This window comes from Hyperolius riggenbachi, chromosome 11 (genome assembly GCF_040937935.1).
Source record: "Hyperolius riggenbachi isolate aHypRig1 chromosome 11, aHypRig1.pri, whole genome shotgun sequence".
NCBI classification, from domain to species: domain Eukaryota; kingdom Metazoa; phylum Chordata; class Amphibia; order Anura; family Hyperoliidae; genus Hyperolius; species Hyperolius riggenbachi.
Window position 1 is genome coordinate 143,285,080 of NC_090656.1, and position 225,345 is coordinate 143,510,424.

General features: G+C 42.6%; 1 protein-coding gene across 1 annotated transcript; it reads right to left on the minus strand.

Moving 5' to 3' along the window:
* Positions 1-12,552: 12,552 nt before the first annotated feature.
* PLCB3 (phospholipase C beta 3) lies at positions 12,553-213,865 on the minus strand. Its single transcript, XM_068261207.1, has 25 exons — positions 213,705-213,865; positions 212,855-213,001; positions 208,441-208,598; positions 208,176-208,258; positions 207,939-208,023; positions 200,044-200,224; positions 180,570-180,674; positions 180,384-180,448; positions 180,192-180,288; positions 170,001-170,085; positions 165,119-165,243; positions 163,852-164,006; positions 163,589-163,750; positions 163,356-163,455; positions 156,534-156,638; positions 154,108-154,196; positions 143,887-143,998; positions 140,619-140,654; positions 90,452-90,656; positions 85,288-85,420; positions 57,715-57,791; positions 46,296-46,385; positions 40,716-40,773; positions 31,225-31,311; positions 12,553-16,319 (listed from the first exon to the last, which is right to left on the minus strand). Exons 1-25 carry the CDS (start codon positions 213,829-213,831, stop codon positions 16,095-16,097), a joined length of 2,892 nt encoding a protein of 963 aa, XP_068117308.1. The 5' UTR covers positions 213,832-213,865; the 3' UTR covers positions 12,553-16,094.
* Between the last annotated feature and the right edge of the window lie 11,480 nt (positions 213,866-225,345).

Genomic DNA, 225,345 nt, shown 5'->3' on the forward strand with positions numbered 1-225,345 from the left:
TATTTTAACGTTCTTGATTGTGGAATTTAATAAAAGATTATTCATATTTTTGATATATGCATCTGCATTGGTTCTTTATAGCAATTGGGCTCTATGAGTGAGGGGTACTTTTCTTTTCACCTACAAATCTGTCCACAAAACCTGTCCAACCTCCATTTCCAATCTTACTCAGAGGTACACACCTAGCCGCTCACTCTGCTCCTCCAATGAACGTTGCCTTCATCACCCAGTCCCATTCACGCCTCCAGGACTTCTCAAGAGCTGCTCCAACACTATGGAATTTCCTACCTCCACCCATTAGGGCAGCCCCCTCCAAGGATGCCCTTAAAACTCACCTTTTCACTCTGGCTTACCAGCCCTCACTGGAGCCCGAAACCCGCAGCTGAACTCTGTTCCCCTACCCTTTGTGTCCCTACCTCTCCCTCTAGATTGTAAGCCTTCGAGCAGGGTCCTCCTCCTTGTGTGTCCTACCTGATCATGCACCTCCATTACTGTGCACCCATGCTATGCATTTGAGTAAACTCAACTTACCTAATCCCCATGCTTCCATCCAGTTAATGACTAAGCATTACCGGGTACTTACCTGCAGGGCCGGCCCGCCCATGAGGCAGGGTGAAACTTTTGCCTAAGGCGGCACTTCTGGGGGGGCGGTACCCGTCCGTCCGTGGGTGTGGGGGGCCGCCCGAGCTGGAGGGGATAGCGGGCAGGAAGGGGGTATTGGGCCTAGCGGCGGGGAGGGGGGTCGAACCCCCCCCCCTCCCTCGCCTGGGTCCCCCGTCCTCCGCTCCCCTCCAGCTTTAAAAAGTGACATCACTGACTGCAGCTATAAGAGGCAACGGGCGGGCATCAATCACCTCTTCCTCGTTCCAGCATGCGCTCCACTGACGTCACTTCCTGCGGCGTAGTGATGTCACTATTTAAAGCTGGAGGGGAGCGGAGGACGGGGGACCCAGGCGAGGGAGGGGAGGGGGGGTCCGACCCCCCTTCCCGCCGCTAGGCCCAATACCCCCTTCCTGCCCGCTATCCCCTCCAGCTCGGGCGGCCCCCAACCCACGGCTTGGGGGGGGGGGGGTTGGGGCGGCGATTTCTTTCAAGCTTGCCTCAGGCGGCAAAAAGTCTAGGGCCGGGCCTGCTTACCTGTGCTGCGTGATCTGATTTTTCTTGTATTCCTGTATTGTCTTATTGCTGTATGTTACCCCTAAATATTGTCTGTAACTTTAACTAATGTCCAGCGCTGCGTAATATGTTGGCGCTTTATAAATGCAATAAATAATCAGATGAATCTACTTACTGTCGACTACCCTGCAACCCCCTTCCCGAAATACAGAAAAAAATACAGTTCTTTCAGCATCTATTAATAAGAATATCATTGGTGAAAAATTAGCCCGATTTCTAGTGTGTGAATATCCTAGAACCCCTGTACTATACATGTGTCCCAAAATACACAAATGTTTATCTCAACCTCCAGGAAGACCGATAGTGTTGAGTATTGATTCCATATTGTCACCTTTAGCCAAGTTTTTGGACTACCATCGTAGACCATATGTAGTATCACAGAAATCATACTTGTGGGACACGGGCATGTTCCTTGACACTATCTCTACAATATAGGTTATACCATCTGGAAGTTTGTTGGTTACGTTGGATGTGGAGAGCCTCTACACCTCCATTCCTTATGATGGGGGTGTGGAGGCTGTTCTCTACAAGTTGACTTTTTTTGATACAACTACTTAAGTTGGTTCTGATGTTGAATTATTTTGTATTTGATAATCAGTTTTTCTTGCAGATCCGGGGAATGGTGATGGGGTCGAATGTGGCCCTGTCCTACGCAAACATCTATATGAATATCTATGAAGAGACATTTATTTATAGTAATAAGATTTTTCAAAAATTTGCCATAAATTGGCTACATTATATAGATGTCTTTTGCGTGTGGATGGGCCCATGTTCGACCCTTTAAGAACTCATTTATTACGTTAGTTCTCAGTGTGGAGCTATTCGATTGATGGTACATTACGATGATAGACAAATTAATTTTTTAGACACCATGATTTCCCTTAAAGGACTTACGATGCGAGAATGGTAAAAAAAAGTTAAATACCTGGCTGCAAGTTTTATCCATAGAGGACGCCATCCGCGCCCTGTTTCTTTCCACTGTGGTCTCCATATTTTCACTCTGTGGTTGGGACCCGACCAGATCCCTCGGGTCGCCTGCATGTGCCCCATTAAATATGTTGCGCCTGCGCAGTTCTCATAGAACGCACGAGAGAAGTGATAAATGCAGTCAGTTGAATCCCCCCACCCCCCCAGTTCTCTAACAGTGTGACCGAGGCATTAGTGTTTGGTATTCCCAGGCACGGGAGAAGTAGATGCATATGTTTTAGGATGCATTTTGTGGCCTGTAATTAGCATGTGAGCATTGTGTTTTTAAATTAGCATATTTGCTGGGAACAGGAACATTTTTTTAAATTTAACCCATTCTTCTGATCAAAATCTAAAAAGACCAGATTGTCAAATCCCTAACTTTACCATTTGTAGACTATATTGGTAGTGGGGGTGTCTAGTTTTCTATATGGGGTCATTTTGGGGGGTATTTAGGGGTCTTGGTTATTTTGCACCGCTATAAATGAAGTATAATGCTAAAAATTCTGCTTTGGATTTTAAGTTCTTAAAAATGCAAAATGCATTCAGTTGATTCTGGGCCCCCCAGATCTTTAACAGTGTGACCGAGGCATTAGTATTTGGTATCTCCATGCATGGGAGAAGTTGAGGAGTAAGTTTTAGGATGTATTTTGTGGTCACCAAACATGTGCACATTATGTGCTTTCAAAGTAGCATGTTTGGAAAAATTGGGTAAAATTTAAAAATGCATTTTTTTTTCTTCAATCAAAATTTAGAAAAGACCAGAGGATCAAATCCCTAATTATATCCCTTGTCGAATACGTTGGGGGTCTAGTTTTCTAGATGGGGTCATTTTGGGGGATATTCAAAGGCCTTGTACCGTTTAGCCCTGCTATAAATGAAGTATGGTGCTAAAAAAACTTGCTTTACATTTTTAGACTTCCGAAACCCAAATACAATTTTTCCTGTGACATCCAACAATACCAAATTAGAAATAAATACACAAATTTGCTGTCCTTTTAAAATATTTTTTGTAGCGTCAAAGTGAAAAGGTGTTTTTTTTTTTTCAAAAAGTTGTGTTTTTATGGATTTATTATTTTGTTGTAATGTGTGGCATTCAATGTTTAACATTAGAATTAAGCCCTATCCATTCTGGAAAGAAACAAAACCAAGACTGTCTATTTTGGAAAAAGTAGAGAAGAAATAGAAGCTGTGGAAGTATAACTCTCTCAAAGGCAAAAAAAATGCTCTGGTACTGAGAGCTGCTTTCATTGAAGGTAGCAAAGTGGTCAAAGGTTCTGGTCAAGGATCTTCTGACTGTTCCAGTTGCTGTTTGCGGTATCTATTCCAAAAGATTACTGGCTGACACTACTGCATTTTAAGTTGGAATCCATAAACAAATATCAGCAGGTATTAGCTCACTTTATCTTTGTAGCGGCAAAGCAAAGTATATCTCAGGTTTGGAGAACCCAATTTGTCTCGCTTGAGGAGGTTAAAGGCAGAGTGTCTGCATTTATGGTCCAAGAGCAAATGGCAGCTACTTTGGAAGACAAAATTGCCAAATTTAGTAAAATTTGGGACCCTTGGCATCTGCACATAGGGATTCCTTTACAGATATTACGTGCTATTAAATCTCAGGCTAACCCTGGCGATGTTTGTCCTTTACCGGCACTGTTTTCTCTTTATCGTCTTCACCTTTTTGTTTCCTGACTTTGTCTGTTGATTCTCACCTCTAGGCCCAGGGTACCTTCATTCTGCAGCCCTTCTCCCTTATTTTCCTCTCTCTTTTCTTCCTTCTTTCTTGGGCCATCTGGCCTATGACAACCACTGATGGTTATGGCTGTGTTCATATTATGAGGCCTTATAGTGTTATGCACTGTTATTCTGGATGAGACGCCTAGAGTGAGAATAATAAGGCCCCCCCCTTTTCTCTTTGTATTTGTTTGATTGTGTTGCAATACACGTGCCATACCTTTGTTGTATACTGGTCTGCCACCATTCCCGCTTGTAAATGTCTTTTACTCAAAAAACCAAAAACCTTAATAAACATTTTGAAGCAGAAACTTCTTTTCATACTGTTCCAGCCAGCTGTTCTGTATGGATACTGATTGCACTTATTCACAGCGATTCAGCCTAATGAATAGAAAATTGTATCTGTAATATTATTGTGAACAGCAACAATTCCCGACCAGAGTGCCTGCACATATTAATGTATTGCAGCAGCACCACTTTGGTGACACACGATTGACAAGAAATCACAAAACAAGGCTATGATTCACATAATACAAGTTCTTTAGCTTTAAGCGTATTCAAAACTAGCTGACCTAAGCCCGTTTAAAAACGGGCTCTAGGTCTGTCACCGCCGCATTTCACTGCGCATGTGCCCGCTGCACACATCCGCCGCATGAGCACGCACACGTCCATCTCTCCTGGCCCCCATTCTCCCCTGCAAGTGTCACTCCCCCTCAGTGTCTCTGCGTCCCTGCAAATGCGCACTACGGAAAAAAACACACACACAGGGACATGGGACGCAGAGACACAGGGGTTTTATTAGGTAGGATGACACTGAGATTACTCATAAAATTGAGTGTCAAGGTTAGAATATACTGTTCTAGGGGGCTTCAACTGTTTTTTTGCCCATTACCAAAGCTCTAAAACTGCTCCAGATGCCTACCATTCCCGCATCATTTTGGCAAGGTCATTCTTTAGGAAAATGGCTGCCAGAACCCAGACAGCAGACATTCTTTTTATTATTTTAGTGATTTATAATGCACCAACATATTCTGTAAGCAACTATGCCTGCTATCAGGAATCTTTGCAGCCATTTTCTTGTAGTTGGTTACCTAATAGATGGCAGCACTATTAACCCACATCAGCCAGTTAACTATAGGAAGTCAGAACCAACTAGGCCAGCTTCCACATCAGCAGGAAGCAACTTCCACCAGCCAAACTAGTACATATAGAGAGTGCCAGTAAAGCCTGTACAAAAAGCCAGTACCAGATAAGCAGCTAAAAGCAGTCAGCACCAACAGCAGTTAGAATCCTCAGGGACACAACCAGTAATGCAGAATACACAATAAGCAAATGCTCACTTCCCAGGCAGCATCTGCCATTTTATATGGTGAACAGACAGCCCCGTCCGCCAATCAAGTGTAATGTTATATACCAGTCTGTAGTACCAAATCTAGCAGGAATTGCATAAGTTCAGCAAAATTCATGTGAAAGGGTTTGGTCGGACATAATTGTAGATTATGTCACCAGCAGGGGGCAATGCCAGCCCATTGGCAGCAATTATGCCAGTTTCAGCATTGCCTAGCTAGTATTAGGAGTACTAGCTAACCAACAAGGCCGGTACTGGTACTAGCAAAAGCCAGCACTGGTATCAGTCACCAACCAACAATGACCGTTCCTGCTAGCCATCAAGATCAGTACCTGCAATCTGTACCAGCAAGTAGTCAACATCACACAGCCATCAATGCAAGGACAGTATTAGCAGCCACCACAAACAGTTGATGCCAGGTCAGTCATGACAGACCGGACTAGTTAACTAATCTTGTGAACAAGTCAGCCATGGCCAGACAGCTTTTTCTAACATTGTAGTCTTACTACTTAACCACATACAAGGAGAAGGGGGGGGGGGGGGGGGGGGAGGGGTGAACGACACACCGAGAGCCCAATATAGTGTAGTAAGTACTGGTACAGGATGATGAATGTAGAGTAAATAAGTAACACTCACAAACCAGGGTGACCAATCCGAGGCAGACAAAGGCGCTTGGTGTAATCCAGACCTATTACTGTTATATACTCCGTGTTCTATTGCCTGATGAAGCAGGATTACACCTGTGAAACACGTTGCAATATTGCTTTCAGGGTATGTCAATAAATGTATGTTTTTCTTGAAATTGACAGTTTGTGTGTGCTTCAAGGAGGTAAATCCACCACTGCCTCCTTAACAATTTTAATCTTTTAGCAATCTTTTAGCAAATTTTATACTTTTGGCGCCTCGGTTTGCTGTATACTACTTAACTCCATGAGCAGAGTGGCTAACACCTTTGCATTGTAGAGCTGGGGTTCCTGGGTTTGAATATTCGTTCTAACTCCATCTGTATATAGTTTGTAAAGTCTCCCTTTGTATAGGATTTCTCTGGGAACCCTAGTTTTCTTCCACATAGTAAAAACATACAGGGTGGGCCATTTATATGCATACACCTTAATAAAATGGGAATGGTTGCTAATATTAACCTGTTTGTGGCACATTAGTATATGTGAGGGGAAAAACTTTTCAAGATGGAAGGTGACCATGTCGGCCATTTTAAATCGAACTTTTGTTTTTTCAATAGGAAGAGGGTCATGTGACATCAAACTTATTGGGAATTTCACAAGAAAAAAAATGGTGTGCTCGGTTTTAACATAACTTTATTGTTTCATACGTTATTTACAAGTTTCTCTTTGTTTACAGCCATTGACATGTCGCTGAGGTTAACGCGAGGAGTGGATAAAAATTGTGTTGATGTCTGGTGAACACAGTAACTGGGTCATTGCAGCAGATTTCAATGCAAGACACCCTACGAGACCACCTATCTCCCATACTACAGTTAGCAAACTGCTTGCTAAGTTTAGTGAAACTGGTTAAGTGTTGGATTTGCCAAAATGTGGATGCATGAAATCTGTCACTAATGAACATCAGTGGTTGTCCTAGCTTCATTCAGCAAGAGCCCACAGCATAGTACTCGCCGCATGTCACTGGAGAGTGGCATTAGTCGAACATTCCTTGTGCGGATATTAGCTACTCACAAATGGCACCCTTACAAACTCCAGCTACTGTAGCATCTCAACGAGGATGACCCAGATCAATGCACTGAATTTGCAGAATGGGCAAAACAAGAATTGGAACAGGACCCTCAGACGCAGAAGATTTTTTTTTTTGTAACACTGTTTTTTTATTAAACGTATATTGTATCATACAAATGTTTGAAAATGTCAATATATGTCCATATTAGCAAAAAGATACATATGTTTAGAATACAATAAAATTGAAGGTATGATAAATGAGTTGTCTAATGAGTTTGTATTATTTAACTTTTTCAATTGTCAAAGCCAATATATGAGATTTGGGTAGGACCAAAGCAAAATACAGAGAGGGTAAAAAATAATAAAATATAATATAATATAGCATAGAGAAATCTGTTCATTTGGTCTGTCCACCAATGTGGAAAAGAAAGCATAACGCTTGCAGTATGAGTTGTGCCCCACAAAGGAGGAGAAGCAAAGAGAAGCATGAGTTAGTATAAAATACTTTCATTAGTAATTAGGTCAGTCACAGTAGTCTATATAACCCCAAGCAAATTTTTTCCCCATATAGCGTCCCATAGGTCATTTTAGTAATGGTTAAGGAGTACCAACACATATCAGGGAGGGGTATAATTAAGAAAGTATGTTTCCCATGGATCCCATATTTGTTTAAATCTATCTTCTGTATCCCTTAATAGAGCAGTGAGATATTCCATAGCCCTAGTCCAGCTAATTTTTTTAATAACTGCAGAGATTGTAGGAGAGAGGGATTTACGCCAGTGGGATGCTATAGATAATCTGGTAGCAGTCAGTATATGTGTAACCAGTCTCATCGTACATTTCTTTAATCCTGGTATTGGTTTGCCTAGGAGCATGTAAAGAGGGTCTAAGGGAATATTAGAATTTGTTACCCTTGCTATTAAGGATTTAATTTCAGCCCATAGTGGTTGAACTATTGGACAATACCAGAAAATGTGCTTGAGAGAGCCTAGCTGATTACAACCCCTCCAACACTGAATGGAAACATCAGGGTATATTTTTGATAGCACTTCAGGTGTTCTATACCCTAGGTTCTCAACGTGTGGTACGCGTACCCCAGGGGGTACTTCTGATGGTTCCAGGGGGAACTCGGGCTTTATATACTTAGCCAATAATAACACATTTAACCACTTAAACCCCCGCGGTACGAATTTCTCCGTCCCTTTTTTCCCCCCTAAAAAACCAGGGACGGAGAAATCCGTACCTTCCGCGCTACCACCGCTGTCCGCGCTCCCGCCGCTCGTGCGCGCCGCCGCCTGCTCGCACGGAGATCAATGAACGGGAAAATCCATTCCCGTTCGTTGATCTAAGCCCCCGCAATGATCGTGCTGCTTCTATTAGAAACAGCGCGATCATTGTGATCTTCTCAGCCTCTTACTGCTTCCTGTAAGCGTCCGGAAGGACGCTTACAGGTCGCATGTAAACAAACACACTGTGGCCATCTTGTGGCCAAATAGTAAACTACACCCTAAAAGCATTTTACATAAACCAACATTACATTTACACAATAAATTAACTCATTACCTCCCACACTCCCCAATTTTTTTTTATTTTTTTTTTGTAATTAAAACAAAAAAAAAAATACAATAAAAAAAAAAAAACATAAATAGTTACTTTAGGGACTGAACTTTTTAAATATTTATGTCAAGAGGGTATAACACTGTTACTTTATAAACTATGGGCTTGTAATTAGGGATGGATGCAAAACTGAAAAAAATGCACCTTTATTTCCAAATAAAATATTGTCGCCAAACATTGTGATAGGGACATAATTTAAATGGTTTTATAACCGGGACAAATGGTTAAATACATTTCATGGGTTTTAATTACAGTAGCATGCTTTATTTAAAAACTATAATGGCCGAAAACTGAAAAGTAATAATTTTTTCCCACATTTTTTCCTATTTTCCCATTAAAACACATTTACAATAAAATAATTCTTGGCATAATGTCCCACCTAAAGAAAGCCTAATTGGTGGCGAAAAAAACAAGATATAGTTCATTTCATTGGGATAAGTAATAATAACGTTATAGACGAATTAATGGAAGGAGCGCTGAAAGGTGAAAATTGCTCTGGTGTTCAAGGGGTAAAACCCCTCAGTGGTGAAAGTTTTATAAAATTACAAATCTTATATAAACAACTCCAAATTAGTATTTTAGCTAATTAAAAGCAATATTAAATGCTTGGAAATTGTTTAGAACCAATTATAATGTACTCTGATTAAATATATATTTGTCAAGGGGTACTTTTGATGATGTTTACTACGCTAGGGGGTACTTGGCCAGTACAGGGTGTTAAAAGGGGTACATACCAATAAAATGTTGAGAAACACTGTTCTATACCACTGAAAAATCAATGTATAAATATTTTCTTTTACTTGTGTGCATATTGATGTTTTTTTTAGCATTCTCCCATATTGAGACCCAGTCTTTCAAATCTAAGGATTGTCCAAGAGCTTGTTCCCATTTGGTCATATATGAATGTTTAGGTTTGATAGTACCAGAATTGTCCAGGAGTAGCATAAAAATTGCCGAGATACGCCCTTTTTGGTGTCCTTTATTATCGCATAATCTTTCAAACGGAGTACATGCGGGAAGAAGATCCACTCCCTTGGTATACGCAGAAGATTTTGTTCAGTGATGAGGCAAACTTTTATGTGAATGGTGAAGTTAAACAAAAACACCGCTATTGGTCTGATACTAACCCACATTGGATAGATCTCTCCAAGACTGTTGGAACAAAAAATTTGATGTCATGGTGTGATATATGGGGTACAAAGATAGTGGGGCCATTCTTCACCAATGGAAACCTCAAGGCCACTGGATATGCGAAATTGCTACATGATGATGCGTTTCCCTCTTTATGCACTGAAGCTGACACGTTCCCAGAGTTTTTCCAGCAAGATGATGCACCACCACATTATGGGTGTCAGGTCCGAGCATTCATAGATGAACAGTTTCCAGGAAAGTGGATTGCTCGTCGTGGGCCAGTTGAATGGCCTCTAAGGTCTCTCGATCTGACCCCCTTAGACTTTTATCTTTGGGGTCATCTGAAGGTGATTGTCTATGCTGTGAAGATACAAGATGTGCAGCACCTGAAACTAAAGATACTGGAAGCCTGTGCTAGCATTTCTCCTGCAGTGTTGCTATCAGTGTCTGAAGAGTGGGAGAAGAGGGTTGCATTGACAATCCAACACCATGGGCAGCACATGGTACACATTTTATAAGTGGTCAGAAACTTGTAAATAACTCATGAAATAATAAAGTTACATTAAAATCAAGCACATTTTTGTTTTTCTTGTGAAATTTTCAATAAGTTTGATGTGTCACATGACTCTCTTCCTATTGAAAAAACAAAAGTTGAATTCAAAATGTCCGACTTCACAATGGCCACCACCCATCTTGAAAAGTTTTCCCCCTCACATATACTAATGTGCCACAAACAGGAAGTTAATATCACCAACCATTCCCATTTTATTAAGGTGTATCCATATAAATGGCCCACCCTATACTGATAAACTGTAAATAGATGGCCTTCGACTATGGATATCAGATAATGGCTATGGTAGGCATTATATTATGAACTAGGAGTTAAAGACTTTGTAATTACACAACAAAAATATTGTGCTGGGGTTAGGTTTTTTTTAATGTTTAACCACTTCGCCATATCTGGACGCATATATCCGTCCAGATAGGCAGTGGTGCTGCAGCCGTGTGGTGCGCGCGATCGGGCGCGCGCCCGCGCGCGCTCCCGCTGCCTCCCGCTGCCCCCCCGATCAGTGAATGGGAATATAACTCCCATTCACCGATCTAAATCCCCGGCAGAAATACCGACGCTTTCTCATCAGAGAGCGTGGTATTTCTGCCCCCAGGAAACTTCTTCTCTTCTTTTTAGTTCCTAGATGCGACATCGTTCGCATCTAGGAATTTTTTGAATGTGGCCAAATAGTAAACTGCACCCACATACCTGTACTGAATAAAAAAATACATTACATTACATCTAAAATTGGCTATTTACCTCCCAAACTAAAATTACCCAAATACAGTTTTGTATTAAAAAAAAAAATAAAAAAAATTACAATAAAAAAAAAAAAAACTACATAAATAGTTACCTAAGGGTCTGAACTTTTTAAATATACATGTCAAGAGAGTATCTTATTAAATTTTTTAAAATTATAAGCTTGTAAATAGTGATGGACGCAAATTGAAAAAATGCACCTTTATTTCTAAATGAAATATCGGCGCCATAAATTGTGATAGGGATGTAATTTAAATGGTGTAATAAGCGGGACAAATGGGCACATAAAATGCATGGGTTTTAATTACTGTAGCATGTATTAATTTTAAACTATAATGGCCAAAAACTGAGAAATAATGATTTTTTTCCATTTCTATCTTAATCTTCCTGTTAAAATGTATTTACAGTAAAGTGGCTCTTAGCAAAATGTACTACCTAAAGAAAGCCTAATTAGTGGCGGAAAAAACGAGATATAGATCAATTAATTTGATAAGTAGCGATAAAGTTATTAGCGAATGAATGGGAGGTGAACATTGCTCGGATGCATAAGATTTTCGAAGCTGTAGGCTGAAGTGGTTAAAGTATGCTGATGAGTCACTGGGGTGTGTCACAAGGTGACAAAGGGTTGATTCACTAAGTTAAATAGCGCGAGTAACTTCATGTTACTCGCACTATTTAATCAGCATGCCTAAATTGTCATTGTTTGCATGCTGCGTGCGCTAGTGGCAGCGTAGTGTGCGTAATCAGGCTCAGTCAGGGGAGCGGGCACTCAGCGCACGCTAGCTGTGGGTAGGGCAGCATAGTGAGCGCTATTAACTTACGTCTGACTGAGCCTGATTACGCACACTACGCTGCCACTAGTGCGGGTAACAGGAGGTTACTTGCGCTATTTAACTTAGTGGATCAAATGCATAGTGCTGTATCATAGCTTAAAAATGGTTAGGAACCATTTGTAAACCGCATATCACAATGCCATCACACTATCACACATTAAAAATGCAAATAACAAAATTCAGATAACGTTACATTAAAGTGGTCTGGAACTCCAACATAACATTCAATAATAATGTGTTTTCCTACTTCTTATTACTCATACAGTTATCATATTTGCTTTTGTGCATAAGTAATATTGTCTGTTTACAAATTACAAGTTTCCAAAGTGCAGTTTATCATACCCTGAAAGCTGGCATTGCGTTTTATTCAAACTGCTTTTTATGATATATTAACATCTTCTAATGAGCTTTTCTGAACTGTGTGTGTGTGTGTGTCTGAAGTACAGGGAGTTCATTTTTACTTGTTAGACTGTGTTTACACACATTGTAACAACACTGGAAGCTAAGCAAAATATACCGTTATCTCAAGTTTGGATGCGGATTTGAAGCTGAATAGCAGGACAAAGTGCTTGTGTTTAACCATTTCAGTGATGTTCTGCTAAAAAAAATTCTGGGATAGTAACTTTCAAGCGGTGAGGAATCTTTTAGAGCAAAGTAGAAATGCTGGCTTTCAGACCACTTTAAGAGCAAAATGAATACAAAACAAATTGCTGCTTTAAAGTAAAATGAATGTGAATACAAATCATGAAGTCTGGTTTTGCACCATTTTATTGTAGAAATAAAATGTGTGTAAAAAATATGTAAAATGAGATAAAATTGTGACAGCATAAAAACATACACATGCACTCATTTCGCTTTCATGCACAACTTAAAATACATACGCGCAGTGATACATACATATTGCGGTAGACTTACTAAAGGAGCTGTGCAGTAAAATGAAATCAGGTGTTCACTATCGATGTTAAATATCTAATCATGTGCAGAGAATTTCCCATTATTTCAAATTCCTGTGCATCTTGTTGCCCTTCCGAAGTCAACATAAAGGGGAATGTTAATCAAGTGATGCTTCACAAGAATCTGGTGCTTATCCAGTGCTAATTAAAACTGCTTTTGGTAAAAAAAAAAAATAATAATAAAAAAAGAAAAAAAAGGTAGCAATGTTATGGCAAGATAAATAAAGATAATAGTTTTCCTTTACTCATCTGGTACCTCCTGCAGAGTCTGCTAAAATAAATTAATATGACTACACTTCCTGCATTCAAATAACATTTAGTTACTGTGCTTTATGCCTTTCTGTGTCACCCAGTAGTGGACAGAACTGCAAATTGATGTTAGCCAAATAATATTGTCAGGATGAATCCCTGCCCACATTATCCACCGAGGATCACCACTTAGCCAATCCTTGACTGGTTGCAGATATGACTCCAAAGCCTTATTACATTTTTACCTTTTTCCTGGCTTTTCTGACCGGAGAGATTTTTACTCCTTACCAATAATATTTCTTTACAGCTCCACCACAAAAAGTATGTAAAATAAGTTGTCCCAAATTAACTCAAGTCCGATATTTACACTCTTACACAGTTTTCAGTAAATATTCACCTGCTAGGTGCTAACAAATTATTTTGTAGTGAATATGAAACATCTCCTGGGAGAAAACTCTGGAGAAAGGTTAAAGGGTACCTATAGAGAGTACAAGAAGTATCAGAGTGAAAAAAAAAAAAGTTAGATACTTACATCAGTAGGCGTCCAGAGTAGAGTGCAGAGGCATCCCTGATCTTATGCCTCTCCTGCACTGGGACTCTCTAAACAATCTTTGACATTAATGTAGAAGATTGCTTGCGTCTGCACACCCCTCAATGTGCACATGTGGCCGCAATGTGCAGGCGCAAAGTATCGCATGTTCCTGCACAGTAGTAAGGAGGTCTTTTTTTTCAGTGCAAGAGAAGTCCAGTGCTACTGTGCAGGCGCAAACCCACTGGCACCAGGATAGTGCAGCCATGCGTGTTTACAGTGAGGATAGTGGCCGTGAAGATAACAAGGGTCCCTGTCATCAGTGGAGACTCTAGGAGGATCGGGGAAGCCTCTGGGGGATCCAGAGGCTTACCCCTACTGAGGTATGTATCTTTTTTTTTTGTTTGCAGACTACAGGTAAACTTTAAGTGAATTAGGACACTAAAAAGCAATAAAATAGCAGCTTGCAGTCACTGCTTGGGATTATAGGAAGTGTAGTCCTCCATCCAGCCAGACATTGATGAAGAAGGCAGGCTCAATCCCTTCCAAACAGTCCTATCTCTAGGAAAGCTCAGATGGCCTTAAATAATGATATCATCAGGGTAATAAAATTTATTTTAAGATATCTGCAAGGTTTATTTTTTAGAAGTGTTAGAGTGAACCTAATCAGAAAAGTATCAGAGGTTAGTATATGGAAGATTTTTTTTTTTTTTTTTTAGGAAACAGGGATGCCTCTTTTTAAAACTAACTTTAAGTAAGAAAATTCACTCCGGGTTTTAGACAGTACTTCCCTAAGGCTCAGGATAGCATAGAGCAGTGATGGCTAACCTTGGCACTCCACCTGTGGTGGAACTACGAATCCCATGAGGCATTGCAATACTATGCCAGCTTTAAGCATAACTCAGGGAGGCAGTGGCATGATGGGATTTGTAGTTTTGTCACAGCTGGAGTGGTAAGGTTAGCCATCACTGGCATAGAGTCAGCTAATTCCTCATCTATTGTTGTTCCAGTGCTGTACTCTGGTGTAGTCATTCGACCTAAGGACACGAGTAGATCAGAGGATGAGCGCACGTGCAGACCAACTCGCGCATGCCACGGTGGTAGTGGGGATGTGAGTAGTTCTGAAGAGCCAGTGGGTCAGATAACTACACCAGAGGACAGCGGTGGAACCATGGGCCAGACATAGGAATTGGAAGGCTCTATGCTATCCAGAGCCTTCCCTCTACTAAGGTAAATATCAAACCTGAAGTGAATTCGCTTCCTTCAGGTTTGCGTTATGATGCTAAATATGTCAGTGCCCTTGTGACCAACCTATGCATTTGCAATTTACTGTATAGCGAACATCTGTGTCAGATATAAAACAGCAATTTACATGTAAACCAATGCAAAAATAAATTATTTTGGTGCTGTGTGCCTCAGAGGCAGTAAAGTTATTACATAGGATGCTTTGTTGGCTGTTGCATGGGGATTCATTGTAGCGATAAGCACTATGGGCTCGATTCACAAAGCGGTGATAACCCAGTTATCACGCCTAAAAGACTTTAGGCGTGATAACCATTGCACCACGCTGGTGAAAAGCCCCTCATCACGCCTAAACTCAGTTTAGGCGTGATAAGTTTAGGCGTGATAAGTTTAGATAAGTTTAGATCGCGCGCAAAGTCCCACGTGCAAAGCAGCGCCATTAAACTCTATGCGACGTTTCGCGCGCACCAGACTTTGCAAGCGCAAAACTTTTGATCAGCTGTGCACTGTGGTGCTAACCCAGTTGGTGCTATAGTTATCACGCCTAAACTTATCACGCCTAAACTGAGTTTAGGCGCGATAATGGGCTTTTCACCAGTGTGCTAACAGTTAGCACGGCTTTGTGAATCAAGCCCTATGTGACTGATTTATTAATTTACAATCCAACAGACGGCAGCTCAATTAGTTATTAAAATAGCTTCATTGCAAAAGCAAAGATAGGCTATACAGATAACAAGGCATGATGTTTCAGGCCCAAAATGTCATGCCTTGTATATATATATAGCCTATTTACAGCTTTTGAAGCAAAGCTATTGTAATTACGTCTGGCTGAGCTTAAATCTGTTGGATTATATACGCTATAGGGGTTGGCGAATTCCTCAGTTGGCAAGCTCCTGGATTGTGCCATAAATTGGCAGTACTCCGTAGCATTTGACCAGTTGATCCACAGATTTAATCATCCACAGTGGACATCAGTGCTTTTCCCAACAGTGCAAATACCAACCATAGTGTTGCAGAAGCAGTGCCATTCTGGGCATGCACACATCTACAGGTTATAAGATCAATGACTATTATAATATGGAGGCCATGCCCAGGAGCTTTTCAAACCTTTTGACATAGATGATGTATTAATGAGATGCATATTTTCCTGCACGGTGAGGTCCTTTGAAACTTGCTTGGTCTTGAAATTATATGCGGTGCCTTTGTACATTTTGTAGATAAAATATAAGTAGATAAGAATTCTATCTTCTTGCTTTTTAAAAAATATCCATCAGTATATATTATATATTTTAAAACAATGAAGTTCTGGTTTTTGAGGGTCAAAGTCGAGTAGCCTCATCACTTGAGTCTTCTGGGGTCTGTAAATTGTCGCCATCCCCAAATCGCCAGCCCCGTGTGATAGAAGATGGGGTGCTCTGTGTAGAAGATGCAGGACCCGAACTTCCCCCACCTAAACTGCTTCCCTCCTCTTGTAGATATCGCTGAACTTCCTGAGGCAACTGGCGGAACTCAGCTTGGCACTCCTCTTCTAACTGGGACAGCAACTAGGACAGAAATTAGGTTACAGAGCAGGTGAATAAAAAAATGAAGGTGGATGGCAAGAACAAGTGACTTTAAAGGACAACTGAAGTGAGAGGGATATGGAGGCTGCCATGTTTATTTCCTTTTATAAAAATACCAGTTGCCTGGCTGTCCTGCTGATCACCTGCCTCTTAATACTTTCAGCCCGAGACCCTGTAAAAGCATGATCAGGTGTTTGATATTACTATCAGATCTGACAAGATTAGCTAAATAGATCAGGAAGGCTGCCAGTTAGTGTGCATTGTTTAAAAGGAAATAAATATGGCAGCTACCATATCCCTCTCAGTTGTCCTTTAAAATTAACAACTGTATTCAATTTTAACAACAAGGTGTACTGAGCAAATAAAAAGAAGGATAACATTGACATATGTTTCAACATGAGATACAACATCATTAATATGGATTGTAAAAGGAGCATCAATAGGTGAATTCTTAGTTAACAAATTTCCTCCAGGATACATATCAGTGTAGAGTAACAATTAGAGAACATTCAAATAAAGTATAATCTCCTTATAATAAGCTCGGTTATTGTAAACTACCTCTCCAGGTCCCGGCCAATGTCCATTACAAGTCTATGGGAGCAACTCCTGGTATAGGAAACTTAGATATAAAACATTTGGGTAGAGTAAAATCACTTTTTGGCCCCCATGTGACGATGACTTCGGATATAGTGAAAAGTGGGCGGTGCATGCATCATGCATCAGTGTGAAACCAATGATCTCGGCTGGTCACTTCACACTGGCAGGTGAGCCGATGCCTGAATCTGGTGTAATAACTAGCGCTGCTGTGACACGAATCCCAGGTTGGACAAATTGCAACATGTGTCCTGTAACTGGGTAAAGGGGCCCATACACTCAGCCGATTAGCAGCTGATCGATCGAAATCGATCAATCGATCGCAAATCGATTCCCCGATCGATTTGACATGCTGGAAAATCTATGTCGATCTGATGAGATTGCTCTTCAATTTGCATTGGACCTAATGGAAATCTGACGGCAAAAAAAATGCCATCAGATCGATTTTCAATAGATTTCATACTGAAATCTATTGGAAATCTGTTCCTAAACACATCAGATTGATCAGAAAATCTATCTGCTGCTAATCTAACAAGTGTATGGCCACCTTAAGACAAAACTTTCTGTTCACACTTGGGTCAATCATGCAGCCTCTCTCCAAGATGAAGCCAATCATCATGCAGTCCAACTCATGCTAATCTCACCGACGGAGGTATCGGAGCATGCTGCAATTTGACCAGCACGAGATTCATGTCGCCTGGCTATGCAGCCATAAGGTATTTTGCCAATTGGTTACCAATGATCTACTTAAATTGAACCATAAACCTGTTCGCAGGCAAAATGTAACGAAGATAGAAAAAAGAGCACTAAAACTTCTTAAGAGCAATGATGCTATTGTCATTACAGAAACTGATAAGGGGGGAGGGGTTGTAGTACAAGATTGTGATACCTACATACAAGAGGCAATGAGATCATTAGAGGACCCCTATATTATAGAAGACTTCAGTATGATCCGACTGGTGAATTTTTGAAGAAGTATAGGGATTTGATTGGTCAAGCATTTCCTGATGGTGTGTTGAGAACTGAGGAATATAATTATTTAAATATTGAGGCCCCCAAAACGCTCTTTTTTATCACCTTCCAAAGGTGCATAGATGTACTGTGAATCCACCTGGTAGGCCTATAATTGTGGGAATAGAATCTATTACGAGTGCTCTTTCCCACTATATTGACCTCCATCCTCAGAAGTTTGTCTGTCAGCTACCAGCGTATCTTAAGGATTCTACCCATACTCTACAGGTATTGAATGATATCCAATGGTCCACTGATTTGTATAGATGGGCAACTCTAGATGTGAGTGCCCTCTATACAAATATACTGCATGATATGGGTTTGCAATCCATTAGTTATTATTTGGGGGGTGATCCCCTGATGCCTGAGGCACAAAAACAATTTATTTTGGATTTGATCGAATTCATATTACAAACGAATTATTTTACGTTTTTGGACATTTTTTACCTACAGTTGTGGGGGACGGCAATGGGGACGAGGTTCGCTCCGGCCTTCTCCAACTTTTACATGGGTTGGTTTGAGGAACAGTTGGTGTGGTCAGAGGCCAATCCCTATCGGGCGAACCTCGTCCTCCATCGCCGTTTTATTGACGATATCTTATGTGTGTGGAGGGGGTCTTTAGAGGAGCTCCATGGGTATGTGGAGTACCTCAATGGAAATAAGTTGGGTTTGTCATTTACTATGGAGACGGATAGTTTTAAGACATTTTTTGGATCTAAATATAGAGGTAGATCCATGTAGTGCCACCATCAAAACCACCAATTATTTTAAGCCCACGGATAGGAATGGGTATCTGGATTATTATAGTGCCCACTACAAACCGTGGCTGCGGAATGTGCCATTCGGTCAAGTCAAGAGATTGCGCTGCAATTGCACTAACCTTGAGGATTATCATCAACAATCAGAAATATTGAAGTTTAGATTTTTGGAAAAACACTATCCTGCCCCTTTAGTTGTATCAGCCCGAGGCAGAGCTGCCGGATTGTCCCAACAAGAATGTCTATAGCCCAAAAATACTATTCACACTAGTGTTGAGACAGCTAAGGCTAATTTCAATCGGGTACCTATTGTTTTAAACTATTCCGGACAGGCAGAAGAATGTAGGAACATCTTTGACAAATATTGGCCCGTTCTACTTAGTGACCCGATACTCAGGTAATCTCTCCCCTCAAGACCTCAGGTGGTCTTTAGGAGGGGAAAGACTATCAGGGGACACATAGCGCCAAGCAGATTGCCTACAGTGGATTCCGGTACTGCACATACAGGTCAGGTGGGTAGGGGTGACAGATTGGGGTGCTTTGCGTGTAGGTCCAAAAGGTGCCTTTCATGCAAAGCATTACATGATGGGGCATGTACATTCCAAACAAATTCTTCAGGGATATACTCTATTAAGAGTTATTTAACATGTCAGAGTACATATTTGGTCTATTTGCTTATCTGTCCGTGTGGGCTCTCATATGTGGGGCGTACTACCCAAAAGTTCCAGGCAAGACTTAACAAACATAGGTCAAATATAAATAAGGGTGAACTCAAACATGGGGTCTCAAAACATTTTCACCTTGTACATAATAGGAATTCCGAACTGTTGAGGGCCACTATCATTGAACAGGTTTCACATGCTAAGAAGTATGAAAGGTATCATATCCTGTGTAAACGGGAGTCCTTTTGGATTTTAAAATTGGGAACACTTGAGCCAGGAGGACTTAAAGTGAACCTCCGGACTAAAAATCGACTCAGCAGCACTGAAAAGGCTTGGTGTTTCTTTAACAGTTTCACAGCATCAGAACTTTGTTTCTCTTATACAAGCCTCATTTTTAGCTGCATAGAAGAAAACTGCCTGGGCTTTTTTCCCCTGATGCCGTGCAAAGCATGATGGGATTTCTGATGATGTTGTTCTCATTCTGCTGTTTTGGTGCAATTTTTTTCTTTTTACATTTTGAATTTGACATTTGAAGCCTAGCGTGTGCAGCTGGGAGGGGTGATCAGCACAAAGGACAGTTGGAAATGTCTCCTGCTCCTTGTCACCTCCTTTCAACCAAAAAGATGGCTGCCCCCCATGACAAAGATGGCAGCCCCCATGAATCACAAACATTTGCCTGTTCTTTTAAAACAGGGTGGGTAGGAGATTATATTACCTATCTATTCTAATTAACATAACTAATGTAACTTGATGACAGTATGTTTGTTTAGGCTGAAGTTCCCCTTTAATAAGTGTCTGGAGGAGATGAGTCATCTCCAGTCTATTGTCCACTGATATGTAGGTAGCCCTTTTATAGTGAACCCCTAAGATGGTTGCTAATGTATCTGCAACATATAACTTGGTTTGCATTTCCTTTGTCCCTAGGATTGTATAAAAAAAAAAAAAAAAAAAGGTTTCCACCTTTTTTAATTTTTACCCTTTTCTTTCCCATTTTTTTCCTTGTTTTTTCCTCCCCTTATAATTTACTTCCTTTCCTGTTATTATTTTATCTTCCCCCCCCCCCCTCTTTTTTCTGTTTATTTTTCTTTGCTAAGGGGTGGTTAGTGATGGATATGTAAGGCCAACCGGCTTTGTATGTGTGTAGATGTGTAGATCCCTGAACTTTATGGGTATGGCATCTGTGGGTTTAGATAAAAGTGGGTAGATCTATGTAATCTGCAGGGGAGGCATATGTACATTTGAACTCTTGCTCCCAATAATTTATTGCCTCAATATAAGGTGGTCTGTTACGTTTACAAAATTGTTACCATATATATTATATATATATATCTATATCTATATATATATATACACACACACTTTTTTATATATATCTTTTATATTGTCTTGGTCTCTTATACCCTGGGATGGTTTCACTGTGTGTGGTTGTATGCCTGAGCACACCACAGAGTGCGCGGGCGTGTACACACAACAGGGGTACTGTGGATGGTTTTTCTCCCCTACATTGGGTAGTTTAGCTATGCTGCTTGTATTAAGAGCAATATGGTCTTTGGACTCCACCCATGCAAAGCGGATTGGTTAATTTTAAGCTGCTTGTATGAGGTGGGAGGGGTATTTATACTACTAGTGTTGGAAATATGGATTTGTACATTAACTTGAAAAAGCAGAGACTGTTTCTCCATGAAACGCGTTGTTTTTTAAATAAACTTATAATTTATAGCTACCGCTAGCTTTTATTTACCCCTACGGGGATTTACCACTTGATAGCCTGTGAAGGACGCCTAGCCTGTAGTGTCCCGGCGTCTCCAGGTAACCGCTATAGGAGTTCCTTGAGAGAGTGACGTCACTTCCGCCCCGCGATCGTGGAGAGCTCAGTCCCCGGCTCGGCTAAGTGGGACAAGGCGCACCGAGGCTGTGTACGCTGTACCAGCCACATTGAACCCAGGTGAGACCTGTCCTTAGGGGACTTTAAAGAGACACTGAAGCGAAAAAAAAATGATGATATTATGATTTGTATGTGTAGTACAGCTAAGAAATAAAACATTAAGATCGGATACATCATTCTAATTGTTTCCAGTACAGGAAGAGTTGAGAAACTCCAGTTGTTATCTCTATGCAAAAAAGCTATTAAGCTCTCCGACTAACTTGGTCGTGGAGAGGGCTGTTATCTGACTTTTATTATCTCAACTGTAATTGAACTGTTTACTTTTCCTCTGCTAGAGGAGAGTTCATTACTTCACAGACTGCTCTGAAAGACTCATTTTGAATGCTGAGTGTTGTGTAATCTGCACATATTATAGAATGATGCAATGTTAGAAAAAACACTATATACCTGAAAATAAAAGTATGAGAATATTTTCTTTGCTGCTAATCTTCTAGTAATTATTCATAGTACACAACCAATTAATTATATCATATATTTTTTTTCGCTTCAGTGTCTCTTTAACTGATGGAATACGGAAGGCTCAGAGCGCCCCTCCTTTGTTTCTTATAAGGTATTCTAGACCTTGTAGTAAACCCACATAATGTGCATCCTTGCTAAAGAGTAAGTGCTATTGTATGCCACAAGTATTGTATGCTACAAGTAACACAAACGGGAGTAAGTCAAGTCAATAATTGGGAGTCATTTTTTTCTTTTCTAATGCCATTTTTGAAAATGCAAATCGAAAAACAACTATTACAAACTTTTTTTTGTTCCCCTAATGACACAAATGCACCCTCAGTGATCAGCACCTCAGAGTCAGTCAGACCACACACAGAGACATGCAGGTGACAGCCAGCCAGAACATTTGACTGAAACCGCTGCCAGATATTTTGGGCTGGCAAAGGGGGATAGTGCCGTAGTTACTCTTTAGCAAGGATGCACATTTGGTGGACTACAAGGTCAAAAATAACCTGGGCTGAATAGCCAGGCAACACGAATCCTAGGCTGGACAAATCGCAGCATGCTTCTTTTAACTGGGTAAGACAAAACTTCCTGTTTACACTTGGGTCAATCATGCAACCTCTGGCCAAAATGCAGCCAATCATTGTGCAGTTCAACCCGTGCCAAGTCCTGTCACGGAGGTATCGGAGATTTGTCCTGCCTGGGATTCGTGTTCTATGGCTATGCAGCCCTAAGGTATTCTGAACCTTGTAGTCCAGCCACCAAACGTACATGCTTGCTAAAGAGTAACAGCAGCACCTGTTCACTGCACCATTCCCCCATTCAGGCATCAGCTCACCTGCCAGCATGGAGAAAGCAGAGGAGATCATCGGTTTCACACTGACACATGAGCTGCCCACTTTTCACTATAACTAGAGTCAGCGTGACGTAGGAACCAAGAAACTAGTTTACTATACCCACATTTTTATTATATCCAAGCTTACTCTACCAAGTGTTGCTTTCATAGAATTATAATGGAGATTGGCTGGGAACTGGAGAGGTAGTTTACTATATCCGAATGTTTATTATACCCAAGTTTATTATCATAAGATTATACTGTATATCATCTGAGAAAGATTTCCCTCTTGGCATAATTGTCTAATAAGTGTGATCAAGATCAATTATTCCAAAACAGACCATTTTAATAGTTGAGGGGCCTAGGATCCCCAGAGTCACGCCAAATTTTCTAGCAATCCCCAACCAGAAAGCTTGACGATGAGGGCACCTCCTACACATGTGGATTAAGGTTTCAGGGGTTGTGTAACATCTAATACAATCTGGAGAACTTGTGGGCTATAGTTTATGTAACCAAACTAAATTGAAATACACTGCACAAAAAAATAAAGGGAACAGTTAAACAACACAATGTAACTCCAAGTTAATCACACCTCTGTGAAATCAAACTGTCCACTTAGGTAGCAACACTAGTGGACAATCAATTTCACATGCCGTTGTGCAAACGGAATAGACAACAGGTGGAAATTATAGACAATTAGCAAGGCATCCCCAAAAAAGGAGTCGTGACCACAGAACACTTCTCCCTATGCTTTCTGGCTGATGTTTTGGTCACTTTTGAATGCTGGTGGTGCTTTCACTTTAGTGGTAGTATGAGACGGCATCTACAACCCACAAAAGTGGCTCAGTTAGTGCAGCTCATCTAGGATAGCACATCAATGCAAGCTGTGGCAAGAAGGTTTGCTATGTCTGTCAGCATAGTGTCCAGAGCATGGAGGTGCTACCAGGATACATAATATAAATAATGATAATACAAACATTTGTATAGCACTTTTCTCCTGTCCGACTCAAAGCGCTCAAGAGCTGCAGCCACTAAGGGCGTGCTCAAGGTTCTACTCTGCAGTGTTATGGCCCATACTCACGGGCAACTTTTTGGCCTGTCGCCAGCACTTGTGAGCGTGTGCGCGACAGGCCGGCGACAGCTCGTCGCCAGGTCCCTCCGCATACACACGGCGGAGGGACCTGGCAACTGATGCGGCGGAAGCTGTCGCGCCTCCCCCCGCCGGAAGCCCAATGTATAACTTGTCTTGTTGCTGTCGCTAGTCCGCGTACTCACGCGGACTAGCGACAGTTGCGGTGGAGTTGCGGCGGCGACTGTCGCCAGGCGATTGAGCGGTTCAATCGCCCGGCGACATCAGCTACAAGCGACAGTTCGGGGTGCGCGCCCGTGCAACGCCGCATACTCGATGGGCGACCTGTCGCTGCAACACGCACGCGCTGTGTGTTGCGGCGACATTTGTAGCCCGTGAGTATGGGCCATTAGGAAGTCTTGTCCAAGGACTTCTTACTGAATAAGTACTGACCATAGCCTGGATTCAAATCCTGGTCTCCTATGTCAAAGACAGAGCCCTTAACCAGTACTCTTTCCAGCCACTTATCCAGGAGAAAGGCCTTTACATCAGTAGACATGAAGGAGGTCATTGGAGGGCAACAACCCAGCAGCAGGACTGCTACCTCTGCCTTTGTGCAAGGAGGAACAGGATAAGCACTGCCAGAGCCCTGCAAAGTGACCTACAGCAGGCCACAAATGTGCATGTGTCTGCGTAAACAGTCAGAAACAGACTCCATAAGGGTGGTATGAGAGCCTGACGTCTACAGGTGGGGGTTGTGCTTACAGCCCAACACCGTGCAGGACATTTGGCATTAGCCACAGAACACCAAGATTGGCAAAATCTCCACTGGCGCTCTGTGCTCTTTACAGGTGAAAGCAGGTTCACACTAAGCACGTGACAGACATCACAGAGTCTGGAGATGCCGTGGAGAATGTTGTGCTGCCTGCAACATCCTCCCGCATGACTGGCTTGGCAGTGGGTCAGTAATGGTGTGGGTGACATTTCTTTGGGGGCCACGCATCCCTCCATGTGCACGACAGAGATAGCTTGACTGCCATTAGGTAGTGGGTTCTTCCTAATGTAAGACAATGCTAGACCTCATGTGGCTGGAAGGGATAAATGAAGTCGAAAAATAATGCCTATAAGGTCTTAAAACAGGAGGGGACCGAGGCTGCATTAAGCAATTATAAGGAGTGCAATAAAAGTTGTAAAAAATAAATTAGGCTGGCAAAGATTGAAGCTGAAAATCAAATCGCTAGGGATATCAAATCTAACCCAAAGAAGTTTTACAAGTACATCAACTCTAAAAAAAGAAAGATTGACTGTATTGGACTCCTAAAGGATGAGAGTGGGAACTCAATGGTGGATGACCACGGTAAGGCACTAAATGCTTTCTAGTTACTAAGTTACTAAATGCTTTCTTTGCTTCTGTCTTCACAAGGGAAACATTACTGTTGCAAATTACAGATGCAGAAGAGTCTCAATCTTCCAATTGCAATATTAAATACTTAAAGAGGAGCTGTTAGGTATAAGGTCTCAAAGAAATAAAAACACATATCAGTAGCCAAATATTGGCTGTACTTACATTACATATGCACCACTGTCCACGTTTGGAATTTCACTAAATTTTTATATAGTATTTGCAGAGATTGATGATCCTGACAGTTCATGGCAGGTTCCATCTTTGACGGTCTTGTCTGAAGCCAATTGTGATGTAATATCCTCCCTTACCCTCCTTCCTGATTGATGATTCTTTAGCCCTCCCAAGTCCCAGCCCTCAGACACTCCCACCGGGGGCATATTGTCTGTCACTCAGCGGGGGAAGGGGGGAGGGGTGCGGGCGATCGTCCATAATTAAAGAAACAGGTTTTTTTTAAAAATAAAAACAGGAACAATAATATTTATTAAAAAAAAAAAATAAACATGGGGGGAGCGATCAGACCTCACCAACCCCCTGTGTTGGTGGGGAGAAAAGGGGGGGGGGGGAAATCACTTCTATGCTGTGTTGTGCGGCCCTGCAGCTTGGCCTTAAAGCTGCAGTGGCCAATTTTACCAAAAATTGCCTGGTCACTAGGGGGGTTTAGCCCTGCAGTCCTCAAGAGGTTAAAGAGAACCTTAACTGAAAATAAAAAGTCAAAATAACCATACACAGGTCATACTTACCTCCCATGTAGTCTGCTCATCAATCTCTTCCTCCTCTCCTGTGTCCCATTTGTCCACTGTGATCGATGGAATTCTCTGTCCTCCATTTTGAAAATGGCCATTACCCCATAACAGCTTCCTGGTCAGCACACTGTTAAAGAGACACTGAAGCGAGAATAAATCTCGCTTCAGCTCTTATATTCAGCAGGGGCATGTGTGGCGATGCGCCGCTGATAGACGGCGCTGAGAGGCAGGGCTGCAGCGTTAGCCCGGCCTCAACAGCAGCAAAATCTACGACCAAGCTGGTCGTAGATTTTGCAGGGGGGGGGATTTGGGGGGTAAGGGACCCCCGTTTAGCCGCGGGATAGCGGCGTTTTAGCAGGGGCACACATGCCCCTGCTGAATATAAGCACTGAAGCAAGATTTATTCTCGCTTCAGTGTCTCTTTAAACTGTAACTGTACTGTACACTTGAGCCATAGGGAAACATGGACATTACTTTGCACTTTCAGTTGCAACTGACAGCAGCTGATATATAACTGACAGCAACTGGTATATTTCAGTTCTGACAAAATCTTGTCAGAACTGAAGGATCACTGTAAGAAGAAAATGGTGAGCTTCTGTGAGGAACTGATGGCGAGCTAAGTATGTAATATTTATTTGCAGCTACATCATGTGTTTATTTTAAATAATTTTACTCAGTTCACGTTCCCTTCAAGTTCAGTTATAGATGAACCCCTTTATCTTATCTTTTGTGACTCTCTTGCAACTGGCAGAGTCCCAGTGGATTGGCGTACAGCCCACATTTTCCCATTATTTAAGAAGGGCAAAAAAATCAGATCCAGGAAATTATAGACCTGTAAGCTTAACGTCAGTTGTATGCAAACTATTTGAGGGGTTACTAAGAGATACTATACATGACTTCATAGTAGAAAATAATCTTATTTCTCAGCATCAGCATGGGTTTACTAAAGTCAGGTCCTGTTTGACTTACATGCTCAGCTTTTATGAGGTAGTGAATGCTAATATGGATATTGGGAATGCTGTAGATGTGATATACTTGGACTTTTCAAAGGCCTTCGACACTGTTCCCCACAAAAGTCTGGTGCAAAAGTTGAGAATGCAAGGACTAGAGAAGAGTCTGTGTGCATGGCTAGGGAACTGGCTAATGGACAGAAAACAAAGAGTTGTGGTGAATGGATCATACTCAAAATGGGTGACTGTTAGCAGTGGGGTCCCACAGGGGTCTGTACTGGGTCCAGTGCTCTTCAATTTATTTATTAATGACCTAGTACAGGGGTCGGCAACTCGCGGCTCCGGAGCCGCATGCAGCTCTTTTTGATCTTCGCCGCGGCTCCTAGGCGGCTCCGGTGCCAGTGGCTGCGGCGCTCGTGACGTGTGCTGTTGTTGCTGGCCGGCAGCCTATCAGAGAGGCCGCCGGACCAGTGCAGTGCAGGGCTTCGGGCGGCCATTTTCCCGTAGCCCTGCAGGCAGGACGTGACGTAGGAAGAGGATCGTGGGAGTTGCGCGCCACAAGGTCGGGACCGGAAGTCGGGACAGGAGGAGATCGTGACAGGAGGTCTTCTGACTAGGTGAGTAAATGTTTTTTTTTTCAGATCTGCTGAAGGATTGTGCATATGGGGGTCAGATCTGCTGAAGGATTGTGCATATGAGGGTCAGATCTGCTGAAGGATTGTGCATATGGGGGTCATATCTGCTAACGATTTGTGCATATGAGTGTCATATCTGTTAACGATTTGTGCATATGGGGGTCATATCTGCTGAAGGATTGTGCATATGGGGGTCATATCTGCTAACGATTTGTGCATATGGGGGTCATATCTGCTTAAGGATTGTGCATATGAGGGTCATATCTGCTGAAGGATTGTGCATATGGGGGTCAGATCTGCTGAAGGATTGTGCATATGGGGGTCATATCTGCTAACGATTTGTGCATATGGGGGTCATATCTGCTAACGATTTGTGCATATAGTTTTGCGGCTCCCAGTTTTTTTCTCTTTTCGGAAACGGGTCCAAGTGGCTCTTTATGTCTTAAAGGTTGCAGACCACTGACCTAGTAGATGCAGTAGAAAGCAATGATGCTATTTCTGCAGATGATACAAAATTGTCCAGAATCATCAACTCTCAGGATGATAGTGACATATTGCAATAGGATCTGGATAGGATGGCTATATGGGCACATAAATGGCAGATTAAATTCAATGTTGAAAAATGTAAAGTCATGCATTTTGGACGTACTAATGGTCTAGCACCATACAAAATAAATGGGATACCGTTGGGGACGTCAAACTTGGAGAAGGACTTAGGAGTACTCATCGACAACAAGTTAAATAATCGTATTCAATGCCAAGCCGCTGCAGCTAAAGGTAACAATATTTTGGGATGCATTAAAAGGGAAATAAAAACTCAAGATGCTAGCATAACATTGCCCCTGTTTAACTCTCTAGTAAGGACACATCTGGAATATGGAATTAAGTTCTGGGCACCACATTACAGGAAAGATTTTGCAGTTTTAGAGCAAGTTCAGAGACGAGCAACAAAATTGATAAGTGGGATGGAAGGTCTCACTTACCATGAAAGGTTAGATAAACTGGGTTTATTTAGTCTAGAGAAAAGACGCCCTTAGGGGATCTAATATGTATAAATACATCAGAGGGCAATATAAAAGCTTGGCGGGTGAGCTTTTTGTCCCTAGGCCTTCTCAAAGGACATAATCTGCACATGGAGGAAAAACACTTTAGCCATTTATTTAGGAAAGGGTTCTTAACAGTAAGAGTGATTAAGATGTGGAATGCATTGCCACAGGAAGTAGTTATGGCCAATTCTATACCTGCATTTAAAGGGGGCTTAGATGCTTTCCTTGCGTTGAAAGACATCCATGGCTACAATTACTAGGTAATGCCCAGTGATGTTGATCCAGGGATTTTATCTGATTGCCACCTGGAGTCAGGAAGGAATTTTTTGCCTTTTGGGGCTAATTGGACCATGCCTTGTAAGGGTTTTTTGCCTTCTTCTGGATCAACAGGGATATGTGAGGGAGCAGGCTGGTGTTTGACTTGTTGTCTGGTTGAACTTGATCGATAAATGTCCTTTTTCAACCCAAATAACTATGTAATTGTATGCCTAAATTGAAGAAAGTGAAACATCCTATTTTCAAGGTGATACCCTTCCTTTCAATTTATCAAAAGTAAGTTAAACATTATTTGGAGCTATGTGCTTAAAGAGTACCTGAGATCGGGAATAAAAAAATACATACATTCCTGGGGCTTCTTCCAGCCCCTCCAGGCTGATTGCTCTCACGCCGACCTCCTCTGCAGCCGGAATTGTCCACAACTGGCCCTGGAAAATCTTCCAGTCGGCACAGTCCATCCACACGTGCTAACCCCCTCACAGGGAGCGTTCTGCGCCTGTACAGTAGTACTGTGCAGGAGCAAAATGCTCCCAGGGACAGTCGTGCGGTAGGGTGTGGGGGAGGGGAAGAGAACAAGGCCGGGCGCAGAAAGCCCCAGACCAAAGGATTTTCTAGGGCCATTTGTGGATGATCCCCTGAGGCGGAGGAGGACAGCATGGGAGCCATCAGCCTGGAGTGGGCTGGAGGAATCTCCCGGTATGTATACTTTTTATTATTCACCAGCTCAGGTCTACTTTAAAGAGTAACTGTTAGGCTACCAAAGCTAATTTAAACCTCTATTCTCCTGTGTTAAACAGTTTAGAAGGAAGCCAAAAAGGCAATACTGAAGTTAAAAATCTCTCTTACTTTGTCTTTGGATGAAAAACAATCATCCTTTTCCCCAAGGTCCTAAGGAGGCCGGCAGGCCGCATAACAGATACTGCAGAGCATGCTGGAGCTGCTGCTTCTCCCTGGTCCTCCCCTTCATTTCCCTATCCTGCCCAAAGGCAGCTTTCACAGTGGGAAGTTACAGGCTCATGCTACAGCAGCTTGTAACGCATCCCATCTCACAGCACTGAAAAATCATTGTGCTGTTCACAGTGCACATGTTGCATTAGAGTATACTGCTAGTCGCTATTGTTCCTAGCCACATGGCTAATTAATATTCACTGCACAGTAGTGTTGTCCGGATCATGAACGATTCGGATCTTTGAATCATCAATCAGGAAGCAGGGTAAGGGAGGATATTACATCACAATTGGCTTCATACAAGACAGTGACAAACATGGAACCTGCCATAAGCTGTCAGGAGCATCAATCTCTGCAAATACTATATAAAAATTCTGTGAAATCCAAACGTGGACAGTGAAATGCATATGTAATGTAAGTACAGCCAATATTTAGCTACTGATATGTGTTTTTTTTCTCTGAGACCTTATACCTAACAGCTCCTCTTTAAGGAACTTAATAACCATCTGGGCTCAAAAGATCAGGTCCTGCTTAACCTCCCTCCACCCTCCTCCCTTATGTAGGGTGGAGTAGAAAAAGAGGTTAATAGCACTCTCTCCAGCTACTGCTAGTCCCCACTGATCAGCCTCTCATATCTACCCTTAGTTCTTGTTTGTGGTATCACATGCAAGTACTAAAGGATGGGATATGTGGATCAGGGAGAACCAGCTGTGGTTTGGACATGACAATAGGAGCACATTGAGCCCTAAAGAGTACAGGATCGACCAAGCACAGTCACCATAGTGAGTGGATTCTTGCTTTCTCTCCCTCCTTTAACAGATCTAACACTTCACCATGCTTGTACTGATATAACTAACACATCTGACATCCATATAATGCTACCTATCCAATATTCACTTCTGACAGTAATGTCAGGTAAGCGAGCGGGATCAAAATTTCTAAGGCAGTTCATACAACAACAGTCTGACTAGAGCAATCCACCTTGCCAGATCACTGGAGAAGAAGCCAACACCATTGGTGGATATCTGTACAAACTGTAGAGTTTTGGCTGGGATGATAACAACAAAACATTTAGATAGCAATTTTCTGCCATAGGACCCAAGGCAAATAAGCTCGTCTCAGCGCGCAGTACATAGTGATCAAAGCAGGCAGTATTCATTGTGTCATTACCGCCTGCTCTAATCTTTATGAATTGACATTTACTGACATGTCTTGAGGTAATTACTGTATATGTTGGTAATTTGCCTCACTGCTCGGTTATTTCAGCTTTTCATGCGGTAACTGCTTTTATGAATTGTTATTTTGCTAAGTGCTTGGTAGAGTCAGCTGTTTTTTGCATTACAGCATGCGGTAATGCGTTATGAATGATAGCCATAGTGCTCAGTGCGCTTTAATACCTACTGTAAGTGACCTCTACATTGAAAAATATTTACAGTGCATTATACTCTGGGAAAATTTACATACCATATGTATAGTATGTGAACATATGTATCTTAATTTTTTTACGTTTTTCTTTTGAGATGTTATGTGACAAGAAAAAGGAGGTGTGAATAGGAGGTCAATACTGACTTTGGGCTCTTCGTCCTTTATTCTTTGTATTGTGTCCTGGTGAGCTGTCAGCAACTTCTCCAGACGCCTCTTTTGTGCTTCTTCTAACTGTTGGAAAAAGTAGCGAAGGTATATTGAATGGTTCTTTTGTAGAATGGTAAAATATTTCAAATATACTATCCATAGATTTGAAGTGTAACAATACTTACAGGAAACCTGAGATGGGGGATTACAAAAATGTATACATACCTGGGGCTTCCTCAAGCCCCCTTCAGACTGTTCACTTCCCCACTGTCCTCCTGGGCCACCTGAATTCTCTGCTAGCTGCCCCAGTAATTACTTCAATTGGGGCGTAGTGCACATGCCCGGCCGTGCACCCTTCACACTTTCATCGCCGGTAGTATTCTATGCCTGCACAGTACAGGCGCAGAACACCACCAGCATCGGGAGCGTGATGGACTGCACATGCTCTGACTGGCCCTGTTGAGAAATTACCAGTCCAGCTAGCGGAGGATCTAGGAGGCCTGGGAGGACAGCAAGGGAGTGAACATCCTGAAGGGGGCTGGAGGAAGCCCCAGGTATGTGTACATTCATTAGTACCCTATCTCAAGTACATTTTAAAGTCCATCTAAACCCAAATGCATGGCTAGGACTGGCTTTCTGCATCTATTTTCTGCAGTGGGGTGTGCAGCCTCTGTCTACATGTACACTTCATTCACAAAATGAGAATGGGAAAATTGAAAAGGAGAGCCACCCCTTTGAAGACTTAAGTAGTGCTACTTGCCTAGCAAGCAGCCAGCAGCTTTAACTCTCTATAGCAAACAATCATCTTAAATAAGACTGCCATCTCGTCTCGTGCACTTACAAGATTCACTTTAATAATAGCCTTGGCTGCATGTTTGTCGCATGACACAATTAAAAACTACACACAGTTAAAAACATTAGTATCTGGCCAGGATATGCGCGCTTTATCTATCGAGGGACCTGATCCAGTCCACTGCAAGGTGTGATAGCCCAGCCTCAGCCTACTGCCAAAAACACCAAACACAACTCGGATGAATATGGTTCTCAACCACCACCTGAACACCACACACACTGATCGATTGCCGGGATATCTCCTTATAGATCAGGGCAAACATCAACTGTTATTCAACACGTGTCATATACGCAACTCAATGCCCCTGTAATCTATTATATATAGGGAAGACAAAAAATCGTTTGAGCAAACGGATTGGAGACCATATCGAGAATATCCGGAATGGGGACCTTGATAGTCCGTTAGGGAAGCACTTCATGGATTACCATGAAGGGAAACTGGATGGTCTGGTGTTTAAAGGATACCCGAACTGAAATTTGACATGATGAGATAGACATGTGTATGTACAGTGCCTAGCACACAAATAACTATGCTGTGTTCCTTTTTTTCTTTCTCTGCCTGAAAGAGTTAAATATCAGGTATGGAAGTGGCTGACTCAGTCCTGACTCAGACAGGAAGTGACTACAGTGTGACCCTCACTGATAAGAAATTCCTCTTTTATATCCCTTTCTTGCTCTCAGAAGACATTTTCTGCTAGGAAAGTGTTTTATAGTTGGAATTTCTTATCAGTGAGGGTCACACTGTAGTCACTTCCTGTCTGAGTCAGGACTGAGTCAGCCACTTGCATACCTGATATTTAACTATTCCAGGCAGAGAAAGAAAAAAAGGAACACCGTATAGTTATTTGTGTGCTAGGCACTGTACATACACATGTCTATCTCATTATGTCACAGTTCAGTTGGGGTATCCTTTAAAGGCATTATAAAACAGCACATCCCATTTCGGGGTGGAGATATAGAAAAGGAACTCTATAAAATCGAATAGACCTGGATCTATCGTCTAGGGACACTGTCCCCGAGAGGCCTTAACTCTGACCTGAACTTGGTGTACTTTCTATGATTTGATCGATTGATCTTGCAAAAATCATGTCTGCTAATGTGTTCATCATCGTGAGACATAGTTTTCACTGAATCTCCATCTGCACACACGGACTTTGATGAATGTTTACATTGGTGCTGATGTTGATGTCAATGTTTGATCCAAAGAAACTAAGATTATGATGTTTCCTCAGTGACAATCTGGCTCCCCACTTACAAAAGTATGGAAGATACTAACCAGCTAGTGTAGCTGGAGGCAGTGTGGGCGTGGAGCCTCGACGTTACGATACAAAGGAGGAAGAGTAGAAGCAGTTGTCACTCCATACCTTGAGAAAGCCCCGTGGGCGGGGTGAAACACGTTGGTAGGCGTGGCTACCGCGGGAGTGCTCGCGCTGGATCCCCACGTGTAACACCGAGCCGTCTCCTTCTATACAGATGGGAACTGTTGCACCAGCGGCTATGAGGCCTTAAACAGTAACCGTCAGCGTGGCGGCATCGGACGACTGCTACATACGTACCCAGTGCACTGCGGTAAACGGAAGGCCCTGTGAGCCGGAGCTCACCAACTCATGCGCGCAAGTATACACGGTTGTTTAACCTCAAGATTCAAGTCTGTGACGCTTCTTTGTGCTACCCAGTGGCCCCCAGTCTGCATAAGTTAGTCAGTGGAATCACATGCCTGCAGCAGACTCTAATTACCCACAAGGAAGTAAACGGCTAACATCTGCTGCAGCAATGAGTTATACGATCTATAAGGCGATATCCCGGCAATCGATCACAGTGTGTCTGGTGTTCAGGTGGTGGTTGAGAACCATATTCATCAGAGTTGTGCTTGGTATTTTCGGCAGTAGACTGAGCGATCACACCTTGCGGTGAACTGGATCAGGTCCCTCTATAGATAAAGCGCGCATATCCTTGCCAGGTACTAATGTTTTTAACTGTGTGTAGTTTTTAATTGTGTCATGCGACAAACATGCAGCCAAAGCTATTATTAAAGTGAATCTTGTAAGTGCACGAGACGGCAGTCTTATTTAAGATGATTGTCTACATGTACAGTGTTAGGATCATAGCGCCTGTTTCAGGTTGTGGCAGTCCTAGCTCCCTTTCGCCAATGCTAGACAGCACATGTGCCCCTTAGTGTTACCCTGTAACGAGCCAAGGCCACTAAATGTGAAGGGTCAATATATATGGTCACATAAATAAAGGGATACTATACATGGGGACATTTTAATGTTTTGCTGCTGCTTATAACCACACAGAACGTTTTGTCAAAGCCTGGATTCACCCGTGGTGAACTTTCATCCCAAAATGTCCAGCATTCCTTCTGCCCTGAGATCAGCTGATATACAATAATTTCAAACAGAGAACTGACCACCCCTCAGTATGCTAACAAATACAATGAACAAAATGAACAAGATGAGGCTTTCAGAGTCTGTGATAAATGATTCAGAAGTTATAAAACATAGCTTTTAGTTACAATCTTAAAAACGGTAAACAGTTATGACAAACGTAGTGAAAGTACATGTGTCATGTGATACTGTCAAGGATGGCCTGACACGCGTTGGCACGGCTTTAAGAACAGCCACTACTTTAGAGGCAAAGCATTGAAATTTCAAGAATTGTAACAACCGGTATTTAAAGACATTGGGCTTGATTCACAAAGCGGTGCTAACCTACTTAGCACGTCTAAAGTCTTTAGACGTGCTAACCAGGGTGCTAAGTAGGTTAGCACCAGATTTTTCAATCAGATCGCGCACAAAGTTTTGTGTGCAAAGTTTTGCGCGCGCAAAGTCCTATGCGTGTGCTGAGTCCCATAGGCTTTAATGGGCACTTCGTGCGTAGCGCCCTGCGCTCTGTGCAGTGTGCGCGTAAAGTTGTACGCGCATAAAGTTTTATGCGCGAAAAGCTCGTTTAGACGTGCTAAGGGGGTTTTCACAGGCGTGCTAACAGTTAGCACCGCTTTGTGAATCAAGCCCATAGTGTGTAGAGTCTAGTATACATCGGTATACTTCAGCTCACTCCAGCTATGCCAGTGCTATCTACAGGATTACCTCGTGCCCATATATATCCCATTGACTGCCAGACGCCTGACCTATGCAGACCATTCATTCTGTAAATATCATCCCAGTGACTACTGCTGGTTCTTGATAGAAGAATCCCCTTAGACTGATTGTAATAAGTGAGCTGGCTGATTAGCAAAACATCAAAATCATTTAACAAAAACATGCAAGCTAAAAAACCTGTGCAAAAAGTATGCCTAATGTGTGCCAAAAAGTGCACTTGTACCCCAAAAAAACATTTAACCAGTCAATTTATAAAGTAATCAATAAAAAGAAATAAGAGGGCCGCAATAGAATCACAGTAGTATAGGAAGAAAGGGGTTTGTAGTGCATAAGTGAATGGTGCTCACCAGAGGACCTTAATTAGTAGCATTTGCAGGGAGGCTATAAATTATTGATTTATTGCTAATCAGCCAGCTCACGGATTACAATCAATCTAAAGCCTGGGTTCCCAATAGGTCGATCGTGATCTACCGATACCTTTCTTGATTGGCCGAGAGCAGTGCAGGCAGCAGAGAGTGATAGGACGTTTGCTATCCACATTGCTGCCGGACTGAACTCCCCCCTCTTTTGGCTGCCGGTCTGGAGGAGCAGCAGACACCACTGCTGGAGCTGGAGGGAGGTAAGTGATTACTTTGCACCTACACTTAGCTACCTATGCTGGGCACCTACACTTAGCTACCTATGCTGGGCACCTACATTTAGCTACCTATGCTGGGCACCTACATTTAGCTACCTATGCTGGGCACCTACATTTATAGTTGTGTTCAAAATTATTCAACCCCCAGTGAAATTTAGTGTTTTGGACAGTTTGACATTGATTTTGATCATTTCAGTCATCTTGTTTACAATTAAATCAAAGAGGCACTTGTAAGTCAGACTAATATAACATAACATTTATAATGAAATAACCACAAATGTCTTTTCTGTGCTCACATCATTATCAGATTTATTCAACCCCCAAGTGACATTCATTCTTCGTACAACGTCCTTTTCCAGTTATAACAGCTTTTAACCTTGAAACATAGCTTGACAACAGTGTCTTGCAGCGATCTACGGGTCTCTTAGCCCATTCTTCATGGGCAAAAGCCTCCAGTTCAGTCACATTCTTAGGCTTGCGCGCTGCAACTGCTTTCTTTAAGTCCCACCAGAGGTTCTCAATCGGATTTAAGTCTGGTGACTGCGATGGCCACTCCAAAATGTTCCAGCCTTTAATCTGCAACCATGCTAGTGGACTTGGAGGGCAGCACGGTGGCGTAGTGGTTAGCTCTCTCGCCTTGCAGCGCTGGGTCCCTGGTTCGAATCCCAGCCAGGGCACTATCTGCAAAGAGTTTGTATGTTCTCTCCGTGTCTGCGTGGGTTTCCTCCGGGCACTCCGGTTTCCTCCCACATTCCAAAAACATACAGATAAGTTAATTGGCTCCCCCTAAAAAAAAAATTGGCCCTAGACTACAGTACTTACACTACATAATATATAGACATATGGCAATGGTAGGGATTAGATTGTGCGCTCCTTTGAGGGACAGTTAGTGACAATATATATATATATATATACACTGTACAGCGCTACGTAATATGTCGGCGCTATATAAATACTAAATAATAATAATAATAATAAAATGCTTGGGATCATTGTCCTGTTGAAAGGTCCAACGTCTCCCAAGCCTCAGGTTTGTGATGGACTGCATCACATTTTTATCCAATATCTCCTGGTACTGAAGAGAATTCATGGTAACTTGCACACGCTGAAGCTTCCCTGTACCTGCAGAAGCAAAACAGCCCCAAAGCATGATTGGCCCCCCACCATGCTTCACAGTAGGAAAGGTGTTCTTTTCTTCATAGGCCTTGTTCTTCCTCCTCAAAACATAGCGTTGAGCCATGGGCCCAAACAGTTCTAATTTTGTTTCATCAGTCCACAGAACACTACCACAAAAGAACACCTCCAAGTCCACTAGAGCATGGTTGCAGATTAAAGGCTGGAACATTTTAGAGTGGCCATCGCAGTCACCAGACTTAAACCCGATTGAGAACCTCTGGTGGGACTTAAAGAAAGCAGCTGCACGCAAGCCTAAGAATGTGACTGAACTGGAGGCTTTTGCCCATGAAGAATGGGCTAAGATACCCGTAGATCGCTGCAAGACACTTGTGTCAAGCTATGCTTCACGTTTAAAAGCGGTTATAACTGGAAAAGGATGTTGTACTAAGAATGAATGTCACTTGGGGGTTGAAAAAAACTGATGATGATGTGAGCACAGAAAAGACATTTGTGGTTATTTCATTATAACTGTTATGTTATATTATCAAAATCAATGTCAAACTGGCCAAAACACTCAATTTCACTGGGGGTTGAATAATTTTGAACACAAACTGTAGCTACCTATGCTGGGCACCTGCACTTAGCTACCTATGCTGAGCACCTGCATTTAGCTACCTATGCTGGGCACCTGCATTTACCTACCTATGCTGCGCATCTACACCTAAATACCTATGCTGGGCACCTACACTTAGCTACCTGTACTGGTAGATTTCTTGGTCGCGACAAATTTCAAAGTGGCTCGCAAGCCAAAAAAGTGTGGGCACCCCTGATCTAAGGGGATTCCTTTACCTGTTTTTATATTTTAAGGGGATTCCTTTACCTGTTTTTATATTTTTATTCATTTTGTGGATTTGTCCTTAATACAATGTTTTTTAATTCATATTCTAATGGATTTCTTTGACATTTATTATCCACATTTAGGCAACTTTGTTCTGAAAAAATATATTGCTACTTAGCTTGACCAGACGGAAGGGGCACCTGGAGCATTTGAAATGCGGATGTATACTAGACGCTACACACTATGTTTTCAACTATCTGTTTTCACGATTCTTGAAATTTCAATGTTTCGCCTCTGAAGAAGCTGCTGTTCTTAAAGGGAAGGTCGGAGCAAAAGAAAACCCCAAAACAAAACAAGAATTACCTGGGCCCTCCTCCAGCCCCTGGCAGCCTATCTGTCCCTCGACGCAGCTCCGCTTCCAGCCGATGTCTTGGGGTCCTCTCCGTTACAGATGCCAACCTCGCCAGGTCGGCATCTTCTGCGCCTGTGCAGAACGCTTTCGGGTACGGAAGCGCGACCAACGTTGCCATGCTTGCGCAGAAGATATCCGCAATGAAGGGGACCCCGGGACACTGGCTGGGAGCGGGGCTGCGGCGAGGGACAGATAGGCTGCCAGGGGCTGGAGGAAGCCCCAGGTAAGTAGATCTTGGTTTTAGTTTTTAGCTCGGATGTGTCCTTTAAAGGGATACTGTAGGGGGGTCGGGGGAAAATGAGCTGAACTTACCCGGGGCTTCTAATGGTCCCCCGCAGACATCCTGTGCCCGCGCAGCCGCTCACCGATGCTCCGGCCCCGCCTCCGGTTTACTTCTGGAATTTCTGACTTTAAAGTCAGAAAACCACTCCGCCTGCGTTGCCGTGTCCTCGATCCTGCTGATGTCATCAAGAGCGCACAGCGCAGTCCCAGTATGGTCTGTGTCTGCGCAGTACACCCCTGGTGACATCAGCGGGAGCGAGGACACGGCAACGCAGGTGCAGTGGTTTTCTGACTTTAAAGTCAGAAATTCCAGAAGTGAACTGGAGGCGGGGCCGGAGCATTAGGGAGTGGCTGCGCCAACACAGGATGTCTGCGGGGGACCATTAGAAGCCCCGGGTAGGTTCAGCTCATTTTCCCCCGACCCCCCTACAGTATCCCTTTAACCACTTCAGCCCGAGAGCAATTTTCACATATAGGCGCTGCTCCCATTCATTTGCCAATAACTTTAATACTCCTTATCACAACTAAATGATCTATATATTATTTTTTTCAGGACAAATTCGGCTTTTAGTGTGTGTTCATTTTGTTTAGTAATCACCTTATTTTCTATGCATTTTAAAGGGGAAATAAGGGGAAAAGATGAAAAAAAACAATCTATTTCTCCATTTACATCCATTATAGCTTTAAATTAAACAGTGCTGACTATAAGTTAAACCCACTAATTTTATTTGCTCATCCATCCTGGTTATTGCAACATTTAGATTATGTTCCTAGCACAATGTATGGAGAGAATATTGTATTTGGAAATAAAGGTGTCTTTTTTCTGTTTTGTGTTTTTGCTTTCTCATTGTACACTGTCAATGATTACAAGGCCTTATTTTGAAAAATAATATTAATATACCCTTATGGCATACATATTTAAAAAGCCAGGTTCCTAAGGTAACAATATATGTTGTTTCTTTCATATTCTGTCACTTTGTTTTCATTTTACAAGTCTTTTATTTTGGTACAGAATATGCAAAAATGTAATTTCTTTTGATTCAGTTTGTGACTAAAAAAAATACAGGAGACATGCGCCTCAACCCTAAAACTCTTTAAACTCTATTCTACTACTTATCACGGTTAAAATGATACCACATATGTCTCTTGTAGTGTTGCTAAAACTTTCCCAAGTTTGATCTTAATTCTGAAAATGACTTTTTATATTTGATTGAGTTTGTCCCTACCTATTTTTCATGTGACGTGGTTCACAGGTTTTAGACACAGCAAAATGGACTCCACAACTCGTCACGGTTAAAATGATACCACATGTGCCTCATTTAGTAGCAAACTGGTTGTGCACTCTCCACAACAACACTGGACAAATATATTTGTCCAGTTGGGCTTAAGTGGTTAAACGTCTTAATGACCGCCTCACGCCAATTGACGTAAACGCGGCGGCTCCCTTAGGGCTGCGTAATGCCAATTGGCGTTAAATCCTGGGGGAGTGGTTTTGCAGAGGAATGCGCACGCCGATGCGTGTGCATTCCCGCTTCAATGACGGAGCTCCGCTTCGTCATCAGTCTCCCAGCTGCGACTGTTAGATGGCGAAACCGCGGTCTATTTACATTGTACAGCACTGCGGGGGGAGAAATCCCTCGTGTGCTGAGTTGTACAGCCCTGCAGCGTGCCCGTAAAGCTGCAGTGGCCTGAATTGCAAAAATAGCCTGGTCACTAGGGGGGTGTAAGCCTACGGTCTTCAAGTGGTTAAAGCCATGAAACATGTATTGGACCATTCTTGACACTGTGACATATGGAATTTTACTACATCAGACATATCTGTTTACCATTTAAGATTGTAATTAAAAGCTACATTTTATAACTTCTGAATCATTTATCACAGGCCCTTAAACCCTCATCTTGTTCCTAATGTGCACTGTATTCATGGCCATTGGTGTGTGAAATGATCATACCCTGATAAACACGAATTTGCTCATGTGGCCACTACTATCCCTATTAGCCAGCTGACTTCAGGTTAGAGGTAATACAGGACACTGCCCCCCCCCCCCCCTCCCCAGTATAAGTAGACAGAAGCAACCCTAGTCAGTATAGGTAACCACAGGAGCCCCCCGTATTAGGTAACAAAATGTACCTTCACCTGCATAGGTAGATAGAAGAGCCCCTAGTATAAGGTAGCCAAATGTAAGCTCTGGCCCATATAGTAAATTTGTAAAACACTCAACACATTTTACTATTCCTAAGCTTACTCACACTGCGTAGAAAGTTCACAGATTCATTGATGTGACGTCTGTTGATCTCTGTGAGTTCCCTAGAAAATATGACAATATCAGGGTATAGATATTTATTTAAATATTTATATAAACTAGCAAATTGCCTGTTTTTTCATGATGCAGGTCAGAGAATAGCACAACATGTGGGTAAGTGTACAGCATATGTGTACAGTGCATAGGTAAGTGTACAGCACAATGGGCTGCACTACATGTGTAATGCTAGGTACACAACATAACATTTTCTGTTAGATTTATCTGCCAGATTGATTATTCCCAACATGTCCGATCTGAATTTCGATCGATATTCAATAGTTTTTTTCGATCTTTTTCTATCGATTTTCATTAAGTTCTATGAAAATCGATTAGAAAAATGATCAAAAAAACTAGTAAATCAACGATCGGAAAGTAAAAAAAATCTATCTGGCAGGTAAATCTAACAGAAAATGTTATAGTGTGTACCTAGCATAAGGTATAGCACATTAGTGTATGTACAGCAGGTGGAAAAGCGAGAAGCCTGTTTGAGTACAGGGAGTGGGTAATTGTACAGCGTTTAGGTCTACAGCCAGCAGACAAGTGTACAGTACATGTGTGTACATTGTAAATGTGCCAGGAAAGTGTGTATGGGGCATACAAGACAGCCTGTGAAACGAATGCCTCCATTACATTGTTTTCAGCTCCTGTGTATGTGTGCTGGGGAGGGAAAAAGCTTAATCTGTGCCTTTAGATGCAGCCATATACAGTATAAGACAGGTGCTGCTTGGTTTAGTGCACTTGCTCTTTCTTTATCAATGTAAAGGGTTATCTTGTGTGTACAGTACAGGCATTTAAAAGTGGTGGGTAAGTTTACAGTGCAATTGTATACAGCAGGTAGAAAGTATAGAGAGTGGGCAGGGCCAGTTCAAGTAACAATTGGGCCCTAGGGCAAAATTAGCCTGGGGGCCCTCCAACAGACATCCCCCGAACCAAAAAGCGTCAGAGGCCCTTTGTTGCAGCCAAATTTCCCTCTTGGGCCCCTGAGTAGGCTGCTGACCCTCCCCGAATCACCTCCCAACTTAACAGGCTCTGCAGAGTCCCTGGGGACCAACAGTTAAGATGGGGGAGGGCCAACTTGGGGGCCACTACAGGCTCTGGGGCAATTGCCCATTTTTTCCTATGGTAGCTCCGGCCCTGAGAGTGGGAGTACAGCAGGTGGGAATGAGTGAAGTGTCCATTATTACAGCTATAGCGGCGCACAGAGAGTAACTTGGGCGCCGTCAGAAGATGGACCTTAAGTTACTTTTAAAACATTGTAATTCGGCCGCCAGCAATAGCTGGAAGCCAAATTACATCATTCCCCACCATCCACGTGAAACTGGAGGGGGAATAGTAATTAACACCACCGCAGGAGCAGGGTAAGCCGTATTTCGGTTGTATTCTGCTCCAAAGTCTCCCGGCGACGATTTCTCTTTTACGCCTTCCAAATTGCATGCATTTCTAAAGAACATTCAGCAGTTTTTCGTTTTACACTTCCAAATCCCTATAGCCGTGCCAGCAGAACCTAGAAGAGAGCAGACGACTGCTAACGGGGGACAATTAGTATTAACCCATAGCACATATAAACGTATCTAACCTAGGTGGGAGCTAGCACTCATAAAATTGTTCAACAAAACACCACACATTACCAGTATATTCTGTTCAAAAACCTACTGTATATAATTTATTATAAGTTTAAAGAGTAACTCCAGTGAAAATAGTGTAGTAAAAAAAGTGCTTCATTTTTTACCATAATTATGGATAAATGATTTAGTCAGTGTTTGCTCATTGTAAAATCTTTCCTCTCCCAGATTCACATTCTGACATGTATTACATGGTGACATTTTTACTGTGGGCAGGTTATGTAGCTGCTCCTAGCTGTTTTGGCTGTTAGAGACAGCTGTAAACAGCTAATTCCTGTCTGTGAACATTGTTACATTGTGGCAGTTTGCCCAGAGTACCGCGGTACTCAGAGCTTCTTGTGGGAGGGGTTTCAGCATAAAATCAGTCATACAGCGCCCCCTGATGGTCTGTTTGTGAAAATCATTATATTTCTCATGTAAAAGGGGGTATCAGCTACTGATTGGGATAAAGTTCAATTCTAGGTTGGAGTTTCTCTTTAAACTCAGTATAAAAAGGTCATATACGAATAATTGTAGTTGCAAAATTTGTTACATATGAATATATGTTCACCAAGGGACAAGTGGGTCCCAAAAAAGGCCAATCAGCTTACAAATGTCTCAGAACATTCTGTTTTCGAGACCACATATAAGGTAATAGTACCTTATTAAACATTAATTTTATTGCATAAAATATGACATCATGCATATCCATTGTACATGAGGCGAAACAGGAGCACACTAAACGAAGTGAACTCATAATGGAGTAGTGTAAACCGCGTCCCTGCGTCGCCCCACATCCAAAAGACTAGTCACTGCTGTTGGTGACAGCACCCGCCCTTCCCCACAATCACAGCAACCATGCCCTTTCATACAGTCTCAGCAAAAAAGGGGTTGTCGCCCGCAAAAAAGTTATACTGGGTGGCACACAATTAGTCTGAAAAAATGCAAAAAGGGGCCCAAAAAATTGCAAAGTAATCTCTCTCTTTGGATGCCTCTTAAAGTCCTCTTGCCTGGCCAAAAAAGTAATGTATATAGTCCAGAACACACCAAATGATTATTAATAGAAAAAGATTTCTCCAGATATAGCCATTCATGTATGTAAATTAAGTCACTACAAAGAGGAAATTTATTTTCAAGCACCAGTATTTTTGGAGAATGGGAAGGCTCTATAAGACCCAGAGCCTTCCTTCTACTTAGGTAAATATTTGTTTTTTTATTTTTAAAATAACTTCAGATTCCCTTAAAGAGTAAGAAGTTGATTCATCAAATGTTACACACGTTACCGTCAGCGTAGCGTGCGTTCTTAAGGTGCGTGCCCTCCTTGTCAATTACGTGCGCTCGTGCAACACTGCTACCACAATACTTGACTAGTGCGGCCACTACTATGTCAATTAATGTAGCAGCGGCCATGCTAGTCAATTATCGCGGTTGTGGTGCTGCACTAGCGCGCGTAATTGACAAGGAATGCACGCACCTTAAGAACACACGCTACTCTGCTGGTAGCGCGTGTAGCGTGGGCCCGTAACATTTGCCTCACGGTACGCGGTTTAACTCGCACTGCACAGTGCAATATAGGTTTATAGGTTGATGAATCAACATCAAGGTGTCTTGCTTTTTTCCTGTTTTTGGGTGCTTCCACCCACCAATCAGAATATGCTCTTCCTGGTGGTTATCTTCTGACTGAAGTTTACTTTAGAACCGAGACAAAGCAGAGAAGCAGGATCAGGCACACAGAGCTCAAAGCTGAGTTACTGACACCCTATTTACATGCTTTGACGCTATATTTCTGCTTTCTGCCATTCTGAAGACAATTCAGTTACAGGATTACAGCTAGTAAGGACTGTCTCTGAATGCTGGATGTGCTGGGTATGTTGCAGTACTCCATACTAATGCCCGCAAATAAAACTTATCAGTAAATGTCATATTTTCTTCCTACAAGTTACCGTATTAATTACTAGAAATATATGTGCATGGCCATTTCTAGCCTATTTAAAAAAAAACACACGCACACACACTAAAGAATATGAACCATGTGGTTTATAAGGTGGATGCTTAATAGAATGAACCCCGAGATACAAACAAACTGCTGATCCTGTTGTATTTCATTGCACACCTCCTTCCTGTGTAAATGCAAAGTACAGTATATCGCAGCAGAAACCATGCTCTCACCTCTCCATTGGAGTCCAGTGCTGTGCTTCCGCCTGTCCGCTTGGCCTAGTGCCCAGCATTTTCTACCATATGTACCATGATTGCATGCGACATGAGCAGGTGCCAGCACTAGATGAAGCAGGAGACAGACAGGATGGTCACACAGGCACAGCACTGGACTCCGGCAGGGAGGTGAGAGCACAGCTTCCGCTGCACTATACTCTGGATTTATACACTGTGCTGGAGGATTGCAGGAGGGGGATGAGGACATAGTGGCACAAGGGGACATAAGAAGGCATAGGGACAGAGAGAGGCACAAAGGGGGATATAGAAGGAGCCAAGGCACAGTGGGACAGAGGGATGCACAGAATGGCAGAAATAGTACAAGAGGACAGCAGGAGGCAGAAGTGGACAGAAGGAGGCACAGGGAGACAGGAGGAGGCCTAAGGTCCAGAAGGAGTTACAAAGGGTGACAGAAGAAGGCACAGGGGTACAGAAGAAGGCAAACAGGGGGACAGAAAGAGACACAATGAAGGACAGAAAGAGACACGTTGGAAGACAGAAGGAAGCACACAGGGGACAGAGGGAGGCACAGGGGGACAGAAGGAGGCACGAGGGTCAGAAGAAGTCACAAAGGAGGACAGAAGGAGGCACAAAGGGGGACAGAAGGAGAAACAGGGAGCAGAGGTAACACAAGGGAAAAAAAGAAGGCACAAGGGGACAGAGGTGGCAAAGGGGCACTGAAGGAAGCACATGGAGACAGAAGGAGGTATAAGGGGGCACAGGGAGGCAGAGGTAGCACAGGGGGCTGAAGGAGGCACAGCGGGACAGAAGGACAAACAGGGGGGCAGAGGTGGTACAGGGGGACTGATGAAGGCACAATGTAAAGCAGGAGGCACAAAGGGGGAAAGAAGGATGCACAAGGCGACATAAGGATGCACAGGGTAGAGGAAGAGAAGGCACAGAGGGACACAGTGGCAGCTGCCTGCAACTTGTGCTACACGGGCACAGCAGAAGTAGGTAATAGAATACATGTGGGGTGTGGGGCTTAGTCCGGGGTAGGGCTTCATTCAGTGGTTGGGGCTTAATCCAGGGGCATGACACCCCCAAGACCAATGGCACTCCAGGCAATGGCCTGTAATGCCTATGCCTAAAAGCGTTCCTGTACAGTATATGTGGCACTTAGAATTTCAGATAACTTTGTTATTTGTACTTTAACTGTGTTGAATTCCTGGTATAAGGGGTTTCCCTCCTATAATAAAGGAGTGTATAATCTGTGTGGTTTAAAATTTTGTTTATTGTGAAGTACAATTGAATGTGTGTGTCTTTGTATAAATGTAACGTGTGTATTTGGCTTCTGTGGTTCCTGTAGGTTCTCTCCATGTGCTCACAGTGTTCGGTGATTATGTGTGTGGTGTGCGGACTGTTTTGTCTCTCTGAAACCAGCCTGTGGACCATCTTAGTGCTGATGTTTAATGGGTTATCTTTAGTTACAGTGCTGGCAGTGTGTGGTGAGGTGTGTTTGCATTAATGCACAGTGCATATTGTGTGGCTTGTGCAGGGAGAAGGAAGTAGGGAGGGTAAGGTGAAGTATGTGACGGGTGTTCATTTTGTGTGTAGTTTCTTCTAACAACCACCAAGGGGTTGCTGACCAGGGATATAGTGCTTACTACAGCTTTAATAAAGGTACCTTAAATTAGATGCTATGCAGTGAAAATATGAAGCAGGGAAAGTACTAAGTGAAAATATGTGGATTTATTTCATTATCACTTACTAACCCATCTTTTTTGTGGCGGTCTCTAGATTTTGCCTCAGTGATGCTGTTGTGTCTTTTTCGGTCCAGTATCTTTTGTAAATCTTTCTTCTCCCTGAAAAGAAATGGACATAAATAATTTTGGTCAAGCAAGGCAACGTTTATGTTATGGTTGCATTTGACCTGCATCCAAGGTGGACTTTTACACATTGCATAATTGGGTTCCTTTCCTATTGTTTATAGGGCATTCCTCAAGCTAAATACTTTTTTGTTTTTGTTTTAATACTGTAATTCCCTATAAACTAAACAAGCCACGCCCACAGGTTTTCAGAGAGCCAAGGCACTTTCAGACAGTAGCAAAGGCTCATGGGAGCTCAGTCTGGGCAGGAGGAGGGGGAGGTATTACTAGCTAGAGATTTCAGAGACAGAGGCGAGGGGGGGGGGGGGGATTCGTTTTTTTTTTATCAAGATGCAGATAAGCCTGCCTCTGTGTAATGTTTACAAACAACATGGCTGCTGTCATTGTATCACAGGAAGAAAGAATCATATTCTATTAAAGCTGTTTGCAGCTAGATTTGTTGTGTAAACTATCTAAACTTTAGGTAAGATATATACAGTAGACAAGTTACTTGTTATAGTTAGTTTTTCATCTCGGATCCGCTTTAACCTTTTCCGGACCGACGCAGTTGAAATCTATGTCCTTCATGCGGCAGTACTGATTTGAGAGGATGTAGACTTCAACGTGCTACCGCCGCTCTGTCCCCGCTGCAGATGACTCGTCCTGCCATCTACATGACAGCAGAGCTGTGTGAGCCGGTCAGGGGCCGATTTCATTGGCTCCTGACCCAGTCATCAATGTAAACTAATCCCATTGACAGCATCAGGAGCCAATGAAAGCGGCTCATGACCTGCTCGCACAGCTCTGCCGTCATAGCGATGGCAGAGAGAGGGACCTGAAACGGGGACAGAGCTGAATGACCGGCGGGAGCAGTGGATCTTTGCGGCGATTCGTCGGTAAGCGGCGTTACCATACTAGCAGTCTCTGGTCCTTAAGGGGGCAGAGACTGCTGGTACGGAGGTAGTTAACTACAACTGTAGATGGAATTTTAGAGCAAACAAACCATGAACTGTTGTATACATTGGGATAGCACAGGGTAGGAACACTGAGGCTTGCTTTATACCTCTGGAAAGCAGTGCAAAGTTGCTTGCACGCCCACCGCATGCCCGTTGTCACCTCTTGCTCTGTGACGGCACTTGTATTCCTGGCTTCCCCTGTCGTATTTGCGTCATTGTGCACATGCGTGCCACATCGCCATTAATAAAGTTCTGCATTGTGCATTGACTTTAATGCATTCTGCCACTGCTGCATACATGCAGAAGCCGCACGGTAACGCACTGTTGACTTTGCGGACAGAATCAAATACCTCTGGTGGAACACGACATTATTTGTGTACTGGGCCCCATATGCTTTCTTTGCTGTTGCGTTACCCTTAGTGAAGAAACAGTAAAAAGGGCCCTAGTGTAAAAGGGACCAGTAAGTAAATGCCAAGCCTTCTAACAGATTTTTAATAAAGGAGGGATAAACACTACCCTTATGAGAACACAAATTCCGATATAAAAAGGCCAATATGGATAAATGATAACTTTTTAAGTATGTTTAAGAATAAACGGAATACATTTAGGCCCATATGCAATTCACTTTTGCACTTGAGTTTTCTACTAGGTGATTTTTACAGTTACTAAATAAAATGCCTTTTAAACCACCAGCATGCAAGAAAATGCTGAAAATAATTTTGATAGTAGTTTACAACTACATTTTGGTACTTTTTCACTTGCAAAATGCTGAAAAGTTATTTTAAATACAAGATGAAAATGTATCTTCTAGGAGAAAACTCAGGTGAAAAAGTGAATTGCATATGGTCCTTAGAGTCCTAAAGCATGAGAACAACGTAGCAATAAAGGGAGCCTTATGTGAATATTCCAGTTAGTTTGGTGAAAGTAAAGTAAGCATTAGGTACCTTTCTCTCCTGAAGCCTCGCATATCCCACTTAATAAGTGGGATATGGAGGCTGCCATATTCATTTCCTTTTAGAAACAATACATACTGCCTGGCAGTCCTGCTGACCCTGTGCCTCTAAGGCCCGGTTCACATTAACATTTTTTTTGTGGATCGGAACCGGAATGTATACTGTACAAACGGAACGGATGTGAAGGATCCAATGTTAACCTATGGATCCATTCACATGCGTCCGTTGGTACGGATACTTTCCGGTCCATGGATCTAAAAAATGCTGCAAGCCCTAATTTTGCTGGGCAGAACGGATCCAGACAAAAAAATACTGCAGCATTGGGGCAATGGGAAACGGACCGTTCAACGGGGATGGGGCATGTGCCGATGCAAATCTAGCGACGGGAGGGTGCAGCAGCCAGGCGGGTGGGTGAGGGAGGGTTTATACATACCTAATTTTCAGTAATAGCTGGCGGTAGAGGCTTCCGTCTTCTTCTGCGTCATATGACTTTTACATGCGGAAAGAGGAAGCCTCTATCGCCGGCTACTACTGAAAATGAGGTATGTATGTGCTGAGTGAAAACGGATCCGATCAATCATTGATCAGATTCGTTTTCACTATGTGAACCAGGCCACGGACTGAGCCATCCGGATCCGGTGAAGCGGAGACTGGATCCGCTCACCGGAACCTTTTGGCTCAGAACGCTAATGTGAACCGGGCCTTACACTTTCAGCTATAGACCATGTACAAGCATGCAGCAGATCAGTTGTTTCTGACAGTATTCTCAGATCTGACAAGATTAGCTGCAAGGCTTGTTTCTGGTGTTATTCAGACACTACTGCAGCCAAATAGACCAGTAGGACAACCAGGCAACTGGTATTGTTTAAAAGGAAATAAATACAGCAGCCTCCTTATCCCTCTTTTTACAGTTGTCCTCAAAGCGGAAAAAATCCTTCCCGACTCCAGGTGGCAGTCAGATAAAATCCCTGGATCAACTTTGCTGGGAATTAACTAGTAATTATAGCTGTGGATGTCCTTCAATGCAAGAAAAGCATCAAAGCTTCTTATAAATGCACCTATGCACTGTAAAGAGCCCCTTCCTACATAGATGGCAAAACCATTTTTTCTTCCATTCGAAGATCATGTCCACTTGTCCTTTGTATAAGCCTAGGGACAAAAAGCTCATCTGAAAAGCTTCGTATTGCCTTATGTATTTATGCATGTTAATCAGGTCACCCCTTAAAGAAAACCTGAACTGAAAATTAAAAGTCAAAATAAGCATACACAAGTCATACTTACCTTCCATGTAGTCTACTCCTCAGTGTCTTTCTCCTGTCCCGCGTCCCATAACAGCTTTCTGGTCAGCACACAGTTAAACTGTAACATATGCCCCCTTGAGCCATAGGGAAACATGGACATTACCTAGTACATCAGTTTTCCTCTCAGCTATAACTGACAGCAACTGATATTTTACTGACAGCAACTGATATATTTCAGATCTGACAAAATATTGTCAGAACTGGAAGGGATTATTGTCAGAAGAAAATGGTGAGCTTCTGAGAGGAACTGATGGCAAGGTAACTATGTAATGTTCATTTGAAGTTAACTCGTGTTTATTTTAAATATTTTTACTCAGTACAGGTTCTCTTTAAGGTGGCCATACATCAGGCGACTTGGCGGTCGATCGACCATACGATTCGATTATTATAATGGAATTGGATGAAAACTGGTGCCACAAAGTGCATGTCTGACCAACATAGCAACCGATTTCAGGACGAAAATTGGTCGCATTGTCGATCGCGCATGCTGCAAGATGTCGGGGTCGAAGTCAGATTGTCAGGTGTGCGGTGGTACGGTAGCAGATTTCGGAATGAGCGACGAAACCCCCGCCGCCGTAATGTATAAATGTGCCCCCCCAGTGTGTGCATATATAAATTGCCTGCAAGGGTGTCCATCCATCTCTCCGGGTTCTTACAGCCGCAGACACGCTGGCGGTGCATAGCGTGTGACATCAGACGCTATGTGCAGCCAGCGTGTGTGCGGCTGTAAGAACCCGGAGAGATGGACAGACACTCTTGGAGGCTGCCACAGAACAGGTAATGTATACATGCACACACTGGGGGGCACATTTATACACTGGGGGGACACTGGGGGGCAGCGGCGGGGCGGACGCGGTGGGCTCAGATGACTCCCTGAAGATTTCATGCTAAAATCGGACGGGAATCTACCTGCAGTATATGGGCAGCTTCGACAAAGAGACACATTTATCTTTAATCAGGTTTGATTAGAAATAAATTTTTCTCTTTGTCGAATCTGCCCATAATCTTCAGGTATATGGCTACCATTAGCAGTCATTTTTCTAACCTAAATAAATCCAGTTTGTCCAACCTTTCTTGTATGTACACAAAAACAAAGTGGGCACTTTCATAATAAGTGCCCACTTCCCGTCCATCCCAACTCACTCCCCCTCCGCTCTCTCTCCAAAACGCCGCTCCCAGCGTGACTCCAGCTAGCATGTCACGCTAGCTTTATTAGTGGAGCGCACACGCTGGGCAGGGAGGAGGCGGGGAAGTGTCCGATCTTCTGCCGTCATGATGCGACGGCAGAAGGGAAGATGATTGGACATACTGCGCATGCGCAGTGCAGTATGTCCGGGTCAGGGGTCAGATGAGTCGGCCGGTACCGGGAGCTGTAGCAGACGAGCGGGACCCGACGGCTGGGAGCGAGGGGAGCTGTGAGTATGTCATTTTTTTTTCCCTACACATGCTGCATTTATTTTACCACAGCCTGTGGGCTGTGGTATCCTTTAATGTCTTGAAAAAAAAAAAAAAAGCTTTACTCACCTGGGGCTTTCTCCAGCCCCTAGCAGCCGACTGTCCCACGCTGTCACCTCCGCTCCCCGCCGATGTCCCGGTCTCAGTTCTCGGTCCAGAAGCCAACCCCGAGGTTGTCCGCACTGAGCATGTGTGAACCGCCGCTGTCGATCAAGCCCACGTTGTACGGGGCTTACTGCGCATTTCAATATTGTGTGGATTACACATTCACTTCTTGGCATTGTGGGACTGGACAACCTGGTTCCTGCACTATCGGTTGGACTGAGGTTCTGAGCAGAATACCACTGGTCTCCACTGATTTATAGAGAGGAATTAGTATATTAGCATCTTGTGATGTTATTTACCATTTTATGTACTGTATTCTAAAATTATATTTGCTTTAGCTGCTGCTGCTTAGCATTGAATATGGGTGTTTAACTTGTTATCAACCAGTATTCCCAAGTCCTTTTTCAAGTCTGATGTTCCCAGCTGTAAGCCATTTATCTTATATGTTGCTCTACCATTGGTATGTCCAAGGTGCATGACCTTACATTTATCTACATTAAATTTAATCTGCCATCTGTCTGCCCATATAGCCATGCTGTTGATATCCTGTTGTAAAATTCACTATCCTGCTTAGTGTTTATAATTCTGCATAATTTTGTATAATCTGCAAAGTTGGCAACATTACTCTGTACTCCATCCGGCAGGTCATTAATAAATGACATATTTTTGGAGCATATAACAGAGGAGCCATAGCTGTATAGCAGTAGACGGCCGCAGTGTACAGCTATATACACTGCTGCTGGAGGTGAAGAGGAGCCTGTCTATCAGCAAGATATGCAGCATGCAGCTAATCCCATCAGATTTTTGTCAGAAGCATGTAATCTTACATGTTCGTAAAGGTTCTGTGGCTAACAGTAGAGGGGATCAGCAGAATAGCCAGACAATGTGAATTGTGTAAAGTTAAATAAATATGTCAGCCTTCATATTCCCTTTCACTTCAGCTCACTTCAGGTTAGCTATAAAAAAAAAAATAAAAAAATAAAAAAAAAAACTATAAGAAAGGTAACAAACCATACAAAAAGAATATCAAAACTGGAGGCTGAAAAACAAGTTGCTAATGATATAAAGTCAAATCAGGGGCGTTTCTATCCCTTTTGTCACTCCAGGCAGGAAGTCCTGTCCCCCCCCCCCCAAAAAAAGGAAAAACCCACACCCACACACTAGAGAATATAAACCATGTGCCATATAGGGTGGATGCATAATACAGGGAGTCCCAGGGATACAAACAACCCGCCGAGCCTGTCGCATTTCATTGTGCACACCCTTCCTGCACTATCCCAGCTTAGTGTGTAAAGACTGAGTAAAGTGCAGCAGAAGCCGTGCTCTCACCTCTTGGCCGGAGTCCAGTGCTGTGCTTCTGCCTGTCCCCTCCCCTCTCACCCTAGTGCCTATCATCTTCTACCGCACGTAGCATGGTTACACGCTACATGAGAAGAGTGGGGTACTAGCACTAGATGGAGCCAGCAGAAAACAGACAGGATGGTCACAAAGGCACAGCACTGGTCTCCAGAGGGGAGTTTAGAGCACAGCTTTTGCTGCACTATACTCTGCCTTTACACATTGGATTCGGGGAGCGCAGGAGGCGGATGGGAACAGATAGTGGGACAAGGGGAGTGAGGGAGGCACAAAGGATGACAGAAGGAGGCACAGTGGGACAGAGGGAGGCACAGAGGGACACATACAAAGGGAAGCTAGATCAACCACAAGGCAGGTGCCTAGGGCCTGGAGAGAGTCTAGGGGCCCAGTATATAATAGCCAAAAAAAAGCTAGGTGGCCATCAAGGGTGGGTCCAAAGTTGTTGCTTGCCTAGGCCACCATTTCACCTTAATCCATCTCTGGACACACAGGGGGCAAAGGTGGCATGGGAGGACTGAAGGTGGCACAAGCAGACAGAAGGAGGCACAAACACCCGAAATGAAAACATACACATAGCATCACATTAGCAAAAGCTTTTTTTTTTTAAAAATCACAAGCACTTAAAAAAGCTCTTGTAGTGTAAACCAGCCCTAAGCATTCCTAACTATGCTTGATTTTTGCTGGATATTGGAAGATCTCTTAATGTGTCCTACTCCAGCCATAACCCTCGCCCTGTGTCACACTGTGCTCTATTCACAAAGCTTTTTCACTTGTTTTGACCTTTCGTATGTTACATTTTTAAGCTTCCAAAGAGCAAAAATATTATATAAATGAAGGTAAGAAAAGTAATATTGAAATGAAGTTAATCAGAAACAACTTACTTTGATAAAAATAACCTTTAAGCACATTTACAAGCAAAATAATCACTTAAGGTCCGTACACACGCCGGACTGGAGGCAACGACGGGTCCGTCGTCACCTCCCGCTGGGTGGGTGTTCCAACGACAGTCCGGCGTGTGGCGGACTGATACGGCTGTTTCTGAGAGATCCGCCTTTAAAGAGATCCAGAGACGAAGCACCCTCATGTATTTTATTACATTTATCAGTGGGAACATGACAGTAAACACCTACCCAGCTTTTAGTTTTATTCTTCTCAGTCTAATCTATCTGTAATCAACTGTGATAAGAATCCACTATTCAGTGGAGGTTTGACCTGGAATCATTATAGCTGAGTCACTCTTCTGTGGAGTCTTTTCAAGCCCAAGCCTTCCCCCTCCTGGCTCACATTTCATACTCAGAGCTGTTTACATGGGAGAGGCTGCTGCTGCCGAGAATGAAGCTCTGAAACAGACAGTGTATCTGTGTGCAGCCAGTCATTATCTACTGTATGCAGTTTCATTTCTATGAGAGACACTTCCTACAGGCAGCCACACAGCATACCAGAATAATAAAGTTGAAAGCAGACAGATGAAAGCCTGCTGCAGCCCTGCTTGTCTATAGTCTATAGACAGCACATCCAGAACAGTTTATAACCTGGAAGCAGAAGAGATATGAGCCGGCGGCCATATTGGATATTTCCTGGAGCAATAATGGATAAAAAACACTCAAAAAGGCACTCCAGAGTGACGAAATTATCAGGTAGAGCATTTATTCTTTACAAGCTATCAACTGATATGTTTATTTTGTGTGAATCATTCATCTCTGGTTCCCTTTAAATAAGTGAAAAATAAGTAATTTATGAGACGATTTGTGAAAATAATTATTTTAGTATTTATATAGCGCCGACATCTTCCATAGCGCTGTACAGAGAATATATATATAGTCTTGTCACTAACTGTCCCTCAGAGAAGCTCACAATCTATTCCCTACCATATTCATTTGTCTATGTATGTATCGTGTAGTGCATTTATGTAGTCAGGGGCCAATTTAGGGGGAAGCCAATTAACTTATCTGTATGCGTTGCAAGGGGAGAGAGAGTGGACAAGGCTGGCACTGCAATTCAGGAGTTTATTGTAGAGTTTATTGTAGAGGCTCACTGAGAGGCAAACCCTTTGTCTCTCAGTGAGCAAGAGCCAGCGGGGCGAAACGAACGTTTGAGAAGGCATCTGACCTGGCGCCCACCTAGCCACTATCTGCATTGCCCACCACCGCTGACTAAGCTTTTACATTTTCAACAATAAACTCCTGAATTGCAGTGCCAGCCTTGTCCAGTCTCTCTCCCCTTGCAACGCATACTACTGCATCTATCGCTTGAGCATGCATTCTTAAAGGAGCAGTGTCCTACCGTCCAGCCAGTTACATGGGCATGTCCGGTCCCCTGTCTGAGTGATCCAAGAGTGCTGGAGTCCACTCATCTACACTTCTTAACTAACTTATCTGTATGTTTATGGGATGTGGGAGGAAACCGGAGTGCCCAAAGAAAACCCACGTAGTCACGGGGAGAACATACAAACTCCTTGCAGATGTTGACCTGGCTGGGATTCAGACCAGGGACCCAGCGCTGCAAGGCGAGAGCACTAACCACTACGCCTCCGTGCTGCCCCAATATGTATCTCCCACCCCCTTATTTCAACTGGCCCCCTCTGTCACAATTTTCTGCAGACTCTCTCCTCCCCCTCCTACTTACATACATACTTCATTATGTCCTTCTCCCCTCACACACATATTACTATGACCTCCTCCATCAGACACACAAATTTCAGCATGTTTGGAGTCATTAGGACAAGCAATGTAATGACTGGTAAAGGATCTCTGCGGCTGCCACGCCACTCTTCTCTTGCCCAGAAAACAGCATCCAACTCACAGCTTATATAAACGCTCATAGGCTCTGTGACAGGCCTCATATGACACATTCTTGCTGGGGCTTTCTGACATCTCTATCAGCTACAGTGGCACTGCGAGGCCAACACAAAAACATTGCAGGGGGTGGCGCTATATTACAGGCGAGGCTAAAGGAAAGAACCACCAGGAATCAGAAGCTAGAGGAGTGGAGGAGCAGAGCAAAACCACCCAGTAGGGGGGAGGGGCAGAGGATGAAGAGCAGCCCAAGAACAGGTGAGCTGCTTCTGGACACTCAGCTGCACTGCTTACTCAGTAGTCGCACCATTGTAATGGTGACACCCGATGTGACGAGCAACCCCACACACCCTACTTGTGATACCACTGTTGAGACCCACACCATAGAGACGACATTGATATTTTAGAACAGGTACAAAGACAAGCAACTAAATTAATCAAGGCTATGGCACGACTCACTTACCAAGAAAGATTAGACACCTGCACCCACACGCAATTTACTTTTTCTCCTGAGTTTTCTCCTAGGTGATATCTTCACACATTGTCAGAAAATGCATTTTAAACCACCAGCAAGCAAGAAAATACTCAAAAGAATTTTGATAGTACTTTTCCACAAACTTTTAGGTACTTTTTAAATTGTGCTTAAAAGTTATTGTAAAGAGAATATGAAAATTATCTCCTAGGAGATAACTCAGCAGGAAAAGTTTATTGCATATGGGTCCTGGGCTTATTTAGCTTGGAAAAGAGACAACTTACAGGTGACCTAAATAACAAGCATAAATACATACAAGGGTAATATAAAATCTTTTCAAATGAGCATCATATCCCTAGATCTGTACAAAGACACCATGATCTACGCATAAAGGAAAGTAGATTTTATCGACCTGCTTAGAAAGGGGTTCTTCACAGTATGAGTGGTTAGGATGTGGACTATCTTACCACAGAAAGAGGTTCTAGCAAAATCTATTGGACACCTTCCTAGCTTTGAATGGCATCCACAGTTATGACTGTTGGATGTGGGAGGAAGATACCTTGGTTTTCCTCTGAATAGAGGTGCAGCGAGGTTGAACTTCATTGCTCGTATCCATTTTTGAACCTACAATGTTCTATTATTGCACTGCTACTGACTTCCCTCTCCCATTCTCATCATCTGCAGAGGAGAGTGTAGCTATAGCAGGGTGATGTAACAGGGACACTGCATTATGGCATTATCACAAGTTTTCTGAGATGCACTGCAGGGTGGGAGTAGGATGAAGTCAGTTTGTTCCTATGGAAAACAGGGCAGGTCAACTCAACTCCAACGTTGGTTCATGGAGGATGCAGGCACTCCATTCTGAAAGTGGAGTCAGTTGACCCCAAAGTTAAAGACCTTTAAAGTTGAATGTCTATAGGGTTATACACGTAAACACATTGTAGTCATCAGTCAAGCAGAATATCAAAATATATAGAGGGTAGGTGTGCAAATACAGACCAACATAGGGCTCTGTTTTATGCTCTCATAACTATACTAGAATCAGATTTATTCGCCAAGTGCGTCGGAAGTCGTACTCGGAATTATTTGTGGTTCACATGGCATGGCAAGTACAAAGACAGGCAACAGATACACTGGCAGACAAAAACGACATACATTAACAGTTGTGCAAAAGTCCACAGACATTTACCAGCAACTCAACAATACGAGCACGCTCAACAATACGAGTCCTTTGGATCAAAAGTCTTAAAAACAGCAGAAGCTGGCTGCTTGGCCGTATTGTCCCGTGTGGTGTGAGCATCAGTGAGCCAATGAGAGGTTTCTACATTTTACATTGGATTTCAGGCATATATTTAAAATTCTTTGGGAATATTTACAAGTTTACAAAAGTGATATTTGACATCAGCAGTGGTTAGAGATGGTCAAAAAGTTGTTAAGAATTTAAGGTTTTCACGCAAATTTAATGCAACTTGGCAGTGAACCTATCAAATGCACTTCTTGCAGATTTTCATTGGTCGCGCCAACCAAAACCTAGAAACACACTTGCATGGAAAGTATGGCTGGGACCGAAACTTCACCCCTGGACTTGCCACCTCCAAGGCACAGACATGCAAGACTAGGAGACAGAGCCTAGAAAAACAAGAATTCATGGAGAAAAGTCTTTTCTGTGGCCAAGGCCCTTTGCTAGAAACAACACAGAAGAATTTTGATAGCTTGATAGATTTGACTAACACTGCAAAATGAGTTTGTAATTTTATATTGCTGCATAATCACTTGTTACATACATTAAAACTTGTCATTGATAATTCTGGACCAGTCAACATTTATCATTTTAACGGTTTCCCCATGGTCTCACAGTTTGCATTGGCTTTTTCATCCCATCACCAGTCAAACAGTTATTTGTATTTCTAAGATATCTAACCACATCACTCACTTTTCACTTGTTTCTTTTAATTTTTTCAGCTGTGTAGCATGGCATGACTGAGCCACATCCAGGAGCTTCTGAACAGCCTACAGGGAGATTATGTAAATTGTTTATTAGCAGACAAACTGTTTATGGAATACACAAAAGCATGAATTCAAAAAGCAGTACCAAAATACCTGAAACAAATTACAATACATGTTTATAGAAAGGCCAGTTTTAATAGATCATGAAATACAATTATATTACTAAAATAACAAATGCATGGTTACATTTAGGAGGTATTTCAAAACACTAACTCACAAAGCTTAAAGTATATACATTTTATTTCAAGAAAAAGAAATAAAGCAAAAAAAAAAACAAAAAAGCAGGAAAATGAAAACATCTGCAAAGTTTCACATCTTGAATGACAAAATTGTATTCAAATTTCCAACTTGTGTAAGCAGTTTAAGCGGACCTGAACTCAGAACGTCCTCTCTGCTCTAAAAGATATGCAACACTATAATAACCTTCAGGCTGCTTTCACAGTAAGACGTTACAGGCGCACATTAGTGCAGCCTGCAACGCAGCCCACCGCACAGCAATGAAAAATCAATGGGCTGTTCACAGTGCCCACGTTGCGTTACATTTTAACGCAGCAAGTTAAAACAAAGTGCTGCATGCTGTGCGTAATATGCGGCTAAGCCGCGTTAGACTGTTTGCACATGCTCAGTAATGTTGGAGGAGGAGGTCTCCCCTCCACCTCCTCGGCCAGCCACATGGCTAATTAATATTCACTGCACGGTGTGAGGTGCAGTGTTTACTTCCTGGAGTGCCGCTCTGTGCGGTGATTGGCTGGCGGGACCACGTGATGCGGATCACGTGGTCTCCGCAGTCTATAGCACAAAAAAGGCGCACCAAGAGCTGCATAACGCAGCTCTAGGTAGCGTCCTCCACCAACACCACCAGACGTTGCGTTAGGGGCACGTTATGCGACCTATAACGTTCCCTAAAACGCAACATCCTGGTGGGAAAGAAGCCTTAATGAAAATCATTTTTTTGTTACAGCTGATACAAATCCTGAAATAAATCTGCACTGTTTCTACTGCCTGTGGAAGCAGACATATTATTAACATCTTGTGCTTTCAAATGAGCTTATCTGCCTTATCTTCCAAGGCAGTCAGGTGAAACGGGAGAGATCAAATTACACATTGTGATAAGAGACAAATGAGGGTGAATTAGATGAGCTAAACTCTCTAAATACATACAGGGTGCATTTCTCTATGTTCCTTCTGTCCTATCAAAAAGCAGTTGCGGTGGCCATATTGGATCAATTCTCTAATGGCTGCTGACTGTTAGTGAGAGCAGGGTCAGACTTGCTGCAGATAGGTAGGGAAAGTATTAGGCTAGGCTTCCACTTGTGTGTTTTGCGTCAGATTTTTCTCTCAGAAAATCTGCATTGATTTGGCAATTAATGGTAGTGAATGGAAATGCTTCCATTCAAAGCGAATATTTGCACACATTCGTACATGTCAAAAAATCTGAGATCCTGCATCATTTTTTTGGATGCATGATCCACGTACAATGCTTTGTATAGGCAACACAAATTTTCAAGTTATTTGCGCAAAAATTCGCATTAGATCCATGGTTACAGGAAGTTGTCAGCAGTCATGACTAAGCTGCTACTAGGCAAATTATGATATATTTAACGAATGCAAATTTTCTTGTACAAAAATTCGCATAAAAACGGGTAAAAATTTACATGCAAACTTTCACCAAGCAAAACGTAGCCTTAGCTAGGCCCGTGTTCTTGTTTCTTACTTGCTGTGAAAGCACTCCAAACAGCCCTTTTGAGAGCTAGCACATCGGTCTACTATGCTTTTTGTGTGCGCACAGCCCACTGACACCCAGAGTTGTGTGCACACTACTGCTGTACTGTTGCCTTATTAAAGTGGACCCAAATTAAAAATTCAAGATTTCAGAAACAAAATCTATTTTCTAAATTATAACAATAAATAGCAGCCTTTTTTCAGCTGCATGATGACAAGTATAAAATATTTTACATTTATTGGAGAAACCCCTCCCTTCCTTTCAAATTGCCGGGACAGACTCCGGCAAAATGCTGGAGTAGATGGTGTCCGGCAATGGAGGAATTGCTAATGGCTGCCGCCAGTATAACCCTAGCTATGAAAAGAAAAGGCTGAAAAGCATGCACTGAAATGCTCATAGGCTTGAAGGAGTGTTTATTTATCTTTGTATGTGTCAGAGTGGTGCAACTAAATATTTTGAATTAAAAAAATGTTTGGTTTGGGTCCGCTTTAAGTTGCATGCACAGAACCACTCCAATGCATTATTATTGCACTGTATTCTGATAGTGCTTTTGTATCTCTCTGTGTGAGACACTCCACAGCCCAATGACACCCAGAGCTGTGCATAATGTGATTTCTTCTCATTAGGGTTTAAAACCCGACTTTGCGTCAACTCCGTAATTTTTGGTGAGACTTTTGGCATGGATCCCCCACTGCCATGCCCCTATCCAGGTATTAGACCCTTTGAAACAACTTTTTCATCACTTTTGTGGCCAGAAACAGTCTTTGTAGGTTTTAAAATTCGCCTGCCCATTGAAGTCTATGGCGGTTCACGAACATTTTGCGGAAGTTTGCGTTGGCGAACAGAAAATTCTATGTTCGCGACATCTTTAATTAGAATATAATACATGTTTAAAGGGGAGAAGAAGAAAGAAAAAATAGAACTACTGCGCCTGCCCAGTCCACCCGGCCCACGTGGCGGTAATTGATAGCGCCGATCGCGCAGGCAAAGTACAGAGCGACCTCCAGGTCGTTCTGACGTCATCGCCGGGGACCGGGTCGCAGCTCCGGCAAACGGCTGCGGGCAGAGCTGTGGCGAGGGAGGTCCTGGGAGCTTGGGGCTGGAGGAAGCCCCCGGTAAGTAGCGTTTATTTTATTCAATTTGGCCTGACAACTCCTTTAACTCCTTTTTTGCCAATGTGTAGGCTGTCAGTTATCATGATGTGCACGATATCCTCTTTTGATCTGTGGGAGACAAGTTATCTGCATATTATCTATGGGACGGGACATAATATATGCATTTAATTTGTGGAGGACCACCTGCAACTAGTACAGAATGTTGCTGCCAGATAACTAACAAACCAGCCTCGCCACTGTCACATTACACCGTTTCATCACTCACTGCACTGGCTACCTGTAAAATGGAGAATACTCCATTTAAACCCCTACACAATTTGGGCCCTGGATGCATGAAGGCCTTGCTGAAACTGCTCCACACCCCTCATAACCTCAGATCAGCAGGTTCCATAAACTTGGTCATTCTCAGAGTGCACCTCAAAACCTTTGGAGCAAGAGCTTTCTGTCATGCTGCCCCTATGCTTTAGAACTCCCTACCATACCCAGTAAAGACAGCCCCTTCCCTGGTGATATTCAAATCCAGACTGAAAAGCCACCTGTTTATTCTGGCATTTGCAGACTTATAGAAATCTTCTTTTGTACCACTATTTACCAATCATCGAATTACTGGTCTGAGCCATGCTTATGCGCTTTGAGAACTACGAGAGAAAATCGCTTTACAAATGTTATTTTTTGTTGTTGTTGCAGTTATCTGCATTTGATCTGTGAAGGGCGTGTTATCTGCATTTCATGTGTGTGTGTGAGCATGTACAGTGTGTATGTATGGGGGGGCGCCATAGATTGTCTCCCAATGGGCAGCCGGGGGGCGCCACAGGTTTTCTTGCCTGGAGTGACAAAAAGGCTAGAAGCGCCCCTGAGTATAGAGGTCACAAAACGTAAGCAGGTGATTAAACTTTGAACTGCTAATAAAAAGGTATAATCTGGTGTTAACACAAAATGCATTCTAACCAATTAAAGAAGCCTTACCAATAAAAATGATGAACCCAAGTTGGATTATAAAAGAGACAAAGATTATGCTGTTATAGGAGTAACATAGACTAAGGGCCTGGACACATGGATAGAATTTTGTGGGTCATTTTAGTTTAAAAAAAAAAAAAACATGATTCCATTGACTTACATGAAAATTGAAGAAAAATTGCAGCAATCGCGCTACTTTGAAGCATTTAAAAAAAAATGTAAACAACCCCCAAGCCGCTCTCTGGTGTGTCAGGGCCATTAGATGAATTGAAGCCATGACTAGACAGTGAACTTGGATACTCAGTAGAGTAGCCTTTCTCAACCAGGGTTCCCTGGAACCCCAGGGTTCCTTGAGGACATTGCAGGGGTTCCTTGTCATGTTCAGATTCAGATTATTTTTCCTCTTCGAGGTGATGTGCCTCAGCTGGCAGGTTGAGAAAGTTTTAAAATGATGTCCCAAGCTTTTCTATGTCCTCATTGGAAGCATGGACTGTTACAATAATAAAGCATTTAACCTCACTCCCTTTTAATGACCAATCCTAATATAAAATGAATCACCTCTCCCTTCATTAAAAGCAGGGGTTTCCTGAGATCCAAAAATTATTTAAAGGGGTTCCTCCAGGGTAAAAAATTTGAGTGTAGCTGCGAGTAGACTATTGTACCATGTTAGCCTTCAGCAAAAGCAAGACATTTTGAATCAAGATGATACCATTTATTAGTCAACCTAAAAGAAAAAGAGTAAGCTTTCGGCTAAGCAGCCTTCTGAGTTGATGGTATTTAATAATTCTTTTCAGCAGTGGCGTAGCTAAGGAGCTGTGGGCCCCGGTGCAAGTTTGACAATGGGGCCCCCTCAAAGCACTCTATACATAACAATTGATACGGCGCACCAAAACCTGCTAATGGCAACTACAGTGTCAGAGGTGCAAGAAAAGCATGGGAAACAGTTTCTTAAGGATTACCAGTATTCAAAGTATCTATAGAAGTCATTATTATGGGCACAGGACCAATAGAGAGCTAATACTGTAGTTGGGGGAGGGCCCTTCGGGGCCCCTCTGGCCCAAGGGCCCCGATGCGGTCGCTACCTCTGCAACCCCTATTGCTACGCCCCTGCTTTTCAGCCTAGACGTATATTGCATCCATTCTCAGGGCAGTTTCTAGGCTAAATTACTCCAAGGGCAAGGGTGTTAAATATGCACCCCGCCCCTCTCCCCCCGGCTCAAGAACATTATTTGCGATGCAGTATTTAGTCCTTCAGTATAGGTAGTCAGGTATAGGTGCACCCCAATATAGGTATCCAGGTATATGTGCTCCCAGTACAGGTAGGTACCCCAGAATAGGTTAGCCAGCTATACCTACCCTGGTATAGGTTAGCTAGGTATAGGTGCCCCAGTATAGGTTAGCCAGCCAAAGGTGCCCCAATATAGGTTAACCAGGTATAGGTCGCCCAGTACAGGCTGGCAAGGTATAGGTTCGCCAAGTATAGAGTCCCCAGTACAGGTTAGCCAGGTATATGTGCCCCAGTAAAAGTTAGCCGGGGTATAGGTGCCCCAGAATAGATTAGCCAGGCATAGTTCCCCAGTAGAAGTTTGCAAGGTATAGGTTCCCCAGTAAAGTTTAGCCTGGTATAGGTGCCACCCCCCTCTCCCGTCAAGCTTGGGTTCTACAGTGAAGGAGTGAGGCGCAGTGATACACGGGGACTCAGCTGTGGGGAGGGGACCCAACTTCTTAGTAAAAACTCAACTTCTGGGCTCCAGGCGATGATCACGTGCTGCCCGGGCACCTCTGTCTGAAGCGCCGCACACTACTTTGTGAACGGAAGTAGTGAGAGGCACTAGAGACAGAGGGGTCTGGTGGCACGTGATCATTACCTGGAGCCCAGATGGAGAGTTTTTACTGAGACTTCACCTTGCCACTGCTGGATATTACTGCAATGGAGGGGGGAGCACGGATGGGAGGGGGACCCAAAAGAAGACGGAGGAAGGAGTCGGGCCCCCTCCCCGCGGCTGAGGCACACAAAGGAGGACTTTAAGGGAGGAGTCGGGGCCCCCCTCCCAGCAGCCGAGTCTTAGTGTGCTGCTGCTTCCCCCTCCTTAACTGCTCTTTGGGTGGACACTTGCCTGGCCCGGCAATAGAAACAGAGCTGTCTATTCTGATTGTAAGCTAACTTTTGAACTCTGAAGTTATGCTCCTTTTGACCCGGCCCAAGTCTCAGTTATGTGAGGATTGAGTAAACAATGGGTCTTATCTATTTGTCATAAATTAGCCAACATCCTTTCAAGACTCCCTTTGGGTGTGGTGTTGTAATTATGGGATCTATATGTATTTGCAAAATAATATATGTACTGTACCACCTTCTGAAGTCCAACATACAGTGGGTAGCAAAAGTATTCGGCCCCCTTGAAGTTTTCCACATTTTGTCACATTACTGCCACAAACATGCATCCATTTTATTGGAATTCCACATGAAAGACCAATACAAAGTGGTGTACATGTGAGAAGTGGAACGAAACTCATACATCATTCGAAACATTTTTTACAAATAAATAACTGCAAAGAGGGGTGTGCGTAATTATTCGGCCCCCTGAGTCAATACTTTGTAGAACCACCTTTTGCTGCAATTACAGCTGCCAGTCTTTTAAGGTATGTCTCTACCAGCTTTGCACATCTAGAGACTGAAATTCTTGCCCATTCTGCTTTGCAAAACAGCTCTAGCTCAGTCAGATTAGATGGACTGCGTTTGTGAACAGCAGTTTTCAGATCTTGCCACAGATTCTCGATTGGATTTAGATCTGGACTTTGACTGGGCCATTCTAACACATAGGTATGTTTTGTTTTAAACCATTCCATTGTTGCCCTGGCTTTATGTTTAGGGCCATTGTCCTGCTGGAAGGTGAACCTCCACCCCAGTCTCAAGTCTTTTGCAGTCTCCAAGAGGTTTTCTTCCAAGTTTGCCCTGTATTTGGCTCTATCCATCTTCCCATCACCTCTGACCAGCTTCCCTGTCCCTGCTTAAGAGATGCACCCCCAGAGCATGATGCTGCCACCACCATAATTGACAGTGGGGATGGTGTGTTCAGAGTGATGTGCAGTGTTAGTTTTCTGCCACACATAGCGTTTTGCATTTTGGAAAAAAAGTTCAATTTTGGTCTTTGATCTGACCAGAGCACCTTCTTCCACATGGTTGCTGTGTCCCCCACATGGCTTGTGGCAAACTGCAAACGGGACTTCTTATGCTTTATGTTAACAATGCCTTTCTTCTTGCCACTCTTCCATAAAGGCCAACTTTGTACAGTGCATGACTAATAGTTGTCCTATGGACAGAGTCTCCCACCTGAGCTGTAGATCTCTGCAGCTCGTCCAGAGTCACCATGGGCCTCTTGACTGCATTTCTGATCAGCGCTCTCCTTGTTCGGCCTGTGAGTTTAGGTGGATGGCCTTGTCTTGGTAGGTTTACAGTTGTGCCATATACCTTCCATTTCTGAATGATCGCTTGAACAGTGCTCCGTGGGATGTTCAAGGCTTTGGAAATCTTTTTGTAGCCTAAGCCTGCTTTAAATTTTTTCAATAACTTGATCCCTGACCTGTCTTGTGTGTTCTTTTAACTTCACAGTGTTGTTGCTCCCAATATTCTCTTAGACAACCTCTGAGGCCCTCACAGAGCAGCTGTATCTGTACTGACATTAGATTACACACAGGTGCACTCTATTTAGTCATTAGCACTCATCAGGCAATGTCTATAGGCAACTGACTGCACTCAGATCAAAGGGGGCCGAATAATTATGCACACACCACTTTGCAGTTATTTATTTGTAAAAAAAAATGTTTGGAATCATGTATGATTTTCGTTCCACTTCTCATGTGTACACCACTTTGTGTTGGTCTTTCATGCGGAATTCCAATAAAATTGATTCAAGTTTGTGGCAGTAATATGACAACATGTGGAAAACTTCAAGGGGGCCGAATACTTTTGCAACCCACTGTATATAAGCTGTCTGTTCTAACATGTTACAACAGCATACAGGAATTAAGTCTGAAGAAAGCAGATTAGCCGAAAGCTTACTCTTTTTCTTTAAAGTTAGCCAATGAATGGTATCATTCTGATGCAAAACTTCTTGCAGATAGAAAAAGGTTAAGCGTCTGTACATTTGTTAAAAACTTAACTCTTGTAATTTATGAACACATGTCTGAGGACTGACAGCGTACAGTCTGTATGGGTAAGATTTTATTCTGGAGATAAGAGATGTTTCTTATTGGGGTATGTTATAAACCTCCACACAAATTACACTGAGGAAGAACTATCGCAACAGACTGAAAAGGCTCAGCCTGAGATATTAAAAATAGACAATTTATTAAAGAGAACCCGAGGTGTGTTTAAAGAATGTTATCTGCATACAGAGGCTGGATCTGCCTATACAGCCCAGCCTCTGTTGCTATCCCAAACCCCACTAAGGTCCCCCTGCACTCTGCAATCCCTCATAAATCACAGCCATGCTGTGAGGTTGTGTTTACATCTGTAGTGTCAGTCTCAGCTGTTCCCCCGCCTCCTGCAGAGCTCCGGTCCCTGCCCCCGTCCCTTCCCTCCAATCAGCAGGGAGGGAAGGGATGCAGGCGGGGACTGGAGTTCTGCAGGAGGCGGTAAGAGCAGCAGACTGACACTATAGAAATAAACACAGCCAGCTCTGACAAGCTGTTTGTCAGCAGCGTGGCTGTGATTTATGAGGGATTGCAGAGTGCAGGGGGACCTTAGGGGGGTTTGGGATAGCAACAGAGGCTGGGCTGTATAGGCAGATCCAGCCTCTGTATGCAGATAATATTCTTCAAACCCACCTCGGGTTCTCTTTAAGTTTTCCTATAAAGACAAGTTCTATATTCGATTCTCAAAATGGATACTAGATGGTGCCTTCTCTTAGGTTCACGGCTATTGGTCACAGGTGCAATTGATTAACATGCAGACGTGTCGCTCCTGAGTATAAAAGGAGAAAGTGTGCCCCTCTGTGCAAACATGTCTGAAGAAGCCTATTGGCGAAATGCGTCACGTGTCTGTGACGTCATCCCGTGGATTACGGTGATCCTCCCATGCCTCTTCCCCACAAGCCTCGCACCCGAAGGTCACCACCGCGCAAGATATGAACAAACAGAAGCCGCTACCCAGCAAACAGCCCTGACAGTGTGGATGCAGTGCCTGCTGGAGGGAGAGGTCTGTCTGTAATTTAAAGGGCACGTGAGTACCAGGTTAGTAGGTGGATGACTAACAGCAGCGCTTGCATACATAAGTGATAACAAGCTGGTCTGTGTATGGTTATATGAGAATAGCGCTCCACCACAAGTCTCTGTGGAAAACAAGCCCACATCAATCACTTTGGTAGCTGCTTGGCTGAAGGGTTGCGCTCAGTTTTGTGCGCGTAGTGAAGGTGTACTTCATGCATTGAACTGTGAAAGAGGTGTGCAAATTTATTGCACACGGGTTTGATTGAAGATAGCTTTTCACTGGATGACTTCATATAGTGTACATAATAGGAATTGCAAAAGAGGCCTGAAGATAAGAATAGCGGTATAAACATAATAGGCGCACCAATTCAATCTACCTTTTGCTCTAATCCTGTTTTGGTATGGCTATAATTAGGAGAGTTTTAAATTATTTTAAGTGCTTGTGAGCTATAGCTGGTTTTGGATTACATGATACCTTAATAAAGTGTCTATTTTTTTATATTTCAGGCTCCTTATGCTATATTTGATATTTATTATGTTTATATGTGAGACAGAAAATAGATTTATATAGACTGATATCCTGCATATGTATGCGAGATTGAAAAAGCTGCCAACAAAAATGGGGTCATAGCTGGTACGGATTTCAATTATCCAGATTTTTATTAATACTACAGGATAATCACATGACTCAAAATGTTGCAAGGTCGAGCACACTTGGGAAATAGAGATCACAGTATGGGAACATTTGAACTGCAGCTTAACAGAGCTGTGAGCAAGGGGACAGCAAGAACTATGAATTAACCCTTGTAGACTAGGATAGTAAACTACAGAGCAGGAATAATGAAAGTAAATGACAAATTGTAGCATGCACATACATTATGAGAATGAAAATGCTAGACCAAAAAAAATGGCCAGTATGAATAAATAATACAGTTTTGGATATGGTTATGTTGCATCCTTTAGGGCTCTAAAGCAGGGATGCCAAACTCCAGTCCTCAAGGGCCAAGATCCTCACACAATTTTGTCTCAGCTCAATTTTATTGATGGGATTGAATCAGGAAAGGTGTAGTTCATCAACATAAAACACATTTGCTATTTCTCTGTCCATCCTAAACACTGGCCTGGATATGGCCCTCGAGGACTGGAGTTGGGCATCCATGCTCTAAAGCATGCGTGGACTGCATTTCCATTAAACAAATATAAGGAATGTGACAAAAAGGTAAGCAGATTAGCAAAACTTGCCATGGCCGTATAATAATAATAAAAAACACTATGTAACATTCTTACATTCCATTTAATGTCAGACAATAAGCACCTCCGTCATATAAGAGGTAAATAATGACCATTCAGCGCCCTCTGAAATTGACCAATCAAATAAGAAGCGACGTATTTGCATTGCACTAGAGCTAAATACTCACCACCTGCTGGAAGAAGATGGATCCAGCAACGTCTCCCTCCCAACTTCACGATGAGCACTACACTATGCATTTTCCGGCTGGCTGGTATGTTCGACATCACACGAGGGGTGCGAACGCGAAGTCAAGCGAGCATTGTACTTTGCACAAAGTCATCGGGGATCTTAAAGTTCAGAGCCTGCTGTGACGGTCATTATCGCCGTGTGATGCTAAATGACGTTCGCCTGATTGTGCGCCTGTGCGGACATCACGAGAACGCAGAAATAATTGCTTGTTGCTCAAAGTATTGCCGGTTGTAGGAAAAATCACCAGGAAAACTGCATCGTGGGTATGATCCTTTACATAGTTAGTCTGGTTGGAAAAAAAAAACAAAAAACTGTCCAAGGTCAAGCAGAACAAAAAACTATTTTATGGTACAGAATCCACACTAATCCCATTTGATCCAGAGGCGGGCGAAAAACCTTACAATGCTTGGCCATTTAGCCTTACAAGGGGAAAAATTCCTTCCCGACTCAAGATGGCAGTCAGATAAATCCCTGGATCAACTCTGCCAGGAATTCCCTCGTAAGTATAGCTGTGGATGCTCTTCAATGCAAGAAATGCATCCAAGCCCTCTTTAAATGCAGATACAAAATCAGCAGAAGGAATTGCGCTCCTATGCTTGAATAAATGGATTATGAGGGGATCACAACGTATAGAAAAGTCATTTCTCCCCTCACATACATAAATGTCATAAACAAGCTGTGCCTCTTTCTCCAACTGTTCCCAAGCTTGGTAGAGACGAGGTCCTGAAATTGGATTAAAATCGCACATAGTGTTAAGTACTGCCATGGCAGCCTCAGCGTACCTCCAGGCTTCTTTCTATACATTTCGTCATACAGTGACCTGTGGAATGAGTCACAGTGTGATGAAACGCATAGATAGGAGCCTGGAGGTACACTGAAACTGTCCCTAAGTAGGCAAACGTTTGGTAAAATATTCCAGATTTTAAAGGACAACTGTAGGGAGGCTGCCATGTTATTTTCCCCTTTTATGCAATTCCAGTTGCCTGGCTGTCCTACTGAACCTCTGTCTCTAATACTTTTAGCCATAGACCCTGAACAAGCATGCAGCATATCAGGTGTTTCCAACATTAATGTCAGAACTGACAAGATTAGCTGCATGCTTGTTTATGGTGTTGTTCAGACACTGCTGCATCCAAATAGATCAGCAGGGCTGCCAGGTAACTGGTATTGCTTAAAGCGGACCCTAACCAAACATTTTTTTAATTAAAAATATTTAGTTGCACCACTCTGACACATACAAATAAAAATAAACACTCCTTCAATCCTATGAGCATTTCAGTGCATGCTTTCCACCCTTCTCTTTTCATAGCTAGGGTTATGCTGGGGGCAGCCATTAGCAATTCCTCCATTGCCGGACACCATCTACTCCAGTTTGCCGGAAAAATCCCGGCGATTTGAAAGGAAGGGGAGGGGTTCCTTCAATAAATGTAAAATATTTTATATTTGTCATCATGCAGATGAAAAAAGGCTGCTATTTATTAGTATAAGTTAGAAAATAGATTTTATTTCTTAAATCTTGTATTTTTAATTTGGGTCCACTTTAAGGGGGAATAAATATGGCAGCCTCCATATACCTCTCCCTACAGTTGTCCTTTAACCACTTCCACTGTAATTAACCCCTTTCTAAAAAGATGTTAAAAACTTCTTCCGATCATGTCCCCTGATGTATTTATGCAGGTTAATCAGGTCACCTCTTTCAAAGCTAAATTAGCTGAGTTTGTCCAAACTTTCTTGGTAATTGAGACCTTCCATCCTTCTGATTAAATTAGTCGCTTTGTACCCAGAGCCGCCATCAGGGGGGGGACAAACATCACTACAGTGATGGGCCCCAAGCTCCCAGGGGGCCCAGGCCGCCCCTCTGACATGCGGCACCTGTTGTATGTGTCCCCGGGTCCCGCTCTGGTCTCTCTCCCTGCATCTCTGCTCGTAGTTAGAGAAGGCTACAAGAAAATGGCTGCCGATGTCCACAAATGCAGACATCGGTAGCCATTTTCCTGTTGCTTTGCTCTAACTACACTGGACTGGAGCACCGCAGCTACAACACCAACGTTTATCTATGCCCCGACCTGACCTCCTGTCAGTAGCAGCAGCCAGCTTCAGGGCGATGCTACAATGTGAGTGCAGCGTGCTGGGCACTCAAGTCTCTCCCCTCCGCCCCCTGAAGCTGGCCAGCCAATAGACAGGAGGGAAAAGCTCTGCTCCACGCCTCTCCTCCTTTCTTCAGCCACAGCCGCAGTGTTTACTGTGTGTGGCCATGCCCCTAACCCCGCCCACTGCCAGTCAAGCCTGTCAGGCTGGACCATGCTTCTGACTTTAGAAGCTGGCCAGTTTGTGACCCCCAGCATCCCCCCTGACGGACAGCAGAGCAGGAGAAGAGAGAGTCAGCTCCATCCAGAGGGACAGGATAGAATTCCAGGAGCACAGCAGGCATGGCTGTCATGTGAGCGAGCTGTGTGAGAAGTCCCCCTCTGATGACAGGAGAAGGTATTGCTATAAAGTGCCTGTGTGACTGCCCTGCTAGTCTCTGCTCCCATATGCCCCATCTCCCTTTCTCCCTCCCTCCTCTTGTATTTCTCCTCCCCATGCTTCAGCATGTTCCCCTGTCTGTCTCTCGCATTCACTCTAGCTGTCCTCCATTTCCCAACATCTCTCCTTCCTATCTACCTATATTCTTCCCTCCTCTCTTCTGTGACACTCTCCCACTTTCCTGATCTGTCTGTTATCTTCTACTGTCCCTCCAATCTACCTGCCTTCTCTCTGCTAGGTTTTTCTCACTTATCTCTGTCTCATTATTCTTATGTATTTATATAGCGTTGACTGTTTCCGCAGTGCTGTATAGTAATTGTCTTGTTACTTAACTGTCCGTCAGAGGGGCTCACAATCTAGCCCCTACCATAGTCATATGTTTGTGTATGGATCATGTAGTGTATCATAGTCTAGGGACAATTTGGGGGAAACCTGTTAACTTATCTGTATGTTTTTGGAATGTGTGAGAAAACTGAGTGCCCGGAAGAAACCCACACAGACACAAGGAGAACACTCCATGCAGATAGTGCCCTGGCTGTGATTTGAACTGGGGACCCAGCAAAGTAAGGCAAGAGTGCTATTGCCTTATAGCCCTAAGATTATATTGCATTCTTATTATTTAGTATTTATATATTTTGCAGCGCTGCACAGACTATATTTTCATCTCACTTAACTGTCCCTCAGAGAAGCTCACAATCTAATCTGACCATTGTCACAGTCTAATGGCCTACCATGTTATTATAATTATGTATTATAGCTCATCTCCTGCGGCACTTTACAGAGTACATGGTGATGTCACTGACTGTCCTCAGAGAAGCTCACAATCTAATCCCACCATAGTCATAGTCTAATGTCCTACCATATTATTATTATGTATTTATATAGCACTGACATCTTCTGCAGCACTTTACAGAGTACATAGTCCTGTCACTGGCTGTTTTTGACCATTCCAGATACCAGAGCGCTGGGTGCCACAGGTCTTCTCCGCCTTCAGTGCCGCTCACTGAACTTCCTGATCACTGGAAGTACAGTGAGCAGCATTGAAGGCGGAGAAGACCTGTGGCACACAGCACTCTGGTATCAGGAACATGGAAGTCAGGTGAGTCATTCCCCGCCCACTGCCACTGGTAACCTATATTGGGCAGCTATACTACCAATACTTTGTCAACTATACTAGGGGCAACTAGCCTACCTATACTGGGGCAACTATACTAACTACCTATACTGAGTGCAACTTTACTAGCTAACTATACAGGGGCAACTATACTAAGGTACCTATACAGGGGGCAACAATATTGGCTAGCTATACTGGGGTTAACTATACCTGGATACCCTCTACAGGGGGAACCTATACCTTGCTACCTACCTATACTGAGGGTGAAAATTTGGGGTGTTGTGCGATCATCCCTCATCCTAAATCGGGAGGGGGGGGGGGGGGGGGAGGGTCAGCGTGGGGCCCAGGTCTGATGATGTGTGAGGGGCCCCAAAATTTCTGATGGCGGCCCCCTTTGTACCTGTTCTAGAATGTCAATGTCCTTTCTATAGTGTGGTACCCAAAACTGAATCCCACACTCCTGATGTGGCCTCACAAGTGATTTATAGAGAGGGAGTAGTATACTAGCATGTCGAGATTTTATTTGCAGTTTTGTGTGCGACGGGATGAGTGTCCATACACCACAAGCAGACCGACAATTGGAAGATAACTCATTTATTCCATCTCCTGTAGCTAGAAACCATGGCTCTTCATAGCAAAATTTTGGTTGGGCCCCCATCCCCCAAAAATTAATAGGCTCTCTCCCACACACACCAGTTTTAGGTGCCCCCAGAATTAGGATTTGCCCCAGTACTGGTAACCAAAGGTACCCCCAGAATTAGCCCCAAGTATGGGTAGTCAGAGGGGATTACAGTAGTAGATAGCGCGCGCCCCCCCCCCCCCCCCCCCCGTGTAGGCAGCCAGCAGGGCCCACAGTATTAGGTAGCCCTCTTTTTGGGTAGTCAGAGGGACTTCCAGTAATAGATAGCCCCTTAGTATAGGTAGCGCGTGGGGCTCCCGGTATAAGATATCTCCCAGTATAGATATCGCTCTCCTTTGCTCCACTCACATTACTCTGCACCTTAGACAGTCCACCGAGGTCCCCATTATTGCCACTGGACTCTGCACCTTTTAGCTACGGGCCTCATAGCAGCCGCTACAGAAGCTATGGTGATCCCTACGCCACTGCGCAGTTGTAAAACACCATTGATGAGTATACAGCAGATCTGCTCACACCACCAGAACAATTCTCCTTCAACACAGCTAAATTTCCCCTAATTATATTCCTCACAAAGAAGTTTCCAAAGAAGCCTATATTTCCCTGGTATTGTCACAGGCTATTGTGCTAGGTTTACAGAAGATTCCAGCAAAACCTAGCTAGTCCTGGTCTTATCTGTGGCCATTTTGAGAATATGTAAACAAGGCTATAAACAAATCTGCATGCATCACCTACAGCTATCTGAAGCAGCATCAATACAAGATCTCAATAACAATAGTGGACATCCAAACAGAACATCAAAACAAACATGATACATTACAGAAACATTAAACTGTACAAGACATCATATATAATAATATCCCTGTTGCTGCATTCTCCTGTGTCCCTGTGTTAGCGTAAGTGCCTGGCACGCATGGGCGGCATGCAGCCAGCAGTCGAGATGGGCGCGAGTGCAGGTTGCGGGCGTACATGGATGGATGCGTGCAAGCACACCAACCCATTATCAAGCAGGCTTCGTGGCTAGTAGCATGATAATATTACCAGAACATTTGCCACATTATGCATTATTCATCCTAGAATTTTACTTGCTTTAGCTGCTGCTGCTTGGCATTGTATACATTTAACATAGTTATCAACTAGAATTCCAAAGTCTGATGTTCCCAGCTGTATACCATTTTACATGTTGCTCTACTGTTGACACATCCATGGTACATTAATTTACATTCATCAACATTAAATTTCACAGGCAGCAAGGTGTTATAGTGGATAGCACTATCCCCTTGCAGCGCTGAGACCCTGGGTTGAATGTGTATGCGTGTGTTTTCTTCGGGTACTCTGGTTTCCTCCCACATACCAAAAACATACAGATAAGTTAATTGACCCTAGACTGCGATGGACATATGATTATAGTAGGAATTAGATTATGAGCTCCGTTGAAAGACAGTGACAAAATCATATGCGGTATACTCTGTAAAACACTGTGGAACATGTTGGCGCTATAAAAATACTAAATACAGTAGAGTAAAAAACAGCAATCTCAACCAACCAGCATAAATCCCCAGCAGTACTCACAGTGGTGAAGGTCAACTTCTTAAGTTGGCCACACACACCATACAATTTTTTATATTTTGATTTGATCAATCCGATCCAATTTTTCAATTGATCAGAAGTTTTGATCAGAATCTTTGAGGCTACACTCACGTATTTTCGAGACAGCCGCAATTTCGGGATAAAAGATCGTAAACTCAGAAAAAATTGGTTGGTTAGAAAAATCAAGAGAAAAAAAAGTGAATAGATAAAGTTTATTGAACTAGAGGAATGAATGGTCAAATCACAGCACCATCTGTTGTAAATTATTTCAATTACAGCTTTATTTCAAGATATTTCAACCATATAAAGCAATTTAGTTTAAAAAAAAAAAAAAACTTTAAGTGTTAATATGGAAATAGGCTAAAACACCATAATACCCACACCGGGGCTGTAACAGTGAATTACAACAAAACACAAAAAAGGTAAACAAAGTACATACATACAAAAACTAAAATCTCAATAAATCACTTGTCAGAATTCTAGCGGTTTTATTTATGCAGGAAAAGCTGTCATGTGTATGTTTTAAGTTTTAATGTTCTATGCAAAATTTTATTGTAAACTGTAAAGTTAGAGGACTTTTTTAAAATATTGCTCTGTGACATCACAGCATATTCCAGACAGTGGAACTCATAATTATATTATTTTGGTTACAGAAGCCAAAACATATTTGTCTGTTACAAGAATCTTTCAAATGTCAAGGTTACACAGCGCAGTATGTGGAAGACAGGAAACAAGTTTTAAAAGTCACATTACTGCAGCAGACATATATATACACACACATTTGCTCAGTTATTAGACATAAATATGAATCTAAATATTAATAATCAATACAGTCCTTCTAAATAAAGAAATGTTATTGTTAAACCCCATAATTACAAATAATAGAATTTAATACTTTGAAATACAGTTTAAAGCTGTATTCTACCTGTGATAGATGAGACAGCAAAACATTCTCGTAAGATTGTTTTGATTCTGGAGGATTGTTGACGTGTTCTTGTTATAAGGCTGTCTCAGCTAGCTGAACACTGATAGTTGATAACACATGATGTTTTGGGAACAGGCCTCAACAAAATATAAAACAAAAAGAAGGGGTTTTCCCAATTAGTTAAAGATGTTAAAATGGTGACATCTGGCGGTTAAAAATATTATATTTATATCTTCTTAAGAAAGGCAAATATATAGAACATGATTTTATATTATTACATTTTAATATGCAATTAATCTTATATGATTGTTTTAGGAAGAATTATATAATAAGCTTTATATTTAAATAAGTATATTAGAAGTGCTGTATGTTTCAATAAGCTTTAAATTGCTGAAGACTCTCACAGGTCTGGTTACAGTGTCAACCTGACCAATCTTATTTCTTGGAAAGAACAGACACATTCCAAACTAATTAGTAGAAGGACACATTATCAGAAATGTGTCATAAATGACATTGTTTACTGTTTGGAAGTTCAATGTCTGGGGCAAAAAAGTCAACCAGCAGACAAGATGGCTGGTGACCTCCATTTTTAATTAACTGCGTCAGAAATGACCTAATCAAAATTTATAAACAATAATATTATGATAAAGCATTGACGCACGGAAGCTTTAGCCAATCAGAACCTGGGATTCAGGGAAATTCCAGATTAGGCAGCCACATTGCATCCAATCACTATAAAAGTAGGAGCTGAAAGCTCAGTTTGCAGAAGCTCAACAATCTCCTGAGAATACACATGAGGCAGAAGCTACCTTCCCACAAGTGGTTCTAGATGCTGAAGAGATGACAGAGAAGGGGTAATATGCTTAATATTCTGGTGATTTACTTTATTAATTTTTCAGCATTATGTTCTGTTAAGATGTTAGCAAGAAGTTTTAGAAGCTATTTTTTAATGCTATTTCTTTAAGAAGATTACTACAAGTTTTACACAGCTACTAGATACACAGCTATTGATACATACGAGACTACTTTTGATCTTATTCTACATAACACAACTGTTATATTCTTTTTTTGAATGTGCTTAGAAGATTGATGATCGTTTGGCTATAAAGCCATGATGAGATGGAATACTGTTAGAAGGAAACACTAATTGGAACTTTTCATATTTTGTATATATGCTGTATGATAAGCAAATACAATTTTTTACATAAAATCATATACTGAGTGCTCTGATTCATTTCAAAGTATACCGTCAATCTATAATTACTGTTATAGAGGGTTCAGACCCCGCTATGCTGGATTTATATGATAGCAATGCTTTAAGGGCTGGTCCTTTACTGAGTTAGCAATCATGAAAAAGGCAAGAACCGCACAGGTTTTTGACAGATAGCAAACGTATACAGACTTGGGTACAGGCCAAGAGTTTCATACCGAGTGGTCTCAAAACATGTGGAGATGGAGGGTCAATCCTATGTTCTCTAGCCAAGTAGTTCTCTAGCCAAGTAACCCATGGGGACCATGTATTTTGGAAGCCCTGCATATTGTCGGTGATCTTGGCAGTTATGTGTGCAACCAACATTATCTCAGACACTAGTGCAAAGACCTCATCTACTGGAAGGGCTGAGGTAAGCAAGTTCCTAGCTAAAACTCTATTGGCAGTTGAAGCAATATGTTGAATTAGTCTATGGGCTGGGGAGCCAAATTAAGAGGGTTTGTCACCCAGGAGAAAAATATTTGGGCTAAAGGGAATGTAACACCCCCCCCCCCCCCCCAAGATGCTTTTAAGTGTCTTCCAAATGGATCTACTCTATCAATATCTCTGAGCCTTAGGACACCAAGTGTGCCCACAGAACTGCAACCTCAAAAGCATAGAGATCTAGATAAGTCTAGCTTGTGTAGTCTATCAGGAGTATAGTAAGCACGATGCAGCAATTGTATAGCGCATTCTAGAGTGGAATAATACATGCTTTATTTAGTAAGGGTTTCACAACAATATGCCCACCGCTTAAGCGAAATAACTCTTCCAGTATCCACTTCCCATTTAAGAAGGAAGGGGAACTTATCAGATAGCTTAGGATCATTCAGAACACCATAAAGTAATGAAATGAGACCCTTTTCCAAGGGGTTATTTTTACACAAAACTTCATAGGAAGGATAAGTTAAAGTTTGCCCAGCAATCGCTAGGGATTTAAAGAAAACCTGAACTGAAAATGAAAAGTCAAAATAAACATACACACGTCATGCTTACCTCCTGTGTAGTCTGCTCATCAATCTCTTTATCCTCTCCTGCTTCCTGTTTGTCCACTGTGATCGATGAAATTATCTGTCCTCCATTTTGAAAATGGACGTTACCCCATAACAGCTTTCTGATCAGCACACTGTTAAACTGTAACATCGCCCACTTGAGCCATAGGAAAACATGGACATTACCTGGTACATCAGTTGTCCACTCAGCTATAACTGACAGCAACTGATATATAACTGACAGCAACTGATATATTTCAGTTCTGACAAAATGTTGTCAGAACTGGAAGGGATCATTGTCAGAAGAAAATGGTGAGCTTCTGAGAGGAACTGATGGCAAGGTAACTATTTAATGTTCATTTGAAGTTACCGCATGTGTTTATTTTAAATAATTTTACTCAGTACAGGTTCCCTTTAAGGAAATGGAATATTTGGTTAATTCTACACATCTCTCGGAGCGGTGGGTGAAATGATGTTGCAAAATCTGTAGACATAAATTGGCGGAGCCTAACACATTTGCCAACTGTGGTACGCTTGTGAGTTGACCACCATTGAAAAGCTTCTGGATTGTGACCAGGCTCAAACTCTGGATTCTGGAAGAGCTCTGTCATCAGAGACAGGGGACTGCAAAGAGTATGTGTAATGCAAGGCTTTCTAGACACTCAAGGATGGGACTGATGTAGGGGAATGGTACTTGATATTAGCTGGGATATTAATGTGCCTGGCCCACATTATCCCCTTGAGTTGGTGCGGGGACAAGAGATCAGATTCAAGCTTCACCCACAGAGGGGTGTGATGGGTAGTGTTGGCTAAGGTGAGTTGTGCAATCTGAGAGGCTTTATAATAGTTGACTAAGGAGGTCAGGTAGCTGGCAGTTTCAATTAGGCATGTGGGATAGAGTACAGGGCATTTATGGCTCCGAGGAATTTATTGAAAAAACATATCTAGTTAGGGTAACAGTGAGATAAGGCCATCTGATAAGGTTAAATGCCTTTTCCATATAAAGGGAGAGGATTGCAAGAGGGAGTTTATGTGTCTTAGCGTAATGTTGGATGCCTACTATTTTCCTAATACACCCACTTTGCAAAAGGGAACAAGCCCCACCTGATCGGGGTGTACTAGAGAAGGGAAACCTTTATTTACCAGTTTAGCTAGAATGGGGGTAAGTATCTTGTAGTCTGCATAGAGCAAAGAGATTGGTCTAAAGTTTTTAGTGGAAAGAAGATCCCTATTAGGTTTAGCTATATCCGCAATGCAGGTGCACTATAGAAAGCGTTCTAACCAACTGCATGACGGCCTAGTACAACAGCTGCTGCTGAAGACTCACTGCAGCGAGTTCTTAAAACCGCAGAAGCCATTATTGGCACTGAACTACCCTCACTGGAACTTTTATATAAGACTCGCTGTATTAGAAGGGCCAAAAACATCATCAAGGACAACACTCACCCTGGAAATGCCTTGTTTGAGCTACTTCCATCAGGTAAACGGTTTAGATCAATCCGTATACATCTTGAATAGTGGCCTCAAGAAACTAACAGGAGGATGGAACCGTTCAGAATAGTGTTATTAAATTTATGAGCGGGGACCAAGTGGGGAGCGAACTTTCTATAGTATAATGCGGAGAACCCGTCAAGTCCAGGAGCTTTAGCATTTTTATGGAGTTGAATATTATCAAACATTTCGTCATCTGAAATCAGGGTACTAAGCTCAGTAGATGTTTCATGGGCGAGGGTGGAGGAGATAGGCTTGTTTAAGAATGCTGCCATCCTCTCTTGCATATTGTCTGTGTATAAAGACTCAAATAATTTCTGAAAAGTTTCATAGATAAGATATTTGTTTTTTTAAATATAGGGAGGGAGAGCTCATGTTACTAAGGGTGAGATTGTGTAGTTTATTTTTTCTAAATTAATACGGGCAGCGTTCCTGTCTTTATGAGCTTGGGAGGAGAGCTTTATGAGATGTCCTCATAAAGCTCAGATGTCCTTATGTGCTAACCATACAGAGCTAGGAGACATGTCACCAGTATCATTAACTTGCATATAGTGAGTAAGATGCTCTTTATTAGTTTGACATGTTTGATCATTCATTAATAAGGACTCCACAGTCTACAAAGTGGTTTGGCTGTGGCAAGTTTAATAGTGGTAAATGAGGATAGAACCATAACGATAGCACTTGGCGTGAATAGGCTAAGAAAGGTATAGTGGCTGCATTTGAATAAATAGCATCAATGCGTGAGTACGTGTTGTGTGATACAGAATGGAAAGTTTATCCTCGTCTGGAGCTATTAAACTCATGCCAAGTATCAGCCAAAGGGTGGTGCTGTATGGCTGTAGAGAGAGCTGTCCTTTCCGCTCGAGAAGCAGTGGAGCGGGTTAAGGAAGATATGTCCATGGTGTCATTAGGTAATAGATGGAAGTCTCCTGCCCATTTAAGGGTCTCAAAGGTTAATGGAAGCAACAAGTCAGATTTTAGTAATGGTTGAGGCAACTCTCTCTGGTGGAGCATACATATTAACAATGCAAAGCCTGGTGTCATGTTTAGTGGCTAGAATTATGACACATCTACCCTCTGGGCATATGCCTGAAGAAGTGACAGGAAGGGAGTTGTGAAATAAAGTAACCAACCCTCTATGCTTCTTTGGGGCTGCTGAGTAACATACAGTTTTATATTGAGGGTGGAAATATTTGGGGTAGGAGGAGGTGGAAAAATGAGTCTCTTGAAGAGACAGAATATCAAGGAGTAATTAAGCATACTCTGACATGGCTTCACATCTTTCAGTCAGGGTGTTGAGACCCTTGGTGTTAAGTGATATGATGGTTTGAGGGTTAGCCATTCTCATCAAAGGTACCACACTTATTTTTGAGACTGCTGCAATTTTGGGATAAAAGATTGTAAACTACACAAAAATTGGTTGGTTAGAAAAATCAAGAGAAAAAAGTGAATAAATAAATTTTGGTTTGTACTGAATAGTTACATACATTTTTTTTGGCTGAATACAATTTCACAATCCATCACACACACACACCATACAATTCTTGATAAAATTGGTCGGAATTTTCCAACATGTCCAATCTCAAAAAACGAGAAATTGGATTGTGATTTCTCGATTTAAAAACAAATAAAAGCTTTACATTTTTCAGGACAACTGATCATATTTGTTGAATTTGTGTAAACTTGGATCTTTTAATTGTATGGCAATCGGCCACCTTAAAAGTGGCCATACATCACACAATTTTTTTAAGTATCTTTTCAATTCAAGAATTGCAATCAATGTTTCTGATTGATTGTAACATATCAAAAATCCGACCAATGTACCAAATGTATGTTAAATTTTTCCCCAATTATGAAAAAAATGTTTGAAAACTCTTAAAAAATTGCTTGATCTGTACATCAAGTAATTAATCTGCAAGACACCATTCAATTTTCAGAAAAATCCAACACTCCCAGCTCTTCTTTTATCAAATAAAAACAGGAAGTTTGATCAGTATTCTCGAACAAATTAAAAAAAGCTTTCGATTTTTCAGTACAACTGATCGTATTTATCGAATTGTAAAATTGGATATTTTAATTGTATGGTGTGTGGCCACATTTAGACTGTTTGTGGGATCTGCTGCACTTAAAGATTGGGTTCCACGGATCCCCCAAGGCTAATATACTTTCAAGTATTGTATTTTAACATTTAATACAGAGTCCACAATATGTATATAAAGTGGCCTATAGTACTGTATTAGCAAGGCCTATTTTTAACATTTAGTCTCAAGCAACCAGAAAGCACACCATCAACCGATCCCAATCTGTGCCAGATAACTGAGACTCTACTGTAACAAAAATATGCCTGCCCATATGGCCAAGTCCTCAGGATCCTGTTCTAATATGTCACTATCCTGCTTAGGATTCATAATTCTGCATTATCCTGCTTAGGATTCATAATTCTGCATACCATCGTATTATCTTCGAAGAAGGCTACATTACTCTGTATTCTGTGTATTAAATCAATCTTTTTGCATTTATTTGTAAAATATTTTGGATTTGACCTTATAAAACATTTTGGTTTTGACTTGATAACATTAGCCACTTTGTTTTTCTGCTTCCAGGTTTGCAAGTCTGATTACTTTGGTGCAGTTTTTGTTACATTCCTTATAATTCTTCATTGTAGATGCAACCCCCTTGTGCTTTAGGGTGCTAAAGGCATTCCTTTTACACTTAAAATTTAGAGAAACCGAGAGCCCAATATAGTGTAGTATGTTATGCACAAATAAAGTAAGGATAATCAGTGAGAAAAGTATACTCACAAGCGTGGGTTACCAAATAGGCAACCACTGTATAGGCAGGTGAGGAGATTAGACCTGTCCTCACTCAGGGATAAGAAGTCGCTCTATGTAGATCAGAAAAAGGGGTAGATCACCCCTCCACCAGGGGTGGACATGGTATAGCAGTAGGATAACAGAGGCGCCAGCAGGATAAAAATGGATAAAACCTTTAAAATTTGCTTGGAGGAAGAGGTGGACTTACCTCCATAAAGCAGACACGAACGACTGTCTGAATAGTAGCAATCACATTTATTATCTAGTACCCCAAAAAGTGCAGTGCTACGCGTTTCGCAGGCCAAGCCCGCTTCATCAGGCAAACATGGGGACAAAACAGAATTTCGGCAATAGCAGGTGTAGGGGCGCTAAAATGTGATTGCTACTATTCAGACAGTCGTTCGTGTCTGCTTTATGGAGGTAAGTCCACCTCTTCCTCCAAGCAAATTTTAAAAGTTTTATCCATTTTTATCCTGCTGGCGCCTCTGTTCTCCTACTGCTTCCTTTTACACTTAATCATGTCCAAAACATTATTAGTTATTATTTAGTTATTATTAAGAATCTGTTTGAAAGTTTGCCATTCAATTTCAGAATCTTTTGCTGTAATTTACTATCCCAGTCTACTTGAACTTGCAAGTTACTGAATTTACGGACTTTAAGCCACACCTAGGTTTAGAGAACAAAAAAACCAGGGAGAAAAATACTAAACCCAGTTGCATCCATGGTGCAAGGGCGTCTTGTAGACCTTTTCTCCCAAGCAGTCTCCTGTACACACTGCCACCCCCCCCCCCCCCCCCCCCACACACACACACCAGCTACACTGACTGCAGGTGCAGAGCGCTACACACCCCAAGTCTTCCATCTCCAGGTACGATCAGATATTGCAACAGCGTGTGTGATCTGAGGGTGGGGAGATGTGAGCAGGAACTATGGGCAATAGGGGAAACTTCTCTAGCTCACAGAAACCACAGTGTTTGTGATTGCTTGGTAAAACTGCTGAGGGTCCTGCACAGGTGGCAGCGTGAGCTACCGCAGAGCCACACTGCACAGGGAGGTGAGAGCTAGTAGCAGAGAGCCGGAGCTGCCACTATACTGCTGTGCACGGTGGGCGGTAGATGGGAAATGCCTGATTGCTTCATTAAGGCAAGTGGCTGAGGAGAGACTTGATACTGCACAGAGACTGCGCTGCCAATGGTGCAGCGTTGGGAACTGAAGGACTAAAGTGCAGGGAGACAGGGCTCTTGCTGGAGCCAGATGTCCTGCACAGAATGTGAAAGCTCAGGCTGTGTAAATTGCTCTGGAGCCTCAAGCTCCCCTGTGCAGGGAGGAGAGCGCTAGCAGCAGAGAGCCCGAACTGCCGCTAGGCTTGTGTGCACAGTGGACGGTGGAAAGGAAATGGCTGATTGCTGCAGAGAGGCAAGTGGCTGAGGGAGAGACTCAGTGCTGCACCGAGACTGCGCAGATATGTGAGTAAAGAGTCTATGGTGCAAGGTTTCGGCACTGAAAAAGTGAAATGCTGGGGCATGGGGCTCTCACTGGAAGCCGTGCCCAAAGGTGCTGCACAGGCTGTGGCAGCTTAGACTGCGTTAAATGCTTCACACCCGGTGGTGTCACTTAAAGGGAACCTAAACTGAGAAGGATATGGATTTTTCCTTTTAAAATAATACCAGTTGCCTGACTCTCCTGCTGATCCTGTGTCTCTAATACTTTCAGCCACAGCCACTGAACAAGCATACAGATCAGGTGATCTGACTGAAGTCAGACTGGATTAGCTGCATGCTTGTTTCAGGTGTGTGATTCAGCCACTACTGCAACCGCAGAGATCAGCAAAGTAGTCAGGCAACTGGTATGGTTTAAAATAAAACATCCATATCCCTCTCAGTTAAGGTTCCCTTTAACTGCTGTGCACAGGGGGTGGTGTAGGGGAATCAGCTGTTTTGTACAGGGAGGCAGGTGACTGGATTAGCAACATGTACTGCACCAAGACTGTGACGATTGTGCCACACATTTGGACTATAAGATGCACTGACCCCCCCCCCCCCCCCCCCCGCACTTTTGGGGAGAAAGTGCGTCTTATAGTCCGGAAAATATGGTATATATATTATTTGAAATTACCAAATTAGGCAGAGCATCCCCTCTGGTTTCTTCAGGTTATCATTTGATTCAAGTAACTTTCTTGCAGTGTTGATATACATCTGTCACTTTCACCAGAGAGAGTATCTTCAATATCCCAGTTAATATCTGGATAATTGAAATTACTCATAACTATGACAGCATTTTAGCTCGCACCTTTTTCAACCTGCTGCAGTAATTGCACTTACTTCATGTTTATGTGAGGAGGTTTATAACAGACCACAGTAATCAACTGACTACCCTTACTTTCGGCATGATCATTTACCCATACCGATTCCACACCATCCTCAGCCATGTCTTCCATCATAACTGGAGATCATGAAGTTTTAACAAACATACAGACGCCTAACCCCTTTCTATTTCATTTATCCTTTCTAAAAGAACTGAGACATCCAAATTTACCATGAATAGCATCCATTCATGTATCTGTTATGCTGTAAACACACGGGTCGACCGGCGGCTCGATTAGCCGCCGGATCGACCCCAGCCGCGTCCGCGCGGATCGATTACCGCTCGCCCCCGCCGGCGCTTCCTTATCAGCGCTCGATTTCCTGCCATTGTCCGCAGGCGGGAATCGAGCGGGCAGGGGTCGAGCGGCATGATCGGGCCAGCTGAATATTAACAGCTGGCCGGATCAGCTGGGCGATACACGGTACAGAAACGTACCGTGTATCCCCAGCATTACACCTCTCATCAGCAATTCTAGTTCTTCAATCTTATTTCAAACGCTTCAAGAATTGGTTAGCATAAATGTTATGCCATCACTACCACACTTTACTTTTTTGTAGCACATACAGAAGCGGTAGAAGGTTTAATTACCTCCTTATGGTTAGTCACCTCCGTACTCTGTGTTCTCCCTGATCACTTCTTCAGCAACTATAATGTCTATAATACCAGGGTCTGGGTACAAATGGGACTGAAGAACCTGACAAAGAAATTGGCACAATTGGAAAGCAGCATCCTCTCCCCAAGTTGCCCAGTTCCCTATGAACTCAACCCCTTCCTTCCTACACCAACTTTGCAGCCACTCTTGGTACTCTCTGAGCTTCTGCTGCCTTTCTGGTGATGCATTTGGAGTATTTCAGAAGATACTACCTTGGAGATTCTTGCCTTGAGTTTATGTCCTGAAATCATTTTTTAAGACCTTTCACTAACTTTGTCATTGGTACCGCTTAAAACATTCTTCCCGATTCCCATCCAAACAAGTTTTTTCCACCCTGCATTAAGGGATTTGCATCAGTCACTGCATTGTCTCAATTGTTATTGTCCATTTCAAAAGCACCATTTTCTTTTGACAGAGATGGGGTGCTGTTCAGTGACCATAACGAAATATAGGAGTTTTTTCTTACTTAAGATAGTCTAGAGTTGTGCACAAACATTAATATTTTCTTTAGGGAAAACAATCAAATGTGATATTTCACCATAAAAAAATGTAAAAATAAAAAAACCTGTAAAATAACTACTGTACAAAAATAAAATGTCTTATTGTATGCTTTGTGAGTGAACACTGTTCTCAAGCCACAATTGTTGAGGAAGTGCCCATTACCTGCTGCAGGTGGATGTGTTTGATTTTGCGTTCTTGGTCATGCTGAGATTCTCTCATTTCAAGCAGGCGCCTCTGCTGCTCTACTTGCAGCTCCAACAACTTCTTTTGATGCTCATCCTGGTCTCGGAGAAAACTAAACCAAAAAAAAAAAAAAAAAGTAAAATGCACACTACTGACCCAATTAACTAAGGTTTTGCAAACAAATTCTCTCTACAGACAGAGGAGTACAGCTAAAGTTATACAAAAGCTAATTCACAAACCTTTTTTAGCAACACTGACACAGATGAGACTTGCAATCTACTGCCATTTTCTTTCTACAGTCACCTGCATATCACTTCAGTTTCATTAGTGGCAGCTCTAGCATTAGATTTTATTTGGGGGGGCACAAAGGTGGAACAATGGCTAGCCGGAGGGGACCACTGCGACTCATGACAAGAGTCATGAGTTGCAGTATGGGTAGCAGATATGGTCCTCTTTATAGCCACTTCAGGTTCCGGGGGTTTTGGCATATCAGCTGTGTCACTATTGATTCAGCAATAACTTTTTATTACCTATGCCATCAAAGTGATACATACACTGTTTTGTTTCAGGACAAACTAATCTTTCTTTCGGTAATATTTTTTTCCAAGTATTTTTTAATTTCACAGGCACTTTAATAAAAGAAAAGTAGGCATAAAGCAAAATTTACACATGTTTTCATGCCCCCCCCCCTTCCTAATTTTTACATGACAAGTGCCACGATTGTAAGACACTTCAAAATACAATACTTGGCTCCTCCTGGTTAAAACAATACCATACATGCCATACTTCATCACTAGTTGGGCATATACTTTACCTTTATTGCTAGCCTGTGCATCTCTAGTGATTGCATGCAATCTCTAATAATGCTAGGTACACACCATACAATTTCCTGTTAGATTCTTCTGTTAGATTTACCTACAACATAGAAAAAAGCTATCTGGCAGGTAAATCTAAGAGTAAATCTAACAGAAAATTGTATGGTGTGTACCTAGCATTATTATATTAAGGCACGCAGTTTGGGGTCCTCAGTACTTTATAGATGCATTGCTAGGCAAAAACATTTCAATGCATCTACACAGCATTAGGTCCCGAGCTGTCGTCCTAGTGACTGCATCGGATTGCTATGGGAGGCAGCCGTTATAGGTGTCCATGAATCTTGAACGCCAAGTAAAGGTGACAACTTTTTTTTCACCTAACTTTATGTGAATGATTACTGATAGCAATCATTCACTATTAGAAGAGTGCCATGAACTGCCTGACCTCTCTGAGGAAGATTGGTTAGAGGCTCTCCAGGCTGTGCCCCGCTCTCGGTTAATGGTACTCAAAAATGCTCCCAACTTCAGATAATTCACGGGACTCATTTTACTCCCAAGCAATTGTACAGGGTGGTCTGCTTGACTCTCCATACTGCCCCAGTTACAAGGGGGATCATGGTGATCTGTTGCACATGCTGTGGAATTGCCCCAGGCTGCATAGATATTGGTGGGTGGTTCTAGATTTAATTGATAAGGTATATCAAAAAAAGGTTCCCATAACTGCTTTGGTATGTGTTTTGGGTGCATATGACGATGGTAGTATATTGGAGCATGTGAAGGTAGCGGTTATGCGTTTGCTTTTTATAGCCTCTACTCAAGAAACCATCCTTAGACCCAGATGCTCTAAACAGCTACAGACCTGTCTCAAACCTCCCCTTTCTGGGAAAAGTTATTGAAAAGGCTGTCTACCTCCACCTTGAAGCCAGGCTCTCCAGAAACAACATCCTTGACCCTCTTCAATCTGGTTTCAGGAAATATCACAGTTGTGAAACAGCCCTCACCCAGATTTGCAATGATCTGCTCATTGCAAGAGACAAGGGTCAATGTTCCATCCTGATTTTGCTCGACCTCTCAGCGGCTTTTGACACAGTCGATCATGAAATCTTACTCAACAGGCTACAAGAGTACTGTGGCATAGATGGCATTGTTCTCCGGTGGTTCAACTCCTTCCTGGCTGGCAGAACACAAAGGGTAGCCTTAGAGCCCTTCCTCTCCAACCCTGTACCACTAAAATACGGTGTACCTCAGGGCGCAATATTATCCCCTTTACTCTTCACCATATACATGCTGCCACTTGGAGAAATCATACAAAAACATGGCCTGACATATCATTGCTATGCTGATGACACCCAGCTATATTTGTCATTCAAACCGGATGTCACAGACCCTACGCCACAAATAAACGCATGTTTAGCTGAGCTTCAGGAGTGGATGAATAATAATTGGCTAAAACTTAATGCTGACAAAACTGAGGTTCTTGTTATCGAGGGCCAGGGCTCAACAGCAAAGCAGCTCTAGTCTCAACCAACACCGCTAAGGATAGGGAGCTCAGACCTGAACAACTCAGACTGTGTGCGCAGCCTGGGAGTACTGATTGATGGGAAATTAAGCTTCAGGAATCAAATCTCAGCTGTTGTGAAACATTCCTTCTTTCACCTAAGGAATATTGCAAGGATTAAACACCTAATTCCTTCAGAGGATCTTCCAACCCTAGTTCATGCCTTCGTCACATCAAGGTTAGACTACTGGAACGTCCTCTACACAGGCCTGCATAAGAAAGACTTACGCCGCCTGCAATTAGTACAGAATGCCGCCGCAAGGCTGTTAACGAGCCAACCCCGCCATTGCCACATAACACCAACCCTGAGCTCACTCCACTGGCTACCGATAAAATGGAGAATTCTGTTTAAGATTGGCTTACTGACATTCAAATCCTTGCACAATCTGGGCCCTGGATACCTGAAGGACTTGTTGCAACTACATCACACCCCCCACAATCTTAGATCAAAAGGACGTAACACCTTGGTCACCCCCAGAGTCCACCTCAAAACCTTTGGAGACAGAGCCTTTTGTCATGCTGCCCCTACACTTTGGAACTCCCTGCCACACCCAATCAGGAAAGCCCCATCCCTGGAAGCATTTAAGTCTAAACTGAAAACCTACCTTTTCAGTCTGGCATTCATGAACATCTGACTATCTCCTCTGTAACACAACAAAGCCTGAAACCCTGTATTAATCTGAGACACAGCTATGCGCTTTGAGTCCTATGGGAGAAAAGCGCTTTACAAATGTTATTGTATTATTGTATTGTATAGAAAGCGATTCCTTCAGTTCTGGAAAAACTCTGTGCCTCTGAGCCCGGTCCTATGGATTAAACAGATCAATGATGCATTGAAATTAGAAAAAGTAATCGATCTATGTGCACAGAAATGCACCTGCTAAATTTGAAAAAATGAGGGGAAATGGGTTATCAGCTCATGACTACATTGATCCAGATCTGATTAGTGATCAAATTCTTTCAGGGATTGGGGTTTCATGGAGGCACACTGTAGATCCTGAATGATATCATAAGATGGAGTTTTATGTTATGTTTATGTTATATAGTTAAAATAACAGGCAGGATCTGATTAGTGATCAAATTCTTTCAGTTACATAGTTATTTTGGTTGAAAAAAGACATACGTCCATCGAGTCCAACCAGTACAAAGTACAACACCAGCCTGCTCCCTCACATATCCCTGTTGATCCAGAGGAAGGCGAAAAAATCCTTATCAGGGATTGGGGTTTCATGGAGGCACACTGTAGATCCTGAATGATATAAGATGGAGTTTTATGTTATTTACTAGATCTAAGGCCTGTTAAAATAACAGGCATTAGGCCTCTGCTCAAAAAATCTCCCTACCCAGCCTCCCATCACCACCACCGCAGGTCATCGTGGATGGCCGCGACGCATAGCTGCATGGACATAGGAGGACGCAGGGAAACGTGGGGTTTTATTGTATAGGATGTGTCACTCTGTGCTGTTTTTATGATCGCTGTGAACTGTTGTAATGTTTTTCATTCAAATAGCTTTTTTTATTCAATAAACAGTGATTCGTTGATCACGTGCACGAGTGACAGGGACACATGTACACATGTGGTGTGCGAACAGCAGCATTCTGCACTGGACATCCAGGAACACAGAGAGGCACAGATCTGGCCGTACGAGGTATGTCCAAATACAGGGGGAGGTTAAGTAGCAGATGTGCCAGGTTTATCAAGTAGCCCCCCAGTATAGGTAGCAAATGTGCACCCACACTACCAGTATAGGTACCCAGAAGTGCCTCTAGTATTAGTTTGCCCATCAGTATAGGTAGCTGATGTGTCCCCAGTATTAAGTACCCCCCCAGGATAGGTAGCAGATGTACTGATCAGTATTAAGTAGATCCACGTGCAGTATAGGTAGCCAGACATGCCTCCAGTATTAGGTAGCCCCTTCCACCGAGTATATGTAGCCAGATGTAACCCAAGTATTAGGCAGCCATTAAAAAAAACAAAAAAAACAGTGCGTTGTGAATGACTCAAGTCTGCTCAAGAATGCACATGTACAGGCCTGTCTGCAGTTTACTAACGCACATCTGAATGATCCAGAGGAGAACTGGGTGAAAGTTTTGTAGTCAGAGGAGACCAAAATTGAGTTCTTTGGCATCAACTTAACTCGCCATGTTTGGAGGAAGCGGAATGTCAAATCCTGGCAGAGCACCTCCTTCTCTCAGTCAGGGCATTGAAAATGGGTCATGGAGAGGTATTCCAGCATAAAAATAACCCAAAGCACAAAGTCAAGGCAATAAAATAGTGGCTCAAGAAGCACATGAAAGTCCTGGTGTGGCCTAGTCAGCCTCCAGACCTTAATCTCACAGAAAAATCTGTGGAGGGAGCTAAAGGTTTAAGTTGCCAATCATCAGCCTCAAAACTTTACTGACTTGGAGAGGATCTGCAAAGAGGAATGGGTCACAATCCCTCCTGAGAGGTGTACAAACCTGGTCAAGAAACGTCTGACATCTGTGATTGCCAACGAGGGTTTTGTAAGCAAGTAAACTTTTGATGGAGGATCAAATATTTATTTCATTTAATACAATGCACATCAAGATCTGACTTTTGGTTTTTGAGTGGTGGTGTTATTCTGTCTCTAACAGCTACAATAAACTCACCATTACAATTATAGACTAATCATTTCTTGGTCAGAGGGAAAACGACCCAAACCAGTAGGGGATCAAAAACTTCTTTACCTCACTGTATTCAACTTTACACAGAATCAATGGTCCATCAAAAGCAATTGGCTGTACTCACTCTTGTTCCTCTTTAGATTTTTTCTGAAACCTCTTTTTTCGTGCACTTTGCAGCTTTATTGCTCCACTTTTTTGCTCCTTGCACAAAATCGACACCTTGCGCAGATGGTTGCGGTGCATACGACGCAATTCCTGGTACTGTCGACAAAGTAACTTCACAAAACTTTTCTGTAACTTCAATTCCTCAAGAGAAGGTGCTGGCACATCTAGTTTTGTTAAAAACACAAAAACCTCATAAATGAAGCCATAGGACAGAGCTTATAAACAAGGGCCATAGCAGCTAGGTCATTTATAACTGATCAATAATGCATTATTATAATTTTTTTTTACACCCTTAACATACAGGCATACATGTCAACCCCATTATGTATTATACAAGAAGTTACATTGCACACTGTGCTTGTCACTGTAATAATAATAAATAATACATATCACACTAATATCGAAATATGCATTCAGACTTACATTCTGCATGCACCTATTTTTGTTTGTCTCTACATTGTTGTTTTTATTGTTCGTAATAAAAAAAGGGTATCGGGAAACCAACGTTTAGAGATAAAAAAAAAAAGTTAAAAAAAAAATTTATATGGGTATGTATTTTGCTAGTGTTAGCTGTGCCCACTTTTTCTAGCCCTAACACACAATTACTCAACGACCTAGTTTGTGAGCTTTGCGGACTTTGGCATCAATAATTTGCATTGGAATTAAACAAATCTGATTGGCAGTGGCTCCACCCCCTTTTCTGTATTTGAACCCCAGTCACCCAATGACCAACTGTACCAGGTTTAAGGCATGTGACATTAACAGTGCAAAAATGTCAGCAATTAAATATTCCCCTTGAAAATCAATAGGTGAATATTAATCCCAGTCACCCAGTGACCAACTGTGTAAAGTTTAAGAACCCCATCATTAACAGTGTAAGAATGGCTGCTGTTTACATTTTCTCAGTGAAATTTGTATTTGTCTCTGCCCACTGATGACCTGGCGTTGCCCGGGTATGTATCTGGCTGGTGTTGGCTGTGCCCACTTTTTCTAACCCTAACACACAATTACTCAATGATTAAGTTTGTGAGCTCTGTGGTCTTTAGCATTAATAATTTGCATTGAAATGAAACAAATCTGATTGGCTGTTTGCGGCTCCACCTCCTTTTCTGAATCTTAACCCCAGTCACCCAATGACCAACTGTACCAGGTTTGAGGCTTGTGCCATTAACAGTGCAAGAATGGCAGCAATTAAATATTCCCCTTGAAAATCAATAGGTGAATTTTGATTGGCTTTTGTAGGCCCCACCCACTTTTCCTGAATATTAATCCCAGTCACCCAGTGACCAACTGTGCAATGTTTGAGAACCCTTCCACTAACAGTGTAAATATGGCTGCAGTTCACATTTTCCCAGTGAAATTTGTATTTGTCTCCGTCCACTTTTTGGTTATGGAGATACAAATTAGCCGATATGTTATTCCAGGTAATGTACTGTGTGTGTGCCAAATTTCATTCAAATCCGTTCAGCCATTGTTGCGTGATTAACAAACATCCAAACTTTCACATTTATAATATTACTGAGATGAAATAATCAGCCCAAGTTATGGGCAAATGTAGGGTGGAAAAAGGAAGTGAGGCCAATGGAGCGCAAATGCTATCTGTGTGCTCCACTTTGGTAATGATGGGGCTGTTCAAATCTAATGAGGTGCGCATCCCAAACTCCACAAATAAGGCCTCTTGCACACTACATGCGATTTCGATTTGGACTCGACTTTACATGCAATTCCGATTTTTCATTGGTACTGCATGCTGCTTTTTTTCTGTATTTTGTCTTTTTTGTTTTGATAGCATCCAGGGAAAATCGGAATCGCAAGTCGGAAACGCAAATTGAAATTGAAGTGCAGGGGGCCTGAGGGAGGGAAGAAGTGAGAGGGGTTGGAAGGGGGAGAGAGGGGGCAAAAGGAGAAGTGGTGGAAACTGCTATAAGTATTGGGGCGCAGGGGTGAAATAATGGGTGGACAAGTGAGGGAAATGTGAGAGACTGTTATTAGGATTTTTATTCAACATTACGGATTATAAACCTTGTGGACCAACACTCAAATGCAATTACACATTCAAGTAATGTTATATGAAGTCATGAGTTATTGAAAAAACAATTGATATCAAGCTCAACGTTTAGACAAACTGTAAGCATGGTTTGCAATTTAAAGATCCACTCCGTTTCCAAACAGGACACGTCTCTAGTACTATTTTGACCACTCCAGTTCCTTTTGATGGTTTCGATAACGCAGAATCTTAAGTGTGTGGGGTCTTTATTGTGTTTCTCTAGAAAATGTTTGGAAACTGAGTGTTCCACAAAACCTTTTCCAATGAGTTGCACATGATCCTCCAGCCTTTCCTTGAAGGCCCTCGTCGTTCTCTCTGAAAAGGATATTAATTTTTCCTTTTAAAATAATACCAGCTGCCCGACTCTCCTGCTGATCCTGTGTATCTAATACTTTCAGCCACAGCCCCTGAACAAGCATGCAGATCAGGTGCTCTGACTTTAGTCAGACTGGATTAGCTGCATGCTCATTTCAGGTGTGCGATTCAGCCACTACTGCAGCCAAAGAGTTCAGCAGGGCTGCCAGGCAACTGGTATTTTTTAAAAGGAAACATCCATACCCCCCCTCCGCTTAGGTGCACTTTAAGTCCACAAGGGCACTCAAGTAAGTAGACAGAAAATTTTCTGGTCGTACCAATGGTCTAGCACCATACAAAATAAATGGGATACAGTTGGGGACATCAAACTTGGAGAAAGACTTAGGAGTACTCATCGACAACAAGTTAAATAATCGTACTCAATGCCAAGCCGCTGCAGCTAAAGCTAACAAAATTTTGGGCTGCATTAAAAGGGAAATAACAACTCGAGATGCTAGCATAATATTGCCCCTGTTTAACTCTCTAGTAAGGCCACATCTGGAATACGGAATTCAGTTCTGGGCACCACATTACAGGAAAGATATTGCAGTCTTAGAGCAGGTGCAGAGACGAGCAACAAAATTAATACGTGGGATGGAAGGTCTCACTTACCAAGAAAGGATAGATAAACTGGGTTTATTTAGTCTAGAGAAAAGACGCCTTAGAGGGGATCTAATTAACATGTATAAATACATCAGAGGGCAATATAAAAGCTTGGCGGATGAGCTTTTTGTCCCTAGTCCCTTGGCAAAGGCGCCAGGTATGACTCACATTCTGCTGCTGTGTACTGTACTCCTACCCTTACTGCCTGATGAAGTGGGTATAGACCTGCGAAACGCGTTGTATTAAACCCCTGGAGTGTACCAATAAATATACCTTTGTTAAATTACACATCTTTCTTGTGTCTGCTTGAAGGAGGTAAGTCCACCACTGCCTCCTAAGCAATTTTAAATATTTTAAATATTGTTTTTATCCTTTTGGCGCCGCTGTTCAGTTCATAATACATTCTCAAAGGACTAGAGGACATGATCTGCGCATGGAGGAAAAACGTTTTAGACATTTATTTAGGAAAGGGTTCTTTACAGTAAGAGTGATTAAGATGTGGAATGCATTGCCACAGGAAGTAGTTATGGCAAACTCTATACCTGCAATTTAAAGGGGGCTTAGATGCTTTCCTTGCGTTGAAAGACATCCATGGCTAAAATTACTAGGTAATGCCTAATGATGTTGATCCAGGGATTTTATCTGATTGCCATCTGGAGTCTGGAAGGATTTTTTTTCCCTTTTGGGGCTAATTGGACCATGCCTTGTAAGGGTTTTTCGCCTACCTCTGGATCAACAGGGATATGTGAGGGAGTAGGCTGGTGTTGGTGTTGTACTTTGTACTCTGGTTGAACTCGATGGACATATGTCTTTTTTCAACCCAAATAACTATGTAAATAGGCCCTTAATTGGAAATGGCTGTGCAGTAGCACTCCATGTAAAGGTAACCAGCTTCCTACGCATAAATGTACATGTTTTACAACCTTTACATCTGCCACATTTACAAAAACCTTTTAATGGTGAAACGTGCACCGGGACAGTCCTGGGGGGTCATTATGATTATTCACCAATTGTCCCACAGACTAGGCGCTCTCCTGCAATTGAAGTCAGGACTGTCCGTAAGTAATGGACCAATCACTGAGTCACCCCTCAGAATGTGCAAGTGTCTGTGCAATATTTTCGTAATATCCCGGTGCTGGAGACTGTATTGGATGAAAAACTTTACTGCGTCTTTTTCTTTATCCTCCATTACTTGAGTCTGTTTTAACGGTAGATCTGGCCACCACTCCAATCTGATCTCTAGTGATCCTACTAATAAGTCATAGACCTTAGCAACAAAACGTGTGATTAACAAATCACTTTGTTCAGTGAAGTTCGTTGTCAGGGTGCAGTTCTTCCGCACTCTCAAGGGACCCCTTTAATCCAAGGTAGATAATAGTTTGTGGTAGGGATGTACCCATTACGGTCAGTGTCCTTAAAGTATGTTTTGGTAATGAACTTATGAGATTGGAGTTGAATGGTCCGATCTAGAAAGTGTATTTCGTTGGGACTGGTCACACAGATGAACACGAGGTTGTCTGTATTATTATTGATGTGGTCAATAAAAGGGGGCACAGCAAGGCCTAATCACTCTCCCAAACAACCACCACATCATCTATGTATCTCTTCCAAAGTTTCAATGGTGGGAACCAGAATCGTTCTTCCCAGACAGATAAAAAGAGGTTAGCGAGACTAGGGGCTAATTTTGCCCCATCAACATATCCACCCTTTGTAAGAAAAATGCCATCAAACCAAAAATAATTATGGTTCATGGCAAACCTTGTATGATAAAATCAATCTGGGTATCATTTAATGTACCATTCTAATATAGGCACGTTTAAACCCCTTCAATACCTGCTTTCTGTTCGATTACCATATACAACGAAGAGATATCTGCTGCTATTATAACACAGAGGGCCCTGAAGCACCAGAGATACCAATATTTCCAGTAAATGACTAGAGTCCCTCAGATATGAGGGAATTAAGGGTACTAGTGGCTGCAGAAAATGATCAACAAATTCTCCCAATCTTGAAGTGATAGATAAAACTCCACTAACTATGGGCATGCCAGGGTCTTGGCTTTTATGAGGTTTTGGTAAGTATTAGATAACCAGGGTGTTGATATTGGAGGGAACTAGATAATATGTTTCTAAGCTGGTGAGGAGGCTATCAGTTTCTCCCTTATAGACCAGTACATATAATTCCTTAAAAACTTGCTCTCCCTCAGTGCAAGGTAAGTATTAGTGTCACTTAGCAACCGTGCCATCTCATCTCTATAATTGGATCTATTTAGCAGTACAAGCCCCCTGCGTCGCTAGCCCTATTTTAGGGGGCCCGCGCCCCCAATATGTCCTAGGGTGCCCCCAATCTATTCACAGGGGTGCCCCGCCGCTAGGACCTGGAGGGGTCACAGCATGAGGGGAGAGCTATGGCCACAGTCGGCGGGGAGGGGGGACGGTCCTCCCCTCCCTCACCTCTGGCTCTCTCCTCCGTGCTCCCCTCCAGCATTGAATAGTGGTTATGCAGGCGGCGGGCAGCGGCAGATAAATACCTTCCTTGCGTTCCAGCGCGGACGTTTCTCCCTCTAGTGTCTGACGCTACTTCCTGTTTATACAGGAAGTCGTGTCAGAAGCTAGAGAGAGGAGCATCCGTGGAACGCAAGGAAGGTATGTATCTGCTGCTGTCCCGCCGCCTGCAGTGTGCTGATCTCTGCTGCCTACAGTATGTACAGTATAAGCTGTTCTCTAGTGCCTGCACTGTGTGCTGATCTACCTCCAGTGTAGACAGTATAAGGTGTTACTCTGGGCCTTGACTGATTTTAGACCAGCTGTATTGTATGCTGATCCCTGCTACTTTCAGTATGTACAGTATTAGTTGTAAAGCCTGGTACACATACAATTTTGATTAGCCAATTTTAGCTCTGTTCATCAAATGCATTGTCTGTTGGCCCACTTACTGCATGGGGGTGGTAAAATTGGTCAGTGATTGACCAATCAAAATTGTATGTGCGTATACATCTTTGATCTATGTCTATACTGATTGTAAATTATCTAAATAAAGGACAGGGGGCTCCATCCAATATTTTGATGGGCAGGCCCATTATCTGTAGCTTACACCGCTGCTAAGTTCATGTACATTTGGCCCCACCCATGGCCACGCCCACTCACAATATGACCACGCCCATTTTTGCCACCACCTTGTGCCCACAGGTGCCCCCAATCTCCAAGGATCCTAGGAACGCCCCTGAGCCCCCATCAGCCGGTTTTACCCCTAGATGTTTTTCATCCATCAGAGCCACACATAGCCTTATGTGCTTCCATAATATCCTTAGGCTCTTTAACTTCTAGGGTATGAATATCCTTAAAGATTTCTTTTTTTTAAACTGTTTTTATTAAAGTAACAAATCACGTAAACAGCATATTAACAGTATAACATTTTTCAAAACTTGTGCGTACACAGCATAGTAATATGTCTTAAACATTTAAGCAGTTACGAATAGAGAGAAAGAACATATGATAATCAAATACACCATAAAAATTGTGGGATAGAATAAGGCAGAACACTGTACTATAATAAAATAAAGACTCACCAAGTCTTAGGACCAAGAAAATAACTGACGGCAGAGGCAGTAAAAAATAGAGCGTAACAAGTTGACCAAGGCTCCCATATGTCTTCAAATTTGGACTTCATATTGGAGAGGTAAAAAGTGAGTTTCTCCAGCAGGTAGATAGCCTGGATCTTATGGGCAAGGAAAATACAGGCGGGAGGTGAGACCTCCACTTTTTAGCAATCAGTGTTTGAGCGGCGTTACATGCCTGAGCTATGAAAGAGCATTCATGTTTATTGCAGTCCGGGACTGGTTTATGAAAAAGGGCTACTAGGGTGTTCTTATGGAGGTGAATGTCAAGAACCTCAGAAATTAAAAGGAAGCAGTCATCCCAGAATGCACTCACAGCTGGGCATGACCACCAACAGTGGGTCTGATCACTGGGAGACCCGCAGCCTCTAAAGCACTCATCTGAACCCAATAAGCCACAGGAATAGAGTTTCTGGGAGGGGGGGGGGGGGTCCTATACCAATCATAGAATATTTTATATGCTCTCTCTTTAAGGTCCAGGTTAATAGAGGTCTTACTCATGCTCTGGAAAATCAAGTCCCATTCTGCCTGGTTCGAGTTAATATCAAGTCTTTCCTGCCATTTAAGCATGGGAGGGATCACAGCAGGTAGGCGTTGATACCAGAGATATGAGTATATAGTGGAGACTAGGCCTCTGCTATGAGGAGAAAGCGAGAACATAGCTAGTAGATGAGCATGAAGATTTATGAGGTTCACCTTCAAAAATTTATTGACAAAACCTCTGATCTGTAAATACCGGAAAAGCTCAGACAATGGAAAGGAGTATTTTTCTTGCAATTGTTGCCAGCTAAGGGGAATGCCATCAATTAGGAGGTCTGCTACTCAGAAAATAGATTTAGAGCGCCAGAGAGCCCAGGTACCAACCTCTCAACCTAAAAAGAAAATCTCTATTGCAAAACAAGGAAGCTTTAGAGGAGCACCAAGCTTTTAGGGTAAGTCTCTGGCGAATAAATCTCCAACAATGTAGAGTGTCCAGTATTGCATGGGCCAAAGGGGAAATAGTGATTGAGCGATGGGGGGTCCACAGTGATGAGGCAATAGGAAGATGGGAGACCAGAGCAGACTAAGTCAACCCATGGAAGAGAGCCTGGCTTAGCCGACCATTGAACCATTTGGGTCAGTCTGGAGGCATAAAAAGTACCACCTGAGGACATATCCCTGGCCAGGTAGTGGTACCTCACCTTAGGGGGCTTCCCTCCCCAGGTACATTTGGTCACATGAGATTGTAATTTCTTAATATCTGAGTGGGATATGCAGCAAGTCAGAAATCTAAATAGATAGAGGATCTTGGGGAGAAGGTTCATCTGTACAGCGTTAATACAGCCTGAGAGGGAAAGGGAGTATGAAGACCATTCCCCTAGGGAAGTATTTAAGACTGTCAGTTTAAAACCAAATTTGGAAGCCAGGGCCCTCTGCTGTTCCTCTGAAAGACCAAATACCATTTCTTCAGATTTAGCGGCATTAACTTTAAAACCCGAGACCGAGCAGAAAGAGTCCAAGATTTTAAAGAAGTTTGGGAGTGACGTATGGGGGCTAGTAACTGAGAAAATAGTGTCGTCCGCAAAAAGTGCGATCTTGAACGAACGGTTGCCGACGTCAACACCCAAGACCTCAGAACACCTCCTAACTGAAATGGCTAAAGGCTCAATGCAGAAGGCGAAGAGGAGAGGGGATAGGGGACACCCCTGCCTTGTGCCGTTAAGGATAGGGAAAGAATCTGAAAACAAACCCATATTGCAGATATTTGCTAACGAACCTGTGTAGAGGCTCCTGACAACATTTAAAAATTCCCCACCAAAACCAAATGACTAGAGCACCAGGCGAAGGTAACGCCAGTCGACCCTGACAAACGTCTTCTCGGGGTCAAGGGACAGCAAAAGAGAAGACGTTCGACAGGATCCCATGTAGTCCCACCAGGCCCAGCATGCGGCGTATGTTGTCCGTGGTCTGACAGTCTGGAACAAAGCCTGTCTGGTAAGGATGTATCAATGATGGAAGTATACGGTTCAGCCAAAAGGCAAGAATTTTAGAGAATAGTTTTTTTATGTCAGTATTTATGAGCGAGATGGGCCTATAATTTGTGATCTCAGTAGGATCCCGACCAGGTTTAGGTAGTACTACTATAGTGGCAGTGAGCATTTTTTTAGAGAAGTCTTCTTTGCTAGTCATAATTTTGTTAAACAGGGAGGCAAGTTCGGGAGCCAACGCTTTTTTAAATTCTTTGTAGTATGCGGCTGAGAAGCCATCAGGGCCATGAGCTTTCACTAATTTGAGAGTTTTAATGGCGCCCAGTACCTCTACAGAGGTGATGGGAGCATTAAGGTCATCTTTAACAGCTGCGTCTATTTTAGGAATAGAAATTTGGGAGAGATAGTGGAGAATGTCAGGAGCCTTTACGTTATTACGGTCAGTAGTATTGCCATTATATAAATTGGTGTAGTACGATTCAAACTCCCTGACTATATGGGCGGGATTATATGTTAAGTGCTCCTGCGAGTTCTTAATAGGATGTAATCTGTTAGCAGCTAGCTTTTGATTGAGTTTTCTGGCCAGAAGGGAATCTGGTTTATTGGCTTTCGTGTAGAACTTTTGACCTGTAAATCTAAGGGACCTTTGCTTTGGAAAAGAGAAGGGAGCGAAGTTCTACTCTAAGGGCTTGCAGTTTCCCCAGTAGGTCTGGATTATGAGTTTGGACATGTTGCAATTCAAGCTGTTTGATTTGAGTCTGCATGTTAACCAAAGCTAGTTTAATAGAGCATTTTCTAATGGCCGCTAACTTAATTAGTTCGCCCCGGATGGTGGCCTTGTGGGCTGCCCATCTAATCCCCAGAGTGGTGTCTGAGCTGGAATTTAAGGAAAAGAACTGTGATATAGAGGACGCAATGGTGGATTTGATGTCCTGATCGATTAGCATGGTTTTGTTAAGCCTCCAAATCCCCCTTCCTCTCTGGAACTTCAGCTTTAGCTCAGCACTAACCATGGCGTGATCTAACCACGATATCCCTGAATGCTTAACAGAGAACACATTTTCAATCAGGGAGTCATCCATAAATATAAAATCGATTAGGGAATCAAAGATTTCTTAAAGTATTCTATACAGTACAACGTGTATTAAGAATGAGTAGATTAAAAGTAGAAGCATTGATTACATAAACCACTAATCAGAAGATATCTTTCCACACTCCCATTCACAGTACCATTCGATGGGGCTTTCTTGCTTAAAAACATTTTTTAATATTTAGGTGTCTAATCATTTTGTGGGCATCTACGGAAAGTTGAAATTTCCTTAAGGGCTTAGGCGGGGCAAATTTCAGGCCCTTATCCAAGAGTCTGTGGTAAGGACCTGCTAACTAAAATTAAAAGTATTATTAGTTTGGTACCAACTGTTGTCAATCAAATTAAAGTGAACCTCCACTTTAAAAATCTACTCAGCAGCACTGAAAAGGCTTGGTGTTTCTTTAACAGTTTCACAGCATCAGAACTTTGTTTCTTACCCAAGCCACATTTTTTGCACAGAAGCTAAGCTCCACCCCATCAAAGAAATCTGCCTAGGCATTTTTATCCGATGCTGTGCAAAGCATTATGGGGATTTGTATGTTGTTATTCTCCTTCTGCTGTTTTAGCACACAGTTTTTTAAATTTTAAATTTGAGATTTGAAGCCTAGAGCGCACAGCTGGGAGGGGTGATCAGGGTACAGGACAGTTGGAACTGTGTCTCATGCTCCTTGTCACCTCCTTTCAACCAAAAAGATGGCTGCCCCTCATGAAATCACAAACATTTGCCTGTTCTTTTAAAACAGGGTGGGTAAGAGAATATATTACCTATCTATTTTAATTAGCATAACTAATGTAACTTAATGACAGTATTTTGGTTTAGGCTGAAGTTCCCCTTTAAGTATTCTGTAGAAAGCACAAATACTGATGTAAAGACAGCCAAGCCTTGCATCTTTCATTGCTGTGAAAGGTTAAAGCATAACTTTCCTGCACATTATTCTTATTTGCAATTTAGAGGTTGAATTTCTAAGACTGAATTTCAGCATTTAAATCTGTTTAATTCAGGCGCAAATGTAACGCTGAGTGGAAGTCACTAGCTAGACAAAACAATATGACTAGTTCTCACCGGGTGAGACCAGTACCGAGATGACAAGAAAATAATAAAAGTAGGATCCCTAGGCCAAAGAACTGTTTCGCAAATACTAATTACTTGCGAATACAGGAGAAGAGTAGTCAGAGACAGGCCGAGATCAGGAATCCCATGACTGAGGTACAAGAGGAATGAGCAATAAGCGAAGTCAGGAACAAGCAAAGGTCATAATGAAAATCAGATAGGCAAAAGTACAGGAGGATAAGTCGAGAGGCAGAGTCAAGAACAAGCAAAGATCAAACAAATCACGATAAATAATACTAGTATACGTATATATTGGCAATGAACCAATATATAACGTAACACTAGAAAAATAACAAACAGCTGACTAAGATACCTATATATGGGCAATGAACCAATAAATCACGTAGCACAAGAAGCTAGCTAGGCCCATAGCACACAGATGAACTGTTAGCTATACTGGACAAGGAGCAACTGACAAGCCAGGGTTTATATACAGGGAATAGTTGACAGGCCAAGCCTCCAGTAAATTCAGGCCAATCAGGAAGGTCCCTGCAGCAAGTGTCAGCATTCAGCTGACACACCTCAAACACGCCTCCTGAGCCTATAAAGGCAGCTCTAAGCTGCACGAGTCCTCCTATAGACACTGCCAGGATCAACATGCCGACTCACATCTGCAAGAAAGCCGGGGATGCCGCTGGACAAAGAAGAAGAGGAAGCTTGCTGCAGCTGCTCAGTACTGTCAGAGCACTCGCTGGAGACAACAGGAGGTAAATTCTTTACAGCAAAATAGAAATAGTAGCATTTCCAACTTTTCAGTCCCATCTGGTTATCAGCAGTGATTGCTCATCAAACAGAAGTGTTCTGACCCCAGTTTACTCTTCTGGAGAGTTTCTAATCTCAACTGCCTCTATGACATAAATAAAAGTATTGGTTTATTAAACCCTTGATTAACCCTTAATTGAAAAATAAAAATAAATGAAAAAGAGCTCAAGGTTCATCAATGTCTGATAGCAACATCTGTCGCATTTTGTGCAACAGTGGGATCAAGGGAAGAAGAGCCACAAACATACAGTACTTCTATTCAGGAAGTTAACTATAAAATACTAACCACATGGCATAAGACCCCTGCAGAGATCAACAAAATTCTTCCAGAGATTGCTGGCGAGGTGTTCATTTACATGTGACATTTGACCATATAAGTTGGGACTGCCCAAGGATTGAAGTGTTTTGGAAACAGGTATATCACTCAATACCATTCAGTAGATTTTCCATGCTCCTCCACCACACTGGAAAGTCAGTCAAGACATATAAAAACTTCCTTCTGATTCATTCTCTTAATGCAGCGAAGGCCCTTGTCCCTCGCTAGTGGAAATCCCCTAGGGTACCTACCATTAAAGTATGGCTCACGAAAATGGATTTCATTTACACTATGGAGGAACTCAGAGCAGTCAAACTGGATAGATCTGATAAGTTCACTATTACGTTGGCCAAGTGGGTGGATTTCAAAGACCCAGAGGACTATTTGGCCCTAACATCTTAATATGAACAACACTATGTGGGTTGTGGACACGCGGACTCCCCCCAAAGATAACTTGGGGGCATCCATCCTGGACTAGTGGCTTGGGTATAATTGTTCTTACAGAGGTTGGGACCCATGGGTGGATGGGCAGGTTTACTTGATGGGATACTTTGATACAGGATGAGGCTAGTTGGGAGATGTGGACTCCTGATGGTTATGCTGATACATGACTGCATTGCTATTAGTAATCTTGTGTACTATGTTCTTAGTATTCTGTGGTTTTGAAACTGAACAAATGTATGTTGTAATATTTCTCTGTCTTGCTAATAAAACTTTTAGAGTAAAAAGAAAAAGCCACAGAAAAAAAAATAAAATAAAAAGCCAGACTGAACCGTGGTGTCTGGCTTTTTCTTGCTACTCAACAACATAAAAATTATAATCTAGGCTGGACTACATGCATCTCAGCATATGTCAGTAAATGACCTGCACTCTGTCCTTCTGGATCATTCCCTCCGTGTAATTTTGCTTCAATGGTCCCAACTATGAAGAGAACTACTCCAGTACATCCATTTTGGATTTGCAAATTATTGTTTTTTGACCTTAATAAAAATATAGTTCATGTTGCCTGGGATACTTTTAAGCTACACAGAAGAACGACACCTAAATAGGAAGATCCACAAACTCAGGCAAGACAGTTTAGTATTAGAAAGAGTCACACTGAGAATTGCTTTGGCTTATGCAAAACTCTCAGTTACCATTCCTTGCTCAGTGCTTCATAAACTCCAGAAAGATGTGCTTTGCTTTATTTGCAGGGCTGTGGCGTTGGTACAAAAATCCTCAGACTCTGACTCCTCAGGTCAGTATTCCACCGACTCCTCTAATTTGCATATTACAATCTCGTTGATTGAAGGTATGTAACATAAAATGCATCTCTTAACTGGCAACGCTTAGAAATTTAAAAATAACAACTGAACTGAGAGGGATATGGAGGCTATCCAACTGATCTTCTGCCTCTAATACTTTTAGTCATAGACTTAGGCCTCGTTCACATCATACGCGCTTCCATGCGCATTTGGAAGCGTGTATGACGTGGTAACATGCAAGAATGGCAGAAAGGTATAGACAGCCCTTCTGTCGTTCCCATCAAGTGCGCTGCGCAGCAGTACGATGCGCTATGATGCGCTTGCGTATTGCTGCATGCATTCTGCCCGCAAGCACAGAGCTGACCCATTCAATGTCAAAGGATGGGATCAGCAGTGCAGCGAGTAGCAGCACAGATGGCACGCGATCATACGTGTTGCATTCCGATCTCACGGCCATCTGCGTGCATTGATGTGAACGAGGCCTAAAACTAGTCCTTGGTAAGAGTACTTGGAGAAGGTACAGACAGGAACAAAGAACATCTATCAGGCCATAGGCAATGTAACTGTGGGTACATGTAAGAGTGATGTGCAGGTACTACTCTGCAGGAGAATGAGGGGATTCTTCCTCCCTTACACAATTTTTCATGTACAATCTAAACCATCTTTATTGGTGATAGACAACACCTCTGTGTTCAATGTGCACAACATTCTAAGTGGATTCCCTGCATTTCTGTGGGGAGTGGATATGTAGAGTATAACTGTGTAACTTAAAGTAAACCTGAGACAGATGAAAGTTTTATACATACCTGGGGGTTCCTCCAGCCCCCTTAGGCTAATCAGTCCCTTGTTGTCCTCGGGCACTTGAGCCAGTCCGGCGTAGTGCGCATGCACACACTCCGCAGCCAGGAAAGTACTACACCTGCACAGCACTATTGCGCAGATGCAGAACGCTCCTAGCTGTGGAAGTGGCAAGCGGCCGGACTGTGCTGACTGGCTGAATTACCGGGACTCACAGTCCAGGTGGCAGAAGAGGACAGCAAGGGACTTATTAGCCTGAAGGGGGATGGAGGAAGCCCCAGGTATTGCATAGCTATTACATAGTTATTTGGGTTGAAAAAAGACATACGTCCATTGAGTTCAACCAGAGAACAATGTACAACACCAGCCTGCTCCCTCACATATCCCTGTTGATCCAGAGGAAGGCGAAAAACCCTTACAAGGCATGGTCCAATTAGCCCAAAAAGGGAAAAAAATTCCTTCCCGACTCCAGATGGCAATCAGATAAAATCCCTGGATCATTATCATTGGGCATTACCTAGTAATTGTAGCCATGGATGTCTTTCAACGCAAGGAAAGACCCCTTTAAATGCAGGTATAGAATTTACCATAACGACTTCCTGTGGCAATGCATTCCACATCTTAATCACTCTTACTGTAAAGTACCCTTTAAATAAATGGCTAAAACGTTTTTCCTCCATGCGCAGATCATGTTCTCTATTCCTTTGAGAAGGCCTAGGGACAAAAAGCTCATCCACCAAGCTTTTATATTACCCTCTGATGTATTTATACATGTTAATTACAATTGAAGAGAAATCGAGAGCCCAATATGGTGTAGTATGTCAAGATTGAATAATTGAGACAATGAGATGGTAATACTCACAAACATGGGTTACCGCTCAGGTAACCACTCAATAGGCAGGTGAGGAGATTAGACCTGTCCTCACTCAGGATTAAGAAGTCGCTCTCTGTAGATAGGATAAAAAGGGTAGATCACCCCTCCACCTGGGGTGGACTTGAATATACTGGTAGGTGAACAGAGGCGCCAGTAGAATAAAAGTACATAAACATTTTTAAAAAATTGCTGGGAGGAAGTGGTGGACTTGCCTCCATTAAAGCAGACACCAAGGACCTTGGTGTCTGCTTTAACGGAGGCAAGTCCACCACTTCCTCCCAGCAATTTTTTAAAAAATTTGATGTACAGTACTTTTATTCTACTGGCGCCTCTGTTCACCTACCAGTATATACATGTTAATTAGATCCCCTCTAAAGCGTATTTTCTCTAGCCCAGTTTATCTAACCTTTCTTTGTAAGTGAGACCTTCCATCCCACGTATCAATTTTGTTGCTCGTCTCTGCACCTGCTCTAAAACTGCGATATCTTTCCTGTAATGTGGTGCCGAGAACTGAATTCCATATTCCAGATATGGCCTTGCTAGAGAGTTAAACAGGGGCAATATTGTGATAGCATCTCGAGTTTTTATTTCTCTAGGTATGTATAAAACTTTTCTTTTCATCTGTCCCAGGTACCCTTTAATTTGTAGTCACAAAACCAAATTTTAACTACATATCAAATTATTTGATTTCATGAGCAAAGAGAGTGCATACATTTGCATAAACCAGCATCAACGCAGAATTATTTGCATCTTATTGACCATCTCTATTAGTGACACAGCAACACATCAGGCTTTATTCTTACAGCATAGATGTTATTTAGTATATATAAAAGATTCCTGCGTACACATCATATATACAGTCACAATCAGATATGTATTGTATATCTGACTTTAAAAATAGGGGGACTGCTTTATTGAAGCAGCACAATATTTTTGATTGGTTTATTTCATTTTTTGTGGGCTAAGCACAGCTATTACTGTATACATCATTTTATCATATTTTCTATTTTAATTACAGTTTAAATTCATTAGTCGGTGCATTTTTTTCTGACTCCGACTCCAGGTACCCAAAAATTGCTCCGACTCCACAGCCCTGATTTTGGGAAATGTGATAGGTCTAGGGAGGGCCTTTCAGTACCTTAATTTAAAATGCATTACATAGCCACACATCTACGCCAGGTTTCAGAATGGCTAGCTTCCCCGTATTGAGCAAAATGGGTTAAAATTGAAGTCAAGGCAATCTCTCCACTATCCCAGGACTGGCAGCAGGGTCTTTTGTTTTGGTCAAAACCAGGGCTGAGGAGTCGGAGCAATTTTGGGGTGTCTGGAGTCGGATAAAAATGCACAGACTCCTAATGAATTTAAACTGTAATAAAAAGGCAAAAATAATAAGAATTTCTATTTCTCAGATAATAGTCATCATACATAACTTATACCGTAATAGCAGTGCTTAGGCCACAAAAATGAAATAAGCCAATCAAAAAATAGTTACCTGTGCTACTGCAGTAAAGTCAGATATACATATCTGATTGTGACTGTATATTTGATGTGTACAGATGAATCTTTTATATATGTTAAGGCCAGAACCCGAAGTTTGGCCACTTCTAGTTCTGGCCGGCCAATGTGCGAAGTGGCCGCTGGGGCCAATGTGCGAAATGGAATGATTACTGTAACATTAAAGGAATACTATCGATGTATGCATTTATTTTGAAATGCTGTATGTTGTAGCACACATTAAGACAAGTACTAGGAGCAATTTGATTCCTCACACAGCTGTTCCTCTCAGCTGTAAAATCCTCCGTCAGTTTTGGCATCAGTGTTGGATACAAAATGTATCTAAATACTAGGCTCCCAGAGGGCTAGACCATGTCTTTGCACAGGGGAGTTGCTATCAACTCTTCAGTTTATAGTTTAATTATCACCTTGCTGAAAGAATCTTGTTGATATGGTGGTAAGGGGTTAAAGATTCTAGCAATGTGTGTTTATTATCTTTGCTTCTCTTGACTGATAAAGATACTAATAATGCTAATTGTAGACAGTGGTCTGCCCCTCTCAGCAGCTTGTAAAGTGGATGCAGCCTGGAGTGAATCACCTCAAGCAGGCAGCCAGTCTGAGTGTAAACACAGACTAGTGTTATAGCTTGTTATATTCCAGCAATATTACAGCCTCAGATCAGCCTGTTTCTCCTCATGTCTCCTGCATGCTGTGAGTGACACAGTGAAATATATTTGTGAGCTGTGTGACAGAGTAACCAAGCAGCTCAGGGTGACCCAAACTACTATGAGCTGTGTGAGAAATGAATTTTTAAGCAGGGATAGTGAGAGAGAGACCTGGGTGTATAAATTAAGTGCCCCTAGCACTAGTGGTAAAGTGTACACTAATATAGAGTATTAAAAAAAATGTCGTTTCAATCGATAGTATTCCTTTAATGTAACTTCTGGCCGCAGCGCAGCGGACAAATTTATCACAACTTAGTTAATTTAATGAAGTTAAGCCGGCGGCAATGTAACAGATGAAGCTGCCGGCTTTTGCTCTGCCTCTCTCTCCTCCCACCCCCACCCCTCTCTCTTTCTTATGGATAGCCGGCGGGGACACGCGTGTGCCCCAGAGTCGTTCGTCGAGCCAGGAAAGCAAGATTCCCTGCCGCGACAAACGACTCTGGGGGGAAACGGGTGTCCCCGCCGGCTGCCCATAAGAGATGAAGAGAGAGGCGGGGGGGAGAGAGACAGAGAAAAAGCCGGCGGCTTCATCTGTTACATTGCCACGGGCTTCATTTCGTGAAATTAACTAAGTTGTGATAAATTTGCCTGCTGCGCTGCGGCCAGAAGATACATTAATGTTACAGGAATGATTCCATTTCTCACATTGGCCGCAGCGCAGCGGCCACTTCGCACATTGGCCGGCCAGAACTAGAAGTGGCCAAACTTCGGGTTCTGGCCGTAACCTATATAATAAATAACATCTCTGCAGTAAGAGTAAAGCTTCCAAGTAACAAAGTCCAACAGAACACGTCGGCACAAATGGTGATGTACAACTTTTTTTTTATACCACCTATATGCAATTGCTGCATCAGTGTTTACACTGATGTGCAATAAATGGAAGCGGTTTAACTTGTGCCCACGTGTTCTGTTGAACTTTGTTGCTTGTACTGTAATTTCTAAAGTGGAGGTACATCGTCTTTGAAAGTTACAGCGCACAGAGGTCCATATGCAATTAACCTTTTCTCCTGACTTTTCTCCTAGGTGATATTATCACAACTTGTAAATTGAGTGCCTTTTAAACCACCAACAAGCAAAAAAACACTCCAAATAATTTTAATAAGATCACCAATTTCTTATAGTGATCCCTTCCAGTTCTGACAATATTTTGTCAGAACTGAAATATACCAGTTGCTGTCAGTTATATATCAGCAGCTGTCAGTTACAACTGAATGTGCAAGGTAATGTCCATGTTTCCCTATGGCTCAAGTGGGTGATATTACAGTTTAACAGTGTGCTGACCGGGAAGCTGTTAAGGTGTAATGGCCATTTTTAAAATGGAGGACGGAAAAATCCATTGATCACAGTGGACAAATGGGACGCAGGAGAGGAGAAATAGATTTGAGTAGTAGACTACACAGGAGGTAAGTATGACCTGTGTATGGTTATTTTGACTTTTTATTTTCCGTTCAGGTTCTCTAAGTTTTTTCCTGGAGGTAAGTTCAAAGGGTCATTAGTTCTGCTCTGTTCTATAGTTTAAAATGCAGAGTGTGGTTTGTAAATTGAAAATATTAGAGAATGATGCAATGATGCAAAGCTATATAACTGAAAATAAAAATAGGAGACCCTTTTCTTTGCTACTAATGTTCTATGAATTACAGTGGTTTGCAAAAGTATTCGGCCCCCTTGAAGTTTTCCACATTTTGTCATATTACTGCGACAAACATGAATCAATGTTATTGGAATTCCACGTGAAAGACCAATACAAAGTGGTGTACACGTGAAAAGTGGAACTAAAATCATACACGTTTCCAAACATTTTTGACAAATAACTGCAAAGTGGGGTTTGGTCATTATTTAGCCCCCTTTGATCTGAGTGCAGTCAGTTGCCTATAGACATTGCCCGATGAGTGCTAATGACTAAATAGAGTGCACCTGTATGTAATCTCATGTCAGTACAAATACAGCTGCTCTGTGACGGCCTCAGAGGTTGTCTGAGAGAATATTGGGAGCAACAACACCACGAAGTCCAAAGAACACACCAGACAGGTCAGGGATAAAGTTATCGAGAAATTTAAAAGCAGGCTTAGGCAACAAAAAGATTTCCAAAGCCTTGAATATCCCATGGAGCACTGTTCAAGCGATCATTCAGAAATGGAAGGAGTATGGCACAACTGTAAACCTATCAAGACAAGGTCGTCCACCTAAACTCACAGGCCGGACAAGGAGAGCCCTGATCAGAAATGCCCTGCGGAGTGTGTGCATGCGCACTACGATCAAGACGCCCATGGTGATTCTGGACGAGCTGCAGAGATCTACAGCTCAGGTGGGAGACTCTGTCCATAGGACAACTATTAGTCGTGCACTGCACAAAGTTGGCCTTTATGGAAGAGTGGAAGAAGAAAGCCATTGTTAACAGAAAAGCATAAGCAGTCCAGTTTGCAGTTTGCCACAAGCCATGTGGGGGACACAGCAAACATGTGAAAGAAGGTTCTCTAGTCAGATGAGACCAAAATTGAACTTTTTGGCCAAAATGCAAAACGCTATGTGTGGCGGAAAACTAACACTGCACATCACTCTGAACACACCATCCCCACTGTCAAAGGTGGTGGCAGCATCATGCTCGGTGGGTGCTTCTCTTCAGCAGGGACAGGGAAGCTGGTCAGAGTTGACGGAGAGATGGATGGAACCAAATACAGGGCAATCTTGGAAGAAAACCTCTTGGAGACTGCAAAAGACTTGAGACTGGGGCGGAGGTTCACCTTCCAGAAGGACAATGACCCTAAACATAAAGCCAGGGCAACAATAGAATGGTTTAAAACAAAACATATCCATGTGTTAGAATGGCCCAGTCAAAGTCCAGATCTAAATCCAATCGAGAATCTGTGGCAAGATCTCAAAACTGCAGTTCACAAATGCTGTCAATCTAATCTGACTGAGCTGGAGCTGTTTTGCAAAGAAGAATGGGCAAGGATTTCAGTCTCTAGATGTGCAAAGCTGGTAGAGACATACCCTAAAAGACTGGCAACTCTAATTGCAGCAAAAGGTTGTTCTACAAAGTATTGACTCAGGGGGCTGAATAATTACACACACCTTACTTAAGTTTTTTTTTTTTTTAAATGTTTGGAATCATGTATGATTTCCGTTCCACTTCTCACATGTACACCACTTTGTCTTTCACGTGGAATTCCAATAAAATTCATTCATGTTTGTGGCAGTAATATGACAAAATGTGGAAAACTTCAAGGGGGCCGAATACTTTTGCAAACCACTGTATTCATACTACACATACAATTCAATATATCACAAGTTTTTTTTTTTTCACTTCAGTGCCACTTTAAGAAGATTAACTGGAACCCCGTATCAGCTAAGTTCTGGTGCATAGCTCTACTTCCTTGCAGAAAATGGCCCTGGCCTTTTTGTAGAGGCCTTTTTCTGCAAGGTGGCAAGGCTACCCCCGCTGGAACACAGCAGATATGGGGCTCCGGTGAATCTTATTCTACAGACAACATACTGGGGCATTCGCCTTGACAATGATAGACCAGGGTGGCTGACAGGGTAAAGTGTCAGCATCCTGGACAGGAGCTTTTTGTTTCAAAAAGCAGATGCCTTTTTAATACAGATTTAAAGGAGTCATCAGGCATATTTAAACAAAATAAACGCTACTTACCGGGGGCTTCCTCCAGCCCCAAGCATGTCCCTCGCCGCAACTCTGCCGTCAGCCGTTCGCCACAGCTCCGTCCCGGTCCCCGGCGGTGACGTCAGAGCAACCTGGAGGTCGCGCGGCGCTGTCAATCACCGCCACGTGGGCCGGAGCGGACTGCGCAGGCGCGGAACTACTGCGCCTGCGCAGTCCGCTCCAGCCCACTTAGCGGTGATTGACAGCTCCGCTCGCGCAGGCGCAGTACAGAGTGACCCCTAGGTCGGTCTGACGTCATCGCCGAGGACCGAGACGGAACTGCGGCGAACGGCTGCCGACGGCAGAGGTGCGGCGAGGGACATGGGAGATTCTGATCAATATAGATGTGAGACATTAATCTACCATTCAGAAAAGTGTCATCATCTTGTTACCACCACACGGTATATAATGTATGAGGTAACAAATTTAAGAAACGAATAAACCAAAAACCAATATAGGGTCTAACAATGCAGAGGTGTGAAAGTAACAGCAGCTCTTTACCTTACCTGCTATTTTCTTGTGGTAAGGGGAGCTGTTGTGAACAGTTTGTCTCATCAGAGGGATAGGGAAAGGGAAGGGGAGTGTGGGGGAGGAGCACCAGGGGGAGGTATTATATCCATCAATAAGAATAGGGAGGTACCACTAACCATCTGTGTTGGTAGGGTATACTTCATATCTCATTATATTAAGGGAGAACTAATATTAGAGGTGGAGACTTCAACAAAATAATTTACTATTTCTTTCCAATTAATAGATTGGACAGGAGGATATAGCAGGGGGTTGGGATTTAATCGGAGACTGTATTTCATAGTTAGGTTACTTTGCGTGGTCTGAATTATGGAAGGCAAGGAAGGGATATGTTCAGATGCCCATTCTCCTAAAATAGCTTGTCTTGTGGAGCATAACAAGTGTGCCAATGGCATTTGGAAATTAATAGGAAATGTTTTAAGGCCTATAAGAAACAGGGCTAGTTCTGGACTTCCTGTTATGGGTGAGCCTGTAATTGTCATAATTATTTGGAAAATAGCTTGCCATAAGGGCTTGATCTTGGGGCAGTCCCATAATAGGTGAAAATCTGTACCTATCATATCACACCCTTTCCAGCAATAGGGGGAATGATCTGTAGAAAAGCTGGCTAGCAAGCGTGGAGAGGTATAGAATGTATAGAAGATCTTCCTTGAGGTCTCAGGGTGAGTGGCACATTTAGATACCTTTTTAAGGTCGTTATGGGCCCTGATAAAGATATTAGTGGTTATTGGGGTCAGCATTTCTGAGGACCAGTAAATAGCATATTTATCCAATAAACTGACTCGTTTATGCATCATAGTTTGGTACCAGGCAGAGATGTCTCCTCTAAGCTGGATTTGGCTGTCTAACATTGCAGGTAGTTGTCGAGGTATAAGGATTTCTATTAGAGGGTAGGATTTAAAACAGTGTGCTACTTGTTGGTATTGGAGGAAGGTGGATTCAAAACCTGGAAATCTCTGGGATAGAGTCAAAAAAGGAAGAAGTTTATTATGTGAAGTAATTTGCGATAGTGTCTGTATACCAGAGAGTTCCATCCCTGAAATCTAAAGTCTCGAATAACTGCTGAGAGTGCAGAAATCTTGATGGGAGCTGATTTATACTCAGTGTTGGGTAATAAGTTAGCGAGCATGTCAGCCCAAGATTGTATAGTGACTTGCACAATTGGGGAAGTTGAGAAGAGCAGATCTCGTTTGCAGCTACTTAATAGAAGCAGATCTCGGAGAGGAATGTTGTGGTTTAGTTTCTTTTCCCATAAGGCCCATTTTTTGGGAATATTAGGGTTCCACCAAAATTTAGCCATGTCGAGGACACATGCTTGATGATATATTTGGAGGTCTGGGAGACCAAATCCTCCTAGATTTGATGGGACAGTAAGAGTACTATAAGCAATGCGGTGTCTTTTCCTACCCCATAAGGAGATCAGGATTTTTTTTAGCTTCCTTAAAAAACCCTACAGGAAGCGGGATGGGGATTGTGCGAAAAAGGTACAATACTTTAGGTAAAGTTTGCATTTTGTAGGCTGCAATTTTCCCTGAGCGAGAAAGTTCTAGTTTGGAGATTCTATCCAGCTCTATGCGCAACATGTTCAGTAAAGGTGAGAAATTATATGAATACAGATCTTTAAATCTTCTAGGTATCTTTATGCCTAAGTAATCTAAGGAGTGCTTGGCCCAAGGGAAGGGAAAGGACCTTGATATCTTTACTCTCGTTTCAGAAGTTAAGTTAAAGTCTAGTAGTAGGAATTTGGTTTCATTAATTTTGTAAAAAGATTTCTGAGAACTCTTTAGGTGTTTTCCAAACCTGATCTAATGATGTATAAGGTTCAGAGAGGGGGAGTAAGACATCATCTGCAAACAGATTTATCAGGCTTGTTTGGTCTTGGAACTCTATACCTTTAATTTTTGGGTTGTTACGTACAGAGGTGGCTAATGTCTCCATGATCATGACAAAGATCAGGGGCGATAGAGGGCATCCCTGCTTAGTACCATTTGTTATCTTAAAGCTGTGCAAGAGAAATCCTGGTACATTAACTTTTGCCATCGGGTTTTGATATAAAGCCATAATGGCTCTATGGAAGTCACCCTGTCAAAAACCTGTGCGGTTCTTGCCTTTTTCATGATTGCTAACTCAGTAAAGGACCAGCCTTTAAAGCGTTTCTATCATATAAATCCGGCATAGTGGGGTCTAAAACCTCTATAACAGTAATTATAGATTGACGGTGTACCTTGAAATGAATCAGAGCACTCAGTATATGATTTTATATAAAAAATTGTATTTGCTTATCATGCAGCATATATACAAAAATATGAACAGTTCTAAGTAGTGTTTCCTTCTAACAGTATTCCATCTCATCAAGGCTTTAGAGCCAAGCAATTATCAATCTTCTAAGTACATTCAAAAAAGAATATAACGGTTGTGTTATGTAGAATAAGGTCAAAAGTAGTCTCATCTGTATCAATAGCTGTGTATATAATAGCTGTGTAAAACTCAGTGTTCTCCCCAGGCTCTTTTAGCCGGGTGCTCCACCCGGCTAGATTTGGTGACCACCCGGCTGTCATTGGCTCACCTCCTCACCACCTCCTATGCTGTAAGCAGAGTTGCCCTGCATTTTCATCTCTCCCCACCCGGCTGCTTTTTCATGACACCCGGCTACTATTTCATGCCACCCGGCTGGAAAATAATCCTGGGGAGAACACTGAAACTTGTAGTAATGTTCTTAATGAAATAGCATAAAAAATAGCTTCTAAAAAACTTCTTGTTAACATCTTAACAAAACTTAAAGAGAATCTGTATTGTTAAAATTGCTCAAAAGTAAACATACCAGTGCGTTAGGGGACATCTCCTATTACCCTCTGTCACAATTTCGCCGCTCCTCGCCGCATTAAAAGTGGTTAAAAACAGTTTTTAAAAGTTTGTTTGTAAACAAACAAAATGGCCACCAAAACAGGAAGTAGGTTGATGTACAGTATGTCCACACATAGAAAAATACATCCATACACAAGCAGGCTGTATACAGCATTCCTTTTGAATCTCAAGAGATCATTTGTGTGTTTCTTTCCCCCATGCACTGAAGTTTCAGGCTGCTCTTTTCTTCATGCAAACAGCTTTGCCCTTGTTTGTAATTCCTCCAGTATGTGAAAGCCCAGCCAGCTCAGAGGAAGATTTATCCAGCTTGTAAAAGATAAGAGAGAAGAGAGAAGCTGCTCTAATCTAAATAACACACAGGCAGTGTGCAGAGAGAGGCCTGGAAGGGGGAGTTCGTAGCAGAACCACAACACTGAAGAACTTGGCAGCCTTCCAGACACAGGCCGACAAGTCTGACAGGGGAAAGATACATTGATTTATTACAGAGACAGTGATAGTGATAGTATAAAGTGCTGCAGTTAGCCAGAACACATTAGAATAGCTTTTGGAACTTGTAGGATGATAAAAAACAGGATGCAATTTTTGTTACGGAGTCTCTTTAATGCTGAAAAATTTAAGTAAATCACCAGAATATTAAGCATATTATTAAGAATATTAAGAATAAGATAAGATAAGAATATTAAGCATAATATTAAGAATATTAAGCATATTACCCCTTCTCTGTCATCTCTTCAGAAAGGAATAGCGCTACACGTATTTTTATATCTGACAAAATGAAGCAGATTATATTGGAGCAGCATACTGAAGCAGAGTATATAGCTATACATTATGAAAATGGCTACCTTAGAAGTACAGAAAAACTTTTTTGAGACAAGCTCAATATGGCTGCCTAATCTGGGATTCAGGTAAAGTCCAGATTAGGCAGCCATATTGCATCCAACCCCTATAAAAGTAGGAACTGAAAGCTCATAGTTTGCAGAAGCCCAACAATCTCCTGAGAAAACACATGAGGCAGAATCTATCTTCCCACACGTGGTTCTAGATGCTGAAGAGATGACAGAGAAGGGGTAATATGCTTAATATTCTGGTGATTTACTTTAATTTTTCAGCATTAAGTTTTGTTAAGATGTTAACAAGAAGTTTTTTAGAAGCTATTTTTTATTCTATTTCTTTAAGAAGATTACTATAAGTTTTACACAGCTATTATATACACAGCTATTGATACAGGTGAGACTACTTTTGATCTTATTCTACATAACACAACTGTTATATTCTTTTTTGAATGTACTTAGAAGATTGATAATTGCTTGGCTCTAAAGCCTTGATTAGATGGAATACTGTTAGAAGGAAACACTACTTGGAACTGTTCATATTTTTGTATATATGCTGCATGATAAGCAAATACAATTTTTTATATAAAATCATATACTGAGTGCTCTGATTCATTTCAAGGTATACCGTCAATCTACAATTACTGCTATAGAGGGTTTAGACCCCACTATGCCGGATTTATATGATAGAAACGCTTTAAAGGCTGGTCCTTTACTGAGTTAGCAATCATGAAAAAGGCAAGAACCGCTCGGGTTTTTGACAGTTGGCGCCCAACAGTTGATGGTTATCTTGATTGTTATCTTGAAATATATTTTCTATGGTGGAAGTATAGACCATAGTTTTCTATCGCGATAAGAGAATAAAAAAGTACTTATACACAAATATAGAGTTGGATAAGCATACGAAGCATCCAAAAATCTAAAGCAAAGAAGGAAGATATTCTTATGCTTTAAAGTCTCATAGAAGAGAATTGTTAATGAGCACACTCAGTTTATAGTCTATGAAAAGACTTAGAAGAGAAAATAAATACTTTGGCCTATTAAACCTGAGAAAGGAATAGTGCTACATGTATTTTTATATCTGACAAAATGAAGCAGATTATATTGGAGCAGCATACTGAAGCAGAGTATATAGCTATACATTATGAAAATGGCTACCTTAGAAGTACAGAAAAACTTTTTTGAGACAAGCTCAGTGAAAAAGAAAAACGAGAGAGCAGTTTTTGTCAAACAAAGAACATTTTTTTATATATGAAGAGGTTCTACTATCAAGAGAATTAACATTGTTTTTTAATACTAGAGAATTGAACAGACTTTGTGATGAAAGCAAAAGCTCCTATAAATAACATTTTTGAGGAAAAAAAAAAAGAAAAATCCTGTTTTAAAGATGTATGACTCTTTAAATGTAGAAGACTGCAGACACAAGACAAGTTACAACAGACATAAATGAGATGTAAGAAGAAATGTTTGTTTTTAATTTATATTTTTATGAGAACAAGAATCCTCAGTGTGTGGCTAGCACTACTAGATGCTGACACAGGAGAAGACAAGACAATCCTCACACAGGCAGCAACACAACATGCATTCAGAAATAGACTTAAAGAGATATGACACTTGATTTTTTTTCCTCTCAGACTACAAATGAAAGATTTTATTTATATGACCGCTGATCTCTGTTTTTTGGTTAATAGAAGAAAAAAAAAACCCACTACAGTCTTTTTATACTGAAGTTAATCAACAATTATGCCAAGAGGGAAGGAGGAGAAGACTGCACTAGTGAAGATTCAAGTTTTTTTGTTTGTTTTTAATTTTTTGTCATGAGAAGCTAAAGGAGTAATGAAGACTCAGATATAGCAGCTGCCATGTTGAGATGTATCGGATGAAAATACAGAACTGAGCACCAGCTGAGAGAAGATCGAGACAGCACTAAGAGGAAAGTGGGCCTGAAGGAATACAAGGAAAGAAGACCAGACAGACGCAGACACCAGGTTAAAAGATAAATGAGATTATCAGGTCGGTGAAGAGAGAGCATTAGAAGATGGAGGTATTCAGTTTTTACAGATAAATCTGATGAACTAGAAGAGGACAAGATTTTTGACATAGAAAATACCAGAAGATGAGTGAAAGAAGGTTTTGATAGATATTTGAAACTACAATAGAGTGTTACATCATATCAAGATTTCAAGATCAAGACTAAGATGCCAAGATCATCCAGTTATAAAAGAAGACAGCCAATGTAAAGTTTTTGAAAAAGACTGATACATATACATAGATATTCTATTTTTGATTCCATAAAAGAAGAAGATGTGGAAGATATAGATTTGTCTACCTATGCAGCGATATACTGACATGCTACAAACACAGAAGCAGATGCAATAAAGACTTATGAGAAGTTATAGGAGGAAAGCCATACTACAGGAGAAACAAGGAGATAACTGTTCACAATAATGACATACAGCAATCAAGCTGGTACTATAGAAGACTACACTAAACTACATTATATGTACAAGATGATTAAAGGCCTAATGTGAAGAATGAATCCTGAATTGATGAAGACTTATTTAAATACATGAAGGAGAAAAGAAGTTATGTACACCAAGAGACTGGAAGAGAAATCCATGCCTTAGGTAATCGACTGATGACGTTCAAGGAGAAGAGTTTCAAGATGATACTCTATTCAGGAAGTGTGACGCTGAGAACAACAGTTTACTAAAGTGATGAACAGATAACAAGAGAAAATGTTTTTGTACATGGACAAGGACTTACTAATGTCAAGCTATGATAAAAGCCACGACACACATGAAGCAACAAATGAAGACATGTATGGTACGCTATTGATGAATTTTAATACACAGCTTACAAGAAAGTTTTTTTTATTTCAGAAAAAGAAAATGAACACTTTTCAAAGAGAAGACATATCTCAACATTTACAGAAAACGGATAATACTACTTTGATTTTTAAAAGACAAACTAAGATGAACTTAACCACCCTGGCGTTCTGATTAAATCGCCAGGGTGGCTGCGGGAGGGTTTTTTTTAAATAAAAAAAAAACTATTTCATGCAGCCAACTGAAAGTTGGCTGCATGAAAGCCCACTAGAGGGCGCTCCGGAGGCGTTCTTCCGATCGCCTCCGGCGCCCAGAATAAACAAGGAAGGCCGCAATGAGCGGCCTTCCTTGTTTTGCTTACATCGTCGCCATAGCGACGAGCGGAGTGACGTCATCGACGTCAGCCGACGTCCTGACGTCAGCCGCCTCCGATCCAGCCCTTAGCGCTGGCCGGAACTTTTTGTTCCGGCTACGCTGGGCTCAGGCGGCTGGGGGGACCCTCTTTCGCCGCTGCTCGCGGCGGATCGCCGCAGAGCGGCGGCGATCAGGCAGCACACACGTCTGGCAAAGTGCCGGCTGCGTGTGCTGCTTTTTATTTGATGAAAATCGACCCAGCAGGGCCTGAGCGGCAGCCTCCGGCGGTGTTGGACGAGCTGAGCTCGTCCAGACCGCTCAGGTGGTTAAGAAAAGATAAGCAAGAAGAGAAGGAACCTGCTATTATAAGTTTGAACACTAGAGCAAACTAGTAAGAATGCACCCAGCACCATATAGCATCAATAATATTTTTATTTTTGAACCACAAGTGGGAAGGTAGTAGTGAGTTTAGTTTCTTATGCTGAAAATTCACCAGAATGTTGCATATTACTTTTTTATGTTTTCCCCTTCTCTCCTCTTCCTTTTTATTTTTTCTCATAGGTGCTGAGAATAATACCAATTATCCGCAAAAATACCCATAAAATGGGGTTTGCTGTACCTGATACATTTGATGACTACTAAAGCTGAACTTTGCAACTTACAAGGAAGACTTCAAAATAAATTGAACTTCATGCATCAACAGTATGCCCAGCGCTTGAACAAGAGTGACTGCTGGATTTGTTCATACAGCCTTTATCCTTGAAGATGATGCCCAACCTAGCCATTCCAGTACTATCTGAAGAGTTGGAAACCAGAGTGTCCGGAGGAAACCCACACAGACACAGAGAGCACATAAAAACTCCTTTCAGACCCAGCGCTACAAGGTGAGAGCACTAACTACTACGCCACTGTGCTGCTCACATGAAGTTAAGGAAAATATTCTTCAGAAACTTTCAAATATGCAATACATGGACAATTAAAAGAGAAAATCCAATTCACCAGAATAAAGGACAGTTTAACACTTGTTTGCATTGCAAGAGAGATGAAAATATCCTAAATGATGAAAAGATATGTTCAGCAAGGGACTATTGTAAATCTGCACATAGCTCTACACAGTGAATGAAACTACTAAATTGCAACCCGACTGATAATGAAAACAATACAACGTTCCGTTTAATAATACAACTTGGAGATGACCGTTGTTACCCATCATTTTCAAGTTTCAAGAAAGTATCCTGGGACAAAAAAAATTGCCCTATGACTCGTTCTAGCATTGCGTGATGGTGGAAAAGGAAGATGCACCATAATTAGAGGAACAACCGCTACATGACTTGAAGAGCAAGAACAGCTCAAATATCAATTAAATACCTAATCCATATATGTACAAGAGAAGTATTGAAAAAACTAAGAGGGTGAAAACGCCTTCAAATGCCATGGTATGCAAAGATTGTCCTACACACTAGACTTAAAGAAGCAAGATGACTAGCCATAGTTAACTCAGAAAATATAGAGTTATTTGCGAGACTATTTGATAATATTACAGATGAAATGTTCTAAACAACCTGAACTGTCAATAATGCGCTTAAATGCAGATTAACCACTTCGGGACCACAGTCTTTTCGCCCCTTAAGGACCAGAGCCTTTTTCTCCATTCAGACCACTGCAGCTTTCACGGTTTATTGCTCGGTCATACAACCTACCACCTAAATGAATTTTACCTCCTTTTCTTGTCACTAATACAGCTTTCTTTTGATGCTATTTGATTGCTGCTGCGAGTTTTACTTTTTATTATATTCATCAAAAAAGACATGAATTTTGTCAAAAAAATGACTTTTTTAACTTTCTGTGCTGACATTTTTCAAATAAAGTAAAATTTCCTATACATTTGAGCGCGAAAGTTATTCTGCTACATGTCTTTGATAAAAAAAAAAACATTCAGTGTATATTTATTGGATTGGGTAAAAGTTATAGCGTTTACAAACTATGGTGCCAAAAGTGAATTTTCCCATTTTCAAGCATCTCTGACTTTTCTGCGCACCTGTCATGTTTCATGAGGGGCTAAAATTCCAGGATAGTACAAATACCCCCCAAATGACCCCATTTTGGAAAGAAGACATCCCAAAGTATTCAGTGAGAGGCATGGTGAGTTCATAGAAGATTTTATTTTTTGTCACAAGTTAGCGGAAAATGACAGTTTGTGACAAAAAAAAAAAAAAAAAAAAGTTTCCATTTCTTCTAACTTGCGACAAAAAAAAATGAAATCTGCCACGGACTCACTATGCTCCTCTCTGAATACCTTGAAGTGTCTACTTTCCAGAATGGGGTCATTTGTGGGGTGTGTTTACTGTCCTGGCATTTGGGGGGTGCCTAATTGTAAGCACCCCTGTAAAGCCTAAAGATGCTCATTGGACTTTGGGCCCCTTAGCGCAGTTAGGCCGCAAAAAAGTGCCACACATGTGGTATTGCCGTACTCAGGAAAAGTAGTATAATGTGTTTTGGGGTGTATTTTTACACATACACATGCTGGGTGGGAGAAATATCTCCGTAAATGACAATTTTTTTATTTTTTTTACACACAATTGTCTATTTATAGAGATATTTCTCCCACTCAGCATGGGTATGTGGAAAAATACACCCCAAAACACATTATACTACTTCTCCTGAGTACGGCGATACCACATGTGTGGCACTTTTTTGCACCCTAACTGCGCTAAGGGGCCCAAAGTCCAATGAGTACCTTTAGGATTTCACAGGTCATTTTGAGAAATTTCGTTTCAAGACTACTCCTCACGGTTTAGGGCCCCTAAAATGCCAGGACAGTATAGGAACCCCACAAATTACCCCATTTTAGAAAGAAGACACCCCAAGGTATTCCGTTAGATGTATGGTGAGTTCATAGAAGATTTTTTTTTTTTGTCACAAGTTAGCGGAAATTGATTGTAATTGTTTTTTTTCACAAAGTGTCATTTTCCGCTAACTTGTGACAAAAAATAAAATCTTCTATGAACTCGCCATTCTCCTAACGGAATACCTTGGGGTGTCTTCTTTCTAAAATGGAGTCATTTGTGGGGTTCCTATACTGCCCTGGCATTTTAGGGGCCCTAAACCGTGAGGAGTAGTCTTGAAACCAAATGTGGCAAAATGACCTGTGAAATCCTAAAGGTACTCATTGGACTTTGGGCCCCTTAGCGCACTTAGGGTGCAAAAAAGTGCCACACATGTGGTACCGCCGTACTCAGGAGAAGTAGTATAATGTGTTTTGGGGTGTATTTTTACACATACCCATGCTGGGTGGGAGAAATATCTCTGTAAATGACAATTATTTGATTTTTTTTACACACAATTGTCCATTTACAGAGAGATTTCTCCCACCCAGCATGGGTATGTATAAAAATACACCCCAAAACACATTATACTACTTCTTCTGAGTACGGCGATACCACATGTGTGACACTTTTTTGCAACCTAGGTGCGCTAAGGGGCCTAACGTCCTATTCACAGGTCATTTTGAGGCATTTGGATTCTAGACTACTCCTCACGGTTTAGGGCCCCTAAAATGCCAGGGCAGTATAGGAACCCCACAAGTGACCCCATTTTAGAAAGAAGACACCCCAAGGTATTCTGTTAGGAGTATGGTGAGTTCATAGAAGATTTTTTTTTTGTCACAAGTTAGCGGAAAATGACACTTTGTGAAAAAAAAAACAATACATATCAATTTCCGCTAACTTGTGACAAAAAATAAAATCTTCTATGAACTCATCATACACCTAAAAGAATACCTTGGGGTGTCTTCTTTCTAAAATGGGGTCACTTGTGGGGTTCCTATACTGCCCTGGCATTTTAGGGGCCCTAAACCGTGAGGAGTAGTCTTGAACCCAAATGTCTCAAAATGACCTGTGAAATCCTAAAGGTACTCATTGGACTTTGGGCCCCTTAGCACAGTTAGGCTGCAAAAAAGTGTCACACATGTGGTATCGCCGTACTCAGAAGAAGTAGTATAATGTGTTTTGTGGTGTATTTTTACATATAACCATGCTGGGTGGGAGAAATATCTCTGTAAATGACACATTTTTGATTTTTTTTACACACAATTGTCCATTTACAGAGAGATTTCTCCCACCCAGCATGGGTATGTGTAAAAATACACCACAAAACACATTATACTACTTCTCCTGAGTATGGCGATACCACATGTGTGACACTTTTTTGCAGCCTAGGTGCGCTAAGGGGCCCAACGTCCTATTCACAGGTCATTTTGAGGCATTTGTTTTCTAGACTACTCCTCACGGTTTAGGGCCCCTAAAATGCCAGGGCAGTATAGGAACCCCACAAGTGACCCCATTTTAGAAAGAAGACACCCCAAGGTATTCCGTTAGGGGTATGGTGAGTTCATAGAAGATTTTATTTTTTCTCACAAGTTAGTGAAAAATGACACTTTGTGAAAAAAACAATAACAATCCAATTTCCGCTAACTTTTGACAAAAAATAAAATATTCTATGAACTCATCATACACCTAACAGAATACCTTGGGGTGTCTTCTTTCTAAAATGGGGTCACTTGTGGGGTTCCTATACTGCCCTGGCATTTTACGGGCCCAAAACTGTGAGTAGTCTGGAAACCAAATTTCTCAAAATGACTGTTCAGGGGTATAAGCATCTGCAAATTTTGATGACAGGTGGTCTATGAGGGGGCAAATTTTGTGGAATCGGTCATAAGCAGGGTGGCCTCTTAGATGACAGGATGTATTGGGCCTGATCTGATGGATAGGAGTGCTAGGGGGGTGACAGGAGGTGATTGATGGGTGTCTCAGGGGGCGGTTAGAGGGGAAAATAGATGCAATCAATGCACTGGGGAGGTGATCGGAAGGGGGTCTGAGGGGGATCTGAGGGTTTGGCCGAGTGATCAGGAGCCCACACGGGGCAAATTAGGGCCTGATCTGATGGGTAGGTGTGCTAGGGGGTGACAGGAGGTGATTGATGGGTGTCTCAAGGTGTGATTAGAGGGGGGAAATAGATGCAAGCAATGCACTGGCGAGGTGATCAGGGCTGGGGTCTGAGGGCGTTCTGAGGTGTGGGCGGGTGATTGGGTGCCCGCAAGGGGCAGATTAGGGTCTAATCTGATGGGTAACAGTGACAGGTGGTGATAGGGGGTGATTGATGGGTAATTAGTGGGTGTTTAGAGGAGAGAATAGATGTAAACAATGGATTTGGGAGGTGATCTGATGTCGGATCTGCGGGCGATCTATTGGTGTGGGTGGGTGATCAGATTGCCCGCAAGGGGCAGGTTAGGGGCTGATTGATGGGTGGCAGTGACAGGGGGTGATTGATGGGTGGCAGTGACAGGGGGTGATTGATGGGTGATTGACAGGTAATCAGTGGGTTATTACAGGGGAGAACAGATGTAAATATTGCACGGGCGAATTGATAAGGGGGGGGTCTGAGGGCAATCTGAGCGTGTGGGCAGGTGATTGGGTGCCCGCAAGGGGCAGATTAGGGTCTAATCTGATGGGTAACAGTGACAGGTGGTGATAGGGGGTGATTGATGGGTAATTAGTGGGTGTTTAGAGGAGAGAATAGATGTAAACAATGGATTTGGGAGGTGATCTGATGTCGGATCTGCGGGCGATCTATTGGTGTGGGTGGGTGATCAGATTGCCCGCAAGGGGCAGGTTAGGGGCTGATTGATGGGTGGCAGTGACAGGGGGTGATTGATGGGTGGCAGTGACAGGGGGTGATTGATGGGTGATTGACAGGTAATCAGTGGGTTATTACAGGGGAGAACAGATGTAAATATTGCACGGGCGAATTGATAAGGGGGGGGTCTGAGGGCAATCTGAGCGTGTGGGCAGGTGATTGGGTGCCCGCAAGGGGCAGATTAGGGTCTAATCTGATGGGTAACAGTGACAGGTGGTGATAGGGGGTGATTGATGGGTAATTAGTGGGTGTTTAGAGGAGAGAATAGATGTAAACAATGGATTTGGGAGGTGATCTGATGTCGGATCTGCGGGCGATCTATTGGTGTGGGTGGGTGATCAGATTGCCCGCAAGGGGCAGGTTAGGGGCTGATTGATGGGTGGCAGTGACAGGGGGTGATTGATGGGTGGCAGTGACAGGGGGTGATTGATGGGTGATTGACAGGTAATCAGTGGGTTATTACAGGGGAGAACAGATGTAAATATTGCACGGGCGAATTGATAAGGGGGGGGTCTGAGGGCAATCTGAGCGTGTGGGCAGGTGATTGGGTGCCCGCAAGGGGCAGATTAGGGTCTAATCTGATGGGTAACAGTGACAGGTGGTGATAGGGGGTGATTGATGGGTAATTAGTGGGTGTTTAGAGGAGAGAATAGATGTAAACAATGGATTTGGGAGGTGATCTGATGTCGGATCTGCGGGCGATCTATTGGTGTGGGGGGGTGATCAGATTGCCCGCAAGGGGCAGATCAGGGGCTGATTGATGGGTGGCAGTGACAGGGGGTGATTGACGGGTGATTGACAGGTGATTGACAGGTGATTGACAGGTGATCAGGGGGGATAGATGCATACAGTACACGGGGGGGGGGGGTCTGGGGGGGGTCTGGGGAGAATCTGAGGGGTGGGGGGGTGATCAGGAGGGAGTAGGGGGCAGATTAGGGACTTAAAAAAAAATAGCGTTGACAGATAGTGACAGGGAGTGATTGATGGGTGATTAGGAGGGTGACTGGGTGCAAACAGTGGTCTGGGGGGTGGGCAGGGGGGGGTCTGAGGGGTGCTGTGGGCGATCAGGGGGCAGGGGGGGGGGAAATCAGTGTGCTTGGGTGCAGACTAGGGTGGCTGCAGCCTGCCCTGGTGGTCCCTCGGACACTGGGACCACCAGGGCAGGAGGCAGCCAGTATAATAGGCTTTGTATACATTACAAAGCCTATTATACACTGTTGCAGCGGCGATCCGGATGCCAGTAACCCGCCGGCGCTTCCGAACGGCCGGCGGGTTACGGCGAACGGGGGGCGGAGCCAGTCCCCGGCGGCTGATCGCGTCACGAATGACGCGATCGCCGCATAGCCACTCCCGCAGCCGCCCCCGCCGATGGGCGTATTGCGGTCGTTTGGGCCCAGACTTTGCCGCCGCCCATCGGCTGGGGGCGGTCGTTATGTGGTTAAACTGCTAGTAAAACATTGGACTGGTACTAGATTGTTGTAAAGTGGCACAAGGGGGGATTCTTACTGCATACAAGAATTACAGACACTTGAATAAAAGCTATTTGAAGCATTCTGAATGACTACGGATTCCAATACTAATGAATGATTGCTGTGGAGAACTACTTCAATCAGAGAGAAGATCAACACATGACATATCAGGATCAAGCATGAGAAGAGACTGTGCTTAACAAGAAAACAACCATATATCAAAACTTAATCTACAAGATAATTTATCACATTGGACTTTTTGTGAAAGTAAACATGCAAGATTTACATACAAGAATGCTGACAGTCTACAACATAAGTTTCAAGAGACTTTTAAATCAGTGGTAAAGATCCTGATAAATTAAAGAAAGAGAATTATGCCAAAATATTGGAAACATGAAGTGGAGAAGCTACTTCAACAATGAGATGTTAATACATATGCTTTATTGAGAACATATTTGAAAACAGCTACTGCAAATAATTAGCGTGCAATTTGAATTGCTAAAGAACTTTTCAATGCCTACATTTTTAGGATATCTATATTTAAATAGAAAGATGACATTATTTTATGGGATTCTGCAAGTAAACTACACATACTTTGTTCTGCTACATACCATTTGTGTAAAGAAACCTTGTGGTATAAGAAAGGTGTAATTAACTGTATTAATACATAATACTAACCAACTAACTAATTAACCTGTTGTAAGCTAACAATAAAACGTTAAATGCATTGTGCTTAAAAGAACCTAGCAGCCACATGAACGGTATCATTCCTGTTTATACATTTTGAACCTTAAGTTTTACCACATGTCTTAAAATGGGTCACAAATATGGCCTAGAATGTCCCTACATATCTACACAAGCTACCACAGTGATAGAAACAGGGCTGTGGAGTCGGAGTCGTGGAGTCGGGCAATTTTGGGTGCCTGGAGTCGGAGTCAGGAAAAAATGCACCGACTCTGACTCCTAATGAATTTGTAACTGTAATTAAAATAGAAAATATGATAACATTTTCTATTTCTCAGATAATAGTCATTAAAAATAATGTATATATACAGTAATAGCTGTGCTTAGTCCACAAAAATGAAATAAACCAATCAAAATTAGTTACTTGTGCTGCTTCAATAAAGCAGTCCCCGTATTTTTAAGGTCAGATATACATATCTGATTGTGACTGTATATATGATGTGTACACAGGAATCTCTTATATATAAACTAAATTCAATGCCACCTGGCGGTTTCATAGTCTTATGAAAATATTATTAATAGATTGTCATTTGTTATGAAATGCTGACCTCTGCCGGTGGACATTATATTTATTTTATAAAAAAGACAATCTATTAATAATAATTTCATAAGACTATGAAACCGCCAGGTGGCATTGAATCATCTTTAACTAATTGGGAAAACCCCTTGTTTTATATTTTATCTCTTTCATATTTTGACTTCTCTAGCTGGGAAAGTTTTATCTTTTCTTGCTGGCCTTGGCCTTCAAGAAAAGAAACATGTCAACAATTCTTCCAGAACCAAAACAATCCTACGAGAATGTTTTACTGTCTCATCACCAGCTTTTAAATATATTTCACAGTATTAAAGTATATTATATAGGGTTTAGCAATAACTATTTATTTCTTTGGAAGGACTGTATTGATTATTAATATTTATATATACATACAGATATGACAGTTTTTCCTGCATAAATAAAACTGCTAGAATTCTCACAACCCTGTATCCCAAATTTCTTGAGTACTTTGTCCAAAAATCCCCAATGAACCCTGTCGAAGGCCTTCTCTGCATCCAAAGCAAGAACAGAGAAGGCCTTCGACAGGTACCAAGATGGTGTAGTACGTTGAGAACCCTCCTCGTACCATCGGGGGCTTGGCGACCTTTAGTAAAGCCTACTTGATCCATATCAATAAGTTTGGGTAGTATAGGAAACAATCTGCTAGCCAGGATTTTAGCATACAGTTTCAGGTCACAGTTAAGCAGTGAGATTGGCCGATAGTTGGAGGCAAAACTTGGATCTTTTCCAGCTTTGGGGATCACAGAGATAGTTGCTAGTGTAAATTCTTGGGTATAAAGCCGGTTTGTACAAAGGAGTTAAATAGATTAGTTAATTTGGGGGCTAGGATGTGGAAAAATCTTTTATAATACTGGTTAGAGTATCCATCGGGGCCAGGGGATTTGTTTATCTTGGCTTTGGTGATAGAATTGCTCACTTCTTGTATTGTGATAGGCTCATTCAGAAGAGCCAGTTGATGTTGATTTAGTGTAGGGAGGTTTAATGCAGCAAGAAATTTTTTGATTCCAGAATGAGTGGGTTGAGGAGTAGAGGGGTCATCCTTCAGATTATAGAGGGAACCGTAGTAGTCGCTAAATGCGTCTGCTATGTCTGTTGGGTTAAAACAGAAAGGACCGGCACCGCTGTCTTGTATCAAAGCTCTTTTCATAGCACCAAAGTGGCAGCAGTGACAGACTGCTGTTTTGGTTTACACCTTTATCAAACTGCTCAAAGCCATAAAAAAAAATGTTTTTATGGCTTTGAGCAGTTTGATAAAGGTGTAAACCGAAACAGCAGTCTGTCACTGCTGCCACTTTGGTGCTATTAAAAGAGCTTTGATACAAGACAGCGGTGCAGGTCCTTTCTGTTTTATCTGGACTGCACTTCCCAGGAGGCACTGGGGAGAGACCTTGGGCACGCTGCATACTTCTTTTTTTTTTTTTTGGAAACGGTGCTCCCTCTCTTTTGTTTATATGTCTGTTGGGTTAGTTAGTTTTTTCTTTGAAAAGGGGTGGCAAAGATTAGTAATTTTTGTTTTTGCTTGTTTTTGTTTTAGAATTTTAGCTAGAAGTGGACTTGCTTTATTGCTTTGGGTGTAGTATCGTCTTTTAATTCTGGCTAAAAGGAATTCGTGTTCTGAAGGGAGAGAAAGTCTTAAATCCTGTCCAAGGTGAAATAAGGTGGATGAAAGGTTTGGGGTTGGATTTTTTTTATGTGCCAATTTATTTATTCGGATTTGGTGTAAAATGTTATCTAGTTTGGCGGACTTATTTTTTTTCCCCCCTGGTTCCTATTTGTATCAAATGACCTCTAATAACTGCCTTATGTGCTAACCAGATCGTTTTGTCTTCAACTTGGCCAGTCTCATTTAGTTCAAAATATTCCCTAAGTCGGTTTCCTCTGATGACTCCTTTAAAGGACAACTCAGGTGAGAAGAATATGGAGGCTGCCATATTTATTTCCTTTTAAACAATACCAGTTGCCTGGCAGCCCTGCTGATCTATTTGGCTGCAGTAGTGTCTGAATAACACCAGAAACAAGCATTCATCTAATCTTGTCAGATCTGACAATAATGTCAGAAACATTTGATCTTCATAGGTTTGTTCAAGGTCTATGGCTAAAAGTATTACAGGCCGAGGATCAGCAGCATAGTCAGGTAACTGGTATTGTTTAAAAAGAAATTAATATGGCAGCCTCCATATAATTCTCGCTTCAGCTGTCCTTTAAAATGCCTAAGCATTCACAGAGATAAGATGCCTTTTAGGTTACATACTTTAACCAATTAAGCCAATCTGGGCGGACATATTTGTCCAAAAATTGCCACTCAAAGGCAATCTGGACGAATATATCCATCCAGCAATGTTGCTGCCCTTGTGCACACGTATCTGCATGCAGGCGGCTCCTTCCCTGCAGCTATTACAGGGGATCAAATGCTGAAGAGGAACCAGTGTTCCCTGGAGGCAAACGATTACCTGCAAATGAATCAATTGCCTCCAAACAGAGGAGGTATTTGATTCATGAACTGTGAAAAGTAAAACAAAAGATCTTGCACTCCCTGGTATCTTCCAGGAGAGTGCTTAGCGCCAGTTAGTGGCCAAAAAGTAAAATTAAAGTACAAATAGAAAAAAAAACACATACAAATGGAAAAAAAAAACACACAATACACACTAAATAAAAACTGACTCCCTACCCTGCCCATTAACTAAAAATATAAACTGCAAAGTGGCGTGTGCATAATTATTCAGCCCCCTTTGAGCTGAGTGCAGTCAGTTGCCTATAGACATTGCCTGATGAGTGCTAATGACTAAATAGCGTGCACCTGTGTGTAATCTAATGTCAGTACAAATACAGCTGCTCTGTGACGGCCTCAGAGGTTGTCTAAGAGACTATTGGGAGCAACAACACCGCGAAGTCCAAAGAACACACAAGACAGGTCAGGGATCAAGTTATTGAGAAATTTAAAGCAGTCTTAGGCTACAAAAAGATTTCCAAAGCCTTGAACATCCCACGGAGCACGGTTCAAGCGATCATTCAGAAATGGAAGGAGTATGGCACAACTGTAAACCTACCAAGACAAGGTCATCCACCTAAACTCACAGGCCAAACAAGGAGAGCGCTGATCAGAAATGCAGTCAAGAGGCCCATGGTGACTCTGGACGAGCTGCAGAGATCTACAGCTCAGGTGGGAGACTCTGTCCATAGGACAACTATTAGTCATGCACTGTACAAAGTTGGCCTTTATGGAAGAGTGGCAAGAAGAAAGGCATTGTTAACAGAAAGCATGAAGAAGTCCCATTTGCAGTTTGCCACAAGCCATGTGGGGGACACAGCAACCATGTGGAAGAAGGTGCTCTGGTCAGATGAGACCAAAATGGAACTTTTTGGCCAAAATGCAAAACGCTATGTGTGGCGGAAAACTAACACTGCACATCAGTCTGAACTCACCATCCCCACTGTCAAATATGGTGGTGGCAGCATCATGCTCAGGGGGTGCATCTCTTCAGCAGGGACAGGGAAGCTGGTCAGAGTTGACGGGGAGATGGATGGAGCCAAATACAGGGCAAACTTGGAAGAAATCCTCTTGGAGACTGCAAAAGACTTGAGACTGGGGCAGAGGTTCACCTTCCAGCAGGACAATGACCCTAAACATAAAGCCAGGGCAACAATGGAATGGTTTAAAACAAAACATATATATGTGTTAGAATGGCCCAGTCAAAGTCCAGATCTAAATCCAATCGAGAATCTGTAGCAAGATCTTAAAACTGCTGATCACAAATGCTGTCCATCTAATCTGACTGAGCTAGAGCTGTTTTGCAAAGAAGAATGGGCAAGGATTTCAGTCTCTAGATGTGCAAAGCTGGTAGAGACATACCCTAAAAGAGTGGCAGCTGTAATAGCAGCAAAAGGTGGTTCTACAAAGTATTGACTCAGGGGGGCGAATAATTACACACATCCCACTTTGCAGCTATTTGTAAAAAATGTTTGGAATGATGTATGATTTTCGATCCACTTCTCACGTGTACACCACTTTGTATTGGTCTTTCATGTGGAATTCCAATAAAATTGATGCATGTTTGTGGCAGTAATGTGACAAAATGTGGAAAACTTCAAGGGGGCCGAATACTTTTGCAACCCACTGTAAATCCTATGCCGCACTTGTGGCTTTCTAAATAAGCCTGATGCGGCCGCAGGATTTACACCACCTGCCATTTCCGCTCTTGACACAATGGTGCGCACCCGAGAGGGTAGATTAAGCTGTCAAATGACAGCGGACATCTCCCCTCAGCGATCTGGAGCCATCGCAACTGGCGTTCCCCCGGCAATCATCACTCCACTTCGCTCTGGCCGGCATCCCCGCTCGCTCTGGCGTAAGTGTCAGGTCCCAGCTTGATGACGTCATCAAACTGCGCCCCGGAACTTAGCAGGAGTACGAACGGGGATGCCGCCCAGAGCGGAGGGGGCTAGAGCTGCTCATCGCTGGAGCCTGGGAGGTGAGTAAAGGCTGCTGGCAATACAGGGGAAACCTGGCTACGCAGGGGACACCATGCCCAGCCATCTAAATTGGGAATCTGGCTGCCTGACACCACCCCCCCCATGTGCCAACCCGCATGTAAAATGGCCTGGGCCTTAAAGGGGGTTAGGCAGCTGGTCTGATTGTTGCTGGGGGCTGTGTGTGTGTGTGGGGGGGGCTCAATTGAATGCATTCTTTGGTTCTGCCCACGGGCACAGGAATTCTGGAAGTCTATGCAGGCTCTGACTTGTAAGATAATTTTAAAAGTATGTGGCTCTAGACCCTTGGCCTTATCTTTAAGGGAGACCAAAGTTAGGTCTCAGATCCCATATGTTAATGATGTTAGCCCATATATTGACTGCTGCCAGGTTGTCACTTCTTTTTGGACATATGAGAGAGGAGCAAGTCCCTTTAACACAGCACCACACAAGTATGTGATATTCAAAAAGGTAACAATTTATTAATGAACAATATTAAATCACTATAGAACCATAATAAAACCAATTAAAAAAGAATCATGCTGCCTGTAATACATATATCATGAATGCAATCAATCACTATAATAATGAGCGCCCCATCAAAAAATAAGCATAATCATGTAAATATCTCATACTGTGAGGTGCTCAATACAGAGCTACCCCCAGTAACAGAACCCGGGTTCAGTATTCAGCTGAGAAAAGGAAGCCTCCCCCTAGAGTAGAAGATGGATGGGTTCAGGGCCGCCTTCAGGGCACAACAGCGGGGACTGCTGTATGGGGCCCAATTGAATCTGGGGCCTAGTGAACAGTGCCACACATGGGCTGCCCATTAATGTGCTGAGATTTGTCTTAAGGCTCATTCAGGATTTACCATAGTTAGTGATTAAAGTGAACGCGAAACGAATAGGAGAAAAGGATTTTTATTTACCTGGGGCTCCTTCCAGCCCCCTGTAGTCCATCAGCACCCTCAATACCCTTGTGGTCCAATCAGTTGTGCTCCAGCTGGATTGCAGGGCACTGCACATGAACTATTCCGGGCTGCATGCCTCCTCCATCGTGCTCCCATAGCTGGGAGCGTTCCATGCAAGCAAAGTTATGAACTGAGCATACGCAGAATGCTTCCAGCCATGGTAGCGCGGGAAAAGTGGACACACGGACGTTAGTGTGTTCAGGTCTTCAAAGATTTGCCATTTGGGGGAAGAGGCAAGTGAGGGGGGGCCCAGAAGGTTTGCCCAGTATGGGGCCCAAAAATGTCTGATGGTGGCCCTGGATGGGTTAGATCAATGGAGCACTTGCCAGCACTGGTCCATATGAGAGAGAGAGAGAGAAGGGGAGAGAGAGGGAGAGGGAGAGAGAGGGAGAGAGAGGGAGAGGGAGGGAGGGAGGGAGAGGGGGAGAGAGAGAGAGAGAGAGAGAGAGAGAGAGAGAGAGAGAGAGAGAGAGAGAGAGAGAGAGAGAGAGAGAGAGAGAGAGAGAGAGAGAGAGGGAGAGGGAGAGGGAGAGGGAGAGAGAGAGAGACGCACATTTCTGCAAGGTGTGGGACTTTTGAGATGTCATTTAAGAGCAGGAATTAGGCTAAAGCTATATGGTATATTGGTCTCTTCTACTTTCTTTATTTCTGGGAAGGGAGACGAGACATCTGAGATACAACCTGTATACTACATAGAGCTATTGTGGCTCTAGGGCATATGGTTTATAGGGTTTCTCTTAGTCACAGCACAGTCTGCAGTTTTCTAGGTTCTATTTGTGGTTGACCATTACAATACATTTTCTGAGGTAGGATTCCCACACACGAGTTCTGGTTCACCATGAGCTTGCTGGGTAACCTCAGGATATTGTTCATGAATTTACAAGGCGAGCATTATGAGATGGGCTCCAGAGTTAGTGTCACATGACATTGCTAAAGAATTCAACTGAGTAGCAATACTGCTTTGCTACACTAAGCAAAATGGGAATAGGTCCCCAGTTACAAGCCTGTGTAAAATTGCTTTATCATGATCCAATGGCTATGGTCCATGTGAACAACTGAATCATTATTTTCCCACAGAACACAGCACAGGTGTTCTCTCTTCCCACACCCGCTTGAGGTCAACATTGAGCTACTTGCTGCCAGTTATGGGATGCAATTTTCTAGATCCCCTTCTGAGTATATAGATTTTAATCTTAACCCTCATACATTAAAGGTCCAGAATAAACATTTTTGTACTAGTTTGCTCAGGGCCTGTTCAATCTCTGATAGGGCACCAGGGCAAAGGTAACCCTGGGCCCCCTACCCACCCACAACATCAACGGTAACCACAGTATGACAATGGTAATGTATAATGGGAATGTTGGTAGTAACAACATTATTAGTTTAACTGTAGTATAGTTAAGCAACCACAAGATGTCACTGCCTGTATAATTAGGTGATGATATCTATAGTATTGTGATTTGCTTTATTCATTCTATGTTCCTTTCTGTTCTAAGTAAGCTGTATTACCTGATGGTTGTGTTTGATTTATCTCTGCATGTTTTTCTTCAGTAAAGATCTCTAACTTGCTATAGTGGGTGCCTATTTCTGTGTACAGATCACTCTGCTTCATCAGGGAAAGGACACATGAGGATTAGGAGTCTAATCAAACTTCAAAGAAAGTCAATGTTGAGGGGTACAATAGACAATAGTACATTTCATCAATCAATTCAATCATGTATAAAAAAAAAAAAAGTTAAAAAGGCAGTGTCAATTCATCCTTCCATTTCATTATGATTATAAAGATATTGTACATAGCAGCAGTAGATCAAACAGGTAGTACTGAATAATATAGCTACAGTATATGAAAATTATGTGCAATTCATTGGATCCACAAGATTCAAAAAATCTCAGTGGTGGAAGCCAGGTTTACATATTAAGTGCAATAATGCAAACCATGCAAAAAACAAATATACAATGACAATATAAAACTGGTACAAATGTCATAGGCAGTGTAATATTCATCATAAACAAATAAGGTGATTGTACAGCCAGATTATGGCTCAAGAGGCTGAAGTAGTGCAATGTATACATGGGAGAGGTATGTGGGTAGGCGTAAAATACTATTCCCCCTCAGAATCGTTGCAACGTGGAGGGAGAAGTTGTTCGGAATCCGGCGAAGAAAGAACCCTGCTGTGTTCTTTCTTCTATTTGATGTAAGCGTCAATTATGTCACTTTTAGAATGAAAATACACAATCTTTCCTCTTGCAGGTCCCTACTCTTGGCCAGGAAAAAGTGCTATATAAACATGCCATTGCTCCTACTTGTTTTGGATTGGGTTCAATCTGTCAACACAATCCTACCAATATCGCAAACTAATTTCTGAAAGCATTTTAGATTTGACAATTTGTGGTAATCCTAAAAGCAGTCTCAAGCAGTCTCCACTTAAATATTTAGTTCTCCTTAACATAATGAACAAGACACTAATGCCCCTTGGTTATCAGTCTATGAATCATGTATTATTTTACATAGTTACATAGTTTCTTGGGTTGAAAAAAGACATACGTCCATCAAGTTCAACCAGAGAACAAAGTACAACACCAGCCTGCTCCCTCACATATCCCTGTTGATCCAGAGGAAGGCGAAAAACCCTAACAAGGCATGATCCAATTAGCCCCAAAAGGACTCCAGATGGCAATCAGATAAAATCCCTGGATCAACATCATTGGGCATTCCTAGTAATTGTAGCCATGGATGTCTTTCAACGCAAGGAAAGCATCTGTAAATAGTTTTACAATAATGTTTACTATTATTGCAACAATTAATAGTTTAATGTGCATGTGCAAGGCATGGATAGTTAATCTTTTACTCTTAAGGGGCCCATACACCTAACGATTTTCCATCCGATATTTCGGTCGGAAATCGATTGTTCAGTCAACGTTTGTGCAACGATTTCACAGCAGATTCGATCACAGTGATCGTCGTTGCGCAAACGTTGACTGAACGATCGTTTTCCGACCGAAATCGATCGTTCCCGTCAATTCCGTTATTCCTGTCCATGCGGAACATTTCGCTCGATCGCCGGCGGGCCAGGAGTGCGTCAATAGCGGCGTTCGAATTCCCGATGACCACCGCAATACAGCGGCAATACATTACCCGTTCCGTCAGCACGTGTCCCCGCTGCTCCTTCTCCACTGGGCTCCGAGTCCGGCAGGCTTCACTTCTTCCTGTCCCGGCAGGAAGTTTAAACAGTAGAGCGCCCTTTACTGTTTAAACTTCCCCGGACAGGAAGTTCAGTGAAGCTGGAGCCAAGCGCGGAGAAGAAGACAGCGGAGATCGGGGGACTCACGCCAGCCGAATCAGGTAATGTATGCGGGCGGGCGGCGGAGGCAGCTCCACAGATTGAGATCGGTTTCATGCTGAAATCGATTCACAATCTGTTTGCAGTAAAGGCAGCCATACGATCCCTCTCTGATTAGATTCGATCAGAGAGGGATCTATCTGTTGGTCGATCTGATGGCAAATCGATCAGTGTATGGCCACCTTTAGTTTTGCACTTTTGTTATCAGTCCTTGAACTGATGTTCTGCATACCAAGCACAACACTTTAAATCACTCTTTTATTGGACATTTGTTAATTGCCTGTACCACGCCTTGCCATGTGTAACTTCTTATTTCCTAACCCATACCTGTAATTTATTTTCTTCCTGTAATAAACTTGGTGTGCAAAGTTATAAAAAAAAAAGACAGACTGACATTTTCTAAAATGCATATTGAAAGCCACAAGGCAGAGGAGACAAAACTGACAAGCCATGTCAGTGACTGTCCACAGACAAAAAAGTAAAATCTTTTAAAGAAAACACCATGGCCTCACTTCACTAAGCAGTTTAGACTAGTCTACTGATGGTTTTTAGTCTACTGATAGTTAGAGTTGGGCCGAACCTCCGATTTTAGGTTCGCGAACCGGGTTCGCGAACTTTCGCGGAAGGTTCGGTTCGCGTTAAAGTTCGCGAACCGCAATACACTTCAATGGGGATGCGAACTTTGAAAAAAAAAAATAATTATGCTGGCCACAAAAGTGATGGAAAAGATGTTTCAAGGGGTCTAACACCTGGAGGGGGGCATGGCGGAGTGGGATAGATGCCAAAAGTCCCCGGGAAAAATCTGGATTTGACGCAAAGCAGCGTTTTAAGGGCAGAAATCACATTGAATGCTAAATGACAGGCCTAAAGTGCTTTAAAACATCTTGCATGTGTATACATCAATCAGGTAGTGTAATTAAGGTACTGCTTCACACTGACACACCAAACTGTTCACTGAACAGAACAGGTATGCAGTGGCGGGTTCACTGAACAGGTATGCAGTGGCAGGATCAATGAACAGGTATGCAGTGGCAGGATCACTGAACAGGTATGCAGTGGCAGGATCACTGAACAGGTATGCAGTGGCAGGATCAATGAACAGGTATGCACTGGCAGGATCACTGAACAGGTATGCAGTGGCAGGATCAATGAACAGGTATGCACTGGCAGGATCACTGAACAAGTATGCAGTGGCAGGATCAATGAACAGGTATGCAGTGGCAGGATCACTGAACAGGTATGCAGTGGCAGGATCAATGAACAGGTATGCAGTGGCAGGATCACTGAACAGGTATGCAGTGGCAGGATCAATGAACAGGTATACACTGGCAGGATCACTGAACAGGTATGCAGTGGCAGGATCAATGAACAGGTATGCACTGGCAGGATCACTGAACAGGTATGCAGTGGCAGGATCAATGAACAGGTATGCAGTGGCAGGATCACAGTACAGGTATGCAGTGGGCTGAGGGCTCACTGAACAGAACAGGTATGCAGCCAGGAAGAAGTTAAGCCTAACTAATCTTTCCCTATGAGAGACTGCAGCAGCTCGCCCTACTCTCACTAATGCAGGCACACGAGTGGCCATAACGGCCGCCGCTGCCTGCCTTATATAAGGGGGGGTGGGGCTCCAGGGGCCAGTGTAGCCTAATTGGCTACACTGGGCCTGCTGACTGTGATGTAGAGGGTCAAAGTTGACCCTCTGGTGCATTATGGGGCGAACCGAACTTTTGCGAACTTTTGCCGCAAAACGTTCGCGTGCGGTACCCGCACGCGAACCACCTAAGTTCGCGCGAACCACGTTCGCCGGCGAACCGTTCGGCCCAACTCTACTGATAGTCTGGTGTAATGTTTCAGACCAGTTTTTAGACCTGGTCTAAAACATTCGGTAATTAGGTCGGTAAAGCAGGGGAAATGATCAAAAGATGCAGTTCACAAAGGAGTAACCACGCCCACTTTTTCTGACAAATTAGACCAGCTGTCAGTCATAGCTACTCATTTATGAATTGCATCTTTTGATCATTTCCCCTGCTGTACCAACCTAATTACTGAATGTTTTAGACCAGGTCTAAAAAAACAGGTGTAAAACATTTGGTAATTGTTAGTGAATTCCCTTTTGATGTAACGGATTTACACCAAACCATCAGTAGACTAAAAACATCAGTAGACTAGTCTAAACTGCTTAGTGAATTGAGGCCCATGGAGGAGGCACAGTTATATTTTGGAGCTGTATTTAGTTGAGCTTGCAGGTTTGCCGTTCGTGCATCATGCATAAATACACACACACACTAGACCGGAAACGAAAAAACTGCTGAGTTATTCAAATTGTGACATCGGCTTATAATACAGTATGCTAATCAGGTGGGTAACTAAAAATCACGGGCCCCTGCTAAAATTTGGATGCCCCTCCCCCCAGTTTTGGGGGGCAGGAGGGCTCGCAGCATGAGGGGAGTGCATGGCCACCTACATTGGTGGGGAGGGGGCCACTCCCCCCTCCCCGGGCTCTCTCTCCTCTGCGCTCCCCCTCCAGCATCAAGCACTGGCAGAAGCGGCGGGCAGGAACACATACCTCCACGTGTTCCACATTTTAAGTGCCTCACACTATTTCCTGATAAACAGGAAGTAGTGTCAGACACTTATAGAGTGGAACCTTCGGGGGCGTGGAACGCATAGAGGTATGTGTTCCTGCCGGCCACTGCTGCCAATGATTGATGCTGGAGGGAGAATGCTGAGGGGAGAGCCCGAGGTGAGGGAGCAGGGAGTGGCCCCCCTCCCCGCCGATGTAGGTGGCCATGCTCTCCCCTCATTCTGCGAAACCTCCTGCTCCCCAAAACAGCCCTGGGCGGGCCCCAGAGGGGCCCCGGGCTCATCCACGGGTGCAGGTGCTGTTTCTAATGGCCTAAATTGCATACGCGTTTTTTTTACATGGTTGGTCGCTAGGTATTTTGGGTCTTCTTATAATCGTTTGTCAAAATTTGACCAATGCCTGCAAGGTGCAAATCAGTTCTATGGCAGTTAAAGGCGTCATCAAGCAACTCCTGCTACCCATAGTACTACTTACCCAGGGCTTCCTCCAGCCCATGGCAGCTGCTATGTCCCTCGCCGCAGCTCAGCTTGCCCACATTCCCCGGCGGTGTGCAGGACAACCACCCGGTCGTTCTCTGCTGCGCCTGCACGAGCGCTGCTGTCAATCACTTCCACGTTGTTCAGAACGTGTGCACTATCGGTGAATGGGGAGGCCATCGGAGCTGCGGCGAGGGACATAGCGGCTGTCAGGGGCTGGAGCAAGCCCCGGGTAAGTAGTACTATGGGTAGCAGGAGTTACTTGACGACTCCTTTAAGAGCTGTAGCGTCAATTATACTTACATTTGAGGCCATTTCTTGTTACTTCCAGAACACTATGTCCGCTAATTTGGTTACATCTTTAGGATAAGATGTGGTGGTAGATTGGTTGTTTTTCAGCCATTAAACACTTAGCAACAGTTTGGTTTAATCGCATGAAAACCATCCAAGTAAACTAGGCCTAAGGAATATACTGTAGCATTACTCTTAAATATGAAGTAGGAGATAACAGCAACCAAATAGTTGAAATGGTTCTCTACACTCAGATACAAGTGAACACTGCTGAACTACAGCAATATATATGAGGTGAAGTTTTAATTATTCGCAGTAGTTTTTTTTTTTCACCTTTGGACTACTTGCCAAAATTAAGCCATCAATAAACAACTTAATTTTTCTACCCAAGAAATATTTCACTATTTATATAATATAATATTAACCACTTTACCCCCGCGCGTACATATTTCTCCGCCCCTTTTTTCATCCTTTAAAAACCAGGGACGGAGAAACACGTACTTTCCGCGTTCCCGACGCTGTCCGCGCTCCCGCTCGTAAACACGCCGCCCGCCGCTAGTAAAACCGCCGCCGCCCGCTCGCCCGGAGATCAATGAACGGGAAAATCCATTCCCGTTCGTTGATCTAAGCCCCACAATGACCCGCTGCTCTCCTATGGGCAGCGCGATCATTGTGAGAAGAAACTCACGTGTCCAGCCTCCTTATTCTTCCTCCAAGCTTCCGGAAGGAAGCTTGGAGGTCGCAATAAAGCAAAAAGTTACTGTGGCCATCTTGTGGCCAAATAGTAAACTACACCCTACACATTTTTCACATACAAATAAATGACTTTTACACAAAAAATTAACTCATTACCTCCCACACTCCCCATTTTTTTTTTTTTTTGTAATTAAAAAAAAATTCAAAAATTTACAATAAAAAAAAATACATAATTAGTTACCTTAGGGACTGAACTTTTTAAATATTTAAGTCAAGAGGGTATAACACTGTTACTTTATAAACTATGGGCTTGTAATTAGGGATGGACGCAAAACTGAAAAAAATGCACCTTTATTTCCAAATGAAATATTGGCGCCAAACATTGTGATAGGGACATAATTTAAACGGTTTTATAACCGGGACAAAAGGGCACATAAATTTCATGGGTTTTAATTACAGTAGCATGCATTATTTAAAAACTATAATGGCCGAAAACTGAAAAATAATTTTTTTTTTCCCCACATTTTTCCTATTTTCCCATTAAAACACATTTAGAAAAAAATAATTCTTGGCATAATGTCCCACCTAAAGAAAGCCTAATTGGTGGCGGAAAAAACAAGATATAGTTCATTTCATTGCGATAAGTAATGATAAATTTATAGACGAATGAATGGAAGGAGCGCTGAAAGGTGAAAATTGCTCTGGTGGTCAGGGGGTAAAACCCCTCAGTGGTGAAGTGGTTAAGCATATATAGAAATTAAATGTAATTACCTGTTAGAAGATTTGCTATGAGGTCATCCCGGTAAACTGTAGGATAAAGAAAATCAGAACAATCCTAATATAAATCTGTGTAAGTGCTATAAAATAAATTATGAGGTGAAGATTACAACTGCAAGATGATCAATCACAAATACATGACACATAGGCAAAAGAGTACTGTGTTGACTGAACAAAAAGAATACAATGTCTAGATAGATGGAAGCAGACAAGCAAAAGTCAGATGTACCCTCAAGCTAAACTCATTTACCATAACCTGTGGTGAAACTGTAAATAGAATTTTAGCATTTTTTGTCATATTTGTAAAATCGAAAAGCAAGGCAAGCATGCACTACTGCAGTGCACCTCACTGCACAGATAGCATGACTGAGGGAGAGTCATTCACAAATCGGCAGGGGATTGGCAGGCTTAAGTGGTCAAGTGTCAGGGAGTTTGGACTCCAGGAAGCAGGGTAGGCTCTTGCAGAAGTGCTTTAAGGGCATTGAAATGAGATGATGAGGCAGTGGTGATGGAAGTGTACAATGTTGTAGAGAAGGGTGTTTGGAAAATCGGGAGGAAGGGGGGGGGGTAGAGCATGGAGCATACTTATTGTTATTTATTGTATTTATAAAGCGCCAACATATTACGCAGCGCTGCACAATAGATAAAGCGTACATTTGAAGTCGGCGCCGGTAGACTTGGGCGCAGGATACAGCGCTATATGGCTGATCCTGCTTCTGCACAAGTCCGGGCCGATTAAATTACTATTCCCCCTCCAGGCCGACATGGATAGTAGGGGAATGAAATAATTCGGCTTCCAGCGATTGCTGGAGGCCGAATTATTATGTTTTTAAGCAACTTCGGCTCTGTCTTCTGACGGAGCCGACGTTACTCACTGAGCGCTTAAATAGGAATGATTCCTATTGAAGTCTATGAAGGCGCCGGCTGCGCCCAAATCTAGCAGCGCTGAAAAGCACTGCTCCGATAGATAAATGGGTTAACATCCAAGGTAGGACATACAGGTAGGTGGGTAGGTAGAGTAACATGGGGGCTGTGCAAACGCAGGAAGTGCTGTGGGGCAGTGAGGGTCATCATCTCATTTCAATGCCCTAAAGCACTTCTGCAAGAGCCTACCCTGCTTCCTGGAGTCCAAACTCCCTGACACTTGACCACATGAGTGGAGAAGTGTGGGGAGAAGAGGATGGTTTGGGTCAGTGCTAGGTGGAAAATATGGCATGGGAGTGAAGCTAAAAGGTGGTAGGAAGGGGAAGTACTATGGCGAAGTGGCATGGAGACAACCTGTGGGTAAGGGTGGGCAAGTCTAAAGTCTATACTACAGCCCTTGGGTTTTTTCCTATGTAACTGTGAGTGCCCCCTCTCTCCTTGGCTACTCTTTTTTTTCCTACTCATTCCGACCTCTATCTCTGTATCGCTGTCCACTGTCTACCACAAATATCTGTTTGTCCACAACTGGTCTTTTCTGCAGCCCACTGTCACAACGTAACAGTCTCTGTCCACTATCTCTCTTTCACTACCCATGATCAGTCTGCCACCACCTACTCTACTGTTTTACTGCCCTCTGTGCACCACCCCTGCCTCTTGCTATTAACTGTCCATTACTGCCTGTTGATCACACTCTCCTACCAATCGCTACCTTACTCTGTTGTCACACTGACAAAATTTGTTGACTACTTTCTGCTATGCACTTTCTACACTGCCACTCCTCTCTCGTACTGTCTATTGGCAACTTCTGTCTCTCTGTATTTCAGCTCTTTCCCACCAAACTCTACAAGTCATTCCAGTAAATTCAAATAAGGTGGCGTCAGGGATCAAAGATATTTTCTTTCAACTAGCTGTTACTGTTAAACATGAGGGGACCAACTTCCCCTAAAAAAAAAAGAGACAATATTCCAGAAACGTATAAAGGAGCGCTACATCTGTATCTTTTAAAAACAATCCTTACTCATCAAGAAAATGTACATAATAAAACATTTTATTGTGGTTCAATTAATTCATATAATGCCTCATAAACCTCTAATATTCTCAAGAACCCTATCATTTATATAATGAGCTATCTGGAACCCCCTAAAATTTTTATTTCGAAAACACCCTTATAGGCAATTTAAAAAAAAAATCATAAAAAATACAAAATATTAAAATAACAAGTCCCAGACTTCCACACAATTCTCAAACAGACCAGTTATCCCCCATTGAATGCATAAATCCACTGTTTATCAAAAAAATGAATTTTTCTGCGTTTTTCAGACTACATATACTGTGGTTACACAACCACTTTCAATACCTGCTGCACAGTAGTTTCAAGAGGATCCTTTTATTCATAGTTACTCTCCTAAATTATTCCTTTTTTTGATAACAGCGGATTTATGCATTCTATGGAGGATAACTAGACTGAGAATTGTCTGGAAGTCTGGGACTTTTTCTCATCACTGTCTCCATACAGATAAATTATTATTATATATTTTGAATGGATCAGAGCAGACAGACAACAAGGGACAAGGTGACTACAGGGGGCTGGAAGAAGTCCCAGGTAAATTAAACTGGGCCCCTTAGCATCATTTTAGGTTTCCTTTAGCTATTGAAAGTAGTTTTGAATCAGCACGATACCATTTTTTTACTAACTTATTGGTATATAAAAAAAAAAAAAGTTGACCCATAAATGGCATCATCCTGATTCAAAACCTCTTGCTTTTTCGGATGGCTAACACAGTACAACACTCTACTGCTTTAAATATTGTAAATTACTCTCCTAACCTGATATTTGCCCTCATCTAGTTCTCCCCACAGTGGACTCATGGTCTGTTGTGAAGGAACCAGTATTGTAAACAAGAGAGCTGCACTGTAATGGGCATACACTGAACGCACTGTAGTGGTGTCAGCAGTACATGTATAGTATATTGGTTAAAGACACCACCATAGACAACTCAAGAACTTTGAGTCCAACAGGAGAAAAGGATTATACAAATGTTACATTTTTTATTGCAGACCTGGCTCCCCTTGTGCTCTCTGGAACCCAAGTAAACAATCAGCTGGTGCATGTGTAGTACAGCATGGCTTATTCGACTACAGTTCCTGATACAGTCAACCAGGACCTGCTGGCTGCTGTAGCGAGAACATGCATTGTAGAGAATGCCATTTACAATATTTAAGTATAGGAGGGGGCATAGATAGCTATTATTTTAAGACAAACATGCAGAGTGTGCACTTGCTTCTCTACTGGAGCAACACCAAGAGAAAAAGAGGAACTATTAAGCAGGTGACGTACCAATAGGTGGTGATGGTGACATAGACTGTGTCTTGGTCCCAGGAGAGATCTGTGGAGTCACACTTGAAGTTTCAGGTCTTTTCTTTTCCTGTGGTTTCTCTGCATTGTTGGGCTGCAGTTGATACAAGAGGATTACATGTAGTCAGCTGCAATACTTGATTTAGAACACATATTAATGATAAAGATTCCATAAATTATTGTTCTCAGGTTTATAAAAAGACTGCATCTCCAAGAATGCAGCGTTGCTGACACCTACAAATAAGGTTTCAAAAACATAGCAATTCTAGTCGTTAAACTGAAATTACCAGTATGAATCGTAAAAATATAAAACACTGGCAACTAAACATGGGAAATGTTGAAGAGCACGACTGATCCAAAAAACCTAGACTGTCCACAAACTTTATAAAAAAAAAAAAAAGTGTCAGAGCTTAGTGAGGGTTGCTGAAAGGCTAGCAAGTGAACAGGACAGGAAAAGACAATTAACATTTATATTGTGCTTTTTTTCCTGGCGGGCTCAAAGCAACAGAGCTGCAGCCAATAGGGTGCGCTCTATAGGCAGTAGCAGTGTAAAAGAGTCTTGACCAAGGTCTCCTACTGAATAGGTGCTGACCTACTGTACAGGAAGAGCAGAGATTCAAACTCAGGTCTCCTGGGTGAGAGGCAGAGGCCTTAACCAGTACATTATCCAGCCAGAACAGCTGAAAGCATCTCATTAAACTCATGTGTGTACTGGAATGCATTTTCAGAAACCTAAATACAAGAACCTCTCAGCTTTCTTCGCTATATGCTGCTAGTAAGTTTTTTGCTACCCTCACCGAGATCCCTTCAGAAGTTGGGTTCACTAAATGTAGGCCAGGTTTGCTGGCCTCTGCAATACTTAGACATTCCATGTTGCTATAAACATTAGAGAAATGCCACGTTTTCAATTCCTGACACAATTATCTGGCTACACTCTTCTCTACAAAGCACTCGATAATCCAACAATTAATTTCCACGAAACATAACATTTTATTGGTTATCTAAGAAAATGTGTGTACAGATACGGATACATAGCAGGGGTCAATAACTGTACCAAAAGGTTTTATGAACAAGCAATCAATGTACAGGATTCAAACATGTCTGTCTGAAGAAATGGGTGTTCTATAGAAAATTATAATTTGCTAGGGAAGGTGGAGCACTCCTCTCATCCCAATCTGATGTGCCTTGGTCGATCAAGTAGCACTCCAGATCAGTGTTGTGTCATATCATAGAAAGAGGGACCGGCACCATCAGATAGTAATATGCTCTTTTATTACTTACAGTGGTGTAGCTACAGACCTCGGGGCCCGATGAGGGATTAGGACCCGGGCCCCCCACCCTACATTAAATAGCCAGGTATAGGCGCCTCCAGTATGGGTAGCCAGGAATAGGTGCCCCAGTATAAGTAGCCAGGAATAGGTGCCCCAGTATAAGTAGCCAGGAATAGGTGCCCCAGTATAAGTAGCCAGGAATAGGGGACTCCAGTTTTGGTAGTCAGGTATAGGTGCTCCAGTATAGATAGCCAAGAATAGGGGCCCCCAGTTTTGGTAGCCAGGTATAGGTGCTCCAGCGTAGGTAGCCCAGGAATAGGTGCTCCCAGTATAGATAGCCAGGAATAGGTGTCCCAGTATAGATAGTCAGGAATAGGTGCCTCAGTATAGAATGCCAGGAGTAGGTGCCTCAGTATAGACAGCCAGGAGTAGGTGCCTCAGTATAGACAGCCAGGAGGAGGTGCCTCAGTATAGACAGCCAGGAGGAGGTGCCTCAGTATAGACAGCCAGGAGGAGGTGCCTCAGTATAGACAGCCAGTGATAGGCGCCTCAGTATAAATAGCCAGTAATAGGTGCTTCAGTATAGATAGCCAGACGTAGGGGGGACGCAACAGCACGCATACCAGCACCCACTGAGAGGTCATCAATTGCTCACTTTGCCTCAAACCAAGCTCTGCATCTACCTACTTCTTGTTTGTTGCGTTCCATCTCACAGTAACAGCACCCCCTAGGGTTCCCTGTTACTGTGAGCTGGAATGCAAGACAGGAAGAAGTAAGTAGATGCAGCTCTTGGATTGCGGCGAAGTGAGTAATGACCACCCAGCGGTTGCTGCTGGTTTACATGCTGCTGCGCTCCCCCACGTAGCAGGTAGTGAGGACGAGCAGGCCCCTCAGGGTCCCCTAGACCGGTCGCACAGTTGACTGCTGCCACTGTGGTACTTATGCCCCTGATTATATCGGGCAAAACAGCGCATATCTGCAATGTTTCAAAGCCAACGCTTCTTTGTCAAGCTATGCTGTATGCAGGCAGCATAGCATGACAAAGAAGCGTTGGTTTTGAAACGTTGCAGATATGTGCTGTTTTGCCTGATAAGGAATACAAGAGCATAATACTATCTGATGGTGCTGGTCCTGTCAGAATTCTAGCGGTTTTATTTATGCAGGAAAAGCTGTCATATGTGTATGTTTTAAAGGGACTCCGAGCACAAAAAAAAAAAGAAAGTTGTACTCACCATGGGCTTTCTCCAGCCCAGTGCTGGTCGGGAGGTCCCACGCCGGCGTCCTGGCTCCTCTCCTTCTCCCCGCTCCGGAATGGCTGGCAGGCCGCAGCCCGGGCGACACTCTCCCGAGTGTCGGGCTTCTTCTTCCGCATATGACGCGGATTACGTCACACGCCGGCCGCCTCGCGTCATCATGGCGGCCGGCGTGAAAGTACTGCGCATGCGCGCTTTGTTCGCGCATGCGCAGTACTTTCACGCCGGCCGCCATGATGACGCGAGGCGGCCGGCGTGTGACGTAATCCGCGTCATATGCGGAAGAAGAAGCCCGACACTCGGGAGAGTGTCGCCCGGGCTGCGGCCTGCCAGCCATTCCGGAGCGGGGAGAAGGAGAGGAGCCAGGACGCCGGCGTGGGACCTCCCGACCAGCACTGGGCTGGAGAAAGCCCATGGTGAGTACAACTTTCTTTTTTTTTTTGAGCTCGGAGTCCCTTTAAGTTTTAATGTTCTATGCAAAATTTCATTGTAAACTTTAAAGTTAGAGGACTTTTTTTTAAATATTGCTCTCATCTCAGTATATTCCAGACAGTGGAACTCATAATTATTATATTATTTTGGTTACAGAAGCCAAAACATTTTTGTCTGTTACAAGAATCTTTCAAATGTCAAGGTTACACAGCGCAGTATGTGGAAGACAGAAAACAAGTTTAAACTCACATTAATGCAGCAGACATACAGTATATATACATTTTGCTCAGTTATTACATATAAATATTATTAATCTAAATAATAATCAATACAGTACTTCTAAAAAAGAAATGATTATTGTTAAAACCTATAATTACACATAATACAATTAATTGTTTTGAAAAGACAGTTAAATGCTGGATTCTGCCAGTGATGCTTTGGGCCAGTGAAACATTTTCGTGGGATTGTTTTGGTTCTGGAGGATTGTTGACGTGTTCTTGTTATAAGGCTGTCTCAGTTAGCTGAACACTGATAGCTGATAGCACATGATGTTTTGGGAACTGGCCTCAACAAAATATAAAACAAAAAGGGGTTTTCCCAATTAGTTAAAGATGATGAAATGCTGACATCTGCACGTTGAAATTATATTTATCTCTTCTTAAAGGGAAGGTTCACGGTCTGTCTTAAAAAAATAAAAATACAAATCCACTTAGCTGGGGCTTCCTCCAGCCCGTGGCAGGCAGGAGGTGCCCTCGGCGCCGCTCCGCAGGCTTCCGGTCTCCTCCGGCGGCGCACCCGACCTGGCCAGGCCGGGCTTCTTGTGAGCTCCACAATGCGCCTCACGGCGGCGCGCTGATGTCATCGGACATCCTCCGGGCTGTACTGCGCAGGCGTGCTGGACCTAGGCAGTACAGCCTGGAGGACGTTCGATGACGTCAGCACGTCGCCATGAGGTGCATTGTGGAGCGCACAAGAAGCCCGACCTGGCAGCCGGCCTGGCCGGGAGCCTGCGGAGCGGCGCCGAGGGCACCTCCTACCTGTCATGGGCTGGAGGAAGCCCCAGGTAAGTGGATTTGTATTTTTATTTTTTTAAGATAGACCGTGAACCTTCCCTTTAAGAAAGGCAAATATATAGAACATGATTTTATATTATTACATTTAATATGCAATTAATCTTATATCATTAATTGTTTTAGGAAGAATTATATAATAAGCTTTATATTTAGGTATATTAGAAGCCCTGTATGTTTCAATAAGCCTTAAATTGCTGAAGACTCTCACAGGTCTGGTTACAGTGTCAACCTGACCAATCTTGTGTCTGGGAAAGTACAGACACATTCCAAACTAATTAGCAGAAGGACATTATCAGAAATGCGTCATAAATGACATTGTTTACTGTTTGGAAGTTCAATGTCTGGGGCAAAAAAGTCAACCAGCAGACAAGACGGCTGGTGACGTCCATTTTTAATTAACTGCGTCAGAAATGACCTAATCAGAATTTATAAACAATAATATTATGATTTAGGTATTCAAAACATGATAAAGCATTGAGGCATGGAAACTTTAGCCAATCAAAACCTGGGATTCAGGGAAATTCCAGATTAGGCAGCCATATTGCATCCAATCACTATAAAAGTAGAAGCTGAAAGCTCATATTTTGCACAAGCCTACCAATCTCCTGAGAAGACACGAGGCAGAAGCTACCTTCCCACACATGGTTCTAGATGCTGAAGAGATGACAGAGAAGGTGTAATATGCTTAATATTCTGGTGATTTACTTTATTAATTTTTCAGCATTAAGTTCTGTTAGGATGTTAGCAAGAAGTTTTTTTAGAAGTTATTTTTTATGCTATTTGTTTAAGAAGATTACTACAAGTTTTACACAGCTACTAGATACACAGCTATTGATACAGATGAGACTACTTTTGATCTTATTCTACATAATGTTATATTCTTTTTTTTGAATGTGCTTAGAAGATTGATGATTGCTTGGCTATAAAGGCCATGATGAGATGGAATACTGTTAGAAGGAAACACTACTTGGAACTGTTCATATTTTGTATATATGCTGTATGATAAGCAAATACAATGTTTTCTATAAAATCATATACTGAGTGTTCTGATTCATTTCAAGGTATACCGTCAATCTATAATTACTGTTTTGGAGGGTTCAGACCCCGCTATGCCGGATTTATATGATAGCAATGCTTTAGGCCACATACACACATCAGACCATAGTCTTTTGAAAATGAAAGATCACAGACCAATTTTACCCCCTTCCATGTAGTATGAGATCCATACCTTCAGTCTTTTCTATGGAGCTGAACTCCCCATCAGAAAAAAATCTTTGCAAGATGCTGCACACACAGATGCTGTACAGACACAAAAGATCAGTATCTGCAAAAGATCTGTTCCTGCCAAAGATCCGTTCCTGCCAATTGCATTCATAGTCTATGAGATCTGCAGATCATCATACACACCTTGTTTAACTGGCATTCATCTGCAGATCAGACAATCCTCTGCAGATATGAAAATCCATCCTGGTGGATCTGATCTGCAGATGAAGGTCTGTTAAACAAGGTGTGTATGATGATCTGCAGATATCATAGACTATGAATTAATTTAGCAGGAACAGATATTTTGCAGGAACAGATCTTTTGCAGATACTGATCTTTTGAATGTGTACAGCATCTGTCTGTGCAGCATCTTGCAAAGATTTCTGTCTGATGGGGATTTCAGCTCCATAGAATAGACTGTATAGGTATGGCTCTCATACTACATGGAAGGGGGTAAAATTGGTCTGTGAGCTTTCATTTCCCAAAGGCTATGGTCTGATGTGTATATGAGCCTTTAAAGGCTGGTCCTTTACTGAGTTAGCAATCATGAAAAAGGCAAGAACCGCTCAGGTTTTTGACAGTCCCTCTTTCTACGATAGAAAATACAGTATAATGAAGAAAAGGGTTTGCCAGAAACAACCAAACAATTACACAGACATTCTACACTTGAAACCAGGAAGTAGTGCATACATGTAATTGTACAGGACTTAAAGAGAACCTGTACTGAGTAAAAATATTTAAAATAAACACATGAGGTAACTTCAAATGAACATTGCATAGTTACCTTGCCATCAGTTCCTCTCAGAAGCTCACCATTTTCTTCTGACAATAATCCCATCCAGTTCTGACAATATTTTGTCAGATCTGAAATATATCAGCTGCTGTCAGTAAAATATCAGTTGCTGTCAGTTATAGCTGAGAGGAAAACTGATGTACCAGGTAATGTCCATGTTTCCCTATGGCTCAAGTCGGCGATGTTACAGTTTAACTGTGTGCTGACCAGAAAGCTGTTATAGGGTAATGGCCATTTTCAAAATGGAGGATGGAGAATTCCCTTGATCACAGTGAACAAACAGGACGCGGGACAGGAGAAAGACACTGAGGAGTAGACTACATGGAAGGTAAGTATGACTTGTGTATGCTTATTTTGACTTTTAATTTTCAGTTCAGGTTTTCTGTAAAGGGGAACTTAAGAGAGAGGTATATGGAGGCTATCATGTTTATTTCCTTTTAGACAATACCAGTTGCCTGGCAGCCCTGCTGATCCTCTGCCTCTAATACTATTAGCCATAGCCCCTGAACAAGTATGCAGCAGATCAGGTGTTTCAGTGGTTCAGACTTATAAGTCTGATCTGACAAGACTAGCTGCATGCTTGTTTCTGGTTTTAATCAGATACTACTGCAGAGAAATAGACCAGCAGGGCTGCCAGGCAACTGGTATTGATTAAAAGGAAATAAACATGACAGCCTCCATATACCTCTCTCTTCAGTTCCCCTTTAAGTACAGCTGTTGGAACAACTGTTCACTAAATACAGGCGACCCCCTGCTTACAAACAGGTTGTGTTTCGGGAGTTTGCAAGATGAATTAGTTTGTAAATCGAGTCATGTAATATACACAGTGAAAAATGAATAAATTAATGATTTACTTTTTGACAGCTCAGGATTTGGACATATAGTATTAATTCTTTTTTGTTATTGTTTTCATTGTGCTTTTTTGTTTTTAATTAACTACAACAGTTTACGCAATGCTACAACATGTAATAAAAACATTTTGAACATTAAGACAACTTTGTATTTATGAAACAAAAACTGAGTAGTTACTGGGGGGTGGGTGGTCTTTCTGGAATGCAGTTTATTCTGTTAAAGCGAGGCATATTTATTTATTTTATTTATTTATTGTATTTATAAAGCGCCAACATATTACGCAGCATATCACCAACTTTAGCATGATATGATTTAGTGAACAATCACAACAATTACTGCCAGCAGACAAATGGACATGGACTAAATGCCCATGCTTTTTATTGGGCCACTCACACGTTTGTGGTCTACTGCAGGCAAATATGACCAGTGTGATTTTCCAGACAGGAGACTATTACTATTCATCCATTCCTGAGTGGCAGCACATAAATGCAATACAGATACAGTACAATTCCGACTGGGTCCAGCATAATGTGAACCCAGGCATAAAGTACAACTGCAAATACAATTTTTTGCTTGAAGCGATGATTAAAATCTGCTTGCTTGTATTGCTGTCCTAATCCACAATACAGAGGTTCCTTATAAAGTATTATCTTGTTATAGTAAACTCTGATATCGTAAACCTCTGGCTATAGTAAACTCAGTCCTCAGGTCCCGACCATCTGTCTTGTATGAACATACATTGTATGACCAATGCTGATATAATTAACTTTGATATAGTAAACTACTTGGTCAGGACCACTGAAGTTTACCACTGGAGAAATGTACGCACCTAACAACTGATTATACCAGTCGTGGATCAGGACCTGATCCCCTTGGGCAACACTGCTTGCTTGGTAGTTTCAAAAAGTTATTTCTCACAATGCAACAAGGTTCACAGACAGCGCACTGTCAGGGCCATGGCCCTGACATTCCACTGTGGGATGAGTTCAACCCCAATATCAGCCATACAGATGTTTTGGATGATCTAATAGAGAAAAGGTAAGGATTTCTTGTGGGAAAGGGGGCATCGGCTACTGATTGGAATGAAGTTCAATCCTGGGTTAAAAGGGAAAGGGCATGGCCAAAGTATAGCTTACAGCAAGTTTCCATTTCCACAAGCATATTTCATTTAGCCTGCCTTTTTCCATATGCAGCTTCTTTAAATTATTGTATGCTTATTTTTATGCAAATGTTTACATGCATCTGGCATAATTGACAATCATTGCATGGGAAGAATTTGTGGTGCGAAAATCTGCAACAAGCTGTCCACATTTTCTTGGGATCAGAAAGGACTAAAAAAACGCATTCAGTGGAAACTATTCCATTGAAATTTCATTGCTTTCTGTACTAATGTAAATTTGCACTTACTGGAAATGGGCCCTAAGTGTTCTAGCAATTATTGTATTAAGTTTGTTTCAGCAATAGATTAGTTGTAGGCATTGTTTAGCTGGTTAAAGCAAACAATGTCATGTTGTACACAGTGTAAAGGTGCGTACACACGTCCAACTTTTCTGACCAACTTGTCGTTTGAACGACAAGTTGGACATATGTATGCGTAGTCGCATGACTGATGACAACGGTTTTGCCCGATTTGCTAGGGGGATCAGTTGGACCAACTGTCGTTCAAATGACTGAGCTCCGTAAGTGTGTACAAACGACCAGCGGTTGTTTGACCAACTAATACACGGCACATGCATGTAGAGGTGCAGGATACCAGGATTTCTCTCAACATGATGACGCACGTCTTTTATGACTGAACTTCCAGTCTGTCAGACGACATGTAAATTAGTTTGTCGGCCACTTTGTTGGACGTGTGTTTACGTGACGTTTAAACGACATGTTTGCCTGACAAGTTGTTCAAATGCCCGATCCAAATGACAATCAGGCATAAAGTTGGATGTGTGTACGCACCTTTAGAGTAAAGTCTGGCACACACATCCAATTTTGATTGGCCAATTTTACCACATTCATATGAGGGCCAACACAGATTTTGAATGCTATGAACAGATTATATAGGTAAACGCTCATGCTACATGGAGGTGGTAAAATTGGCCAATCCTCGTCCATTTGAAATTATATATGTGTTCTAGGCTTAAGGCTGCTTTGTTACTACGCTTATTTTGAAAAAAACCATGGCTATAGAGATCTTCTTCAGACCTTTGTAATCTTCTCTCTTACTTCCTGATGAGGGATGTAGCTATGTTCCTACCCTATCACCTGACTAGTTACAGATGTGCACTGGAGAAGAGGCTGGATTTTATCTATGTGCATGGAGAAGGGTGTGAGGCCCTGCACCTGATAAACTAGCTAAAGTTGATCCAAGATGAACTTTTACTCATTGCATAATTGTGTTCCTTTCCTATTGTTTATAGGGCATTCCTCAAGCCAAATACTTTTTTGTCTTTGTTTTAATACTCTGATTTCCTATAAACTAAACAATCCATGCCCACAGCTTTTCAGATAAACTTGGCATTTTCAGACAGCAGCAAGGGCTCATGGGAGCTCAGTCTGGGCAGGAGGAGGGGGAGGTATTACTAGCCAGATATTTCAGAGGCAGAGGGGAGGAGGGAGGAGGAGGGGGGGGATTAGGTTTTTTTCACAGGCTGATTGCTGAAGATGCAGATAAGCTTGCCTGTGTGTAATGTTTACAAACATGGCTGCTGTCATTGTATCACAGGAAGAAATAATCACATTCTATTGAAGCTGTTTGCTGCTAGATTTGCTGTGTAAACTATCTAAACTTTATATAAGATATATAGACAAGTTACTTGTTATAGTTCGTTTTTCATCTCGGATCCGCTTTAAGTTTAAAGTCAGGGTTATGGTTAATAGTTCAGAGCTATGGTTAAGGTTGGAGCTTTCAGGTCGGGTGTTCTTGGTTACTACGGTAAGTGGTTAAGATTAGTATTATGCTTAGGTGAAGGTGCGGTTTGAGTTAAGTTAGGGATAGGTCAGTGGGTTGATGTAGAGCTAGTATGATTAGTATGAAGCTTTGTGGTAGGGGAGATAGGAGAGGGTTTGTTAGGTCAAAAACCAAATATGGTTGTGAATTATTAAAGTCCTTCTGTGCACTTAAATGATACAGCACTGAGATATCATTGGTGAAAAGTAGCATATTACACCATAATTGTACAGATCAGACTGCAAACTGTGTGCCTTTTAATATAATACACTTAAAATGCATTTATTGACCTTCTATTCAATAAATATTTTAGTGTTTGCTATACCTCAGTGTCTCCAATCAAAGCCACAAGTTTCTTAGCTCTCTCATCCAGGCTGACATGTTGGGTGGGGTACATCAGAGCTTTGATATATTCTGTAGAGGATGAAGTTAGTGGCCATCATTACATGGTAGAACAAACAATATATTAGATAACATTATGTTAGAACTCAACACAATAAAAAGTTACAAAGGAACCAAAATAACAAGTGTTTGGTAAACTGGCAAAAAAATAGTATCCTGGTAGTTAAAATCTTGGAAATACACAGACTGTACCACAGGATGTCAGCACAGATTCATACCTGCGTCCACCTCAGTTTGCTTCTGCAAATACAATTGAAATCAGGTATACAAAACATATTGGATAGTAAAGCCTCAGGGCTCATTTCCACTATAGCGAATCCGCATGCGTTATCCGCATGCGGATTCGCACAGCCAATACAAGTGGATGGGCCTGTTTCCACTTGTGCGTTGTGCGGAGCGTTTTTGTGTGCGGGGAAAATCTGCACGGCAGAGCAGTCAGAATTCGCTCCCCGCACACCGCTAAGCGAATCGCATACAATGTATCTAATAGGGAAATCGCATGCGATTTTGGCATGCGTTTTTCCCTGCGATTTCGCATAGGAGGTGATGTTAATTTACACAGGCAGTGACATGGTTAAAATCGCCCACCTACTACCCTATGCGAAATTGCATGCGAAATCGCGGGAAAAACGCATGCAAAATCGCACCCGCATGCGATTTCGTCTGCGGTGATTTCCCGGCGATTCCGCACCGCACAAGTGGAAATGCAGCCTCACAGTAATACCACTGTAGAATGCATCAGCTATTTTTGCAATTTTGTTTCACCTCGACTCTGCAGATTGTAGTCTGATGCAGGCCCCAGCAGTGAAACATTGTTGCCCTGAATTTATAAATTTGGTCTTGTATTGGATGCTGCATTCAAAGTGGAATTACAGAACTGCTACCTCAAATCTCTCTCTTTCGGGAAAAAAAAAAAAAAAAAAAAAGCACCTAAAATCGGATATAAAACTACATTCTGATATAAATGAGGTGAAGGTGGCAAGTCATCTCCTTAAAGCTTTTCTCTGGAGATATCACCCCTTGTTTTCTCATCTCAGCTAAAAAAAAGTTACTTGACATTAGTTGTCCTAGTTTAAAGTTTGATATTACCTTTTACCCTTCGTGTATATGCTTTTACTTCCTAAGCATTGATGAGATAAGAAAAAGAGATAAATCACAAGACAATCTTTGTGGGTCAGTGCCAAAATAAAAGAAATCAACAATCTTTAAGTTGACAGTTACGATAAGTATCAGGGCTTGGCCCTAGTCTAGTTTAGGGGACCCAGCAGGATCTCATAGGGAACAGTTCTCCAGTCACAACACTCTCTACAGCATGAAGCGTTGTGATTGGTCAATTACTGAGGGTATAGCTTACTAACACCTATTTGAAACCTAACCATCCCAATCACATCAGTGGAATTTCCCTATGAGGTTTTCTTCTGGGTCCCCTGAGGGCCTTGTCCACACATCAGTTGTTCTGTGTATTTTCTGCACAGGAAAACTGAGAACCAATGTTAGTCAATGGGCTAGTTCACACCTGAATGCATTTTTCACATGCAGAAAAACAATTGACAACAATGCAGCATTGTCAGACAACTCGTGTAGAAAACGGATAGACAAGTGTGGATCCAGGTTAAACTAGACACCCAGAGCCTTAGACAGTTAAGAGGAGGTTGGATGGCTTAGTGTCAAGACTTGTGTTAAGATCGCAGCCTGCCTGATGCCGCACTCAGCCTGGTGGCATGCAGGTAAGGAGTACAGACTTGCAATGTTGGGGGTAGGGGGTTGGGGGAGGGAGGGAGCGGCCAAATTGTAGCATCCAGACCATAAAATGCACAGACTCCCCCCCACACACACACACTTTTGTGGGAGAAAAAGTGTGTCTTATGGTCAAAAAAATAAGGTATATAAATCAATTAAACAAAATGGATACAATGGATACTGAAAATTTCAGAAATCCCCAGGTATTGCCTTTAATGTTTTTCAGAAAAGAGGACATTTTTAGCATCAGTAATGTTTTCCGATTTTTCTCAGATTTTGTGGATTCTTGATGGGAAAAGTTTGTTCTGCTAAATGCTCCAAGTGAGCAGTTAACATGACTCACTCACATTCTGCATCCTTCGTCCGTTACTTTGACTTATTCAAGACATTACTCAAAGTTATGAGGTGGCAGCTGCAATGGAGAATTACAGAGACTCTAGTCTTGTAACCAAATCATTGCATTGATAAGGCATCATTTATAAATGTCTAAACTGCAAAATGGGGAATCCATCAACATCGTTAGAGTTCTTTAGAGATTTAAAAGTGTGAAGATAAAATGCAGCTTATTAAAAAAATATATTTTTTTTTAGCAATTATAACATCACTGACCTTGGTGATTATCTGGAATATAGTCATTTACTTCTGTATAAACAAGCAAAGCTGGGAGGCACAGAGGCTGATTAATTTCATTTCTGAGACAGATGTAGTGATAGCCTAAAAAAAAAAAAAAAAAAAAAAAAAGTTTAAAACAGATCAAGGCAGAAGTACATAAAAGATTCAGTTAAACTCTCTTTGCCCTAGCTGCTTTCTTCAGAGGGTGTTAGGGACTTTAGACCATATCATAAGCTGCTTAAAAAGAACTGTACTGAAAATAAGATGATGGATAGTGTACTGGTTAAGGGCTCTGCCTTTGACATGGGAGACCAGGGTTCGAATCCTGGCTAGGTCAAGTACCTATTCAGTAAGGGTGTTCAAGGCAAGACTCCCTAACACTGCAGGGTGGCCTGAGCGCGTCCCAGTGGCTGCAGCTCTTGAGCGCTTTGAGTCCAACAGGAGAAAAGCGCTATACAAATGTTCAGATTATTATTATTATTATTAGATGATAAATAGCTTTTTTTTTTTTTTTTAACAATATTTTATAAATTGTTTGCCCATTTTAAAATATTTCCTCAACCTGATTTATACTATTTAATGTACCACAGGTGGCAACAACTTTAGTGCTGTCATGTGCATCCTTGCAGAATGTTTGTTTCCTCATTGTTCCAAAGTCCTTATAAATAATACCTGGTCTTCCAAGAATGCTCTGGGAGAAGAATTCCACATATTGGAGAGGGAGGCTACATACCAATATATAGCTATAGGAATGCTCCTGATGCTGAAACTAGGATAATTAAAAATGGGTATCTTGAATATCAGAACTTTGATTCTCCCATTTTAACCGACTACATTTAATTGATTTGATTAAGTTGAAATATATGTGGTTGCTTTATCTTATCAATATTTTCTCTGTATGATTGGGGATACTGCCACACTCATTTTGACAATACATAACGTAATGGGTGTCAGTCCTGCTACTATTTTTAGCTTCAGTAATGGCTAAATCACAAGCCTGAAAAAGAATGCAACTATTATAATAAAACAAAATACACACACCACACACACCCACCCACCCACCCACCCACCCACACCCACCCACACACACACACACACACACACACCTGATTGCCTAATTGTAGCACGGTTGATACTTAGAGCAGATTTTGGACGCAAGCTCTCATCATACTACAGGAAAGGGGTAAAATAGCCAATCAAGACTGAGGGCTGGTGCACACCGAGCGGCTTTTTGGGCGTTTTCAGATCCGCTTGCGGCTGCGGATCTGCTTGGTCAATGTATCTCAATGGGGTGGTGCACACCAGAGCGGCAGGCGTTTTGCAGAAACGAAAAATGCCTGGGTGAGGCATTTTTTGGATTTCGGATGCGTTTCTGCCCCAATGTTAAGTATAGGAAAAACGCAAACCGCTCTGAAAAACGCCTGTTCAGAGCGGTTTTGCAGGCGTTTTTGTTACAGAAGCTGTTCAGTAACAGCTTTACTGTAACAATATATGAAATCTACTATACTGAAAACCGCAGCAGCAATCCGCAAAACGCTAGCAAAACGCCTCATAAAAATAAAAAAAAGCGTTTAAAAATCTGCTAGCGTTTTGCGGATCTGCTAGCGGGTTTTGGTGTGCACCAGCCCTGAATGTGTGTGTATGCGCCTTAACAGGAACTGTAAAACTAAAGTAAAATACAGTAACTTATTCAGGATACCCCTTTTATGTTAAATATCTCGGTTTCAACATCAGAAACGCTTCCTATATCTATATATTGGTGTATATTGGCAAGTAGCCCCACCCTCCCCACCACTAAGGTTTAGCCTAGGCTGTTTATTATTATGTCCACCCCCTCCTAAAAGCATTCTGGGAGATTAGAGATCTTTTCTACTTGCTTCCGAGCATTCAGTAAACAAACATTTTGCAGTACTAAAGAGGATGCCACCTGTAATAAATCTCAATAAGTAAATCAGGAAAAGGAAAGATTTTACATTGGACAAGCACTTCTTAAATCCTTTATAAGTGAAGATTATTAAAGAAAAAAATAAGCAATTTTACTCATCATGTTATTTGGATGACAGTTCCTGTTTAAAAGGTACCTAAAGTGAGAGGGATATAGAGTTTGCCATATTGATTTCCTTGCATATTGCCTGACTGGCCTGCTGATCCTCTGCCTTTAATACTGTTAACCATGGACCCTGAACAAGCATGCAGATCAGGTGCTCTGAAGTAGCTGCATTTTCGTTTCAGGTGTGTAATTCAGACACTACTGCAGCCAAAGAGAGCACTATAGCCAGGCAACTAGTGTTGCTCAACAGGAAATACAGTGGTTTGCAAAAGTATTCAGCCCCCTTGAAGTTTTCTAAATTTTGTCATATTACTGCCACAAACATGAATCAATTTTATTGGCATTCCACGTTAAAGACCTATACAAAGTGGTGTACCTTGTGAGAAGTGGAATGAAAATCATACAAGATTCCAAACATTTTTTTAAAATAAATAACTGCAAAGTGGGGTGTGCGTAATTATTCAGCCCCCTGAGTCAATACTTTGTAGAACCACCTTTTGCTGCAATTACAACTGTCAGTCTTTTAGGGTATGTCTCTACCAGCTTTGCACATCAGGGGCTTGATTCACAAAAGAGTGCTAACTGTTAGCACGGCTGTTTTCGTGCGAATTTTCGTGTTTGCACGCGATCGTGAAGTTTCATGCGCAATTAAACGTTTTCACACGCAAACGAGAATTTTTACGCGAAATTGTTATCGGTTTTGCGGAAAAAAATCAAGTTTGCGTGCGAAACGATAACGATTAGCGAAAACGGCCGTGCTAACCGTTAGCACTCTTTTGTGAATCAAGCCCCCTAGAGACTGAAATCCTTGCCCATTGTTCTTTGCAAAACAGCTCCAGCTCAGTCAGATTAGATTGACAGCGTTTGCCACAGATTCTCGATTTGATTCAGATCTGGACTGTGACTGGGCCATTCTAACACATGGATATGTTTTGTTTTAAAACATTCCATTGTTGCCCTGGCTTTATGTTTAGGGTCGTTGTCCTGCAGAAAGGTGAACCTCTGCCCCAGTATTAAGTCTTTTGCAGACTCCAAGAGGTTTTCTTCCAAGGTTGCCCTGTATTTCGCTCCATCCATCTCCCCATCAACTCTGACCAGCTTCCCTGTCCCTGCTGAAGAGAAGCACTCCAGAGCATGATGCTGCCACCACATTTGACAGTGGGGATGGTGTGTTCAGAGTGATGTGCAGTGTTCGTTTTCCGCCTCACATAGCGTTTTGCATTTTGGCCAAAAAGTTCAATTTTGGTCTCATCTGACCAGAGAACCTTCTTCCACATGTTTGCTGTGTCCTCCACATGGCTTGTGGCAAACTGCAAATGGGACTTCTTACGTTTTTCTGTTAACAATGGCTTTCTTCTTGCCACTCTTCCATAAAGGCCAACTTTGTGCAGTGCACGACTAATACCTTTGCGTATGGACAGATTCCCCCACCTGAGCTGTAGATCTCTGCAGCTCGTCCAGAGTCACCATGGGCCTCTTGACTGCATTTCTGATCAACGCTCTCCTTGTTGGGCCTGTGAGTTTAGGTGGACGGCCTTGTCTTGGTAGGTTTACAGTTGTGCCATACTCCTTCCATTTCTGAATGATCGCTTGAACAGTGCTCCGTGGGATGTTCAAGGCTTTGGAAATCTTTTTGTAGCCTAAGCCTGCTTTAAATTTCTCAATAACTTTATCCCTGACCTGTCTGGTGTGTACTTTGGACTTCATTGTGTTGTTGCTCCCAATATTCTCTTAGACAACCTCTGAGGCCGTCATAGAGCAGTTGTATTTGTACTGACATTAGATTACACACAGGTGCACTCTATTTAGTCATTAGCACTCATTAGGCAATGTCTATGGGCAACTGACTGCACTCAGACCAAAGGGGGCTGAATAATTACGCACACCCCACTTTGCAGTTAATTATTTGTAAAAACTGTTTGGAATCGTGTATGATTTTCGTTCCACTTCTCATGTGTACACCACTTTGTATTGGTCTTTCACGTGGAATTCCAATAAAATTGATTCATGTTTGTGGCAGTAATATGACAAAATGTGGAAAACTTTTGCAAACCACTGTAAATATGGAAGCCTTGCTTTAGGTTCCCTTTAATTCAAACCTCCTGCTCTACGATGGAATTGGCAGCGCTCCTATTCAGGCTGCAACTAAAATGATTACCAACATAGGTGTGCAGCGCCCCCAGAAACTTAAAATACACACCTTGAATTCAAAACAGATGCAAACTATGCACTAAACCATACAATTGTCGTCTATGCCATCTGGTGTACTTGCCAGAGGTTTTACATCGGCAAGACGACCAGAATGGTAAAGGACCGCATTCTTGAACATGTACGTTCTTTGCCTTCAGACAAAGGCCGCTGCAGACTGGTGGAACATTTTCGCTCAGTCCATGACGGCAGAGAAGATGATCTGACTTTTGCAGAGTCAGGCCGTGCACAAGCGGCACCCACTGCCCATCCCACAACCCCCTCATCTAATGCACGAGAAGTATAACCTTGAATGTCTATTGCTTTAATTAAGTTGAACTCCTTTGACAAGATTGCTGCAAACCATAAAACTGAATGCAAACTGATACACATAAATGAAGTTAGCCATAAGTAAACTTACATTACACAGATTACACAGCTTCCATTCAAGACAGATGCAACAACCTAAGCTCTAACAACTAGACATCGTGTAAACCTAGGGCAGCTAGCCATACAATGAGGTTAGCCATAGGTGAGTTGCTGCATCGTTTCTGAATGCAAGTTGTGTAATCTGCCTGTGATTGGTAAATTATGTGCTAACATGCCCCCTAATTTCCAGGAGAATAGCGACTTTCTGTAAAATGTATGCAAATTACCGCACAAATTACCGCATAATGTACTGCATGTGGTAATTCATGACTAAAATTTATCGCATGCGTTAAAACAAGACTAAAATCAAGCAGAACTGCTAAATGTCATTACCGCACGCAGTAAATTACTGTACATGTGGTAATTTACTCGGAAACCGTACCGGAATTGAGGCCAATTTCATGTCAACCGGTAATATGACAGAAAGTTGCATTGTATGGACATGTCCAAACTGGTCATGATAACGAGATAGATTTTCCGGTTATAACTTCCCAAGAATGGATTTCGTTATCATTCGGGTCGAGAGAGCCGATTGGATGTCGTAAATAATCGGTTCAATCATGTCAATCGGATGGAAGTTGTATCGTGTGTACCCACCATAAAATCAACACAAATGTGGGGCATGCCTGCCCTCTCAAAACCATGTATCTACTCAGTGCCATGGTCCCTATTCTTCCTTTCACCTTCTTCCCACACCTTGTCTGGAAACACTCAGGGCTCGTTTTCACTGTTGCGGTGCGGAATCGCCTGGATTCCACCGCGGACGAAATCGCATGCGGATGCGTTTCCGCATGCTGTTTTTCCCGCGATTTTGCATGGCTAAGAAGCAGGCGAATTTAACCATGTCACTGCCTGTGTAAATTTCAACAACATTAATTCATCTATAGGTACTCTACTCCATATGCTCTGGGAATGCCCAATAATAAATAGATTTTGGCTACAGGTGGAGCACCTAATTAAATCCTCCCTTTTCAGACCCTTCCACATCTCTCCGAAGATAGCATTACTATCAATAGGCTTAGAGAACCTTCCAAAACCCATCCAACCTCGGGTATGTCATATACTCCTCACTGCTGTTTCCTTAATCACTGCCAATTGGAGATCGGCAGATCAGATCAGCATCTCTCACTTAATATCTACAGTAAGCAAAAATCTATCAATGGAAGTTAAAATCAGGGCCAGAAGTCTCAGTGATTACTCCAGCTATATCATGCCGGAAGCCTGGTCAAGATAACCTACATAGTGCTCCCCGTTCCTTCCCCCGGTGGTCACCCCTTCTCTTTCTTGCCTTGTCCCCAGGCACTAGCACTCCGCCACTAAGAGGTTAATATTAGTTTAATTCCTCTACAAGGTGATCACCTGAGCTATGCTGTCAAACTAACCTCAATAGTTATTCACACCTTCAATGCTCTGCTCTCCTTCGCTATCACTCATATAGTTGTAGGTTTAAAATTGTCTATCTTTCTCCTTTGCTTCTTCTCTTTCGATTTATATAAAACAAAAATGTGCAATTGGTAACCCATTTCTTCTCCACACCATTATCAAAGCACTCAACCCATGGGTAACGTAGGCTCTCCTAGCCACCTGCATCGTTACCAATCCCTAGGTCGATACATCCAGTTGTTACCTTGGAAAGGTATGTGTTAAAACAACTGAATATTGACTGATCTAGTTGGAGTGTTTCGGATATTATATCTGAAACTATAATCATATATGTTCAGTTAAGTTTGCACATGTAATTGAACAAGTTGAAGAATGCTGTATAATGTTTAATCTTGTGCATAAATAAAATTCTTATGATGAAAAAAAATTTTTTTCAACAACATTACATGCAAAATCGCACACGAAATCACGGGGAAAACCGCATGACAAAGCTGCATGCGATTTCCCTATTAAAAGCATTGCGGGCGATTCGCCCGCATTCCAGCCGCACGCGAAATCTGACGGCTCTGCCGTGCAGATTTCCCCCGCACACCAAAACGCACCCGCACGACGCACAAGTGGAAACAATCCCATCCACTTGTATTGCCTATGCGAATCCGCATGCGGTGCCTGCATGCAGATTCGTTATAGTGGAAACGAGCCCTCATACTTCAATTCCTTTTTTTGTGCTCTAGTCCCTTAAAAACTGTCTTTCAGTCCTTGTGCCTCACCTGGTCGTATTGCTACAACTGGCAAAATCCTGTGACCAACAAATTTTCCACCTTCCTCAAACACCGCAATTCGAAGAGAGGCTAGCGTGGGTAGAACCACCTAGAGTGGAAGTGAGTTAAAAACATTATCAGCAGAAAAAAAAAAAAAAGGTAAAACAAAGGCACTGAAAAAGCAGAAGACAGACTGAGGTTCTGAAGAGGCCAAATTTGTATAAAGCAGAAAACATCCATACCTTTGGGAATTCAAATGGCTCCTCATCCCACACAGGGTTAAAAGAGTTCCCCTGGGAAGTTTTTGTTCTGTATTTCCTTTTTGTGTCGACTGGTAAGCCAAACATATCAACCTCTACATATATTCCAACACGTTTATCAGACAGGAACTGGCCTGAAATAATCTGCGCAGGGAGAATAATGAAAATAATTCAAGTTAGGAGTACAACTGTAAATACAACTTTCTCCCATCTCGTTTCCTGCTACTTCTCTGCAGTCCTCTCACCTTAATTTTTACAGTATTAGCCACAATCCCATCAACAATATTTTCTGTAAAAGGATCAAACGGCTTGTCTGTGCGGCGCATGAATTCTGGCTTTAATAGGTATCCAACTCGCCGATTGTACTCAAATATACCCATGTTCAACTGCATTGCCAGGTCTGCAATTAAGAAATACTACTTTAGAAGCAAAAGACAGCAGTGTGGTGAATTAAAGACATCTGAAAAACAGTGGTTCATAAATTATAGAACGCACATATACAGCACTTCAGTAATCCGTTAGCTAACTGCTAAGAATAAAACACACAGGGAAGGAGGTGGGGTTAGAGAGACCCAATCTATATGACAACAATGAATAGATTGATTTGACTTCAAATGCCCATTCAAATTTAAGAAAATGATCAGGCCCAAGATGAGAAAACCCACAAATTGTTTAATGCACCTATACAATTGCATCAGTTTTGACTCCTTTTAGCCTTTAACCACCTTAGCAGTATGGATGAGCTCAGCTCGTCCATTACCGCCGCGGTGGATTGCTCAGCCCTTGGTGGGTCTCCATTTACAATTTTTTTTTCAAAACACGCAGCTAGCACTTCACTTTGCTAGCTGCGTGTTTAGTTCAATTGCCGCCACTCGCCGCCGATCCGTGTTGCAAAAGAGGCCACCCCCCCAGACTCTCAGCGCAGCCTGGCCAATCACTGCCAGGCTGCGCTATGGGGTGGATCTGGACTCCCCCTGTGGTCATGATGTCGATGACGTCATTCCGATCGTCACCATGGCGAAGAGGGAAGCCCTAACAGGAAATCCCGTTCAGAGTGGGATATCCTGTTGGGTATGATCGCCGGCGGCGATCTGAGGAGTGGGAGGGATGCCGCACGGAGGGGGGAATCATGTAGCTAGCGCTAGGCTAGCTACGTTATAAAAAAAAAAATAGGTAAAAAAAACCACCTGCGGCCGAGCGCCGCAAAAAAATAAACTGCCAGGGTGGTTAAATACCAAAATGCCATCTAAAGCAAGGTATGCACATCTATATCATAATCGCACAGTAAATAGAGGCATTCTCGTGCAGAGCTACGGAAGTTGTTGGTGCTATAAAAATGTATAATATTCGTTTCCATCCTGCCATGTTAACATTTGTCTGAGGACAGAAATGTTTTGCAGCAAAAACCAAGAGGTCCTCTTGTCATTTGCAGGCTGCAGTGGTAAATATAGACAATTCTATTGACAGAAAACCTATAAATTATCGGTCTACGAACACAGAACCAATACTTACCCAAAGTTTGAAAGTTCAATGCCACCATCTGACATCCTGCATTCCAAAAAACCTGGGGCATGTAATTAGAAGAGTCCACTCTGGTTCCTTTGGGATAAATACGACTCAGCTGCTTCTTGTTATATCTGACAAGGAAAAGTCAGGGGAAATGTGTATGGAACAAAAGGGAAAGCAATGAAAGTGAAAGGCAAAAGGGACAGCTATATTGATGTAAGTGACAAGGAATGCTAAGATTAGATAAATATTCTCTAAAATTGGGGCAAAAAAGAAAGGAGGACCTCACAAGCCAAAAAGTGGTGAAAAATACCCACCGAAATAAAGCAGAGCACAAAAATTCAATTAGTATTTCTCAAGCAACATTAAACAGTTGGAAAGGAGACAAGTGAATATCTGTACATGTCAAACCTCTGCCAGAGCACCCCACCTCCATAATGCTCAAAGTAAATAAAGATCAGCAGGTTAGAGTTTCCTGACCATTCTCCATTGTACACAGCCACAGTGGGGGTCAGGTCTCACTCCCTCATACAGGAAAAACAACAGACAAGTCATGTTCATATGCTTTTACAATGAACAGAAATGGGTTACATCTGATTGTTACCAAATTACGGCCCACAACTAGTAATGGGGAATGGAAACCGAAGTAAAAAGTGGAAAAGTAGAAATAGCGAGTATAATGATGTAGTCTGGCATCTATCTACACGTGTAGATGAGGCGGCGATCCGGCGGCTCGATTAGCCGCCGGGTCGCCTCTTCCGCGTCCCCGCACGTACCCACCGCGTCCCCGTGCGTGCGCCGGATTCGATTCCCCGCTCGTCCCCGCCGGCGCCGCTTATCTTCCGCTCGATTCCCTGCCATTGTCCCCTCGCGGGGAGCGAGCAGGGAATCGGCGGAAGCCAAGGAACATCGCGGCCGCATCTACGCGTGTAGATGCGGCTTTATACTTAGCATGTCACATGATCACACCTGACTGGTCCTCTATCCACATACACACATTTTTCATAGTCCCTGTATCCTAAGTATTATTTTCTTTTAAAAAATGAACAACCTGCACTCCATACAAGTAATCTTCTGAATTATGGTCTTCTTTTAAACTACCAATATATATTTAAACACTATACTTATTGTTTCTCCTCCCCTTTTTATCTCCTTAATTTGTATAATAAGATCCAACAGGACAAGAACATATTTGCTGCGCAGCCCTGTCAAATAATTTAGGAAGAAAATTGTCACATGTTGCCAACAGTTAAAAATGTGTAATAAAAACAGGGAGCTACCTCTCATTTAACACAAGCAAGGTTATCTCCAAAGCTACAAATAAAATTATGAATACCTTTTGTACAGTAATTTAACGGTGTAACTTACCGTAATTCACCTTACACTGCCTGACAACTTTACTCAATGTAACAAATTAAAGTGTGGTTGTTCTGTCACCTTTAAGGTGGCCACTAACGGGGAAGAGCGACCTAGCTATCATATTGGCTTAATTCAAAGCCGAACAGGTGAGACTCTGAGTGGTGCCCAAGCTATAAACAATGAATTTACAAATTACTATAAAGAGCTATACTCTTCACCCCAGCCGAGCCCATCACCACAAATTATGGCATTTCTAGATACTCTGCACTTCCCAGTGGTGTCTGCTGATGACAGAGTTTTCCTGGAAGCAGGCATCACTGAGGAAGAGATTAGAGAAGTCATCAAGGGCCTGCCGGACTCTAAGTCCCCTGGCACAGACGGGCTGCCAGCAGCCTTTTACAAACAATACAAAAAAATGCTCACCCCACGCCTTCTTCGATTATTCAACCACATTCTCGAAACTGGCAACCTTCCTCATTCAATGCAAGAAGCGCTAATTACTGTCCTTCCTAAAAAAGGCAAAGACCTAACACTATGTCAATCATACCGCCCGATATCCTTGCTAAACCAGGATTACAAATTGTTAGCTAAAATACTCTCCATTCGACTGAACTCAATTATTACCAAAATAATACACCCAGACCAATCTGGGTTTATCCCAGGTAAAGGGACCGATATTAACCTGAGACGGCTATTGACCAATCTTGAAATTGCCCATGAGCACGTCGGGTCGCGTGTGATAGTTTCCCTCGATGCTGAAAAGGTCTTCGACGTGGTGGACTGGGAATTCTTATGGGGGGGCTATGCTTAAGTTTGGCATTAGCACTAAATTCGTGCAATGGATTAGAGTGCTTTACACCACGCCGAGGGCCTTAGTGCGTACTGGGCTAAATATTTCCCTTCCCTTTCTGCTCTCAAGGGGAACGAGACAAGGGTGCCCGTTGTCACCAACACTGTTCGCTATTGCAATCGAACCGCTAGCCATTATGATCAGGGCTAACACACAGATTCGAGGGTTACAATATGGGTCCTGCTCAGAAAAAATCTCTCTTTATGCAGACGATATATTATTATATTTAGCAGATCCCGGTCCTTCTTTAGCAGCTGCACTCTCCTCTATTAAAACATATGGCTCCCACTCTGGCTTTAAAGTCAATTGGGACAAATCAGTGATACTGCCAGTAGATACGCAAGTTATACCCGCTTTTCCAACAAACCTTCTTAGATGGGTGTCGGAGTTTACCTACCTAGGGATCAAGATCACGAGAACCCCACAGGACTATACCAGCTTAAATCTCCACCCCGCTCTGGCCAAACTCAAACAGAGATGCCAAGCCTGGAAATCCTTACCTTTGACACTGTTAGGACGGGCTAACGCCATCAAAATGAACATGTTACCAAAATTTCTTTATTACTTTAGGAACTGTCCAGTGTTACTCCCCAAAAAATTCTTCACAGAAATAAACAAAAATATCTCTGCCTTACTGTGGTACCCGAAAAACCCCCGTATTGCACTCTCAGCTCTACAGCTCAATCAAACCCAGGGAGGCATTGGCCTCCCAGACTGAGTACTATTATTGGGCCTCCAACCTAGTTAGCATACGTTGGTGGTTCGCCCAATCCCCACTAAATCCTGCCACTGTCCTGGAGGCTGAAATCATGGGCTCATTTAACGCTCTTACTAGCCTCCCATTCAGAGGCAGCAAACACATCCCACGCGCAACTACAAAAATGCTTAACACAGTCCGGATGTGGGAAAAAGTAAATGGTCTAATGTCCCGCCCTGGGCAGATTTCTCCGTTCACCCCACTCTGGGCTAATCACACCCTATCTCACTTTTTAACGGTTCCAGACCCCAAAATCTGGGCAGACCACGGTATTACCAAGCTAGCGGACATTACAGACAATAGCTCCCTCAAATCATTTACAACACTGAAACAGGAGTTTAATATACCCCCCTTTATGTACTTCCGATACATTCAACTAAGGCATGCATTCAAAGCACAATTTCACCCCACAACTGGCCCTTTGCTGATACAATCACACCCTATTGAGGCAGAAATTATTAAGGAACACCTTGAACATGCCGTATCCACCTTCTATAAATTATTTCCACCAAGGGGTAGAGGAATCGCTGAGGATCTCCTCAAAAAATGGCAATCTGACATCCCGGACCTCACCATAGAGAGATGGGAGGCTATCCTTAATTATTTCTTCACGACCACGGTCGCATCCAGAGACAGGCTAACTGCCCTCAAATTCATTCACAGATGCTACCTATCTCCAGCAAGATTACTTAAAATGTATCCAACTTCACTGGGAGCATGTAACAGATGCGCACAGGCCAAGGCAGATTCTTTCCACGTCTTCTGGCAATGCACTCATATAACACCATATTGGAAACATATCCATGCAGAACTTCAGAGAATATTCAGTATTCTTATACCATTTACCCCTGAGGCCCTACTGCTGGGTAATATTGAGGATAGCCTTTTATCTGCTCACAAGCTGACAGCATTCAGGACACTGGTAGCTCATGCACGAAAGTTGATAGTGTTAAAATGGAACCAAGAAATCCCCCCACGCATGAAACACTGGAAAACATATGTCCATAAGGACCTAATATACATTAAACGGATATATATTAAGAGGAAATGTCCTAAGAAATTTGCCAAAACATGGAATAAGTGGCTTTCATATTATGACTTAGAGTTAACTGATTAATCTTTAACTTACTAGCCTAACTGCTGATATTATGGCTTTCTGGAGAGGCATGCGACTGGACCAGAACCCCCCCCCCCCCTCTCTTGGGGTTACAGAACCCCACTCTGCCGAGCAATGTTTCTTCTTTTTCCGGACTGTATTGTGTTAATGTTACAATGTTGGATCTGTTATGCAGTAGTGGCACTGTCGCCACTTAAAACTCAAAAATATTCTTTCAAAAAAAAAAAAAAAGGTGGCCACTAACAGTCCAATTTCTAGCAAAAAATTGTTCGAGTGATCAGAAACGATCGAATTGGTTGTAAATGATGGGCATAACTGATTATGAATGATTATAAAAAATAGTCGTCCGACTGGATTTTCGTCAAACCAAAATTTGGATTTTCTTGTTGGTTGTGATAGATAGGAAGCAACGATTGGTTCGTTAATGGTGTAGTGAACAATTTTTCTTATGATCAGAATTATCTGATCGGTCGAACGACTTTTCATTAGAAATTGGATCGTTAGTGGCCACCTTTACATTAATTGAGAACAACGATGTATGGTCTGGAATTACTACTAGAGCCTTTCAACAGTTATTTTTAAGGGTTGGTTACAAAAACAATTTATCTAAATGATTTAGACGGCTACATCGTAACTTTTCCTACCAACCTTTTTTAAACTATAGACAAAGTGATAGAAACCACTACTCAACTTTATACTGCGACCATTGATCTAGTGTAGGTGTCACTTTGTTTACACATTCAAGGTTTTGTAAAAAAAAGCTTTCATAAAATATAAATGTAACCAAATGTATCAGTAAGGATACTCTACAAATTCCATGGGAGATTTTGTAAGCTGTTCCAGTGCTTTAGTCTCAACAAACGAAGACATTTCATAATATTTATTTCTCTCTGAAGAAGGAAGGATAGGTCAGTAAAACAGTGAGGATAAAGGGAATTCAGGGTAAGTTAGACAAGAGAACAGTGAGAAAGAAAAAGGAGAAACAAGTCAATGTAACTCTTTATTCATGTAGTTAGGATAAAAAAATCACTATTTAGTACAAACCTCATACACATGTTCTAAGTTTTTTCATGAAATCAAAATAATCAATATATCTTAAAAGGCCTTTTGAGTGATTTACTGAAGACAATTCTGTGTTTTTTAAGTCCACTTTGAAAATCCTAGTGGTTCTCTATCACCATATCAAGTAATTTTCTTCTCCAGATAGCCTGAAACACCTGTAAACAAGCTGGCTTAAAGCAGATCCAAGGTGAAAAACTAACTATAACAAGTAACTGTATCCCCAGCATAAGCAAACAGCTTCAATAGAATAAGATTATTTCTTCCTGTGATACAATGACAGCAGCCATGTTGTTTGTAAACATTACACACAGGCAAGCTTATCTGCATCTTCAGCACTCAGCCTGTGAAAAAAAACCAATCCCCCTCCTCCTCTGAAATCTCTGGCTAGTAATACCTCCCCCTCCTCCTGCCCAGACTGAGCTCCCATGAGCCCTTGCTACTGTCTGAAAATGCCTTGGCTCTCTGAAAAGCTGTGGGTGAGGCTTTTTTAGTTTATAGGGAATTAGAGTATTAAAACAAAAACAAAAAAGTATTTGGCTTGAGGAATGCCTTATAAACAATAGGAAAGGAACATAATTATGCAATGAGTAAAAGTTCATCTTGGATCCACTTTAAATGACTACTGCAAATTGAAAGGTAATTATCTGTGTTCTTAAAGTGAACCTGAACTCTGAACGACCTCTCTGCTCTAAAAGATACACAACGGCATAATAATTAAAAAAAATATTTCTTACAGCCAATACAAATCCTAAAATAAATCTGCACTATTTCTACTTCCTGATTCATGGAAGCAGACATATGGTTAACATCCTGTGCTTTCAAATGAGCTTATAGGGATCCTAAACTGAGAAGGATATGGATTTTTCCTTTTAAAATACTAGTTGCCTAACTCTCCTGCTGATCCTGTGTCTTTAATACTTTTTGCCACAGCCACTCAGCAAGTACAGTATGCAGATCAGGTGCTCTGACTGAAGTCAGATGGGTTTAGCTGCATGCTTGTTTTAGGTGTGGAATTGAGCCACTACTGCAGCCGAAGAGATCAGCACACTGGCAAGTAACTGGTATTTTTTTTTTAAACGAGACATCCTTATCCCTCTAAATCTAACCAGTAACATTGCTTAGTGAAGTATTTTTCCAATTAACATGCACCATTATTTTGTTCTTGATATATATCAACTCCCGGCACGCATGGCTTGCTAAATGAGGATACAACACTGACTGAGCCTAATTAATCACAGAACCTGTGTTGCCATGTATTTCTTTGCAAAACACAGAGACTGATCATATGACAGCAGTTGCTCTGAGACTAGTTTCGTCTCATGACTCATCAGGGGCTTGATGAGTCAGCCCCTGATGAGTCATGAGACGAAACTAGTTGGGCGGAGCCTAAGGAGCGAGGGACGCTGAACGAGCTCTAGGAGTTTTTATATGCGCATTACTGCTGGAAATTTGTGAGTGCACTTTTTTTTAATACTTTTTAATAAAAAACGGTTTTATACTATGCTGGTCCCTGTTTAAGTCTTAGGGACACTGCTGCTGAAGGAGGATCATTGAAAGTATCTATGAAGCGCTACTGCTGGTCTGTGCTGGATCAGCCATGAAGTCTGGTGAGAGGCTTTATTGAGTATATGGTGGAGGGGCACGTGGTGTCTCGTAACCTTTGGGAGCACTGGTGCTTATTTTAGCCATATTACTAGCCAACAGTATCACACTATTGCGGTTTTCTCTGCCTTATGCCCCCATGATTTGAGGATACAGGAAGATCCAGGATATATCTGGGAGATTCGTTGAATTACTGGCTGGGCCAGGAGCGCTATGAGCTGATCCTGAAAAGGCAGCTTAATATCTGGTGAGCGTTTACTGATCATTGTGTTACAGAAAGACTGCTTGCACCCTATGAGAGTCTGGAGACAGCTGACATATGGACTTAATTTTTGGGACTTTTGTTTAAGTGAATTGTAAAGGTCATATGGGACCCATTTTGGGCTATTTTTCATTGTAGAGTGCCCTGGTTAATTTATACATTTATTTTATGATTTAAAGTGACACACACTTAAAAACTAGGAGCAATCCAAAATAGATTAGCTAATTTTAAAGTGTTGTTAGATTAACTAACTGATTGAGGAGCGCACATTATAGGTAACATTTTGAATATATGTAAAAATACACCTCAAAACACATTATACTACTTCTCCCGAATACGGCGATACCACGTGTGGCACTTTTTTGCACCCTAACTGCGCTAAGGGGCCGAAAGGCCAATGAATACCTTTAGGATTTCACAGGTCATTTTGAGACATTTGGTTTCCAGACTACTCCTCACGGTTTAGGGCCCCTAAAATGCCAGGGCAGTATAGGAACCACACAAATGACCCCATTTTAGAAAGAAGACACCCCAAGGTATTCCGTTAGGAATATGGTGAGTTCATAGAAGATTTTATTTTTTGTCACAAGTTAGCGGAAATTGATTGTTACTGGTTTTTTTTTCACAAAGTGTCATTTTCCGCTAATTTGTGACAAAAAAAAATCTTCTATGAACTCACCACACACCACTAACTGAATACCTTGGGGGTGTCTTCTTTCTAAAATGGGGTAATTTGTGGGGTTCCTATACTGTCCTTGCATTTTAGGGGCCGTAAACCATGAGGAGTAATCTTGAAACCAAATGTCTCAAAATGACCTGTGAAATCCTAAAGGTACTCAATGGACTTTGGGCCCCTTAGCGCAGTGTTTCTCAACATTTTATAAGTGTGTACCCCTTTTAAAACCCTGTACTCATTGAGTACCCCCTAGCATAGTAAACATGATCACAAGTACCCCTTGACAAATATATATTTAATCATAGTACATGATAATTGGTTCTAAACAATGTGCAAGCATTTATTATTGCTTTTAATTAGCTAAAATACTAATTTGGTGTTGTTTAAATAAGAATTATAATTTTCTAAATCTCTAAATTTGTTATACTTGGTTAAGTATATCAAGCCCGAGTACCCCCTGGAACCCTCAGAAGTACCCCCTGGGGTACGCGTACCGCATGTTGAGAACCTAGGCCTTAGCGCAGTTAGGGAGAAGTAGTATAATGTGTTTTGGGGTGTATTTTTACACATACCCATGCTGAGTGGGAGAAATATCTCCGTAAATGGACAATTTGTGTGTAAAAAAAAAAAAAAAATCAAAAAAATCTCATTTACAGAGATATTTCTCCCACCCAGCATGGGTATGTGTAAAAATACACCTCAAAAAACATTATACTATTTCTCCTGAGTACGGCGATACCACATGTGTGACACTTTTTTGCAGCCTAGGTGCTAAGGGGCCCAAAGTCCTATGAGCACATTTAGGCTTTACAGGGGTGCTTACAATTTAGCACTCCCCAAAATGCCAGGACAGTAAACACCCCACAAATTACCCCATTTTGGAAAGTAGACATCCCAAAGTATTCAGAGAGGGGCATGGTGAGTCTGTGGCAAATTTCATTTTTTTTTTGTCACAAGTTAGCAGAAATGAAAACTTTTTTTTATTTTTTTTGTCACAAAGTGTCATTTTCTGCTAACTTGTGACAAAAAAATAAAATCTTTTATGAACTCACCATGCCTCTTAGTGAATACTTTGGGATGTCTTCTTTCCAAAATGGGGTCATTTGGGGGGAATTTATACTATCCTGGAGTTCTAGCCCCTCATGAAACCTGACAGGTGCTCAGAAAAGTCAGAGATTCTTCAAAATGGGAAAATTCACTTTTTGCACCATAGTTTGTAAACGCTATAACTTTTACCCAAACCAATAAATATACACTGAATGGGTTTTTTTTATCAAAGACATGTAGCACAATAAATTTGGGCAAAAATGTATACAGAAATTTTACGTTATTTGACAAATTTTATCACAGAAAGTTAAAAAAATCATTTTTTGACAAAAATCATGTCTTTTTTGATGAATATAATAAAAACTAAGAATCACAGAAGCAATCAAATAGCACCAAAAGAAAGCTGTATTAGGGACAAGAAAAGGAGGTAAAATTCATTTAGGTGGTAGGTTGTATGACCAAGCAATAAACCGTTAAAGCTGCAGTGGTCTGAATCGAAAAAAAAGTGTCTGGTCCTTAAGGGGGTTTATGACTGCAGTCCTTAAAGAGAGTCTGAAGCGAGAATAAATCTCGCTTCAGACCTCATAGATGGCAGGGGCATGTGTGCCCCTGCTAAAACGCCGCTATCCCGCGGCTTAACGGGGGACCCCCAAATCCCCTCCGTACAGCGGGGAAGCGCTTCCGCATTGGGGCAGGGCTAACCGCCGCAGCCCTGCCCCACACGCGTCTATCAGACGCGTATCTCCGCCTCTCCCCGCCCCTCTCAGTCTTCCTTCACTGAGAGGGGCGGGGAGATGCGGCGATGTGCGTCTGATAGACGCGACTAGAGGCAGGGCTGCAGCCGTTAGCCCTGCCTCCAAGAAGACATTTTTCATGACCAACTTTGCGACCAAGTCTTGCGGGAGTGGGTTTGGGGGTGAAGGGACGCCCGTTTAGCCGCGGGATAGCGGCGTTTTAGCAGGGGCACACATGCCCCTGCTAACTATGAGCTCTGAAGTGAGATTTATTCTCGCTTCAGAGTCTCTTTAAGTGGTTAATAACGTTTCTAGAGTTGGCACCATGGTGATAAGGCATGTAGTATTCAGGAAACATTTTACCTCAGGCAAACCTAAAGTTAACTCTTCTGTCTTTAAATTAATGTTTCAGTCCTTAAAATAACTACAGAATTAGACAGGCTGTTAATTAACTGCATGTGAAAATAACTACAGAGGTAACTTAACCACTTAAGTACTGCAGTCTTAATACCCCTTAAAGAAAACCTGAACTGAAAATTAAAAGTCAAAATAAGCATACACAAGTCATACTCACCTTCCATGTACGGTAGTCTACTCCTCAGTGTCTTTCTCCCCTCCCGCGTCCTGTTTGTTAACTGTGATCAAGGGAATTTTCCGTCCTCCATTTTGAAAATGGCCATTACCCATAACAGCTTCCTGGTCAGCACACAGTTAAACTGTAACATCGTCCACTTGAGCCATAGGGAAACATGGACATTACCGGGTACATCAGTTTTCCTCTCAGCTATAACTGATAGCAACTGATATTTTACTGACAGCAACTGATATATTTCAGATCTGACAAAATATTGTCAGAACTGAAAGGGATTATCGTCAGAAGAACATGGTGAGCTTCTGAGAGGAACTGATGGCAAGATAACTATGTAATGTTCATTTGAAGTTACCTCATGTGTTTATTTTAAATATTTTTACTCAGCACAGGTTCTCTTTAAGGACCAGACACTTTTTTTTCCATTCAGACCACTGCAGCTTTAAGGGTTTATTGCTTGGTCATACAACCTACCACCTAAATGAATTTTACCTCCTTTTCTTGTCACTAATACAGCTTTCTTTTGGTGCTATTTGATTGCTGCTGTGATTTTTAGTTTTTATTATATTCATCAAAAAAGACATGCATTTTGTAAAAAAAAAAGATTTTTTTAACTTTCTGTGCTGACATTTTTCAAATAAAGTAAAATTTCTATATCCATTTTTTGTCCAAATTTAATGTGCTACATGTCTTTGATAAAAAAAAATCCAGTAAGTGTATATTTATTGGTTTGGGTAATAAAATAATAAAGTTTCCATTTCTGCTAACTTGTGACAAAAAAAAATTAAATCTGCCACGGACTCACCATGCTCCTCTCTGAATACTTTGGGGTCTACTTTCCAAAATCTGGTCATTTGTGGGGTGTGTTTACTGTCCTGGCATTTTGGGAGGTGCTAAATTGTAAGCACCCCTGTAAAGCCTAAAGGTGCTCATAGGACTTTGGGCCCCTTAGCGCACCTAGGCTGCAAAAAAGTGTCACACATGTGGTATCGCCGTACTCAGGAGAAGTAGTATAATGTGTTTTGGGGTGTATTTTTACACATACCCATGCTGGGTGGGAGAAATATCTCTGTAAATGACAATTTGTTTTACACACAATTGTCCATTTACAGAGATATTTCTCCCACCCAGCATGGGTATGTGTAACAAATACACCCCAAAACACAATACTACTTCTCCTGAGTACGGCGATACCACGTGTGACACTTTTTTTGCAGCCTAGGTGCACTGAGGGGCCCAAAGTCCTATGGGTAACTTTAGGATTTCACAGGTCATTTTGAGGCATTTGGTTTCTAGACTACTCCTTGCGGTTTAGGACCCCTAAAATGCCAGGGTAGTATAGGAACCCCACAAGTGACCCTATTTTAGAAAGAAGACACCCCAATGTATTCCATTAGGTGTACGGGGAGTTTATAGAAGATTTTATTTTTTGTCACAAGCTAGCGGAAATTGATTTTTATTGCTTTTTTCACAAAGTGTCATTTTCCACTAACTTGTGACAAAAAAAAAATCTTCTATGAACTCATCATACACATAACAGAATACCTTGGGGTGTCTTCTTTCTAAAATGAGGTCACTTGTGAGATTCCTATACTTGCCTGGTATTTTAGGGGCCCAAAACCGTGAGGAGTAGTCTGGAAACCAAATGCCTCAAAATGACTGTTCAGGGGTATAAGCATCTGCAAATTTTGATGACAGGTGGTCTATGAGGGGTCGAATTTTTTGGAACCGGTCATAAGCAGGGTGGCCTCTTAGATAACAGGTTGTATTGGCACTGAAGTGCAGGATATTCTCAAATCGTGACCTGGACATGGCAGCAGAGAACATAGGCATGTGATGTATTGGGTGTTCTGATGGGTAGCAGTGACAGGTGGTTATAGGGGATGATTGATGGGTGATTGACAGGTGATCAGTGGGTGATTACAGGGGAGGATAGATGTATACAGTACACGGGGGGGGGGGGTCTGGGGAGGATGAGGGTGTGTGTGTGTGTGTGTGGGGGGGGGGGGGGGTGATCAGGAGCCCCCAGGTGGCAGTTTAGCACCTAATCTAAAATATAGTGTTGACAGATAGTGACAGGGAGTGATTGATGGGTGATTAGGGGGGTGATTGGGTGCAAACAATGGTCTGAGGGGGTGATCAGGGGGGGTCTGAGGGGTGCTGTGGGCGATCAGGGGGCAGGATCAGTGTTTGTGTGTGCTTACTAGGGGGGCTGCCTCCTTCCCTGGTGGTCCCTCGATCACTGTGACCACCAGGGCATAAGGCAGCCTGTATAATACGCTTTGTATACATTACAAAGCGTATTATACTCTTACTATGCGGCAGATCGGGGGTTAAAAGCCCGCCGGCGCTGCTAATTGGCCAGCGGGTTGACATCGTGGGTGGGCAGAGCCTAATGCCGGCGAATGCGCACACATCACCCCGCGCAATCCCCGGCAATTCAGTCCCCCAGGTACCGATGCCTATGGGCGTTACGTAGTCCTGGGGGTGCCACTTTGCAGACGCCCATAGGTCGTGGGCGGTCGGCAAGTGGTTAAGGAATGAGTGTGGGGTGGTAAGTTTTTTCTTGCCTTATCTCCAGCATGATCTTAGTGAATTGAGGCCAGTGACAGTTTCTCTCCAGTTGGGACCTAGTCAGACTGTAGAGCAAGCTTCATTAATAAGGAATGCCTAAAAGACCAATGTCTGAGCACAGTGGATAGACAAAAAAAGCCAGTAGTTTATATATTTTAGCTCTGGGACATAGAAAGTCTGTGTGAAACATTATCATTCAAACTTTAACGGAAAATAAAACTGTGGGATCCTAAAAAAGTCATTTTTAGGAGTAGAAAGATAGATAACATTGTTAATCTTGTCAGTTTACTTTCATCTCCAGTTTCCTCCAAAGATCTGGCAAGCTGCAACATGAAGCAATGGCATCAACCAAGCGTATTGTGCCTATTGTTACCCCCACCAGAAGCTGCACACTGTCCTGTGTTTTGCCATAATCCCTCCTCCCCTCCCACAGCAATTGTATGTGTCACTCAGCTGTATCCAAGGAAGGTACTTATATGAGCTTGTGGCCAGAAGCATCTCCCTAGGGATTAAGTTCCAATCCTTATGGGCAATGGTTGTAGTGCATGTGTATGTAATCTTATGCCTTGTACCCACTTCACAAAATTCATCCTGATTTCTTGAGTGCACGTTTTTCAAGTATTAAGAACACCTATTTTATATGTTAATTTGTAAATTATATATCAATTTTAAATTAAATCCTGGTTTATAATTTCTATTAATGTGATGCATCTCTCACTAAATTGCATGCTGCATTTTTGCTGATTGTTTTTCTACCTTTTTCAAAACTTGTGAATGGGACTTTGCTAAACCTACACTACCATGGACATAAGACACCAGAAGTGCATTACCACTGCACCACATAGGGCAAAATAAGCAGTAGAAGGGTGTTAATGATTATACCAACTTCAACACAGGGTACTACAGGTCTATTAACCACCTATACCATTAACGAGAAGATCCGAGCATAATTAAAAAAAAATATCTACTTACCTGGGGCTTCCTCCAGCCCCTGGCAACTGTCTTGTGTCCTCGCCGCAGTTCCACTCCCAGCCAGTGGCCCAGGGTCCCCTTTGTTGCAGATGCAGATTGGCATCTACTGCACATGCACAAGTACACGCAGCCGCGCTAACGTAGCCTGGAGTGTTCTGCGCAGACGCAGCACTATTGCGCCTGTGCAGAACACTCCAGACCACGATCGTAAGTGGGGCTCGTGCAGGCGCAGAAGATGCCGACCTAGCAAGGTTGGCATCTGCAAAGGAGGGAACCCCGGGTCACTGGCTGGGAGTGGAGCTGCGGCAAGGGCACAAGACCGCAGCCAGGGGCTGGAGGATGCCCCCGGTAAGTAGATCTTTTTTTATTATGCTCGGACCATCCCATAAAAGTAAAATATTGACACCTTTGCTTGTTAACTTCATAAATCTATTACTACTGTACCACTGGGGTCCAATTTACTAGTGTCAATAAAAGCATTAAAATATAAACTTTTGTGACACTATACCGGTAATTAAAATGGAAATATACAAGTCAATAATCTTGCTATCAATTCCGTGGAGTAAACAAAAATAAACAAAAATCGAAATCAATGAAGAAAGGTAAAGATAAGTGACTAAAATTTTTTATCTATCCAAAATTACTCAGGATTTACATATGATACTGCCAAAACATTCAGTTACATTACAGCTTTAAACAAGGGAAAAACTACAGGGTGATGAAATCTAAAACAGCTGCTGTGAAAAAAAACAATTCCTTCCTACTATTTTTATAGATTACTAATGATTATACACTGGCTATTATACACTAACATACTATACAAAACTAAATGGACCCAATCACGCATTAACGTGTTCCTATACATTGCAGTGTGATCATTCAATAATCCCTTTGCTCCAACAGTGCAATCAGTTGTACCAAAAAAATCAACTGATACAATTCTCCAGATGATCGATCATCTGATTCGATTGTAATATCAAACAGAAAAGGACTTTTGGACTTGCTAATCGAAAGAAAGCTACTATGAAATTCATTAAGATTAATGGAAAGGATCTGAAAAATGGATGGATTCCAATTCCATCAATCTGATAGAATTGCATAGAAGCTTCCCTATTGTTAGTGGGCCTGAACTAGTTTTCTGATCGATATTACGATCGAATAGGATGATCGATCGTATGGAGAATTATATTGTTAATGGCCACTACTAATGTGTTGAGACTTTGCAGGATTATTTTTTAAACTAAACAAAGCAGAAATTGAACAGGATGGGGCAATTTTGTTTTGTTTAAAAGAAGGAATACATAAATAAATTAAAAATTATGAAATTGATCTCATTTGCAGACACAAACAACATCAAACATACAGCATGAGACCCACAGCAAAAAGTATTCCTAAATATGACTGAAATTTCATATTAAAGTTAAGATAAGAGAAGCTAAATGGATGAATAAGAAGTGCTAGGCAACACAGTTACTCACTGTTGGCCACATCAAATGACTTGAACTTTACAGGCTCCACATAGTTAACGAGATTAGACATTTCCTCTGTAGCACTGACTTCACTGCTTGCAGTGCCCTAAAATATATATGTGGAATTAAGAACATACAGGAGTTACAAATGAATCAAAATTACAAATCAAATGAAAAATGTATTTTCAGTTACAATCTTACTTCATCTGACTTTTTGGGGTCTGAGGGCTCTTCATCTTCCTCCTCTTCACTATAAGCATCACGGTCTGGAGATGAATAAACAGTAAGAAACAAGCATGAGATCTAACAGGACACAGCGGTACAACATGCACAGCAGTATACCTAATGAACAGTAACACCATTTCAGTGTAGTAGAATGAAACCCACCTATAGACTTTCTCGGTTCTGCACACTTTGAAATCCTCTCCTCTATTTGATCATCTCCATTAGAAAGCGTCAGTGATATATCAGCTGAGTCAGAAATCAGGGCACCTGCACATATATAATGCCTGAGTCAGAAAATGAACAGCAGTATAGCAAAGTGAGCATATGCAACTTGATATGTAAACTTGTGATTGGCCTCAAGATATCTGATTCTCACTCACCATTTCATAATGCACAGGATTATAAATACATTTTGGGATAAAAAATAAATACAAAACAATAAACTGTACTTTATATTGTCACAACTGCTTTTTAGTCTGCAAAATGTTCATAAAGTAAATATCAAGATCAGTAATTTGCATTGATTTTGTACTGTAAAGAGCAACAGACAACATTATAGATGGAAAACACACATTGGCAATTAAGAGACTATTGTGTGGAGGCAAATGAACAAGCTGCAACAAATGTGAATTGGTGAAATTTTAGCAAACACAGTGAATCCAGCGCAGGAGACTTGGGCGCAGCTGGCGCCACGATCGGCCGCAATAGGAATTACGGCTATAGCAGCACACAGGGAGTAACTTCGATTCCGTCAGAAGACGGAGCTGACGTTACTTTTAAAACACAATAATTCAGCTTCTAGCAATTGCTGGAAGCCAAATTATTTCATTCCCCACCATCCATGGCGGCCTGGAGAAGGAATAGTATTTAACACGGCCGGGAACTTAAAGAGTAAGGAGGTTGATAAAACTTCAAGTAGCCCATTTCAAATAGCCAAAATTGGAAAATGTGGTGGTAAAAACAAAGTGCATGGAAACTAATGCTAGGAGCCTTGCAAATAAAATGGACAAACTAGAGTTCATTCTGATTGACAAAGGCTATGACATTGTGGGAATAACCGAGACATGGATGGATGAAAGCCATGATTGGATAGCGGATTTAGAGGGATACAATGTGTTTAGGAAGGATAGAAAAGGAAAAAAAGGTGGAGGAATTTATCTCTTTGTTAAGAATTCTTTTACAGCTGTCCTGAACGATGAGATGGATTGTGAAGATGTGGAGTCTGTTTGGGTAAATATTGATGGTGGAAATAAAGGTTGCCAATTGCTTATTGGGGTATGCTACAGGCCACCACATATTCATGAAGCTGCAGAACTGCGATTACTACAGCTGATTGAAAAAGCTGCAAGCAAAAATGAGGTCCAATTTATGGGTGACTTCAACTTTCCAGACATTGACTGGAGTATTGAGGCTACCCATTCTGGTAAAAGCAGCATATGGTAACGGAACCAACTAGGGGGAATGCGTTACTGGATTTGATCATTTCTTAAAGAGACACTGAAGAGAAAAAACATATATGATATAAGGAATTGGTTGTGTACTATGAATAATTACTAGAAGATTAGCAGCAAAGAAAATATTCTCATTTTTATTTTCAGGTATATAGTGTTTTTTCTAACATTGCATCATTCTCTAATATGTGCAGATTACACAACACTCAGCATTCAAAATGATTCTTTCAGAGCAGTCTGTGAACTAATGACCTCTCCTCTAGCAGAGGAAAAGTAAAAAATTAACTAACAGTTGAGATAATAAAAGTCAGAAAACAGCCCTCTCCACGACTTTGAAAGTCGTAGAGCTTAATGGCTTTTTTGTATAGAGATAACAGCTGGAGTTTCTTAACCACTTCCCGACCGCCCAACGCACAGAGGCGGCCGGGAAGTGGACCCCGCAAGGACCGCCGCATGCACAGAGGCGGCGGTCCTTTTACGGGCATGGGTGGCGCGATCGCATCATTCGTGATGCGATCGGCTGCCGGGGACTGGCTCCGCCCACCTCGTGCTGTAACCAGACGGCCGTTCGGAAGCGCCGGCGGGTTACTAGCACCCGGATCGCCGCATACAAAGTGTATAATACACTTTGTAATGTTTACAAAGTGTATTATACAGGCTGCCTCCTGCCCTTGTGGTCCCAGTGTCCGACGGACCACCAGGGCAGGCTGCAGCCACCCTATGTCGCACCCAAGCACACTGATCCCCCCCCCCGCCCCCTGATCGCCCACAGCACCCCTCAGACCCCCCCCCCTGCCCACCCCCCAGACCCCTGTTTGCACCCAATCACCCCCCTAATCACCCATCAATCACTCCCTGTCACTATCTGTCAACGCTATTTTTTTTTATTAGGTCCCTAACTGCACCCTGGGGACTCCTGATCACCCCCCCACCCCTCAGATCCTCCCCAGACCACCACCCCCGTGTACTGTATGCATCTATCCCCCTGATCACCCGTCAATCACCCCCTGTCACTGCCACCCATCAATCAGCCCCTAGCCTGCCCCTTGCGGGCAATCTGATCACCCACCCACACCAATAGATCGCCGGCAGATCCGACGTCAGATCACCTCCCAAGTGCAGTGTTTGCATCTGTTCTCTACCCTAAACACCCACTAATTACCCATCAATCACCCCCTATCACCACTTGTCACTGTTACCCATCAGATCAGACCCTAATCTGCCCCTTGCGGGCACCCAATCACCCGCCTACACGCTCAGATTGTCCTCAGACCCCCCCTTATCAATTCGCCAGTGCAATATTTACATCTGTGCTTCCCTGTAATAACCCACTGATCACCTGTCAATCACCCATCAATCACCGCCTGTCACTGCCACCCATCAATCACCCCCTGTCACTGCCACCCATCAATCAGCCCCTAACCTGCCCCTTGCGGGCAATCTGATCACCCACCCACACCAATAGATCGCCCGCAGATCCGACATCAGATCACCTTCCAAGTGCATTGTTTACATCTGTTCTCTACCCTAAACACCCACTAATTACCCATCAATTACCCCCTGTCACTGCTACCCATCAGATTAGACCCATATCTGCCCCTAGGGCACTCAATCACCCACCCACACCCTCAGACCCCAGCCCTGATCACCTCACCAGTGCATTGCTTGCATCTATTCCCCCCTCTAATCACACCTTGAGACACCCATCAATCACCTCCTGTCACCCCCTAGCACACCTACCCATCAGATCAGGCCCTAATTTGCCCCGTGTTGGCTCCTGATCACTCGGCCAAACCCTCAGATCCCCCTCAGACCCCCTTCTGATCACCTCCCCAGTGCATTGATTGCATCTATTTTCCCCTCTAACCACCCCCTGAGACACCCATCAATCACCTCCTGTCACCCCCCTAGTACTCCTATCCATCAGATCAGGCCCAATACAACCTGTCATCTAAAAGGCCACCCTGCTTATGACCGGTTCCACAAAATCGCCCCCTCATAGACCACCTGTCATCAAAATTTGCAGATGCTTATACCCCTGAACAGTCATTTTGAGACATTTGGTTTCCAGACTACTCACGGTTTTGGGCCCGTAAAATGCCAGGGCGGTATAGGAACCCCACAAGTGACCCCATTTTAGAAAAAAGACACCCCAAGGCATTCTGTTAGGTGTATGACGAGTTCATAGAAGATTTTATTTTTTGTCAAAAGTAAGCGGAAATTGATTTTTATTGTTGTTTTTCACAAAGTGTCATTTTTCACTAACTTGTGACAAAAAATAAAATCTTCTATGAACTCGCCATACACCTAACGGAATACCTTGGGGTGTCTTCTTTCTAAAATGGGGTCACTTGTTGGGTTCCTATACTGCCCTGGCATTTTAGGGGCCCTAACCCGTGAGGAGTAGTCTAGAAAACAAATGCCTCAAAATGACCCGTGAATAGGACGTTAGGCCCCTTAGCGCACCTAGGCTGCAAAAAAGTGTCACACATGTGGTATCACCGTACTCAGGAGAAGTAGTATAATGTGTTTTGGGGTGTAGTTTTACACATACCCATGCTGAGTGGGAGAAATCTCTCTGTAAATGGACAATTGTGTGTAAAAAAAAAAAATCAAACAATTGTCATTTACAGAGATATTTCTCCCACCCAGCATGGGTATGTGTAAAAATACACCCCAAAACACATTATACTACTTCTCTTGAGTACGGCGGTACCACATGTGTGGCACTTTTTTACACCCCAAGTGCACTAAGGGGCCCAAAGTCCAATGAGTACCTTTAGGATTTCACAGGTCATTTTGCGACATTTGGTTTCAAGACTACTCCTCACGGTTTAGGGCCCCTAAAATGCCAGGGCAGTATAGGAACCCCACAAATGACCCCATTCTAGAAAGAAGACACCCAAAGGTATTCCGTTAGGAGTATGGTGAGTTCATAGAAGATTTTATTTTTTGTCACAAGTTAGCAGAAAATGACACTTTGTGAAAAAAAACCAATTAAAATCAATTTCCGCTAACTTGTGACAAAAAAATAAAAACTTCTATGAACTCGCCATACTCCTAACGGAATACCTCGGGGTGTCTTCTTTCTAAAATGGGGTCATTAGTGGGGTTCCAATACTGCCCTGGCATTTTAGGGGCCCTAAACCGTGAGGAGTAGTCTTGAAACAAAAATGACCTGTGAAATCCTAAAGATAGTCTTGAAACCAAATGTCGCAAAATGACCTGTGAAATCCTAAAGGTACTCATTGGACTTTGGGCCCCTTAGCGTACTTAGGGTGTAAAAAAGTGTCACACATGTGGTATCGCCGTACTCAGGAGAAGTAGTATAATGTGTTTTGGGGTGTATTTTTACACATACCTATGCTGAGTGGGAGAAATCTCTCTGTAAATGGACAATTGTGTGTAAAAAAAAAAAATCAAACAATTGTCATTTACAGAGATATTTCTCCCACCCAGCATGGGTATGTGTAAAAATACACCCCAAAACACATTATACTACTTCTCCTGAGTACGGCGATACCACATGTGTGGCACTTTTTTTGCAGCCTAACTGCGCTAAGGGGCCCAAAGTTCAATGAGCACCTTTAGGCTTTACAGGGGTGCTTACAATTTAGCACCCCCCAAAATGCCAGGACAGTAAACACACCCCACAAATGACCCCATTTTGGAAAGTAGACACTTCAAGGTATTCAGAGAGGGGCATGGTGAGTCCGTGGCAGATTTCATTTTTTTTTTGGTCGCAAGTTAGAAGAAATGGAAACTTTTTTTGTTTTGTCACAAAGTGTCATTTTCTGCTTACTTGTGACAAAAAATAATATCTTCTATGAACTTACCATGCCTCTTAGTGAATACTTTGGGATGTCTTCTTTCCAAAATGGGGTCATTTGGGGGGTATTTATACTATCCTGGAATTCTAGCCCCTCATGAAACATGACAGGTGCTCAGAAAAGTCAGAGATGCTGGAAAATGGGAAAATTAACTTTTTGCACCATAGTTTGTAAATGCTATAACTTTTACCCAAACCAATAAATAAAGGCTGAATGGGTTTTTTTTAAATCAAAAACATGTTTGTCCACATTTTTCGCGCTGCATGTATACAGAAATTTTACTTTATTTGAAAAATGTCAGCACAGAAAGTTAAAAAGTTAAAAGTTCTTTTTTGATGAATATAATAAAAAGTAAAAATCGCAGCAGTTATCAAATAGCACCAAAAGAAAGCTTTATTAGTGACAAGAAAAGGAGCCAAAATTCATTTAGGTGGTAGGTTGTATGACCGAGCAATAAACCGTGAAAGCTGCAGTGGTCTGAATGGAGAAAAAGGCTCTGGTCCTTAAGAGGGGTAAAGCCCACGGTCCTCAAGTGGTTAAATATTCCTGTACTGGAAACAATTAGACTGATGTATCTGATCCTAATGTTTTAATTCTTAGCTGTACTACACATACAAATCATAATATTTTTTTCGCTTCAGTGTCTCTTTAATAGACCATATAATGTATCAAATGTTCAGGTTCAAGAACATTTGGGAAATAGTGATCACAACATGATAACGTTTGATCTGGCGACTGATAGGCCACGGGGCAGCGGAAGCACAAAGTATGAATTTTAGAAAAGCTAAGTTCAATCAACTCAGGCAGGCACTAAGTTTGGTGAACTGGGATAATGTACTACAAGGGGAGGACACTGAAGGGAAATGGCAAGCTTTTAAACTTACAGTGGCTTGCAAAAGTATTCGGCCCCCTTGAAGTTTTCCACATTTTGTCATATTACTGCCACAAACATGCATCAATGTTATTGGAATTCCACGTGAAAGACCAATACATAGGGGTGCATACGTGAGAAGTGGAACGAAAATCATACATGATTCCAAACATTTTTTACAAATAAATAACTGAAAAGTGGATAATTATTCGGCCCCTTGAGTCAATAAATTGTAGAACCACCTTTTGCTGCAATTAGAGCTGCCAGTCTTTTAGGGTATGTCTCTACCAGCTTTGCACATCTAGAGACTGAAATCCTTGCCCATTCTTCTTTGCAAAACTGCTCCAGCTCAGTCAGATTAGATGGACAGCGTTTGTAAATAGCAGTTTTCAGATCTTGCCACAGATTCTCGATTGGATTTAGGTCTGGGCTTTGACTGGGCCATTCTAACACATAGATATGTTTTGTTTTAAACCATTCTATTGTTGCCCTGGCTTTATGTTTAGGGCCATTGTCCTGCTGGAAGGTGAACCTCCGCCCCAGTCTCAAGTCTTTTGCAATCTCCAAGAGGTTTTCTTCCAAGTTTGCCCTGTATTTGGCTCCATCCATCTTCCCATCAACTCTGACCCGCTTCCCTGACCCTGCTGAAGAGATGCACCCCCAGAGCATGATGCTGCCACCACATTTGACAGTGGGGATGGTGCGTTCAGAGTGATGGGCAGTGTTAGTTTTCCGACACACATAGCTTTTTGCATTTTGGCCAAAAAGTTCCATTTTGGTCTCATCTGACCAGAGCACCTTCTTCCACATGGTTGCTGTGTCCTCCACATGGCTTGTGGCAAACTGCAAACGGGACTTCTTATGCTTTTCTGTTAACAATGGCTTTCTTCTTGCCACTCTTCCATAAAGGCCAACTTTGTGCAGTGCATGACTAATAGTTGTCCTATGGACAGAGTCTCCCACCTGAGCTGTAGATCTCTGCAGCTCGTCCAGAGTTACCATGGGCCTCTTGACTGCATTTCTGATCAACGCTCTCCTTGTTCGGCCTGTGAGTTTAGGTGGACGGCCTTGTCTTGGTAGGTTTACAGTTGTGCCATACTCCTTCCATTTCTGAATGATCGTTTGAACAGTGCTCCGTGGGATGTTCAAGGCTTTGGAAATCTTTTTTTAGCCTAAGCCTGCTTTAAATTTCTCAATAACTTTATCCCTGACCTGTCTTGTGTGTTCTTTGGACTTCATGGTGTTGTTGCTCCCAATATTCTCTTAGACGACCTCTGAGGCCCTCACAGAGCAGCTGTATTTGTACTGACATTAGATTACACACAGGTGCACTCTAGTCATTAGCACTCATCAGGCAATGTCTATAGGCAACTGACTGCACTCAGATCAAAGGGGGCCGAATAATTATGCACACACCTCTTTGCAGTTATTTATTTGTAAAAAATGTTTGGAATCATGTATGATTTTCGTTCCACTTCTCACGTGTACACCACTTTGTATTGGTCTTTCATGTGGAATTCCAATAAAATTCATACATGTTTGTGGCAGTAATGTGACAAAATGTGGAAAACTTCAAGGGGGCCGAATACTTTTGCAAGCCACTGTATTCTCAATCAATATTGTAGTAGGTATATCCCATAAGGAAACAAAATGTCTAGGAATAAAAAAGGCCTCTATGGATGAATAGAAAGGTTAAAGATAAAATGAAGGGGTAAAAGAATGCCTATAAGGTCCTAAAACAGGAGGGGACTGAGGCTGCATTAACCAATTATAAAGAGTGCTATAAAAGTTGTAAAAAAATAAATTAGGCTGGCAAAGATTGAAGCTGAAAATCAAATCACTAGCAATATCAAATCTAACCCAAAGAAGTTTTACAAGTAGATCAACTCTAAAAAAAGAAAGGTTGACTGTATTTGACTCCTAAAGGATGACGGTGGGAACTCAATGGTGGATGACCAAGGTAAAGCAGAGTTATTAAATGCTTTCTTTGCTTCTGTCTTCACAAGGGAAGCATCACTGTTGCAAATTACAGATGCAGAAGAGTCTCAGGCTAATTACACACCAGGACGTTGCGTTTAGGGGACGTTATAGGGCACATAACGTGCCTCTAACGCAACGCCTGGTGGTGTTGGAGCAGGACGTTACCAAGAGCCGTGTTACAAGCAGCTCTTGGTGCACCTGCTCTGTCGGAGGCGCTGCGGAGACCATGTGAGCGGAGCTCTCCGCATCACGTGGTCCCGCCAGCCAATCAGCGGCCGCTCCAAAGAGTAAACACTGCAAGTGCAGTGAATGCCAAGTAGCCATGTGCCTGGCTATGTAGCGGCCTCTCCCTGCCTCCTCTCCGCCCCTAAAATAAAAAAAAACACCCGTACTGAGCATGTGCAAACAGTCTAACGCAGCTTAGCCGCGTATAAAGTACTGCATGCAGTACGTTGTCTTGACGTGAAGCGTTACTGTGTAACGCAACGTGGGCACTGTGAACAGCCCATTGATTTTTCATTGCTGTGCGGTGGGGGTGCATTACAGGCTGCTCTAACATGCGCCTGTAACGTCCCACTGTGAAAGCAGCCTCAGTCTTCCAACTGTAATATTCGATGCTTAACGCAGGAAGAAGTGAAGGGAAGACTAAATAAATTAAAAATAGACAAGGCACCTGGCCCAAATGGCATGCATCCTTGGGTCCTAAGGGAATTAAGTTCTGTTATAGATAAACCCCTTTAGCTTATCTTTTGTGACTCTCTCAACTGGCAGAGTCCCAGTGGATTGCCGTACAGCCCACGATTTCCCATTATTTAAGAAGGGCAAAAAAATTAGATCCAGGAAATTATAGACCTGTAAGCTTAACATCAGTTGTATGCAAACTATTTGAGGGATTACTAAGAGATACTATACATGACTTCATAGTAGAAAATAATCTTATTTCTCAGCATCAACATGCGTTTACTAAAGAAAGGTCCTGTTTGACTTACATGCTCAGCTTTTATGAGGTAGTGAACGCATAATGTGGATATTAGGAATGCCGTAGATGCTATATACTTGGACTTTGCAAAAGCCTTCGACACTGTTCCCCACAAAAGTCTGGTGCAAAAGTTGAGGATGCAAGGACTGGGGAAGAGTCTGTGTGCATGGATAGGGAACTGGCTAATAGACAGAAAACAAAGAGTTGTGGTCAATGGATCGTACTCAAAATGGGTGACTGTTAGCAGTCCACAGGGGTCTGTACTGGGTCGAGTGTTCTTCAATTTATTTATTAATGACCTAGTAGATGCAGTAGTAAGCAATGTTGCTATTTTTGCAGATGATACAAAATTGTGCAGAATCATCAACTCTCAGGAAGATAGGGACATATTGCAACAGGATCTGGATAGGATGGCTATATGGGCACATAACTGGCAGATGAAATTCAATGTTGAAAAATGTAAAGTCATGCATTTTGGTCATACCAATGGTCTAGCACTATACAAAATAAATGGGATACAGTTGGGGACATCAAACTTGGAGAAGGACTTAGGAGTACTCATCGACAACAAGTTAAATCGTACTCAATGCCAAGCCACTGCAGCTAAAGTACAATTTAGACAAATGGGTCCTAAAAATTCCTATCACAGATAATCCTCCACAAGTCTGAGACTTCTCAATATGACCAATGTAAGACTAAGGAAGCAGGAGGAAATGAATTATATATAAAAGTACAAATTTTATTAATGACCAAAATACAAACACATATATATGTAAATCTATTTAAAATTGACCAGAACACACAGGTGTGCCACCATGTCTAGGCCAGATGGAAAGATGTAGGGGATCCCCTAAAGAAAATATTGATAGTGCGCAATCGATCAAATATCTTAATGCAAAAAGAGGGGGAAGAGACTCCTAGCAGGTAACATTGAAACAAAAAAAACACCTTGGAGAAAAATATATCATTGTTTTTGTAGGCCAAGTGTCCAGGACCTAAATGGAAAAAGACATCCTAGTAGAAAAAGCATAGGTGTATCAGATTCCGGCTGTGTTGCTATAATATTTCCAGTGATTTTGCAGAATCAAAAGGCTGAATAACGGCTGATAGAGAGATTCAATCCATCACAATAGGTGGTCTTACTGCATATGTTATCACAAAACAATTGATGTGCAGGTCCACAGGTCAGGCAAGCTCATTTATGAGCTATAACAATGGCCAGGTGCATAGAGGTAGATTGATAGGCACACACTGTATGTGGCAAGCACTTCGGGCTAGTAAACAAAAAATTATATTCACAGCAAGCCTGACACATCCGCCAGCCCCAGGAGCAACAAGCAATTCACCAGAGTTAGTGCCCCAATCAGAAGTACATTCTGAGACAGATTCACAGGTAAGTGTTTAAACCACAGACATATGCAGATACGGATGGTGTGATATTAAAGTTGATATAGTTCATTCATGGAACAATCCGCCAGGGTCATCCCTTCAGCAGCATCAACTTGACACAGACAAACTCAAAGTTCCAGCAAACAACAGCATATAGCAGCATATAGGTGCAACCTAGGAAGCTGTTTCAATGATCATATGGTAAACAGTGGTTACTCCATAGGAGGCTGTTTTCAAGTCACCAGTAGAAATGCATATCATTGAGGTATACTCATCTGAGTAGCTGGTCACTGCAAAGTCCATCCACAGAAACCCATGTGCTGCCACCACAAGTGTGTCTGGTCACAAAGAGAGCCTTAGAGGCCAACCGGTTTCACTAGTGAGAATACCAGCATCATCAGGGCAGGCTCAGAAGTTTTGCTGCCTGTGGGAGAGAGGAGCCGGCCTAAAATGGCACTGGGCGGCCAGAGGATGCTACCACGCCCCCCCATGACAACTCCCACCCCACCACCACAGGATACAGGTGGTAAGTGAGAAGCGGAGGCAGAGGCGTGATGCATCCAATTCTCCGCATGTACGAACGGCGTTCCCCCCGCGTCCGCATGCGGCGATGCAGATCAAAAGGAGGGAACGCATATATGCGTACAAGTGCACGCATAGCGTTTCCCTCGTGTCCGCAACCGCCAAGCGGATCAGGTAGGAGGGAACGCGTATATGCGTACGACTGTATGCGACCTACAGAGACCCCCAACAGGGCCGCTATGGGAATGCGGCTGACGCAAAAGGGCTCCGGGATCGCTGAGGGGCACGGACCCCCCATTGCTCCACTTTGTCCTTGGTCTCCTCTCGCTTGGTCCCCTATCGGCAGGACAACAGTTTATTTATTATCATTTCATTATACTTTCGTATTCTATTTTTTTGCTTAGGATTATTTAATTATATATAGCTATTAGGGATTTATTATTAATGGAAATATTTCTGCATTATTATATTGTGTTTTTTTCAATATGTAACTTTTTTTGCGATGACTTTGCTGATCCTGTGGGAGGTGGTAGCTATGCCCCCCCCCCCCCCCGGCGCGCCGCACTGGCTGGTGGTCCTGGATGTGGGGTGGGGTCGGTGGGGGATCTGTGTGCCCTGGGGGGGTGCTCGGGGTCGGCCCAGTCTTTGGCTTGACATGGACCATATATTGGGCTAATGCCTGCTGGCCCTTGGCCTGCCTGTGGGCCTTCCCCGTTCCCCTCCCCCCATGGCCCTCCCCTCCCCTCCCCCACCCCATTTCCTGTTGCCCCTGGGCACATTTGGCGCGGCTATGGTGGCGCTCCGGTGGTGATGGCGACTGGGCGGCCCAGGGGACCCGCCTTGCGGGACAGCCGGGCCACCCTTTCTCCTTACCATCTATCTGGGGGTGCGGTCTTGATAGTCCGTGCCCCTCAGAGATCCCGGAGCCTTTTTGCGTCGGCCGCATTCCCATAGCGGCCCTTTTGGGGGTCTCTGTGGATCGCATACAGTCGTACGCATATACGCGTTCCCTCCTACCTGATCCGCTTGGCGGTTGCGGACGTGAGGGAAACGCTAAGGGTGCACTTGTACGCATATATGCGTTCCCTCCTTTTGATCCGCATCACCGCATGTGGACGCGGGGGGGAACGCCGTGCGTACATGCGGAGAATTGGATGCATCACGCCTCTGCCTCCCACTCACCACCTGTATCCTGTGGTGGTGGGGTGGGAGTGGTCATGGGGGGAGTGGTAGCATCCTCTGGCCGCCCAGTGCCATTTTAGGCCGGCTCCTCTCTCCCACAGGCAGCAAAACTTCTGAGCCTGCCCTGATGATGCTGGTATTCTCACCAGTGAAACCGGTTGGCCTCTAAGGCTCTCTTTGTGACCAGACACACTTGTGGTGGCAGCACATGGGCTTCTGTGGATGGACTTTGCAGTGACCAGCTACTCAGATGAGTATACCTCAATGATATGCATTTCTACTGGTGACTTGAAAACAGCCTCCTATGGAGTAACCACTGTTTACCATATGATCATTGAAACAGCTTCCTAGGTTGCACCTATATGCTGCTATATGCTGTTGTTTGCTGGAACTTTGAGTTTGTCTGTGTCAAGTTGATGCTGCTAAAGAGATGACCCTGGCGGATTGTTCCATGAATGAACTATATCAACTTTAATATCACACCATCCGTACCTGCATATGTCTGTGGTTTAAACACTTACCTGTGAATCTGTCTCAGAATGTACTTCTGATTGGGGCACTAACTCTGGTGAATTGCTTGTTGCTCCTGGGGCTTGCGGATGTGTCAGGCTTGCTGTGAACATAATTTTTTGTTTACTAGCCCGAAGTGCTTGCCACATACAGTGTGTGCCTATCAATCTACCTCTATGCACCTGGCCATTGTTATAGCTCTTAAATGAGACAGCTTGCCTGACCTGTGGACCTGCACATCAATTGTTTTGTGATAACATATGCAGTAAGACCACCTATTGTGATGGATTGAATCTCTCTATCAGCCGTTATTCAGCCTTTTGATCCTGCAAAATCACTGGAAATATTATACAGCCGGAATCTGATACACCTATGCTTTTTCTACTAGGATGTCTTTTTCCATTTAGGTCCTGGACACTTGGCCTTTAAAACCAATGAAACATTGCAGCAACACAGCCGGTATCTGATACACCTGTGCTTTTTTACTAGGATGTCTTTTTCCATTTAGGTCCTGGACACTTGGCCTTCAAAACCAATGATATATTTTTCTCCAAGGTGTTTTGTTTTTGTTTTTTGTTTTTTTGTTTCAATGTTACCTGCTAGGAGTCGCTTCCCCCTCTTTTTGCATTAAGATATTTGATGGATTGCGCACTATCAATATTTTCTTTAGGGGATCCCCTACATCTTTCCATCTGGCCTAGACATGGTGGCACACCTGTGTGTTCTGGTCAATTTTAAATAGATTTACATATATATGTTTTTGTATTTTGGTCATTAATAAAATGTGTACTTTTATATATAATTTATTTCCTCCTGCTTCCTTAGTCTTACACTGCAGCTAAAGCTCACAAAATTTTGGGATGCATTACAAGGGAAATAAAAACTCAAGATGCTAGCATAATATTGCACCTGTTTAACCTAGTAAGGCCACTTCTGGAATATGGAATTCAGTTCTGGGCACCACATTGCAGGAAATATATTGCAGTTTTAGAGCAGGTGCAGAGATAAGCAACAAAACTGATACGTGGGATGGAAGGTTTCACTTACCAAGAAAGGTTACATAAACTGGGTTTATTTAGTCTAGAGAAAAGACGCCTTATAGAGGATCTTATTAACATGTATAAATACATTAGAGGGTAATATAAAAGCTTGGCGGATGAGCTTTTTGGCCCTAGGCCTTCTCAAAGGACATGATCTGCGCATGGAGGAAAAACGTTTTAGCCATTTATTTAGTAAAGGGTTCTTTACAGTAAGAGTGATTAAGATGTGGAATGCATTGCCACAGGAAGTAGTTATGGCAAATTCTATACCTGCATTTAACCACCCTGGCGTTCTATTGATTGCGACAGGGTGGCGGCGCAGCAGTATTTTTTGCATTTCTTTTTTAAAATCATGCAGCTAGCCTAGCGCTAGCTACACGATCCCCCCCTCTCTGCGGCATCCCGCCCATCCCTCTGATCGCCGCCGGCGATCAAGCCCGTCCGGAAATCCCGTTCTGAACGGGATTTCCTTTAGGGCTTCCCCCGTCGTCATAGCGTCCCCCAACGAACGGAATGATGCCATCAAAGCGCACGGGGTCTTGGGGGGGGGGGCCTGTTACGCGGCGGGTAGCGGCGCATCGGCGGCGATCGCATCCAACACGCAGCTAGCAAAGTGCTAGCTGCGGGTTTAAAAAAAAAAAAATTTGCAAATCGGCCCAGTAGGGCCGGAGCGGTGCACAGCGGCGGTCATGGACAAGCTGAGCTCGTCCATACCGCCAAGAAGGTTAAAGGGGGCTTAGATGCTTTCCTTGCGTTGAAAGACATCCATGGCTACAATTACTAGGTAATGCCCATTGATGTTAATCCAGGAATTTTATCCGATTGCCATCTGGAGTCAGGTAGGAATTTTTTCCCTTTTGGGGTTAATTGGACCATGCCTTGTAAGGGTTTTTCGCCTTCCCCTGGTTCAACAGGGGTATGTGAGGGAACGGGCTGGTGTTGTACTTTGTTCATTGGTTGAACTCGATGGACGTATGTCTTTTTTTTTCAACCCAAATAACTATGTAACTATGATCAGCCATATACCGGCTGTATCCTGCACAGATTCCTCTCGTACGCATCTTTATTTTAACATAGTTACGGACAGAGACATGAAAGCTAATGTGTATCGGAGATGCAATTGCTCCTTAATCATAATTGCTACAGCACAGTGCTGAGCGGTATTATCTGTATTGAAACCAATAGGCTGCATCAGAATAGTGCGTGGCACGGCTTTAGCGATTCAACTGCAGCTTTGCAACAGCACCGTGAGTCCTGTCGGATTTGGAAACTGGCGCGGCACCCAATGGAAACCAATCCTTAGTCCAGACAAAAAAAGTGTTTGTAGTATTCTTTACTTGTTGCAGCAAACAAAGTTATCAGCACAGAAGTGCAAAATATCACAAAACAACAATGATTCAGGGCAACAAGGAAAAACTTTTTGAGGCAGAACAATGTGCCTCATTGTGGTCATGGGTGGACAATATCATACAGGATTGTGCAAACTGTGCTTCTGCAAAAGGGCCCAGGGTTCCGTTCCTCAGAGATACTGTACATTGTGATCCTGCTGTAGTAGAATCCCCCCTCCTTCATGTAACATGCCACAACATACAACCAATGTAGAGCAGAGCTGTGAAAGAGTGTTTAAATGACCCGCTTGTACCTCTGGGACCCTTTCAGCAGCAGTCTGGTGGCCATTTCCTCTCCTGCAGCAAAACCTTTGAAATAACTGCTGCTTTATTATGTGACAATAACACAGACAACACAGAGTAATATTGCACTTTTCTCCAGGCGGACTCAAAGTGCCAAAGCTGCATTTACTAAGGTGTGCTTTATAGGCAGCAGTAGCAGCAGCAGTATTAGGGAGTCTTGCCCAAGATCTCCTCAGATAATAGGTGCTGGCTTAATGGAAAGAAAAAGCTAAGATTCGAACCCTGGTCAGTATCTAAGGATCAAACTCCTGCTTATGGGACCCAATGCTGATGAGCACGTAATTATATACAAGGAAGGTGGGGGTAGTATAGTGTGTGTGAGATGAGGCGTTTAGGGGGAATCGTATAGCTACATTTCTTGTTGAGGAAGTGTTAGAGCTGCATGTGCCTGCTTCTCCTAACATTTGAGGTTGTATTTTATGATGCTTTAGTGAAAGCTGCTAAGAATCAGAATCAGAATCAGTTTATTCGCCGAGTACGACAGGTATCGCACCCGGAATTTTTTGTGGTACACACGGCATGGAAAAGTTTAGACAATAGACAGACAGAGAATGCAAGATAATAATAATAATGACATCTATATTGTTTAAGCAACAGCGAGATTACATAACAGGTATAACTAGATAGAGGGTGCAACCTGATTTGGGCCGCAGTGCGAGACTATCGTGTTTCGCGAGGGTGGTAGCTCGAGTTCAGCAGGCGGACGGCTTGGGGAAAGAAAGTATTTAAATGTCTGGTGGTCTTGGTGGGGATGGATCTGTAGCGGCGACCCAAAGGCAGGCGGTCAAAGTAGTGACTGCCGGGGTGGGAGGGGTCGTTCCGTATTTTATTTGCTCTCGACCACAGCCTAGAGGTGTGTAGGAGGTCCAGAGGTGGAAGGGATGACCCAATGATTCTCTCTGCAGTATTGATTACTCTCTGGAGCTTGAGTCTGTCACTCGCAGTGGCGCCTGCATACCAGACGACTATGGAGGAGCAAAGTAGAGACTCAATGGTGGCAGTGTAAAAAGTTGTCATCAGTTCCCGCGGCATCCCAAATTTCTTCAGCTGCCTCAGGAAGAATAGCCTCTGCTGGGCCTTCTTCTGAACCTTGGTGGTGTTCTCAGTCCACTTCAAGTCATTGGTGATGGTGGTGCCTAGGAAGCGGACACTCGACACCCTGGAGACGTCGGTGCCTTCAATGGAGACTGGGTCGAGTGTGTGGAGGCGCCTTCTGAAGTCCACTATCAGCTCAACTGTCTTTACTGCGTTGAGTACAAGCTGGTAGTCCTTGCACCACCTGGAGATACGTTCAATCTCATTCCGGTATGCATGTTCCCCATCGCTGCCAATAAGTCCCAGGATGGTGGTGTCATCTGCAAATTTAATGACCTTGACCGAGTTATCAGCTGATGTGCACCTGTTTGTGTAAAGGGAAAACAGGATTGGGGACAGTACGCACCCTTGCGGGGCACCTGTGTTTGTGGTTCTTTCCTGTGAGGAGCAGCTGCCAAGCTTCACCAGTTGCGTCCTGTTTTTGAGTAAGTCCTTGATCCAGGAGCACAAAGTGAGGTCAAGACCAAGTTGCAACAGATTGTCGTGTAGGATGCTTGGGCAGGAGACCAGGCACCATACACATCAAGACAATAGAAAACCATGCGGTGTGATACCACAAAGCAAAACAGTGCAATTTTCCACTGACTGACTAGAATTCCTCTTTAATTCCTAACCCCTAAGGAGGAGAAGTGATATATTTCCACCAGGGAATCATTACTAAGAGGGGGAGGCAGTGGTATGGGAGAAGCCCAAGGCAGTTTTGCAATGGACTGTCCATTATTGGTAATGAAACACTGCTGTTTTTCAGCAATACTTCTCCCTTAATACTATTATTATGTATTTATATAGAGCTAACATCTTCCACAGTGCTTTTTACATAGTCATGTCACCGACTGTCCCTCACAGGTACTTCATAGTCAGTCATTGTATTATCTTCCTATTGTTGTCTAAGGCCAACTACATAACCTATTTATCTTGCTAAAGTATATGCACCTGGATTTATGTTTCCATTAGGTTGTGATCCTAGTACAAAAATAGCTATGACTGGAGGAGTTCCTTGCATTCTCTATGGCAACTGAGGATACTGTATGTAGAGAAACTCTCTTTATTATGGAAAGCTTATAGGAATTGAAGGAAAACTGAAGCGAGAGAGATATGGAGGCTGCCATATTTATTTCCTTGTAAACAATACCAGCTGCCTGGCTATGCTACTGATCATCTGCCTTTAATAGGTTTAGCCATAGACCTTGAACAAGCATGCAACAGATCAGGTGTTTCTGACATTATTGTCAGATCTGACTGGATTAGATGCATGCTTGTTTATGGTCAAAGATTATGTAGGAAGCAAAAAACACAGGGACACAGGGAGCCCAATATAGTGTAGTATGTTAAGGAAAGTGGAGTATGGCAATGTATAAAGCAAAGTGGTATTCACAAGGCTGGGTTGCCATCTAAGAAACCACTCATTGCGCATTTGAGGAGAGACCGTCTCCATTCGACCTTATGAGTGTAATGCCTCAGCAAGTGGTTGGCCATGGAAACCCACCAGCTCAGGTTTCTGACTACAGAGCTGTTTTCCCTTCTAGGACTTTCAGATGTTCCCGTTCCATTTAGTGGCTGGGATGTGCTTTGCATCCCTGTTTGTATGTGAGCTCATTTCCTGGACTACGTTTTAAAAAGACTTCCTGGTCTCAGATTGGTTGCCTGATCATCACATCAGGTTCCCGTGTCCTAAGAGACTTTCCCTTGTGAACTGATATTCTGGCTTTGATCCTTGGCATTCCTTTGACTATCCGTTTGACTTACGTTCCTGTACCTCTTCTGATTCGGACTGATTTTCTGTTAACAAACTCTTGGCTTATCCCTAACTACGTCTACTCTCTGTTGCACCTGTACCTTGCATCGGATTATCCACTTGCACTCAGCAGTTGCCTTCGGGGAGCACCGATCTGGTCTCAGGGCTGCGCCCATCTGGCACCAAAGCGGATTCACGCTCCCCAGGTACTCAACAAGGAAAAGAGCTGGCACAAGGAAAAGAGCTCCCCGGGTATGTGACAATGAGCATCTCTTTGGTCGCTGCTCCCAAAATGTATTGTTGAGATTTATGTAGTAGACACAAAAAACAATAAAGACCCAGGTGGGTAACTATTCTTCTAAAACGTACTGGTGGGAGGCACCCGGTATAAACAATATAAATATTTGGGTTAGTATATTAAAGTAAAAAAATCTCCTACCTTCATGTAGATGACTCACTATCAGGGCGCTTTTCCCACCCCCTCTTTGGCAGGCACTCTATTGACCTTGATGAAGCGGCTGCAAAATGTGTTGTCCTAGTGCACAATTAAGTACTTTTTTCTTACTGATATTGAGTCGTCTGCATGAAGGTAGGAGAGTTTTTTACGTTTATATACTGACCCAAATATTTATATTGTTTATACCAGGCGCATTTCACCACTAAGTGCTTGTTTATGTTGTTATTCAGACACAACTGCAGCCAAATAGATCAGCATGGCTGCTAGGCAATGGGCATTGTTTATGGCAGCCTCCATATTCACTCACTTCAGTTGCCATTGAAAGAGAACCCGGGGCGGGGTTCTGGGAATGAAATCCCCATACAGAGGCTGGGTCGGCCTAAAGAGCCCAGCTTCTGTTGCTATTTAGATTCACCCTAAGTGCCCCCCCCCCCCCCTGCGCTCAGCGAGACCCCATAATTCACAGCCGCACTGCGCGGCTGTGTTTACCTTTGTAACGTCAGTCTCCGCTCTCCCCCGCCTCCTGCAGAGCTCCGGTCCCCGCCCGCGTCTCTTCCCTCCAATCAGCGTGGAGGGAAGGGACGTGGGCGGGGACCGGAGCGATGCAGGAGGCGGAGGAGAGCGGAGACTGGCATTACAAAGGTAAACACAGCCGCTGCTGACACGCTCAGTGTCTGCAGCGCGGCTGTGAATTATGGGGTCTCGTTGAGCGCAGGGGGGGCTTAGGGGGAATCTAAATGGCAATAGAGGCTGGGCAATATAAGCAGACTCAGCCTCTCTATGGGGATTTCATTGTTAGAACCTCGCCTCGGGTTCTCTTTAATCAATTCAAAAGTTTTTTTGTTTTTTTTTTCCATCTCTGCTCTGAAACCTTCAGAATGCATAAAAAAGTGCAATCACTTACCTCCTGCAGAAGAATCACACACGCTGGAAGTGTCACTGTAAGTATTGGACGGCTGTTCGCTGACTCTTCTTTTCACACTGCCTTCCGGACCCTTCACTGCTACTCTGTGTCTCTTCTTATTCTTTATTAAAATCTTCCCCAGGAGTTCTTGTGGGCTTGGAAGAGACACCCCAGGTTGAAGCTAAAAAGATGGAATGTCAAGAAGTGAAAAGCCATGTAGGGGAGGAGAGAGAGAGAGAACGAGAACTAACATTATAAGCAGATATTGTGTAAGCATGGCAGAGTGAACAGAAAGAGAAGAGATAATATGCAGTATTCTGGGTAAATATATTATTTGATACAAAACAGGGCACACACTTTGGATAGCATACTTTAAACCACAGTGTGGTGAACAGAGAAAAATGATTGTCATCATAGGCTGCCTGAAAGAGTCACACTCACCCAACGGCATATGCATATTTAGCACTTAACTAGGAGAAGATTTTTCTGATTCACAGTGCAACCGTAATACCAAGGAAGTTAGCATCTATGATGCCTCCTACCAGTGACTCCCTTGGTGCACAACTTTAATTTTGATTGGCTTATTTTAACCGTCCCTGTAGTAGGAGGACCAATAGATATTGAATACTATGAACAGATTTTGTAGGTAATCTCTCATACAATATTGAGGTGGGAAAATTGGTAATCAAAGTTGAAATTGTGTACCAGGCGTAAGGACGCACACACATCCAATTTTAATTTACCAATGACTGGCCAGTTTTACCACTTCAATGCAGTATAAACAAACAACAGATTTTGAATACTATGAACACATGGAGCTTGATTCACTAAACCGTGATAACTCAAATATCACACCTTATGAAAAGATATCACACCTTATCAAAGTTAACATGCCTTATGAAAAGATATCGCACCTTATCAAAGTTATTACATCTTATCAAAGTTAACATGTCTTATCAGAGTAGCATAGCAAGCGCTACGAATCCGCAGGGGCTCAGGACAGGACGAGTGCCATCGCCAATTAGCAGGCATAGGTTTGTAGCGCTCACTATGCTACTCTGATAAGGCGTGTTAACTTGATAAGGTGTGATATCTTTTCATAAGGTGTGATATCTTTGATAAGTTGTGATATTTGAGTTATCACAATTTAGTGAATCAAGCCCCTAGTGTAGATAAGCTCCTATACTACATGGAAGTGGCAAAATTGACAATCAAATTTGGATGTGTGCATGCACCCTGACCCTCTGTACTATACCTAGCACTAAACAATCACTTGATACATTCTGAAAACACACTCTTTAATGTGAATTACAAGAATCCCGTTTGGCACGGTACTTCTTGATTTAAAACGAATCTGTGACTACCCCCGCCCCTTCCCCCACAAAAAAAGGTAGCTTGCTCACCCACATGTATGGTTCAGAGGCTTCCTGTGTCCTCCTCAACCCCACCGCTTCTGGCTGGGACCCTTTTCTAGTTTTGCAGCCACGCTCCCATGAATACCGTCATACATGGAGGGGAGCAGACATGAACACCATATTCAACAATATTGTTAAATATTTTCAAACAGCCTCAGCACTGGAACGCCTGGCAAAGATTGGGACTTGATCCCTTGGGTAACATTTTAGGGATGAGGCTGCAGGTTAGAGACGTGTTCTGTGGCTATGCTGGGGGGAGGAGGGCCAATGCAGCAGCACAGGATTGATCTCATGCAGCAGGTTGGGCGAGTGAGGAGAACAATGCTCTTGGCCAGCGCCTGGTAGTAGTGATCTACCAGCTGAACACCAGCGAGACAACGGGGCCGCTGTGCACATGCTAGATTTTCAGCAGAGGTGGTCGTTTTCTGCTGCCTAGGCCAAATTTCATCTAGCATCTAGGCTGACCTCCTAACCATAAGTGTTTATTCTAGCCTCCCTCTACTCTATCCCCACCTTCCTAAAATATTATCTAATACTAATAATAACTTTCCATTGGGTTACATAGTTACTTGGGTTGAAAAAAGACATACGTCCATCGAGTTCAACCAGAGAACAAAGTACAACACCAACCTGCTCCCTCATATATCCCTGTTGATCCAGAGGAAGGCGAAAACCCCCCACAAGGCACGGTCCAATTAGCCCCAAAAGGGAAAAAATTAATTCCCGACTCCAGATGGCAATCAGATAAAATCCCTGGATCAACATCATTGGGCATTACCTAGTAATTGTAGCCATGGATGTCTTTCAACACAAGGAAAGCATCTAAGCCCCCTTTAAATGCAGGTATAGAATTTGCCATAACTAGTAATTCAGTAAGGAGCTCTTTGGGCAAGACTCCCTAACACTGCTACTGCCTACTGAGTGCGCTCTAGTGGCTGCCTCGCAAGCGCTTTGAGTCCGACAGGAGAAAAGCACTATACAAAAAAAGGTATTATTATTATTATTATTACTTCCTGTGGCAATGCATTCCACATCTTAATCACTCTTACTGTAAAGAACCCTTTACTAAATAAATGGCTAAAACTTTTTTCCTCCATGCGCAGATCATGTCCTCTAGTCCTTTGAGAAGGCCTAGGGACAAAAAGCTCATCCGCCAAGCTTTTATATTGCCCTCTGATGTATTTATACATGTTAATTAGATCCCCTCTAAGGCGTCTTTTCTCTAGACTAAATAAACCCAGTTTATCTAACCTTTCTTGATATTTGAGACCTTCCATCCAACGTATCAATGTTGTTGCTCGTCTCTGCACCTGCTCTAAAACTGCATTGTCTTTCCTGTAATGTGGTGCCCAGAACTGAATTCCATATTCCAGATGTGGCCTTACTAGAGAGTTAAATAGGGGCAATATTATGCTAGCATCTCGAGTTTTTATTTCCATTTTAATGCATCCCAAAATTTTGTTAGCTTTAGCTGCAGCGGCCTGGCATTGAGTACGATTATTTAACTTATTGTCGATGAGTACTCCTAAGTCCTTCTCCAAGTTTGATGTCCCCAACCGCATCCCATTAATTTTGTATGGTGCTAGACCATTGGAACGACCAAAATGCATGACTTTACATTTTTCAACATTGAATTTCATCTGCAATTTATGTGCCCATACAGCCATCCTATCCAGATCCTGTTGCAATATATCCCTATCATCCTGTGAGTTGATGATTCTGCACAATTTTGTGTCATCTGCAAAAATAGCAACATTGCTTACTACTGCATCTGCTAGGTCATTAATAAATAAATTGAAGAGCACTGGACCCAGTACGGACCCCTGTGGGACCCCACTGCTTACAGTCACCCACTTTGAGCATGACTCATTGACTACAACTGTTTGTTTTCTGTCCATTAGCCAGTTCCCTAGCCATGCACACAGACTCTTCCCCAGTCCTTGCACCCTCAACTTTTGCACCAGACTTTTGTGTGGAACAGTGTCGAAAGCCTTTGCAAAGTCCAAGTATATCACATCTACAGCATTCCCAATATCCACATTAGCATTCACTACCTCATAAAAGCTGAGCATGTTAGTCAAACAGGACCTGTCTTTAGTAAACCCATGTTGATGCTGAGAAATAAGAATATTTTCTATTATGAAGTAATGTATAGCATCTCTTAGTAACCTTTCAAATAGTTTGCATACAACTGATGTTAAGCTTACAGGTCTATAATTTCCTGGATCTGTTTTTTTGCCCTTCTTAAATAATGAGAAAACGTGAGCTGTACACCAATCCACTGGGACTCTGCCAGTTGAAAGAGAATCACAAAAGATAAGATAAAGGGGTTTATCTATAACTGAACTTAATTCCCTTAGGACCCGAGGATGCATGCCATCCGGGCCAGGTGCCTTGTCTATTTTTAATTTATTTAGTCTTGCCTTCACTTCTTCCTGCGTTAAGTATTTAATATTACAGTTGGAAGATTGAGACTCCTCTGCATCTGTAATTTGCAACAGTGATGTTACTTCTCCAGTGCTTTCCAGGGATGGTCAATGATACGCATATAGTCCTAAGGTGATACAGACCTATGCAAATAGGTGGACTTTGATAGCCCCATGTTAAGCCGCATACATTTGTATTCAGAATTTGCATAATCCTGCATCAACTCAGATTTATTTGCATCTCATTGACCATCCCTAGTGCTTGGTTTAGGTGCTGGAACTAGGCTTTTGTATAGCGGAGTCCTGGCTACTGGTTTTTAGTGATTGCTAGAGTACCTGCATTTGGATATGGATTAGCCACTATCAGTAAAAGATAGCTGCATATTGACATCTATACTAAGTACTCAGCACTACTGAGCTGTAATTTGTATTGGGTTCTATGGTGATGCTTAGTTTAAACCAAAGAGCATGCACTCAAATCACCTGCTTTGATGATGGTTAGAGATCTAAGCCCAAACAGCAGTCAGTTATCCACTTGACCAATGAGAGGTTTTACCCCTTTAAGACCACAGCAATTTACACCTGTCAGCACTCCTCCCAATCTTTCACCAATAACTTAATCACAACGACATGATCTATATCTTGGTTTTTTTTTGCCACCAATTAGGCTTTCTTTGGGAGGTACATTACGCTAAGAATTATTTTATTCTAAAGACTTTTTAAATTGGAATAATAAAAAAGAAAAAAATTAATTATTTCTCAGTTTTCGGCCAATATAGTGTTAAAATAAAATGTTCTACTGTTTATAAAACCCACACATTTTATTTGTCCATTTGTCCCGGTTATTGAAACGTTTAACATTTTTCCCTAATACAATGTATGGCCCCAACATTTTATTTGGAAATAAGGGGGCATTTTTTCAGTTTTGCTTCCCTCACTAGTTATAAGTCCGCAAATTAAAAATTACAGTAATACAGTGGGATATGAAAGTTTGGCCAACGTTGTTAATTGTCATGATTTTCCTGTCTAAATCATTGGTTGTTACGATAAAAAAAAAATGTCAGTTAAATAACTGTATATCATATAGGAGACACGCAGTGATATTTGAGAAGTGAAATTAAGTTTATTGCTTTTACAGAAAGTGCACAACAATTGCATACATTTGGGCACTGTTGTCATTTTATCGATTCCAAAACCTTTAGAACAAATTATTGGAACTCAAATTGGCTTGGTAAGCTCAGTGACCCGACCTACATACACAGGTGAATCTAATTATAAGAAAGAGTATTTAAAGGGAACCTTAACCGGCGGGGAAAAAAAAATCACTTACCTGGGGGCTTTCCCAAGCCTCCTGCAGCCGTCCGGTGCCCGCGCCGGTCCTTCGGTGCCCTCCGGTCTCCCTCCGCCGCTAAGTTTCGTTTTCGGACGACTGCCAGTCGTCCTCGGGCCTCTTCCGCATTCCTCGTCGTAAACTGCAGTAAAGCGCGTCCGCATGACGCCAAACGTGTCATGTGCATGACGCCAAACGCGTCATGCGGACGCGCTTTACTGCAGTTTACGACTAGGAATGCGGAAGTGGCCCGAGGACGACTGGCAGTCGTCCGAAAACGAAACTTAGCGGCGGAGGGAGACCGGAGGGCACCGAAGGACCGGCGCGGGCACCGGACGGCTGCAGGAGGCTTGGGAAAGCCCCCAGGTAAGTGAATTTATTTTTCCTCGCCAGTTAAGGTTCCCTTTAAGGGGGTCAATTGTAAGTTTCCCTTCCAATGCTGGTCTAGTAAAAAAAAAATGCTGGTTGCATATAATATACTGTAAATAATGTTTTAGAGCAAAGTTGAAATGCAGGGTTATATTCCGCTTTAAAGATGCAATTTGAAACTGGCTCAAGGTAAATTTGGCATAAGAAAGCAGATATTTAGAATACTGGTAAAATACTGTAAAATATCTGTTTTCTGACATGGGTTTCGGCAGGTGATGCGGTACTTATCTCTTTGTATACTTAACCCAATGGTAACCCCTACTTTATTGTTTCGTATGCTTAAAATAACACTTTCTTAAAGTGTACCAGAGCTCAGGGTATTAAAAAGATTTATACATACCTCCAGCCCCATAAGCTCCGATCGCTCCCACGCCGCTGTCCTCAGTCTTCTGCAGCGCCGGTACCAGGTCGCTGCACTTCCGTCAGTCAAAGCCAGTCTGGCATAAGAGAAGTGCCCCCTCTACGTATCTCCCCAGCAGCTGCTGGAGAGATATGCGTAGACTGGCTGTGACTGCCAGAAGTGCAGGGACCCGGTACCGGCGCTGCAGAAGTCTGAGGACAGCAGTGTGGGAGCGATCGGAGCTTATGGGGCTGGAAGAAGCCGCAGGAATGTATACATCTTTTTAATACCCTGAGCTCTGAGTCCCTTTAACATCTAGGTCTCATAACCCCAATCAGATGAGACCGCCTAAAATGATCGTCTCTGCCAAGAATCTAGTGTATGTACAGTGGCCCCCGTTGCCACTCAATGCCTCGGCTAGCAATCAGCCCAGTGGATCAACTTAGCCGAATGCTGGCCTAGCCTTCCTGGCGGTAAGCCCGAGCTGAGCTCGGGCTATGCCGCCGGAAGGCACCGCTCAGGCCCCGCTGGGCCGATTTGCATAATTTTTTTTTTGCTGCACGCAGCTAGCACTTTGCTAGCTGCGTGCAGTGCCCGATCGCCGCCGCTACCCGCCGATCCGCCGCTATCCGTCGCGCCGCAGCCGCCCCCCCCCCCAGACCCCGTGCGCTGCCTGGCCAATCAGTGCCAGGCAGCTCTATGGGGTGGATAGGAATCCCCTTTGACGTCACGACGTCGATGACGTCATCCCGCCCCATCGCCATGGCGACGGGGGAAGCCCTCCAGGAGATCCCGTTCTTTGAACGGGATCTCCTGATCGTCGATCGCCGGAGGCGATCGGAGGGGCTGGGGGGATGCCGCTGAGCAGCGGCTATCATGTAGCGAAACTTTGTCTCGCTACATGAAAAAAAAAAAAAAAATTAAAAAAAGAGATTTGCTGCCCCCTGGCGATTTTTTAGCAAACCGCCAGGAGGGCTAGAGCATGGTTCTCAGTCATTAGGGGCACATCTGATTAGTCATTAGGGGAACATCTGGGGCCCCATTGTAACTAGAACCAGCCCTGGTTTTCATTAAAGTAAGCTGGAAGATAACATGCTTAATACCGCATTTTCTCACTTTTGTTTATTTTGCATACGCAAGCAAACAGATGTTAGTGTAATTGTACTGGAGACAGTAGCTATGGTTGTTACAAACCTGATCTCAAATCCAGGTGGCAGTTATAGACAAATTACAGTTCATGATGATAATTCACTAAACAGCAAAGCTTGCTTGTAAAATGAATAATAAATACAGTAAAAAATAAGGGTTGTGATAGTCATCTATTCCAAAGTAATCCATGCACAGCCTGAGACACTGTGAAGTCAATGGAGCAGTATGTGCTGAGTAAGCAAAGAAATGATACTATAGCACATTTTACAATGCTTCCATTAGTAGACAGATTATGTCAGAAGACGTGCCCTGTTACATGAGATTTACTTTTAACAAGCGAGAGTACAATTGTGACAGTCTATGTGCACATTTCAAACTATGCCATTACAATGCAAGCTTTGTTCAGAATTTTAACATACTAATACAGTAGAACCCCTTTATAATAGACTCCAAGCAACAAGAAAAAGTAGTTTACTATATCAGAAGTTTACTATATCAGAATTGGTCATACATAGTATATTTATATGCAGATACATTTGCTGGGACCTGAGGATTGAGTTTACTATATCCAGAAGTTTACTCTATTAGAGTTCCATATAATGAGATTTTACTGTATAGGCATATTAAGGATCCTAAAAAGAAATGTTTTAAGCAGTATGGCAAACTATGGTGAGTAAACAAACGGATTACAAGTACGAAACCAAGAATGAAAGATTACACTTAATGAACACACAGCCAAAAATGAAATAATGCAGGAAAAAGGAATAATAACTAAAGCATGTAAAGAACATCAAATAAATCCTTACAGGATATTTTTCCAGTGGTTCAGTTAGAAGTGCATCTCCAAATATATTCCTACAATATTCAGCCATCTTGGCTTGTTGCTTTGCACTGCGTAAGACATAAGAACATTTTTCTACTTAATCATTAAATAAAAGAATCACTGAAAATTAGATAAATGTATAAAAGATAAGACAAATGCTTACACAGCATACGTAACAGACAAAACAATTGTAAGAACATTGAAGGAACTTCACACTTACGAATCAACATGATTTTCAAAGGATAAAATAACAGGAAATGGGGAGGTTTTGAAAGCACTTTCTGCAATTGCTTCAATTACTTCCTGTAGTAGAAAAGAGAAAACTTATTACGTTAAGCTTTCAGGAATAGCAAAAAGTTTACTATATATATTTTTTTTTTTTAAGTTAGCCAATAAATGGTATCATCACAATTCAAATCTTCCTGCTCTTATTAAGTCCAGGAAGTTAGATAACAAATGATGTATGATCTGACCATTGCCCATACCTTAAATGGTATTTCAGTTGTCATGGTAAAGCCATGAGTAATGAAGGGCTCTTCATCTTGTGGGCGACCTTTCCAGCAGTCTAACTCAATACAGCGGCAGCCTGTAAGCAGCACCTGTCTGTACATCTCCACCGATGAGTTCCCTGTCAGCTGACCAGCTAGATAACATGACAAGATACATACAAGGTCAATAGAAAATGCTAAATACAGCATAAAAGATACTATTTGATGTTTACAGAAAATCATCACATTGGTCACCCTGCAGAACTTGAGTGAGTTGGGTAGCTGTAAGCCCATCTAAACATCTCCTGAAGTAGCTGGTTTCCCTTATAACATTGTACTACATTAGCTTCTGCTTTGCACACGTTTGCCACTGTCAAAATATAGTGCGCTTGCCCAACAAGACTTGGCACATTCATCATGCCAGATCCTTGCAATGAACTCCATGAATGGCAAAGACCAAATTAATAGACAAAACTCATGCAAACTTTGCTTTACACTAAGTCAAGACAAAAATAATTTCCACACTCCTTTTTGTGCCAAGCTAAGAGTTTCCAGTAAAATCGGTAACACAAGCGTCTCACCGATAGATTTCCATACGAAATCGATTGTTTAATTTGTACAAGATGGAAAATTTTACTGCATCTCTGGCGGGTCAGGGACGCATCTCTAGAGGCGTTTGATTTAGCAATGACCGACGCAGAATGGCGGCAGAACTCTTTACCTATCCAGCTGGCGTGTGCCCTCCCGGGTCTGATGCCTTAAAGCAGTGGTTCCCAACCTTTTCCGGCCCGGGGAACACTTTGACCATATTTTTCTCCGGGGGAATGGCGGTGGGGGGGGGGGGGGGGGGCGGCGGCGGCGGCGCGGGTGTTTGCGCAACCTAGTGGACAGTGCCGTGCTATTGGGGGGGGGGGCGGCTGCATAGCTAGCATAGTTGCCCCAGTATAGGGAGTTTAGTTGCCCCAGTATGGTTAGTATAGTTACCCCAGAAAAGTGCCCCAGTATAACTAGTATAGTGCCCCAGTATAGCTAGTATAGTCCCAGTATGGATAGGTAGTGCCCCAGTATAGCCAGTAAAGTGCCCAGTATAGCTAGTATAGTGCCCAGTATAGCTAGCATAGTGCCCAGTATAGGTAGGTAGTGCCCAGTATAGGTAGGTAGTGCCCCAGTATAGTGCACAGTATAGCTAGTATAGTTGCCCCCAGTATAGCTAGTTTAGTTGCCCCCAGTGTAGGTAGTTTCGTTGCCCCCAGTATAGCTAGTTTCGTTGCCCCCAGTGTAGCTAGTTCCGTTGCCCCCAGTATAGCTAGTACAGTTCCCCCCAGTATAGATGCCCAGGAGGGGGGAAGCAGCGCTAGAAGGAGGGGCAGTGGAGGCAGCGGTGGGGAGGGGGGAAATATCCCCCCCCTCCCTCACCTGGGACCCCTCCTTCTGCCTCTCTCCCCCTCCATTTAGCGGTGGCAAGTGCGGCTCGGCGGCGGGGAGGCATACGGATAATTACTCACCACTTCTGCGTTCCAAGCGCCGGCAACGTCATGTCGTCACACATCTCTGCCTTCAATGCCGCCCACTATGCTTCCGCTAATCAGGAAGCACAGTGGGCGGCATTGAAGGCGGAGATGTGTGACGACAGGACGCTGCCGGCGCTTGGAACGCGGAAGTGGTGAGTAATTCTCCGTATGCCTCCCCACCGCCGAGCCGCACTTGCCACCGCTAAATGGAGGGGGAGATAGGCAAAAGGAGGGGTCCCAGGTGAGGGAGGGGGGGATATTTCCCCCCTCCCCACTGCTGCCTCCACTGCCCCTCCTTCTAGCACCGCTTCCCCCCTTCTGCACCCTAAAGTAGGTACAGGTCTGGCGAGAGGCCAGACCTGTACGGCACACCGGGCAACATGACGCGGCACACTAGTGTGCCGCGGCACACCGGTTGAAAAACACTGCCTTAAAGGATACCCCAACTGAAATGTGAGATAATGAGATAGACAAGTATATGTACAGTGCCTAGCATACAAATAACTATGCTGTGTTCCTTTTTTTCTTTCTCTGCCTGAAAGAGTTAAATATCAGGTATGGAAGTGGCTGACTCAGTCCTGACTCAGACAGGAAGTGACTACAGTGTGACCCTCACTGATAAGAAATTCCCCCTTTTTACCTCTTTCTTGCTCTCAGAAGCCATTTTCTGCTAGGAAAGTGTTTTATAGTAGGAATTTCTTATCAGTGAGGGTCACACTGTAGTCACTTCCTGTCTGAGTCAGGACTGAGTCAGCCACTTGCATACCTTATATTTAACTTTTTCAGGCAGAAAAATAAAAAAAGGAACACAGCATAGTTATATGTGTGCTAGGCACTGTACATACACATGTCTATCTCATTATGTCACATTTCAGTTGGGGTATCCTTTAAGCGGCAGGTCTCCTCCTCCGTGTGTCCTCTTCTCATTCGCGTCATGTGACAAGGTGCAGTTCAAACATTAGAACTCTGGCAGCATACACGCCAGAGCTGTAGTGTTTAAACTAGCTTGTCACATGATCAGGAAGAGAAGAGGGACACGGGGAGGAGGAGACCCACTGCATGAAAATAAAGCACCGGACTGGGAGGACACGCCAGCTGGACAGGCGAGAGTACTGCTACCGGTCAGGGGAGCACAGGTGTGTGTGTGTGTGTGTGTGTGTGTGTGTGTGTGTGTGTGTGTGTGTGTGTGTGTGCGTGTGCGTGTGCGTGTGCGTGTGCGTGTGTGTGTGCGTGCGTGCGTGCGTGCGTGCGTGCATGCGTGCGGGCTGGTGGCAGTGAGAAAGGCGGCAGCTACACAGATTGTGAATCGACTACATGCTGAAATTGATTAAAAATCTTTGTGCAGTGTGTGGGCAGCCAATGTATGTATTGTATAATGCATTGTGTGTATGGAGTATGAGTATAAACGTATGGTGTGTGTATGTATATAGAGTATGCATGCCTGTGTGTTGGGCCCCCCTTCCTCCCCTGTGTCCAGTGTTCCAGTTTACAGTAGCACCCCTTCTAAACCCACATACCAAGCATAGCCAGTAATTCCTCAACCTCCCCTTTAATAGTAAAGTGTGGCAAGTATAATCATTAATAATATTTATACTAACCACACTTTGTGTAGTAATTCCTAACTCCTTCCTTTCACTATAGCAATTGTGGCAGTATAACCTTCCCATCCCTATTCTCACTAAGTGTCACTCAAGCATCCCCTCCCCTGATGCTCCATATCTAAACGTGTAGATGCAGAGTAGCACAGCTGAGGACACAACCCTGCTGCAAAACCAAGTACTTTCATTTCTCCTCTTCAGTGCAACCATTTAGTATGCAGCAGCATCCCTTTACAAAATAGTCCCAGAGGATAGCAGCAGAGCGGAGAGAGAGCAGAAGAGACTGCTGGAGTAGATAGGTGTTCTCTCCTGTGCTAGTTAGAGGAACAGAAGCTGGATACCATTATGCTAGGTACACACAATGCAATTTCCCATCAGACCAATGGGTAATATGAAGGGAATTTGCATAGTGTTTACATGTACAAATTGCTCCTGATAAATAACAGGATTGATTTGCAGGTGATTAATTTACAAAATTAATCCCGTTTCCGGGACAAGTCAGAAATAATGGGTGCCACCTATCAATCTGAAGTTGCGTTGTACCTGGCATTTACAACTCCCCCACTCCTACCAGTTACACATGGTTTTGTTATGCCCCTGTATGTTTGTGCTGTGTGTAGATTTCTGGAGAAAACCCAAGCATGGACGCCCACCTTCCAAACAGTCCTCTTTGTAGCAGTCCATTCGGTCAGATAACAGCTGACTAACTTCAATATCCAATACAAAATGACCAGCAGAGTTGTAGATCAACAATGTTGACTATTCAGCTAATGCCACTTCTCCTTTTCCTTACAGTTTCAAACAGCTTTCAGGTCTTGTCTATTACTTTTCATTACTTCTGTTCTAACTGACTTCTTGACACTTTACATTCAACCAAAAAAAATGTCCTCTATACCTTTAGAGCCATCCAAGAGGCAAATCACAACTTACAACTTTTACCATGCTTCTCCTGTGTTTACTTTGTACAACGTTAATGAGAGGCATAGCAAATAAGGTACTAATCAAACTTTACCAAATTATTTCAGACTAGCTGGTGGTGCATGCTATGCTGTGCAGGGCAAAGTGCATGCCCCATCGCTTCGGACATCATGTGTGTCATCCCACCACACATGCGCTCAAGCCAACCTGCCACACTGGAGCATGCACTCCATACCACAGCACACGCTCTTAATCTCGCAAAACACCCAATCAGTGCCGTGGCCAGTTAGAGTGGTGTGGACAAAAGGGAGTGTATGCGGTACGGAAGGACATACAAGACACACAGATCCTGTCTTTTCTTCACTTTATTAATGCTTATCTCACCAGTGAGGTAGGTGTTGTGGGAAGAGTTGATAAAGTAACTTGTGAGTGGCTGTGTCATGTCATCACTTAGATCCAAGGCTTCTGGAGGAACAATGCTATTTTCATCCCCACCTAGAAAACGGCTGAACCCTTCCATGGACATTTGGTCTGTAAATAAAATTTACAAAATAATGGAGAGTGGCATATATTATATCAAACATACATACACACACATTGTGACCTCTCTGTCCCTGCCTCAACTCCCGTTTCCCTTCCCTCTACCCCTCCTGCTTTCTCAATCACCTAATTATGCTACATAGGTTTTGCGGATTCCTTAAACTAGTACTGACCTGCCTATGCTATGTTTCAATTGACTACTTGGTAATTTTACCAATATTCTACTAACTGATGCATAATTTACCCCTCTGTCACTGGGCTATATTATAGTCAATTGCTTATTACCGATCCTCATTCAAAAACCTACCGCCAAGTTCAAAATGTCTTTACCAGAACATTCTATTGTGGAGGTTCAGCTGCATTAACCTCCTTAGCGGCAATCCCGAGTCAGGCTCGGGACGGAAATCCACAGCTCAGAGCAGTAATCCCGTGCCTGAGTGAGTGATATGCAGGACCTGCTGCAGATCTCTCTGTGGTATTTATGTTTTTTTTTCCTTCTGGTTTTTAGGGTCTAAAAGCTTGAGAAAAAATTGCACAGCTTTTAGCCCCTAAATCTGGAAATAATCGTAACGCCAGGGAGCTTAACCGTCTCTCTCTGAATCAACATACAATATGCATTGCACACATGTATAAAATATTAGTATAATATAAAGGATGATATATATTAAAACCACACACTAGGGGCACACCTTACCTCTTTCAAGAAACTGCCTATTGGGCTCATATTTTTCAATAAGCTGGCGCACTTGATCTCTCTTCAAGGGTGGGAAAAGGATCTCATTAAGCCTTGGATCCCTTTGTTTCTGGTTTAGGAATTCCATCAACTGTTCCAAATTTAAATATGGCTTCCCTTTAGCTCCACTACAAAAGAAGTCACAGAAAAATGTTTAGCAGAATTATGGAACACATGTAGAAATCAAACCATAAACATGGGTACAAGAAAAGTCTATGCATTTACAAAAGAACCTTTGATAATAGGTTACTTTGATAAAACTGGTGATTAGAGAGGAGCTATAGATGCTACTAACATGCAAATTTCAAATGACTGAGCCTTTCAAACCCAAGAGCAGTTCAACTAATCAACAATTAGAAGCTTTAAGTGGCTTGATGCATGTTAGGAGAATATGTTTGTGCTAAATAAATTGTCAAAAAAATGTACGGTACATTACTGAAACAAGGAGTAATCAGCTCAAAGTTTTAAGAAAAACAAAACACCCCAGCTTCACTCCCTCTCGTTCCACCCCAGCTTCACTCACTCCCCAACTTCACTCAATCTTCCTCTCCTCCACTCCCGCTTCACTCACTCTCCCGTTTCATCTTTTACCACCACAGTTTACTTTAAAGCGGAATATAACCCTGCATTTCAACTTTGCTCTAAAATATTATTTACAGCATATTATATGCAAAAAGCATTTTTTTTTACTAGACCAGCATTGGAAGGGTTAAACACAGAGGTTTAAAGTTCCGTGGAGAGATATGCAGACGTTCATATTGTTACATTCTATTTAGTTATATGTATCTATTGATAAATGTTACACACTCTTTGGCTGTCCTCCAAGCTCCTTCTCAGTCAGAGAGATGAGTCACATTCAACACTTAGATACATTTATGTAAACAAAATGTATCTATTTCAGCTTCAGATGCATCTGCAGAAATCTCCAGGAACTTTAAAGCCCTGTGTAACCCTTCCAATGCTGGTCTAGTAAAAAAAAAAAAAATGCTGGTTGCATATAATATACTGTGAATAATGTTTTAGAGCAACGTTGAAATGCAGGGTTATATTCCGCTTTAAGTAATTTTTCCCCACACAATAGTCATGTTGGACAACGTAGTACAGTGTACATCCTGCAACATGTATGCATGCCTTGATGAGCAGATTGAGGGTGTTTACTGTTGCCCTGGGTGTGTGCGTGTTGCTCATTTAGAGGCCAAAGTCACAGAGCTAAATAAGCATCTCGCAACACTGAAACGCATACACAACATGGAGAAGAGCTTGAATCTCACAATCCAGACATTGGAGGAAACCCGTGAAGATGAGGTGGGTGGAGTACAGCCAGAGCAAGAAGCAGAGGTAGCCGCTAGTTGGGTCACAGTTAGAAGGGGTAGGGGGAAAAGTGGCAGGGAGACTAGTCCTAAGTTATCCCTCCCTAATAAGTATGCATGTTTGCGTAATATTGGGGAAGATGATTCTGGAGTAGCAATGCTGCAGCAGGATGTGTCCCTTAGCAACCAAGGGGCAGACTGCTGCAACGAGAAAGGGAATAGGAGTGCAGCTAAGGCTATACAGATACTGGTGGTAGGGGATTCAATTATTAGGCACAAAGATAGGGTAATCTGTCAAAGAAACCGTGAATGCCGTACAGTCTGTTGTCTCCCGGGGGCTCGGGTTTGGCATGTAGTGGAAAGAATTGACAGATTATTGGGTGGGGCTGGGGAAGACCCGGCTGTCATGGTACACATTGGCACCAATGACAAAGTTAGTGGGAGATGGAAGGTCCTCAAAAATGATTTTCAGGTACTTGGAGATAAACTTAAAGCAAAGACCTCCAAGGTGCCAGTGCCACATGCTACATCTAAGCAACAGAGGGAGCTTAGGGAGTTAAATAAATGGCTGAGAAATTGGTGTAGGAAGGAGGGGTTTGGGTTCCTGGAGAACTGGGCAGACTTTGCAGTCAGCTACAGGTTCTACAGCAGGGATGGGCTGCACCTTAATGGGGAGGGTGCAGCTGCATTGGGGAAGAAGATGGCTAAACGGTTGGAGGAAATTTTAAACTAGGATCTGGGGGGAGACGGGAGGATAAAGTCTCAATATGTAGACAAGGTAAAAAGACAGTGGAAGCCTAACATTATGGGGGGTGGGGACAGTATAAAGAGGTTGGTAAAACTTCAAGTAGCCCATTTCATGTAACCAAAATTGGAAAATGTGGTGGTAAAAACATAAATTGCATAGTAACCAATACTAGGAGCCTTGCAAATAAAATGGACGAACTAGAGTTCATTCTGATTGACAAAGGCTATGACATTGTGGGAATAACAGAGACATGGATGGATGAAAGCCATGACTGGATAGTGAATTTAGAGGGATATAATGTGTTTAGGAAGAATAGAACAGGGAAAAAAGGTGGAGGAATTTATCTCTTTGTTAAGAATTCTTTTACAGCTGTCCTGAATGACGAGATGGAGGAAGATTGTGAAGATGTGGAGTCCGTTTGGGTAAATATTCATGGTGGAAATAAAGGTTGCCAATTGCTTATTGGGGTATGCTACAGGTCACCACATATTCATGAAGCTGCAGAACTGCAATTACTACAGCAGATTCAAAAAGCTGCAAGTAAAAATGAGGTCATAGTTATGGGTGACTTCAACTTTCCAGACATTGACTGGAGTATTGAGGCTACCCATTCTGGTAAAAGCAGCATATTTTTGGCATCACTACAGCACAATTACTTGACTCAAATGGTAACGGAACCAAGTAGGGGGAATGCGTTACTGGATTTGATAATTTCTATTAGACCAGATAATGTATCAAATGTGCAGGTTCAAGAACATTTGGGAAATAGTGATCACAACATGAGAACGTTTGATCTGGTGACTGACAGGCCGCGGGGCAGCGGAGCCACTAAAACTATGAATTTTAGAAAAGCTAAGTTCAATCCAGTCAGGCAGGCACTAAGTTTGGTGAACTGGGATAATGTACTACAAGGGGAGGACACTGAAGGGAAATGGCAAGCTTTTAAACGTATTCTCAATCAATATTGTAGTAGGTATATCCCATATGGAAACAAAATGTCTAGGAATAAAAAAAAGGCCTCTATGGATGAATAGAAAGGTTAGAGATAAAATGAAGGGGAAAAATAATGCCTATAAGGTCCTAAAACAGGAGGGGACCAAGGCTGCATTAAGCAATTATAAGGAGTGCAATAAAAGTTGTAAAAAAAGAAATTAGGCTGGCAAAGATTGAAGCTGAAAATCAAATCGCTAGGTATATAAAATCTAACCAAAAGAAGTTTTACAAATACATCAACTCTAAAAAAAGAAAGGTTGACTGTATTGGACTTCTAAAGGATGAGGGTGGGAACTCAATGGTGGATGACCAAGGTAAGGCACAGTTATTAAATGCTTTCTTTGCTTCTGTCTTCACAAGGGAAACATCACTGTTGCAAATCATAGATGCAGAAGAGTCTCAATCTTCCAACTGTAATATTAAATACTTAACGCAGGAAGAAGTGAAGGCAAAACTAAATAAATTAAAAATAGACAAAGCACCTGGCCCGGATGGCATACATCCTCGGGACCTAAGGGAATTAAGTTCAGTTATAGATAAACCCCTTTATCTTATCTTTTGTGACTCTCAACTGGCAGAGTCCCAGTGGATTGGCGTACAGCCAACGGTTTCCCATTATTTAAGAAGGGCAAAAATCAGATCCAGGAAATTATGGACCTGTAAGATTTAAGAGAATCTGTATTGTTAAAATCGCACAAAAGTAAACATACCAGTGCGTTAGGTGACATCTCCTATTCCCCTCTGTCACAATTTCGCCGCTCCCCGCCGCATTAAAAGTAGTCAAAAACAGTTTTAAAAAGTTATTTTATAAACAAACAAAATGGCCACCAAAACAGGAAGTAGGTTGATGTACAGTATGTCCACACATAGAAAATACATCCATACACAAGCAGGCAGCCTTCCTTTTGAATCTCAAAAGATCATTTGTGTGTTTACCTTCTGTCCCCCTGCAGCTCTCATGCACTGAATAGTGACAGGCTGATCGTTTCTTCCTGCAGACAGCTCTGCCCGTGTCTGTAATTCCTCAGTATGTGTCACCCAGCTCCTTTCACAGCCCAACAGAGGAGGATTATTATCCAGCTCTCTTCTCTCACTGATATCAGAGAGCAGAGACGCTGCTGGCTTATGTAAATAACACACACACACACAGGAGTGTGCATAGAGGGGCCTGGAGGGGGGCGTGCATAGCAGATCACACTGAAGAGTTGGCAGCCTTCCAGACACAGGGAGACAAGTCCGACAGGGGAAAGATACATTGATTTATTACAGAGACGGTGATAGTAGAAAGTACTGCAGTAAGCCAGAGCACATTAGCTTTCCTTGCGTTGAAAGACATCCATGGCTGCAATTACTAGGTAATGCCCAATGATGTTGATCCAGGGATTTTATCTGATTTCCATCTGGAGTCTGGAAGGAATTTTTTCCCTTTTGGGGCTAATTGGACCATGCCTTGAAAGGGTTTTTCGCCTTCCTCTGGATCAACAGGAATATGTGAGGGAGCAGGCTGGTGTTTTACTTTGTTCTGTGGTTGAACTCGATGGACGTATGTCTTTTTTCAACCCAATAACTATGTAACTATGGACTGTGGCTAGTCTCCTATGATGATGATGATGGCAGCCTCCATATTCCTCTCACTTCAGATTGCCTTCAAGGATAACTATGGCTGTAATTACTAGGTAATTCCTGGCAGTGTTGATCCAGGGATTTTATCTCACTGCCATCTGAAGTTGGGAAGATTTTTTTTTCACCCTGCATTGTATCAATTGGGCTATGTGAGGATGCAGGACAGTGTTGTATAATTTATTTATTTTTTCTGGTTGACCATGATGGACAGATGTCTTTTTTCAACCAAACCATGTGTAACGATTGTGGAATTCTCTCCGTGATCAGCGCACAGGGTGTGCGCTGACACTGTGGAAATGTTCCACAAGCGTATAATTTGAGGGAACCCAGCAAAAGGTGCAATGCACCTGTAGAGGAAAATTCCTGTCGGCAGGTGGAGCTGTGGAGTGCAGAGGAACAGCTCCTCTGCCCTGCCACACACGTCAGACAGGAATTGCACGAAGGGAAGAAACGCAGGGCAAGATAGTCCTGAAAGAGAGAGATCAAAGGGATCTAGTCGCCACCAATCTAGCCGCCACCCTGCGACGGCGGACACACAACAAAGGAAACCGAGTGAGAACGCAATCGCCTGAGAAGCGATTGCGAATGAGATTGAGCAAAGGGACAGATTGTATGTGTGTGCACCAAACTAGTCGCCAACCCGCGACGATGCATACACAACAGCAGATATGAAGTAGGAACGCAATCGCGGGAGAGGCGATTGCCAGAGGTGACACAAGGCTACAGCAAGGCAGAGCACGAGAGTAGCAAAGGCACAGCAAATCATACAATGAGAAGATAAGGAAAATAACAAACACTAACTAAACGCGAACACCGCACTCATTCGCAACAGTGCATACGTTTATGCGCAGTCTCCGCGTGTTAAGCACAACAGAGACAAGCACGCCTAACTAACCACCGACAGACAAACATGAAACAGAGGACGCGAGCGCTTGCTTAACGGTTACCTTACCGAGCCTCCAGCAAGCATTCGTAGCAGACAAGACAGATACACGAAAACAGGAATAAGTGAGAGATACGATCCACCGCTCTTTCCGCCAGAGCGAGTGTGATCCAAGTATAGAAACAGAGCGAGCTGGATCCACTGCTCTTTCCGCCAGAGCAAGTGCGATCCAAGTACAGCAAGAGAGATGGAGATCAGACGGGCCCACAGCACTAGCGCCAGGCGAGTGCGATCCAGGCAAGACAGATCAGAAGAGATAGCTGGTAGCAACCGCTGCTCCAGCTGTACTACATGCCCAGTTAAGGACTTATATCCATGGTTCATGTAGTGACCCCTCTAGGAGGGTGGCCTTGATGTCAGCAGAGGGGCTTAAAGGGAATGTCCAAGATCTACTTACTCAGGGCTTCCTCCAGCGTCTGACAGCAGATGTGTCCCTCACCGCAGCTCCGGTGTCCCGTGATCCCCTCCATTGGAGATTCTGACCTCGCCAGGTCAGCATCTACTGCGCCTGCTCAAGTGCCGCTGGTGACAGCACCTGCACAAAATGCTCCAGACCACGTGAGCATGATCACCAGCGACGCTCGTGCAGGCGCAGTAGATGATGATTTGGCGAGGCCAGCATCTGCACCGGTGGGGGACTCAGGGCCACCGGCTGGAAGCGGAGCTGCGGCGATGGCACAGGACGGCTGCCAGGGGCTCGATGAAGCCCCAGATAAGTAGATTTTTTTTTAATCCTCAGATGTTTCCTTTAACCCACAGTTTTGTGGCACTAACAATCTCAGGTGTAGGGTTGGTCAATGAGATGCAAAGAATTTTGAGTTGATGCAGGATAATGCAAAGTTTGTATGCAAAGTTATGCAGCTTAACAATGGACTAATCGAATTTCACATCAGTTGGATTTGATTGGTTCATTTTGAAGCTGCATACATTTGCACACAAAATTTGCATAATGGAAATTTTAAGTTGATACAGCATATCATTGACCATGCCTACATGTTGTGTTAGCCACTGGTGCAAAAATGGCCTTGCAAAAGTAATTTGTGCTACTTGAGGTTAACAATCTGCTGTTGCCCAAAAAGCTATCCGATCATGTATATAGGGTATCATATTAACCGTGTCAAGCGAGAGAATAGATTTTAGGGTGTTTGAGAGCTAAATACTATGTCATGTGATTGTTTTTAGTGCCAAAGCAAAAAAATACTGTAAAAAAAAAAAACATTTTCAAAATTATAGGTTCAATTTCAGCAAAACCACATAAATCCAAATGTTTCAAAATATGTATATCTCAGTAGGCCTGGGTCTCTAGTTTGCAGAATGATGACATTTTTTGATTGTTCAGATGCTCCAGAGGCTTTGTTAATGAAGAGTGACATTGTTACATTGGGTAAAAACAGTCTGCTGTGTGCCCAAAAAGCTATCTGATTAAAGCGGACCCAAACCAAACATTTTTTTTAATTAAAAATATTTAGTTGCACCACTCTGACACATAGAAAGATAAATAAACACTCCTTCAAACCTATGATCATTTCAGTGCATGCTTTTCACCCTTCTCTTTTCATAGCTAGGGTTATACTGGGGGCAGCTATTAGCAATTCCTCCATTGCCAGACACCATCTACTACACAGTTTGCCGGAAAAATCCCGGCAATTTGAAAGGAAGAAAGGGGATCCTCCATTAAATGTAAAATATTTTATATTTGTCATCATGCAGCTGAAAAAAGGCTGCTATGTATTATTATAATTTAGAAAATAGATTTTATTTCTGAAATCTTGTATTTTTAATTTGGGTCCACTTTAGCATATATCAGGTATCATTTTAAACATGACAAGAGACTAGATTTTGGGGTCTTTGAGAGCTGAGGCCTATGCCATGTTATTTTATTTAGCGCCAAAGTGAAAAAAACTGTAAAAAAAAAAAATTACCATTTTCAAAGTTATAGGTACAATGTCAGCAAAACCACGTAAATCCAAATGTTACAAAATATGTATATCTAAGTAGGCCAGGGTCTCTAGTTTTTAGAATGGTGACACTTTTGGCATTTCTTGATTGTTCAGATGCTCCAGAGGCTTTGCTAAGAAATAATGACATAAATGGTATTGAAAAAAACCATTGGTGCTACTTGTGTTTAACAGTCTTCTGTGTCCCCAAAAAGCTATCTGATTATGTATATAGGGTATCATTTTAACCGTGACAATCGAGAGACTAAATCTTGGGGTCTTAAAGAGCTGAGGCCCATGTCATATGAATTGTTTTAGTGGCAATCAAAAGCAATAAATTAGTTACAGTATTTTCATATACTGTGCACCAAAATAAAACATTTGTGAAAAAAACCCCAAAAAACAAAAGTGATAGAATTGAAAAAAGTAAGCATTCAGCAGGCTCCCCTCACCACTGGACCATATGTTGCCTTCAGTTGCTGCACCTCTTCCTTGATCATATGTCAGATTACTTCACAGCAATAACCTTATATCATAGCACAACATGCATGTTAAAATCCTCTAATTTATAAAGGAGTGGATTGTAACATACATGTTGCATTATGATCAATGTTATTGCTCTGAGGTAATTAACATATGATCAAGGCAGAGGTGCAGAAACTGAAAGCAACATATGGTTGAGTGGCGAGGGGAGCCTGCTGAATGGCCCACAAGTGCAGTAGACCATTATAATAGTGGTTCAACAGACTTGGTCAGTCGTTAACCATATGGGTGCTGGTGGAGGTGTTATTGTGACTGTTGAGTGCTATGAGAAGGTTTTGTAAAAGTGTCAGTTTCTGTCTTGGTGGGACTGGGTCGTAATACAGCATAACCCTCACCGGTAAGGAAATACAGCCAGTAAAAGTGAGTGGCTTCTGAGAGCAGAAAAAAAGATACAAAAAGGGCTAATAGTTCATAGATTTTAGGTCTGGCATATACTTCAATGCATGTGTCATTGAGCAGAGGCAATGAAACAATAACAACTTAAGTAGATTTAAAAAATAAAATAGGAGATAATAAAGGGATATAATGTGAGATTTTATAAAAAGTAATTTTTAGGAGGAGGATAGACAATTGTATATCTCATAAGTTTATTTTCACCTTGTGTTTCATTTAAATATCCACTTGGTGTGCCCTAGCTTAGATTAGTGTTAGATTCAATGTTTATTGCTTACAGACAGCCTATAAACTTTTTCAGCTACTCTGCTTTATATGTAAAGTTTAATTTGACACAAAAAAGTAACATTTAGTAAAACATAATCAAGAACCTGTTAAATATATACAGTATGGTCACATGTTAAAGTGTGCTCCAATTAATCTCCTCACTGGCTCATATTATTACAACAACAAAAAACATTTGTAAAACACAGTTCTCCCATTGAACTCAAAGTGCATAGAGTTGTTTCAGATCAATATATAGTTGCTGTCTAGAATGCGTTACAGTGGAAAAAGTTATGGGACCATAAATGCTAGACTAAACAGGTGGCATTTCAGCTTTTTTAAATGACAAGAGAAGTGAGAAGGATATGGAGGCTGCCATATTTATTTCCTTTTAAACCACACCAATTGTCTGACATCTTTCATGCATCAGTAGTGTCTGAATCACCCACCTGAAATAAGCATGCAGCCAGGGTCGGCCTACAAGCCTCCCGATTTGTAGCTCACATACCCATGAATTTAGTTAATTTCACATATATGTCAGTGCTATATAAATACATGATAATTTGGTAGGACTTTCGACGAGGACTATGGTAGGGAATAGATTGTGAGCCCTTCAGAGGATAATCCATAACATGGCTATGCAGACGAGGCTCCAGAAATGTTTTTGTGAGGGCGGTGGGGGTTATGCAGGTGCTGGATTCACTGGCTTGACAAACGGATATTTGTGGTGCATTGCATATGCTGCATTGGAACATGGGTGTGGCTATGATGGGTCATCGGCAGATCCAAATGTTCATGAAATAAGTAGCAGTGTTATTCACTTTAGATAAAATAATCAAGTAATTACATGACTCGTGATATTTCATCAAGCAGACACATGCCGCTAAATAAAAATATTAAGTAATCACACAACTCCAGATAAAGTAATGAATTAGCCAGATGCCTTACTACAATGAACAAAATATATAGCCAGGCATGACAAGATAAAATAATTAAGTAGCCAAGTGGGCCCTGTAAACATACAGTGCTTCTCATAATTATTCATAACCCTGGCAAATTTTGACTTAAAGTTACTTTTATTCAACCAGCAAGTAATTTTTGACGGGAAACTACATAGGTGTATCCCAGAAAATAAGAAATTGATGTACAAGAGGAATTATTGTGGGGAAAAAAAACATTTTTTCAGCTTTTCTGTACATTTGAGCAAAACGTGTCCAGTACAAAATGATTCATACCCTTCACAAACTGTCACAGTCTGTAGGAAAATCCAAAGTTCTTTACCATTCCAAATAGTCCAAGCTGTTCTAAAGCATCATACTTACCCTGATTAATTGGGAACAGCTGTTTTATTAAACTCAACAGGTGAAAACAGCAGCTCTCTGCAGTTGGTTTGTGGATAGTCATGGCCAAGACAAAGGAGTTCAGTGCGGACCTGCTGCTGCGCACCGTGGCTGCTCACAAGTCAGTAAAGGGCTACAAGGCTACAGTGCAAAGTATTATTAAAAAAATTCAAGATCCGCACTGTGGAACATCTCACAGGACATAGGACGGAAGCCAAAAATGATACCTGTGCTGGCCAGGAGGATAGTGAGAGAGGTGAAAAAGAATCCAAGGATCACCAACAGGGGCATCCTGGTGAATCTGGGCTCTGCTGGTGGCAATGGCTCAAGGCAGACAATCCAATGGACACTGCACACTGCTGGGTTCCACAGCTGCAGACCAAGGAGGACGCCACTTCTCCAGATAAGACACACAAAAGCTTGCGTGGCCTTTGCTAATGCTCATCTGGACAAAGAGGAAGACTTCTCGTCTTCTGTGTTATGGTCAGATGAAACAAAAATTGAATGGTTTGGTCACAATGATGTTTCCTTTGTTTGGCGTAAAAAGGAGAAGCCTTCAACTCAAAGAGCAACATCCCCACTGTCAAACATGGTGGTGGGAACTTCGGGGGTGTTTTTCAGCCAATGGACCAGGGAATACATGAGGATTCTCAACGATATCATCAGGCAGTCTGCAGAGAAACTTGGCCTTGGGCACCAGTGGACATTTTAGCATGACAATGACCCAAAACACACAGCAAAAGTGGTGAAGAAATGGTTAGCAGACAAAAACATTAAGGTTTTGGAGTGGCTCAGCAAGAGTCCTGCCTTGAATTCAATTGAGAGTCTGTGGAGGGAGCTAAAGATCAATGTGATGGCAAGAAGACCCTCTAACCTGAAAGATTTGGAGCCCATTGCTAAAGATGAAAGGGCAAAAATACCTGTGGAGAAATGCAAAAAGCTGGTCTGCAATTATAGGAAGCGTCTGATTGCTATAAAAGCCAATAAAGGCTTTTCTATTGATTATTGAGAAAGGTATGAATAATTCTGGACTGGACACTTTTTGCTCAAATGTAAATAAAAGCTGAGAATTTTTTTCCCCCACAATAATGCCTCTTGTACATCGTCTTATCTTTTGGTAGAAACCCATGTCATTTCCCGTCAAAAAATTACTTGCTGGTTGACTAACAGTAACGAAGTCAAAATTTGCCAGGGGTATGAATAATTATGGGCAGCACTGTACATTAAGTAGCCATGTTCACCAGGAAACAGAATTTAGCAGACATGTGCCCATATACATCAGTATTAGGTAGCCAGTGCTGGCTGGGTGCTGCCTGGGGAAGGCTGGAAGCTGCTTGCTTTGCTATGTGCTGTGCTGGGGGTTTTACTGGGTGTTTTGCTGAGTGCTTAAAGGGTACCTAAACTGAGAAGGATATGGATTTTTCCTTTTAAAATAATACCAGTTGCCTGACTCTCCTTCTGATCCTGTGTCTCTATTACTTTTAGCCACAGCCCCTCAACAAGCATTC

What these genes read in the sequence shown, in the direction of transcription:
- PLCB3 (XM_068261207.1), bottom strand. Translation starts at nt 213,831, where the DNA reads ATGGAATTCCTAAACCAGAAACAAAGGGATCCAAGGCTTAATGAGATC. An exon ending in GTCATTTGATGTGGCCAACA is followed by an intron (nt 170,086 to 180,191) that starts GTGAGTAACTGT and finishes TTCCTTCTTCAG; the next exon opens with AGAGAAATAAATATTATGAA. An exon ending in AAATCTAAAGAGGAACAAGA is followed by an intron (nt 85,421 to 90,451) that starts GTGAGTACAGCC and finishes TTTTTGGTTTAG; the next exon opens with TTTTCTCCGAGACCAGGATG.